At 39.3% G+C, this 288358-nt stretch overlaps 2 pseudogenes; one reads left to right on the top strand and one right to left on the bottom strand.

The window, feature by feature from the left end:
• Window positions 1-89754: 89754 nt before the first annotated feature.
• On the top strand, window positions 89755-90820 carry LOC139002533 (arf-GAP domain and FG repeat-containing protein 1-like; annotated as a pseudogene).
• A 77505-nt stretch (window positions 90821-168325) lies between these two features.
• On the bottom strand, window positions 168326-169800 carry LOC139002028 (nucleolar and spindle-associated protein 1 pseudogene; annotated as a pseudogene).
• Between the last annotated feature and the right edge of the window lie 118558 nt (window positions 169801-288358).

Below are 288358 nucleotides of genomic sequence, written 5' to 3'. Positions count from 1 at the left end.
TGGGCTGTGGCAAGCGGGGAACCTTGGCTTCCTCCATCACTGGAGCAAGCAAACCTCCTGCTCGCTTCAGCTGCATGGCTGCCAGCTGTATATTGGGATCTGGTTTACAATGAATGAGCAAATACCTTTCCAAAGGAGGTTCTCCATCTTCGTTTCTGAATATGGCAGCAAACTTGATTACATGGGGAGAATTATATCTACCTGGGTCACTGTTATGGTCATATTTATTCGCCATTGTTACCTCTGTGGGAGCAATACCTTTTGCTGCTGCGTCAGATTGGGCTTCCTTTTCTACCTCATGTAGCATCTTGTACGATTTTGTTAATTCATTTATTTCATGCATGAAGTTGTTGATGTTGATCGTGAGTCTTTCTGAGCAGCCCTGGTTTTCTGGCATTGTTAATCTTTTACTTGTAGCTTCAGCTGTATCCAAAATAGAGAGTTGAGCAAACTTCAGAGAAACACCATCCGAAGGATGTAAAGTTCCAGTACGGTGATAAATTTGTCGGTGTATTCTAAAACAGTATGGCCCATATCCTGATGGCAATGCAGTATTTGCACCCATAGAAGCAAAAGCAAAAGAACTATTTATGGAATAAATATTTTCCATGAAATTTTTACTGTCAGAATCTTCGGGGGTAACGATTAAAGAACCAGCTCTGGACAGTTGACCTCCCCAAACCAGTCTTAAGTGCAATAGAGAAAATAAACCCTTGCTACTGGATAGAGAAGCCATATAGCCTCAGAGGCCAACCCAAAAACACTGCCACCCAGAGGCTGAGCCACAAAGTGACTCTTAGCTAAACACAAATTAAGGCAGTCTGGGACACAAATACGGCCTGCTTTAAAATCAGGACTGTGGTTTACAACACGGAGGAACAGTGTATCGCAGGGAAATTCAACACTCTCCTGAATACCTGGCAGGACTAAGGCGAGCCAGACTGATGAATAGAAGAACTGAAGGACATTCACTACTGCAATTTTTTTTTCTTTTTTCACTTTTTAACTAAGAAACCAATTATTTTCTTCTTCTTTTTCCATCACCTGATTTTACCCTTTTAATTACTACATTTTTATTTTTAACCAGTATTATTACTGCTACCATTTTACCATTTTTAAAGTGCCATTTTCTTTTCTTTTTATTTTATTTTGGGAGTAGTGTTCTCCATTCTATTTTCATCTTTCCTTTAGCATCAATTTTCCCCACCTCAATTTTACCTCTATGCTAAAACCCTCTCCCTCACTTTACCCCCGTTTGTTGTCCTGTTTCCCTTACCCTATTTCTGCATTAGATTTTCCCTATTCCTTCTGTTTACCTCCTGTCAAAATATCACCCTACTTATATATACTATTTCCAATCCACTGCTCTAAATCCTTATACACATATCCCTTATCTTTCTTCACTATCCAAAAATTTTTTTCTCTTCTTTTATCTTTCTATTGTTTTGTTGCTGTTTGCTTGATTGTTGAGTATATTGTTTTGTTGTTGTTGTTTTGTTTTTGTTTTTGTTTTTGTTTTTTTGTGTCTGTGTGTGTGTGTGTGTGTTTTTTTTTAGGACTGGTTGTGAGGTTGTTTTGCTTTTTCTTTTTATATTCTTCTGCTGGTTTTTTCCCTCCCTCCACCCCTCCACCCCTCTGGATATTTTTGTGCTTCTGTTTTCCCTTGCCTCTCTTGATATTATTGGTTGTTTCTAGTTTGCATTCATCTCCAGGGAGCTGTTGCTGGAATTTGTTGGGATTACTGGCGGTTCTATCGAAGATTTCTCCTCATATAAATAGTCCCTTCCTCTCTTCTACTTCATTCTCTCTTTTCGCTCTTTTTTTTCCTCTTTTTTCCACCTCCTTTTCCCCAATTTCATTTTTGCACTCCTTTTTTTTCCTACTTTTCTTTTCTTTTCTTTTTTTCTCTTTTACCTTTTTCTCTTGTTTCTTCCTTATCCCCTAATTCTCTTAATTCGGGTGGTCACCTTTATTTGGGGTTATTAATATTGTGAATATATTTGTGTTCAGTGCCTGGTATATGGTGCCTTGTTGTGTTGTATTTTGTGCCTTTAAATCAACACAGCAGATCCAAGCAACAGCATCCTCCTGAGCGCCACACCCTCTGTCTGAGGAACAGCAGCGGTACGTGAAGCCTCACCCCACCAGCCAGAAGAGCCACCACAGCTGTGAAAACAGACTGACTCACACAGACTGAAAGCGAAGGGATGGAAAAATATCTTTCAGGCAAATGAAAGGAAAAAAAAGCTGGGGTTGCAGTACTTACATCGGACAAAATAAACCTCAAATTGAAGGCCATAACAAGGGATAAGGAAGGCCACTTCATAATACTAAAGGGATCAATACAACAAGAAGATATAACCCTGGTAAACATATATGCACCCAATGCAGGAGCACCCAAATACATAAAAAAACTTCTGGAAGATATCAAAGAAGAGATCGACAACAACATAATCGCAGTAGGGGACTTTAATACACCACTGACATCACTGGATAAATCCTCTAGACAAACAACCAGCAAAGAAAGAGCAATCCTAAATGACTCACTAGATCAGATGGACTTAATTGACATCTTCAGAACACTTCACCCCAAAGCCACTGAATATACATTCTGCTCAAGAGCTCATATGACACATTAAAAAATAGACCACATATTGGGTCACAAAAAAAGTCTCCCCAAATTCAAGAAGATTGAAATCATACCAAGAATCTTCTTAGACCATAATAGCATAATATTAGAAATAAACTACAATAAAAACAACCCAAAATACTCAAACACGTGGAAGCTGAATAGCATGTTATTAAATATTCATTGGGTTACCAATGAGATCAAAGAAGACATTAAAAACATCCTGGAAACTAATGACAATGAAAACACAACAATCCAAAACCTATCAGACGCAATGAAAGCAGTCCTGAGAGGGAAGTTTATAGCTCTACAGGCCTATCTCAAAACACAAGAAAAAATGGTAGTAAATCATCTAACTCTACAACTCAAAGAATTAGAAAGAGAGCAACAAGAAAACTCCAGAGTGAGCAGAAGGAAGGAGATAATAAAGATTAGAGCAGAAATAAATGACATAGAGACCAAAAAAACAATACAGAAAATCAATGAAACCAAGAGCTGGTTCTTTGAAAGGATAAACAAGATTGACAAACCTCTAGCCAGGCTCACCAAGAAGCAAAGAGAGAGGACCCAAATAAATAAAATCAGAAATGATAGAGGTGAAAAACAACAGACCCCACATAAATACAAATGATTGTTAAAAAATACTATGGACAGCTCTACTCCAACAAACTAGACAACCTGGAGGAAAAGGACATATTCCTAGAAAAATACAACATTCCAGGACTCAATCAGGAAGAATCTACAAATCTCAATAGGCCAATAACTATGGAAGAAATTGAAGCAGTCATCAAAAAGCTTCCAGCAAACAAAAGCCCAGGACCAGACGGCTTCACAGGGGAGTTTTACCAAACATTCAAGGAAGAACTAAAACCTATCCTCCTCAGACTACTACAAAAAATTCAAGGGGAAGGAACACTTCCAAGCTCATTCTATGAAGCCACCATCACCCTAATACCAAAACCAGGTAAAGACAACACAATGAAAGAGAACTACAGGCCTATATCCCTCATGAACATAGATGCCAAAATCCTCAACAGAATCTTAGTAAATTGGATCCAGCAGTACATCAGAAAGATCATACACCATGACCAAGTAGGATTTATTCCAGGGATGCAAGGATTGTACAATATCCGCAAATCAATAAAGGTGATACATCACATAAACAAATTGAAAGAAAAAAAAACACATGGTCATATCAATTGATGCAGAAAAAGCATTTGATGAAATCCAAACACCCATTTTTGATAAAAACTCTCAGCAAGGTGGGAGTAGAAGGATCATACCTCAACATAATAAAAGTCATATATGACAGGTCCACAGCCAACATCATACTCAATGGACAAAAACTAACACCATTTCCCCTAAGAACAGGAACAAGACAGGGATGCCCACTCTCACCACTCCTGTTCAACATAGTACTGGAAGTATTAGCCATTGCAATTAGGCCAGAAGAAGAAATAAAAGGCATCCAGATTGGAAAAGGGGAAGTAAAACTGTCCTTATTTGAAGATGACATGATATTATACATACAAAACCCTAGAGACTCCATCAAAAAATATTAGACTTAATAAATGAATTTGACAATGTAGCAGGATACAAAATTAACCCCAAGAAATCTGAGGCATTTCTATACACCAATAGTGAACTGTCAGAAAAAGAGATTAGAAAAACAATCCCATTTACCATTGCACCAAAAAAAATTAAGATACCTAGGAATAAACTTAACTAAAGAGGTAAAAGACCTCTACTCAGAAAAATACAGGACGTTGAAAAAAGAGATAGAGGAAGACATAAACAGATGGAAGAACATACCATGTTCATGGATTGGTAGAATCAACATCATTAAAATGTCCATATTACCCAAAGCAATCTATAAATTCAACGCACTTCCCATTAAAATACCAACGGCCTACTTCACAGATCTAGAAGGAACTCTCCAAAAATTCATCTGGAATAAAAAAAAGACACCGAATAGCTGCAGCAATCCTGAGAAATAACAAAGTAGGTGGGATCTCAATACCAGATATCAAGCTGTATTACAAAGCCACTGTTCTCAAAACTGCCTGGTACTGGCACAAAAACAGACATATAGATCAATGGATTAGAATAGAGAGCCCAGAAATCGGCATGAACCAATATGGTCAATTAATATTTGCCAAAGGAGGCAAGATCATTCAATGGAGCCAAGATAGTCTCTTCAATAAATGGTGTTGGGAAAATTGGACAGATATATGCAAGAAAATGAAACTAGACCACCAACTTACACCATACTCAAAAATAAACTCAAAATGGATAAAGGACTTAAGTGTATGATGGGAAACCATAAAAATTCTAGAAGAATCCAAAGGCTACAAAATCTCAGACATATGATGAAGCAATTTCTTCACTGATACAACTCCTAAGGCACTTGAAAATGAACAAATGGGACTACATCAAAATAAAAAGCTTCTGCACAGCAAAAGAAACCATCAACAAAACAACAAGAAAACCCACTTCATGGGAAAACATATTTGCCAATTGCATATTTGATAAGGGCCTAATCTCCAAAATTTATAGGGAACTCATACAACTTAACAAAAGGAAGATAAACAATCCAATCAAAAAATGGGCAAAGGACCTAAATAGACACCTTTCAAAAGAGGACATTCAGAAAGCCAAGAGACCTATGAAAACATGCTCAAAGTCACTAATCATCTGAGAGATGCAAATCAAAACAACAATGAGGTACCATCTCACAGCTGTCAGACTGGCTATCATCAACAAATCAACAAACGACAAGTGCTGGAGAGGATGTGGAGAAAAAGGAACACTTGTGCACTGCTGGTGGGAATGCAGACTGGTGCAGCCATTATGGAAGACAGTATGGAGTTTCCTCAAAAACTAAAAATGGAACTCCCATTTGACCCTGTGATTCCACTTTTAGGAATATATCCCAAGAAACCAGAAACACCAATCAGAAAGGATATATGCACCCATATGTTCATAGCAGCACAATTCACCATAGCTAAGATCTGGAAACAGCCTAAGTGCCCATCAGTAGATGAATGGATTAGAAAACTGTGGTACATCTACACGATGGAATACTATGCTGCTTTAAAAAAGAAGGAACTCTTACCATTTGCAATGTCCTGGAGGGAACTGTAGAGCATTATGCTAAGTGAAATAAGCCAGTCAATGAAGGAAAAACACCACATGATCTCACTCACTCATGGATAATAACGACCATTATAAACTTATGAACAATAATAGATACAGAGGCAGAACTGCCTCAAACAGATTGTCAAACTGCAGCGGGAAGGCCGGGGTTGGTTTGGGGCAGGAGGGAGGGGGGTAAGAGATCACCCGAAGGACTTGTATGCATGCATATAAGCATAACTAATGGACATAAGACACTGGGGGGTAGGGGAGGCCAGAGGATTGTCAAGGGCTGGGAGAAAAAAAAAAAGGACACATATGTAATACCCTTTGTAATACTTTAAGCAAAAAAAAAAGCAAAAAGAAAAATCTTCGTTTGTCATTAATCTTTTTACATACGTCAGGTAATCTAGAAAATGTATATCATTTGGACAGACTTTCCCTTTGCTACAACATCGAGTAAATTTCCCATCAGATGGTTTTTCATCTGAGAAATTTAGTGATAGGCAAAATTCCCATCAAACAGTCATTCCACCACAACTATGTTTAAGGATTGCATCATCATGTACTCCATTTTCGCTGAGAAGGCAGTTCCTACCGGCATTGGTAGTACTTGTTGATGACTGTTCTCTCAACATATTCTGTCGTCTCCACCGCCTTCTTTCAACTTCAAAGGCAATTTGGTCTTTACACATAGACATTTTCTGTCAATAACACTAGTGTTTTTTGGCATCAGAGTGACATTTTTCCAGTAGCTGGTGTTCAGATACATCCTGTCACAGGCACCGCCTTCTTTAAAGATCAGACACACGCTGCTCTGCAGACACTTTCAGCTGCAGAGCTACTCTGTATCAACAGTTGTTCTTTAGACATGGTTCCACCTCTCTACTGTCACGGTCAGAGATGCAGGTGAATGAGAGTCCTGGCTTTCAGTCTGCTGAGAGCTGTCTGACCAATGGCCGATTCTGGCTGATTCTGTGGGGGTGGGACTTCCTCCTCCCTGCTGTCAGTTTTCACAGCTGTGATGAGGAAGCTGGGGTCACAGAGGGAGCCATGCCTTCCAAGCTGCCCTCTCTCTTGCTCTGCTCTATATCCAGCGGTCTCCTGCTCTGCCAAGTCCTCCAAATCTCCAGCTCTCTGCCAGCAAGATCCCAGGAGCCCGCATGTGTGGCTAGGTGTGGGCGGCCACGCCTCCCCTACTGGCAAAAGTTCCAGGAGCCTGTGGGTGTAGCTACGGCCTCACCTCCCGAGGCTGATGAAAGTTCAAGGATCCTGCAGCCATGGCCACCATAGCCTACTGGGGCACTTGACACCTGCGTATGCAAATTAGCTGACATTTTTGTCAGATAATTTGCATAGTCACTCGGATTGGCTGGTGAGTGTGGCTTGTGGGTGTGGCTTGAGCGTAGCGGAGGGACAGCTAATTTGCATGTTTCTCTTATTATATAGGATAATATTATTTTATATTTAATATTTGTTAAAGGTGAAATATAATTTAAAAAATTGGGGTACTTTTTACTTTATCATAAAATAGCGTTCTTTTTGCTATGTGCTTTATATTAATATAGACATTTTATAATTATTTTTATTGCTTTACATTATGAAAACCCATGAAGTTTTGTTCATTATAGATGTAAAAAAGTATCTTCTTTAAAGAAGATGTTATTGATACTACTCTCAAATGCATTTGTGATTCTCTTGGTAGTGGCTGAGGTAGAGCAGAGAGGCAGCATAAATTCAAGATCTTGGGAAGAGTGCCTAAAACATGTAACCCTGGCACCAAGAGGGTCTAGAGAATAGGGGAAAGAAGTTTGGCAAGGCAGATAAAGCAAAGTAAATGTTATTCTGGATTCGACATACTAAGACAAAAAGAGTCTTAGCCTCATGGAGGTTGACAGTGATTTGTGGAACTTAAACATGGGACAAATTCCAAGAGCACGAATTATGTAGTCAAAAAGAAAGTAAACATTTAAAAAATGTAAAAAAGGTAAATAAAGAATGCAATAAATTATCAGTCATTGCAAAGAAGAAGAGAAGAAGGAGAAGAAGAAGAAGAAGAAGAAGAAGAAGAAGAAGAAGAAGAAGAAGAAGAAGAAGAAGAAGGAGAAGAAGAAGAAGAAGAAGAAGGGGAAGAAGAAGGGGAAGGGGAAGAAGAAGGGGAAGAAGAAGAAGAAGAAGAAATATACAATGGAATATGACTCAGCCATCTACACTAATAAAAGAGAAACATGGTAATTAGCGTACAACCGCTACCCTTTTCATTGGCTAATCAGTGAGTATATGCAAATTAACTGTCAGCCAAGATGGCGGCCAGCAGCCAGGCACTGAAGCGAGCAGGGAGGTTTGCTTGCTTCAGTGACTGCGGACTCCAACGTTCCCTGCCTGCCGCTTCCGGCCTCTCAGTTGCAACTCTAAGCAACTATGTACTATGTTGCAAATAAGAAGCTAAACAAAACTCCAGAAACCGGCTTTCATTCAGCCGGGCTTTAGCAACATTGTATCGATGTTTTCAGAGGCAAGGCCTCAGAGCTAAAGCTGGCCCAGAATAAAAAAAAAAAAAAGAAAACAAGGAGCGGTTGGAAGCTTTAGTCACTCACTTCCGGAAAACAGCCCTCAGCCCCTCACCCAGGCTGGCCAGGCATCCCAGTGGGGACCCCCACCCTGATCCAGGACACCCTTCAGGGCAAACCAGCCGGCCCCCATCCATGCACCAGGCCTCTACCCTATATAGTAAAAGGGTACTATGCCTCCCAGCACCGGGATCAGCGTGACAGGGGGCAGCGCCCAAACCCCCTGATCGCCCTGCAGCTCTGTGTGTGACAGGGGGGAGCTCCCCAATCCCCTGATCGCCCTGCGGCTCTGTGTGTGACAGGGGGCGGGGCCACAACCTCCCTATCTGCCCTGCTCTGTGCCTGATAGGGAGGAGCTCCCCAATCCCCTGATTGCCCTGCGGCTCTGTGTTTGACAGAGTGCAGCACACCAACCCCCTGATCGGCCCTGCTCTGTGGGTGATAGAGGGTGGCGCCCCAACCCCCCTCCACGGGCCTTGCTCTGTGTGTGACAGGGTAGAACCATAACCTCCCCATTGGCCCTGCCCTGAGTGTGACAGGGCGCAGCACCCCAACCTCCTGATCCGCCCTGCTCTGTGTGTGACAGGGGGCGATGCCCCAACTCCCCTATTGGCCCTACTCTGTGAGTGACAGCGGGGAGCTCCTCAACCTCCTGATTGGCCCTGCTCTGTGCGTGACAGGGGTTGGCACCGCAACCTCCCCATCAACCCTGCCTTGAGTGTGACAGGGGGCGGTGCCCCAACCCCCCAATCGGCCCTACCCTGAGCATGACTGAGGGTGGCATCGCAACCTCCCGATCTGCCGTGCTCTGTGCATGACGGGGCGGCGCCCCAACTCCCCAATCAGCCCTGCTCTGAGCCTGACCTAGGGATTGGGCCTGCCCTCTGCCACCCAGGAGCAGACCTAAACCAGCAGGTTGTTATCTCCCGAGGGGTCCCAGACTGCAAGAGGGCACAGGCCGGGCTGGGGGGGATCCCCCCCCCCCCGAGTGCACAAATAATGAAATCTTGCCATTGCAACAACATGGATGGACCTGGAGGCTATTGTGCTGAATGAAATAAGTCAGAGAAAGACAAATGCCATATGTTTTCACTTATATGTGAAAAATCTAAAAAGAAAATTAACAAGCAGAACAGAAACAGACTCATTTATACAGAGAACATTTTGATGGTTGCCAGATGGGATGGGTGTTGGGGAAATGCATAAAAAAGGTGATGGGATTAAGAAGTACAAATTGGTAGTTACAGAACTTTCATGGGCATTTAAAGTACAATATATGGCCAAAACCGGTTTGGCTCAGTGGATAGAGCGTCGGCTTGCGGACTGAAAGGTCCCAAGTTCGATTCCGGTCAAGGGCATGTACCTGGGTTGCGAGCACATCCCCTGTGGGAGATGTGCGGGAGGCGGCTGATCGATGTTTCTCTCCCATCGATGTTTCTAACTATCTATCTCTCTCCCTTCCTCTCTGTAAAAAATCAATAAAATATATTAAAAAAAAATAAAGTACAATATATGGAATATAGTCAATAGCATTGTAATGACTAAGACATCATATGGGTACTAGAATTATTGGTGTGATCACTTAGTAAATTATATGAATGTCTAATCATTGGGTTGTATACCTGAAACTAATATAATATTGTATGTCAACTGTAATTTAAAAAACCCAAAGAATTATACATTGGTAAACAAATGGCAGATATGATGCAAAGGGTCTCAAATAGGATTTCTATTCTCCTAGGCCTACGGACACTGACAGGTATTTTTGTTGATTATAAAAAATCCATACTTGTGTTTTATTGTTTATAATATAAAATGCTATTTAAGTAATTAGCTAATATTTTGAAAATTCCACAAAGGAATCTGGAAGGAAGATAATGCCCATCTAGTCATCCACATATGTTCAGTGCCTCACAGAAAGATAGTGAGATATGACAAATAATTCACCCTAACTTTAAAAATAAAAACCTAGATTTCATCCATTTAAATTATTTCTCACCCATGTTTCTCCAAATTTTTCTTAGTAGTACACATTATAGAGTTATGATTCAATTGAAATTTATATACATTATATTAGGTAAATATTACATACTATAAAATGATTTAAAAATCATTTATTTAATTTTTCTATGGCCTCAGAAGTGAAAAAGTTCCAAGTCATGTGTATACACTCTTAAACTTATGGTAGCTATATAAATATTGTCTCTCACATTTTTTTTTTCTGTTTGCAAATAAATGCTGGTAATTCAAACAAGATCTCAATATACTGTATTTTATGTAAATCACTTTCAGTTTAAGAATCTCAAAATCAGTAATAGGTCATAATTTTTAGAGTTAGAAATATTGGCAGGAGCAGTTTAGATCAAGCAGGAACAAAAATGTAGGAATTACACAATTAAGTGATCATGATAAAAGACCATATGAGGATAAAAAATAATAAAGGTATCACATAAAAAAGAGGTTTCTGTTGTGGTGATGTTGTTTGAAATTTTTTATTGATTTATTTTATTCATACCTTAGAAAAGATACCTTCTTTTTAACCTGCTATCTATCCGAAAAGTATCTCATAGCCATTTTGGGAAATCTGTTCAGTAATTTACAAGTTTCATCACCTAAACACTTTTAAAAGATTGGACTTTTCTGTGACTTGGTCTGATTTTCTTCTGTCTGGTTCTCAGTGCATAAGTAAATCTCCTAAGGAATCCCCATTGGTGATTCTCCACACTTGCTACTGATCAGTTGCCAGGGATGTGAAACAGATAAAATGAGCTTTTTTCCCTAAATGTCTGTGAGGCAATTAGTCTATCATTACTATTAGAACAAGTACTTTACATGAGAACGTAAACTTGAGATTTCTTCAGAAGTAAGCTATCCAATGCAGTCCTACCCAACTATTTTGTAGCATGAAAGCTTTTATATAAGGAATCTCACCCTATATAATACAAGCCTAATATGCTAAGTGTCTGGTCGTCCAGTTGTCCGTTCAACCAATCAAAGCGTAATATGGCCACTCGCTATGACATGCACTGACCACCAGGGGGCAGACAGTCAACTGTTTGACCAGTCGCTATGACATTCACTGACCACCAGGGAGCAGACACTCTGACCAGTAGGTTAGCTTGTGGCTGGAGTCCAGCCTATTGGGGGACTGAGTGAGACAGGCCGGGCATGCCCTGGAGCTCTCCCAGAGTCCCTCCATGGCTGGCCAACCTCCAGCATCCCTCCTTGGCCCTGATCATGCACTAGTGGGGTCCCTCAGCCTAGCCTGTGCCCTCTCACAATTCAGGACCGATTGGGGGATTTCGGAGAGCCGGTTTCAACCCAATACCGCTCAACCCAAGAGCTGTGCCCTGGTGGTCAATACACTCCCACAGGGGAGTGCCGCTCAGCCAGATGCCAGGCTCATGGCTGGTGAGCACAGTGGTGGTGGCGGGAGCCTCTCCTGCCTCTGAAGCAGCACTAAGGATGTCCGACTGACAGCTTAGGCCCGCTCCCTGGACTGCGAGAGGGTGCAGGCCAGGCTGAGGGACCCCCCCACCGAGTGTACGAATTTTGTGCACCAGGCTCTAGTCCTATGATAAATCTGAGAAAGTTTAGTTTCCTGACTTCTCAGTTCCAGTGTTAGAACCCTTTAGACAAGTAGATGATATTTCTTCAGTTATACAAATACATACTTTTAAATTTTATTATGTATTGGTTCAGTGTACAGCTTAGTAGATTGACAATCATAAATTAAATAATGTTCACCTCGATATTTCCAGTACCCTGAGTGGCACCATACATAGCTATCACAATGTTATTTACTTTATTTCCTACTAGAGGCCCAATGCACGAAATTTATGCAAGGGGCTTGGCGCCTGCCGCTGCAGGAGCTGCCTCTGCCTCGGCCTCCATGGTTTAGTCCAGAAGGTCATCCGGAAGGTTGTCTGGGAGGTTGTCTTGTCTAATTAGCATATTACACTTTTATTATTATAGATGCTTTACTTACTTTTCTGTGACTATTTTGTAACTACCAAATTGTGCTTCTTAGTCCCTTCATCTCTTTAAATCAGTGCCCCAACTCTCCCGCTGGTCCCGCTCTGGCAACCACAGGTTCTCTCTGTACCTATGAGTCTGTTTCATTTTTCTTTGTTTATTAATTTTGTTCTTTAGATTCTACATATAAGTAAAGTCATGTGGTATTTATCTTTCTCTGACTGATTTATTTCACTGAGCATGATACCTTCTAGTTCTAGGTCCAAGAATGCTGTCACAAATGGTAAGGTTTCATTCCTTTTTCTGGCTGAATTATATTCCATTGTACATATGTACCACTATATTTTATCCACTCATCTACTGATGAGCATTTTGGTTGCTTCATATCTTGGTTATTGTAAATAATGCTGCTATAAACATAGGGGTGCATATATTCTTTCAAATTAGCAGTTTGGTTTCTTTATATAAATCCTCAGAAATGGAATCACTGAGTCCTAAGGCAGATTCATTTTTAACTTTTGTGGAAACTCCATACTTTTTTCCATAGTAGCTGAACCAATCTGCATTCATAACAAGGAATAAGAGTTCCCTTTTCTCCACATCCTTGCCAACATTTGTTGTTTGTGGATTTATTGATGACAGCCTTTCTGACAGGTATGAGGCGCTATCTCATTGTGATTTTAATTTGCATTTGTCTACAATTAATATTGTTGAGCATATTTTATATGTCTATTAAAATTTTGAATGTTCTCTTTGGAGAACTATATAGATCCTCTGCCCAATTCTTAATTGGATTGTTTGGTTTTTGGTGTTATAACTTTTAGAAATTAACTCCTTATCAGATTTATTATTGGAAAATACGTTTTCTAATTTACTAAATTGTCTCTTCATTATTTTGATGGTTTCCTTTGCTTTAAAAACCTTTGTAGTTTAATGTAGTCCCATTTGTTTATATTTTCTTTTGTTTCACCTGCCATAGAAGATATCAGAAAAAAATATTGCTAAGGGAAATGACAGAGATTTTCTGCCTATGTTTTCTTTTAGAATTTTTATGGCATCAAGTCTTACAATTAATGCTTAGTCTATTTTGAGTTTGTTCTTTTTTATTTATTTTATTTTATTGTTTAAAGTATTACAGATAGTAGTACATATGTCTCTTTTTTTCCCCCCATTGACCTTCCCCCAGCCTCCCCTACCCCCCGGCACATGCCCTCACCCCACCCCCCTAGTGTCTTTTGTCTATTGGTTATGCTTATATGCATGCATACAAGTCCTTTGGTTGATCTCTTACCTCCCCCCCAATACTCCTCAGCCTTCCCACTGTAATTTGACAGTCTGTTCCATGATTCTCTGCCTCTGTATCTATCTTTTTGTTCATCAGGTTATAATGTTCTTTATTATTTATAAATGAGTGAGATCATGTGGTGTTTTTCTTTCACTTCCTGGCTTATTTCACTTAGCATAATGCTCTCCAGTTCCATCCATGCTGCTGCAAATGGTAAGAATTCCTTCTTTTTTATAGCAGTGTAGTATTCCATTGTGTAGATGTACCATAGTTTTCTAATCCACTCATCTGTTGATGGGCATTTAGGCTGTTTCCAAATCTTGGCTATTGTAAACTGTGCTGCTATGAACATAGGGGTGCATATATCCTTTCTGATTGGTATTTCTGTTTGCTTAAGATATATTCCTAGAAGTGGTATTACTGGATTAAATGGCAGTTCCATTTTTAAATTTTTGAGGTAACACCATACTGTTTTCCACAATGGCTGCACCAGTCTGCATTGAGTTTGTTCTTATAAAAGGTGTAAGGAGGTGGTTTAATTTCACTCTTTTGAACATATCTGTCCAATTTTCCAAGCTCCATTTCTTGAATAGTCTGTCATTACCATATTGTATGTTCTTGCCTCCTTTGTCAAATATTAATTGACTAAATGGACCTGGGTTTATTTCTGAGCCCTCTATACTACTCAACTGATCTACATGTTGGTTTTATGCCAGTACCATGCCATTTTCATTACTATGGGCTAGTTTGATATCCAGTAGTATGATACCCCAATTTTATTCTCCTTTCTCATTATTGCTGAGGCTATTCAGTTTTTTGTAGTCTATATAAATTTTTAGAATATTTGTTTTAGCTCTGTGAAGTATGTCTTTGGTATGTGAATAGGGATTATTTTGAATCTGTATATTGTTTGAGTAGTGTGGACATTTTAATGAAGTTAACTCTTCCTATCCATGAACATAGCATATGCTTCATTTTGTATCTTCTTTGATTCCTTTCTTCAGTGCCTTATAGTTTATTTTTTATTTTTATACATTGCTGTAATTGATTTGCTAACATCATTTTTAAAGGACTTTTATGTCTAGCTTTAGGAAGCATATTGGTCTGAAATTTTCTTTTCTTTTTTGTCATTTTCTTTTTAAATTTTTTATTAATTTCAGAGAGGAAGGGAGAGGGAGAGAGGGAGAGAGGGAGAGAGAGAGAGAGAGAGAGAGAGAGAGAGAGAGAGAGAGAGAGAGAGAAAGAGAGAGAGAGAGAGGAAGAGAGAGAAAGAGAGAGAGAGAGAGAGAAACATCAATGACCTTGACTGGAATTGAACTTGGGACCCTTGAGTCCACAGGCCAGTGCTCTATCCACTGAGCCAAACCAGCCAGGGCTCTTTTTATTTTTTTTAATTAAAATGTCTTATTGTTTAAATTATTCTATATTATTATATATGTCTCCTTTTCCCCCAAATGACCTCTCCCCAGCCTCTCCCACTCCCCAGCTCCCCAGCACATGCCCTCATCCCCTTATTTTCTGTGTCCATGGGTTCTGTGTATATGCATGCATACAAGTCCTTTGCTTTATCTCTTACCCACCCCCACTCCCCTGCCCTCCCTCTGAGGTTAGATGGTCTGTTCAACACTCCTAAATCTCTGGATCTATTTTTGGTCATCAGTTGTTTATGTTGTTCATTATATCCCACAGAAGAATGAGGTCATGTGATATTTATCATTTTCTGACTGGCTTATTTTGCTTAGCATAATGGTCTCCAGGTCCATCCATGATGTTGCAAATGGTAAGAATTCCTTCTTTTTAACATTAGTGTAGTATTCCATTGTGTAAATGTACCACAAGATTTTAACCCACTCATCTGCTGATGGGCACTTAGGCTGTTTCCAAATCTTAGCTATTGTAAATTGCACAGCTATGAACATAGGGATGCATATATTCTTTCTGATTGGTGTTTCTGATCTATTGGGATATATTCCTAGAAGTGGGATGACTGGGTTAAATAGGAGTTCTACTTTGAATTTTTTGAGGAATCTCCATACTGTTTTCCACAATGGCTACACCAGTCTGCATTTCTATCAGCAGTGCACCAGGGTTCCTTTTTCTCCATATCCTTGCCCACACAGGTCGTTTGTTGATTTATTGACGATAGCCATTAGGACAGGTGTGAGATGGTACCTCATTCTCATTTTCATTTGTATCTCTTGGATAACTAGTGACTTTGAGCATGTTTTCCTGTGTCTCTTGGCCTTCTCTTTGTCCTCTTTAGAAAAGTATATGTTTAGGCCTGTTGCCCATTTTTTTATTGGATTATTTATCTTTCTTTTGTTAAGTTATATGAGTTCCCTATAAATTTTGAAGATTAAACCCTTACCGGAAATAACATTGGCAAATATGTTCTCCCATGGGTTCTCTTGTTGTTTTGTTGTTGGTTTCTTTGCTGTGCAGTAGCTTTTTATTTTGATTAAGTCCCATTTATTTGCTCCTTAGTTTCCATTATTCTAGGATCTGTATCGGTAAAGATATTGCTACAACATATGTCTCATATTTTACTGCTTATAGATTCTCCTAAAATTTAAATATTTTTACATCTTACATTTAAGTCCTTTACCCATTTTGAGTTAATTTTTATGTATGGTGTAAGTTGGTCATCTAGTTTCATTTTCTTGTATGTATCTGTCCAATTTTCCCCATGCCATTTATTGAAGAGATTGTCTTGACTCCATTGTATGCTTTTGTCTCCTTTGTCAAATATTAATGGAGCATAATGGCTTGAGTCGATTTCTAGGTTTTCTATTCTGTTCATTGGCCTATATGTCTGTTCTTGTGCCAGTACCAGACAGTTTTGAGAACAGTGGCTTTGTAATATAGCTTGATATAAGGTACTGTGATCCTTCCAACTTTGTTCTTCTTTCTCAAGTTTGCTACTGCTTTTAAGGATCTTTTTTTACTCCATATGAATTTTTTGAATGTTTGTTCTAAGTCTGTGAAATATGCCATTTGTATTTTAATGGGGGTTGTATTGAATCTATAGATTGCTTTGGGTAGTATGGATATTTTAATGATATTGATTCTACCAGCCCATGAACACAGTATATTCTTCCATTTGTTTATGTCTTCCTCTATCTCTTTTTCCAACGTCCTGTAGTTCTTCGAGTACAGATCTTTTACCTCCTTATTAAGATTATTCCTAGGTATCTTAATTTTTTTGGTGCTATGATAAATGAGATTGGTTGTTTTTCTTCTCTTTCTGTGAGTTCATAATTTGTGTATAAAAAAGCCATAGATTTCTGGGTGTTAATTTTGTATCCTGCTACATTGGTAAATTTATTTTCATGAGGTCTTTAAGGTATTCTATGTACAATATCATATCATCTGACAATAATGACTGTTTTACTTCTTTTCCAATTTGGATGCCTTTTATTTCTTCTTGTCTGATTTCTATGGCTAGCACTTTCAATATTATGTCAAACAGGAGTGGTGAAAGCAAGCATTTCTGTCTTGGTCCTGTTTTTAGGGGAAGTGGTTTTAATTTTTACCCATTGAGTATGATGTTGGATGTAGGTTTGTCATAAAAGGCTTTTATTATATTGAGGTATGATGCCTCTATTTCCACTTTGCTTTGAATTTTCATCAAGAAAGGGTGTTGGATTTTGTCAAGTGCTTTTTCTGCACCGATTGATATAATTATGTGATTTTTGTCTCTCAATTTGTTTATGTGATGTATCATGTTTATTGATTTGCAGATATTGTACCAGCCTTGCATCCCTGGATTAAATCCCACTTGGTCATGGTGTATGATCTTTCTAATGCAATGCTGGATCTGATTTGCTAGAATTTTGCTGAGGATTTTAGCAGCTATGTTCATCGGGTATATTGGCCTGTAATTCTCTTTCTTTGTAGTGTCTTTATCTGGTTTTGGCATTAGGGTAAAACTGGCTTCATAGAAAGAGCTTGGAAGTATGCCTTTCTGTTGAATTTGTTGGAATTTTCGAGGATGATAGGCTTTAGTTCTTCTTTGAATGTTTGATAAAACTTCCCTGTGAAGCCATCTGGACAAGGGCTTTTGTTTGCTAGATGTTTTTTGATAACTTCTTCAATTTCTTTTGTCATTATCAGTCTATTAAGGCTTTTTTATTCCTCTTGATTGAGTTTGGAAGTTTGTATTTTTCTAGGAATACATCATTTTGTCTAGGTTGTCCTGTTTGTTGGAGTAGAGTTGTTCATAGTATTTTTATCTACAATCCTTAGTATGTCTGTAAGGTCAGTTTTTAAAAACTTCACCTCTTTCATTTCTGATTTTTTTGTGTGTGTGTGTGTGTCCTCTCTCTTTGATTCTTGGTGAGCCTGGCTAGAGGTTCATCAATCTTGTCTATCCTTTCAAAGAACCAGCTCTTGGATTTATTGATCTTTTGTATTTTGTTGTTGTTGTTGTTATTGTTCTCTGTGCCATTTATTTCTTCTCTGAAATTTATTATTTCCTTCCTTGTTCTTACTCTGGGCTTTTCTTGTTGCTCTCTTTCTAATTCTTTAAGTTGCAGGGTTATATAATTTACTACTAGTTTTTCCTGTGTGTGTTTTTCTTTTCTTTTCTTTTCTTTTCTTTTCTTTTCTTTTTTACAGAGGACTGTAGAGATATGTACTTCCCTCTGAGGACTGCTTTCACTGTGTCCCATATATTTTGGATTGTTGTGTTTACATTTTCATTTGTTTCCAGGATGATTTTATTTATTTTTTGATCTCTCTGGTAACCCAATCATCATTTAATAGCATGCTATTTACCTTCCAAGTGTATTTTTCATTTTTTTATTGCATTCAATTTCTAATTTTATGCCATTGTCATCTGAGAAGATGTTTGATCTGAGAAGATGTTTGATATGATAAGTCTCAAGTTTGATGAGACTTAGCCTATGTCCCAATATGTGGTCTATCTTTGAAAATGTCCCTTGTGCACTTGGGAAGAATGTATATTATATAGATTTGGGGTGAAATGTTCTGAAGATGTCAATTAATTCCATCTGATCTAGTGTGTCATTAAGGATTGCTCTTTCTTTACTGATTTTTTGTTTAGAGGATTTATCCAGCAGTGTCAATGAGGTATTAAAGTCCCATTCTATGATTGTATTGCTGTTGATCTCTCCCTTGATATCTTACAGAATTTTTTAATGTATTTGGGTGCTCCTGTATTGGGTGCATATGTGTTTACCAGAGTTATATCCTCTTGTTGAATTTCTTCCTTTAATATGATGAAGTGGCCTTCCTTATCTCTTGTATGGCCTTCATTTTGAGGTCTATTTTGTCAGATGTAGGTATTGCTATCCCAGCTTTGTTTTCCTTTCAGTTTCCCTAAAATTTTTTTCCCATCCCTTCACTATCAGTCAGTGTGAGTCCTTTGTTCTGAGGTGGGACTCTTGTAGACATCAAATATATGGGTCATGTTTTCTTATCCATTCAGCTACCCTATGTCTTTTGTTTGGAGCATTTAGTCTATTTACGTTTAAGGTTATTATTGGTAGGTACTTGTTTGTTGCTATTTTTATTCTTTATGCTTATGTTTCTCCTTTCCTTTCTATTACTTATTTTTACAGCAGTCCCTTTAGCATTTCTTACACTACTGTTTTGGTGATAATAAAATCACTTAGAATTTTTTTGTCTGTGAAGCTCCTGATTTCGCCTTCAATTTTGAATGATATCCTTGCTGGGTATATTATTCTTGGATTCGTCCATTTGCTTTGCATCACTTTGTATACTTCATTCCATTCCATTCTGGCCTGATGTGTTTCTGTTGAGAAATCATTTGATAGTCTAATGGGAGATCACTAGTAGTTAACTTTCTGTCTCTCGCTGGCAGCCTTTAAGATTCTTACTATGTCATTGATGTTTGCCATTTGAATGTGTCTTGGTATGGGTCTTTTTGGGTTATCCTGTTTGGGACTCTCTGTGCTTCTTGGATTTTTGAGATAATTTTCTTCCTCAGATCAGGGAAGTTTTCTGTCATTATTTCTTCAAACAGGTTTTCTATTTTTTTCTCAGCTTCCTCTCCTTCTGAAACAATTATTATGTGGATGTTGTTTCATTTCATGTTGTCCCAAAACTCCTATAGCCTTGTCGTCTTCTTTTTGAGATTTTTTTTTTGTATTGCTTAAAGTATTACAAAGGTTATTACATATGTGTCCTTTTTTTCCCCCCACCCTTGACAATCCCCTGGCCTCCCTTACCCCAGAGTGTCTTATGTCCATTAGTTATGCTTATATGCATGCATACAAGTCCTTCTGTTGATCTCTTACCCCCTCCCTCCTGCCACCCAACCCTCCCTGGCCTTCCACCTGCAGTTTGATAATCAGTTTGAGGCAACTCTGCCTCTGTATATATTATTGTTCAAAAGTTTATAATGGTCTTTATTATCCATTAATGAGTGAGATCATGTGTTATTTTTCCTTCATTGACTGGCTTATTTCACTTAGCATAATGCTCTCCAGTTCCATCCATGCCATTGCAAATCGTAAGGGTTCCTTCTTTTTTACAGCAGCATAGTATTCCATCGTGTAGAGGTACCACAGTTTTCTAATCCATTCATCTACTGATGGGCACTTAGGCTGTTTCCAGATCTTAGCTATGGTGAATTGTGCTGCTATGAACATATGGGTGCATATATCCTTTCTGATTGGTGTTTCTGGTTTCTTGGGATATATTTCTAGAAGTGGGATCACAGGGTCATGGGAGTTCCATTTTTAGTTTTTTGAGGAAACTCCATACTGTCTTCCATAGTGGCTGCACCAGTCTGCATTCCCACCAGCAGTGCACAAGTGTTCCTTTTTCTCCACATCCTCTCCAGCACTTGTCATTTGTTGATTTGTTGATGATAGCCAGTCTGACAGCTGTGAGATGGTACCTCATTGTTGTTTTGATTTGCATCTCTCAGATGATTAGTGACTTTGAGCATGTTTTCATATGTCTCTTGGCTTCCTGAATGTCCTCTTTTGAAAGGTGTCTATTTAGGTCCTTTGCGCATTTTTTTGATTGGATTGTTTGTCTTCCTTTTGTTAAGTTGTATGAGTTCCCTATAAATTTTGGAGATTAGGCCCTTATCATATATGACACTGGCAAATATGTTTTCCCACGCAGTGGGCTTTCTTGTTGTTTTGTTGATGGTTTCTTTTCCTGTGCAGAAGCTTTTTATTTTGATGTAGTCCCATTTGTTCATTTTCTCTTTAGTTTCAAGTGCCCTAGGAGCTGTATCAGTGAAGAAATTGCTTGGGCATATGTCTGAGATTTTGTTGCCTTTGGATTCTTCTATCCTGTCATATATTTAACTCCTTTATCCATTTTGAGTTTATTCTTGTGTATGGTGAAAGTTGGTGGTCTAGTTTCATTTTCTTGCATATATCTGTCCAATTTTCCCAACACCATTTATTGAAGAGACTATCTTGGCTCCATTGAATGATCTTGCCTCCTTTGTCAAATATTAATAGACCATATTGGTTCACGCCGATTTCTGGGCTCTCTATTCTAATCCATTGATCTATATGTCTGTTTTTGTGCCAGTACCAGGCAGTTTTGAGAACAGTGGCTTTGTAATACAGCTTGATATCTGGTATTGAGATCCCACCTACTTTGTTATTTCTCAGGATTGCTGCAGCTATTCGGTGTCTTTTTTTTATTCCAGATGAATTTTTGGAGAGTTCCTTCTAGATCTGTGAAGTAGGCCATTGGTATTTTAATGGGAAGTGCGTTGAATTTATAGATTGCTTTGGGTAGTATGGACATTTTAATGATGTTGATTCTACCAATCCATGAACATGGTATGTTCTTCCATCTGTTTATGTCTTCCTCTATCTCTTTTTTCAACGTCCTGTATTTTTCTGAGTAGAGGTCTTTTACCTCTTTAGTTAAGTTTATTCCTAGGTATCTTAATTTTTTTTGGTGCAATGGTAAATGGGATTGTTTTTCTAATCTCTTTTTCTGACAGTTCACTATTGGTGTATAGAAATGCCTCAGATTTCTTGGGGTTAATTTTGTATCCTGCTACATTGTCAAATTCATTTATTAAGTCTAATATTTTTTGATGGAGTCTCTAGGGTTTTGTATGTATAATATCATGTCGTCTTCAAATAAGGACAGTTTTACTTCCCCTTTCCAATTTGGATTCCTTTTATTTCTTCTTCTTGCCTAATTGCAATGGCTAATACTTCCAGGACTATATTGAACAGGAGTGGTGAGAGTGGGCATCCCTGTCTTGTTCCTGTTCTTAGGGGAAATGGTGTTAGTTTTTGTCCATTGAGTATGATGTTGGCTGTGTGCCTGTCATATATGGCTTTTATTATGTTGAGGTATGATCCTTCTACTCCCACCTTGCTGAGAGTTTTTATCAAAAATGGGTGTTTGGATTTCATCAAATGCTTTTTCTGCATCAATTGATATGACCATGTGGTTTTTTTCTTTCAATTTGTTTATGTGATGTATTACGTTTATTGATTTGCAGATATTGTACCATCCTTGCATCCCTGGAATAAATCCTACTTGGTCATGGTGTATGATCTTTCTGATGTACTGCTGGATCCGATTTGCTAAGATTCTGTTGAGGATTTTGGCATCTATGTTCATGAGGGATATTGGCCTGTAATTCTCTTTCATTGTGTTGTCTTTACTTGGTTTTGGTATTAGGGTGATGCTGGCTTCATAGAATGAGCTTGGAAGTGTTCCTTCCCCTTGAATTTTTTGTAGTAGTCTGAGGAGGATAGGTTTTAGTTCTTCCTTGAATGTTTGGTAAAACTCCCCTGTGAAGCCGTCTGGTCCTGGGCTTTTGTTTGCTGGAAGCTTTTTGATGACTGCTTCAATTTCTTCCATAGTTATTGGCCTATCGAGATTTGTAGATTCTTCCTGATTGAGTGCTGGAATGTTGTATTTTTCTAGGAATTTTTCCATTTCCTGCAGGTTGTCTAGTTTGTTGGAGTAGAGCTGTCCATAGTATTTTTTAACAATCATTTGTATTTATGTGGGGTCTGTTGTTATTTCACCTCTATCGTTTCTGATTTTGTTTATTTGGGCCCTCTCTCTTTGCTTCTTGGTGAGCCTGGCTAGAGGTTTGTCAATCTTGTTTATCCTTTCAAAGAACCAGCTCTTGGTTTCATTGATTTTCTGTGTTGTTTTTTTGGTCTCTATGTCATTTATTTCTGCTCTAATCTTTATTATCTCCTTCCTTCTGCTCACTCTGGGGTTTTCTTGTTGCTCTCTTTCTAATTCTTTGAGTTGTAGAGTTAGATGATTTACTACCATTTTTTCTTGTTTTTTGAGATAGGCCTGTAGAGCTATAAACTTTCCTCTCAGGACTGGTTTCATTGTGTCCCATAGGTTTTGGATAGTTGTGTTTTCATTGTCATTAGTTTCCATGATGTTTTTAATTTCTTCTTTGATCTCATTGGTAACCGAATCAATATTTAATAGCATGCTATTCAGCTTCCAAGTGTTTGAGTATTTTGGGTTGTTTTTATTGTAGTTTATTTCTAATATTATGCCATTGTGGTCTAAGAAGGTGCTTGGTATGATTTCAATCTTCTTGAATTTGGGTAGACTTTGCTTGTGACCCAGTATGTGGTCTGTTTTTTAATCTGTCCCATGAGCACTTGAGTAGGATGTATATTCTGCGGCTTTTGGGTGAAGTGTTCTGAAGATGTCTATTAAGTCCATCTGATCTAGTGAGTCATTTAGGATTGCTGTTTCTCTGCTGATTGTTTGTTTAGAGGAGAGATTTTTTTATTTAGTTGTTGATCTGCTTGGGCTTTTCTAACTTGTATTATAACTCAATATGCATTCTTCAGCTTCTTCCAGTCTAATGTTGAAACCGTCCATTGTGTTCTTTATTGTTGCTTTGTCATTCTTTATTTCCTCTTGATTCTTCCTCATTTCCTCTTGATTCTTACACATGTTGAAGAATTTTTCTTCCATCCTTTTCAGTGTCCTTTTAACCATTGCTCTGAATTGTTTTTCTGATAAATTGCTTGCCTTCATGTTGTTTATCTTTTTTTCTGGTGATCCCGCCTTTTCTTTCGTATGGTGGTTGTTTCTTGGTCTCCTCATTTTTGCTGTTCCTTTTTAATTGTCTCTATACATTATATCAAACTTCTATGTAACCCACATTTTTTGAGTTATCTTATATAGTAGAAGTTTTTTTGGGACCCAGTGGTGCAATATCTCAGGTCTTCTGAGCTGGGTATTCAAGGAATTCCCCCTACTTGGAATATTTGAGTTCTCTTGGTGTAGTGGGTCTTGAGTGTTCCTGTCTGGTTTTTGGAAGGAATCTCCTCTCAGGGTGTCTGGTTGAGTGGCTCGCTCTATACCATGTTAACCAAACAGCACAAAATACAATTCAACAACACACAACACAAAGGAACAAAACACAAATGTACTCATGACACCAATAACCACAATAAAAGTGGCTGCCAGAAAAAAGAGAATTAGGAGAGAGAAAATAGAACAAAAATGATATAAAGAAAATGAAAAAAAGGTAAGAGAGAAAAGAAAAAGTAGAATGAATATATATATATATATATATATGGAGAAAACACCACAAAACAAACAAATAACCAAAAAATAGAAACAACAAATACCCAGGAAAATGAGGCGACAGAATCTGTAGAGGCAGATATTACATACAGAAAGGAAGAAAATAAATAAATAAATAAATAAATGAAATATAAATAAATAAAACAATTTTTTTCTTAATTTATATTTTTATTTCTTCATCTATTTTTGGAAAAGGTGAATAGAGGAGAGAGCAGATAGGCTAGAGTTTAGTGAGTGGAAGTAATTAAACAATTAGGAGAAGAAGAGATCAAGAAAGGAGAGGAAAAACAAAAGCATAAAAAAGTGACTAGGGAAGAAGAAGGGTGCATAGACTTTGAGCAGGGGGAAGGAAATTACATATATGAGTAAGCCAACAGAGACTACAATAATAATAACATGTCAATAAAGCAGATGAAGATTAATTTTTAACAAGGTGTAAAAAGGAAAGAAAGAGAAAAACTAAAGCAGAGAAAGAAGAGGGAACAGGATGAAAAGGGGAGAAGTGAGGAAGAAAAGGGTGGAAAAAAAAGATAAAGTAAAATAAAAATAGAATGAAGAAAAATAATACACAAAAGATTAAAAAAACAAAAAATAAAGAAAAAATTTTAAATAAAAGATACAAAATGAAAAAGTGAAGTTTCGTTCCCTTCAGTAGAGTTTTAATGCCCCATGGAGGCTGATTTAAGACCCCACTCTTCTGTTCTGTCTGCTACTTCTTAGTTTCCTGTTTGGTAATCAGCACTGTGTTGAAGGTCTAAGCCAGTGGTTCTCAACCTTGGCTGCACATTAGAATCACCTGGGAATCTTTTTCAAATCCAGAATGAGGCCCAGAAATCAGGATTTTAAAAAGATTCCCAGGTGATTCTAATGTGCAGCCAAGGTTGAGAACCACTGGTAAGCGATCCACTGCTCCTCTGTTTGTGTCTGTGTCCACAGAGTTGGCTTCAAGCAGGTGGGACCAATATGCCCACTTTGCCTGTCTGCCTCTTGTTAATCTTAATCACTCATGCATCTGTTTCTGACAGGGCTTTAGGTGGGGGTGGTGGTGTATTGCTTTCCGGGGCAGAAGGGCCCCTCCTCAAGCCAGTCTCTGAGGGCCCTTGGGGCTATTCAGAGTCTTTGTTTCCTCTGCAAAGGTGTAGTTTGGGTGCAGATGTACTAGTAGACCTTAGGCTGCTGGGAGGGGCTGTTTCTTCAGGAGAAAAATGACTACTTAGTTTTGGAGGGTCCTGAATTTCTCATTGCCAGATTCCTGGTCACCTCTCCCTGTACTGCTCCCCTCCACAGCCTCTCCCCAGCCTCCACAAATCTGCGCCTCCACTTGCACCGCAGCCTTGGGTAAGTGTTTGTATTTGAAAGGTCCTATGAACTGGGTTTAGAGAAAAAAAGCAAAGACAAAACAGAGGCAAAACAATCGCATGACTGCAAGTTTCTCTCCCCATCTCCAGCCCCCGGCACCCCGTGGCTCGGGCAGCTCTTCAGGCTGCCTTTCTGGGCACAGTCTCTCACAGCTGTGGACTTGGGTCTAGATTACCCAGCCACCAGCTGCCCTGTGGACTTCCTTTCCACAGTCGGATGTTTCACCTGTCCCCAAGAATGCGGACTTGGTGCAGTGTAACTTCCTTATGACCCTCTTGGCCTGGTGGCTGCACATCTCTCTCCAGCCCAGATAGATCCCTGATCCTACCATTCTGTAGGTGACCTCTGCCCTTTCTGGCTACTAATTGTCTCACCATCTGTGTCTAATTCGCCAGTTCTGGGTGGATGCTATTTTATTTAGTTGCTCCTTCTATCTGCTCTGGGACAAGGCAGGACAAGGACAAGTAGCAGGACATGTCTGCCTATTTAGCTCCTTTTTTTTTTTCCTAGTGCCTTATAGTTTTTTAGTACAGGTCTCTTATCACCTTGGTTAAATTTATTCTTAGGTACTTTATTTTGTGTGTGTGCAATTGTAAATAGGATTGTTTTTCTTATTTTCCCTGTCTGATAGTTCATTATTGGTATATAAAAATGCAACCAATTTTTGAATATTAATTTTGTATTTTGCTCCTTTACTGAATTCATTTATCAGTATTAGTAGTTTCTTGATGGAGTCCTTAGGGTTTTTTATATACAGTATCATGTTTCCTGCAAATAATGAGAGTTTTATTTCTTCCTTTCCAATTTGGATGTCTTTTATTTCTTCCTGTTGTCTGATTGTTATGGCTAGGACTTATAAGGTTGGTGTAAGTGGACATTTCAGTCTTGTTCCTGATCTTAAGGAAAACAATTTTAGTTTTTTCCAATTGAGTAATGTATTGGCTGTGGGTCTGTCAAATATGGCTTTTATTATTTTGAGATATGTTCCCTCTATTACCATTTTGCTGAAAGTTTTTTATAATAAATGGGTGCTCTAATTATCACATGCTTTTTCTGTGTCTATTGATATGACCATGTGATTTATATCCTTCATTTTTTTAATGTGGTGTATCAGGTTCAGCAGTTCTCAACCTGTGGGTCACAACCCCTTTGGCAGTTGAACGACCCTTTCACAGGGGTCGCCTAAGACCATCCTGCATATCATATATTTACATTATGATTCATAACAGTGGCAACATTACAGTTATGAAGTAGCAACGAAAATAATTTTATAGTTGGGTCATAACATGAGGAACTGTATTTAAAGGGCCAGAAGATTGAAAACCACTGGAACTGATTTGGAGATATTGTACTAACTTTGCATTCCCAAAATAAATCCCACTTGGTCATGGTATATGATCTTCTTAATGTACTGTTGGATCTGCTTTGTTATTATTTTTTGAGGATATTTGCATCTATTTTCATGAAGAATATTGGCCTATAATTTCCTTTCTTTGTAGTGTCTTTATCTGGTTTTGGAATTAAGATAGTGCTGGCCTCATAAGATGAGCTTGGGAGTCTTCTCTCCTCTTGTATTTTTAAAAATAGTTCAAGGAGAACAGGTAGTATCTCTTTGAATATTTGGTAAAATTCACCTGTAAAATCATTCTATTCAAGAATTTAGTTTTCTGGAACTTTTTTATTACTGATTATATTTCACTACTTGTAATCTATCTATTCAGATTTCCTAATTATTCCTGGTTCAGTTTTGGAGGATTATATGTTTCTAAGAATTTTTCCATTTTGTCCAGATTGCCCAATTGTTTGGCTTATAGTTGTTTGTAATATTTTCTTACAATCCTTTTTATTTTTTGTGGTTTCAGTTCTTACTTCTCTTTCTTTTCTGAATTTATGTATTTGTCTCTTTTATTTTTTCTTTATGATTCTGGTTAAAAGTTTGTTACTCTTGTTTATAATTTAAAACAACCAGGCTTTGGTTTCATTGATTTATTTTATTTTTTCAGTCTATGTCATTTATTTCTCCTCTACTCTTTATTATTTTCTTTCTTTACTTAGTTTGGGCTTTGTTTGTGTCTTGGGCTTACCAAGACTTGTTTTGTGTCCTAACAAGTGCTCTATCCTATAAAATGTTCCATGTTCACTTGAAAAAAAAGTATATTCTGCTGCATTGGGATGAAATGCTCTAAAAATATCAATTATATTCATCTGGTCTTGTATGTCGTTTAAGGCTCCTCTTACCTTGTTGAGTTTTTATCTCAAAGATCTATCCATTGATGTCAATAAGGTGTTAAAATCCTCTACTATGATTGTATTACTGTTGATTTCTTCCTTTATGTCCATCAAGATTTGCTTTATATGTTTAGGTACTCCTATGCTGGGTGTATTAATGTTTACAAAGATTATATCCTCTTGCTGGATTGATCCCTTCATCATTACATATTGTACTTATTTATCTCTTACTAGAGGCCTGGTGCACAAAATTCTTGCATGGATAGGGTCCCTAGGCTTGGCTGGCAATCAGGGCCGATGGAGGCCTTCTGGCTGCTGTCCAAGGCCTCCCTTCCCCAGCTGCTGGCTGCCAGCTGGTGCCTTCCTTCATTCCATGCCACGACCTGATGGTCAGTGCATGTCATAGCAAGTGATCGAACTCCCAGTTGGTCAAACTCCTGAGGGGACACTTTGCACATTAGGCTTTTATATGAATAGATTTATTGCCTAGGATAGGAAAACCCTATGACAGATAACAAAGTACAATATTTCTACAATAATAATTATGATGATGATGTTGAAAATTGCAAGTGCCTGCTTTGTGACAGTGGAGTTGTTGTAAACATTGTATAAATAGCAACTCATTTTATTGGATAGTATTACTGAACACTGGGCACTTGGCATACTTTCCCTAATCCACCCAACCCTGTTGACACTAACGGCAGGTAGGCCATGTCCAAAAAGAAATAATTTACTTTGATGATGGTGGATAAAGGTTCTGAACCATGAGCTACCCTCATCAAAAAATGGTAATGGTAACCCAACAAAAAAGGTACCTTTATTTACCTATTATCTTTTGCCATCTTAGTGTGCAATGATAAAAGAATTTTGTTTTCACTTTACTTAGATGAAGAAGTTCAAAGACAGGCTAGGCAGCCATCTTAGTCTTATCTCTCCCCTCACCCCACACCCCCACCCCCAACCTCTCATATAATAATTAACATAGGACAAATGGGTTTTTCAGATTTAAGTCTTTCTTTTCTTTATTTGCTTGTAAGATAGTCGCTTTTTCTCTTCCCTTCAGAATGTTGCCATTTTATTCAATGCATTCCCCAAACTTCCTTCTTTCAGCTCAAATCTTGTACTGGAACAGAGTTAAAGCTGTCTAAGACCATGCCACATGACCAGTTAGAGGCAGTGGCTTAAGAAAGGGGTTCCCCTAAATCAGCTGCCAAGAGCACGAAGGCCAGTCCTGCTTCTTTTCCCCTCTGCTGGGAGCTCCCACCAACCCAGGCCTTGGAAAGCTAGATTTCCAAAACTACACACTCCCATTCCACCACAAGAAAGTTTTCTTAGAGCATACAACACAGCACCCTCTTCCCCAGTCCCTAGAAAAACAGCACTACTGGGCTGGCAGCTCCTCCCAGAACATGCCTCCTGTGCCTCCTGAAACCCTGGGCCAGGATGCCTCAGACCCCCTGGTTCCCTCTGGGCATCCAAGAACTCTGGTTTAGAAGCGGGGGAGCCAGGTGAAGGGAGGCTGAACCCAAGGCAATTTTCAAAAGCCTGGGAGAGTCCAGACTGCTGGTAAGCTGAACCTCACCCACTCACCACCCAAGTCCTGTAACACCACAGCCAGGCCGGCCACTTGAAAGGGTTGCAAGTTTCAATGCTCCCCGCAAGAGTTGGTGTTCCCTGCATCCAGGCAGCTGGGAATGAAAGGAATCCCCCAGCCCTCTGGCAATGCTGTCCCTCCTGAATTAGACATACACACCCTGGGATTTCTGTTTCCTGCACGAAGAGAAGGAGAAATGGAGGATGGGATGGGGGGACCATGAGGGAGTAGGGTGTGGTGATTCATGGAGGGAACGGGTAAGGGCTGGTTAAACTCACCTCTCTGCCCGGGACAGAGCCAGGTTTAGGGGCAGCAGGCCTGCCTGTCGCTTTGTTGTCATAGTCCTGTTTGCTGATGCGCAAGCAAACACGCCCTCCAAAATCATAGCAACCGGCCAAGAGGACCCTAACAGCCTCCTAGCAGCCCCAATCCCTTGACAGAAGGAAGAAACTTGTACACAGCCACTCCAGCACCAGGTGCTGCGGTTTGCCTCTGAGGACCATTTTAAAAGCCAGAATAATGATGATCATTAAATAAAAGAATAGCATTTTGTTTTCTTCTAAGTCTTTGGGAAAATTAAATTTAGGTTTTTGACCCATCGCTAACATTTATAGTCACCTGTGGTGAAGGGCGGGGTGTGTGGGGGCTGGTGGGGAGATTGGTGCTCAAGGTGGGGAGCATGAGGACAGTGCAGAGGCCTGTTGCAGGGAGGGGCAGTGGGGGATCTGGATCCCCAAAGCCATTTGTGGGGCTGTGGCACTCGCCCACCTTACCTGTGGATGCAGTTTCCGTGGCAACAGGCTGTGGCCCGGGTTCAAGCCCAGTTCCTGGGGCACTGCTTCCTGGGCCCACACTCAGGCCCCAGCCGGACTACCCTGCCTGCAGCGCCAGCCTCCCCCATTTCGGAGTCACTGCTTCATCCTCCCCTTCCTTCTGATCACCAAACCACCAGGACCTGGGGCCGGCCAGTTGGCAGCAGCTCTTCTTGGGGATTGGGTGGCATGGCCATGGCTGGCATTCTCCAGGTGTGGCGACGGTGGCTAGGGGGATGAAGGTTCAGAGGCTGGACTGGCTGGTGCTCCCTGCTGCTGCCCCTTGCCCTGGGACTCAGGGCTTGGGAGGCTGCAGTGTACATGGCACTGCCACTGCCACTGCTGCTACTGAGGCTGAGCTGCTGCCCTCTGTGCTCCCCGCTTCAGCTCCTCTTCGGGAAGCCCGTCGCCAATGACACTGCCCGAGAGCCAGATCAACAAGGACAACCAAACCCCTGACTTGCGGACAGCTGAAATCCCTAGACTGAAGAGGCCAGCAACCTTCTACAAGAACAAGGCTCCTTGTGCACTCCATCCACTATGTTTATAGCTATGCTCGCTATCATTGCTTGTCAGTCTTCTGAGTCTTAAACAACCTAATCCGAGAGGTGGCTGCTGATTTACATGCGCTATCATTTAAAAAATAAAAAAGGGGGAATTTGCCGGGAGCCAGTCCATCCTTGCTGTTTCAAGGGACCTGGCGTATATGGCATACTGTTCTTAATATGTTTGCTCCCCTTCTTGGCACTATGTGTTTTAACCAAAGTCACCTCTCCGAGAAAGGTTGTTTCCCCAGGTAGGAATTTTTCCCTGAGGTTAGGGAGGGGATACAACCCCTTAATTAAGTGCCAGGCGGGTAGTTAAGCTACATAATCTTTACTCCCTGGAATGGAGATAAGAAATGCCCTAACTTTTGTAATAGAAATTGACAGGATTAAAATCGGCTGGTATAAATACGGATGTAACAAGACAATAAACATCAGATCCTAACCAGAACCTAGCCAGAGAACATGGCAAAAGATCCTGGACAGAACATGGCTACAGAACTTCACTGGAGAACCTAGACAGAACATGGCAAAAGAACCTGGCTAAAGAACCTGGCGACCGAACCTGGTTGGAGAACCTGGAGAAGCTGGATGGAGAACCTAGCGAGAGAACATGGCTACAGAACCTGGCTGGAGATCCTGGACAGAACCTGGCTGGAGACCCTGGCTAGATCCTGACCAGACCTTCGCTGGAGTTCCTAACCAGAACTTCTCTGGAGATCCTGACCAGAACTTGGCTGGAGATCCTGGCTAGAGATCCTGGCTGGGCTGCTGATCAACTGAACGCTGTCTCCGTGTCATTCCTTCTTTGTCGACTCTGTCCACACATTTGGGGACCCCTGGAGCTGCTGGGGTTGGACCCCAGCACTCCTCCTCCTGTTGGGGGCCAATTGGAGGCCGGGCCAGCCGGGATGGGGTTTCATCAGGGCCCTGATCAAGCTGGTTGGCTGCCCCAGTGCGCTTCATAGCCACATGTCATCCCAGTCGCTCTGGTCTTTCCACTGTAAAGGTTGCTACCTCAGCTTTTCTTTTCTTTCCATTTGCATGATATGTATTTTTCCACCCCTTTATTTTTTATCTGTTTGTAGCTTTCATGTTAAGATGGGTCTCTTATAGACAGAATTTAAATGGGTCTTGCTTTTTATCCATTCAGCTACCTATGTCTTTTGATTGGAGCATTTCAGCCATTTACACTTAAGGTAATGATTCTTTTTTTTTAAATATATTTTTAATTGATTTCAGAGAGGAAGGGGTAGAGAGAGAGAGAGAGAGAGAATCATTGATTGGCTGCCTCCCACATGCTCCACACTGGTGTTGGAGCCTGCAATCTGGGCACATGACCTGACGGAATCAAATTGTGACCTCCTGGTTCATAGGTAGACACTCAACCACCGAGCCAGCTAGGCAAGGTGATTATTGGTAGGTATGTATTTATTGTCATTTCATTCTTTATAACTATATCCCCCCCCCCCCCTCTTTCTCTTCTTCCTAAAGAAGACCCTTTAACATTTCTCATAATACTGTTTTGGTGGTAATGATCTCCTTTAGCTTTTTCTTTTCTGTGAAGTTCTTTATTTCACCTTCAATTTTGAATGATAGCTTTGCCTTGTTGGGTAGTGTAGTCTTGATTGTAAGTCTTTGCTTTTCATCACTTTGAATATTTCATGCCAATCTATTTTGGCCTGGAAATTTCTGTTGCGAAATCAGCAGACAGTCTTTTGGGAGCTCCCTTATGGGTGATTGTCTTTCTCTTAGAGCTTTTAAGATTCTTTGTCTTTAACCTTTTTCATTTTAACTATGTTGTGCCTTGGTGTGGGCTTTTTGGGATTAATCTTGTTTGTGACTCTGCATTTCTGGAGTTGTGTGTCTTTTTCCTTCATTAAGTCTGAAAAGTTTTCAGCCATTATTTCTTCAAATAGATTATCAATTCCTTTGTCTCCTTCTTCTCCTTCTGATACCCCTTTAATGTGAATGTTATTATGCTTCATATTGTCTCATAGGTCCCTTACACTATCCTTATTTTTTAAAAAAAATAATTGGACGTTTTCTATTACTTTGTCTTCCAAATAGCTGATTCAGTTATCTGCTTCATCTAGTCTTCTGTTGATTTCTTCTAGTTTATTCTTCATTACAGTTATTGTATTTTTCATTGCTGACTGGTTCTTTTTTAGGTTTCTATGAACTCTTTCATGCCATTGAAGTTCTTGCTAAGTTTCTTGAGCATCCTTATAACTAATGTTTTGAACTCTGTATCTAGTAGTTTCCTTGCCTACATTTTACTTAGTTGTATTTTTTTGTTTGTTGTTTTTCCTGAGGATCACTCCTGTTCTTTCATTTAAGGCATGTTTCTTTTTCTACACATTTTAGTCTCCTCTCTATGTGTGTTTCTGTTTATTAGGTGGCTCTACTTGGATTTCATATAGTTGCCTTATGCAACAGGTGTCTTGTGGGGATCAGAGGCACACTCTCCCTAATCACCTGAACTAGGTGCTCCAGGGGTATCCCCTTTGTGGGTTATTGGAACCCTCCTATTTTAGTTGAGTCTTGATTGCTGTTGGCCTGTCTGTGGGTGGGGTTTCCCCTTTTCTGGCTATGAAGGAGTAAAATGTATGAGCTGCTGTGTTGGGGATGGATCCACAAAGCTCAACAGGGTCTGGTGTCTGTTAAGATCTCCTTTTGTGTGTGTCACTTATGGAGCTAATTGGGTTGTGTTATGATGTAGTCTGACTCCTCGTGTGTTGTTTCTGGGGCCTCTTGGGAGGGTATCCAGCACCAATTGATATCAAGTATTACTAGTGACAAGATCTAGGCTACCTATTTGGAGCTAAAAATATGATCCACAGTTTGCTGCTATCTCTGCTGGGCCTCAGTGTGTATGGGAGGGGCCAAGCTATGCACCAAAGTTGGTTTCCATCATCCCCAATCCCTGGGGCAGGTAAGCAAAAGGCCCAAGGCTCCTAGAGATCTGCCTTCACTTCTTGGTTATCTCAGGCTCAATTGCTGAAAGAGCCTCTGAAGTACATGTGTTTCCTAAGGTAGGCTTTCAGTGAGTCACCAGGTAGGGGTGAGAGGTGTTCTCCAGATTGATACAGAGTCAGACTTTGCACCAGTGCTAGGTATGAGGCCACTTAGCAACAGTTTCAGGGTATACCAAGGCCTCTACCACCTACTATGGGCCCGTGGACCTTTGTTGTGGGGCCAACTCTCATCAGGGTGAGTCAGCAGTGTTTATAAGACCCACATAGATTGGGACTTGGCCATGTGAAAAGAGGGCTCTGCACAGGAACAGTGGCACAGATATGGAGTGTGCATAAAAAATGTGTCCTCCCCCATAAGAGCTGCACAACTCAATTTTTTCACAGAGTCCACCCAGACCTCCTTGAGAATCTTCTCCACTGGGGAATCCAGCTGGCAATACTGAGGAGCACATGTTCCGCAGAGAAGGTCCAACAGGAGTCAGGTGGGTGAAGCTAATGGTTCTTACATGATGGGGCTAGTTGGTCTCAAGTGGGAGGTTGGGACACCACTGCTCTGGCTATGGGAAGGAAGGTTGTGGTTCCAGATGGCTCTGCAGATACAACTGGAGAAGTGGGGATATTATGGGTCAGCCCCAAATGTTCTTTATGCATGAATTTCATTGCAGCTCAGCTTTTTATTTTATTTTTTTACTTCTTTAAAAATATTTTAGTTGATTTTTGCAGACAGCAAGAGAGAAAGAGAGAGAAACATCAATGTGAGAGCGCAACATCAATTAGTTGCATCCTGCATGCCCCCGACCTGGGATCGAGCTCACAACATAGGTATGTGGTCTGGTTGGGAATCTAACTGACAATCCACTGGTTCATGGATTGACATCCAACCAACTGAGCCACACTTGCCAGGGTATAGCTCAGATTCTTGTATCAAGTCAGGACTAATCTTTTTTGTCCAAAAATTTTAATATAACTTTCCTCGACCACAGATCTACTTAACCAGTTTCCCTTGTTAATAGGTAATTTGCAGTGTTCTTATGAGAATTAAGAAGTAATTCATATAACACAGCACAGTCTTTACAGAGAAGTATTTAATAAATTGTAGCTATTATTTTTAGTCTGATTAGCATCTTCTTCAAGTCAGTTCTATCTTTCCTTTCAAAAGTTTATGTTTATTTCTTTATACATATTTGCTGGAACATCTTCAGGCACAAAATACTTTTATTTTTATTGTTCTCTTTGTTTTTAATTTGACTCAATCAAATAAAAATTTAAATGCCCATATTTCCAAATTTTAAGTACCAATATTTCCAGTAAAAATGTTATAGTTAATTGTGGAGGAGGATAAAAAACAATATCTTCAAATACCAAATTCTAATTGAAATAAAAATATTTTAAGTCAACAAAATTATATTAAAGTTTATAGAAGAATTAAATATAAGAATTTTAAGAGGATAGTAATAAACAAGAATTAAATTTAAAAAACAACAACACAAGAAAAACATGAGAAGACTTAACCCAGCAAGTATTAAAACAGTAAAAAAATAAAACACAGTATAATCATAACATCACAGAGCTGGCACTTAAATAAAAATACAGTTGACCCTTGAACAACACAGGTTTGAACTGTACAAGCCCACTTACATGCATATTATATATATATTATTGGAGATTATTTGGAGATTTGCAGCAATTTGAAAAAATGCACAGATGAGATATTGAAAAAAAATTTTAAATGCTATGTCATAACTGCATATATTATATGTAGATACTAGCCTATTTTATAATTCACTATCATAAAATATACACAAAGCTACTATAAAAAGTCATAACTCAAAAACTTAACACACACAAACACAGTACTTACATGGTACCATTTGCAGTTGAGAGAAATGTAAGCCAATGTAAAGATACAGTTTAAATCATAACTGTATAAAATTAACTATAGCACATAATGTACTACTATAATGATTTTGTAGCCACTCCTGTTTATCAATTACACTAGGCTACCATGAAGCAACCATATTGCTGCTTCTTCATTATCAATGCATGAATCATTATACCTATAAATAAATATGAATTTCTTTTTCACATTATCTATCTATTTTTTATGTCTAGTACTTTTAAACTTGTAATATCTAAAGTGTTTTGTATCATACAAGACATTATTAGTATAGATACTGATAGAGGATTCATCTCATAAAAAGACAATGTAACCTTATTGATAAATATAATACACTACTATAAATGTATTTTATCTTTTTATAATTTTCTTTCCCTTGGCTTACTTTAGTGTAAGAATACAGTATATAGTACATAAAACATATAAAATATGTGTTCTTCAACTGTTTATGTTATTGGTAAGGCTGCTTGCTGGTCAACCATAGGCTATTAGTAGTTATGTTTTGGGAGAGTTAAATGTTATGTGAATTTTTGTCTCTACAGGGTATAGTCCCCTTTAACCCCAGCATTGTTCAGGGATCAAATAGTATTTATCAATGAAGCAGAATTAAATTTTGAAACAGATTAAAGTCTATTTTTTATTTTAATATATTTTTACTAGAGGCCCGATGAATGAAATTCGTGCATGGGGGCGGGGGGGGTCCCTTCAGCCCAGCCTGCACCTTCTCCAATCTGGGACTCCTTGGGGGATGTCTGACTGCCGGCAGTTGGACATACCTCTCACAATCCTGGACCTCTGGCTCATAATCGCTCACCTGCCTGCCTCCTGGTCACCCCTAACTGCCCCCGCCGACAGCCTAATCACCCCCAACTGCCCCCACCTGCCAGCCTGGTTGCCCCTCACTATCCCCCCTGCTGGCCTGGTTGCCCCCAACTGCCCCCCTGCCAGCCTGGTCGCCCCATACAGCCTGCTTGTTCAGTCATTTGGTCATCCCTCACTAACCCCCTGCCGGCCTGGTTGTAGGCAGCCATCTTGTGAGGATGTGAGGGTTAACTTGCATATTACCTCTTTATTATATAGGATTGATTTCAGAAAAGAAGGGAGAGGGAGAGTGACATAGAAACTCAATGATAAGAGAGAATCATTGATTGGCTCCCTCCTGCATGTCCCCCATGGATCAAGCCCACCACCCAGATGAAACCCAGATATGTGCCTTGACTGGGAATCAAACCATGACCTCCTGGTTCATAGGTTGACACTCAAAGCACTGGGCCACACTGGGCAACAGATTAAACTCTACACAGGAAGTCAATAACATGCCTCTACTATACATTAAACATAAAAATAATCTCTTCATGAATTAAAAATAATATGTAAAAACAGTAAATATACTCAAAGAAAAATTGAAAAATTTAAAATATGAGTAGGTTATTAATTTACAGTAAGAAACCAAAAATCGTGAAAGGAATATTCTACATATTAATTCCATAAATATGAAAACCTTATTTGGCAAAAGTCATAACAAAATCAAAAAGTGATTGATAGATCAGGAGAAAATGGATGTAAACAAATATTAGATAAAGAGTTAATTTCCCGAATATACATAGTTCTCCTACAAATTACTAAGAAAGGCAGGTAATACAGGGTTTTTTGTTTTTGTTTGGTTTTTAATACTCACCCGAGGATATTTTTTCCATTGATCTTTAGAGTTGAAGGGAAGGAAGAGTGGGAGAGAGAGAGAGAGAAGAAGAGTGAGAGAGGGAGAGAGAGAGAAACATTGATGTGAGAGAGACACATCGAATGGTTGCCAAACCTGCAACCAAGGTACATGTCTTTGATTGGGAATCAAACCCAGGACCCTTTGGTCCTTGGGCTGATCCTCTCATCACTGAGCTAAACCAGCCAGGGCAATTTGTTTTGTTTTTAAAGGCAAAGGAATTAACAGGTATTTCACTAATTAAAAATATGAGGAAATATTATTAGTTTTTCCAAAAATGAAATTAAAATAACAGATACTACACCTACTGGATTGTCAAAAAAACAATATAATAATAATCTAATCATTCAGAGTTACTAGAGTTGTGGGTTCTATTAGGAATGTAAATTACTTCAAGATTTAAAAAAGTAATCTAGTATTTATATCACTATTATTGAATATTTAATTTTATTTAATGTAGCATTTAAGTTAGTATTTAAATAATTAGTACTTAAAATATGTATAGCATTTGACCCAACTCTCCTATTTATAGTATTTATCAAATAGGAATAAATTATCAGTATTAAAAGATACATGTTCCAAGATATTTATTATAGTGCTAGTAGCCTGGTACATGGATTCATGGACATTGAAAGAAAATTAATTAGGAGAAATATTTTAATATCTCTATTTGCCCTTTCTCTATAATAGAAGTGTCAACCAAATTCACGATCAACAATGACAGATCAAAACACATGCCTGCGATGGGCTTCAGCGAGAGCTTTAGATGTATTGCACATGCATGAGTCAACTTATCTTTTATATATATAGAATAAACTTGCTTAATTAGACCTGCTTTCTGATGTAGCTAAACTTTTTCCAGCCCAGTGAAGGACCCCAACTTCTCTTTCAGGTATTTGTCAGCAACACACCAGTAAATATCAACATGAAGCAGATTATTATTGTAGATCAAACAGGGAGAACAAAGGGTAACATATTTAACTGCAGCAGTGTTTGACTACATTCTGCGCAGTGAGAAAACCTGAAGTCATTTTCAAGGTCCACCATTTCTTACTTCTTTTCAGTCGGGTCAAGTTTTTAAACTTTCTAAATCTCCATTTTCTGGCTAATGAAAAGAAAATAGGATTCCACTGAATCTCCAATTTATTTACTCCAGGACTTCTGTGAGGATAAAATGATATGAGGTATGTGAAAATGCTTCACAGACATTTGGTTAAAGTGTAAAATGTTTGCACCAGGCTATAAAGCAAGTTGTGTTCCTGGGCTGAAGAAACTGCAAGGCGGCTAGTTGCTAGGGAGAGGAAGCCGGGGGTTGCTACATGATGCCATTACCTGGTGCCTACAGCCACCATTTCTGGCTGCACTGGGCTGTGGGCCACATTTTGCACCATGGGGTCTTGGCAGTGTCAGCTGCGATTTGGTGCAGTGTTGCTCTGGGTGATGGCAGGGCTTGTGTCCCACTTAGGGGAAGTTGAGTGTTGCATTGTGAGCACCAGATTCATGGTGCCATTTCTCTGTAAACGGCCAGTGTGTGTCATGGCAGCTCCTGTGTTGAACATCTGTCCTCTGGTGGTCAAGGCACATAATAGTGACTCTTCAGATGGTTGGACACTTAGCATATTAGCTTTTTATATATATACTAGAGGCCCGGTGCACAAAAATTTGTGCACTCGGGGGGAAGGGGGGTCCCCCAGCCCGGGGCCTGTGCTCTCTCGCAGTCTGGGACCCTCAGGAGATAACGACCTGCTGGCTTAGGCCTGCTCCCGGGTGGAAGAGGGCACGCCCCAATCCCTAGGTGCAGCCCCTGGTCAGGCTCAGAGCAGGGCCGATTGGAGAGTTGGGGCGCCGCCCCCTGTCATGCACAGAGCAGGGCGGATCTGGAGGTTGTGATGCCACCCTCAGTCAAGCTCAGGGTAGGGCCGATTGGGGGGTTGTGGCACTGCCCCCTGTCACACTCAAGGCAGGGTCGATGAGGAGGTTGCGGCGTCACCCCCTGTCATGCACAGAGCAGGGCCAATCAGGGGGTTGGGGAGCTCCCCCCTGTCATGCACAGAGTAGGGCGGTTAGGGGAGTTGGGGCACCACCCCCTGTCACACACAGAGCAAGGAGGATCAGGTGGTTGGGGCACCACCCCCTGTCACCCACAGAGCCGGGCTGATCAGGGGGTTGGGGCACTTCCCCTGTCACATTCAGGGCAGGGCCGATGGGGATGTTGTGGTCCACCCCGTCACACACAGAGCAGGCACATGGGGGGGTTGGGGCGCCGCACCCTGTCACACACAGAACAGGGCCGATCAGGGGGTTGGGGAGCTCCCCTGTATCAGGGACAGAGCAGAGCCGATCAAGGTGTTGGGGCACCTTCCCCTGTCACAAACAGAGCAGGGCAGATAGGGAGGTTGTGGCCCCGCCCCCCTGTCACATACAGAGCCGCAGGGTGATCAGGGGGTTTGGGCGTTGCCCCCTGTCACCCTGTTCCAGGGGCCAGGAGGCCTCATGGCTCCACTGATCCCAGTGCTCGGAGGCCTCGCGGCTCCGTTTGACACTGGGGCAGTGAGGCCTCGCTGCTCCGTTGATCCCGGTGCTGGGAGGCCTCGCGGTTCCACTGATCCTGGGGCATGAGGCCTCGCAGCTCCGCTGATTCTGGGGCATGAGGCCTCACGGCTCAGCTGATCCTAGGGCGTGAGGCCTTGCGGCTCCGCTGATCCTGGGGCATGAGGCCTCGTGGCTCCGCTGATCCCGGTGCTGGGAGGCATATTACCCTTTTACTATATAGGATAGAGGCCTGGTGCACAGGTGGGGGCCGGCTGGTTTGCCCTGAAGGGTGTCCTGGATCAGGGTAGGGGTCTCGCTTGGGTGCCTGGCCAGCCTGGATGAGGGGATGATGGCTGTTTGCAGCTGGTCACACCCCCTTCAGGGTGGGGGTCCCCACTGGGGTTCCTGGCCAGTCTGGGTGAGGGGCTGAGGTCCGTTTTCAGGCTGGTGGGTGACTGAAGCTCCCAACCTCTCCTTTTTTTCTTTTTTTTTTATTCTGGTTTTATTTACCTTCTATGGCTGTCACTGTAGCTGAGAGCCGGCTTTAGCTCTGAGGCTCGGATCTAGCTCTGAGATCTTGGCTGCTGAAAGCAGGTATCCGCGTTTGTTTGGGTTCTATAGTTGAAACACTGTTGCAACTCCAGCTCTGCCGGCTGGCTGAAAGCATGGGTTTTGTTTAGCTTCTATAATTGCAACATAGTTGCTTAGAGAACAGCTCAGAGGCTGGCAGCAGCAGGTGGGGAACTTTGGCTTCCTCCGTTACTGGAGCAAGTAAGCCTCCTGTTCGCTTCAGCTGCCTGGCTGCCGGCCGCCATCTTGGTTTGAAGTTAATTTGCATATCACCCTGATTAGCCAATGGGAAGCATGTCGGAGGTACGGTTAATTACCATGTTTGTCTATTATTATATAGGACTAGAGGCCCGGTGCACGAAATTCGTGCACTTGGGGGGTGGGGGTTTCCTCAGCCCAGCCTGTCGCTCTCACAGTCTGGGAGCCCTCAGTGGATGTTCTACAGAAGATGGCCACAGTCTGGCAGCAGAGGCTCTGAGCAGGCGTCCCGTGTGTGTGTGTGTGTGTGTGTGTGTGTGTGTCTGCTGGGGCCTGCCCCCAGCCGCGCCACGTAGGCTCAAAGCAGTTGCCGTGTGTGTGTGTGTGTGTGTGTGTGTGTGTCCCCACTGGGGGTCTGCTCCCAGCCACGTTGGAGGCTTAGAACAGGCACTGTGTGTGTGTGTGTGTCTGCTGGTGGCCTGCCCCTAGCCACACCATGGAGGCTTGGAGCAGGAGCCCCTCTGTGTTGATATCTCAGGCTCCTGGACTCCACTGCATGTTGTACTCTCCCTTGAGCTATGGCCAGGATGGGGGTGCTGCTTGCAAGCCAGGCTTTCCTGCTCCAGGATCGCCATGGCGACAAGGGAGCAGGCCCAGCTGGGGGCTGCCCACAGGCCGGGCTTTCCTGCTCCTGGATCAGGCCCAGCTTGGGGCTGCCCTCAGGCCAGGCTTTCCTGCTCCCTGATCAGGTGCAGCTGGGGGCTGCCTACAGGCCATACTTTTCTACTTACTGATGGCCAGATCACCACAGCGACCCAGGGCCCAGTGGCACTTTCCTGCTCTCCAATAGTCATAGGGTCCCGGCTGGGGGTGGGGCTTAGCAGTGCGGGGCTTAGGCGGCACAGGGGTCCCGGCTGGGGGCTCAGGTGGCACATAGGGGTCCCGGCTGGGGGCAGAGCTTATGCCCCGCTGCCCAGGGCTGCACATGGGGCTCGGATGGCAGCTCGCGCTGTCCCGCCCTGTCTGTAGTATAGGATAGAGGCCTGGTGCATGGGTGGGGGCCGGCTGGTTTGCCCTGAAGAGTGTCCTGGATCAGGGTGGGGGTCCCGCTTGGGTGCCTGGCCAGCCTGGATGACGGGCTGATGGCTGTTTTTAGGCTGCCTGCACCCCCTTTAGGGTGGGGGTCCCCACTGGGGTGCCTGGCCTGTCTGGATGAGGGGCTGAGGGCCATTTTCAGGCTGGCGGGTGACTGAAGCTCCCAGCCTCTCCATTTTTCTTTTTTTTTTATTCTGCGATTTATTTACTTTCTATGGCTGTCACTGGAGCTGAGAGCCAGCTTTAGCTCTGAGGCCAGCTCCAGCTTAAGGCCTCGGCTGCTGAAAGCAGATATCTGGGCTTCGTTTAGCTTTTATAATTGAAACTCTGTTGCCATCACTGCTGCTCTAAGCTCTGAGCCTGCTGCCAGCTGAAAGCAGGTTTCTGGAGCTTGTTTAGCTTCTATAATCACAACATTGTTGCATCCGGAGCTCAGAGCTGGGTGGAAGCAGGCGGGGAACCTTGGCTTCCTCCATCACTGGAGCAAGCAAGCCTCCTGTTCGCTTCAGCTGCCTGGCTGCCGGCCGCCATCTTGGTTGGCAGTTAATTTGCATATCCTGCTGATTAGCCAATGGGAAGCGTTCAGGGGGTATGGTCAATTTGCATGTTTCTCTTTTATTAGATAGGATTGTTAGTCATAGCAAAAACTTGAAACTATATGAATTTTTCCCCGTATTGGAATGATTGAATTGCACATCCACTGCTACCTTGGTTTATATGTAACATTGATTATCATGCAGCTATTTACATGGATTAGGTTGACACATATGTGTTTATGTATGTGTAGCAATCTCACTTTTATAATATGTGAATGTGTTTGGAACTACTCTATATACAAAATAAAAGGTACATAAATTTAAAAGTCTATTTGCTATATTTGGTATTAGAAAAAGAAAAAAAACACCATTAATTTTATTTTAAATACATTTATTTTTTTTAAATGTTAGTGATTGATTATTTTGTAACTTAGACCACTGAAAAAATGGCAATTAAGTATTTCTATTTTTTAATTTTATATATGGTGAAAATAATTTGGGTAGCATACTTACAATAATAATATTGGTAATTATTAATATTTAAATTTTACTTATGAACAACTTTAATTTTTAAAATGTTAAATGACTTAGCCAATGACACAAACTAAAAAATGCTGGTACCAAGACTGAATAACAGGTATTTATGTTTCCAAATCCATGTACTTTTTAATTCATCCCATTGTTTCTTGACTCTGTGTGTGTTGACTTCTTTAGACTTTCAATTGGGCGATTGAAATTTGCTATACATTGAGTCCCTATATCAATGATGGCGAACCTTTTGAGCTTGGCGTGTCAGCATTTTGAAAAACCCTAACTTAACTCTGGTGCTGTGTCACATATAGAAATTTTTTGATATTTGCAACCATTGTAAAACAAATATTTATATTTTTTATATTTATTTTATATATTTAAATGCCATTTAACAGAGAAAAATAAACCAAAAAAATGAGTTCGTGTGTCACCTCTGACATGTGTGTCATAGGTTCGCCATCACTGCCCTATATGTTCCTTCCATGTGTAAACCCAGAAATATGGTGAAAGTCTCAGGTATTTCAGAGAACCACAAAGCTGAGTGGACTCTTAATAGTTTAACAACTTTCCTTTTTAATCAAGAAAACCTAGGAAGTAGAAAATAAATTTTCATCAAGGTTTAGTGGTTAAGATCAAGTGCTTTGGAGCAAGATATAGCATCAATTCACAACTAACTCATTTATTAACAAGGTGTCATTTACTACTGAACACCACAAAACCTCCCACCGTTATCAACCATTCAGGCCCCAAAATATCTTTAATTAATCCATGCCTTCTAACAATGCAAATGACTATTATATTTTGCTTTGGCTATTTTCATAGCCTCCCAAAAATTGAACCTCTTTTCACTCTTTCCTTTTTCAAATTCATTCTTTGTAATACTACCTACTTTTAAAGTATCAAATTAAGTTACTCTTCTGCTTAAAAGACCTCCATGAAAGATATGTATCAGAAAAATGTACATGCTTTACCATTGTCTCCAAAGTCCTTCACAATCTAGTTCCTACCTGATGCTCTGGTTTGATCACTCAAACCCACTCACTAGTCCAGAGTTAAAATGTTTGATTTAAGTTCCTCAGCTATGCCAAGTTATTTCATGGTTCAAGGTCTTTCTCCTCACTTTTTTCCATACCTGGAAGTCTTTTGCTTCACTGTTCTCATAATTGGTGCTTTTTTTACTCTTTTGGTTGTAGATTTAACTGTACTTCCTCACAGTTCTAGAGGTCAGAAGTCTGAAATGGGTTTTCCTGAGCTAAAGTAAAAATGCCAACAAGGCGACATTTCTTCTGGAGAATATAGCAGAGAATTCATTTTCTTACTTTTTCCAGCCTCTGGAAGCTGTCTTCACTCTTTGGCTCCTGTCCCCTTCTTACATCTTGATAGCTAGCACTTTAGCAGCTTCCAATCTCTCCCTAGCTTTGACCCTCACACCCTCCTTTTATAAGGATGCCTGTGATTACATTGGGCCCCTGCAGACAATCCAGGATAATCTTCCATCTCAAAGTCCTTAATTTACTCACACCTGCAAATTTCATGTAAAGTAACATTTTCACAGGTTCTGGGCACGAGGAAGTGTACCACTTTGATGGACATGATTCTGCCTGCCACATATTTGATCACTGACCTTATTTTTTGGTTTCTCCCATTACCTGTAAAACCACCCAATATACTATATTTTTTATTTCAGATATTAAATTTTCTCTACTAATATTCTCTGTTTATCTTTTTCTTTACATCATTTTACATATTTTTAATTTAAATTTTATTTTTCAATTTCAGCTTAAATTTAATATTATTTTCTATTAGTTTCATATGTACAGCATAGTAATTAGACAATCATATACTTTACAAAATAATCCTCCAATGTTTTCAACACCCACCAGGCACCATACATAGTTATTACAATTTTATGGACTATATTCCCTATGCTGTGATTTACATCCCCATGATTGTTTTGTAACTGCCGATATGTACTTCTTAATCCCTTGCCATTTTTCACCCAGTCCCCCCAAACCTCTTCCCCTCTGCCAAAACCTTTAACATAATTTTTAAGTCCTTGTCTACTCATTTTGATACCTGGATCATCTTTTACCATTGATTGTTTATTTATTTGGACTATGAGTCATATTCTATTGTAAACTTGAGTGACATGTTTAGAGAATTTGGATTCTCTCATCTTCCTCTGAAGAATGTTGGCATGTGTTCTGGCAGAGAGTGAAATGACTGACTAATCACACTGATTTCCAGAAGCTTGTTTTATACTTTGTTAAGATGAGATAGCTTGGGTTTTACCATTATTCTTAAGATGAATCCTTTATTCCTGGCATATAGATTGTCTCCCTAAAATGTGGTTTTTCTGCGATTTCAATAGAAAGCCTGGGGTTTTTGTTTATTCTCTCTAATGTGGTGAGACTCCAACTTCTCTCCTTTACTTCCTGGCAGTGGGGAGCAGCTGGAATTCTGCTCATCCTTTTCTAATTGCATGCTGTTCTTTTCTGCTTGGCTTGTCTGTGTATTCCTTTAACACGTTGAGTTCAGAGGACAATTAAGGATTTGAGAGGAGTCTGTGTGAAAGTATGGTATCCATCCTGCTTTGGCTCTTTCCCTTTTTAGATCAATCAATCTCTATCTATTTTTTCCAGCTATTTTAATCAGTCCAAACCTTCATATTAGTTTGATGGCTCTCAGTGAACCATATTCTTCTTTATTCATGACCTTGTGTAGATCAGTCTCCTTTTATCTATACTGGTCTCATTACTGCTTTGTCCAATAAAATGTGGAGGAAGTGATGTTTTAGCAGCTTTAACTCTAGGCATTAAGAAAATTTTCCAAGTTCTATTTCTTTCTGGGGATGCAAATTACCATATGAGAAGTCAACTACTTTGAGACTGTCTTATGTAATACTAGGGGCCCAGTGCATGAATTCATGCACCTTGAAAGGAACTGTGGGCCGAGAGGCTGCAATGGGCACAGGGGCGCGTCTCTGCCCATCCTCCACACCCCTGCCTGGCCCCTCCTGCCATGGCCCCCAGTCCCCTCTCTGCCGGCAGCTCCGCTCCCCCTGCCGCCACTCCCATGCACTGGCGGCACCAGCCCTGCTCTCACCTGCTGACAGCGCAGAGCGATTGGGGCAGTTGCCAGTAGCGGCTGTGAGTAGAGCTGGCACCGTCAGTGGGTGCGAGCAGCAGCTGCTTCCCTGATGGCCTCTCAGGAGCAGGGGCGATCAGGGCCAGCAGCCGCTGCTTGCACCTGTTGACTGTGCCGAGTGATTGGGACCGTTGCCGTGTGCTGGCAGTGGGTGCAAGCAGTGGCTCCAGCACCAACTGTGGGTACGAGTGGGGCTGGCGCTGGCAGTGGGTGTGAGCGGCAGCTCTGGCACCAGTAGCAGGTGTGAGAGGGGCCGTCACCAGCAGCGGGTGCAAGAGATGGCTGCTGGCCCCAATCACCCATCAGGAGAGGAGGGTATGGAGAAGCCCTGAGGGGTGATCGAGGTCGGCAGACGCTGCTCGCACCTGCTGACTGTGCCATACGATCAGGACCGGCTGATCCAAGCGGCAGCTCCAGCGCTGGCTGCAGGTGCAAGTGGGACCAGCACTGGCAGTGGGTGCAAGCAGGGCCAGCACCAGCAGTAGATGCATGCACTGGGCGGGACCGCGGCGCACGGGAGCAAAGAATTTTCAGTAACCACCAGAGGCTTGCCCCGATGACAGCGACGGGCACCCCACCTTGGTTCAGCATCCCCGCTCACCTGCTCCACCATCCTGCCATGGCCAATGCCCACCATGTTCCACACACTCCCCCTGGTGGTCAGTGCATGTCATAGCGACCGGTTCTTCTGTTGTTCGGTTGTTCCGGTTGTTCCACTGTTTGGTCTATTTGTATATTAGCCTTTTATTACATAGGACTAGAGGCCCAGTGCATGAAATTTGTGCATGGGGGTGTGTGTCCCTCAGCCCGACATGCACCCTCTCCAATCTGGGACCCCTCAGAAAATGTCCGACTGCCGCTTTTGGGCCTAAACCAGCAGTTGGATATCCCTCTCACAATCTGGGACTGCTGGCTCCTAACCACCTCTGCCTGCCTGCCTCATCGCCCCCTAACAGCTCTCTCCTGCCAGCCTGATCGCACCCTAACTGCTTGCTCCCCCGTGTTGCCCTGATTGTGCCCCTAACTGCTTTCTCCCCCGAGCAGGCCTGATCGTGCCCCTAACTGCCTGCTCCCCTGATCCAGACTGGTCGCCCCCTAACTGCTTGCTCCCCTGCGCCAGCCTGATCTCAACTGATGCCACCCCTAACTGCTTACTCCCCCATGCTGCCCTGATCACACCCCTAACTGCTTGCTCCCCCAAGCAGGCCTGATCATGCCCCTAACTGCTTGCTCCCCTGAGCAGGCCTGGTAGCCCCCTAACTGCTTGCTCCCCTGCTGGCCTGATTGTGCCCCTAACTGCCTGCTCCCCTGAGCCGGCCTGGTCATCCCTTAACTGCTTGCTCCCCTGTGCCAACCTGATCGTGCCCCTAACTGCCTGCTCCCTTGCGCTGGCCTGATCGTGTCCCTAACTCAGCCGTGGGCAAACTACGGCCCGCAGGCCCGATCCGGCCCGTTTGAAATGAATAAAACTAAAAAAAAAAAAAAGACCGTACCCTTTTATGTAATGATGTTTACTTTGAATTTCTATTAGTTCACACAAACACTCCATCCATGCTTTTGTTCCGGCCCTCCGGTCCAGTTTAAGAACCCACTGTGGCCCTCGAGTCAAAAAGTTTGCCCACTCCTGCGGCCTAACTGCCTGCTCCCCCACACTGTCCTGGTTGTTCTCTAACTGCTTGCTCCCCTGTGCTGGTCCTATCGTGCCCCTAACTGCTTGCTCCCCTGCTATCCTGATGGCCCCCAACTGCCTCTGCCTTGGCCCCCACCACTGTGCCTATCTGCCTCTGCCTCAGCCCCCTGTGGGAGGAAGTGGAACCTCCGGAAGACGTCAGGTCAACCCGGTCTAATTAGCATATTACCCTTTTATTAGTATAGATGATAAAATTTGCCAGATGAAGAGGTGACAGGGAGAAGAAACAAGACCCCAGCCTGCAACTCTAGCTGCACTCCCAGCTGAGAATGAACAGCCAACATCACAGTCATGTTAATGAGTGATTTTATAAGTAAATCCTCTAGTTCCATTAGAGTCGTCTCAGGTGACCCTACTTAAAGCAAAGGTAATCTGTTCCCACCAAATCTTACCAAACTGTAGAATTTATTTTCCCTATTCTTATTTAAAAAATAAATAATATATATTCACACTTTTGAAAAATAAAACAACACTGAACTACATAAATAAAAATTGATATTACTTACATGCTGTTCACACACAGCTACTTCCCTGCCAAAATTAATTTCTAGTGACACATGGATTGGTGTATGTCCACCAAATGATTTTACATATATATATACATTCATATAAGCTCATATATATTCATTTATAACGTAAGTCAAGTTACATAAAAAGTACTATTTGGCCTGGCTGGCATAGCTCAGTGGTTGGGCATTGACCTATGAACCAGGAGGTCATGGTTCAATTTCTAGTCAAGGCACATGCCCGGGTATGGGTGTGCAGGAGGCAGCTGATCAATGATTCTCATCATTGATGTTTCTGTCTCTCTTTCTCATCCTCTCGGAAATCAATAAAAAAATATTTTTTAAAAGTACTATTTGGCCCTGGCCAGTTTTGCTCAGTGGTTAGAGCGTTGGCCTGCAGACCAAAGGGTCCCAGGTTCAATTCCAGTCAAGGATAGGTACCTGGGTTGCAGATTCCTCCCTGGCCAGGGCTCTGGTCAGGGCTCATGCAGAGTCAACCAATTGATGTGTCTCTCTCATATTGATGTTTCTCTCTGTCTTTCCCTCTCTCTAAAAATCAATGGGAAAATGTCCTCAGGTGAGGATTAAAAAAAATAAAGTACTATTTGTATTTTCATATATATACAGCTATGTTTATATACACACATATATCTATATTGACATATATCTTGGTCACTTTTATATACCTATCAACATCTATAATAATAGAAGCATAATATGCTAATTAGACTGGACGTCCTTCCAGACAACCTTCCAGACAAAGCCAAGGCTGTGAGGGAAGCCCGGGTCCCGGGTGCCTGCTGGTGGCCAGAGGGAAGCCCGGGTCCTTGGTGCCAGAGGAAAGCCAGTGCCGGCAGTCAGGGGAAGGAAGGCCTACTTTTACATGAATTTTGTGCATCAGGTCTCTAGTAGGTATATAAAACATTTACCTTATTTGATTTAACTGTTGTATTATCTACACTAACAAAAGAGAAACATGGCAATTAGCGTACGACCGCTACCCTTCCCATTGGCTAATCAGCATATCCTTATGCAAATTACCTGTCAGCCAAGATGGCGGCCAGCAGCCATGCACTGAAGCGAACAGGGAGGCTTGCTTGCTCCAGTGATGGCAAACTCCAACGTTCCCCGCCTGACTTGCCAGCCTCTCAGCTGCAACTCTAAGCAACTATGTTGCAAATATAGAAGCTAAACAAAACCCTAGAAACCGGCTTTCAGTCAACCGGGCTTCAGCCAGCCGGACCGCAACATTGTATCAAATACAGAAGGTAAAGGCCAAAAACCTGCTTTCAGCAGCTGAGGCCTCAAAGCTAAAGCTGGCCCAGAATAGAAAAAAGAAAAGAAAAAAAAGGAGCAGTTGGGAGCTTCAGTCACCCTCCAGCCTGAAAACGGCCCTCAGCCCCTCACCCAGACTGGCCAGGCACAGCAGTGGGGACCCCCACCCTGATCCAGGACACACTTCAGGGCAAACCAGCCGACCCCCACCCGTGCACCAGGCCTCTATCCTATTAGTAAAAGGGTAATATGCCTCCCGGCACCAGGATCAGCAGAGCAGCGAGGCTCCCGGCACCGGGATCAGTGTGACAGGGGGCAGTGCTCAAACCCCCTGATCCGCCCTGCTCTGTGAGTGACAGGGGAAGGCGCCCCAACCCCCTGATCAGCCCTGCTCTGTGCCTGATACGGGGGAGCTCCCCAATCCCCTGATCGCCCTGCGGCTCTGTGTTTGACAGGGTGCGGCCCACCAACCCCCTGATCGGCCCTGCTCTGTGTGTGACAGGGTGTGGCGCCCCAAACCCCTTCCCCCCATGGGCCCTGCTCTGTGTGTGACAGGGTAGAGCCATAACCTCTTCATCGGCCCTGCCCTGAGTGTGACAGTGGTGGTGCCCCAACCCCCTGAACGGCCCTGCTCTGTGGGTGATAGAGGGTGGCGCCCCAACCCTCCTCCACAGGCCTTGATCTGTGTGTGACAGGGTAGAGCCATAACCTCCCCATTGGCCCTGCTCTGTGTGTGACAGGGGGCGGTGCCCCAACTCCCCTATTGGCCCTACTCTGTGAGTGACGGGGGGAGCTCCTCAACCCCCTGATGGGCCCTGCTCTGTGCATGACAGGGGGGAGCTCCCCAACCCCCTGATCAACCCTGCTCTGTGTGTGACAGGGTATGGAGCCCCAACCCCCCTGATGGGCCCTGCTCTGTGAGTGACAGGGGACAGTGCCCCAACCCCCCAATCAGCCCTACCCTGAGCGTGACTGAGGGTGGCATCGCAACCTCCCGATCTGCCCTGCTCTGTGCATGACCAGGGGCTGCACCTAGGGATTGGGCGTGCCCTCTGCCACCCGGGAGCAGGCCTAAGCCAGCAGGTTGTTATCTCCCAAAGGGTCCCAGACTGTGAGAGGGCACAGACTGCGCTGGGGGACCCCCCTCCTCCCCGGGAGTGCACAAATTTTTGTGCACCAGGCCTCTAGTTTTATCTTTTCCTTTGTGCTAAGTATGAGCCAGAATTTAATGATGGGCATATGGGCATTATTAACTTTGGGAGTCACTAACACTGCTCTAATTAACTTCCTTGTTAAGGACATGTACACATACAAACACACATATTTATGTAAATATTTTTGTATGATAGATCTCTACATGTGGAACTATTGATTTGAGAAATTTAATGTTAAGGGTTTATTTCTGATTGAGGTATATTTGACAAATAACATTGTATAAATTTAAGGTGCAAAGCATGCAAATTTGATACACTTATGTGTGTAATATGGTTGCCATTGTAGTGATAATTATGTAATGTATAGTAACTCTATCACATTATACAATTATTATTTATTTTTAGTGGTATCCCCACCACTGTGGTATCCCCAATTAAGGTCTAGTTTCTTATCAAGTTTGATTATACTATATAGTATGACTCAAATGTGGAATTTAAAATAGTCAAATTTGTAAAAGTTTGTAAGACAGTGGTTAGCAGAGATGGGAGGTGGGGGAAAGGACAGATATTTAGGTGCACAAACTTGCAATGAATAGTACATAAGTTGTAGAGATTTAATCCACAGTACCATAAATATAGACATTTTAATTTTTTAAATATATTTTATTGGTTTTTTCACAGAGAGGAAGGGAGAGGGATAGAGAATTAGAAACATCGATGAGAGAGAAACATCGATCAGCTGCCTCCTACACACTCCCTACTGGGGATGTGCCTGCAACCAAGGCACATGCCCTTGACCGGAATCGAACCTGGGACCCTTGAGTCGGCAGGCTGAGCTCTATCCACTGAGCCAAACCGGTTAGGGCGACATTTTAATTTTTTAAATTTTAGTTAGATACTGTAAGTTGCTGTTCATATTAAAGTCATGCTTAAGGGTCTTTTTTTTTTTTTTTTTAATATATTTTATTGATTTTTTACAGAGAGGAAGGGAGAGAGATAGAGAGCTAGAAACATCGATGAGAGAGAAACATCGATCAGCCGCCTCCTGCACATCTCCTACTGGGGATGTGCCCGCAACCCAGGTACATGCCCTTGACCGGAATCGAACCTGGGACCCTTCAGTCCGCAGGCCGATGCTCTATCCACTGAGCCAAACCGGTTTTGGCTTAAGGGTCTTTAATATCACAAACTCTACACTAAATGTTGTGAATCTAAAATCTACTTTTGCCAATATTTTTTTTTTTTTAAATATATTTTATTGATTTTTTACAGAGAGGAAGGGAGAGAGATAGAGAGTTAGAAACATCGACCAGCTGCCTCCTGCACATCTCCCACCGGGGATGTGCCTGCAACCCAGGTACATGCCCTTGACCGGAATCGAACCCGGGACCTTTCAGTCCGCAGGCCGACGCTCCATCCACTGAGCCAAACCGGTTCCGGCTACTTTTGCCAATATTATAAGCAAAAGTGACAACTCACTTCCATTTCAGTTTGCATATTATTGATATTTAGTGAGTTATACTTATTTTTTATATTTAATTGCTCACGTGCATTTCTTTCACTGTGACTTCGTCATACATGAATTTTGTCCAATTTTTAATTTGTGGTTATAATTTTTCCATAAATTTTTAAGAGTTTTTAGACAAATTATGTATGGCAACTCTTTCTCTCATATATTTTTCAAGTATTTTCTCCAAATTGGTTGTGTTTTGTTTGTTTTTTTAATCCTATATAATTTTTAAAAGTTTTATATAATCAATGATACTATTCTATCATGGCTGTTGAAATCTACTTTCCAGGTTCAAAAAAAATGGGGAGTAAACTGCATCTCTTGATGGGGTATATCAAGGTTCTGTAACAAATACTGGATCAGAAATATTGCTTTTGACCTTTTTTGAAAATAAAATCTTCCACAAGTTGCATTTCAAAATCTGCTTTTAATAAATAGGTAGGCAGGTAGGTAGACAGATCACAAAACAGATAAACAGATAGATATATATTGATATTGAAAGGGAAGTTAAATTATAAATAATTTTCCCTCAGAACTTTGAATTGTTTTTTCAATTCAGAATTGTTTTTCTGAGAGAAAACCTAATGCCACTTTGGTTCTTTCTTCATTGTAAATAAACTAGGTAGTGTGTGTGTGTGTGTGTGTGTGTGTGTGTGTGTGTGTGTGTGCATGTGTTTGCTTGTGAGCTTGCTTATTTTTATTCTGCAGCTTTTTTTTTTTTATAATTGTACTATTATCTTTTTGTTTTAAAATGTCACCACATTGAGTCTACTTGTCTTTTTTTGTACTGTATCTTGTGGCCACTGTCAATGTGAAAGCAGGTCTTCCTTCAGCTCTGAACCACCTTACTCCTTTCATATGCTATTGTTGTAGTTTTTAAATATACACATACTACATCCTTACTGGGACTTCATCCTGGGACTATCAAAATTTTTGTTTTGCATTTGGAGGGATACTTTCCATCTTAATATCAAGATTCTATTCCTTTAAAAATTGTTCTTTATAAAAATGTGGAACTCCAGGCTAAAATTAATTTTAAGCACACAAAAAAACAGTATACTCATTGCCTTTTTTTGACACTTTATGTGTCTTAAAAATATTTATACATGATTATGACAAAATGCTTAATTTTAACTCAAAAATTTGCCCACATTAATTTGTTTTAAAATGTTGTGTTTAGTTTTGGTTAAGTAAATACACACTTTGACAAACCAGGCAAAAGGTAAGTTCTATGGCTATTAGAGAGACATTCTGTCTGTTATGGCTCTGTTTCTTTGGCACAATCTTTCAGCAAAAATTTGGTTACTTTTTCATAACTGAATTTTATAATTTGATGATTACTGTTTATTATTTCTTATCATAGTTTATGTTTGTTGTACATGAATGCTATATTATACTCTTTATCCATTTCTCAAAGTTATTGCTTATATTTATTTAAAATTTTTCTTTTAATTCTGTTCATTGGAAGATATTTTCTATATTTTCTCATTTAGACCCTTTCATAATGTTGCTTTTTTCTCACAAGTAGGTGATTTTAGATTATCTGTTCTTATTTTCTCTTGAGGTTCAATTTGAATAGTGCATTTCTTCAGCCAAAATAAAAATTTTGTTATGCCTTTTTAGAAGCTTTTTCTTGCATGTATTCTTGGCTGGGATTTATTCAGAACTCAATTCAATCTCTTTGCCATCTTATAATACTTCTTCATAATTTCTGATATATATATATATATATATATATATATATATATATATATATATAATACTAAGTACATACATTTGTATATACTAAGTGCTAACCAATAAAGATTTGAAGCTGTAAAACAGATTAAAACTTTATTTGGAGTCTGAAAAGATTCAAATTTGGGGAGATATGGATTTAGGTAGCAACACAAACTGTGCTTCGAAGAGAACAAAGAAAGGCAGGATTTATTAAGGCAGAAATTACAAAATGTGTAACAAAGGAAACTTCTCCTATTGGCTGTCTATATAACATGGGGTGATGACTAGTTCAGAAAGTATTGGCCAGGTTTGAGTGGTGAGATTCTGAGGTAAGCAAGTTCCAGGATGTGTCCCTAAAGCAAACACAGAAGTCCAAGAGTTCAAACCTCACTTAGGTCCTCTACGCAAATGAAGGATACTGGCTTGTAGGGAATGACAATAGTGTCAAGCCTTGGACTGACCTGTGGCAGAGCCACATGCAAGTCCCAGCTTGGAGGGCAGAGCCCTCCTAGCATAATTAAGCTTGACCTTATAGTCCTCCCTTGTTCCTAGGTAGCTAATGGGTTGAGGGAGGTGCAGCAAGTGCTGCCAAAACAAGGCTTGAGTAAGGAAATAGATTTAAAACTCGTAAGAACATTGTAAACATGTTGACCACTCCCATTGTTTTCTTTGTGTGATCTGACTATAAAATAAAGCTTCGGCTTACAGGCTGTGTCACTGTTTCCTCATCCAGGCAGTGATCTACCTGGTCCCAACTGAATTCTCTTGTCTGTCTTCTTTAATCCTTCACCGCCCCTCATCAGGTTCACCTCTGGCCATGCTAGACACGGTTCACTGGCTGGTGAACAGGATTGGATTCTTTTAAAGATGAAGAGTACAGATGGTCTGGGTGTCAAAGTGGGGAGGGAGTAAAGTTCAGAATGTGGTCTTACGGCTGGTCAAAAGTTCATAGGTTGAACAGCATAAGGCAGCTTTTTTTGTGACATTGACATATGATTCCATTTTAGTGTCCTTGACATAAACATTAGATAGATAGATAGATAGATAGATAGATAGATAGATAGATAGATGATATATTATATATACCTTACTGATGACATATTTTCTTTAGCTTTATAATTCTTTAAAACTTTCTTTTATTAAGTACACAATATTTTCATTTGGAAAACAGGTACACTTATATGCAATGTGTCATTTTGATCCAGTTTCCACCTATTTTGCAACCTTTTAAATAAAACCATTACTATAAATTTTATATATTTTCTTTTCCTAGTGAGAGAAAACTTATTTATTAATAGCTAACCACTCATCAAAAATATTTATATCTTTTAATTACACTAACACCAAATTCCTATGTATAGATTTTTATCCCCATATCATGAAGCAATTATCCAACACCATCTGGGTGTTGTTCTTAACATTCAACTCAATTCTAACACAGGAGATAGCATCAGATTCAACATGTTGAGGGCTACAAATTGCCCTCAACCTCAGAAGCCAATAGCAAGTCCAGATTGTCACCTGTGCTTTTGACCAACTAGCTATAAACCAAAGATTCCAATGTCCCTCTCCTTGATTTTAATTAATTTGCTAGATCAGTTCATAGAACTATGAAACACATTACTTACTAGATTACAGGTTTATTATGAAATTATATAACTCAGTGATATAGAAAAGATGCATAGAGCCAGGTAGAGAAAAAGGTGTTAAGGCTTCCAGACCTCTCCAAGTACATCACACTCTCCAAATCTGTACTTGCTCACCATCTGGGAAGTACTCTGAACGCTGATCTTTTAGATTTTTATGGAGGCTTCATCACTTAGGTATGACTAATTAAATAATTGACCCTTGGTAAACTCAATCTCCAGCTCCACTTCTCTGTAAGTGGAGGATGGGGGCAAGGGTAGGACTGAAAGGTCTAGTTTTCAAATTACATGGTTGGTTCTCCTGGCAACCAACCACCATCTTTATGAGCTTTCGAAAATTCACCTCATTAACATAATAAAAGATACCTTTACTACTTTTCTTTCATAGGCAATTCCAATAATTTTTAGGAGTTCTGTGCCAGGAATGAGGATAAAGACCAAATATATATTTTATATTATAAATCACAATATCACAACTAATAATTATTTTTAAATTATACATCCCCACATATAATAAGATGATCTAAGGGTAGCATTGTTGAAACATAATCATTGTATTATAACAAATTTTAATCCAGGTACAATCATTTTTTAGCAGAAATAATTGAATGTCATTTGATATTTTATTATTTGTATTTCTAGATTTAAAGTACAGATGTAATCTATGACATAAGCCCAGCCCTATTTTTCTCATTGGATAATCTAAATGTCAAATTAAATGACAGGAGTGAAATTCTACTACAGAATAAGGTCATGAATATAAAAGGTATTACTTTACTTTTTCTTGTGAAATTTAAATATATATGAGAAAAAGAATAATTTTTAATTTTTCATATGTATCTTCTACCTATATCATGGATGAATTACTGAGAGTTCATCAAACATTTCACATTTTTCTGTGTTTGATGGTTTCTCATACGATGATTCTTCTGCTTAGATCTGACTCCTCTTCAGGCTGATTCATATTCTTCAAAACTAAGTTACATGTTTTATTTAAAAAAAATCTTCATTGTTGAGATTATTACAGATGTCCCTCTTTTTTATCCCCCATTGCCCCACTTCACCCAGTTCCCGCCCCACCCTAAGCCTTCGCCATACTATTGTCTTTGTCCATAGGTAATGCATATATGCAGATAAGATATTTGTTTAATCGCTTCCCCCCACCCCTCTCCCCTCTTCCATTTCCATGCCTTTGACTCTATTTTATTCACCAGTTTATTCTGTTCATTAGATTTCTTACTTGTTTATTTTGATTTTTAGATTCGTTTATAGGTATGTATTTGTTCCCATTTTGTTGTTCATATTTTTGATCTTTTTCTTTTTTCTTCTTCTTCTTCAAGAATACCCTTCAACATTTCATATAATTCTGGTTTGGTGGTGATGAACTCCTTTAGCTTTTTCTTGTCTGTGAAGCTCTTTATCTGACCTTTAATTCTAAGGAAATGCCCATATGACTGTCAGCTGATTTCTCAACAGAAACTATGCAGGCCAGAAGGGAGTGGCAAGAATTGAAGGTCATTTGGAATTGAAGCTATCAGTTACATATTTTCAAGTGTTTTGGGTACATACCTGGATCATATGGTAACTTTATTTTTAATTTTTTTGAGGAATCATTCACAAAGGTGCACCCCTATATTCACTGCAGCATTATACACTGCGGCCAAGACATGGAGACAACCAAAGATCCTGTGATAGAGGACTGAATAAAGAATATGTGGTACATATACACAATGGAATACTACTCAGCCATAAGAAAAGATGAAATACTGCCATTTGAGACAACATAGATGGACCTTGAGAATATTAAGCTAAGTTAAATAGGTCAGTCAGAAAAAAGTTAAAAACCATATGATTTCACTCATATGTGGAATATAAAATGAAAACTCTTGGATAAAAATAGCAGTGTGGTAGTTGCCAGAGAGAGGAGGATGGGGAAGTGAGGGTGGGGGGCAAAAGGGGGCTAATATATAGTGACAAAAGATTATTTGACTCTGGGTGGTGGACACAGTGCAATATACATATCTTATATCATAGAAATGTACACTTGAAACCTATATGATCCTATTAAATAATGTTACCCCAATAAATTTAATAAAAAATTAAAGATGTGCCTCTTCCTGGCATTGGTCCTCTATAACTCAACCTCAATTTTCTGTGCAACCTGCAGACTAGATTGGCATCCCCTTCAATGTGTTGTATTCTAGAGAAAGCATAACTCTATTACCTCATTTAGTGCATTGTGTTAAATCTTCTACCCCTGCCTGAGAGTATCTTGAAGTGCATATATTTTTATCTCCAAATCCTAGTATGTGCTAATATCTCAAAAACACTCATTTATTTTATGAGCTCCATGAGAGCAGGTACCCTAGGACTTTTCCTTTGCTTTTCTGACACATAGTAGTGATAATTGAAGTATTTATACCATCACTTTCCTAGGAAATAATCCTATATAATAAAAGGCTAATATGCAAATAGACCGAACAGTGGAACAACTGAACAACCAGTCACTATGACATGCGCTAACCACTAGGGGGTGAGTGTGAAACATGGCAGGTGTCAGCAGCAGGTGGCAGAGCACAGAACATGGTGGGCATCGGCCATGGCGGGATGGTGGAGCAGGTGAGCGGGGGCACCAGACGAAGGCAGGGTACTGGTCACTGTCATTGGGACAATCCTCTGGTGGTTCTGAAAATTCTTTGCTCCTGTACACCACAGTCCCACCCAGTGCTTGCACCCACGGCCGGCGCCTGGTGCTGACCCTGATCGCTAGGTGCCATCAGTGGGTGTGAGCAGTGGCTGCTGACCCCAATCGCCCCTCAAGGCTTCTCTAGCTCCTCCTGCTCCTGAAGGGCAATCTGGGTCAGCAGCCGCCTCTCACACCCACTGCCAGTGAGGGCCCTGCTCATACCCACTGATGGTGCAGGCCCCATTCGCACCCACTGCTGGTGCTGGCCACAATTGCTCCATGCTGTCAGCGGGTGCGAGTGGGCCATCAGTATGGGGGAGCAGTGACAGCAGGAGTGGTGCTACTGGCAGACAGGAGACCGGGGGCTATGGCAGGAGGGGTTGGGCAGGGGCACGGAGGATGGGCTGAGACCCACCCCTGTGCCCACTGCAGCCTTGTGGCCCACAGTTTCTCTCAAAGTGCATGAATTCATGCACTGGGACCCTAGTTGTATATATTTTTCTTCATCTGCTTATTATAACAAACCAGTGAAATAGGTAACATTAATTCATATATTTTAAAGAGAAAGAAATTGAAGACACAGAAGGATCAGGTAAACTCCACAAGGGCAAGATCACACAGCTAGTCAGTATCAGAACCAATATTCAGACCCAAGGAGTTCAACTGTGTACTTAATGCTACCCTTAAATACAGACTATATAACACTGATTTAATTAATATATATCAGAAGGGTGTAAAGCATACTGTGACTTCTCAAGTAAGCATTATAGCTTCTAAGCTAGTTCTTTTAGTGTATCCATTTCAACATTTAATATAAAAAGCTGTATTTATAAGAATGAAGAGAATAAAGACACCATTTCTTCAAAGATCTGCAATAATCCTATGTAATAAAAGAGAAACATGCAAATTAACCATCCCTCTGCTATGCTCGAGACACACCCACAAGCCACGCCCACCATCCAATCAGGAGCGAGTATGAAAATTAACCCAACTAAGATGGTGGTGGCCATGGAGCTGGAGTGAGCAGAAGGCTTGGGTTGCCCCTGGAAATGGAGGAAGCCAAGCTTCCCGCATACCCTGGGCTCCGCTCAAGGCTACAAAGTTTCAATTATGGAAGATAAATAAATCCCAGATGCCTGCTTCCAGCCCGCCATGGCCTCCATTCAAGGAGGGGCTGGGAGCCTAGGTTGCCCTTCCAGCCGGACCTGGCCTCTGCTCAAGGTTACAAAGTTTCAATTATAGAAGATAAATAAATCCCAGAAAAAAAAAAAAAAAAAGGAGAGGCTGGGAGCTCAGGTCACCAAGGGGGCGTGGCCAGCCTGAAAACGGCCACCAGCCCCTCACCCATGCTGGCCACACCCCCATGGGGTGAGGGTCCCCGATGGGGGGCTTGGCCAGGCTGCAAACAGCCATCAGCCCCTCACCCAGGCTGGCCAGGCACCCCAGTAGGGAACTTCACCCTGAAGGGGGTGTGGCCAGCCTAAAAACATCTCTCAGCCCCTCACTCAGGCTGGCCACACCCCTATGGGGTGAGGGTCCCCACTGGGGAGCTTGACCAGCCTGAAAACAGTCCTCAGCCCCTCACCCAGGCTGGCCAGGCACCCCAGGGGGGGACCCCGACCCTGAAGGGGCTGTGGCCAGCCTGAAAATGGCCCTCAGCCCCTCACCCAGGCTGGCCAGACACCCCAGGGGAACCCCCACCCTGATCTGGGACGCAAACCAGCTGGGCCCCACCCATGCACCAGGCCTCTTTCCTATATAATAAAAGTGTAATATGCAAATTAATCCTAACAGCAGAACAACTGGGAATGACTGGTCACTGACCACCAGGAGTCTGACGCTCAATGCAGGAGCTGCCCCCTGGTGGTCAGTGCGCTCCCACAGGGGGAGCTCTGCTCAGCCACAAGCCAGGCTGCCAGCTGCCAGCACAACAGTGGTGGCGGGAGCCTCTCCCGCCTCCTCAGCAGTGCTAAGGATGTCTGACTGCAGCTTAGGCCTTCTCCTCGCTGGCAAGTGGACATCCCCCAAGGGCTCCTGGGCTGCCAGAGGGATGTCTGACTGTCAGCTTAGGCCCACTCCCCGGGGGATCGAGCCTAAGCCAGCAGGTGAACATCCCCCAAGGGGTCCCAGACTGCGAGAGGGCACAGGCTGGGCTGAGGGACCTCCCCCCGAGTGTACAAATTTTTGTGCACTGGGCCTCTAGTCTATAATAATAAAAGCATAATATGCTAATTAGACCAGACATCCTTCCGGATGACCTTCCAGATGAAGCCGGGGCTGTGAGGGAAGCCCAGGTCCCGGGTGCCAGAGGGAAGCTGGTGCTGGCAGCTGGGGGAAGGAATGCCTACTCTTGCCCGAATTTAGTGCACCAGCCCTCTAAATGCTGTATAACATTTGTGGATTAATAAATTGTAGTTTTGTGGACTAGTAAATTGTAGTTTTCAGTAATTTTTACCATTAAAATTAAGAAAGTATTTGCAACATGCCTTGCTTCTTTTTAATAAATTTTACTATATCACTATCTTTCTAAATCAATGTAAATAATCAAACAGAGCCCTAACCAGTTTGGCTCAGTGGATAGAGCGTCGGCCTGTGGACTGAAGAGTCCCAGGTTCAATTCCAGTCAAGGGCATGCACCTTGGTTGCAGGCACATTCCCAGCGGTAGGTGTGCAGGAGTCAGCTGATGGATGTTTCTCTCTTATCAATGTTTCTAACTCTCTATCCCTCTCTCTTCCTCTCTGTAAAAAATCAATAAAATATATTTTAAAAAATAATAATCAAACAGATTTGGATAGATACTGTCTTAATACAAAGAAAATCCATTTATGTACTTTCTTTACTAAATTTCTGGGTAAAATCAGCTTAGTGTTTGAATGCAAAGTATAGCCATAAATAACCAAATTAATCAATTTTATACTATGTTGGAAAAATGCTTTTGTTTTTAGCAAATAAAAATGCAAAATACCTAAATTTTAAAATTTGATCTTTTTATAAAGAACTCTATATATTTATGAATATTTGAGATTCTTTTTAACATATTTTTTAGCCATAACTTCTTTGAGAATGGCACGTGTAGAAAAATATGTAAATGTCTTTTTCATTCTGACCAAAGTTCTTTAGCATGGATTTTTATAATATTGCCAAATACCAATAAATATATATTAAATCAATTTTCTCACACCAGAAATAAACCCATTAATTATATAAACCAAGACTTATAAATATCACAGTCTAAAATACACACTCACACACAAAGTTCAATATACCCTCTCTGCTGGCTGAGGTATTTCATTCCAGCCTTCCTAATTCCCTGTGCTTGAAAGTTATAATATTACATATCCCCAGGTTTATTTCACTTCCTTTTTTCTCTTCTCAAGCACTGTCATAAAAATAAATGAATATTGTTCCACTGTGCGTGCTTTTTACACTCTTGATGAGAATGGATTTATGAAAACCCATTTATTTTCCTTTCTTTTAACAATCTTTGTGGTAAGAATCAGATGCCTGAATTTTAATGCCTAATGTGATCTTTGGAAGAATATAAACTTTTAATAGACTTTAAACATAAAGTGAGGAAGAGGATTAATAGCAAGGAAGTCTGTGGTTTGTCTCAGGAAATTCTGATTAACAGTTGTTATTATTTTTATTGTGGCAGACCACCTGAATATTTTCTGGAAAAAATGGTTTGTTTTATTGCCAAACAAATTATAATTGAATTTACAAACTTCTCACCAAATAAAAATCTAAATGAAGGGGAAGGGACAGAACATCTAGGACAGGTCTTATTTGATTTGGGCTCTGCAATATCTATTCCTGCTAAATTCATGTCATAAACACAACAGGTTTAAGACAACAAAGGTTTTCTTTATAGACTTGCCTCTCTGTGAATCATTCTTGGATAATAATAAGTTAACATAAAGTCTGAAATAGTCAACATTGTCTTTAAAATATTATGGGCAAATTATTGATTAATTTCAGAGTTCTCTGTCAGCAGAGAATTTAAAGCCTCATTGGAAGGAAAAAAATTCTTCTGCCATATCACCTTTAGCAATGCTTAGTATGTGCTTTGAAAACTTTGATCTATGGCTAAAATATTTAAAAATAAATTAGCCCTTCAAGGCCTGAATATAACAAAATGAAAATGTGCTTTTTAATGATAAAAAATGGGCTTAAAACATTGATAATGTGCAGAAAGAAGGTTTTGAGTCATATATATTTTCTAATTTCCTTTTATTGGCTTCTTTTTAAAATATAAAATTTTGTATTACATAAAAGAAAAGAAAGAACATAATCTCTTATAGAGGTAAAATATTATAAATAATTCTTTCAAAATTACATCTCCCTTTAAATTGAGGGGAGAAATAAAGAAAGCAGTTTAAAAAATAGCTGGTATTGCTACAGTATACACAACCCTCTGAGCTTTGTCTTTTAAATCAGCATTCTGCTGTTAAATAATAAAAGTCCCATTATTTCCCAGCTTCACTTTGCTAAAGTGATTGATGTAGAATTTTACTGCCATCCAATGGCAGCCGCCTAATATAGCTCAAGTAAATGTCTAAAGCTTTTTGATCAAATTGCAGTCTAGGGAATTTAACTTATGTAGTACATTCAGAACTTACATCAATACATCTCTGTTAAACAGCAAGAAAGAAATATGATTACAGTTTCAATTTATTGTGTGTTCTCCAAATTCAATTTAACAGTGAATTACTAATATTGCTGAACATAATTACCTAAATGAATAAATCAACCTAGGCTACTCACTAGAGAGAGCATTAAAGCATAATATTAATTTTTACATGCACTCCTCATTATATTAGTTTAAAAGGTTTCTTTTTACAACTAACAATCTTTTCCTACCAAGCAAAACGGCCTTTATTAAAAGACTGTTCTCAGCTTTACTTGTGTTATTTGGAACTCATTTGAATATTTTTATCTGCCACTGTACATCATATTTCTGATTAATATTAAATTGCATACTGTTTTAATTATAATCTTCATTTCTAAATGATTATTTAGATAATTTATCAAAAAAGTAAAATAAAAATTATGTCTTACTAATAAGAATGAGTTCATGTTTTAAATAATTAAGCTTAGTTATTTAAAATTTTCTATTTGAGGTAGAAGAGTTGATATCTAATAACCAATTTTGTTTTTATTAACATTAAAATATTGTTTAATATAACATGTAAATTGCTACTACAAAGTGATATTGTTTTAATAAAATATCACAAAAACATATTGTATAATTTATTTATATACTAGAGGCCCAGTGCACAAAAATTTGTGCACTGGAGGGGGGGTTCCTCAGTCCAGCTTGCCCCCTATCACATACTGGGAGCCCTAGGGGATGTCCTACTCCCTGCTCCCTGCTCCTCTTGGGGAGCAGGCCTAAGCCACAGTCTGGCCTCCCTTTGTGGGAGGCGACTGGGCTGATCAGGGGAAGGCACCAGCCCCATCACCCCACTGTTGCAGCCACTGCCAGTCACTGCAGTCACCAAGGTGTTTTCATCAACACGGACTCCAGTCCCTTTACTATGAAAAAAGGACAACTTTCTTTAGGCATTTTGAAGATGTGTCTTTCATAGGATATGACATTTCTTTCTTTCTTTCTTTTTTTATCCACACCTGAGGATATGTTTCCATTGATTTTTAGAGAATGTGGAAGAGAAAGGGAAAGACAGAGAGAGAAACATCAAAGTGAGAGGAACACTTTGATTGGTTGCCTCCTACATGAGCCCTGACCTTGGCCCAGGCCAGGGAGGAGCCTGCAACCTAGGTACATGCCCTTAGTCAGAATTGAACCCAGACCCAGCAGTGGGCAGGCTGAGGCATTATCCACTGAGCAGGATATGACATTTCTTAACCCTCCAGCAGCAGATCTTCCTTTTTTTCTCCAGGAGTGTGGTAAAAAACCCTAGATCACCTATTTGGATTCTTATTACCCAAGTTACTAAGAATATTACCAGTGGCATACAGGGAGCTAAGTCAATGAGCAGTCAGAAAAGGTGTTTCCTCTGTAGTTCACACCAATTGCCGGCTTGGCCCCTGCCCAGGCCTAACGCCTCTGGCCAAGACATTAGCCCTGGGCAGGGGACCTCCAGCTCCCTCAATCGTTGGCTCAGCCCCTGCTCCCCATGATGGCTGGCTCTGCCCCTGATTCCCTAATTGCTGGCTCTGCCCCTGCATAGGCCTAACGCCTCTGGCCAAGGCCTTAGGCCTGGGCAGGGGCCCCCCAGCTCCCACCATCGCCGGCTCCACCCCTGCTAACCTCGATGGCTGGAACCGCCCCTGCCCAGACCTAACACCTCTGGCCGGGGCATTAGGCCTGGGCAGGGGACCCCCAGCTCTCCCCAATCTCCCGCTCTGCCCCTGTCCAGGCCTAACGCTTGTGGCAAAGGCATTAACCCCCAGCTCTCCGTGATTGCTGGCTCTGCCCCTGCCCAGGCCTAATGCCATGGGCAGGGGACCCCCTGCTCCCCAAAATGGCAGGCTCCTCACCTACACAGGTCTAAACTCCTCTGGCAAAGGCATTAGGCCTGGGCAGGGGACACCCAGCACCCCGCCATTGCCGGCTCCACCCCTGCCCAGGCCTAATGCCTCTAGCCAAAGTGTTAGGCCTGGGCAGGGGACCCCCAGCTCCCCACCATCGCCGACTCCGCCCCTGCTCCCCCCATCACTGGCTCCTCCCCTGCCCAGGCCTAACGACTCTGGCCAAGGCATTAGGCCTGGGCAGGGGACCCCCAGCTCCCTGCAATTGCTGGATCCAGCCCTGCCAAGTACTAATGCCTCTGACCGAGGCATTAGGCTTGGGAAGGGGACCCCCAGCTCCCCGTGATTGCCGGCTCTGCCCCTGCCCAGGTCTAATGCCTATGGCCAAGTCATTAGGCCTGGGCAGGGGACCCCCAGCTCCCTGCAATTGCTGGATCCAGCCCTGCCAAGTACTAATGCCTCTGACCGAGGCATTAGGCTTGGGAAGGGGACCCCCAGCTCCCCGCGATTGCCGGCTCTGCCCCTGCCCAGGTCTAATGCCTATGGCCAAGGCATTAGGCCTGGGCAGGGGACACCCAGCTCCCCACGATCTCTTACTCTGCCCCTGCTCCCCGAGATGGCTGGTTCCGCCCCTGCCCAGGCCTATCGCCTCTGACTGAGGTATTAGGCCTGGGCAGGGGACCCCCAGCTCCCCACAATCGCGGGCTCTTCTCTTGCTCCCCACCATCGCGGCTCCGCCCATGCCCAGGCCTAATGCTTCTGACGGAGGCGTCAGGCCTGGGCAGGGGACCTCTCAGCTGTAATTGCTCTGATAGCCGATAGCTGCTGGGCACCTACGTATGCAAATTAATCGCCATCTTTGTTGACAGTTAATTTGCATATCGTGCTGATTAGCCAATGGGAGGCGTAGCGAAGGTACGGTCAATTACCCTGTTTGTCTATTATTAGATAGGATTAATAAATATCCTAATATATAAAAACCCAGGGTCTGTAACATCCAAAACAACTGAAGTCTCGACAGACCGGAAGTCAATCCTGCAGTCAGTGCTGGGTTGCCATGGAGACCCAGTACTGACTGCCGAGGGGGCTGAGGATCAGGCTCCAAGAGAGTCCTGGAGAGAGAAGCAAGGTCTGATCCATAGCCTCCGTGGCAGCTGGTGATCAGCCTTTGCCTCTCTCTTTCTCTTGGCGCCTGGCTAGCAGCCACACCTCTCTTTCTCTCAGGGCTCCGCCTGGGCTGCTGATCAGCCCCATCTCTCTCGTCAGGCCTGTTGGTAGGCCCAGAGACTCTGACTGGCATAGAAACTGAGCAATCAGAACCAAATCTGGGAAAAGTGTGAGGGCCATTGGCTGCCTAGGAAGCAGAGCTTTTGATGCTGACTGGCATAGAAACTGACCAATCAGAACCAAATCTGGGTGAACTGTGAGGAGCCAATGGCTGCCTAGGAGGAGGAGCTTTTGATGCTGACTGGCATAGAAACCAACCAATCAGAACCAAATCTGGGTGAAATGAGAAGGCAGAACCTAAGGTGGAAGCAGAGTAGGGGTTTTAAGGGCAACAGCTGTTTGGTGTAAGGTGTAAGAAAGTGGTTCAATTTTTCAATGATCAGTTTGGCAGTATAGTGCATATGGCTAGCCATCAGTCCAGATATAGGGATTATGTATTTTTGTCTGCCAAGAGCATCTCCTCCTGCTGAAAAAGGCTCCCCCCCTTTCAGCAATCTTATCCTATATAATCTATCTATACTAATAAAAGGGTAATATGCTAGTTAGACTGGGTTGACCGGCCATTTTCCGACATCCGACTTCCTTCCAGACAAAGCCATGGTGGTGGGGGCCAAGGCAGAGGCCATTAGGGGAAATCAGGCCATCAGGGGAAATAAGTGGGCAGCGAGATCTGGCTGGCAGGGGAGGGCTGTTGGGGGTGAGATCAGGCCAGCAAGGGAGGGCAGTTAGGGGTGATCAAGCAGGAAGAGGCAGTTGGGGGTGAGATCAGGCTGGTAGGGGAGGGCAGTTAGGGCCGATAAGGCAGGCAGCCAGGTGAGTGTTTAGGAGCCAGCGGTCCCAACCACGGGTCAGACATCCCCCAAAGGGTCCCTGTTTGGAGAGGGTGCAAACTGGGCTTAGGGACCCCCCCCATGCACGAATTTTGTGCACCAGGCCACTAGTAAAATATAAAAAGTTTAGTTCAGTAATTATTTATTTTATTTATTTATTTTTGTCTTCCTTTTGTTGAATTGCATGAGTACTTTATATATTTTGGAAATTAACCCCTTATCAAATATACTAGAAGCCCAGCACGAATTTGTGCATGGGTGTGGTCCCTCAGCCTGGCCAGCGATCGGGGTCGATTAGGGCGAGCCGGCTGGGGGGAGGGACAGTTAGAGGTTAGCTGGCTGTGGGAGGTTAACTGTGGGAGTGCACTGACCACCATGGTCAGCTCCTGCATTGAGCATCTGCCCCTGGTGGTCAGTGCACCTCATAGCTACCAGCCGGTTGTCTGGTCATCCAGTCGTAAAGGTCACTTAGGGTTTTATATATATAGATCATTGGCAAATATGTTCTCCCCTAAGTGGGCTTCCTTTTCATTTTGATGCTGGTTTCTTTTGCTGTGCAGAAGCTTTATATTTTTATGTAGAACCATTTGTTTATTTTTTTCTTTGTTTCTCTTGCCATAGGCATTGTATTAGTGAAAATTTTGCTATGTGAAATGTCTAAGATTTTACTGCCTATGTTTTCTTCTAGGATTTTTATGGTTTCATGATTATATTTAAGTCTTTTATCCATGGTGTAAGTTGTTCTTCTAGTTTCATTTTTTTTTTAATGTATCTATCCAATTATCTCAACACCATTTATTGAAGAAACTGTCTTTACTCCATTGCATGTCTCCTTTATCAAATATTAACTGAGCATAATGGCTTGGGTTGATTTTTGGATTCTCTATTCTGTTTCTTTAATCTATATGCCTGTCCTTATGCCAGTACCAGGCTGTTTTGATTACAATGGCTTTGTAGTATAACTTGATATACAGTATTGTGATCCCTCCAACTTTGTTCTCCTTTCTCAAAATTGCTGCAGTTATTCAAGGTCTTTTTTGGAAAATCTGTTCTAAATTTGTGAAATATGCAATAATAGTTTTTTTTAAATAAAAGAAATTTCTGATAAATATCTGGCTAATAACTTATAAAGTATTGTCAATGTTATTTTTTTCAACTGAATGCTTTTAAAGTGTGTGTGTGTGTGTTTGTGTGTATGTGTGTAAAAACAGTTTCAGGCTTTACATACATATTGGTACTGTTAAATATGCATCTGAGACCAATAATTCAATGGAATTTATATGCAATAACATTTATTTTAATTGATTTTCACTACAATATTTAATTCCAACTTTTACATAAAATCTCATAATCTTATTCTTTTTCTAAACTATTTCAAAATTAAGTCCAAATATTTTTTTTAGAAAAATTTAGGCATAATTTATACTGAGAGATTTTGTAAGGAGCTTAAAACAATTATAAGAGTTTGGGATGAAAACACATAGTGATTAGCATTTTCTGACATTAAATTAAATTTGAAAACTTGGTTTTTACAGAATAAAGCAAGAGACTTCCAGTGACTTTGCATGAGCTGGGAACTCCAGCATCAGAGTATCTGATTTGTAGAGGTGCCACAAAATCACAAATTTGAAGGAAACACAATGACTTTTGACAGATATCAATGATAAAATGAGATATGTAATGCTATAAATATCAAGCTATAAATACTGAAAATAATTATTCTTTTTTTGTGTTAGCTTTTTAAAAAAATTTTAATACTCAGACATAATTTTATTGGTTTTAGAGAGAGAGGAAGGGAGAGGGGGAGAGAGAGAAACATGGATGTGAGAGTGAAACATCATTAGTTGCCTCCCACATGTGCCCCAAAGGAGGATGGAACCCACAACCTAGATATGGGCCCTGACAGGGAATCAAACCCATGACCTTTGTGTGTACAGGATGATGCTCCAACCAACTGAGCCTCACCGACCAGGGTTCAAATTTTTCATGGCTCTCTAGATTATTTGATTTTTGTTTTACACATTTCATAATTATACCACCATTTAAATCCTGATTCCAAATTGATATCTTTGGTGTGACAGCTGAAAAATCTCAATTTTAATAATGTCTGTAAAGGAAATCTAAAGTTCATTATGCTTCAGCTATGTGGCTTATATGATTAGAAACTAAACCTCAAGATAATATTGTCAATAGAAAAATCAATTGCTTAGTGTATGCAGACATAAATTAAATTCATGGTGACTTTTTAAAATGTAGAGAGTGGCCGAAACCGGTTTGGCTCAGTGGATAGAGCGTCGGCCTGAGGACTGAAAGGTCCCAGGTTCGATTCCGGTCAAGGGCATGTACCTGGGTTGCGGGCACATCCCCAGTAGGAGGTGTGCAGGAGGCAGCTGATCGATGTTTCTCTCTCATCGATGTTTCTAACTCTCTATCTCTCTCCCTTCCTCTCTGTAAAATATCAATAAAATATATTTTAAAAAAATTAAAAAAATAAAATGTAGAGAGTGAAGTAGAAAAAATTATGTTACATTTGCCAAGAGACAGGATGCTACATTCTAACGTGTCTATCTTTGATGATATAAACATTAAAAGACATATTTAGATATTTACTTTTTTATCCAATAAGCACCTTGCTGTCAAACCTTTTTTTTTTTAAATCCTCACCTGAGGATATTTTTCTATTGATGAATGAATAAGACTAACTACAATATTTAGTAAATTAGCAGTATTCAGTGTAACACATTATTCTCACAAATCTTATTTTGTAAGTTAAAAAATTTTACTTATTTAAATATTTTATTGCAAACACAATCTAATTAATTTCAGATACAATAATCATTTTATTAATAATAAAAATACTGAATTAGCATATATTCTTTGTTACTAAATATAAGTTATAGAAAGTATAAATAGATTCTGTCCAAGTTGGTCTTTGTTTAGAATTAATTGTCAGTTTCTAGGGTTACTTATCTCAGTCAGTCATTATGTCTTACCTGGAGTGGCCATTCTGAGTCATCTAAGTGTGTCTAGAATCTTCAGAATTATTAAAACCCTCAGTGTATCTGAATTAGTCAGTATCTTACATGATTATCCTATTAATAAAGATTGTCACCTATGTGCAGCATCACATTACAAAGGTCAGGATAAAATTATTTTTGTTAGGGGACCAGTAACTTATAAGAAAGTTCAAGATATGGGTTAATTTGGGGAATAAAGATAGATGGAATGATTCTGCTTTGTCAGTTGTTATTGTCATTGTTTACTTGTTTTGTTTCTGTTTATCTCAAAGTGCAAAGTATTTTTTTTCTTTCCCCAATATAGAATATGATGTGAATGCAGGGCAAGGTGTCAGATTATTTCTTCACAGACTTTATGCTATGTATTTTATTTCACATAATTCTAACAATAAGTCTATAAGGTACATGAGGTGCTATTTACAAATTAAATTTAAGATCACATTGGAGGTGAAGTTCAAGTTGAATCAGCAAATATAATTTAGTGAGTCCCCCTCAAGAGTAATCTAAAATGCCAGCAACCACCCTAGCTGGTGGATAGAGCGTCAGTCTTTGGACTGAAGGGTCTCAGGTTCAATTCCAGTCAAGGGCACATGCCTGGGTTCTGGGCTCAATCCCCAGAGGGAAGCATGCAGCAGGCAGCCGATCAATGATTCTCTCTCATCATTGATGTTTCTATCTCTCTCTCCCTCTCCCTTCCTCTCTGAAATCAATAAAAAATAAAAATTTTTAAAGTAAAATAAAATGCCAGCAACCAGTGTACCATATATATGGTCAATATTATTTTCTGTTAGAGACTCATGATGAGATTACAGAAAAAAATTGAAACTAATTAAAAATATAGAACTGAAATTTTCACTCCATAGTCCATTATATGTAGCCTATTAATCCTCCAGGAGCTTCTTAAATTTTACTTTAACAAGCTGAGAAGACATTAAAAAGATGAATGTAACAACAGTTCTAGTACAATGCAAGAACAAAACACTCTTAAAACTATACTTGGTAGGATATAGTCCTTTTCCTTCTAAGATGTATCTTCCTTGCCTATTTATTGGTGAATGATAATATAACTTTGTATATTCAATTATCTTATACATTAAAAATGAGTTTATGAAACACCTAAATGAAAACAGAATACAGTCTGCACTGTCAATTTTATTTTTAATTTTATCTCTTTATATTATTTTTCCATTACCATTTATTCCCCCTATACCCTCTTACAACTATACTCACCCCTTTCTCCACAATATATTTTTAAAATGTTAACTTTATTGTTGAAAGTATTACAGATGCTGCCCCCCCTTTTAAAATATATGTTTTTATTTATTTCAGAGAGAGGAAGGGAGAGGGAAAGAAATAGAAACATCAATGATGAGAATAATTGATTGGCTGCCTCCTGCACGTCCCCGACTAGGGATTGTGCCTGCAACTTAGGCATGTGCCCTGACCTGACAAGGAATTGAACCGTGACCTCCTGGTGCATGGGTCAATGCTCAACCACTGAGCAACACTGGCTGGGTGTCCCCTTCTTTTCCCCATTGACCCCCACCAACCCGCACCTGTACCCCTCCCCAGACCCTCACCACACTATTGTCTGTGTCCATGTGCAATACATTTTTAATAAATGTAATTTATTTTTCTCTCAAATATATTGAGTAATTGACCAGCTAACAGTATTTTCAAGGAAGCCCTCCTGAGCTTGGCCAACTAATGGGTCAAATTTATGTGTAATTATCATATATTTGTTGATCAATAATTAAAGTGCTAACATTCTTTAAAAATAGTTGGTAGGTTCCTTACATAAGGTCTAGTGGAACCAGGACTGCATTAATCCTATATAATAAAAGCCTAATATGCTAAATGTCTGATTGTCTGGTCGGCCATTCAACCAATCAAAGTGTAATATTCTAATGATATGCTAAGGCCACTCAACTGCTCGCTATGATGTGCACTGACCACTAGGGGGCAGATGCTTTGACCGGTAGGTTAGCTTGCTGCTGGGTCTGGCCAATTGGGACTGAGCAAGAAAGGCTGGGCATGCCCTGGAGCTCTCACATGGTCCCTCCCTAGCTGGCCAACCTCCCCGGCCCTGATCAGGCACCAGTGGGTTCCCTTGGGCTGGCTGGCACCCTCTCACAATCCAGGCTGAAGGATCCACCCTGAGTGCATGAATTCTGTGCACTGGGCCTCTATTTATAAATTTAAAAATTAACTTCAGTTTTTCTCAGGATTGATTGATGTAATTTCTCCACATTTTTCTTTCCTTCCCTATGGTAAAGGATCTCAAAGGGTAGAAATCTGGGTCTAGATATTAATATTGGGGTGGGGACTACAGAAAGGAAGCAGGCTAAATCAGGTTGCTACTAAGTCCTAGAATTCCTACAGCCTTCTGGGATGTCTTATATTTATCCCTCTCTCCATCTTCACAGCCTCCACTAGGGTTCCAAAGTGCCATGTCTCATTTAAAATATTGTAATTATCTCTCATCTTCCTAACTGGCCTCTCTGTCTCTATGTTCCCTACCACTATTTCTTTTCCACATTAACAGCAGAGTTTGTTTCTAAAAAGATATAAAATCAACTTTCACCTCCCTTTCTAAAAACTACACATCAATAGAATAAGTGTCTAATTTCAAAGTTCCAAAATATGTTCATTCCCGCTATAAATTTTTACCAATGATATCACCTCCATTCCCTACTTCCACGGCCCTATGGCCCTGGCATAGTCCACACATGCTCTTATGTATTTTCTATTTTTACCACTTTTCCTCTCTTTTCCAGTAGGCTCCATAGATTTGAACATTCTCTTTCCTCTGCTTATGATGTGATTAAACTTCTGCCCTCGATATCATTAAATTTTTATGTCTTCAAGGTACAGAAACAATCTCTGTTTTTGGAGATTACTTAATGCTAGGTAAAATTAATCATTTATTTCCCTGTCTCTGTTTCTTCTCTCTCTATCTTCCTCTGTTTTCCTCCCTCTCAGTAGTGGATGGGTAGATGGAATTACATCTATCTTTCTATAATTCTTTTTTTAAATAAATCTTTATTGTTCTGATTATTTTAGATGTTCCTCTTCCCCCCCCCCCCCATAGCTCCCTCTACCTGCTTTCGCCCATGCCTTTACCCCCTCACTGTCCTTGTCCATAGGTGTAAGATTTTTGTCCAATCTCTTCCCGCACTCCCCACACCCCCTTACCCCCAAGAATTATCAGTCCACTCCCTTTCTATGCTCCTGAGTCTATTATATTCACCAGTTAATTCTGCTCATCAGATTTTTTATTCACTTGATTTTTAGATTCACTTGTTAGATATGTGAATAGATAGATAGATAGATGATAGATAGATAGATAGATAGATGGATAGATAGATAGATAGATAGGTAGATAGATAGATAGAAAGATACATAGATAGATAGATAGATAGATGATAGATAGATAGATAGATAGATAGATAGATAGATGATAGATAGATATGTATTTGTTGTCACTTTGTTGTTCATAATTTTTATCTTTACCTTTTTCTTCTTCTTCCTCTTCTTAAAGAATACCCTTCAACATTTCATATAATACTGGTTTGGTGGTGATGAACTCCTTTAGCTTTTTCTTGTCTGTGAAGCTCTTTATCTGACCTTCAATTCTAAATAATAGCTTTGCTGAGTAGAGTAATCTTGATTGTAGGTTTTTGCTATTCATCACTTTGAATATTCTTGCCACTCCCTTCTGGCCTGCATAGTTTCTATTGAGAAATCAGCTGACAGCATATGGGTACTCCCTTGTATGTAACTAACTGTTTTTCTCTTGCTGCTTTTAAGATTCTCTCTTTGTCTTTTGCCCTTGGCATTTTGATTATGATGTGTCTTGGTGTGGTCCTCTTTGGATTCCTCTTGTTTGGGGTTCTCTGTGCTTCCAGGACTTGTAAGTCTATTTTTTTCACCAGGTAGGGGAAGTTTTCTGTCATTATTTCTTCAAATAGGCTTTCAATATCTTGCTCTCTCTCCTCTTCTGGCACCCCCATAATTCGGATGTTGGTACCCTTGAAGTTGTCCCAGAGGCTCCTTACACTATCTTCATATTTTTGGATTCTTTTTGCTTTTTGCTTTACCAGTTGGGTGTTTTTTGCTTCTTCATATTTCAAAACTTTGCCTTGATTCTTAGGGTCCTCTAGTCTGCTGTTGGATCTCTGTATATTATTCTTTATTTCAGTCAGTGTATGCTTAATTTCTGATTGGTCCTTTTTCATATCCTTGAGGGTCTCACTAAATTTCTTGGAGGTTTCTAGAAGATTTTGAGTAACCTTATAACCATGGTTTTGAACTCTATATCCAGTATTTTGCTTCCATCCATTTCTTTCATTTGTGACTTGTTTCTTGTCTCCACATTTTGGCTGCTTCCCTGTGTTGATAGAGTGGCCTTGTGTGCTAGGGCCCAGTGGCTCAGCCTCCCCAATCACCTGAGGTGGACACTATTGGTGCACCCCTTTGTGGGCTGGGTGCACAGTCCTGTTGTAGTTAAGCCTTGATTGCTGTTGGTATCATTGGGAGTATTTGACCTCCAGGCCAATTAACTGTGAGGACCAGCTGTGTTTACAATGGAAGGACTACTGTGCTGGAGACACCCTTATGGGGCAGGACTTGCTTCAATGGGGCTTTAGTACTCACTGTGTCTGCCCCTTGAGTGTGTCGCTTATGGATGTGAAGAGTTGTAATCCAGTTGGTTTCACTCTGACCACTAGGTACACTGACTCTTGGATCTCCAAGGAGGTGCAAAGTCAGCCACTGCGTGAGTCCACCCAGCAGGATCTACAGAGAGATCTGCAGATTCCTCCTCTTTGTTTGGGGTTTAGAAGTGCCCAGATGAGGCCCAGCTGTGCAGCAAGGTCGGCTGCTGCTGCTGAGCCCTGGGCCTTCTTTTGGAAGCTTTGGAGCTCTCTGACCCAGCTGCAGTTTGTTAGGTTTTATGCTGGGAAAGTGTGGGCCATTCATATGCAAAAGCCTCTGCGCACAGTTTGGGTGGGTTTGTAAATTGGGTGGGGTGGGGTCTCTGGGAATCACGAGGGTGGAGCAAACAGCAATGGCTGCCAGTCAGCCCTGCATCAGAGAGGTCCCTGAGCAGGAACAATGATTGCTGTGAGCCCCTCTGAGAGAAAGCTGCCCTCGTGTTCTGGTGGATGCCAGACAGCCCAGTTTCTCCTCGTATGATTCTGGGTCCTCAGAGTCTCGCTCGCAACTGGAGTTCAGAGCAATCGGCAGATTGTATCTCCCTCCTGATTGAAAAAAACAAAAACCACACACCCAGTTGCCAGCTTGTTTTGCGCACGCCTCTGCACCTCCACACTTCCGCATCTCCTACCAGTCTCAATGCGCTTTTTTCTTTCCTTCTAGTTGTAGAATTTCCACTCAGCCAGTTTTCCTGTGGTTTTGGATGATCGATGTTTTGTCTTTTAGTTGTAGTTTTGATGTGGTTGTGAGAGGCAGCAAGTACAGGTGTTTATCTATGCTGCCATCTTGGTTCTCTCTTCCTATAATTCTTAAGTAAATCATAATATGTGCTAGTGAAAAGATGAAGTAATAAATATACTGTCCAAGCTCTTTTCCCTGTTTGAAAAGTTAAAGACTGATCAAACTATTGATAAGAAAATTACAAAGGTTGAGTTTTATAGTATCAGTGACCAGGAGAGATATCTTCCTTGGCATTTCTATTTCATTCAGGAAGTGATATTTTCCTATCAAAGACAGGATTTATCCCCATGTATACAGTGTTGAGACAGTACAACCATGATAAAGAGCTGGCTACACTGATTTGATGTTTCAAATTTTACCTTAAATTTAGCTGTCCTTACTCTAAATCAGTGGTTCTCAACCTTCCTAATACCGCGACCCTTTAATACAGTTCCTCATGTTGTGATGACCCTCAACCATAAAATTATTTTCGTTGCTACTTTATAACTGTAATTTTGCTACTGTTATGAATTGTAATGTAAATATCTGATATGCAGGATGTATTTAGTCGACCCCTGTGAAAGGGTTGTTCGACCCCCAAAGGGGTCGCGACCCACATGTTGAGAACCATTGCTCTAAATGGATATATTCACTATTATTAGAGATTTCAAATTGAATCCAAAAATTCTTTAATGTTACAAAAAATTATAATATAGTTAGTTAAAATGTTTAATAGGTATATAAATAACTATAAGCACCTCCAAAATTCTTCTTAATGTTGACATAAATAAAATTACTTACAATTTCATTTTGATTTGTGATTCAATAATGATCTCCCCAGTAGGAGTCATTAAATGAATCAATGAATTCCAAATGCACTGAAATATTTCAAGAGACAGATTTACTTTTGCTTTAAAAAGTGTGTTCTTCATACTTTTCATTGGAGGCAATGACTCTCTGAAAGAAATGAACACTTTAAAAAAAAATTCCTAAATACCTAACTAATATTATTATTTTTACATAAGCTGTTTTTATTCATCATGAATTATTCATGCACTTACCTTTGTTTTAATTACCAACCAAAAAAAGTTAAAAATCACACTGTACCTAAAAATATAAACACTATCACACTGGAGTTGAGAATGCGTTATTCTTGATGCATAATTGCTATCATGCAGAGTTTGGGTTCCCACTTTTTCCTGTGAAACCACAAAGAGGTTCTGTATTTGCTTTCAACATATTCACCTGTTAGTGTTTAGTTTACCCTTGTTGAAAACAAACCTTTTAGGAATCTTCTTTTTTCTTATACTCTTTATCCAGGAAGGTTTATTAGTTTTTCTTTACAGAACCATTCAGCAGATACCACCACTGAATAGAGGACCTTCACCAACTAATTGACAACATAATTCATAGGAAGGACAGAAACTAGGGTTCCTAGACTTCAAGACAAGGGATCCTTCTAGGAGTCACGGTTCTAAAAATCTGGCATGGTTTGCTAGGAATGTAGATCCATATGATTGTGTGTGGGGGAGAGGAGATACTGCCTCCTTGGTATTGCCTCTGGCAAGAATAAAGGCCACTCAAGATGGATACATTTCACTTATTCCATTTATAGACCCATAGATCAGTGAGTGACACAACTCTTTTACATGGTTTAGATCACATTTACATGAAACAGGGAAAATCTGACTACACACTGCATTCCAAACACATCCAAATTAACATAATCAAAATAGTGGTTATCTTTTTTTGTAAAATAAAATATTTTATAAACCTTACATTTCTAGTTAAAAATGCAAGTATAGTATTAACCATTAAGTAAAGCCCTTTTTTATTGATAATTTTTAAATATACATATATAAGTTGAATGTTGCCTCTAGCTATATAAGTAACTATTAGAATTTGAGGTACAGAATATTTAAACTAAGTTATAATAATCATGCCAGCATTGTTCATAATAGGAATGTTTGGAAAATTTATATCAAATACATATCATTTGGAAGTTCATACAAAGAATCAGGATGTCAGGGAAAATGAACTATACAGTATTACAAAGTCAGAAAAGCAAATTTCAGAAGAGTATTTTTTGTATGGCATTATTTTTGTATATATATCCTGTTAATGTTTAGTTTACCCTTGTTAAAAACAAGAGTAAATTAAATATATATCTACTTAATACCCATTACAACCATATTGAATAGACACTAAATTTTATAACTTGTTTTTTACAGGTGTGGTTAATGAAGTACAAATAAGCTTTAAGGGATAAAAAGCCTGCCCAAGAAACTTGGATTTCAACTCAGGCAATCTGGTACCAGAGTACAATTATTCTGATTCAGCTAGTCATTGTTTTATAAGACAAAGGGTGATTTCATTGAGTTACTGAAAAGAAAAATGCAAAACATATCAATATTTAATTAAAAACTTATTAAACTTATTTTATCAAACTGATGTATGTCAAAATGTATTCATGTACTTTACACTGACTTCAAATCAAACTCTTCGTATGACTCCAAATTATATTTTATGTAATGTTTCTGATTGTATGCTATCCCATCTACACTAATAAAAGGGAAACATGCAAATTGACCATCCCTCTGCTATGCCCACCAGCCAATCAGGGCAAGTATGCAAATTAACCCAGCAAAGATCGCAGCAGCCACGGAGCTGGAGGCTTGGTTGGCCCTGGCGACGGAGGAAGCCAAGCTTCCAGCCAGCCCTGGACTCCTGCTCAAGGGTGGCTGGGGCCCTGGGTCACTGGGGATCATGGCCAGCCTGCAAATGGGCCTCAGCCCCTCACCGAGGCTGGCCAGGCACCCCAGCAGGACCCCCCCCCACCCTGACGGGGCTCTGGTCAGCCTGAAAAAGGCCCTCAGCCCCTTACCAAGGCTGGCCACACCCACATGGAGTAAGAGTCCCCACTGGGGGGCCTGGCCAGTCTGCAAATGGCCATCATCCCCTCACCCAGGCTAGCCATGCCCCCATGGGTTGAGGGTCCCCGCTGGGGTCTTGGCCAGACTGCAAACAGCCATCAGCCTCACCCAGGCTGGCCAGGCACCCCAGCGGAACCCCCACCCTGAAGGGGGTGTGGCCGGCCTGCAAACCACCACAGACCCCTCACCCAGGCACCCCCACACCCCAAGGGAACCCCCACCCTGATCTGGGACACCCTTCAGGACAAACCAGCCTGCCCATACCCATGCACCAGGCCTCTATCTATACTAATAAAAGGGTAACATGCTAACTAGACTGGTAGACCTTCCAGGAGACCTTCCAGACGTCCTTCTGGACAAAGCCATGGTGGCAGGGCCGAGGTAGAGGCGGTTAGAGGCCAAGAGGGGAGGGCAGTTGTGGGTGATCAGGCCAGGATGGGACGGCAGTTGTGGGTGATGAGGCCAGTGGGGGGAGGGGGCATTAGGGGTGAGCAGACCAGCAGGGGGGCCAGTTGGGGGCGAGCAGGCCATCAGTGGGGGTCAGTTGGGGGTGATCAGGACTGTGGGGGGGAAGTTTGGAGTGAGCAGGCCAGCAGGGGGGCAGTAGGGGGCAAGCAGGCTGGCAGGTGGTCAGTTGGGGGCGAGCATACTGGCACAGGGGGTAGTTGGGGGTGATCAGGCTGGTAGGGGGGCATTTGGGGGCAAGCAGGTCAGCAGGCAGAGTGGTTAAGGGCAATCAGGCAGGCAGGCAGGTGAGCAGTTAGGAACCAGCAGTCCCGAATTGTGAGAGGGATGTCCAACTGCCGGTTTAGGCCCGATCCCTGTAAATTGGCAGTTGGACATCCTTACAGAGGTCAGATTAGAGAGGGTGCAGGCTGGACTGAGGGACACCCCCCCCCCCCCGTGCACGAATTTCGTGCACTGGGCCACTAATCATATAATAAAATAAACCCTTCTTTTTAAAACACAAAAGTATGAAAATGGCATGAGCATGTTAAATCTAACCACTGCTTGTCATAACTACAGATATCTTTTCTTAGTTATTTTTAATATAAGGTTTGTACTATTGGAGAACAGGTCCTACATTTGTCAACACAACATGATAGTATTAAAAATACTGATTTTTATCATTGTTTTTGGCTTATTAATTTCTTAGATGATAGTTTTCATAAAACTTTGTAAGAAGTGAAATACCAATAATCTTCATAATCATAATCCTCTGTTCTTGTCTATAGAATTTTCAGGTGCTTTATAGTTTACATTTCTTGTCAATTTTTATATTAATCTAGGCAATCAGATGCCCAAAACTCCAAAAGTGCATAGCTATCTATACGTTTAGTTTTAAGTGCCATTAAAAGTAGAAAGAAGCATTGTCTGTAAGGGCAACAGCTGAATTTAGAGGGAGAGATAACTATTTAAAAGGTGAAATTACCTAGTTTCCTACTATAATTTTTATTACTATATATTAGGAATACTCAGTGCATTTTTACCTTGTATTGTTCATTAAAACTGACCACCACTCCTATGATCGAATTTAGCCTAACTCCTTTAAGCTATCATAATTCTGAAATTGTGTAGGAAAATTCCTATGCAACATGATCTAATGATGTTCTTGCTAGCTTGTAAAAAGAAATAATGAAACTTTGAACCAAACTCTATTTTTGTGTTTGTGTTTGCAAGACCATTTCATGGAATGTCATGATTATTGTATATATTAGATTCCTTCCCATCATGACTTTGCAAGAAACTTGTCCCATCTCAAAACACACCTGCTATACTAGTAAACGATGTCTGTGCTGGTTATTTGCAACTAGCCCAGAGATGAGTTGGTGCTCACTTAATTGTGGCTCTGAGAGCTAAATTTTAAATATTCAAGTATTTTGCAAGCCTGTTCTTAAAACATGGGTATCTTGAAATGAGCCACAGTTTACATGATGAAACTGTAAAGCATACATATGAATTAGGGCCTTTCCTCCTCTTCGGAATCTGGTTTACTGACATGCCACTGAGCTTACAGATGTGATCATTTCTTAACAATGCTATGAACCTTATTAAAACTAAGCAATTTGTAGCTCATAAACAGATTGTCAGCCTCATGCCTTACACTTGCATGCAAATGGTTGAGCACAATTATTTAAAAATTATTTTCTGGAGATTACTGGTGAGGAAAATTAATTTTCACAACTTTTCTAGATTTCCTATTACCAATAGATGACTTCTAATGAAGAAATGCAAGACAGTTCTGCTTACTTCAAAATGATCTATCAATTTGTCTTAAATGTTTCTCTTTGGTTTTAGCTGAGTTTTTAGATATGCACATATTCAATATATTGCATGTCTGTTCTTTCTTTAATTATTCCCCCTAAAGTTATTTTTATTAGGCATTATGGAGCCAGAACAAGGTACTTTTCTGCTCAGTTCAAGTTAACTGAAGCCACAAGAACTCTTATAGGAAATCAGTGGAACAGATGGGCCAGTAAAGTAGAGCTAAAAGAACTGATAAAAGAGTTCTACTCAGGGTGTCTTAACAACAGCCAAAGGATTAGAGGCATTTTCATCTGGCTTTGATTTTTTTTAGCTATTTTTTCTGTGGGCAGACAGAGCCACAAAGTTAAGGAAACAATACTTCTTCTCTAGTTACTGTAACTGCTGACACAAAACCATCAATCTTACTAAAGCCACTCACAGAGTACAGGAACCCATATCACAAAAGAGTGTTCTATGGGTGAAAACACTGTTATCTAAGGGAGCAGTGTTGCAAAGTGGCATTGTGGTATGTTATTCAGGACTTCCTATAATTGTAGGTTTCAGTGATGTTCATTTGTTTTATTCTAGCTTTAATTGAGCATCCTTATGACCATTATTTAGAACTATATATCTGATAAATTGTTGCCTCCATTTCATTTAGCTTTTTCTGGAGTTTCCTCCTTTTATTTCATTTTGGGTTGTTTATTTGTCTTCCCTTTTTTGCTCTCCCCTTGTATATGTTTCCATTTATTAAATCATATGGCTATGCTCCTAGTCTTTGTGGGGTGGCCTTATACAATAAGTGTTCTCTGGGACTCAGTGGTGCAGGCTATATGATCTGCTGAGCTGGATGATCTAGGAATGTCCCTTGTAATTGGGTTGTGATTGTTGTCTTTCTCATGGGTGGGATCTCCTCTCAGGCTAGCTGACTGTGAGGCTCATCCTCAACCATATCATGTGAACTGTTGTGCAGGTGCTAACATAACAAAACCAAACACAACAAACAAAATAAGAAATAAGCAAACAAAAAAGAAGCATAAGACCACTGGTTAAAAACTCTGTCTAATTGACTAATTTGAATCAGGATGTAGATCTATTAATGTTAACAGCTATTGATGACTGAATATAGAGAAGAGGGTTGGATGTATAGATATATGGATATTATTGTTTGGAAGAGGTGTCCCCTTCCATAAAAAATTCAGGCAGCTGTTCTCCTAGGGTTCTTTCTCTTTTTTTGTCTCTTTGCTCCACTGGAACTTACTTCAAGCTCACTCTGCCTCTGTCTCACTAAACATCTATGCCTCTAAAGAATTTATTTTAATATTTCTTGAAAATCTGGCCTACTAGCAACAAATTCCCTCAATTTTTGTTCATCTGAGAAAGTATTATTTCCTTCTCTTTTTGAGAGATAATTTTTGAAGGGTACAGAATTTGTGGGTGGTGTTTTTTCTCTCTCTAAACATTTTAAATATATCACTCCATTTTCTTCTTGCTTGCATGATTTCTAGAAGTCAGATATAATGTTTATCCTTGCTTCTGTACAGTAAAGGTGTTTTGTCCTCTAGCATATTTCAGAATTTATCTTTATCTTTGATTTTCTGAGCTCTCAATTAGATTTTTCTAGGTGTAGTGGGTTTTGTTGTGTCTGTTTGTTTGTTTTGGGCATTTATCCTGCTTGGTATTCTCTGCTTCCTGGTTGGTGCCTGACATTACTTTTTGAAAAATTTAAGTCAATATTTATTCTAACATTGTCTCTGTAATTATCTCTTTCTATTATTACTGGTATTTACATTATGTGTTCACTACACCTTTTACAACTTTTATAATTGTCTCACAGTTCTTGGATATTCTGTTCTTTTTTAAAATGTCTTTTTAAAATTTTTATTTATTGATTTTGGAAAGAGAGAGGGAGGGAAAGAGAGAGAGAGAGAGAGAGAGAGAGAGAGAGAGAGAGGGAACATAGATTTGTTGTTCCACATATTTATGCATTCATTGGTTGATTTTGTATGTGTCCTGACCAGGATTCAAACCCACAACTTTGGCACATCAGGACAATACTCTAGCCAACTGAGACACCCAGCAAGGGCCTATTGTTCTTCTTTTTTCAATTTTTATTCTCTTTGCTTTAAAGTTTGGGAAGTCACTGTTGTCATAATCTCAAGCTCAGAGATCCTTTTCTTAGATCAGTACAGTCTACAGCTGAGCCCACCAAAGGCATTCTTCAATTGTATTAGTGTTAATCTCCATAATTTATGTTTTGTTCTTTCTTAGAATATTGATTTATTTATATTATCTATCTGTTTTTTCATGTTGTCTACTTTTCCATTAAATCCCTCAGCCTACTAATCATAGTTTTTTTTTTAAAAAAATAAATATCTTATCTGATAATTCCAAAATTCCTGAGATATATGATTCTGTTTCTGATGCTTGTTCACTATCTTCAAATTGTTCGTTTGTGGGTATTGGTTTTTTGTTTGTTTATTTACTTGCTTTTTACTATTCATTGTAATTTTTGTTGAAAACTGAAGATGATGTACTGGGTAAAAGAAATTGCAGTAAATAGGCCTTTAGTAATGTGATGGTATGGTATGTTGAAAGGGGAAACATTCTGTAGTCACATGATTAGGTCTTATTCCTTTGGTGAACTTATGTCTCTGGAACAAAACTTCACCGTACTTCTCAATTCCATGCTTCCTCCACATGAAAAAGAAACATTACTACGAACGGGATTTTGTCATTTCTTTTCCCCCAAGTGGAATTTTAGAGCTGGCTAAAGTTGGGTGTTCTTCCACCCTCCACCCAGGTAGATGATACTTTTATAAAATCCCAGCAAGCTACTAGTCTATGATAAAATGCTTTCTCTTGAGGGTAGGTCGTGTTAAGAACAGAACATTCTGGTGTATTTGAAAAGTTTTCTTTTTTAATCTCACCTCTAGAGCACAAGAGGGTTTTGTTTTACAATAAATCTGAAGATCTGGAGCTAAACTCACAAAAGCAGGAGGATCTCACTATGTCTGGGGTCCCCCTGGAGATTTTAACTCTTAGGCTTGTTCATTCTGAGCCTCCAGCAATTTGTCAGTTACAGTTTTGGTTTTCCTATCCAGGCACTAGATTCTATAGGGTTTTTGCTGATGGATTTCTGTTCTGGTAAATTGAGCTTCTCTGTGTAACTGTCTAATGCTCCTGAAATTTTAGAGCAGTAATTTGTCCTGTGACAGTACTTCTCTGATGGTTCTTAGAAGAGTTGTTCATTTTTTAGTTTATAAATATTTTTACTTCTTAGGACAAGCTGGTGACTTCTAAGCTCCTTAAATGCTGGACTGTTGATAAGAAGTAAACCACTTTATTTCAAAATCTTGAAGTATTTACCTGAAACAAAGACAGTAGAGTCTACCAATAAAATGATTTAAGACTTTGAAATCATGAAGAGGTAACACACCCAAAGTTTTTAGTTACTGAGGCTGATGTTCTGTTACTAAATTTTTCTGAGAAAATAACATAAAGCAGTGATTTGTGAATATCAAGAAAGAAATAGCTGTTTAATTTAATTATAAGGGAGTTAAAATATTTTAACACTGTTGAAAATGTATATTAAATTTTCTTTAAGCAAAAAATAAAATTTCTTGGATTTGAACATGGCGGATGACAGGACAGCAGGAAGGGAGAGAGTATCAGTGAGTAAAGGAGCAAGAAGACTATGTGTGAACATGTGTGGTGAGTGTGGAGGGAGTGAGGGCCAGTTAGACATTGCAGAAGTCCCAGGCACTGGCAGATAGGGCTCTCCTAGACAGGGAGCCCTTGCTACCACTGAGGGCACTCCCAGGCCAGTGCAGTTTTAGCATGGAATGCATGCCATCTTGTAGAGGAGAGCAACGGAGGCCAAAAGTGCAGCCACACCAACACCCAGACCAACCTTGAACACCACCTATGGACCTGTGCAGGGGATTGCTTGCAGCGTAAACCCACGTGGAACCACCACCATGCCCCAGCAGTGAGCAGTGTAGTACCATTCTGAAAGTCCCAGACAGTTATAGTGAGCACAGCCAGAGAGACTTCCTGAGCTACATCTCCTCACCAGAGCACAAACCTAGCATCCCAGGATCCTGTGATACAAGTCCCCATGTTGTTAGTGCAAGCCAGGAATCCCCACACTTGCCTGTTCCCCTGTCGCAGTACAGAGCCTCAGACCAGTGTGTTTTCCACCCCCTGGCATGGACTGAGCTTTCATGCAGGTGTGAGCTCCACCCCGGCTCTGACATAGCTGTCACTGAGTGCGAGCACCATCCCTGGCCCAGCTCAGGACTGCTGATGTGACCTGGCATGCCCAGCTACAGGTCACAGGACCATGCTGCATGTACACTACAAGAGGGATATAAGGGTAGGGCACCATCCTGCCTTGGGTGCCAGGGCTGCACAATGAATTGCATACAGAGGGATCTGGGCCCTCACAGAGTGTTCCACACTAGAGGAACTGTGCTTGCACTCCCACTGACCCTGAGAGTCTGAACCAGACAACTGAGAGAAGGGGGTACAATTCAAAGCAGAGATAATAAAGGTGTGAAACTAAAGGCAGACCCGGCCTCCAGTCTAGCAAATACCAGATCATTGAACACTAGGTGCTTCAAACCCTCAGACCCCAGGCAGGGAACCCAGGGCTATAAAGAGACAGCAAAAATGGGGAGAAAAAGAAACAACCTGCAAAGGAAAGGAGGAATCGCCAGAAGAGGAACTAAATGAAATGGAGGAAAGCAATATGTCAGAGAAAGAATTCAGAGTAAGGGCCACACAGTTGCTAAACTGGCTGGACTACAAAATTACTGACTTATGTGAGAATTGAGGAAATGAAGAATGATATAGCTACAATAAAGAACACAACGGAAGGTTTGAACAGTAGACTAGAAGAAGCAGAGGACCAAATCAGCGAGTTAGAAAACAGGGTAAAGAAAACACCCAATCTGAACAACAATTGATATTAGAAAGCAGTAGGAGAGATTAAGGGAGCTTTGGGACAACATGAAATGAAGCAACATCCATAAAATAGGGGTGCCAGAAAGACAATAAGAGGAGCAAGGATTAGAAAACCTATTTAATGAAATAATGACAGAAAATTTCCATGATTTGTGGAAGAAAAAAGTCACACAAGCACAGAGAATCCCAAACAAGATGAACTCAAAAAGACCCACACCAAGATATATCATAATTACAATGGCAAATATTGACAACAAAGAGGGATCTTAAGAGCGGCAAGAGAGAAATAGAGAGTTACCTAAAAGGGATCTCCCATTAGATTATCAAATGATTTCTCAACAGAAACACATCAGGCTAGAAGAGAATGGAATGAAGTATACAAAGTGATGCAAAGCAAGGGACTGAATACAAGAATACTCTAACTAGCAAGGCTATCATTCAAAATTGAAGGGGAAATCAGGAGCTTTGCAGACATGCAAGCCAGCAATGCAAGAAACACTAAAAGGACTGTTGTAAAAAGAATAAATTAGAAAGGGAGGAAGGAACACTGGCATAAAGAATAAAAATGGCTACAAACAAATACCTATCAATAATAACCTGAAATGTAAATGGATTAAATGCTCCAATCAAAAGACATAGGGTGGCTGAATAGATAAGAAAACATGATCCATATATATGCTGTCTACAAAAGACCCACCTTAGAAAAAGGAACTCACACAGACTGAAAGTGAAGAGATGGGGGAAAAAAATTCAGGCAAAAGGAAATGAAAAAAAAGCTGGGATAGCAATACTTATATCTGACAAAATACACCTCAAAGTGAAGGCCATAACAAGAAATAAGGAAGGCTATTTCATAATACTAAAAGGATTGATACAACAAAAATATATAACTCTGGTAAACATATATACACCCAATACAGGAGCACCCAAATATGTAAAAAAAAAAAACAAACAAAAAAACTTCTGAAAGATATCAAGGGAGAGTTCAACAGCAATAAGATCATGATAGGACTTTAATATTTCACTGACATCACTGGATAAATATTCTAAACAAAAAAAATCAACAAAGGAACGGAAATTCTAAATGACTCACTAGATCAGCAGTTCTCAACCTGTGGGTTGCGACCCCTTTGGGGGTCGAACGACCCTTTCACAGGGGTCACCTAAGACCATCGGAAAACACATATAGCATATCGGATATTTACATTACGACTCATAACAGTAGCAAAATTACAGTTATGAAGTAGCAACAAAAATAATTTTATGGTTGAGGGTCACCGCAACATGAGGAACTGTATTAAAGGGTCGCTACATTAGGAAGGTTGAGAACCACTGCACTAGATCATATGGAATTAATTGATGTCTTCAGAACATTTCACTCTAAAGCTGTGAAATATACATTATCCCCAAGTTCACATGGAACATTTTCAAAGATAAACCTCATATTAGGATACAGGCTAAGTCTCTAAAATACAGAAGATTGAAGTCATATCAAGCATCTTCTCAGATCACAATGGCATAAAATTAGAAATGAACTACAATAAAACAATTTTTAAAAAATTAAACATCTGGAGGCTAAATAGCATGCTACTAAACAATGATTGGGTTCCCAAAAAGATCAAAAAGAAATAAAAAAAAAAAACCTGGAAAAAAATTACAATGAAAACACAACAATCCAAAAAATGGGACAGAGTGAAAGCAGATCTGAAAAAGAAATTCATAGCATTACAGGCCTCCCTAAACAAACAAACAAACAAACAAAAACTAGTAATACATTATCTAACCTAACAACTTAAAAAATAGAAAGAGAGCAATAAGAAAAGCCCACAGTAAGCAGAAGGCAGGAAATAATAAAAATCAGAGCAGAAATAAATGGCATTGAGACAAAAAAAAAAAAAAGTGATCAATAAAACCAAGAGATGGTTCTTTGAAAGAAAAAGTAAGATTGATAAACCTCTAGCCAGGCTCACCAAGAAGCAAAGAGAGAGGACCCAAATAAACAAAATCAGAAATGAAAGTGGTGAAGTAACAACCAATTACACAGAAAAACAAGCGATTATAAAAAAATTACTATGAACCACTCTATTCCAAAAACTGGACAACCTAGACGAAGTGGACATATTTCTAGAAAAATACAATCTTCCTAAACTCAATCAGGAAGAATAAAAATATCTGAATAGGCTGATAACTATTGAGAAAAATGAAGCAGTAATCTCAAACTTTCCAGCAAACAAAAGCCCTGGGCTGGACAGTTTCACAGGGGAGTTTTACCAAACATTTAAAGAAGAACTAAAACTTACCCTCCTCAGACTATTCCAAAGAAATTCAGGAAGAAGAAACATTTCAAGTTTTTTCTGTGAAGCCAGTATTACCCTAATCCTGAAACCAGATAAAAACACTACAAAGAAAGAGAATTACAGGCCAATATCCCTGATGAACATAGATGCTAAAATCCTAAACAAAATTCTAGCAAATTAGATCCAGCATTACATTAAAAAGATCACACACCATGACCAAGTCAGATTTATTCCGGGTACTCAAGAATGGTACAATATCCACAAATCAATAAATGTGATACACCACATAAATAAATTGAGAGACAAAAATCACATAATCATATCAATTGATGCAGAAAAAGCATTTGAATAAACCCAACACCCTTTCTTGATGAAAACTCTCAGCAAAGTGGGAATAGAGGGATCATACCTCAACATAATAAAAGCCTTATATGACAAACCTATAGTAAACATCATACTCAATGGGCAAAAACTAAAACCATTTCCCCTAAGAACAGAAACAAGACAGGGATGCCCACTTTCACCACTCCTGTTCAATATAGTACTAGAAATGCTAGCAATAGTGATCAGACAAGAAGAAGAAATAAAAGGCATCCAAATTGGAAAAGAAGGAGTAAAAATGTCATTATTTTCAGATGACATGATATTGTACCTATAAAACCCTAAAGACTCCATCAAAAAAAAAAAAAACCCAAAACTGCTAGACTTTATAAATGAATTTGGCAATGTAGCAGGATACAAATTAAAATCCAGAAATTGATGGCTTTTTTATACACCAATAATGAACTCACAGAAAGAGAAACTAAAAAAAAAAAAAAAAAAAAAAAAAATCCCATTTACCATTGCCACAAAAAGATTGATACCTAGGAATAAACTTAACTGAGGAGGTAAAAGACCTGTACTCAGAAAACTACAGGATGTTGAAAAAAAGAGATAGAAGAAGACATAAAGAAATGGAAGAATATACTGTGTTCATGTTTTGGTAGAATCAAAATCATTAAAATGTCCATATTACCCAAAGCAATCTATAAATTCAATTCAATTCCCATTAAAATAACAATGGCATATTTCACAGACTTAGAACAAACCCTCCAAAAATTCACGTAGAATAAAAAATGACCCTGAATAGCCACAGCAATCCTGAGAAAGAAGAACAAATTTGGAGGGATTACAATCCAGCAATATTAGAAAGCCACTGTTCTCAAAACTGTCTTGTACTTACACAAGAACAGGCATATAGAATAATGGAACAGAAAAGAGAATCTAGAAATCAACCCAAGCCATTATGCTGAATTAATATTTGTTAATATTTGACAAAGAAAGCAAGAGCATACCATGGAGTCAAGACAGTCTCTTCAATAAATGGTACTGGGAAATTGGACAGATATGGCAAAACAAATGAAACTAGACCAGCAACTTACACCATACACAAAAACAAACTCAAAATGGATAAAGGACTTCAACTTAAGACGGGAAACCATGAAAATCTTAGAAGACTCCCTAGGTAGCAAAATATGTCTTAGCAATATCGTTAACCAATACAGATCCTAGGATAATGGAAACTAAGGAGAAAATAAACAAATGGGACTACATCAAAATTAAAAGCTTTTGCACAGCAAAAGAAACCATCAACAAAACAATAAGAGAGGCCACTGCATGGGAAAACATATTTGCCAACATTATCTCTGATAAAGATCTAATCTCCAAAATTTATAGGGAACTCATACAACTTAACAAAAGGCAGAAAACAATACAATCAAAAAATGAGCAAAGGACCCTTTTTGAAAGTGGACATACAGAAGGCCAGAGACACATGAAAACATTCTCAAAGTCACTAATTATCTGAGCGATGCAAATCAAATGACAATTAGTTATCACCTTACACCTTTCAGAATGACTATCTTTAACAAATCAACAAACAAGTGCTGGTGAGGATGTGGAGAAAAAGAGACCCTTGTGCACTGCTGGTGAGAATGCAGACCAGTGCAGCCACTGTAGAAAACAGTATGGCATTTCCTCAAAAAATTAAAAACTGGACCTCCTATTTGACCCAGTAATCCCACTTCTAGGTATATATCCCAAGAAAACAGAAACACCAATCAGAAAGGATATATGCACCCCTATGTTCATAGCAGCACAATTTACAATAGCTAAGATTTGGAAACAGCCTAAGTGCCCATCAGCAGATGAGTGGATTAAAAAACTGTGGTACAGAACCATGGTTGATATATGATAGGAAAAGGAGTCTGTAAACAGATTTGGCTAGGATTATTTGATGATAGATCTTCAGCAATTCCATACTTCTGGGATCCACAAAAAGTGAAAGAATTCCTACAAGAAAAATATGAAAAGAAAAGATGGTATGTCCCCCCAGAACAAGCCAAAGTAGTGGCATCTGTTCATGCATCGATTTCAGGCTCCTCTGCCAGTAGCACAAGCAGCACACCTGAGGTCAAACCACTGATATCTCTTTTAGGAGATTCAGCGCCAGCCCTGCACCTAAACAAGGGCACACCTAGTCAGTTGACTGAGCTGTGACAAATCTGTTACTGTGTGACATGACAGCGTCTACCCTACACAAGAATGATTCTGAGGCATGTCCCCTGTTATAGCTCGCTCTCAAGGACAGCAGCAGGAAATGAAGTTTGACCTTTTAAGTGATCTTGGCTCAGACATATTTGCTGCTCCAGCTTCTCAGTCATCAGCTACAGCTGATTTTGCTAACTTTACACATTTCAACAGTCATGCAGCCCAGAATTCTGCAAATTCAGATTTTGCAAACTTTGTTGCATTTGGACAGTCTAGTGGTTCGAGTAATTTTGGAGGTTTCCCCACAGCAAGTCACTCTCCTTTTCAGCCCCAAACTACAGGTGGAAGTGCTGGATCAGTAAAAGCTAATTTTGCTCATTTTGATAACTTCCCCAAATCCTCCAGTGCTGATTGTGGAACCTTCAGTACTTCCCAGAGTCATCAAACAGCAACAACTGTTAGTAAAGTTGCAACAAATAAAGCTGGTCTTCAGGCTGCAGACAAATATGCAGCACTTGCTAATTTAGATAATATCTTCAGTGCTGGATAAGGTGGTAATCAGGGGAGTGGCTTTGGGACCACAGGTAAAGCTCCTGTTAGTTTTGTGGTTTCACTTCCCAGTCAGTCAAGTGTGTCTTTAGACAAGTATGCAGCTCTGGCAGAACTAGACAGCCTTTTCAGCTCTGCAGCCACCTCCAATAATGGGTACACTTCCACAAGTAATGCCAGCAGGTACCTTGTCTTTGTGTCCCTGCTTCGTGTTTAAATCTTTTTTCAACTCTGAATAATAATGTTAAATAATGACTGGGGCATAATTTTAAAATTATTGAATATTTTTTATAAATTTGAGGAAACAGTTTAATTTGCTAATTAAAATATAATCCTTGATAAAAAATAAATAAAAATAAAATAAAAAAATAACTGTGGTACATCTACACAATGGAATGTAAAAAAGAAGGAACTTTTACCACTTGCAACAGCATGAATGGAACTGGAGAGCATTATGCTAAGTGAAATAAGCCAGTTGGAGAAAGATAAATATTGCATGATCTCACTCATATGTTGGATATAATGATCAACATGATTTGGTTAACATAAATAGATCTAGAGACAATTGGCAGGGAAGGTGGATGGGTTAGAGAACAACCAAAGAACTTGCATGTATGCATATTAGTATAACCAATGGACTCAGACACTGAGGCGGTGGGGGCTTGCCTGGGGTTGGAATGGCCAAGGGTGGGGGGTCAATTGGGTAAAAAGGAGACATATGTAAAACTTTAGACAATAACACCAAAAAAAAAAAACAACAACAACAACAAAAACACAGTTGCTGCTGCTGTTGTATTATAATATAAGGTGCTGGTACAGACTGGCACTCAAAGTTCCCCTCCTTATCCCCCATCTCACCATGAAATGTCACCACTACTAAGATCCCCCTATACATTTTTCTGTTGTTGTTGTTGTTGTTAATCCTCACCTGAGAATGAAGGGACAGGAGGGATATATATATATATATATATATATATATATATAGAGAGAGAGAGAGAGAGAGAGAGAGAAACATCAATATAAAAGAGACACATCCGAACAGAGAGAAGCAAGATGGCGGCGATATAGGCAGACGCGTCCCAGGTCTTGTCCCGGAGCAAACGGAGTAAGCAGCTGAAACTAATAACACCCACCCCGAATTGGCAAATTTACTCAGCTGGTGAGACGGTTTGCAGCCGGGAAGGGCAGACCTCCCCGGGAAAGGTTAAAAACCAGGGATCTGGGCAGGAAAGTTTGCCAGACCTGAGCCCAGAGGGTCGGAGGGAGACCGCATGGCAGACAGCCGCGTCTCTTGGGACAGACACAGACCCTGACCAGGGTAAGGAGTTCCGCGGGTTTGCTGGCGCCAGGAGATTTGAGATTTGGATTTTGTGATTGCGGAGAACTGAGACTAAAGGGGGCATCCTGAGGAACTGATCAGACCATGCAGTGCCCATAAGAGAGGAGCGTTTCCCAGACCATGCAGTGCTGGTAAGAGAGGAGCGTTTCCCAGACCGGTAAGAGAGGAGCGTTTCCGCGGCCGGCCGGCGTTTGTCTGTTTCTTTGTTTTCACTGAACCCTGCTCATAGGACAGTTCGGATACAGACACTCACCTGTGCTGAAGAGAGGGTGAAGGTGCAGACGAGGGGAATCTGGGGAGAGGCTGAGGAAAGAGGGGGAGCCGGAGGAGGTGGCAGCGAATTGAGTGCTGAGACCCACCTGGGCCCAGGACTGGGGCAGCCATTCCTCCAGAGGGTGGAATTCCTCCCCCCAGCCCCCCAGGCAAGGAGCACAGCCACACCCAGATTCCACCCTGTATGAGATAAAGGATTAAAACAAGCTGATTAGTCCCTGGGAGTTACCAGGGTCTGGCCTATAGAGGGATGTTCAGTCCCACCAACAACACAGAGCAGGGTAAGGATTAAAAAAGGATAGAGAAGCTGTATAGCCTCAGAGGCCAACCCAAAAACACTGCCACCCAGAGGCTGAGCCACAAACTGACTCTTAGGGGAATACAAATTAAGGCAGACTGGATCACAAATACGGCCTGCTTTAAAATCAGGACTGTGATTTACAACACGGAGGAACAGTGTAATGCAGGCAAATTCAACACTCTCCTAAATACCTGGCAGGACTAAGGCGAACCAGGCTGAAGAGTAGAAGAACCAAAAGACCATCTACTGCAAATTTTTTCTTTTTCTTTTTCTTTTTAATTTTTTCACCTTTTTACTAAGAAACCAATTTTTTTTCTCTTTTTCTTCTTTTTCCATCACCTGATTTTACCCTTTCAATTACCACATTTTTATTTTTAACCAGTATTATTACTGCTACCATTTTACCATTTTTTAAAGTGCCATTTTATTTTCTCTTTATTTTTTGGGGGGATTAGTGTTCTCCATTCTATTTTCATCGTTCCTTTAGCATTAATTTTCCCTATCTCAATTTCACCTCTTTGCTAAAACCCTCTTCCTTACTTTTTCCCTTTTGGTGTCCTGTTTCTCTTACCCTATTCCTGCTCCAGACTTTCCCAATTCCCTCTTTTTACCCCCTGTCTAATTCCACCCTAATTATATATCCTATTTCCAATCTACTGCTCTAAATCCTTATACACCTATTCTTTATCCTTCTTCACTTTCCAAACATTTTTTTCTCTCTTATCTTTCTATTGTTTTCTTGATTGTTGAATATATTGGGCTTTTTTTTTTTTTAATTTGTTTGTTTGTTTTGTTTTGTGTTTTTCTTCTTTTTTAGGACTGGTTGTGAGGTTGTTTTTCTTTTTATTTTTCTTTTTCTTTTTTTTTTTTTTCTTTTTCTGCTGGTTTTTCCCTTCCCTCCCCCACCCCACCCCGGTTATTTTTGTGCTTCTGTTTTCCCTTACCCCTCTGGATATTATTGGTGGTTTGTAGTTTGCATTCATCTCCAGGGATCTGTTGCTGGAATTTGTTGAGATTAGTGGCAGTTCTATTGGAGTTTGCTCCTCATACCAATAGTCTCTTCCCCGCTTCTACTTCATTCTCTTTTTTCGCTCTCTTTTTTTCCCCCCTCTTTTTTCCCAATTCTATTTTTGCACTCCTTTTTTGTTTGTTTTTTTCTTATTTTTCTTTTCTGTTCTCTCTTTTATCTTCTTCTCTTCTTTCTCCCTTATCCCCTAATTCTCTTAATTCGGGTGGTCACCTTTATTTGGGGTTATTAATATTGTGAATATACTTGTGTTCAGTGCCTGGTACGTTGTGCCTTGCTCTGTTGTATTTTGTGCCTTTAAATCAATGCAGCAGATCCAAGCAACAGCAGCCCCCTGATCACCGCAGCCTCCTGATCACCACAGCCTCCTGATCACCACACCCTCTGTCTGTGGAACAGCAGCTGTACGTGAAGCCTCCCCCCACCAGCCAGAAGAGCCAACACAGCTGTGAACAACACCCACCAGAGGAGCTGCTGCCAACTGGAAAGCAGCTGCTACCGCAACCGTCTGAGCAGCAACCACAACCCAAGGAGCCCCTGCCACCCAGGGAGCAGCCACTGAACATCTCAACATCTACATATGTCAGCGAGATCAAACATGGGTAGGCAAAGAAACCCCCAAAAGAAAGAAAAGGAGGACTCACCAGAAAAGCAGCTAAGTGAGACAGAGATATGCAACATGACGGAAAAAGAATTCAGAATAAGGTTCCTAGAGTACATGCACCAGATGTTCAAGAAGCAAGAAGAAACAGATGAAAACTCAACTACTTATGCAAGAAGCTAGAAGAAACAGATGAAAAAATCAACAACTTAAGTAAGTCCCAAGAAGAAATGAAGAGCGACATAGCTTCAATAAAAAACTCCATTGAAAGTATCAACAGTAGACTGGGAGAAGCGGAGGACCGAATTAGTGAATTAGAAGACAAGGAAGCAAAACACACTCAAACTGTACTGCAAATGGAGAAAAAAATTAAAAGACAGGAGGAGAGCCTAAGGGAACTTTGGGCCAACATGAAACGAAACAACATACGAATAATAGGGGTGCCAGAACAACAGAAAGATGAACATGGATTAGAAAACCTATTCGAAGAAATAATATCAGAAAACTTCCCTGAGGTGGGGAAGAAAAAAGTCACACAAGCCCAGAGAGTCCCAAACAAGGTGAACCCGAAAAGACCCACACCAAGACACATCATAATTACCATGGCAAATGTTCAGGATAAAGAGAGAATCTTACAGGCTGCAAGAGAGAGACGGAAAGTAACATACAAGGGATCTCCCATTAGATTATCAAATGATTTCTCAACAGAAACACATCAGGCCAGAAAAGAATGGATGGAAATCTACAAAGTGATGCAAAGCAAAGGACTGAATCCAAGAATACTCTATCCAGCAAGGCTATCATTCAAAATGGAAGGGGAAATAAGAAGCTTCACAGACAAAAAAGGGCTAAGGGAGTTTATCACCACCAAGCCAGCCATGCAAGAAATGCTAAAGGGACTGGTGTAAAAAGAAGAAATATCAAGCTCAGAAAGAAAACAGCCACACACACACACACAAAAAGAAATGGCTACAAACAAGTACCTTTCAATAATAACTTTAAATGTAAATGGACTAAATGCTCCAACCAAAAGACATCGAGTGGCTGAATGGATAAAAAAACATGACCCATACATCTGCTGTCTACAAGAGACCCACCTCATTAGAAGGGACTCACACAGACTGAAAGTGAAGGGATGGAAAAATATCTTTCACGCAAATGGAAAGGAAAAGAAAGCTGGGGTAGCAATACTTATATCTGACAAAATACATCTCAAAGTGAAGGCCATAACCAGAGATAAGGAAGGCCACTTCATAATACTAAAGGGATCAATACAACAAGAAGATATAACCCTGGTAAACATATATGCACCCAATGCAGGAGCACCCACATACATAAGAAAACTTCTGGAAGATATCAGGGGAGAGATCGACAACAATACAATCATAGTAGGGGACTTTAATACACCACTGACATCACTGGATAAATCCGCTAGACAAAAACTCAGCAAAGAAACAGCAATCCTAAATGACTCACTAGATCAGATGGACTTAATTGACATCTTCAGAACACTTCACCCCACAGCTGCGGAATATACATTCCTCTCAGGTGCTCATGGGACATATTCAAAAATAGACCACATATTGGGTCACAAGCAAAGTCTCCACAAATTCAAGAAGATTGAAATCATAAAAAGCTTCTTCGCAGACCTCGATGGCATAATGTTAGAAATAAACTACAATAAAAACAACCCAAAATACTCAAACACTTGGAAGCTGAATAGCATGTTATTAAATATTGGTTGGGTTACCAATGACATCAAAGAAGAAATTAAAAACATCCTGGACACTAATGACAATGAAAACACAACAATCCAAAACCTCTGGGACACAATGAAAGCAGTCCTGAGAGGAAAGTTTATAGCTCTACAGGCCTATCTCAAAAAACTAGAAAAAATGGTAGTCAATCATCTAACTCTACAACTCAAAGAATTAGAAAGAGAGCAACAAGAAAACCCCAGAGTGAGCAGAAGGAAGGAGATAATAAAGATTAGAGCAGAAATCAATGAAATAGAGACCAAAAAAAACAATACAGAAAATCAATGAAACCAAGAGCTGGTTCTTTGAAAGGATAAACAAGATTGACAAACCCCTAGCCAGGCTCACCAAGAAGCAAATAGAGAGGTCCCAAATAAACCAAATCAGAAATGATAGAGGCGAAATAACAACAGACCCCACAGAAATACAAATGATTGTTAAACAATACTACGGGCAACTCTACTCCAACAAACTAGACAACCTGGAGGAAATGGACAAATTCCTAGCAAAATACAACATTCCAAAACTCAATCAGGAAGAATCTAAAAACCTCAATAGGCCAATAACTATGGAAGAAATAAAAGCAGTCATCAGAAAGCTTCCAGCAAACAAAAGCCCAGGGCCAGACGGCTTCACAGGGGAGTTCTACCAAACATTCAAGGAAGAACTAAAACCTACCCTCCTCAGACTACTACAAAAAATTCAAGAGGAAGGAACGCTTCCAAGCTCATTCTATGAAGCCAGCATCACCCTAATACCAAAACCAGGTAAAGACATCACAATGAAAGAGAATTACAGGCCAATATCCCTCATGAACATAGATGCCAAAATCCTCAACAAAATCTTAGCAAATCGGATCCAGCAGTACATCAGAAGGATCATACACCATGACCAAGTAGGATTTATCCCAGAGATGCAAGGATGGTACAACATCCGTAAATCAATAAATGTGATACATCACATAAACAAATTGAAAGAAAAAAACCACATGGTCATATCAATTGATGCAGAAAAAGCATTCGACAAAATCCAACACCCATTTTTGATAAAAACTCTCAGAAAGGTGGGAATAGAAGGATCATACCTCAACATAATAAAAGCCATATATGACAGGTCCACAGCCAACATCATACTCAATGGACAAAAACTAACACCATTTCCCCTAATAACAGGAACAAGACAGGGATGCCCACTCTCACCACTCCTGTTCAACATAGTACTGGAAGTATTAGCCATTGCAATTAGGCAAGAAGAAGAAATAAAAGGCATCCAAATTGGAAAAGAGGAAGTAAAACTGTCCTTATTTGCAGATGACATGATATTATACATACAAAACCCTAGAGACTCCATCAAAAAGCTACTAGACTTAATACATGAATTTGGCAATGTAGCAGGATACAAAATTAAGCCCAAGAAATCTGAGGCATTTCTATACACCAATAGTGAACTTTCAGAAAGGGAGATCAGAAAAACAATCCCATTTACCATCGCACCAAAAAAATTAAGATACCTAGGAATAAACTTAACTAAAGAGGTTAAAGACCTCTACTCAAAAAACTACAGGACGTTGAAAAAAGAGATAGAGGAAGACCTAAACAGATGGAAGAACATACCATGTTCTTGGATTGGTAGAATCAACATCATTAAAATGTCCATACTACCCAAAGCAATCTATAATTTCAGCGCACTTCCCATTAAAATACCAATGGCCTTCTTCAAAGATCTAGAACGAACTCTCCAAAAATTCATCTGGAATAAAAAAAGACCCCGAATAGCTGCAACGATCCTGAGAAAGAACAAAGTAGGTGGGATCTCAATGCCAGATATCAAGCTGTATTACAAAGCCACTGTTCTCAAAACTGCCTGGTACTGGCACAAGAACAGACATATAGATCAGTGGAATAGAATAGAGAGTCCCGAAATTAGCCCGAACCAATATGCTCAATTAATTTTTGACAAAGGAGGCATGAACATACAATGGAGCCAAGATAGTCTCTTCAATAAATGGTGTTGGGAAAATTGGACAGACATATGCAAGAAAATGAAACTAGACCACCAACTTACACCATACACAAGAATAAACTCAAAATGGATAAAGGACTTAAATGTACGACAGGAAACCATAAAAATTCTAGAAGAATACAAAGGCAACAAAATCTCAGACATATGCCAAAACAATTTCTTCACTGATACAGCTCCTAGGGCAGTTGAAACTAAAGAGAAACTGAACAAATGGGACTACATCAAAATAAAAAGCTTCTGCACAGCAAAAGAAACCATCAACAAAACAACAAGAAAACCCACCTCGTGGGAAAACATATTTGCCAACGTCATATCTGATAAGGGCTTAATCTCCAAAATTTATAGGGAACTCATACAACTTAACAAAAAGAAGATAAACAATCCAATCAAAAAATGGGCAAAGGATCTAAATAGACACCTTTCAAAAGAGGACATTCAGAAAGCCAAGAGACATATGAAAACATGCTCAAAGTCACTAATCATCCGAGAGATGCAAATCAAAACAACAATGAGGTACCATCTCACACCTGTCAGAATGGCCATCATCAACAAATCAACAAATGACAAGTGCTGGAGAGGATGTGGAGAAAAAGGAACACTTGTGCACTGCTGGTGGGAATGCAGACTGGTGCAGCCACTATGGAAGGCAGTATGGAGGTTCCTCAAAAAATTGGAAATGGAACTCCCATTTGACCCTGTGATCCCACTTCTAGGAATATATCCCAAGAAACCAGAAACACCAATCAGAAAGGATATATGCACCCAGATGTTCATAGCAGCACAATTCACCATAGCTAAGATCTGGAAACAGCCTAAGTACCCATCAGTAGATGAATGGATTAGAAAACTGTGGTACATCTACACGATGGAATACTATGCTGCTGTTAAAAAGAAGGAACTCTTACCATTTGCAACATCATGGATGGAACTGGAGAGCATTATGCTAAGTGAAACAAGCCAGTCAATGAAGGAAAAATACCACATGATCTCACTCATTCATGGATAATAAAGACCATTACAAACTTTTGAACAATAATAGATACAGAGGCAGAGCTGCCTCAAACTGATTGTCAAACTGCAGTGGGAAGGCCAGAGAGAGTTGGGGGGCAGGAGGGAGGGGAGTAAGAGATCAACCGAAGGACTTGTATGCATGCATATAAGCATAACTAATGGACATAAGACACTGGGGGGTAAGAGAGGGTAGGGGTTTGTCAAGGGTGGGGGGGAAAAAAGGACACTTATGTAATACCCTTTGTAATACTTTAAGCGAAAAAAAAAAAAAAAAAAAAAAAAAAAAAAAGGAGACACGTCCATTGGTTGCCTCCTGCATTCACCCCAAACAAGGCCAAGATCGAATCTGCAACCCAGGTTTGTGCCTTCAGCCAGGGCTGATCCCCCTATACATTTTGAGGATGTAGAAATTTTCACACTGAAATGATGCAGCCCCAAATGTCTGTTATGCAATCATGAATCTTTAACCCATAGCATTTCTTTAAACTTCATTCATTCATCCCTAAAGAGAAATCAAATCCAAGTTTCAACTCTTTTGACTGTTGGTGGGCTTGCTCACATGCCATTCCTTGCTTGCTCTGTGGTTTTCATTATAGCCATATGCTGTCTTTTCAGTTCACAATGTCTTTGGTCCACACATATTTGCTTTAATACAGCCACATCAGAAGAGCCAGGAAACTTTTCTCCTCCCGTTGAAAGTATCTATCTAGTGATCACTTTTTTCCCTCCCATTGAAAGTATCTATGTGCCAGGCAGTTCTGGGTACTGGGATGTTGTGATAAATGATGATCATGTCCTCTGTAATGGTTCTGCACACCAAGGTACAAAGCCAGCCAGGACCCCATATGAGACATACCTGTATAGAGAGGAGTTTCATTCATGCTATGTATTTGGACAGAATGTATTTTATACTTCCATCCCTAATACAAAAATGGCCCATGAAATGTGATAAAAATATGTTTCCTCCCCTTATCCTCTAGCAGTATACTTCACTTTTCAGAGGCAAAACAGTAATATTTAACATCTCAGACAGATGATAGCTATTCATGAAATTATTCATAAAGTGTTTGTGATAGTTAATATTCTTTTGGGATTAATTCGATAGAATACGTATAATTATTTATCCTGAGAAGTAGCACAGGTTGAAAAATATAAAAATGGTCAAAAATACACAGATGAAAAATAAACAATGTCTCATTATTAGGGAATTTAGAAGTGCTGAGAATATACTCAGTGTGGCAGACTAAATAATGATCTCCAAAGATTTGCCCACTTCCTAATCCCCACATAAAAAGAGATTTTGCAGATGGGATTAAGTGAAGCATGTAATATGAGGGGATGAACCTGGATTATTGGTTGAGTCTTTAAATGTAATTACATGTATCATAAGAGGGAAGCAAAGGAAAATTTTAATCACACAGAGGAGAACGTGATATGACGATAAAGCAGAGAGACATTTGAAGAGGCTGGCCTTGAAGATTGGAATGATGTGGCCACAAGCGGAGGAATGCTGATAGCCACCTGGAGCTGGAAAAGGCAAAGAATGTGATTTTCTTCTAGAGCCTCCACACAGAGTGTGGCCCTGTTGAAGCCTTAATTTTGGCACAGTGGTACTGATTTTGGACTTCTGGCCTCTAGAACTGTGAGTGAATCCATTTTTATTGTTTTAAGTCATTCCAAATGAGGTACTTTGTTATAATAGCCACAGGAAACTAATGTACCTAGTCATTTTAGATTGACAGGGGAAACAACTACTGAATACTCTGTCAACCACTTCTTGGCATGATGTTATCTAGTATAAATTCTGGTTCACCCTGTCACTTCTAAATTAATGTTCCTTTATTTTCCTTTGCATTCTATTGAATGCCAGATGACAGATGGATTTCTTTTAGATTTTTGATTTTTACATTGGTGTTTTGATTGTGGATGGGATGGTGGAGTCTCCCTGAATTTATTTTGCAGATACTTCTGGTGATTTTGATGCATGGATCATGTTTCCAGGCACTGGTCTAGGTAAGGAGTGGAAAAGTCTGATCAATGCTCTGACCTACACAGGAGTACACGATTTTAGTGACATACAGGAGAGTATTACCTGGATCTAGGGCAGGGGTGGGCAACCCCTGCCAGACGTGCCAAACATGGCATGCCAGTAACTTTTGCTGGCACGTGAAACCCTCTCTTATAATCTTCCATTTACAATTTTTTTCTTAATATCGACTTTTTTATTTTTCAGATAAATTCAGTGTAGGTGCATCTTAGATAAATAAATAATTTTACATAACAAGTAATCTTAAAGACCATAGACATGTATTGACGAGAGAAGGGAAGAGCAATTTCTATGCCTCTGCCTTAACTCTCCCTGCCTTCCTAGATCCAACCAGTGTTTTGGTTTCATCCACATACACTTGTGAATCTTTGTTCTCAGTGATGAATTTTGTTAAGTCTCATAATAGGAGTAGCCTGACGGATGAAAGTAGTAGCTCGTGCATATCTCTGAAGGTCACGAAATATAAACCTGATGTAAAATCTCTGCCATCAGTGATGCAGCAGCAAAAGTCCCACTGATAATATCAAACGGAGTCATAAAGTTTTCTGTCGGACTATCAGTGTACATGTATACATTAAAAAATAAATGTATTTTTCATCATCATATACTGTGTTTTTGTCACTCGAATGAATTTTATTATTTCTTCAAGGTTCTTCACATACGTACACCTTAAGAGATATCAGGTAGGCATAACATGTTCTCAAAAAATCAGGGTTGGCACGCAGAAGAATTTTGAGTCAGAGATTTTGCTGGTTTTGGCACGCACTCACAAAAGGTTGCCCACCCCCGATCTAGGGTCTCTTTGCCTTGAATAGCAGAATACGCAAACTCATGAGGGTTGATTTCTTTTCTTCTTATGTTCTGTGCTAACCCTGCCATGTTTTAAGGTCTTCATAAAATTTACTCTAATATCTTCATTTTTTCACTCTGACTGGATCATTAGGTACAGCATCATCCCTTTGCAATATGTTAGTACATCATAATTTCTTAAGATTAAACCCTAGTTAGCTATTTTCAACCTTTTTCATCAGATATAAACTAATTACTAAAATTCTGAGGCACACCAAATATATATATATATATATATATATATATATATATATATATATATATATATATTTATCTTAGAAAAAAATAGGTATAATTTTGATTCATTCACACCGAATGGCTATTTTTGTGTTGGATGTTGTAGCTGGACATTTGTAAACAAGGATCTGAAGTCCTGCCAAGAAGAAGTGAATGTTCTATCAGGAACACAGCGTGACTTGTAAGCGAGTCATGCTGGGTCAAGATTGCACACAATCTTGAGTTCCAGGAACATTTACCTCCCTGAGAAAGGCTAAGATTAAATAGTCATGGGTGTAGAACAGAAAGGGAGGGCACAGCTGCAAGCTGTCTTCAATACGCTATTGTAATAATATAGAACAAAACAAGATTTAGTTGATTAACTGCTGACACACTAGCCTTGTACCAAACCCCACTAAAAGCGATGGTGAGAGTGCAGAGTTTGCTACATGCCTGAGCGAGCTCTAGCCCTCTTTCCAGCATCAATCATCCTGTGTGCTTATCTTACCTCTGCGTCTTTGGTTCATTAAACATCCCTCAACACTTGGCGCCCGAACGTGGGACCTTAAGTGTGACTGAACAAGCAAGGGTGATCCCGAGTGGGCGGGGGGGGGGGGGGGAGGGGGGTGGTGAAAGGATTAAGGAAAAGACAGACAAGAGAATAATAGCTGGGTCTCGGTGGGACACTGCTGCCCTGATGAGGAGACAATGCCAGCGCCCACAAGCCGTGTCTTTATTTTATAGCAGATGCCATGAGGCAAAGCAGGGGCGTGATCACGCTGTTTACAGCATTCTCATGAGCTCCAACCCTACTCAACTACATGCACCTGAATTCTAGCACAAGGCACGTGGGGCTACGTGTTTGGACCATAGGTTCAAGCTTACTACCACAGCCGTTGGCTATAATTGTGCTGGGAGGACCCTGCCCTCCAGCTGGGACTTGCACGTGGCAATGAGAGGACCCTGTCCTTTCATTAGTCCGAGGCTTGAACCTGGCCAAAACACCGTAACTGTGCCCCACACTTAAGGTAAGTAGGGGGAATGCACAGGACCTAAAGGGAAAAAGTCTGTGACAGTTTCCGCAAAAGTTTTGGCAAGCCAGGCAGAGCAATGGGGAACTCCCCAATGGCAGAGAGTCAATATATGACTCTGCTGCATTCAGTGCTTAAAAGCACTGGGGTTAGTGTGTCTCAAGACACTTTTAGAAAATTAGCTAGAGAAATAAGAAGGCATTGTTATTGGTTTGAGCCGACAGGCAGAAATCAGTTAAATCTAAAGGTTTGGAAACAGGTTGTTCATGTGCTATGGCATGCTCATCAGAATGGAGATCCTATAGGACATGAAGTTTGGTCCTTGTGTACTTTGATTACTATGGCTCTTAAACCTTTGAAGTCAGAATCAGATTATGAGGCTGCTCCAGTTAAAGTTACTAGCTCTCGTTCTCGCTCTGCTTGTGAAACTGATAAAGACATGCCTAATAGACCATTACCTTCTTTGCCTCATGAAAATAATACAGAGCAAAAAAGGAAAGATTTTGAACGAAAGTTGGAGGGATATAAAGATATAGAAGGGACTGATAAAGAGGGCATACAGGATTTGTCAGAGTGAAACTAGTAGCACTGATTCTAGTGGTAGAGAACAGAAGAGATTATTTAAAAAGAAAAGCAAAACAAGGGATGACGAACAAGAGTTATTAAAAGATTTGCTGATTCATATGAAGGCTTTAATATGTGGTATCCCACTGCCTCATGTTAAACCCATAAGTAACAGGAATTGATCAAAAATGCTTTTCCAGTTCAACAGCCACTGTCAGAGGAGCCCGGAGTAACTCCCGCAGCTCCTCCTCCAGACCCACCACACTATTCCACGGGGGCACATAGGCAATTCCAGCTGCCCTTGCCTACTGAAATAAACAAAATATTATTAGATTTAGAACCTGGGGATGAGATTGTTTCTCCCACATGGAGAAGAGATGATGATTTCCTTGCATTTCCGATACAGCGGCAGCAAATGCCACCGGATTTGCAACAATATCCCTAATATCCAAATGGTTAATGCAGAAAAGGGGGGGGGGCATCGGCAGGGAGAGATGTTTTGTTGATTTTTACTTATCTGAACTATACTGACTCAAGGCCGAAAGCTGCTACTAAGCACAAGTTTTTCTCTGCCCCATTTTGTTCTCTTTAATCCTTCCAATACTAAATTAGACCAATACAATATACTTGAAATTTCATAAGGAAGCAGTTCTTACCTGCTCTTGGTAATCTAAGAAATATTGGCTGTTTACTTTATAGTAATCATTAAAGAATTGAGGTTTCTAAGAATAAGGAATTACTGAGTAGAAGGTCTGAGGCACGGTTATGCATTTTTTAAAGGACATAGAAGGTTTAAAGGCTAATTTGAAAGTATGAAATTTATAAAGGTTGTATATGTAATAATAAGAAGAATCCCCTAAAGGAAGACTATTAACTGCTCTATTTACTTTAAATTTTTAAAATCAAGATGAGACTGACAGCACTGCTGCTCAGCGACATTGAGTAAAGGAGGTTTCACAAGAATTGAATCAACCTGTGTTTTATCATAATGAGTCCTCTCAGTCATGGGATCCTGCATGGGTACTACGATGGGGGCGAGGTTATGCTTATATTTCCACAGGTAAAGAAAAGTTCTGGGTTCCTGAGAGGCATCTTAAGCTGAGACATGAGAACCAAGAGGAAGTTCTACTTAAGTGATCTGACCAAGGATTTCTCAGAGATGACGTTGACGGGACCTCCTATCCGCAAAGCTCTATGATCAACGCAACATTCATCTGTACCAACCTGGGGTCAGGTGAAGAAGCTTACCCAAGAGGGAGAACAACTGGTTCGGCGTCATGGTAAAGAAGTGACGCCATCTACTTTGTTCCTTGCTATGCTTGCACTAATAACCACTCAGGTAAATGCTGAGAATCATACATACTGGGCTTACATTCCTAATCCCCCACTGAATAGAGGTGTTTCTTGGTTAGATTCAAAGGTTCGAATTTATGTTAATGACTCAAATTGGTTAACCGGACCTTATTATGATCAAGGTCCATTAAAACCAGAAGAGGAAAGTAGAGTTATAGAAAATTATACCACTGGAATGGAGGGAGTGCCAATATGCTTAGGTCAAGGAGACCATTATTTAACAACACAGGCACAAGCCTGGCTGAGCATTTTGGAAAACACTACTACTGCAAAAAAAAAACAAAAACGAACAGGCGTTTGTTTCTTCTGAGTGCGCATGGGTTTAAAAATGTTAGTTGGGATAACAATAGTACACCTCCATTACTTCCACCATGTCATGTTCCTACGTTTACACACTTGTCCAATTGGGTCCATTGGGAATCCTGTCGAGGAGAGACGGTTCGGGTTTTATCTAATACTTCCTATGGAAGCGTCATTGATTGGAGCCCTTCAGGTTCTGCCCATTCCAAAGCCAATGGACCTGATCTATGATGGCATAGAGGAGAGAACAAGTCCATGTCCATGCAAGCAAATGCAAGCATTGTGTGGCATGGTGGAGGATTTGCGCCCCCAACACCTCATCAAGAAGGACATCCTGTTCAATCTGACTTATGGAAATTGGGATCTGCCTTACACTCTTTGAAAGCATGGACTGGCTTCTATAAAAATAACTCTGGGAATTACACCTTACAATTTTATGTTAACAAAACTGCCTTTGTACAAGCCTGTGTTTGATTACCATTTTTATTAATGAAAGGAGATGTTAAGTGGAATGCTAACTTGGGGGAAATTTCCTGTATTAATTGTTCTTTCTATACTTGTCTAAATTCTTCTATTGCATTTAACCAAGCAACTAGCTAATAGAAAAGCAGCTGTGTTATCTCTGATGCTTCATCAAATGAAACAAGAAAAAAAGGGGGATTTGATTGGGGTGGGGAGGGGCAATGCATGCCAGGGTCAGCTGGGGGGAGGGGCCATTGGAGGTTGGCCAACTGGCCCCACCCCTGATCAAGGTGCAGGGTGCCAGCCATGGGGAGGGGCTGTGGGCAGTTGGCCAGCTAGCCCCACCCCTGATCAGGGTAGAGGGGGCTGATTGGGGGCAGGGCCAGCTGAGGGGAGGATCCTTGGGCAGTTGGCCAGCAGGCCCCACCCCTGATCAGGGTCAGGGGGCTGATCAGGGGTGGGGCTGGCTGGGGAAAGGGGCCTCAGGCAGTTTGGGGGGGCCGATTGGTGCCCTGATCAGGCCGGTTGGCTGCTGCAGTGCACGTCATAGTGACTGGTCCTTCCAGTCATTCTGGTCATTCCATAGTTCTGGCTGCTTGGCTTTTATATATATAGATATATAGATAGATTCTTTACATTTATCTTCATTGTTGAAAGTATTACACATGTCCCACATTTTTCCCCATTGACCCCCTCCATTCTGCTCCTGCCCCTTTCCCAAGTCTTCACCACATTATTATCTGTGTCCATGGGATATATATATATTCTTTGGTTACTCTCTTTCTGTCCCCATCTTCCCTCTGACATCCCTCAGTCTGATGCATGCTTTCATGTCTCTGGATCAATTTTGTTCATTAGATTCCACATATACGTGAGATCATGTGATACCTGTCTTTCTCTGACTGGCTTATTTCGCTTAACATAATACTCTCCAGGTCCCTCCATGCTGTCTCAAAGAGTAAGAGCTATGTCATTTTTACTGCTGCATAGTATCCCATGTTGTAAATGTACCTCAGCTTTTTTTATCCACTCATCTATGAAGGGGCACTGATTTTAGCTATTGTAAATTGCACTGCTATGAACAAAGGTGTGCATACATTCTTTCTCAGTGTTGTTTCAGGTTTCTTAGGATATATTCCAAGAAGTGGAATCAATGGGTCAAATGGCAGTTCCATTTTTAATTTTTTGAGGAAACTCAACACTGTTTTCCATAGTAGCTACACCAGTCTGCATTCCCACCAGCAGTGTAGGGTTCCCTTTTCTCCACATCCTTGCCAGCACTTGTTGTTTGTTGATTTGTTGATGGTAGCCATTATAGCAGATGTGAGGTGATACCTCATTGTGGTTTTAATTTGTATCTCTATGATGATTAGTGACTTGAGCATTTTTTCATATGTCTCTTGGCCATTTGTATGTCCTGAGAAGTGTTTATTCAGGTCCTTTGGCCATTTTTTAAATTGGATTGTTTGTCTTCCTTTTGTCAAGTTATATGAGTTCTTTATATATTTTGGAAATTAAACCCTTATGAGATGTATCATTGGCAAATATGTTCTCCCATATGGTGATATCTCTTTTTCATTTTGTTGATGGTTTTTTTTGCTGTTCAAAAGCTTTTTATTTTTATGTAGTCACATTTGTTTATCTTTTCCTTTGTTTCCCTGGCCCTAAGAGATGTATTGTCAAAAATACTGCTAGTTCAGAGTCTGAGATTTTGCTGCCTATGGTTTCTTCTAGGAATTTTATGGTTTCATGACTTATTTTTAAATCTTTAATCCAGCTTGAGTTTATTCTTGTGTATGGTATAAGTTGGTGGTCTAGTTTCATTTTTTTTTTTTTTTTGCTTTACCTGTCTAATTTTCCCAATACTATTTACTGAAGAGACTGTCTTGACTCAATTGTCTGTTCTTGCCTTCTTTGTTAAATATTAATTGACCATAATGGTATGGATCTATTTCTGAGTTCTATGTTATGTTCCATTATTCTATGTGACTGTGCTTGTGCCATAGGTTCTTATTATTTGATATCTGATATTGTGATCCCTCCAAATTTGTTCTTCTTTCTCTCAAGATTCCTGCAGGTATTTGGGTATTTTTTGGTTCCATATAATCTTTAGACTATTTGTTCTAGATCAGTAAAATATGCACTTTGTATTTTAATAGGGAATGTGTTTAGTCTTTAGCTTTGCTTTACATAGTATGGGCATTTCAATCATGTTAATTCTTCAAATCCATGAACACAGTATATTCTTTTATTTGTTTGTAGATTCCTCTATTTCTCTTTTCAGTGCCTTGTAGTTTTCTGAGAACAGGTCTTTCACTTCCTTGATTAAGTTTATTCCAAGTTATCTTTCTGTTGTTGTTGTTGTTGCAATGGTAAATGGGATTGTTTTTTAGTTTCTCTTTCTGATAATTCATTACTGCTATTTTATAGCAAGAGATAAGCATTAAATGCCACAGTGATTCTCTTTTATTTAGCTAGTTATTAATAATAAAAAGGAGCAAAGGGAAGGTCAGACATCATAGACATGTCATCGGGGCAGCTTCACTAGGAAGATTGATTTTCATACTCCTCAGGAACCATCAGCCCATTCCCTTCAGACTAGTGGGGGAAGGTACTGGACAAAGGGGAAGATGGACACATGCACAGTGAAATCAGGGTGATGCAGGGAAGGTGCCTATCAGTCAAACCTGGGAAGAGAGATCATTGCCTCGAGAGGGCAGAGCCACTGCAAGTCTGTGAAAATTAGGAATACATAATCCCTCAGACAAAGGAATTCTCTCTTTGTTGGCTCTCTTGACTCTTGCCTCTTGGTGCTGTTGTGGCTCTCTTCCATTTGCCCATGTTCCCTCCACAGCCATGTGGCTCTGTGGACCCCAAACACAATGGACTATAGTAGGGAACACAAACTAAGCTAGTCTGATGCTGGACTGGATCTGTGCTCCAACATGGAGTGGAAACTCTTAAAATTGGCTTGGCTTTGGTCCTAGCTCTGCTGAAGCCACAGTTAACACTTCTTCTATGGTTGGATGAAGGAAAATGGGACCTTGGAAATTCAGAGGTGTAATTCCAAAGAAATAAAGTTCTCAACAATATCTCATCCTGTGAGGGGGCCTCTGGAAATTATTATTCCAGAGGCATCCCAAGCACCTCACCTCCCCTGGCAAGAGGTGGGACCAGGAGTTTTCTCCACCAATAACAAAATGAATGCATAGCCAAATATTTTACATTCCCAAGAAAAGTATTTAGAAACAGAATTCCTACTCTTTGCTAAATTGCAAAATGAAAAATTTGTGACTCGCATAAAATGCTGAATAGCTGGAGCATATATATATATATATATATATATATATATATATATATATATATACAAATACACACATATATATCCACAATTGAGGAAAAAATGAAGGCAACTGATCTGGGAAAAGGGGATGAAAAGAAGATAGTTTACTTTTTAATCTAATACTAGAGGCCCGGTGCACAACAATTTGTGCACTTGGAGGGGGGAGGGGGGTTCCCTAGCCAGGCCTGTGCCCTCTCGCAGTCTGGGACCCCTCGAAAGATAACAACCTGCTGGCTTAGGCCAGCTCCTAGGTGGCAGAGGGCAGGCCCAATCCCTAGGTGCAGCCCCTGGTCAGGCTCAGAGCAGGGCCGATTGGGGAGTTGGGGCGCCACCCCCTGTCATGCACAGAGCAGGGAGGATCGGGAGGTTGCGATGCTACCCTCAGTCAAGCTCAGGGTAGGGCTGATTGGGGGGTTGGGGCACCAACCCCTGTCACACTCAAGGCAGGGTCGATGGGGAAGTTTCAGTGCCACCCCCTGTCACGCACAGAGCAGGGCCAATCAGGGGGTTGAGGAGCTCCCCCCGTCACACACAGAGCAGGGCCGATAGGGGAGTTGGGGCACTGCCCCCTGTCACACACAGAGCAGGGCGGATCAGGGGGTTGGGGCGCCGCCACTGTCACACTCAGGGCAGGGCCGATGGGGAGGTTATGGCTCTACCCTGTCACACAAAGAGCAGGGCCAATCAGGGGGTTGGGGCGCCGCACCCTGTCACACACAGAGCAAGGCCGATCAGGGGGTTGGGCGCCACCCCCTGTGGGGGGGGCGGGGGTTGGGGTGCCTCACCCTGTCACACACAGAGCCACAGGGCGATCAGGGGGTTGGGGAGCTCCCCCCTATCAGGCACAGAGCAGAGCTGATCAGGGGGTTGGGGCACCTTCCCCTGTCACTCACAGAGCAGGGAGGATAGGGAGTTTGTGGTCCCACCCCCTGTCACACACAGAGCTGCAGGGTGATCAGGGGGTTTGGGCACTGCCCCCTGTCATGCTGATCCCGGTTCCGGGAGCCTCACTGCTCCGCTGATCCCGGTGCAGGGAGGCATATTACCCTTTTACTATAGAGAATAGAGGCCTGGTGCATGGGTAAGGACCGGCTGGTTTGCCCTGAAGGGTGTCCTGGATCAGGGTGGGTTCCCCACTGCTGTGCCTGGCCAGTCTGGGTGAGGGGCTGAGGGCTGTTTTCAGGCTGGAGGGTGACTGAAGTTCCCAACCGCTCCTTTTTTTTTTTTTTTTTTTTTTTTCCTATTCTGGACCAGCTTTAGCTCTGAGGCCTCGCTGCTGAAAGCAGGTTTCTGGCCTTTACCTTCTGTATTTGATACAATGTTGCGGTCCAGCTGGCTGAAGCCCAGCTGACTGAAAGCTGGTTTCTGGGGTTTTGTTTAGCTTCTATATTTGTTACAAAGTTTCAAACCTCCAGCTCAGAGGCCGGCAAGGTAGGTGGGGAACGTTGGAGTTCACCATCACTAGAGCAAGCAAGCCTCCCTGTTCGTTTCAGTGCATGGCTGCTGGCCGCCATCTTGGCTGACAGTTAATTTGCATAAGGATATGCTGATTAGCCAATGGGAAGGGTAGCGGTCATACGCTAATTACCATGTTTCTCTTTTATTAGTGTAGACTAAAGGCCTGGTACATGAAATTCGTGCATATGGCGTTATCCCTCAGCCTGGCCTGCACTCTTTCCAATCTGGGACCCCTTGGGGGATGTCCGACTGCCGGTTTAGGCTTGATCCTGTGGGATCGGGCCTAAGCTGGCAGTCAGAAATCCCTAACAATCCAGGACCACTGGCTCCTAACTGCTCCCCTGCCTGCCTGCCTACCTGATTGCCCCTAACCACTTCTGCCTGCCAGCCTGATCACCCCCTAATCACTCCCCTGCTGGCCCAATTGCCCCCAACTGCCCACCACTGCCAGCCCGATCACCCCCAACAGCCCTCCCCTGCCAACCTGGTTGCCCCCAACTTCCCTCCCTTGCCAGCCATCTTGTGGCGGCCATCTTTTGGAGGTCACATTGTGACAACGTGAGGGTGTCACATGAAGGCGCAAGGACCACCTAGGCTTTTATTAGTATAGACTAGAGGCCCAGTGCACAGAACTTTGTGAACTCAGGGGGGTCCCTCAGCCTGATCTGTGCCCTCTCGCAGTCTGGGACCCTGCAGGGGATGTCCACCTGCTGGCTTTGGCCTGTTCCTTGGGAGATAGGGCCTAAGCTGGCAGTGAGGCATCCTTCTGGCAGCCTGGGAGCCCTTGGGGGATGTCCACTTGCAAGCGAGGAGCAGGCCTAAGCTGTAGTCAGACATCCTTAGTGCTGCTGAGGAGGCGGGAGAAACTCCCACAACCACCGCTATACTGGCAGCCATCAGCCTGTCTTGTGGCTGAGCAGAGCTCCCCCCTGTGGGAGCACACTGACCATCAGGGGGCAGCTCCTGCATTGAGCGTGTGTCATAGTGATCAGTCATTCCCAGTCTTTCTGCTGTTAGGGTCAATTTGCATATTACTCTTTTATTATATAGGATAGAGGCCTGGTGCATGAGTGGGGGCCAGCTGGTTTGCCCTGAAGGGTGTCCCAGATCAGGGTGGGGGTCCCGCTGGGGTGCCTGGCCAGCCTGGGTGAGGGGCTGAGGGCCGTTTTCAGGCTGGCATCAGCCCCTTCAGTGTGGGGGGCCCTACTGGGGTGCCTGGCCAGCCTGGGTGAGGGGCTGATGGCCGTTTTCAGGCTGGCCACAACCATGGGATGGAAGCAGGTATCTGGGATTTATTTATCTTCTATAATTGAAACTTTGTAGCCTTAAGTGGAGCCCTTGTCAGGTTGCCCCTGAAAACTGAGGGTCCCAGCCCCTCCTTGACTGGAGGCCACGCTGGCTGGAAGCAGGTATCTGGGGTTTATTTATCTTCTATAATTGAAAATTTGTAGCCTTGAGCAGAGCTCAGGGCTGGCCAGGGCAGCCGGGAAGCTTGGCTTCCTCCATTGCCAGGGGCAATGCAAGCCTCCTGCTCGCTCGAGTTCTGTGGCCGCATCCATCTTTGTGACAAACTGACGAAATGAGGAGTGATGGTTAATTTGCATATCACTCTTTTATTAGATAGGATGCTTTCCATTGTTTATGTTATTTTCAATTGTGTATCAAAGAAGTTTGCCAAACTTTCCCAAATATAAGCATAACTTGGGTCTATTTTAAAATTTCAGAGGCATTTCCCTGGAAATTCTGAATTGGTGAGCTGAAGTGGGACTTGGTTAACCTGCATTTTTGACAAGTATGCTAAGTGGTTATTTATCACCAAAAAGACAATTGTGAAATATTTAGTAGACCATCCAGGAGAATTTTATCAGTTCAAAAGTAGATTATTGCTGTAAGGGTAAAAGATTTTGTTGAAATAACTATTTAAATGTAGCATATATTAAGAGGACAACATTTAGTGCTTTGGAGCTTTTTAATAAATATCTTTAAATATGTTTTGATAAAATGGCAAAATACTTTCTTTCATTTTAAGTAAGCAATATAGCCTCAGAAGACTTCTGAGTTGACTTTTTGAAAACCTTCAGATCATGGGCTCCAAAATTTATCTTAGTTATCAATGAAACTATAGATAAACCCTATTATAATTATACTAGAGGCCTGATGCACTAAATTCATGCAATAGTAGGCCTTCTTTACCCCAGCTGCCAGCACCAGCTTCCCTCTGGCACCCAGAACCCAGGCTTGCCTCAAGCTGCTGGCAGGCACCCGGGACCTGGGCTTCCCTCTGGCCACCAGCAGGCACCTGGCACCTGGTCTTCCCTCTGATCACTGGCAGGCACCCAGGACCCGGGCTTCCCTTGCAGCCCCAGCGTTGTCCAGAAGGTCGTCTGGAAGGACATCCAGAAGGATGTCTGGCCTAATTAGCATATTATGCTTCTATTATTATAGAAATAAAAAGTAATAATATACAAAAAATAAAAATAAATCTTACAAATAAACAACAAAATAGACAATCCAACCGAATAGAAAAAGAAGAAACCCTAATGACCAATAAAAATAATGACATGATGCTCAAACCTGTTACTAATTAGGGAGATGCAGCTCAAAACCACATGAAAATCCATTTTACATTCATTGGCTTGTCAATTTCTAAAATAATAATACCAACTGTTGACAGAGAATAAATTTGTTACACCCATCCACAGAGTAATTTAATAATATCTAGTAAAGTTTGGAGGAATATAAAATGTTGGTAAATCGATATTTTTAGAATAAAGCAGTATACTAAAATACATAAAATTATGTAGTATTTAATACAGTTATTTACTTACTGCAAAATTGTTTTTATTACATCAATGGACATATGAATAGTTCTGTTCAAAACAGTTTCTGAAAATGAAATTATTCAAAAATGTAAAAGTATAATTATATATCTTGAAGCAAAACAAAACAAACAATTAAATTTATTATTTAAATATTAAAAATAGCAAACAAAATCATTGTAGAACATATTTATATACTTAATGTAATTTATTAGTATTCTGACACAGGGCACATTGTTTGATCACCAAGCATCTGAATAATGTCCTTAAAAGGAAGCCATTAGTCATGTATTTTTGAAATGGGTGAGACAAAGAAAGTCAATTTTCAGATTTAACCCCCCCATTGAGGTTAGAATTCATTTTTTTTAAGTATTATATATGTCTCCTTTTTCCCTGATTGACACCCCTGCCATCCCCACCCTGAGTACAAGCCCCCACTGCATCAGTGTTTGTGCCCATTGGTTATGCTAATATTCATGCATACAAGTCCTTTGGTTGATCTCTTACCCTCTCCCCTACATTCTCTATGAGATTTTATGGTCAGTTTAGTGTTTCTTTATCTCTGGATCTATTTTTCTTCATAAGTTTATATTGTTCATTATATTCCATATATGAGTGACATCATGTGATATTTATCTTTCTCCAACTGGCTTATTTCACTTAGCATTATGATCTCCAGTTCCATCCATGCTGTTGCGAATGGTAAAAGTTCCTTCTTTTTTATAGTGGCATAATATTCCATTCTTTAGATGTACCACAGTTTTTCAATCCACTCATCTACTGGTGGACACTTAGGCTGTTTCCAAATCTTACCTATTATAAATTATGCTGCTATGAACATAAGGATGCATATGTCCTTCCTGATTGGTGTTTCTGGTTTCTTGAGATATATTCCCAGAAGTGGGATTACTGGGTGGAATGGGAGTTCTATTTTTAATTTTTTTAGGAATCACTATACTGATTTCCACAATGGCTGCACCAGTCTGAATTTCCACCAGCAGTGCAAGAGGGTTCCTGTTTTGCCACATCCTCTCCAGCACTTGTCATTTGTTGATTTGTTGATGATAGCCATTCTGACAAGTGAGATGGTACTTCATTGTCGTTTTGATTTGCATCTCTCAGATGATTAGTGACTTTGAGCATATTTACATAGGTCTCTCGGCATTCTATATGTCCTCTTTCAAAAAGTGTCTATTTGTGTCCTTTGCCCATTTTTGATTGGGTTGTTTATCTTCCTTATGTTAAGTTGTATGAGTTCCCTGTAAATGTTGGACATTAAACCCTTATCTGAGATAGGATTGGAAAATATGTTCTCCCATGCAGTGGGTTCTCTTGTTGTTTTGTTGATGGTTTCTTTTGCTGTGCAGAAGCTTTTTATTTTGATGTAGTCCCATTTGTTTATTTTCTCCTTAATTTCCATTGCCATAGGGACTGCACTGGGCTACAATATATGACTGATATTGTGCTGCCTATGAAATCTTCTAAGATTTTTATGATTTCCCATCTTACATTTAAGGCTTTTAACAATTTTGAGTTTATTTTTCTATATGGTGTAAGTGTGTGATCTAGTTTCATTTTTTTGTATGTATCTGACCAATTTTCCCAGTACAATTTATTGAAGAGACTATCTTGACTCCATTGTATGCTCTTGCCTCCTTGTCAAATATTAATTGAGCATAATGGCTTGGGTCAATTTCTGGGTTGTCTGTTCTGTTCCATTGGTCTGTATATCTGTTCTTGTGCCAGTACCACGTAGTTTTGAGAACAGTGGCTTTGAAATATAGCTTGATATCTAGTATTGTAACCCCTCCGACTTTGTACTTCTTTCCAAGGATTGCTTTGGCTATTTGGGGTCTTTTTTTTTATCCCAGATGAATTTTTGTAGAGTTTCTTCTAGGTCTTTGAAACATGCCGTTGGTATTTTAATGGGGATTGCATTGAATCTATAAATTGTTTTTGGTAGTATGGACATTTTAATGATGTTGATTCTACCATTCCATAAACACAGTATGTTCTTCCACTTGTTTATGTCTTCCTCTATCTCTTTTTCCAATATCCTGTAGTTTTCTGAGTACAGTTCTTTTACCTCCATAGTTAAGCTTATTCCTAGGTATCTTAATTTTTTTGGTGCAATGGTAATTGGGATTTATTTTTTCTTTTTAGTTTCTCTTTCTGTGAGCTCAATATTGGTGTATTAAAAAGCCATAGATTTTTGGGTGTTAATTTTGTATCCTGCTACACTGCCGAATTCATTTTTTTTTATTGTTTAAAGTGTTACATATGTCTCTGTTTTTCCTGATTGATCCCCCACTGTCACTCACACCCCGGAGGGCAAGCCCCCACTGCTCCACTCTGTGTCCATTAGTTATGCTAATATGCATGCATAAAAGTCTTTTGGTTGATCCCTAACCCTCACTCCCCTGCAATTTGTCTCTGGCACTTTTTGTTGATCATTATATCCCACATATGAGTGAGATCATGTGGTATTTATCTTTCACCCACTGGCTTATTGCGCTTATCATAATGCTCTCCAGTTCCATCCATGCAGTTGCAAATGGTAAGGATTCCTTCTTTTTTACAGCAGCATAGTATTCCATTGTGTAGATGTACCACAGTTTTCTAATCCATTCATCTGCTAATGGGCACTTAGGTTGTTTCTAAATCTTAGCTATTGTGAATTGTGCTGCAATGAATACAGGGCTGCGTATATCCTTTCTGATTGGTGTTTTTTGTTTCTTGGGATATATTCCAAGAAGTGGGATTACTGGGTCAAATTGGAGTCCCATTTTTAATTTTTTGAGGAAACACCATACCATTTTCCACAGTGGCTGCACCAGTCTGCATTCCCACCAGCAGTGCACCAGGGTTTCTTTTTCTCCACATCCTCGCCAGCACTTTTGTCATTTGTTGATTCGTCGAAGATAGCCATTCTGACAGGTGTGAGATGGTACCTCATTGTTGTTTTCATTTGCATCTCTCAGATGATTAGTGACTGAGCATGTTTTCATAGGTCTCTCAACTATCTGTATGTCCTCTTTTGAAAAGAGTCTATTTAGGTCTTTGCCTGTTTTTTTTATTGGATTGTTTATCTTCCTTTTGTTAAGTTGTGTGAGATCTCTGTAAATTTTGGACATTAAACCCTTATCTGAAATAGGATTGGCAAATATGTTCTCTCATGCAGTGGGCTTTCTTGTTGTTTTGTTGATGGTTTCTTTTGCTGTGAAAAAGCTTTTTATTTTGATGTAGTCCCATTTGTTTATTTTCTCCTTAGTCTCTATTGCCCAAGGAGCTGAATTGGTAAACATATTGCTAGCAAATATGTCTAATATTTTTCTGCCTATGGAGTCTTCTAAGATTTTCATGATTTCCCATCTTACACTTAAGTCCTTTAGCCATTTTGAGTTTGTTTTTTTATATGGTGTAAGTTGGTGATCTAGTTTCACTTTTTTGCATGTGTCTGACCAAATTTCTCAGCACCATTTATTGCAGATACTGTCTTGACTCCATTGTATGCTTTTGCCTCCTTGTCAAATATTAATTTAGCATAATGGCTTGGGTTGATTTCTGGGGTGTCTGTTCTGTTCCATTGGTCTGTATGTCTGTTCTTATGCCAGTACCAGGTAGTTTTGAGAACCATGGCTTGGTAATATAGCTTGATATCTGGTATTGTGATCCCTTCAACTTTGTTCTTCTTTCTCAGAATTGCTGTGGCTACTAGGGGTCTTTTTTAAAATTCCAGATAAGTTTTTGTAGAGTTTCTTCTAGGTCTTTGAAACATGCCGTTGGTATTTTAATGGGGATTTCATTGAATCTGTACATTGCTTTCGGTAGTATGGACATTTTAATGATGTTGATTCTACCAATCCATGAACATGGTATGTTCTTCCATTTGTTTATGTCTTCCTCTATCTTTTTATTTTTTAATTTTTATTTTTCGCTAAAAGTATTACAAAGGGTATTACATAAGTGTCCTTTTTTCCCCCCCGCCCTTAACAAGCCCCTCCCCTCCCTTACCCCCCAGTGTCTTATGTCCATTAGTTATGGTTATATGAATGCATACAAGTCCTTCGGTTGATCTCTTACTCCCCTCCCTCCAGTTCCCCAACCCTCCCTGGCCTTCCCACTGCAGTTTGACAATCAGTTTGAGGCAGCTCTGCCTCTGTATCTATTATTCTTCAAAAGTTTGTAATGGTCTTAATTATCCATGAAAGAGTGAGATTATGTGGTATTTTTCCTTCATTGACTGGCTTGTTTCACTTAGCATAATGCTCTCCAGTTCCATCCATGCTGTTGCAAATGGTAAGAGTTCCTTCTTTTTTACAGCAGCATAGTATTCCATCATGTAGATGTACCACAGTTTTCTAATCCATTCATCTACTGATGGGCACTTAGGCTGTTTCCAGATCTTAGCTATGGTGAATTGTGCTGCTATGAATATCGGGGTGCATATACCCTTTCTGATTGGTGTTTCTGGTTTCTTGGGATATATTCCTAGAAGTGGGATCACAGGGTCAAATGGGAGTTCCATTTCCAATTTTTTGAGGAACCTCCATACTGCCTTCCATAGTGGCTGCACCAGGCTGCATTCCCACCAGCAGTGCACAAGTGTGCCTTTTTCTCCACAACCTCTCTAGCACTTGTCGTTTGTTGATTTGTTGATGATGGCCATTCTGACAGGTGTGAGATGGTACCTCATTGTTGTTTTGATTTGCATCTCTCAGATGATTAGTGACTTTGAGCATGTTTTCATATGCCTCTTGGCTTTCTGAATGTCCTCTTTTGAAAGGTGTCTATTTAGATCCTTTGTCCATTTTTTGATTGGATTGTTTATCTTCTTTTTGTTAAGTTGTGTGTGTTCCCTATAAATTTTGGAGATTAAACCCTTATCAGATATGACGTTGGCAAATATGTTTTCCCACGAGGTGGGTTTTCTTCTTGTTTTGTTGATGGTTTCTTTTGCTGTGCAGAAGCTTTTTATTTTGATGTAGTCCCATTTGTTCAGTTTCTCTGTAGTTTCAACTGCCCTAGGAGCTGTATCAGTGAAGAAATTGTTTTGGCATATGTCTGAGATTTTGTTGCCTTTGTATTCTTCTAGAATTTTTATGGTTTCCTGTCGTACATTTAAGTCCTTTATCCATTTTGAGTTTATTCTTGTGTATGGTGTAAGTTGGTGGTCGAGTTTCATTTTCTTGCATATATCTGTTCAATTTTCCCAACACCATTTATTGAAGAGACTATTTTGGCTCCATTGTATGTTCATGCCTCCTTTGTCAAAAATTAATTGAACATATTGGTTCGGGCTAATTTCTTGACTCTCTATTCTTTTCCACTGATCTATATGTCTGTTCTTGTGCCGGTACAAGGCAGTTTTGAGAACAGTGGCTTTGTAATACAGCTTGATATCTGGCATTGAGATCCCACCTACTTTGTTCTTTCTCAGGATCGCTGCAGCTATTCGGGGTCTTTTTTTATTCCAGATGAATTTTTGGAGAGTTCGTTCTAGATCTTTGAAGAAGGCCATTGGTATTTTAATGGGAAGTGCGCTGAAATTATAGATTGCTTTGGGTAGTATGGACATTTTAATGATGTTGATTCTACCAATCCAAGAACATGGTATGTTCTTCCATCTGTTTATGTCTTCCTCTATCTCTTTTTTCAACGTCCTGTAGTTTTCTGAGTAGAGGTCTTTAACCTCTTTAGTGAAGTTTATTCCTAGGTATCTTAATTTTTTTGGTGCGATGGTAAATGGGATTGTTTTTCTAATCTCTCTTTCTGAAAGTTCACTATTGGTGTAAAGAAATGCCTCAGATTTCTTGGGCTTAATTTTGTATCCTGCTACATTGCCAAATTCATGTATTAAGTCTAGTAGCTTTTTGATGGAGTCTCTAGGGTTTTGTATGTATAATATCATGTCATCTGCAAATAAGGACAGTTTTACTTCCTCTTTTCCAATTTGGATTCCTTTTATTTCTTCTTCTTGCCTAATTGCAATGGCTAATACTTCCAGTACTATGTTGAACAGGAGTGGTGAGAGTGGGAATCCCTGTCTTGTTCCTGTTCTTAGGAGAAATGGTGTTAGTTTTTGTCCATTGAGTATGATGTTGGCTGTGGACCTGTCATATATGGCTTTTATTATGTTGAGGTATGATCCTTCTATTCCCACCTTTCTGAGAGTTTTTATCAAAAATGGGTGTTGGGTTTTGTCGAATGCTTTTTCTGCATTAATTGATATGACCATGTGGTTTTTTTCTTTCAATTTTTTCATGTGATGTATCACGTTTATTGATTTACGGATGTTGTACCATCCTTGCATCCCTGGGATAAATCCTACTTGGTCATGGTGTATGATCTTTCTGATGTACTGCTGGATCCGATTTGCTAAGATTTTGTTGAGGATTTTGGCATCTATGTTCATGAGGGATATTGGCCTGTAATTCTCTTTCATTGTGTTGTCTTTACTTGGTTTTGGAATTAGGGTGATGCTAGCTTCATAGAATGTATTTGGAAGTGTTCCTTCCTCTTGAACTTTTTGTAGTAGTCTGAGGAGGATAGGTTTTAGTTCTTCCTTGAAAGTTTGGTAAAACTCCCCTGAGAAGCCGTCTGCTCCTGGGCTTTTGTTTGCTGGAAGCTTTTTGATAACTGCTTCAATTTCTTCCATAGTTATTGGCCTGTTGAGATTTTTAGATTCTTCCTGATTGAGTTTTGGAATATTGTATTTTTCTAGGAATTTGTCCATTTCCTCCAGGTTGTCTAGTTTGTTGGAATAGAGTTGCCCGTAGTATTGTTCAACAATCATTTTATTTCTGTGGGGTCTGTTGTTATTTCAGCTCTATCATTTCTGATTTGGTTTATTTGGGATCTGTCTCTTTGCTTCTTGGTGAGCCTGGCTAAGGGTTTGTCAATCTTGTTTATCCTTTCAAAGAACCAGCTCTTGGTTTCATTGATTTTCTGTATTGTTTTTTTGGTCTCTATGTCATTGATTTCTGCTCTAATCTTTATTATCTCCTTCCTTCTGCTCACTCTGGGGTTTTCTTGTTGCTCTCTTTCTAATTCTTTGAGTTGTAGAGTTAGATGATTAACTACCATTTTTTCTTGTTTTTTGAGATAGGCCTGTAGAGCTATAAACTTCCCTCTCAGGACTGCTTTCATTGTGTCCCAGAGGTTTTGGATTGTTGTGTTTTCATTGTCATTAGTGTCCAGGATGTTTTTAATTTCTTCTTTGATGTCATTGGTAACCCAATCAATATTTAATAACATGCTATTCAGCTTCCAAGTGTTTGAGTATTTTGGGTTGTTTTTATTGTAGTTTATTTCTAACATTATGCCATCATGATCTGAGAAGATGCTTTTTATGATTTCAATCTTCTTGAATTTGTGGAGACTTTGCTTGTGACCCAATATGTGGTCTATTTTTGAATATGTCCCATGAGCACCTGAGAGGAATGTATATTCCACAGCTTTGGGGCGAAGTGTTCTGAAGATGTCAATTAAGTCCATCTGATCAAGTGAGTCATTTACGGTTGCTATTTCTTTGCTCGGTTTTTGTCTAGCGGATTTATCCAGTGATGTCAGTGGTGTATTAAAGTCCCCTACTATGATTGTATTGTTGTCGATCTCTCCCCTTATATCTTCCAGAAGTTTTCTTATGTATGTGGGTGCTCCTGCATTGGGTGCATATATGTTTACCAGGGTTATATCTTCTTGTTGTATTGATCCCTTTAGTATTATGAAGTTGCCTTCCTTATCTCTGGTTATGGCCTTCACTTTGAGATGTATTTTGTCCGATATAAGTATTGCTACCCCAGCTTTCTTTTCCTTTCCATTTGTGTGAAAGATATTTTTCCATCCCTTCACTTTCAGTCTGTGTGAATCCCTTCTAATGAGGTGGGTCTTTAGTAGACAGCAGATATTTGGGTCATGTTTTTTTATCCATTCAGCCACTCGATGTCTTTTGGTTGGAGCATTTAGTCCATTTACATTTAAAGTTATTATTGAAAGGTACTTGTTTGTAGCCATTTCTTTTTTGTGTGTGTGGCTGTTTTCTTTCTGAGCTTGATATTTCTTCTTTTTACACCAGTCCCTTTAGCATTTCTTGCATGGCTGGCTTGGTGGTGATAAACTCCCTTAGCCCTTTTTTGTCTGTGAAGCTTCTTATTTCCCCTTCAATTTTGAATGATAGCCTTGCTGAATAGAGTATTCTTGGATTCAGTCCTTTGCTTTGCATCACTTTGTAGATTTCCATCCATTCTTTTCTGGCCTGATGTGTTTCTGTTGAGAAATCATTTGATAATCTAATGGGAGATCCCTTGTATGTTACTTTCCATCTCTCTCTTGCAGCCTGTAAGATTCTCTCTTTATCCTGAACATTTGCCATGGTAATTATGATGTGTCTTGGTGTGGGTCTTTTTGGGTTCACCTTGTTTGGGACTCTCTGGGCTTGTGTGACTTTTTTCTTCCCCACCTCAGGGAAGTTTTCTGATATTATTTCTTCGAATAGGTTTTCTAATCCATGTTCATCTTTCTGTTGTTCTGGCACCCCTATTATTCGTATGTTGTTTCGTTTCATGTTGTCCCAAAGCTCCCTTAGGCTCTCCTCCTGTCTTTTAATTTTTTTCTCCATTTGCAGTACAGTTTGAGTGTGTTTTGCTTCCTTGTCTTCTAACTCACTAATTCGGTCCTCCGCTTCTCCCAGTCTACTGTTGATACTTTCAATGGTGTTTTTTATTGCAGCTATGTCGCTCTTCATTTCTTCTTGGGACTTACTTAAGTTGTTGATTTTTTCATCTGTTTCTTATTGCTTCTTGAACATCCAGTGCATGTACTCTAGGAACCTTATTCTGAATTCTTTTTCCGTCATGTTGCATATCTCTGTCTCACTTAGCTGCTTTTCTGGCGAGTCCTCCTTTTCTTTCCTTTGGGGGTTTCTTTGTCTACCCATGTTTGATCTCACTGACATGACTAGTTGTTGAGTCCTTCAGTGACTGGACCCTGGGTGGCAGTGGCTGCTCCCTGGGTGGCAGTGGCTCCTCATGCTGTGGTTGCTCCTTGGGCGGTTGTGGTAGCAGCGGCTCCTCTGTTGATAGCAGAGCCTCTGGTGGGTGCTGTTCACAGCTGTGGTGGTTCTTCTGGCTGTTGGAGGGAGGCTTCACACACAGCAACTGTTCCCCAGGCAGAGCGTGTGGTGATCAGGAGGCCGCTGTTGCTTGAATCTGCTTTCTGTGGAGGGATGCAGGTCTCCTCTGGGCTCTTGCAGTCGCGCTGCTCCAGAGCCGTTGCTTCCGGGTTAGTAGCCGGTCTCTGGATGCGGATAACAGCTACACAAGATGGCGCGGTCTCGCCGCTGCGCTGGCGCCCAGGGGGAGGTTTCAGCCTCAATCTGTAACCATTCCCATTTTTTAGGAGTTCTCCGTCTTTCCTGACTGCAAACTGTCTCTCAGCTGAGCCACCTTAGCTTGATTGGGCTGATTGTTACCCATTTCAGCTGCTCGCCCTTATCTGCTCATGGACAAAGCACCAACACGTCCGTCTAAGCCTCCGCCATTTTTTTCCCCCTCTATCTTTTTTTTAATGTCCTATAGTTTTCCAAGAACCTCTTTAGTTAAGTTTATTTTTAGGTATCTTACCTTTTTTGGTCCAATAATAAATGGAATTGTTTTTATAGTTTCTCTTTCTGTGAGTTCATTATTGGTGTATTAAAAAGCCATAGATTTTTTAGGTGTTAATTTTGTATCCTGCTACATTGCTGAATTCATTTATTAAGTCTAGTAGTTTTTTGATGGAGTCTTTGGGGTTTTCTATGTACCGTATTATGTCATCTGCAAATAAGGACAGTTTTACTTATTCTTTTCCAATTTGGATGCCATTTATTTCTTGTTCTTGTCTGATCTCTATAGCTAGCACTTCCAGTACTATATTGATCAGGAGTGGTAAAAGTGGGCATCCTTGTCTTGTTCCTGTTCTTAGGGGAAATGGTTTTCATTTTTTCCATTGAGTATGATGTTGGCTGTAGGTTTGTCATATAAGGCTTTTATTATGATGAGTTTTGATCCCTCTATTCCCTCTTTACTGAGAGTTATCAAGAAAGAGTTTTGAATATTTTCAAATGCTTTCTGGATTGATTAATATGATTATATAATTTTTGTCTCTCAATTTGTTTATGTGATGTATCACATTTATTGGTTTGTGGGTATTGTACCATCCTTGCATCCCCAGAAAAATACTATTTGGTCATGGTGTATAATCTTTCAAATGTAATTCTGGATCTGATTTGCTAGAATTTTGTTGAGGATTTTGGCATCTATGTTCATCAAGAATATTGGTCTGTAGTTTTCTTTATTTGTGGTGTCTTTACCTGGTTTTGGAATTAGGGTAATGCTGGCTTAATAGAAAGAGTTTGGAAGTGTGCCTTCCTCCTAATTTTTTTGGAATAGTCTGAGGAGGATAGGTTTTAGTTCTTCTTTGAATGTTTGTTAGAACTCCCCTGTAAAGCCATCCTTTCAGGGCTTTTGTTGGCTGGAAGATTTTTGATTACTGCTTCAATTTCTTCAGTAGTTATTGGTATATTGAGGTTTTTTTAGTCTTCCTGATTGAGTATTGGAAGCTTGTATTTCTTTAAGAATATATCAATTTCTTTTAGGTTGTCCAGTTTGTTGGAGTAGAGTTGTTCATAGCATTTTTTCATAATCCTTTCTATTTCTGTGGGTTCAATTGTTACTTCACCTCTTTTGTTTCTGTTTATTTAGGTCCTCTCTCTTTCCCTCTTGGTAACCTTGGCTGGAGGTTCGTCAGTCTTGTTTATCTGTTGGGAGCCATTATCAATCACATATACATCTCCAGCTTACAACAAGAGGTTTCTGGCTCCTCCAAGCCAACTCCCGGTTTGGCCTGGAGTTAAAAGTTAACCTTGCGATTTAGCCTGGAGTTAAAAGATAACATACCCTCACCCTAAGCACAAAGCAAGCCACATCTCCGCTGATTAGCTGCGACATTCCAAAGCCTGTTACATCCTTAAGGACTTCCTTTGCCCGCCCCCTCCTCTAGAAAGAATATAAATACCACCCGCTGTAAAAAATAAAACTGAGGCTTGATCAGAACTTTGTCTTGCCTCCATTTCTTCGCGTCTCCTATCCTCTCATTCCTTTCAGGATTTGGTGCGGTATACCCACGAAGCGTGCCCTGCAGGTCGGGGCATAACTGGTGCCCAGCCGTGATCTCCGCTCTCCAGTCCTCCTCAGGAACGTTCACTTTTTATGTCTGGCCGGACCCCCTTTGGCGCCACTGGGATCGCCCTGTGAGTCAGCCTGCTTTTTTCCTGGTCGCCGCTCTGCTTACCCGCTCTGCGAGTCAGACCTGTTGCTTTGGTAAGTGAACGCATTCATTTTGGATAGGCATTCCCTTCCCTCAATGCCTCCCCCCTTGTCTTCTGCCTCTAGTCCACTTTGAGCACTCCCTTGTTGTTTCGGGGAAGAGTGAAAGGTACCCGATTTCGGCGGAGAGAACTCCGAATCACTCAAGCTTGTCCCTTGGTTTCGTTCCACGTGGTTGACTCCTTCCAAAAACCCTGCGTTCACCTTGTCTTAGTGGTCTTTCTGAGAAAATGGGGACTCCAGCTGAGACTCTGAAGTAAGTGTTTTTGCCTACTTTAAAGCTTAAACCGTCCACCCAAAATTAGAAGTAAACCAGTAAGAACTTGTGTCACTGTTACTCCGGGAAAACTCCTTGCCTACTTAAAAACACAAGCCGTCCACCTTGTGAGCACTCATGGGGTGCCTGACTCCCGACTGGTGAATGCCTGAGGGTCCTAGCAGGTTACCTGCCTCACAAGGGTCCGAGTTGGCGGGTTATACCAACCGGCTGTTTACGTAGGAGGAGTGAGCTGCAAAAGCAGCTCCGAGGAAGGCACTTGACAACAAGTTTTGATCTGGGGAGCTCTGATCTAGGGGTCCGAGTTGGCGGATTATACCAACCGGTTGCTTACGTAGGAAAACACACCTGTGGCATAAACAGGACTGAAGTAGTCTCAGCAGAGAATTTCAACATCCAGACCTATGACACGTGAACAGGGGCCTCTCTTTTGAGGTGACGGTTGGCATCTTCCTCGCTGGTTCGTCTCCTTATCGACTCCTGGGCTGACCTGGCATGGGGTTTATACATCCCGGAGGCTTACGTGGAAGAGGCTAAGACATGGGTCAGGCTCTGAGTTCTCATGACCTGTTTCTTAAAGGACTCAGGGAGTCCCTCAAGGCGCGAAGATTTAGGGTTAAAAAGAAAGATTTAAAAGGCTTCTTACAGGACTCAGGGAGTCCCTCAAGGTGCGAGGATTTAGGGTTAAAAAGATTCAAAAGGCTTCTTAAAGGACTCAGGGAGTCCCTCAGAGCACGAAGATTTAGGGTTAAAAAGAAAGATTTAAAAAGCTTCTTTACTTTTGAGAAATGAAACCCCGCTGCCGAATCTCTCTCTGGTTCGGAGAGATTCAGTGATGGCAGGAGAGGGCAGAGCTGTGGGTTCTCCTGCAATGAGATTACTTGGTGTTTTATTTAAAAATTACTGGAGAACATCTTATGACAACCAAACTTTGGCTAAGATTACCTTGGGTGTTAACCATGACTTTAGAAAGCAAAATAGGAAAAAATTTAAAATGTCTTCTTCTATTAAGCATGACTTTGGGAACAAATACGCCATCTAAGTCATTTGCTAAAACTTCCCCCAAAGCAGGATGAGTAGGGGAAAGGAAAAAGGAACACATGGCTATCCTATATGGACGCCTCCTCCCCAGTATTCAAATTTAAAATCTCCTTCTCGTAATTAAAAAAGTTTTACAAAATTTAGAAAATGCGTCTGGGATTTCTGTTCACGTGTAAAGAGAAAAACTGGCTTGGAACTAAAAGCGCGCATCATCCGATTTTGGACATTTAGATAGAGTTTTGAGCTAAAAATCTCTTTACAAATGTACAGAATAAAACCCAAGACTGATTATTTCCTAAGAAAAATGGCATATTTGAGCCAGGGAAGAAATGCAGGCTGGTTCTAGCAATAAAATTGGTATATTTCCATAATAAAGAGTGATTTTTGAAATGTTAATAAAGCCTGTTCCAAAGTTAATCTTAAAAGCCTCAAAGAAATTTAGTAAAATTGTCTGTTATAGAAAAGTTACCAAAATAACTGCCTTAAAATAATAATCTAGATTTGAATCTCAAGAATTATTGATCTATATTAATTATAAAAATCTAAGTAGCCCGGTAAAAAACCGGCCCTTTGTTAATTGAAAAGGCTGGCCAAAACATTTCTAATGAGAAAAGGGGCTAGTTGCTTCCCACCTGTAGCAAATTCTTAAAGAATGTGGTCAATTTACATCTGATTAATCCAGGCTAGCCCAAACCTGTTCTTCCAGGGAAAACAGCCCCCCCGCCTTCCTCCCCCAGGCCAATATTGAAACTTCCCACCGACTAGCAAGGGGCAGGAAGCAATGTATCTACAACCTTGTTTGTTGGCCTTCCCCAGAGGAAAAATTATGGTCGTTTTAAAATCAAAGGCTGGGGCCAGGCCTGCCTTGCCAGCCTCAAGTGTGGTTTTCCAAATCTGCTATGAAATTTAAGACCTTGGAGTTTATACCTAGGTATCTTGAAGTGACATAATACTGAATTAAATAAGATCTAAGTGTACTTCGTACAAAATCTAAAGAACAGAATTAAATCTGTTGGTTGATTATGTCCTGCATTTTTTGAAGTTTATTCCTAAAAATGTTACTGATTGAGAAATGCCAAATATTTGACTTTCCAGCTAAAAAGTTCTAGTTAAATCAAATTGGGAAAAATTATAATTGTGGTAACTAAATGTCTAACGTAGAGAAATTTATTTTTAAGAAAATCTTGTGCTTTCTCTGAAATAATTAGAATTCAAAATATGTTACTCATTGATCTGATTAAAAAAGAGGATAAATTCTGTGATCCCAACTGAAATTTTATATTCAAAGATCAGTTTTAATTTAATTGATCTCTTAATAATTATAAAAGGTATATAATCTTTAAATCATATATATACGTATATATTTGATGGTCTTCCAAGTTGGATTTCAAAATTATAACCAAGGAATGACTTTGGGACATTTCATGGGCCCTGAAATGTTTTCAAAAGTTTATTCTCTCTTCTTAAAGGTTTTTTAATAAAGCCAATTTAATATACTTGAAATCACATGGAAAGCTTTATCAAATATAAATTAATAAATATATTTTAGGTTTTTGCCTCTGAGAAAGGGCAAAACAAGTTTTGTTTAATATTTCTTAAAATACAGCAGTGGAATGTTAAGATGTAATTTGAAATAACAAAAGCTCCTCGCCGCTGCATATTAAATTAGGCTGGAGGTGGGGCAGCATTTGTCCCTTGTGAATCAAAAGTTTACTAAATACTAAATTTACTTGCTTCGCTTAGCCTTTTTAAAATAATCACTTGAAATATATAGCTTTGCGACAGTATTTGTTAAAATCTCAAAAGGCAACCATGTTTCTTACATTTGTTGCTTGTGTGATAAACAAAGCTGTCTGGAAGGAAATAAAAAGAGGTTTCCTTCAGATGCCTAACTAAAATTAAAAATCAATATATTGGGCCTCAAAAGCTAAATTAAATAATTTGTGTTTTGTCTCCTTAAACAAAGTTTATGTAAATTTACCCAAAAACTAATACCAGAAATTTAATTAAGGTCATTTACTGTCCATAACTCCTATCATACTATAAATACTGACAGAGTCAGGGAAGCCCTAGTTCAGAACCAAATTGAAGAATTCATTAGAAACATGTATCCTCCCCTCCACTATCACCCTTTAGCCTTACCTAAATCACGAGGAGTAGATCTAGACACCCAAACCTCTGATATCTTAGAAGCCACACTCCGTGCTTTAAATGCCTCCAATCCATCCCTTGCAGAAAACTGTTGGCTATGCATGACCCTAGGTACACCTATGCCCCTTGTCATTCCAGATGACATCAGTAACATCACTTCTAATAATAATTGTACCTTCAGTTTACCCTTTAGAACTCAACCTGTTGCATTCAACTTTTCCTCATGTCTACAAAAACTCCCCCAGAATAATAGTTATGATCTAGATGTAGGCTTCGTTAGCTTTGTTAACTGCTCTCCCGTTCACAATCACAGTTCCTCCCTTTGCCCCGCTCCTGGAAGAGTGTTTGTATGTGCAGGTAATATGACCTATACAGCTCTACCTTTAAACTGGACAGGATTATGTGTTCAGGCTAGTATTCTCCCTTACATTGATATTATTCCAGGGGGAGAACCTGTCCCCCTACCCAGCCTTGATTACATTGCTGGACGCAGTAAGCAGGCTGTCCAATTTATTCCTTTACTTATAGGACTGGGAGTCTCTGGAGCTGTGGCCACTGGCACAGCTGGATTAGGAACCGCATTACATACCTATAATAAATTATCTAATCAGTTAATTGATGTTCAGGCTCTTTCAGGTACTATCAATGATCTCCAAGACCAAATTGACTCCCTAGCAGAAGAAGTTTTACAAAATAGAAGAGGATTAGATTTACTTATAGCAGAGCAGGGAGGAATATGTTTAGCCCTACAGGAACGCTGCTGTTTTTATGCCAACAAATCTGGAATCGTCTGAGACAAGATAAGAAAACTCCAGGAAGACCTGGTGAAAAGGCGAAGAGAGCTGTTCGAAAACCCCCTTTGGAGCGGACTCAATGGCCTACTCCCCTATCTGCTTCCTGCACTTAGCCCCCTTGTCAGCTTACTGTTAATTTTAACCTTTGGTCCATGGGCTTTTAAGAAACTGACAAGTTTTGTCAAACAGCAAATTGATAGCATCCTGGCCAAACCCATTCAGGTTCACTACCACCGTTTAACTACTATAGACCGAGAACGTGATTATGATTGCCAGAGCTCCCTCCCCACGGGGACAGCATAAAGCCAGAGGAATGCTTACCTACACTCTATATAGAGGTATGGTATGGGTACCGTCTGGGTGCAGGGCAAAGCACTGAAAGGGAAGGTCAAAACAGAAAATCAAAATTTTCTCGACCGCCTCTGGATTTCTCTGTGAGCACACCTGGTTTGCATAGAGGTTGGTATCCATACATATATAATTGTTGGCTCTGCCTCTCCTCCCCAAAAGATACCAAGAGCCACCAGAGGTGAGATCTGCTGATCTCATGGGAGGAACCAGGTCACTACTCCCCCAGTCAGTTAATGCCCACCCTTAACTAAATGGTAAGGGAGGAATTGTTGGGAGCCATTATAAACCAAATATACATCTCCAGCTTACAACAAGAGGTTTCTGGCTCCTCCAAGCCAACTCCCAGTTTGGCCTGGAGTTAAAAGTTAACCTTGCGATTTAGCCTGGAGTTAAAAGATAACATACCCTCACCCTAAGCACAAAGCAAGCCACATCTCAGCTGATAAGCTGCGACATTCCAAAGCCTGTTACATCCTTAAGGACTTCCTTTGCCCGCCCCCTCCTCTAGAAAGAATATAAATACCACCCGCTGTAAAAAATAAAACTGAGGCTTGATCAGAACTTTGTCTTGCCTCCATTTCTTCGCATCTCCTATCCTCTCATTCCTTTGCAGGATTTGGTGCGGTATACCCACGAAGCGTGCCCTGCAGGTCGGGGCATTTATCCTTTGTTGAACTTTTGTGTTGTTGTTTTGTTTTGTTTTGTTTTGTTTGTTTTGGTCTCTCAGTCCTTTATTTCCCTTCTGATCTTTATTGTTTCCTTCATTACGCTTACGCTTGGCTTTTCTTGTTGCTCTATTTCTAATTCTTGGAGTCATAGTGTTAGATAGTTTATTACCATTTTTTCTTATTTTTTAGTTAGGCCTGTAGAGCTATGAACTAGCCTCTCAATACTGCTTTCACTGTGTCCAAAAATTTTGTATTGTTCTGTTTTCATTGTAGTTTGTTACCAGGATGTTTTTATTTCTTCTTTGACCTCTTTGGTAACGCAATCATTGTTTAATAGCATGCTATTTATCATCCAAGTGCTTTACTTTTTTTTACTTGTTTTTATTTTAGTTGATTTCTAATTTTGTGCCATTGTGATCTTTAAAGATCCTTGATATGATTTATATCTTCTTGAATTTGCAGAGACTTTGCCTGTGTTCTAATATGTGATCTATATTTGAAAATGTCCTGTGTACTTGAGAATAATGTATGCTGTAGCTTTGGGGTGAAATATTCTGTAGATGTCAGTTAAGTCCATCTGATCTAGTGAGACATTTACAATTGCTGTTTCTTTGCTGATTTTTTGTTTAGAGGATTTTTCCAGTGCTTTCAATGAGGTATCAAAGTCCCCTACTATGACTGTCAATCTCTATATTGCTGCCAATCTCTCCCTTGATAGCTTCCAGAAGTTTTTTATGTATTTTGGTGCTCCTGTATTTGGTGCATACATATTTACCAGAGTTATACCCTCTTGTTGAATTGTTACTTTTAGTATTATGTAGTAGCCCTCCTTATCTCTTGTTATGGCCTGCATTTTGAGGTCTATTTAGTCACATATGAGTATTGCTACCCCAGCTTTATTTTCACTTCCATTTGCCTAAAGAAATTTTTTCCATCCTATCAGTCTGTATGAGTCCATTGTTCTGAGGTGGGACTTTTGTACACAGCAAAAAAACAAAACAAAACAAATAAACAAACAAATATAAATATATGTTTTTATATGTATATATATGTGTATATATATATACACATATGTGTATATATATATATATATATATACACAAATATATTCTTATTCTTTCTTTTTCTTCTTTATCTCTTCTCTCTTACCATTTGTTCTTTCCTTGATATCACTTTTGCTCTCTTTTCTCTCCCCTAATTCACTTTTCTCTGGTGGTCACTTATATTGGGTTATCAGTGTCATGAGTATATTTGTGTTTTGTTCCCTTTGTGTCATGTCTTGTCAAGTTGTATTTTGTGCTCTTTGGTCAATGTGGTTGAGAGTGAGCCACATAACCAGGCAAATTACAAATAATTTGTTACTTAACTTGGGATAAACAAAGGGAATTTTGTTGGTTTTTATGTTAAGATGATAGTCTAAACCAGAAACTCCTCAGAATTTTTATTCTATGTGGTGTCATGTTCATTATGCTAAATGGTAAATACTGTGCAAAATAAACCAGAGAATGTTTGCATCAAGATTTCTCCTCTTCAGAACAACAGTTGTTTTAAAATAAGATCATGAAAATGACGTCTTCAAAGTTTAAGAGCCAGATGATACTATTAAAAGTTAACAACACGAAAAGTTTAGCAAAAGTAGGGTGATATTACTAGAAGATATGCCACAATTTTTATTGGAATATGAAAAAGAAGTAGAAACTTTTCACATGAATAATATTTGGGGAATCTTAATTATATATATATATATATATATATATATATATATATATTTACATTTGTGAAGATGTGTCATAGGTGCCAATTACAGCTTTTAACATCCTTTTTAAAAACCATTTTTTTTCTTTACTGACAAGTTGTGTCAAAGCCTCATACAACTTCAATCACTTTCCTGACATTGTGCCTGTTTATGAGCCTTGTGAATTAAAAGTAAATATCATTATAGGATTGCAAAGAAATAGTAATAATATGTGGATAAATGTATATTTTGAGTCCCCATTCCTACAATTTCTTTATCAATATTTGTTTTTTACTTTGAATATAGGCATTAAACTTGTTATATTTTTTAAACAGAGATATCAATTATGTTTTTTCCCTTCTATCAATAAAAACTTTAAAGCCTTTTCTGCTTTTGAAAAGTTTAAGTCTATTATTATTTTTTATATTACTATTTTAGTAAATAGAAATTATACTCATGAAAGCATAATTTGCTGCTCATTTCATCTTGATCTCTGGGCTGCCCTTTATGGACATGTACACCTTTGTCTCTCAGATTATTTTCTGAAGACTGAGTAAAAAGGATTTTAGTGATTTCACAGCTCTTTTGAAAAGAGTTCTCAAAACTAAGTTCTTCTATTCTATTTTTGTACAAGTCATGAACAAGTCAATTGTATGACCAAAGGTGATTCAAAAGTAACCGGAATTATTCATAATTCATGTTCTCTTGGGGCTGAGAGTCTTCAAAAATTATTAGCTAGAAATTTCTCTGTGTTATGATAATGTTAATAGAGATTATTATGAAGGATTTTTTTTAGTTTAGTAGGATTTATAGTACATAAAAATAATGTAAATATAAAGGTTAAAATATGAAAATGAAAGATACCTTATCTACTAGAATTAATGAAATATATTCAGTGCCTTTTTCATCCAAATTGCATATATCTTTTTTAAAAGGAACAACCCCTAACACACTTTTTTGGTCCTTTCTCTGTAATTGTGCTAACAAGTATCATGCTGAGAAAGGATTAGTCCTGATGGACAATCAAAGACAATGCTTCCTTCCTGGTAAAAAGGCAAAGAAATAAATAGGCATCTAAGCTGCAGTTATTAGGCATAGCAGCAGGAGGTCCATATGACCAGTTAATGAGCACAATCAGAGTTTGCTAAAGTAGAGAAACTGTCTACTCTTGTGGGCTCCTCAATGCCATCACACATGTAACATTGTCAATTTGGTGGGTTGGAACTACACTATGCACATCTCCCTGATGGTGGACTTCATTTTCTTCCTTCAGCTTGGCAGCAATGACACCTGACTAGGTAAAAACTCCTGGTGGCATGAAGTATTTGGCATATCAGTAGGACATGAGCACCTGCAAAATCTGAAGGAACAGAAAGCACCCCCCAAAAAAAGAATCAGGAAAGATGTGACCATTTAGTTCCATATTTAGAAAAAAAGAGAGAAAGATCTTAAAGTCAATATTAAAGGTACCATTGCATTCTCAAAATGTGCCTTAATAAAATATCTTGCCAATTTTAATGATCTTGCTCTAATTATCTATTTTTAAACATTTTTATATTTCAGTCAGTGTTTTATTTAATATGACCTTCTGAAAATATTTTCCTTGACATCAAAATTTGAAAACTAAAATCAGGAAATATTATTTTCTCTTTACTGCTCATTGTTGACATTATGTCAAAATTTAATTTCAATATATTTTTTTAAAATATATTTTATTGATTTTTCACAGAGAGGAAGGGAGAGAGATAGAGAGTTAGAAACATTGATGAGAGAGAAACATCGACCAGCTGCCTCCTGCACATCTCCCACTGGAGATGTGCCCGCAACCCAGGTACATGCCCTTGACCGGAATCGAACCTGGGACCCTTCAGTCCGCAGGCCGACGCTCTATCCACTGAGCCAAACCGGTTTCGGCTAATTTCAATATTTTTGAGATAATTGTTTAAGTAACATAAAAGGTATATTTTAGCTTTCCCCATGTACATTGCATATTACTGATATTAGCATGAGAAAACCATAGGTCTCCAAAGGAACTAATCGTATAATACTAAGTAAATATGCTTTGTCTAAAGGGTATGTGTTAGGTTACTTTCCAAAAGAACAAATTAGAATAAAAACATGGTATCTTAGGAATGGGCCTCTAATACAATATTTTTTAATGTACCTCCCAGAGATTGCTTTAAGGCAAAGGTGACTATAAGGCCAGTGGTAGATGATTACCAGCTGACTTCCCCAACATCTGTGTAAATACATTCAAAGAAGCAAAGGCTGTAGTTTCAAAAATTAAACTACAAAAGGCATATCTGTAACTGTAGACAAAATCTTCCTGTCTACTCCTTCTTACCCCTACAAATTCTGGTACTATTGGAAAAAATGTCTAAGGACAACCAAGGAGAGAAAGAGCAGAAAGAGCACATGGGAATAATTACTTTCAAGGTTTCCTTGAAATAAGTCATTATTCCTTCTATCTGTATTCTATACAAGCAATATCTGTACATGAAAACCAAGCCAATGTGCTCAGATCATGTGTTCATAAAAATGGGCAATTCCCATTGATAATTTTCTTATTTTCTTAATTGAAACAAGATTGTTAAATATGACATACAAGAAAGATATGCTACATTGCTGGTATTTGTGAACACTAAAAGAGAACTTGTGGCCACTCCCACTTCCAGCAAGATAACTCAAAAAGACCTTCTGTAGCTCCTTAATCCTATCAATCTAAAATGGTCATCTACAATCAAAGTTAAGGATAAAGAATACAGATTTTGAGAAAAACCGAAAAATTACAAGTATGAGATTGTGGAGGGAGACAGAAAAATGATAGTAGTGGTGGTATATTTCAATTTTTAAAAACTTAGCTAGCCTTTACTGAATTCTGTGTGTCAGAGAAATAGGATACAATTAAATCTCTACAAGGTAAAGATGAAAAATTATGACTTTGAGAGTCTCCTAAGGACAGTAGAGGTAACATGTGGCAGTGCCAAGACCAAATTTTTCTCACTCGCAAATCCTTTCTTCCCTCCAAACCCTACTATATTACTCTCAGAATTATTGATTCACAGGTAAAAATTTTCTGACATCAGAATAATTGAAAAATAAAGTCCAGGAAAATTAAAAATATAGCTACCTTGCATAGTTGGCATGATACTCTACTTCTGATTGGAAAGTGTGAAGATGAACATGCCTTCTTTTGTTTACTAACTGCTCAGAGCCCAGCCTATTCTCTACCAAAACACTACCATAGTGAATGTCATGCTTATTTATTCTATTTCATTGTCTTTATCTGTAGTTTTATTGTGTAGCACTTTTTAAAAATAACTATATACTTTGTATTTTAGACTCAGCTAGGAAATAAGAAATACGTTGCGTAAACTATTTCTTATAATCTGTTACCACATTTTCACATTTACATTTTATTTTTATCACTTATTTTTGTTTGGTTATCTATTTAATGGAATTGTAAAATAAAACCTTGTTAAAAGTAATCAGCTTCTTTTTCAGATTTCAGTAATGCCTACATGTAAAGCATCAGCTCCTTGAACCAGCAGAAACAGCCCTTCAGGGTCCTACTGCTCCTTCGTCTTCTCTGTCTTGTATTTTAAGCACTAGCAATGCAACTGTTAATTGTTGAACACCCTTTATTTTACATTTTTTAAGATAGTCTTGTAGAGAACCCTATTGCCGCTCCCTGTTTATTAGAGATTGAACGTAAGCTGATGGTTCAGAAAATGGTCTCTTAAAATGGCAGCTCTAGAGAGGCTGAAACCCAAAGCATGAGTCATATCAAAAAATTTCATGAAACTAACTACAAAAGTGACAGACCTACCACATGTTTTTTAATCCCCTCTCTCTTCTGAGATCCATATTATTATCTTAAATGACAGTTAAAAAAAAGAGAAAGAAGACGGAGAGGAAAAGAAAGAAAACAAATATATTTCTAATTACAAACAACCTGGGTGTCATTAAACAAATGGAAAAAGCCATCTACATCTATAGGAAAGATAACACAGCAGCCTAGAGAATGCCTGATGGGAAGGAATTCAGCTAGGAAGGAAACCAAAACCTATGGAATCCCTGACAATCTGGGATTTCAGTAGATCTAGAAACTGAATATTTTCTGAGAATAGGAGTAAGGCCTAGAGCTATATGACACCAGCATTGAACAACTGAGCCCTCCACCTTTCCCTACTCTCAGAGAATGACATCTGGTATCAAATATGTTTGTCCCCATCTTCCACCAAAACCAATTATAGAATGGGTCTATTCTATTGAATTAAATGTTTTGTGTAGCCCTAATCGGTTTGGCTCAGTGGATAGAGCGTCAGCCTGCGGACTCAAGGGTCCCAGGTTCGATTCCAGTCAAAGGCATGTACCTTGGTTGCGGGCACATACCCAGTAGGGAATGTGCAGGAGGCAGCTGATCGGTGTTTCTCTCTTATCAATGTTTCTAACTCTCTATCCCTCTCCCTTCCTCTCTGTAAAAAATCAATAAAATATATTTAAAAAAATAAAATAAAAAATAAATAAATGTTTTGTGTATATATCCAACATATACCACCTTCTTAGAGATTAAATCTTATATCTCTTCTCACTTAAGGTAATATTAACAATTGATTTTATCATATGGCATTTCTATTTTTAAATTTTTGAGGAATCTCTATACTGTTTTGTACAGTGACTGTACCAATTTACTTTCCCCACAATTTCATTTCTGGGTAGATATCTGTAGGAAATAAAATCACTATCTCAAAGAGATATCTGCACCCCCTGTTCACTACAGTATTATTTACAATAGCTAAAATGTGGAAATAACAGAATATTAATCAATAGTTGAATAATTTTTTAAAATGTGGTAATTGGAATACACAATTAATACCAATTTATTGCAAAAAAATATATCTTGAGAGCAACAGTGAATCAAAGTGTGAACACAGACTACTAGTATGTTATCATTAAATTGTCTTGAAATTTGTCTGTCATTAAAATCTATTTTCTTAGATTGTATCACTCAGTATCATTCCTAATAGATCTGGGTCCTAGGAAAAATTGAACTATTATTATTTTGCTTTCTATAAACATTTCATAGAAATAACATCCTATTTTTTTAAAGTGCAGGGAACAATTTTAAACTACAAAAACCATCATGAGTTCTGTGATGGTGGGGGATGATACAAAGTATATGAATTAATTATGTGCATATATGAGCTTCAGGAATTCTTTGGTAGCAGCTAACAAACCATACCTGGATAGTAGAAAGTTTGAAGGCATTGGAGTTAAAACAAAGTTCTGAAATTTGGCATTGCCTTTTAGCAGGTGCTTTAACTTGGACAATTTATTCATCTTTGAGCCGCAGTTTAAACATATGAAAATATCAGTGATAACTTGTGTTTTGTTCATTACTTTTCAATTGTATTTGTCTCAAACCAGGACCCTAGCCAAGATATTTTATTAATATGAAGTCTTTTAACATGACCATTTACTTCTCTCAAAACAGACATTCACTCACGCATCTGTAATTAAAATGGTTCTCTTTTCTCTCCCCCTGTTGTCCAGCTAATGTGTCACTTATTCTTAACTTCCTTTCAGTTGCAGCTTTTATAAAGTGGCTGAAAATCTAAACAGTTACTTTCTAAGTCTCCACTGTAACTGTGTGGTCACAGGCACACTTTTGGATAATAAGATTTAAATGAAGCCTACTAAGCACATTAGGAAAGCTTTTACTTTCAAGATAAAAAGGGATGCATTCAATGTGAGAGGTTCTTATCCCTTTCTTCCTTTTTTAAACATGGTCATAATAGCTGGAGTTGTACATTCCATGGGAGAAAACAGCAAGAGAATCACTGAGATGCTACCACCAGTCAGTGAAGCAATTGGGCCAAAGATAGTAACTGCCTACCTCTGATTGGGTCATGTGTGAGGAAAACAGATTCCTGTTTCCTAAAATCCATGGTTAGTTTTCTGTTATGCAAAGCCAAAAGCATTCCTTTTTGGCACAACACTGTTATCTTTTCACATTAATTACTTGTAATATGTAATTTATTTCTCAAATATATTCAGTTGTTGGAGGTGGTCTCTTCATCCCCCAGTTCTTATCTGCTTGTATGAAGGAATCCAAACAAGAGACAGTACCAAATAACAGCAAAGCATGCAAGAGTTTATTTGGAAAAAAATAAGAAAAGAAATACACTCAGATATAGTTTGAGTGAGCAGCTTAGCTGGCCAGGCCACAGCTAAACCAAGTGCCTCACACATTTGGGCATTTAAAATTTTATATTCTGGTGTTGGGTTGTGAAAAACAAACAAACAAACAAACAAACAAAAAACCTCCTCTGATTTCAAGGCTATCCTACCCAGATATTAAACTATCTGTTAAACCACATCCTGGAGGAGGTTTAAAGTCTCCCCCACATTCCTCACTTTTGGGTATGCTAACTCTTGGTTAATTTTTGTTTGTCATGTCTCCCACATCTTCCCCTTGATGTTAGCCATCTATCCTGGCTCAGGCTCATGTCTATCTAGTTACTCTTAACACAATGAGATGACAGACACTATAGTATTGTCAAAAGGATACTGCATAGAAAATCAAGGAGTTTGTTTTACTTTCTTAATATCTATTAAGATATTAAATTTTAAGGAATTAATTTAATATGTCTTACCTATAATTTCACCTCATACATGATAATTGAACTAGATACTAAGTACTTACATTTAAATCTCCAAAAATAATCTCAAGATTCTCCAAAGGAGACAAGTGGAGGAAATAGTATTATTGGAGTTCAGGTTAGAGTCACTACATGGAAGATAGAAACATGGTGAACCTATCTAGCAGCATATGAAATATTGTGGCAGCATAACTCCTTCAAACACAGAGGGTGAGACACACTCTGGCTTCTCTCATCTTCTTGCCCTCTGATCTCCCCCAGTGTTACCCCTTAGCTGAACTCAGCCAGAATGTAACTTACATGTGAGCCTAGGAACCACACTTCACAGCTCTGTAATACAGAGCAGGGCCAGAGAGAGGTGAAGGGCACATTTGGGCACATAGGTCCTGGACCAAACACAAAGAAATATCAGATATGAACTTAACATCAGGGTATTCAAAGAGGAATGGACTCAGGAAGCACATATGAATTATATTTGTGAAAGAATCAAAAGTGTAAAACAGAGCTTGTGGAATAAAAAAAATCACAAGAATGTAGAGGAAAAAGGGCAAAATTATAAAGACATAGATCTTTATCTTCCCTTCTTAGTATACTTTTCTTTATCCCCTCTGGGCCTTTCTCCCACTTTCTTTCATTCATGGATTCACTCAACAAATATTGAGTACCTAGAATCTTCCAGTAACTAAATATATGAGCTCATATGCACTCTTATCATTCCATTCACTTGTACACCATGTTTCTTTTTCTTAGAACAATGTTTTCCCAAACATTCTTGCAAATTCTTATCCTTCAAGACCTAGTGAACTGTCTCTGCACTAGAAGGTTTATAAAACACCTCTGAACTCTGTTAAAAACTTTCTTCCTATTCATTTAAGATATTAATTTTGTATATATTTTAGCACTTGCATTGTAATTATTGGTCCTATCTTTCTTCTCCAACTGAGCTATGAATATTTTGAGGGGAAAAACTATGAAGACAACTTCTTGACGTTTGTGAGGATTTATTTTATAAAAGCTTATTAGAGACTAGAGGCCCAGTGCACGAAATTCATGCACGGGAGGGGGTCCCCTCAGCCCAGCCTGCACCTTCTCCAATCCGGGATCCCTCTCACAATCCTGGACCTCTGGCTCCTAATCGTTCATGTGCCTGCCTGCCTGGTTGCCCCTAACTTCCCCCCCGCCTTGCCAGCCTGATCAGCCCTAACTGACCCCCTGATGGCCTGGTTGCCCCTAACTGCCCCCCATGCTGGCCTTCCCCCAACTGTGCCCCCTGACAGCCTCGTCACCCCTGACGTCTCCTCCCCCACTGTCCTGGTTGCCCCGCACAGCCTGCTGTTTAGTTATTTGGTCATCCCTCACTAACCCCCCTGCCGACCTGGTCACGCCACACAACTGCTTGTTCAGTTGTTTGGTTGTCCCTCACTAACCCCCCTGCTGGCCTGGTCATAGGCAGCCATCTTGTGAGGGTGTGAGGGTTAATTTGCATATTACCTCTTTATTATATAGGATTGGTATACAAAGTTTAGATATTTTTTTCTAATTTTTGGAAAATAAAATATGATAAATATATGGTCCCCAAATGTATGCACAGACTTTGAATGATTATAAAGGCAGTATTTATTAAAATACATCTCATTTGCAAAATTGAGATATCAGCTATTAAAGTGTGTATACATTTTGGGGGGAGAGTCTGTAGTTCTGTCCCTGCCAATTCCCCCTAAATTGCTCAACTATAAAAGCTGTCTATGTTTTTTGGAGCAATTACACAAGCTTCCAAATAACAACTCAAAGTACAAATTTTAGATTTTGGAATATTGCAATATATTGGACTTAATTTTTCCTTCAAGTTTCTCTGCAGTTCCAAGGGTACTTACTTATTAGTGGTGAAAAACTGTGGTTTCTTATATATAGCCATCTTTCATTCTTTATTCTGTTTATTTAAACCATAAGAATTGGCAGGCAACTCAACACCAAGTGCATGAGTATTTTTGTTTTAACTTATTGAAGTGGGATTAATTAATAAAATTATATGTTTCAAGTGTACAATTCTATAATATATCATTTGCATATTCCATTGTGTGTTTACCACTCAAATAAAATCTCCTTTCATCACCACATATTTGACCCCTTTTACCATTTACTATTTTGCCCCATACCACCTTCCTTCTGGTAACCACAATACTGTTGTTTGTGTCTATAAGCTTTTGTTTGTACATTTGTTGGATTCAGTATTATATTCCAACTAGAGGCCTGGTGCACGAAATTTGTGCATGGGGGGGGGGGGGCGTCCCTCAGCCCGGCCTGCACCCTCTCCAATCCAGAACCCCTTGGGGGATGTCCAACTGCCTCTCGCAATCCGGGACCGCTGGTTCTAAGAGCTTGCCTGCCTGACTGATCACCCCTAACCCCTCTGTCTGCCTGACTGATTGTTCCTAACTGCCCCCCTACTGGCCTGATCACCCCTAACTGTTCCCCTGATGGCCTGATTGCCCCTAACCACCTCTGCTTTGGCCCACACCCGGGACGCAGGATTCCCTCCTCTGGCCGGTTGCAGACACCCGGGTCCCAGACTTCACTCCCTCTGGCTGGCCACAGGCACCTAACACCCAGGCTGGCTTCTCTCAGGATGGCCGCAGCCACAGGGGACCATGGGTGGGCAGTTTCACCCGGGCCTCAGCTAGAGGCGCTTGGGACCGTGGGGTGGGTAGCTTGTCCCTCTCCTGGGCTGCAGGCACACTGCTGGTGCCTAGAACTGTGGGGACTGTGGGGCATGAGGATTGTCCCTCTCCCAGGTCAGGTGCAGGTGCAGCTGCTGGCTCTTGGGGCCATGGGGCGGGCGGCTTATCTCTCTCCCAGGTCGCAGCCTGGAAGGTCCCCATTCCTCTCTCCCCAGTGTTGAGTGTCTGAGCAGTTACAGTGTGATGGCATGAGGGCGTGACGAGGTGAGGGTGTGACAACCATTTCCATATTAGCTCTTTATTATATAAGATGTGAGTGAAATCATATGATTCTTGACTTTTTCCATCTTACTTTTATCCTGCTTATCATAGTCTCAAAATCCATCCATGTTGTCACAAATGTCATTTTATATATTTACCACATCTTCTTTATCCAATCACCTATTGAAGGACATTATGCTTGTTTCCATATCTTGGCCACCATAAATAATGCTGCTGTGAACATAGGGGTACATTATCTTTACAAATAAAAGTTTTCAAATTGTACAAGTAGATATCTAGGAGATTGGTTTCTGGGTCTTATGATAACTTTATTCCTAATTTTTTGAGGAACTGCCATACCGTTTTCCATAGTGGTTATACCAGTTTACATTCCCACCAGCAGTCAAGAAGGTTTATTTTTTCTCCACAACTTCTCCAACACTTATTACTTGTCTTGTGGGTAACAGCCATTCTAACAGGTATGAGGTGATATCTCATAGTTTTCATTTGCATTTCCCTAACTACTAGTTACAGGGAAAAAAATTGAACATCTTTTCATATATTTGTTGATCATTTATATGTCTTTTTTTATTGTCTAAAGTTTTACATATGTCTCCTTTTTCCCCAATTAACCCTACCCAACCATTCCAACCCCAGGCAAGTCCCCACCACCCAAGTATCTGTGTGTATCCGTTAAGCTAATATGCATGCATAGACGTCCTTTGGTTGCATTCTAACCACCCCCCCCCCAACCTCCCCTACATTTGTCTTGGGATCTATTTTTGTTCATAAAATTATGTTGATCATTATATACCACATATGAGTGAAATCATGTGATATTTATATTTCTCTGGTTGGCTTATTTTGCTTAGCATAATGCTCTGCAGTTCCATCCATGCTGTTGCAAATGGTAAAAGTTCCTTCTTTTTTATAGTGGCATAGTATTCCATTGTGTAGATGTACCACAGTTTTGTAATCCACTCATCTGCTGATGGGCAGTTAGGCTGTTTCCAAATCTTAGCTATTATAAATTGTACTGCTAAGAACTGAGGGGTACATATATCTTTTCGAATTGGTGTTCCTGGTTTCTTGGGATATTGTCCTAGAAGTGGGATTACTGGGTCAAACGGGAGTTCCATTTTTAACTTTTTGAGGAAACTCCATACTGTCTTCCACAGTGGCTGCGCAAGTCTGTATTCCCACCAGCAGTGCACGAGGGTTCCTTTTTCTCCACATCCTCTCCAGCACTTGTCATTTGTTGATTTGTTGATGATAGCCATTCTGACAAGTGTGAGATGGTACCTCATTGTTGTTTTGATTTGCATCTCTCAGATGATTAGTTACTTTGAGCATGTTTTCATATGGCTCTTGGCCTTCTGTATGTCCTCTTTCAAAAGTGTCTATTTAGGTCCTTTGCCCATTTTTTGATTGGCTCATTTGTCTTCCTTTTGTTAAGTTGTATGAGTTCCCTAAAAATTTGGAGATTAGGCCCTTATCAAATATGACATTGGCAAATATGTTCTCCCATGCAGTGGGTTTTCTTGTTGTTTTGTTGATGGTTTCTTTTGCTGTGCAGAAGCTTTTTATTTTGATGTAGTCCCATTTGTTCATTTTCTCTTTAGTTTCAAGTGCCCTAGGAGTTGTATCAGTGAAGAAATTGCTAAGACATATGTCTACTATTTTGCTGCCTATCGAATCTTGTAGGATTTTCATGGTTTCCGCTCTTACATTTTAACCATTTAGAGTTTGTTTTTGTGTATAATGTAAGTTGGTGATCTAGTTTCATTTTTTTGCATGTATCTGACCAAATTTCCCAGCCCCATTTATTGAATAGACTGTCTTGACTCCATTGTATGTTCTTGCCTCCTTTGTCAAATATTAATTGAGCATAATGGCTTGGGTCAATTTCATGGTTGTCTGTTCTGTTCCATTGGTCTATATGTCTGTTCTTGTGCCAGTACCATGCAGTTTTGAGAACCGTGGCTTGGTAATACAGCTTGATATCTGCTATTGTGATCCCTCCAACTTTGTTCTTCTTTCTCAGAATTGCTGTGGCTATTTGGAGTCTTTTTTTATTCCAAATGAATTTTTGGAGAGTTTGTTCTAGATCTTTGAAATATGTCATTGGTATTTTAATGGGGATTGCATTGAATCTGTAGATTGCTTTGGGTAGTATGGACTATTTAATGATGCTGATTCTACCAATCCATGAACATGGTATGTTCTTCCATTGTTCTATCGCTTTTTTTAATGTCCTGTAGTTTTCCTAGTACAGGTCTTTTACCTCCTTAGTTAAGTTTATTCATAAGTATTTCAATTTTTTTGTTGCAATGGTAAATGGGATTTATTTTTTTAGGTTCTCTTTCTGTGAGTTCATTATTGGTGTATAAAATGGCCATAGATTTCTGGGTGTTAATTTTGTATCCTGCTACATTGCTGAATTCATGTATTAGGTCTAGTAGTTTTTTGATGTAGTCCTTTAGATTTTATATGTACAGTACCATGTTATCTGCAAATAAGGACCGTTTTTACTTCTTTTCCAATTTGGAAGCCTTTTATTTTTTCCTCTTGTCTGATCACTATGGCTAGCACTTTAACTACTATATTGAACAGGAGTGATTAAAGTGGGCATCCCTGTCTTGTTCCCATTCCAGGGGAAACGAGTTTAGGTTTTGCCCATGGAGTATGATGTTGGCTGTAGGTTTGTTATATAAGGCCTTTATTATGTTGAGTTATGATCCCTCTACTCCCACTTTCTGAGAGTTTTTTTCAAGAAAGTGTGTTGAGGTCTGAGGATCTGCAGCCCTGCAAGCAGCCTCTCACAGTCTGAGGAGCAACAGCCATGCAAGCAGTCTGTCCCCATCTGATGAGCAGCAGCCATGTGAGCAGCCTGTCCCTGTATGAGGAGCAGAAGTCCTGTGTGCAACCAACCCTGGTCAGAGGAGTAGCAGCCATGCAGAGCCCACCCTCATCTGAGGAGCAGCTGCCTTGTGAGCAGCCCGCCCCCATCCAAAGAGAAGCAGCCCTACCGGCAGCCCTACTTGCAGCCCGCCCCCATTGGAGGATCAGCAGCTGTGTGAGCTGCTCTCCCCCATCTGAGGAGCAACAGACTTGCGTGCCGACCACCCCTGTCCGAGGAGTAGCAGCTGCATAAGCATCCTGCCCCCATCCGAGGGGAAACAGCCCTGCGAGCAGACTGTCTCCATCTGAGGAGCAGCCGCCCTATGAGCAACCTGCCCCCGTCCAAGGACCAGCAGCTGTGTGAGCAGCCCGACCCTGTACAAGGAGCAGCAGTCTCACAGAGCCTGCCCCAACCAGCCAGAGGAGTCACCACTGCTGCAAGCAGTGCCCACCAGAGGAGCCGTTGCCAACTGAGGAGCAGCTGCTGCCGCGACCACTAGAGGAGCAGATACCACACAACTCAACACCTAGATAATTTGGTGAGAGCAAAAATGAGAAGACAAAAAACACTCAAAACAAAAATAAGAATGAGTTTCCAGGAAAGCAGCTAAGAGAAACAGAGACATGCAATATGTCAGAAAAGAATTCAGAATAAGGGTCATAGAGTTCATAAACCGGATGGATGAAAAAAATCAACAACTTATGTAAGAATCAAGAAGAAATAAACACTGATATAGCTGCAATAAAAAACACCATGGAAAGTTTCAAATTAGCGAATTAGAAGACAGGGAAGCAAATACACCCAAAGTGAACTGCAATTGGAAAAAAAAATTAAAAGACAGCAGGAGAGCCTAAGGGAGTTTTGGCACAACATAAAATGAAGCAACATATGAATAATAGGGGTACCAGAAGGACAGGAAGTGAAACAAGAGTTAGAAAACCTATTTGAAAAAATAATGTCAGAAAACTTCCCTGATGTGGGGAAGAAAAAAGTCACACAAGCACGGAGAGTCCCAAACAAGATGAACCTGAAATGACCAACACCAAGACACTTCGAAATTAAGACAATAAACGTCTAGGACAAAAAGAGAATTTTAAAGGCTGCAAGAGAGAGAAAGAAAATTACATACATGGATCTCCCATTTGATTATCAAATAATTTCTCAACAGAAACACATCAGGCCAGAAAGGAATGGAAGGAAGTTTATAAAGTGATGCAAAGCAAGAGACTAAATCCAAGAAGACTCTATCCAGCAAGGTTATCATTAAAATTTAAGGGGAAATAAGGAGCTTCACAGACAAAAACAAAAAAACAAAAAAAAAACTAGGGGAGTTTCTTACAACCAAGCCAGCAATGCAAGAAATGCTAAAGGTACTGATCTAAAAAGAACAAATAAGAAGGAACACAAGCACAAAAAATAAAAATGGCTACAAACATGTACCTATCAATAATAAGTTTAAATGTAAATGGACTAAATGCTCCAATCAAAAGACATTGTGTGGCTAAATTCATAAGAAAACAAGACCCATATATAAGCTGTCTAAAAGAGACCCACCTCAAAATAAGGGACCTGTACAGACTGAAAGTGATGGGATGGAAAAATAACTTTCAGGCAAATGATAATGAAAAAAAAAAGCTGGGGTAGCAATACTTATATCTGACAAAATAGATCTCAAAGTGAAGGCCATAAGCAGAGATAAGTAAGGCCACTTCATAATACTAAAGGGATCGATACAACAAGAGGATATAAACCTGGAAAACATATATGCACCCAATGCAGGAGCAACCAAATATATAAAAAAAAAATTCTGGAAGATATCAAGGGAGAGATCAGCAATAATACAATCATAGTAGGGGACTTTAATACCCCACTGACATCACTGAATAAATCCTCTAGACAAAAAACCAGCAAAGAAACAGATATCCTAAATGACTAACTAGATCGGATGGACTTAATTGACATCTTCAGAACATTTCACCCCAAAGCCAGGGAATATAAGTTCTCAAGTGCACATGGGACATTTTCAAAGATAGACCACATATATTGGATCACAGGCAAAGTCTCTCCAAATTCAAGAAGATTGAAATTATATCAAGCATCTTCTCAGACCACAATGGCATAATATTAGAAAGAAACTACAATAAAAACAATCAAAAAAATTCGAACACTTGGAAGCTGAGTAGCATGCTATTAATCAATGATTGGGTTACCAAAGAGATCAAAGAAGAAATTACAAACATCCTGGAAATGAATGACAAATCAAAATTGGCTTTGTTGATCTTTTATATATATATTTTGTGTGTGTATCTATGTCATTTATATCTGCTCTGATCTTTATAATATCCTTCCTTCTGCTTACACTGGGCTTTTCCTGTTGCTCTCTTTCTAACTCTTTGAGTTGTAGGGTTAGTTTATTACCATTTTTTTTTCTTGTTTTTTGAGGTAGGCCTGGAGAGCTATGAACTTCCCTTTCGAGACTGCTTTCACTGTGTCTAAGGTTTTGGATTGTTGTGTTTTCATTGTTGTTTGTTGCCATGATGCTTTTTATTTCTTCTTTAATCTCTTTGGTAATGCAATCATTGTTTAATAGCATGCTTTTTAGCCTCAAGGTGTTTGATTTTTTTTCATTGTTTTTATTGCAGTTGATTTCTAATTTTATGCCATTGTGATCTGAGAAGATGCTTGATATGATTTCAATCTTCTTGAATTTGGAGAGACTTTGCCTGTGCCGCAATATGTGTTATATCTTTGAAAATGACCCATGTGCACTTGAGAAGAATGTATATTCTGCAGCTTTGGGGTGCAATGTTCTGAAGATGTCAATTAATTCCATCTGATCTAGTGAGTCACTTAGTATTGATGTTTCTTTACTGATTTTTGTCTAGAGGATTTATCCAGTGGTGTCAGTGGGTATTAAATTCTGCTACTATGACTGCATTGCTGTCAATCTCTCCCTTGATATCTTCCAGAATTTTTTTTTTATGTATTTGGTTGCTCCTGTATTGGGTGCATATATGTTTTCCAGGTTTATATCCTCTTGTTGAATTGCTCACTTTAGAATTATGAAGTGTCCTTCCTTATCTCTGCTTATGGCCTTCACTTTGAGATCTATTTTGTCAGATATAAGTATTGCTACCCTACTTTTTTTTTCATTTCCATTCACCTAAAAAACCTTTTTCCATTCCTTTACCATCAGTCTGTGTGAGTCCTTTGTTCTGAGGTGGGTCTCCTGTAGACAGCAGGTATATGGGTCATGTTTTCCTATCCACTCAGCTACCCTATATCTTTTGATTGGGGCATCTAATCCATTTACATTTAAAGTTATTATTGATAGATACTTGTTTGTCACCATTTTTATTCTTTATGCCTATGTTCCTTCTTCCGTTCCTATTTCTTCTTTTTACAGCAGACCCTTTAGCATTTCTTGCATTGCTGGTTTGGTGGTAATAAACTCCCTTAGTCCTTTTTTGTCTGTGAAGCTCCTGATTTCTCCCTCAACTTTGATTGATAGCCTTGGTGGCTACAGTATTCTTGTATTCACACCCTTGGTTTGCATGACTTTGTATATTTCATTCCATTCCCTTCTGGGCTGATGTGTTTCTGTTGAGAAATAAGTTGATAGTCGGATGGGAGATTCCATGTAGGTAACTTTCTGTCTCTCTCTGGCAGCCTTTAAGATTCTTACTTTATTGGTGGTGTTTGCCAATTTAATTATAGTGTGTCTTGGTGTCGGTCTGTTTGCATTCATCTTGTTTGGGACTCTGTAAGCTTCTTGGACTTGTGTGAGTTTTTTCTTCTTAATATCGAGGAAGTTTTCTGTCATTATTTCTTCAAACTGGTTTTCTATTCCTTGCTCAGTTTCCTCTCTTTCTGGCACCCCTATTATGCAGATGCTGTTTCATTTTGTGTTGTCTCAAAGTTCCCTGAGGCTCTCCTCCTGTTTTTTAAGTTTTTTTTTTTTTCCAGTTTCTGTTCTGCTTGGGTATTTTTTCCTACCTTGTCTTCTCACTCACTGATGCAATCCTCTTCTTCTTTTAGTCTGCTGTTGATGCTTTCTATTGTGTTCTTTATTGTAGTGATGTCATTTTTCATTTTTTTCTTGGTTCTTCTTCATTTCCTCTTGATTCTTACACATATTGTTGAATTTGTCTTCCATCTTTTTCAGGGTTCTTATGACCATTGCTCTGAATTCTTACTCTGACAAATTGCTTGCCTCCATTTTGTTTACTTCCTTTTTTGGTGATTCCTCCTTTTCTTTCATATAGGGGCTGTTACTTTGTCCCTCCATCTTTGTTCCTCTCAGCGTGTCTCATTATGTAACTCTCTGTCTCTATTGCATTGACTAAAGGCACAAAATACAACATGACAAGACACAACACACAGGGCACCAAACACAAATGTATTCACAATATTAATGACCCCAAATAAAAGTGACCTCCAGAGAAAAGAGAATTAGGGGATAGAAAAGAGTGCAAAAATGATATTGAGAAAAGGAAAAAATGTAAGAGAGAAAGTAAGAGAATAAAAAAGAATGGGGGAAATATATATGTATATGGGAAGAAAACTCCAAAAAACCAACAACTAATTCAAAAAATGCAAACAACAAACACCCGGAGAAGAATGCAAATAACAGAAAACAACTAATTAACAAAAAGCAAACAACAAACACCCAATTAACAAATACCCAAATTAATCTGAAGTGGCAGAGGTTATTTCTCTCTCCAGGCGATCTCTGACCTTTCTGTCCATGGATTGCCTCACCAGCTGTGTTTAATTTGCCAATTCCAGATGGGTGTTATTCGATTCAGCTGTTCCTTCTATCTGCTCTGTGAGAGGTGCAGGACCCAACCACGTATTCAGCCACCACCTTTTCTCCCCCTGGTAAACTTTTTAGGTGCCCTTGGCCAGGGAGGCTGGAGTCTTGGTGTTCGTGGGTTCTCAGCTGAGGCAGCTGGTCCCTGGGTATTGTGGTTGTAGGGTCCCAGGAGGTATCTGAGGTCTCCCTGGTTGTCGGTTAGGCTGGGCTTCCAATCATAGCCGCTCTTCCCTTCAAGATTGTGCAGTCTCTGGAGCAGAGCCAGGAGATCTGGGAGAGATTTCAGCACTAGTAGAGGCTGCCCCGCCAGGGGAGCCTGGTCTGCCAGTCCCCAACAGTCACACTCTCTTGCAGCCTACAGTTCCATCAGCTCCCATCTTGGATCTCATTTGTATGTCTTCTTGAGAGAAGTGTCTGTTCAGGTGTTCTTCCTATTTTTAATTGGATTGTTTGTTGTTTTGTTGTTGAATTTATGAGTTCTTTACAAATTTTGGATATTAACCCTTTATCTTTGTTTTTAATTATGGATACTAATATTGAGAGATATTAAGGATCAAAAAACATTTTAATTTGCATATAAAAACATTTATCTTCATATAATGGCCATATATTTATGATAGGATTATGATATGAAATATTATTTTATGAGAAACATTATTGCTTAACATATCCAATGCACTATCTAGATATTCTATATTCCTTGAGTCATGTTACCCACAATACAACATTATGAGATAAGTATAGTTATTTTTTCAATATACAGATAAAGAAACTGAGGGTTGTATAAGAATTCACAGTTAATATGAAGATTCAACAAGTCAATAAAAAACTTAAAAGGCACAAGTAAGACTGAGAATTCCTTCTTCACTTGCAAGTTTTGCAACTTTTGTTTGTTTGTTTTAAATAAAATAGGTACTGGAGTGGCTAAAAATTGCAATGTTATAGTGCATTTAAATTGTCTGCCTAGAGCAGTGGTTCTCAACCTTCCTAATGCCACAACCCTTTAATACAGTTCCTCATGTTGTGGTGACCCCCAACCATAAAATTATTTTTGTTACTACTTCATAACTGTAATTTTGCTACTGTTATGAATCATAATGTAAATATCTGATATGCAGGATGTATTTTCATTGTTCAAATAGAACATAATTAAAGCATAGTGATTAATCATAAAAACAATATGTAATTATATATGTGTTTTCCGATGGTCTTAGGCGACCCCTATGAAAGGGTCGTTCAACCCCCAAAGCGGTTGCGACCCACAGGTTGAGAACCCCTGGCCTAGAGGCACAAATGAACTTGAGCACATGGCTGGGATGCCATATTACCAGTATAATTTAAAATCTCTTGCTTTGAAGTATTAATACTAGAGCTTTATCATTGTAGCTGCGGCATCCTACATAGTATGAATATTTTTATAAAACACCCTGAAATACAAACCTCAGTGATCAATTCAGTACTTGCATTTCCCAAACTTTATTTTAATCAGGAGTTAATGATGTATTGCACTTCTAGTAAGCAAATGAATGTTTGAATTGCTGTAAGTTATTTTAATAATTGCTCAGCTAACCATTTAAATTATCAAAGATCTTTACTTGTGCAACATCATATAAGTGCTAAAAATTAAAAATTAATCAACACAATTTCCATAACTAAAAGTTGACATCTAATGGGATATTTTTCAATAAGATGACAGCAATAATTATGCTGAAAAATGTTCTTTCCTGTAGCTTGAACGATTATAGCAATTTCCACCAAGGGATTTCGCAGTCAGATTTTAGTTCTTGGCAACAGTGATTAATATAATGGTTATTAATGGAAAGTCATTTTGATACTTCTAGCAGTGTATAGGTGTCAATGCTTTGAAAGCAATGTAATTTGCATATTAATGATAAAGATTGCATTGGACAGGCTGGCTACTAAGAAACCCAATTGATTTTTTTATTGTCTTCTATAATGTAAAAGGTCAATTAGATGTATGGAAACAATGGAACTTTCACATCAGGACCTAACATTTCTCTGTGCTGACATATTTTTAACTCTATACAAAGGTCATTAAATGTGCAAAGGTAATTGTGTTAAGCTAAGAAAGTGGCAGGGTCAGATGTCACAATCCACAGCAAGGTGAAAATCTATTGCAGATAGCAACCCTGGGAGCTGAGTTAGAGTGAGAACTGCCTTTCAGGTTGCCAACAGGAAACAGAGAATAAAGCCATCCTCAGTAGTTAATATTATCAGATTAATGAAAAGGACAGATGTTTCACTAGCTTTCCCTTAAATTCAGCATAGATAAGTTAGTCCTTCATCAGATTCCATAAAGGTAAATTGTGGATTAATAAATTGGTTATACAATGTATATGTTTAGGGTAAGACCAAATAAATATACTTATACACATTGTGACAAAGTTTGTCACAATTGGTATATATTTAAATGCATTCAAATCCATTGACCTAGAGTTAGAAAAGTAAGAAATTATTCTTCCAATTTACTATTCCCTTTCCTAGAATTTTATCAAATATATTTTTCCTCCATCTCTTTGAATTGTACTCTTTGGAGGCACATAATATATGGATATGGTAAAACAACATTATGTTTGTAGCAAGGAAAAGATAACACTTGTGTTATAGAAGTTCTATAAATGAGAAGGAAGTGAATCTAGATAACACAATGGATATGAAAGAATGATTTCACCTAAAGCACAAATTAGGAATTTAAGCACAAATTAGTCCATGAAATATATTCTTAATTTTTTCTTAAAAATATGTAATCTAAAGAGGTTTTAAATGAAGAAATTAAGAAGTACAAATTGGTAGTTACAGAATAGTCATAAAGATATAAATTAAAGCATGAGGAATATCACCTATAATATTATAATAACTATGTATAGTATCAGGTGGGTGCTGGAATTGTCAGGAGGACCACTGTAAAGTATATGATTATCTAGCCACTATGCTGTACATCTTAAACTGATACAGAATAATATTGAATGTAAACTGTATTTGAAAAAAATTCAAAATATCGACAGACTCATAGACAGAGAGCAGGCTGACAGCTGTTGGTAGGGGGGTGGGTATTGGGTAGAGGAGGTGGAAGGATGGGGCAAAATAGAAAACAAAAAAGAAAAACTCATGGACTTAGACAACAATGTGGTGATTGCCTGAGGGAGTGGGGTGGAGGAAATGTAGGAAGGTATAGGTGGTTAGTTACAGTTTTGACATTAAAAAACAATGCTATAAAAAAAGAGATTTCAAGTAGAATAACACTACGGGCAAAACCAATATTTAAGGCTTACATTTAAATTGTTGAACATTTCAAATATAAATGAAATATTAAAAATTACTGTATAACAGAGTTAAATGAAAAGTTCTTTATAGTTTTCATAAAATTAAGTCTCAATGGTTTTACTTCTTGAAACTAAAATATTCTTGTATTTTATTTTCTTGTACTTTCAGGTTCTTTTGTTTTTTGCATGTTATTGATATAAATAAAAATTATATATACATATAAAATTTGAATTTTGTATATGTTCCTTAGTTAAAATTGCTGATAATGTAACTTATATGGAAAAATATCTATTTGCTTTGAACTGGTTATCTTAACTTCTTCTTAAGGTTTCATATTGCAGTTGAGGTCTACATCAAATTGAGTATGATCACTCTTTGATTTGACAATGAGTGCTGAGTTCTTAATGTAGTGTCAGGGAACAGATACTTTGAAGCCTACCTTCTTCTTCATATTCTCCATCTCTCTTTGGAATTGTATAACTGATTTCTACAGTAATACATGCATAATTATCTGACATAAGGTTGGTGAAAAATACAAGCACAAATATGACTCTATCCTCTGTTCTTTTGGAACAGACAAAAATAAAACTAAAAGATAATTGTGCTATGACTTTATCAGTGATTTATTATAGAGGACCAAGAGAGCATGAAAATAACTAACTACATAAATATGTAAATAAATAAATGCTTCATCTCAAGCATGGGGTGATAAAAAGAATTTAATTCAACATAAAATTCATTTTATATTTTATGATTATTTCTGATAAGATCAAGTGACACTAAAAATCCTATTTTCACTATTTATAATATGGAAATATCAATGCATCATAACAGTGATAAGATACGGTTATAAGTTAACTTGTAAAAGTTAACTCTACCCTAAGCAATAGTTTTAAAACAATTTCAAATGGATGTGCAGCATTTTAGAATGTCTAAGAAAATCTTTGCAATTAAATTACTTAAAAAATTATTGACTATAGTCTCATAATTTAATCATCCTTGTTCAATCTTTCTTTTTAAAATGTAAATGCCTCTCAAACACATATTATAAATATATAAAAATAGATAAATATGTATAGACATACAATATATATAATATAAAAATTCCTCTGAACAAGTATTTTCAAGGTTTCTTATATAAGAATTGCACATTAACTATGTGACATGAATGTGCTGGAGATAACTGTAAGAATAATGACTAACACTTATGTAGCACTTGACAGTTTTCACAGATTATCAAATACTCTCATTTGACCTAAAGAATTTTTAAACCCCTGTTTTATAAAGGAGAAAATGGAGCATCAGTAATACAAATGAGAGCTGTTATATCTCCTTATGATCATGTCAGCCAATGAAGCAGGACATTTGTTCTTCTTTTTATAGTTTCAATTGTTTATTAATGTTAAATTTATGAAAACCATTACTTTTGCCTTCAGCTATGTGTTTCTTGTATTGGCCTATGATAGCAGTTATCACACATTATTGTTTTTCTCATTTCTCTCTGTCTGTTGGAGCTGTATACTACATAAAGACAGAGCCATGCTTTTCTGAGCATCTTATAGAGTGTCAGGCCCATCTTGGCATTTCTACTATCACTTGGTTGAATGTCTGTAATGTGGTTTTCATGTAAGTGTAAAAGTGCTTTGTCTTATTAACATTTTTAAAGTATATTTTAATATATTTATTCTCAAGAGGAAAAGATAACCATTAAGGTATTCTTCAAAGTTATCTGATGCAATTTTAGTTGTGACTGTTTCTTTGTGATATATTAGCTACATCTTCCCTGATATCATCTTATGTCTTCTTTTTAAGTGATAAATATCTATTCTAATGTAAGGAATACAGTGTTTTATTTTTGGAAAACGTGAGTAGTGTCATCTCACTGATACTAATCTCATAATAAATTATTTATAATTTTGGTAATACCCCCCACATTCATTTTAACACTTACATATTTTACAATAATTATACATTTTACCTTTTCCTCTCTATAATTTTTTTGAAAAAAAATTTATCTTTGTACTTCTTTCAATAAACAATTATAGGGTATCAACAATATACTAATTCTTTCAGGAATCTGAGATATAGCCATAACCAAGCCTTACCCTTCTGGGGTTTACACTCTAGTGGCAATATCAAGTATGAGCCCACTTTTAGGAAAGTGTTGCAAATAGTCAAATTTAAAGACACAAATTTTAAATAGCTGCTTCAGTAAAATTACAGAAATCATATGTATAATTTGAATTGGCAGCATATCTGACAGTGTTCGTGAATTCATTAACTATAATAGAAAACTAGTTATTCAAGCAAAATAAGGGACAATCTCTTATATTTTTCTCAATTGACAATATCTGTAATACACAGTTGAGTTTTTTCCAATTTAAATATACACAACACCTTACCACTTGCAAATTTTTATATAAAAAAAACCCATCTGTAAAATACTGGCATTGGGACCCTGGCCAGGTGAGTTAGTTGGTTGGAGTGTTGTCCCATACATCAAAAGGTTGTGGGTTCAATTCCCAGTCAGAGCACATACTTAGTTTGTAGGTTCAATCCCCAGTGGGGGCACACATGGGAGGCAACTGATAGTTGTTTCTCTATCACATTGGTGTCTCTCTTACTCTCTATCTTCCTCTCTCTCTAAAATCAATAAAACATATCATTGGGTAAGGATAAATAAATAAATATTTAAAAATTTTAACAAAGTATTGTCAAAGTTGAGAATGTATTCCAAGAGTAAGTAGGTGATGATTCAGAACATATAAATCATTGTGGTTTAAAATTTCAAAACATTCTACATAGCAACATAGCAATTATATACAGATCCTTATTTCATTTACTTTATTAAATCCATATTTCATCTAATAGTTCCAAAATCTTTAGAGAAGGGAAACTTGTGTATAAATTATCCTGCCCAAGAAAGGTGGATGGTAGTAAAAAGTGCACAAGAATGAACACAGCAGTTTTTCCTCCCTTGTATGTTATCATTATAAAAGAACTGGGGTAAAACTTCATGAATGATAAATGGAAGGTGCTTAAATTGGGTTGGTTCTTTTATGAACATTATACATTGACATTGGCAGTTTTGACAATTACATCTATCATTTCTAGAAATCCATTCCAACATCCTAGCCTGTTTTTTCTAATGTGAGCAAATAAACAGGGTTTGTAAATATAATAATCAAAGATTGATCTTCTGTGTCACTGTACTGATTAACAATTTCTTATTTACTATAGCTTTTTTACTCCCTATATTATCTGAGAATCAGAATTTACTGAGGCACACCTGTAGATAGCTTATGAGAGTGCTTTAATCTTCCCTCACAGGCTTCAAAGGGATCAATATTAGAATTCTAAGTTTGATCATCAAAATGAAATAAAACCCTTTAGGAGCACATTGCATACTTTTAACATGTATTTTATTATTTTCATATTGCTTCAATAAAAACAGCTGGTTGAAGATGAAGATAGACCAACTATTTTAATTTTTACACTATTTTAACCTGTGGATAACCTAGACACAATTTTCAGGTTTAAAAAAATATTTCCACCTCAAATACATTTTTATGAGTAGAATTATATATAGGTTGAAAAGCAGGTTTTCCTCCACCAAAACTTTAAATACAATGTTATTTACAGTCATAAAAATTTTTCCCAGAAAGGGTATTATCAATGATATAACAGTAAGTTAAAAGACCAAAGTAATATATATGTACATGTGAGCATTAGAATATCCTGAATTATCTGCTATTTTCAAACTCAGTTTTCTTTAAAATGCTGTGGTAATGATGGCTCCTTGTCAGAGCTAGTTAGGTTGTCTCATTGACATAAGCTTCATATTACAATGAGAAGTAAATTCACAAGTCAGGGATGTAGTATGTATTCACAAGTTCCTATTTCACCTGGGTTTCAAACATGTAAACTGGTTCATACCAGATATTCAGTCCAATTTTGTAATTTCTGGATTAATCAGTTGACCTCTTCCAAGATTAAATTCTCCCACTTGCAGGGGTTTCTTTACCCCTATCCTGCCCAGTTTCTAGTCTCTGGGTAGAACTGTCTCAAAGCCTGTGTCAGGAAGCTGGTATAGAAAGTCCACACAAAAGATTATCCTTGGCGTCCAGCTGTTGGATGTCTCCTTGCCCTGTTGAACTGACCCTATCTCCAGCTCACCTCTGAGTCTGTCCTAGATTTGTGGAAACATTAACACCTCTTCCAAATTCATAGCAAACACAGAAACATTACTGGACCACTTCTAGTGCTCTGTCACTTCCTTTAGGATACAAAGCTGAGGATGCTCCTGTAAGTGGAAAACAGAGCACATGGCTTTTACCCTCCCAAAACCCCTATTTCTCATCCCACTTTTCCAGCTTGGTGGGATGACAGAAAAATTGCCCAAACATCACATTTCTTCTAACTAGATTATATTTCCTCTAAATTCTATTTCCTTTCACTATTTCTTATCTAATCTGAGCCAAGAGGAAATTATATTTGGGTGCAAGGTCTTATACCAGTAACTGTGTCCTTTTTACTTACAATTTAGAGTCAGTCATGGTCTTTGCTTTCAGTGTTACATCAGTGGTCTGCTATTTACACACAGTTAATGCACATTCAGTTAAGCCAAATTAGAGGGGGGTGGTAGGGGTCTGGTGGACATGTGGAAATCTAGTAGAGCAGTCTCATACTGTTTCCTATCTCTTCATTTAATATGAATTTATTGAAGATATACTGAAGATCCGGCACTGCACTATGTCACAAGAATGGTATAATGAAAAAGATACACAATTCTAAAGCACTTAGAGCAGAGCTAAAAAAAAAAATTGGATGTTTGCCATACAGTTAAGTGCTTCCTTTATGATATGGATAGTAACCAGGTCTAGGGATTATAGAAGTTGCACTCAATCTCAGCTAGCAGGGTGTGTTTTGTAAGGGTTTTAGGGGAAACAAGCTTAACATTGCTTTGAGCAAGTGACATTTAGGTTGAAACATGAAAAGTGACATGTAATTTGAATTCTGCAGAATGTATAAGTAATTACCCAAGAAATAAGAGGGGGAAGGTAGGACACAAGTGTTTCAGACATAAGTAATGGCATGTTCAAGTCCAGGAGTAAATGCATGACACTCTGAAGTTCCATTTGGCTGGAGAAGAAATGTCAGGCATCCTAAGAGCTTGGACTTTAGAGAATGTTGTATATTACATGACTAACATTCTATTCTCAGAATTCAGAGACCTGAATTTGAATTCTGGTTTCACCATTTACCTTAGCATTGTGACATATTCTCTTCACCATTTTTGTTTCTTCTACAAGTAAACCTATAAATTATATTTATCTTTAAGAAAAACTTCAAACATATTTGAATGCTTAGCAATAAAGTCTTTGAGTACCACCTCTATATACACATTTTATTAATTTATTTATCTATAAATTATATAAGATATTACTTTATGAATATGTTATACACAAAAAGGTTCCAGGTAATATAAAAATAAATAAATGTATTTATTTATTATTAATTAATTTATATTATATATTATATTATTGATATTTTATTTCTATTTGGTACTTAACAACAACAACAAACTTTCAGAAATGAAAATATGAGTTATATACTTTTGAAGGACAAAGTTAGTTCCAACTAAATAAATTATCAATAAATTCCCTTACATCATTAGATACATAGGATTTCCACTGAAATCACATAAAGGTAAATGAATGCATCATGGACCTTCTCCTTGACTCCTTCCTCTTTATTCCCCACTCATCCCACTGCCCTCTTCTTCTTTACCTCAAGTAGAGATTACTAGTATAGATAATGAGGAAGAGCAGAAGAATTCAGGACAAAATTCTCAAATCTACTTAGGATTTATGACTTCAAGCAGCAAATATATGTAATTACACATTTATATTAACTACTACCTGTTGTCACTGCGTCCATCTGTGTTATATAACCCATCTAAAACAAGCTCAATTTCCACCCTAAATCTTTTCCAAATGTTTTTGATTTCATAGAATTCCTAACATTATAATTTTCTCAAAGCTTTCAGAAATATATTGTTGCTTCTGAATGATCCCTTCTAACAATTGTACAGACAAATCATGGTCATTTTCTCCTGTCAAATTGTGACTGACATGACCTCATAATATCGCAGGAGTAGGAATAAACTTAGACTTTAGTTCTTTTAAGTAATCATTAGGATTGGTCTAGAACTAATTATCACTTTCCTCTTTTTGATGATTCCACATATGTCATCTAACCTCCCAGGATTATTTGATTTGTTTATATAAAATTCACCAGTCATATTACCATTTTTTCAACAAAAAACATACTAAATTCAAATAAGTAATATTTTAAATTAAAAGTTTGATTAATATTAATCACTTTATACCTTATTAATGTATTACATGGTTTTCCACATATGGTTTCCACTTTAATTACATAAATTAGGAATATATTAATTCTTTAAAATAATAAAGCATTATAATAATAACTTGATTATTTTCTTTCTGCTTCTCTTCTAGTGAGTATATTATTAAAAGAACAAAAACAATTGCCTAGTGTATATAAGAAAAACCAAATAATTTACTGAAGGTGGTGTTATGTAAAAATCCCCTGAATGTGAATTAAAATTTAATTAGAGAAAAGAGAGTAGTAAGTTGGCCTCAGGCAAGGATCATATTTAAAACAAGATCATTAGTAAATGTCAACTGTGCTTTTTTTTAAAATGATAGGTTTATCTCTTTTTAAAATTTGAATGCCATTGGTTAATTTGATTTAGAAAATTTGTGATTCCCAAATAGAAAAAAAAGTACTCATTAAAAATATTTAAATAATTAAAGTGTCCTTTTTCTATTCCAATATGATATGGTTGAACTAGTGTTTTCAGAATGGCTTTTGGCTTGAATTAGAGGACAATTCCCTGCTCTGCTCCCTCATTATCAAGAATTTTTATAATAACAATTTCATGTTACTGGGCAGAATGCATTTTATAAGAGTTTGACATGATGGCCTCTGCCATAACAGTAAAGAGATGGTAGTATGCACACAAATAATAAAAGCATTAAATTTTATAAATTATGAATGACATAAAATGAATATTTATTTAAAAAGGGAAAGAAAAATAATTTAAGTAGAGAAGAAAATTCAGCTCGCAGTTCTACTCAATGATTATGTGTACCATTATGAATGTAAAATTAAAGGCATAATTCAGCTCTTGTTTCATACAAAATTCCCCCTAATGAACATCCAATTCTTCATTCAGTATCAACTGAAGAAACAACAATATATTCTAATGTGGGAAAATTAACTAGGTCGGAAATAATTATAGATTGTTTGTTGAGCTCCAAGGTGGCATTTTTATAAGGAATTTTCAAGGGTTTTTGATTATAGTGATTCTCAATTAGTCTGAAGTCCTAATACCTAAATCCTCCAGAGATACACTACCACTATAATTGATGCAATTTAAATACAAATTTCATTGTTCCCTCCAAGTTTGGCCCTACTCACAAATAATGTTAGCACTGCCATATACTCATGGAGCTTTCAGTATGTTATACCCCATTTTAGATTAGTTCACATTGGTAATCGTGGCTGCTTAGTGCTTCTAGGATTTTCTTAGCCAGAATTACTTCATTCCATTTATACCCTTAGATTGTTGTCAGAAATGTTATGGCTTCAGGATTTATTTTATCTGCCCAAGAAGCTAATGTTAAAAGTCATTTTTGCAACACACAATGTATTCTTATATAAAATATATAAGCTGAGCCCCAAATTCCACTGGACATGATTTGAACAATATCCCAATCAATAATTACTGCATCCTTAAATTCCAACAGACATTTCAGAATCCCTTTTGCCACAATTGCTAATAAAAATTACACAAAAATACTTATTCCCAAAAGTAAATCTAATCCTCCCTCAACTGAAATTTCCAGTTGTCAGTTGCTTGTTAAAAACATGGGTAAGAGAATATTTTATTCTTTTGTGAAGTATTCTTATTGATTGGTGCTAGGGATGCAAGGATAATATGCATACTCTGCTCTCTAGGAGTCATAATAAAACAGTAAAGTATATTGTAAGAGCTAATTTTTAAAAGTTAAATGTTTTCATGGAAGTATGGGAAATGCACCTTGGGAGTCTAGACAAAAAAGGAACCTATAATGTCTAAAGGAATTTGTGATAACTTAGCATAGATACAGTGAGCAACATCTTAATGGGACAAGAGGACTTTTGCCAAACAAGGAGTGAATAACATCTATGCAGAGGACATAGGCAAAAGTGTGGAGTTGTGAACAAGCATGTGTATCAGAAAATTAGCACAACACAGGATGGGACTGAAGCCTGAGTATTAGAGGGAAGAGTGATAAGAACCAATGCTGTCTACATAGATTGTGACACATAGATCATTGTAAAACTGTAATATTCTTATCAAAATGACAATGATATCTGGGAAGTTTTTAATAAGAGGAAAGAGGTTATGATGCAAGTATTCAGGCAGAATTATGCAGGATGGATCCAGTAGTATAAATAAGATGAACTATTTCTACAATCCAAATAGAAGATGTTAATAGGTGTATCTAAAGTAATTAGTATAGAGATTATGAAGTAGAATCAACAGAACTGCTATTTAGGTAGACTGTAAACAATACTTTTGCTACTTGATAAAGAGGAAGAGAGAACAAGGTTGTGCAGGGAGAACATGAAAGAAATAAGATGAAAAGGTGGATTTCAAAACACTTAAACTTAGGATACCCAGGTAAAGATATATATCCAGTATATAGTTGGAATGACCTCATAAGGCTATTTTCAATTTTATACAATACTAGAGGCCTGGTGCACAAAAATCATGCACGGGGGTGGGGGTATCCCTCAGACTGGCCTGCGCCATGTCACAGTCCAGGACCCAATGGGGGATGTCCACATACGGGCTTAGGCTCACTCCCCATGGGGATCAGGCCTAAGCTGGCAGTTGGAAATTTCTCTGGCAGTCCTGGACACCTTGCTTCTTACTGCCCGCCTGCACACTGCTCCTTGACACTCAGATGGCTCCCGCCAGTGCTGCTGCGCTCACCAGCCATGAGCCCGGCTTCTAGCTGAGCAGTGCTCCCCCTGTGGGAGCACACTGACCACCAGGGGGCAGCTCTTGTGTTGAGTGTCTGCCCCCTGGTGGTCAGTGTGCATCATAGGAACTGGTTGTTCCACCGTATGGTTGCTTAGGCTTTTATTATATAGACTAGAGGCCAGATGCACAAAAATTTGTGCACTCGGAGGGTCCCTCAGCCCAGCCTGTGCCCTCTCGCAGTCTGGGATCCCTCAGGGGATGTCCATCTGATGGCTTAGGCCCGATCCCTGGGGAATCGGGGCTAAGCTGGCAGTCAGACATCCCTCTGGCAGCCCAAAAGCCCTCAGGGGATCTCCACTTGCCAGCGGGGAGCAGGCCTAAGCTGCAGTCGGACATCCTTAGTGCTGCTGAGGTGGGAGAGGCTCCCACCACCACCGCTGTACTGGCAGCCATCAGTCTGGCTCCCTGTGGGAGCACACTGACCACCAGAGGGCAGCTCCTGCATTGAGCGTCTGCCCCCTGGTGGTCAGTGTGTGTCATAGTGACCAGTCATTCCCAGTCGTTCTGCTGTTAGGGTAAATTTGCATATTAACCTTTTATTATATAGGATAGAAGCCTGGTGCATGGGTGGGGGCTGGCTGGTTTGTCCTGAAGGGTGTCCCAGATCAGGCTGGGGTGCCTGGCCAGCCTGGGTGAGGGGCTGTTTGCAGGCTGGCCACAGCCCCTTCAGGGTGGGGGTCCCTGCTGGGGTGCCTGGTCAGCCTGAGTGAGGGGCTAAGGGCCGTTTTCAGGCTGGCCACACTCCCTTCAGGGTGGGGGGGTCCTGCTGGGTTGCCTGGCCAGTCTGGGTGAGGGGCTGATGGCTGGTTGCAGGCTGGCCAAGCCACCCTGCGGGGACCCTCACCCCATGAGGGAATGACCATCCTGGGTGAGGGGCTAATGGCTGTTTGCAGGCTGGCCATGGCCCCCAGCCACCCAAGATCCCAGTGGAGGCTGGCTGGAAGCAGGTATCTGGGATTTATTTATCTTCTATTATTGAAACTTTGTTGCCTTGCGCTGAGGCCACAGCCGGCCAGGGCAGGTGGGAAGCTTGGCTTCCTCCATTGCCAGGGCAACCAAGCCTCCTGCTTTCTCTAGCTCCATGGCTGCCAGACGCCATCTTGGTTGGGTTAATTTGCATATAGTCGCTCTGATTGGCTGGTGGGCATGGCTCGGGGCATAGCGGAGGTGCAGTCAATTTCCGTGTTTCTCTTTTATTCGATTAGACTAGGGCCCAGTGCATGAATTCTGTGGGGTCCCTTTGCCTGGCTTGCAGGGATCAGTGGACCTCCGCACTGCCACAGCCTGGCCTTACCCGCCAGCTCATCAGACTCCAGCCTACTGTCCGCTTCGATCTGCACAGCATGAAGTAGTGCGGGAAGCAACAGGCAGCTGGGGAGGAGTCTGAGCCCGGGCCGGGTGCCACGCCACTCCTGCTCATCCTGGCCCCACTGTGCCATCCTAGGGTGATACTGGCACACCCATGATCACACAGCTGCCTCTTATCATTGCAACCTCGTTCCTCATGCAGGCACTGGAGAAGTGGCCGCAGGCTCACGCCCAGTCAGTCTGGATGCAGGTCCTGATCCCGGTCCCGGTTCATATGGGGGAGGAGCGTGTAGGGGGAGTGTCCATGGGTGAGGCTTTTTCCCCCACAGCTGCACTTTCCAGCCAGCCATGAGCCCGATGTCTGGTGCCCGTTGGTCAGCTGAGCTGTGTTCCTGCTGTGGGAGCTCACTGACTACTAGGGGAAAGCTCCTGCATAGAGCGTCTGCCCCCTGGTAGTCAGTGCACATCATAGCTACTGGCCGGTCATCCGGTCATCCAGTCATCCAGTTGTCTAGTCGCTTAGGCTTTTATATATATAGATGGATATTAGAAAAATATTTAGCTGGAATTTAAATGCTCACTTACAAATGTTTTTCATATAAAATACTCTCTATAAATCACCATGTATAAGTCATTCATGGCAAACAGTTGCTATATTATTTCAAGCAGAAAAATATTTTAAAAGTTTATATTTAACTAGAGTTTTCCTTTCTTTAAAATGGCATTATGCCCTGGCCAATATGGCTCAGTTGGTTGAAATGTTGTCCTGTGCAACAAAGGATTCTGGGTTCGATTTCTGGTCAGGGTACATATTGAGATTGCAGGTTTGATCCTCAATTATAATGGGCATGGGAGGTAACTGATAGATGTATCTCTCTCTCCCCGACCCTTTCTCTTTCTCTCTCTCTCTCTCTCTCTCTCTCTCTCTCTCTCTCTCTCAAATAATAAAATAAATGGCATTATGTCAAGTACTGTTCCACAGATCAATAACTTTGTGAGTGCTCAGGGAAATACGTAAGCAATTAGGAGACTAATATTCTGAGGAAAGTAAAAGTCCCAGAAACCATGATCAGTTAACTGCCAAGCAAAATAGAGACAGACTCATAGATAGAGAGCAGGCAGCCAGCTCTGATTGGGAGGAGGGTATGGAGGGATTGAGTGAAAATTTTTTAAAGAGAGAGAGAACTCATGGACAATAGTGTGGTGATTGCAGAAGGAGAGGGATTGGGGATGTAAAAGAGGTCATAGAGGGGATAAATGTGATGGTAAAAACAGAATAAATCTAACAAAGAAAGATTAATAGGATAACCCTAAGACACTATACAAAAAAATAGCATTTCTAATACTTCTCTAGCTATCTATATTTATATTGTCCTTGTTAAATTTTTGTTAATTTTCTAAAGGATTATATACTAGGAAAGCTATAATATAGAAGTTATATGCATCAAGATGAACTAGTTTACACTATCATAAAATATACTCTTCTCAGTTGCTTAGCACAGCTAAAATTATTTTCTCACTCATACAAAGTCCACTGTGGGTAAACAGAAAATGTCCCCCTTCTGAGTATATAGCTATCCAGACAACTCTCACGGTAGTCTGAAATTTGCAATCCCAATCTGTGGTCTCCTATGTCGCCCAGGCAGGAAAAAGAAAGACCAAGGAGAAACATGGTCTGAAACAGGTACATATCAGGAGTAACTCTTCACTTCCACTTATCTTTTGGTTTCCTAGAACACAATCACATGTACATAATCCAGTTGCAACACATGCTAGACAACATAGAGCAGTACATGGATATTTAATGAGCATAATTTGTCTCTGACAGAGACAGTTATAGATAGGTGAGCATGGTGTTAGGTGTTTCAATAATTCCTTAATTGCTTCCAATGGAATTAGATAATACTAGAAATATGGACTCTTTAATTAACGGAGAGATTCAGTTTTTGCTTGTAGAGATATTTTTGAAGAGCATCAAGCAATAAGGTTCTCAAGGAAAAGTGGAAAATTCAAACTGTTCACGTTGTTATTTTTAACTATTATATTCAGGGGATTTTTAAAATTAGAAGAATCTATTTAATCTGCTTACTTAAGTACTGAGGAAATTTAAATTCAGAAAAAAAGAGAAACTTATTCTGTGTCACACAGTAATTTAGTGGTAGACATGGGATTAGCATCCAACTCTTGATTTATCATCTAGTAATCTTTTACACTGCACAGTACTGTATCTCTTTAGAAGATTAATTCATTCTCTATCTGGAAATATACAAAATTTCAGCATTAGTAGGAATGATGGCCTAGACTATCTAGAATCACAATGCATAAAAATTTGTCTTTTTCTATCATTATTGTAAGAGTTTACATTCATTTGGTCATTTCCTAAAATAGGTATCTAAGGGGAAAAAATCAAATAATTAAATCACCCAGTTACTCTGACAGACAGGAAATAAAATTTGAGAGCCCAGTAAGGTATCATACTTGGATTAGACTTGTACATTTGGTTTCTTTTTTTTTAATTTTTTTAATTTCAAATCTGAAGCAGTACAAAACTCAGAAGTTCCACTTAGGGGCAACAAACATGGATAAGATGCTAAGAAACTCTAGTTTTTCCATAAGTTGAATAAAATTTAAGTTTGACAGCACAGTAATCCTTAAAGCAACAATCCTGAAATTTCAACATGGCCTTGTATATTGTTAAAAATAAGCAAGGCTAGAATGAGCTATAGAGTTTTTGTTTTTAAGAATATATTGAGGGGGAGAAACCAAGATGGTGGCATAGGTAAACACCGGAAATTGCTGCCTCCGACAACAACTTCAAAAATACAACTAAAAGACAGAATGGTCATCATCCAGAACCACAGGAAGGCTGGCTGAGTGGAAATTCTACAACTAGAAGGAAAGAGAAGAGCAAACAGACTCAGAGGAGCTACGAAAGTAAAGTGCAGAGGTACAGAGGCTCCAGCGCGCGGGGAACGAGGCTGGCACCTGAGGACGTGAGGACGCGGCTGTCTTTTTGAATCGGGAGGGAGTCACAAGCTCCCGACTGCTCTGAACTCCGGTTCCGGGAAATCTCTGGGGTCTCAGGGCTCATATGGGGAGAAACTGGATGGTCTGGCAGCAGGCAGAACTCAGACTTGAGGGTGGCTTTCCCTCAGAGGTGCTGGCAGCAATTACCAGGACACTGAGACGCGCGGCCCCTTAGGGCAGGGCTGAGAATCAGCCATAGCTGCTTGCTCCGCCCTGTTGATTCCGAGACCCCGCCCCATCCAGGCTGCTGCAAAGGCTTTTGCATATGAATGCCCGGGTCCTTTGTAACCTGAAAATTACCTAACGAATTGCAGCTGGGCCAGACAGACTCAGAACTTCCAAGAGAAGGCCCAAGGCCCCACAGCAGCTTGCATTGCTTCACAGCTGGGCCTCATCTGGGCACCCCCAAACCCCCCAAAAAGGAAGGGGAATCTGCATATCTCTTCGTAGCTCCTGCTGGGTAACCTCAGGAAGAGGCTTAATTAGCACCTCCTTAGATCCAAGAGCCAGTGTACCCAGTGGTCAGAGTGGGACCATCTGGATTACAACTCCTCAGATTCATAAGGAACACACTCAGGGGGCAGACTCAGTGAGCACCAAAACCCCACTGAAGCAAGTCTTGCCCCAGAGGGGTGTCTCCAACACAGAAGCTCTCCCACTGCAGACACAGCTGATTCTCACAGCCAATTGGCCTGGAGGTCAATTCCTCCCAGTGACACCTAAAACAATCAAGGCATAACTACAACAAGACTGTGCACAAAGCCCACAAGGGGGTGCACCAAGAGTGTCCACCTCAGGTAACTAGGGAGGCTGAGCCACTGGGCCCTGTAGGACACCTAGCACACAAAACCACTCTACCAACACAGGGAAGCAGACAAAATGCGAAGACAAGGAAACAGGTCACAAATGACAAAAATGGAGGACAGCAAATGACTGGATATAGAGTTCAAAACCACGTTTCTAAGATTTTTCAAGAATTTTATGGAAACCGCCGATAAATGTAGTGAGATCCTCAAGAAATCTAGTGAGACCCTCGATGTTGTGATAAAGGACCAACTAGAAATTAAGCATACACTGACTGAAATAAAGAATATTATGCAGACTCCCAACAGCAGACCAGAGGATCGCAAGAATCAAGTCAAAGATTTGAAATACAAAGAAGCAAAAAACACCCAACCGGAAAAGCAAAATGAAAAAAGAATCCAAAAATACAAAGATAGTGTAAGGAGCCTCTGGGACAACTTCAAGCATACCAACATCAGAATTATAAGGGTACCAGAAGAAGAGAGATGGCAAGATATTGAAAACCTATTTGAAGAAATAATGACAGAAAACTTCCCCTACCTCTTGAAAGAAATAGACTTCCAAGTCCAGGAAGTGCAGAGAACCCCAAACAAAAGAAATCCAAAGAGGACCACACCAAGACACATCATAATTAAAATGCCAAGAGCAAAAGACAAAGAGAGAATCTTAAAAGCAGCAAGAGAAAAAGAGTCAGTTACCTACAAGGGAGTACCCATACGACTGTCAGCTGATTTCTCAACAGAAACCATGCAGGCCAGAAGAGAGTGGCAAGAAATATTCAAAGTGATGAATAACAAGAACCTACAACCAAGATTACTTTATCCAGCAAAGCTATCATTCAGAATTGAAGGTCAGATAAAGAGCTTCACAGATAAGAAAAAGCTAAAGGAGCTCATCACCACCAAACCAGCATTATATGAAATGCTGGAAGGTATTCTTTAAGAAGAGGAAGAAGAAAAAGGAACTCTTACCATTTGCCACAACATGGATGAAACTAGAGAGCATTATGCTAAGTGAAATAAGCCAGTCAGAGAAGGATAAATACCACATGATCTCACTCATTTGTGGAATATAATGAACATCATAAACTGATGAACAAAGACTGATCCAGAGACGGAGAGGCATTGATTGGACTGTCGGGCCTTGGAAGGATGGTAGGGGAGGGTGGGGGTAAGGGGGAAAGATCAACCAAAGGACTTACATGCAAGCATATAGGTCTAACCAATGGACACGGACAACGGGGGGGTGAGGGCATGAAGGGGGGGGTAGGGGGTAACGTGGGTATAAGGACACATATGTAATATCTTAATCAATCAAAAATATATTAAAAAAAGAATATATTGAGTGAGATGACAATTACAAGAAGTGAGTTGAACGAAAGGTGTGAAAGCTTGAAATAAATTACATGGGTAAAATTTTGATGCCATAACCAATCCATATGGCCCCTTGTTTTATTAAGATGACTAGATTATCTGGAGGATAAAACGGGGACTTCTCCCAGCTTACCCTATCCATAAGTTATTACTATTCAATTTCTACTAAAGCTTGTGTTATAATAAGCTAGCTACCTTTAGGTAAATGCTCTTGCCTAAAAGAGGATTGCAATTCTGTTAATATTAGAGCCAGGAAGGGGGGATTGATATTGAAAATCTAGGTCAAGAATCTATAGGATGGGGGAAAAAAGTATAGTATAGATCTCATTAAAATACTGAGTTGTACAGGGACTTAGGAACAAAGTTAAGAGCAGAAAAAGATCTTTTGACTAAAGTAGGAAGGACAGTATAAAAATATTTACAAAAAAGGTTCAGAATAAAGGAATATTTACAGAATGTTAAACTATTAATCTGCAGCCATAATAAGGCCCCTTCGAGTTCCCAACACCTCTGCTTTCTTCTCCTTTCGTTGTTGCTCATGTTTCTTCCGTTGCTCCTCCCTGATCTGAAGACGAGGTTGTTTGTACGTTTTCTTGTGGACGCTAACCCTGCATACATGCTCATTCAGACACTTATTTTCTTTAGATTGTCCCCATGGTTTCAGTTTTCTTTTGTGTGGCTCATAGTTGAGGGGACGAGACAAACTTGCTTTGAGATCAAAAACTGGTTTCTTGTTGGAGACTGGAGTCTGTGCTGCTTCAGCTGAAAACTTGTATGGGGTAATAACTGTAGCAGAATCCCTCTTTGTGGACTTTAACTTGTTTGTCCCAAGCACAGCCTGGCCTTTTGGGGTGTTCCCAGATATGGACACATGTGGAGACTTTCTGGCTGGAGTCTTGGTCAGTGAACGCTTGTATTCATTATCTTTAGTAGCAGCTGAAAACCTGACATTCATTTTCGTTGCTGAGAGAGTGGAATGCTTGACCGACACCTTCATATACAAGGTGCTCAGATCTGCAGCACCCTTGTGAGCGCTGCTGGCTTGAGGGAGTACAAGCCATAGAAAATCTTCCTTTGAGACCCACTGGAGTTGCCACCACTTCCTTAGTTATGGGCCGCTTCTTCAGTTCATTAAGTGAATTGTGTTGTTCAAAATTTTTCTTTTTCTCTTAATATATTGATCAATGGACTCCATTTCCTTAAAATGGGCCTCATGAAGCTTCTTAAAGTTTAGAGTACTGGTTGCAATTCTTTTATTTTTTCCAGATTTAGAAAACCCATCTGTGTAGACAGACTTCTTTCTTTCTAAAGGTAACTTTGAATCTTCATTACCATTTATTCCACTATTTCCCGAGGACACTGCATTCTCATTTCCTTGTCTCTCATCTGGTGGAGATGGAACTTCTGCAACAGGTCTGAGAGCCTGGTTTTCCTGCTTTTCTTGATTCTGGAACTCAGTGGGATTACTTGTTTTTATCTCTGAATGATCCTGCTGGGAGTCAGGATTGCTCTGGACAGTCCTGCGCCTTCTCCTTTTCTTGGTGACATGGCCAGCTGGTTCCCACTCAGCATGTTTCTGACTGCTGATCTGCAGCTCAGTCTCATTACAAGAGGATGCAGAAGTTTGGCTTTCATCCTGATTTCCATTTTCTTTTCTTGCTTCCCATTTCAGGTGGGCTTTCAAGGCTTTTAGCAGCTTGTCTGCCCTCAGGTTAGCTCGGAGGCCCAGACTCTTGGCCAAGTTCTGCAAGTCACTGTATTTGAAGGAGTCCAGCTCCTAGAGGGAGGGGACAGTCATCCCTATCTGCAATCCAGGCAACCAGGCAAAGCACCCTTCAACCTCTGGCGCGCGGTTCAAAACTCAGGTGCACTCTAGTCCTTGACCCAGCCAAGATTTGTACACAGTTTAAATTCTACATTTGGTTTCTTAAAACTTCCTCTTACACTTACATAGTACAATCACCTTTTTATTTATGTGTGTATTTATCCGTGCAGCAATAATTTGTGTGTCTTTAATTACATAATCCCAAGAATTAAGAATAAATAAGAGACCAGGTTCGATTCAGGCCAAGGGCACATGCCTGGGTTTCCGGCCAGATCCCCAGTAGGGGGCGTGCAGGAGGCAGCCAATCAGTGATTCTCTCTCATCATTGATGTTTCTATCTCTCTCTCCCTCTCCCTTACTCTCTAAAATCAATAAAATATATTTTTAAAAAAAGAATAAATAAGAGAGATAGTGGCTGCTCTCCAAAAACTTGTCCTTATAAGTGATGAGCCAAAGAGCCAGTATATGCTGAGAGTGGGAGCAACCTGAAACATGAAACCAGGAAAGCTTCATTCTGCTTCTGTCACTGATCTTTTGTCAAATTCCTCAATCTATCTTGAGTTGTATTCCCCCAGAGAAGAAAAGATGTGTGGATCTGCGGATCTTTAGCCTGAATCAATAACCTTACCACCCCACTCTTCAGCTCTTTTTTTCAATTCTTAGTCATAATATTTTTCCACATTTTTCAAACATCACTCTATTTTTACTTGAGTTAATGAGTAAATGTTTACATATTACAAATCAAAGATTACTGTGACAAATAAAAACAAAACAATACTTTTACTTCAATTAGTCTCCAACAAAGGGAAAAACTTGTTCTCTTTCTCTCCCTTCCCTTCCTTCTCTCCCCTTCCCTCCCTCTTCTCCCTCCTTATTCTTCCTTCTCTATCTCTCTTACTGTCTTCCTCCCTTCTCTCTCTATCATTTGTTCATCATTTTGCTTTGGCCATAGTTCATTACTGACATCAAGTGTGCTATTGAAAATATCTGGGATTTAATTTGTATAAAAGTGCATGAGAAGGCAAAAATAATTTACAATTGCCATTAACTTGTTATGAAATTTCATAAATTTTACTTCTAGAATTTACCCTTTGAATATAAATGAGGCAAGCTCAGTGACTTAGATATAATGATATGCTCAACATGATTTTTAACATGAAAAAATGTGGTATAATTACATGATGAAATGCTATGCTTATGGCTTGAAAAATATTCTTGATTTATATTGTAGTTAAATACATACTATAAGCAATATATATAATTTAATAATATTTTAAATGCATATACACAGACATACATGCCTGAAAGGATAAATATGTTAATAGAGTGAATTTCTGGAGGAGAAATTGCATTTGCTTTTAATTTTATTATTTGTACATTTTTATTATGAAATGCAGTATATTTGCAACTGGGAAAAAATAACTCATAAGCATAAAACTTGAGCTTACAAAAAATATGCCATAGATTTTATATGGGGTAATGTTTATAGATCTGTGGCATTAAATATGCATTATAATGTAAAAAATATAGCAAATAAATAAAAATTATTGAACTCTGCTAGTAAAGTGATAAAGACTTTAAAATATTTTCTAGAGAAACATGTGCACTTTGGACTGGAGTACCAGGAATTGTAGCATTTCTGGTTCCCCTTTACCAAGTTCCAGTAGCATACTCCAGTCATTGAGATAAATAAAAAGTCTTCACTATTTCTAAATGGTCAAGTGTTGGGAACCATGGCTACAGAAAAATTGTATCAATGAAAAAAGATCAACTGGCCATATTTACAAATGGGTTTGTCAGTAAGCTGTGTGCATAACAATGATAGAAGGTGCTACAGATCAAAACTAATTTCAACTGATCTTGTCTATGTCCTTGGGTTGAAGCATCATTCCATGAAAATTTATACATACCTACTTCCTTAAAACTCAGTGAGTTCAGAACTTTAGGTTTTAATTGGATCACTTTTCAAAACTCCCTCTGTGACCTTGGATGTCACTTTGCTTCACTCTCCTGGCAGCACTTTACTTTTCTGAATCTTTGCAAAGTTAAGCTAATGAAAATTCTATCTCTAAAATTCCAATGTTAATTGATTTATTGATTGATTCATGAATATATTCATAATTTTTACCAGGAGCTACAGAGGCAAAAAATCAAGCAAAAACCTTTACCCTAATCAAGGTCACAATTCATAAGAAGTTATAAATATGAGTTACCTAAGAGTATTACTGAAGTAAATTCTTATTTGCCTTTATGCTTTACTGTCAGAATGATTAAATAAAAATGGTTTATGAGCAGAGATCATAATTTTAAGAAAATAGGTCTCAGAAATGTGGGATATAAAAAAAGATCCAGCAGGTAGAAAAATGATACCTTCAAATCAACTGGTCTAGCTTAGATTGAAATTAAAAAATTGGACTCTCCAATGACAATCCATTTTCTATAATTACATTGCCCAGATGTCTTTAGACTGGTGCTCTTTCTATGTGCTCCCTTACTATTTCTACTATTACTATACTCAACACTATTATTTTTTTAATGTTTCCATCCTAACTAAACTGTAAGTGATGAGAGAGAAGGCATGTCTACATTGAAGATGATTATATACACAATATATCAACAGCTTTTAGGTACTTTATCTTGCATTGTTTTATTGTGGCCCATTATTTTATGTATATATATGTTTGTGACCTCTTTTATGCCATGGCTTTCCACTTTATTTTACTGTTCTTTGTACAAACATTGATAGTGAAGAATAGGTAAGACAGGAAAGCAAGCTTCACAGGCAAAAACAGCAACAATGCATTGGCCATTATATTCTCTTTCACATTGGTTCTCTAGGCACAGCAGTCTTGTTCTCTGCCTTCCATACTTAGGACTATTGCTGTTTCTACCCAACCTTAGGGTGAGTGAAGATATTATTGGAAACTTGACAGGAAGCAGTAGAGCCTTGCTGAATTCCTCTCTATTCCAACCTCTCCCCAAAAGAAGCCTACTGCTTGATAACTATATATATATATATATATATATATATATATATATATATATATTAGAGGCCCGGTGCACGAAATTCGTGCACTGGGGGTGGGGGGAATCCCTCAGCCCGGCCTGTGCCCTCTCACAGTCTGGGACCCCTTGCTCCTTACTGCCCACCTGCTTGCTGCTCCCTACCACTCGGCTCGCTGCTCCTCAGTGCTGCCGCAGAGGTTCCTGCCCCCTCCACTGCACTCACCAGCCATGAGCCTGGCTTCTGGATGAGCAGCACCCCCCCTGAGGGAACTCATTGTAGCTCCAGGCCCTGGTTGGTGTGGATCAGTAGTTAGAGTGTCCTCCCACGCATCAAAGGGTCATGAGTTCGATTCTAGGTGAGGGCACATACACAGGTTGTGGGTTGCTTGGGCAACTGATCAATGTTTCTCTTTCTCTTTCCCTCTCCCTTCCTCTCTCTCTAGAATCAATGAAAAGAACATATCCTTAGAGGAGGACTTAAAAAGAAAAAAAAATGCTGGTTTAGTTCAGTGGATAGTGCTTCTGCAGGCAGACTGAAGGGTACCAGGTTGGATTCCAATTGAAGACATATACGTGGGTTGCCGGCTTAATCCAGGGCCCTGGTCGGGGATTCAGCAACAGACAACCATTTGATGTCTCTCATATTAGTTTCTGTCTTTCTCCCTCCCTCCCACTCTCTATAAAAAATAAATAAATAAACAAAAAAAAAATCAATGCAAAAATGTCCTCAGGTGAGGATTAACCAAAACAAACAAACAAACAAACAAACACCCATTCCCAGTGTGATTATTGAAGGAGCATATGAAGTATTTGTTGAATGAAGGGGAAGGGATGAGACTTTGCTTTCTAACTGTTTTAGCAACTCTGCAAGCCAGAGGGTTTATTTTTATTTTTTTTAAAATATATTTTATTGATTTTTAAAGAGAGGAAGGTAGAGGGATGGAGAGTGAGAAACATCGATGAGAGAGAAACATCGATCAACTGCCTCCTGCACACCCCCTATTGGGGATGTGCCCACAACAAAGGTATATGCCCTTGACCAGAATTGAACCCAGGACCCCTCAGTCCACAGGCCGATGCTCTATCCACTGAGCCAAACTGGTTAGGGCCTGAGGGTTTATTTTTTATTTTCATTTTTATTGATTGATTATTTTAGAGAGAGGAAGGGAGCGAGAGAAACATCAGTGTGTTGTTCCACTTACTATGCTCTCTTTGGTTGCTTCTTGTCTGTGCCCTGACCAGGATCCAACCTGCAACCTTGCTGTATCAGGAGGAGGTTCTAACCCACTTCTCAGGGTGCTGCCTGTCAGGGCCCCTCAACAAAATCCCTCTGGTGTGCCCTGGCCCCTGCTGTGGGTCAGAGCTCCTCTGCCACAGCAAAGGTTTGGGTTCCATTCTGTCAGGTTTTGTGTTTGATTCCTGGTCCAGGCTGACTGCTGCTCAGCAAGTGACCGAGGACCATTGAAGTCCATGTGCTCTAGTCATTTGGCGGGTACCGGTGTTCCATGGCTGACTTGGCCGACTCTGATCCCTGCTACCCCCAGTCCTCCATCCAGGGCCACTTCAACTATAAAAGTTGCGTGGCCTCCAGGTAGGTCGCCCTCTCCATGGCTCGCCAGGCTTGGTTTCTCCACAGTTGCCCTGGGATGCTGATTTCCAGGTTACCAGGGAGAGCCAGTTGGGGGCATGAGTGCTGGCTGACCTCTGCGGTTGCCCCACCAGCCCCGATCTCCCCTGCCTGTGGCCCTGCCCCTCCCTTCATGATCACATATCCAGGGCCACAGGCACGGCTGCACCCGATGCCCTGGGTGGCGTCATGCTTGTGGCCCCACCCCTCCCTTCGCATGGCAGATCAGAGGGCTGCAGGCAGGCTGCACCCTGGGCCTGCACCCGGTGCTCAGGGTGCTGCCATGCCTGCTGCCCCACCCCTCCCTTCTCCATTGTAGATCCGGGGGCTGCAGGCACGGCTGCACCCAATGCCCTGGGTGCCGTCATGCTTGTGGCCCCGCCCCTCCCTTCATGATGGCATATCCAGGCTGCAGGCATGGCTGCACCTGGTACCCCAGGTGCAGCCCTGCCTGCGGCCCCACCTCTCCCTTCAAGATCGCAGATCAGGGGACTGCAGGCTAGTTGGCATCCCTGGCCCCTGTGGTCCTGCACCCTGGCTCTCTCTTCCTCCGATTGCCATGGGATCACCAGCACCCCTGACAGGGGTGTCGCCTGGCCTGCTGGGCTTTCTGATGGCGATCACTGGCTGGGGGGCGGGCAAAGGCAGCTCTGCCCTGCCACCATTCTTCCGTCTTTCCCCTTTTGCCTCCCATCATTGCGCCTATGTATGCAAATTAGCCGCCATCTTTGTTGGCGGTTAACTGCCATCTTTGCTGACAGCTAATTTGCATATACTCACCGATTAGCCAATGAAAAGGGTAGCGGTCGTACGCTAATTACCATGTTTCTCTTTTGTTAGTGTGTATATATATATATATATATATATATATATATATATCCCATCTTAATTAACTTAAAATGTTATCATGAAAAATCTCTTCTTTAACTTCAGACAGAATGCTTTGACATCCTATATAATAAAAGCCTAATATACTAAGTGTGTTGTTATCTGGTCTGCCGTTCAACCAATCAAAGCATAATATGTTAATGTTATGCTAAGGCCACTCAACTGCTCACTATGATGTGCACTGACCACCAGGGTCAGATGCTCTGACCCTTAGGTTAGCTTGCTGCTGGGGTCTGGCTGATGGGGACTGAGCGAGACAGGCTGTACACATCCTGGAGCCCTCCCACAGTCCCTCCCCGGCTGGCCAAATTCCTGCATCCCTCCCCGGCCCCAATCGTGCACCAGTGGGGTCCCTCGGCCTGGCCTGCACCCTCTCACAATCCAGGACCCTTCAGGGGATGTTGGAGAGCTGGTTTTTGCCCGATCCCACAGGCCAATTAATTTAATAACCTATATAATAAAAGGCTAATATGCAAACCAACCAAACAGCAGAACAACTGGTTGCTATGAAGCACATTAACCATCAGGGGACAGATGCTCAATGCAGGAGCTGCCCCCTGATGGTCAGTGTGTTCCCACAGGGGGAGTGCCATGGCAGTGATAAGGATGTCTGCTAAGGATGTCTGGGGTGCTGGCCTATGCCATCAGTCAGATATCCCCCTGAAGGCTCCTGGACTGTAAGAGGGCACAGGTCAGGCTGAGGGACATCCTGTCCCCCCCTCCCCGAGTCCATGAATTTTGTGCACTGGACCTCTAGTATCAAAATAATTTCTTTTCATTGTGATGTCAGAAGCACGTTTTTTCACTAACTGAGAATTTTGGTTATTTATTTTACTTCGTTATACTAAAGAAGTAAATTTTTGTTTATTAAGTGTTTTTACATATGAAGTATTTTTAAACATAAGAAAATTGTGATATAACAAGGACATCATCCTATCTAATAAAAGACAAAAAGGGTAATTGACCGTACCTTTGCTCCGCTTCCCATTGGCTAATCAGGGAAATATGCAAATTAACTGCCAACAAAGATGGTGGTTCATTTGCATACTAGGCTCCAAGCAACGGAGCGAAGCCGCAAGGCCTCATGGCCCAGGGATCAGCGGAGCCATGAGGTCTGATGGCTGGCGGGGGGCTCTGGCTGGAGCCCAGCCAGAGCGAAGGCCTGGGTTCGGGGTGCCAGAGGAAAACTGGTGCCAGCAACCAAGGGAAGGGAAGGCCTATTGCACGAATCTCTTTGTGCAACAGGCCTCTAGTCTTTATATGTAAGTTATATTACCTCAATCACTGAATCTCACTTTTGTCACATTACAATGTGCTTTTTTGTCAACCTTTTAAAATACATGTTTTCGTTCTTATAAACTTGTGTTATGCTCTATTAACCAGTAACTTTTATGGAAGATTTATATTTTTTAGGTAACATATTTTCAAATAAAACTACCCACATAGTAATGGAATTTAGAGTAAATGGAAGAATAATTTGGTGTGGTTTTGAATTAGCTAAAAGGAATTTAGAACATCATGTTTTATAAATTTTTGAGATATCAGAGTAACTCATTAAGTCAAAAAATTAAAGAGCATTTCTGAGTGAACTGCTCACATTGTTTTTGACTTTTTCATCTTCATTAGAAAGATAGAAATGTATCACAAAAAGATAGCAAATCACACATATCTGTATTTCCATTATTATCCAGTTAATTGTGCATTTATGTAATTTATGTTAGGTAGTCTTTATAATGACACTATATAAAAATGTGTGAGGCAATACATAAGATTTTTTTAAGTAAGTAGAAAAAAATACATATGCTATTGAAATCTTACACTTATTTGTAGCAAACCACAGGTAAGATATCCAACCATCCTTTTCCTAACAATTTCTTTAGTTTTAGAAATGCAGCTGAAATAAATGGAGTTTTGTATTCATGCTGCATTCTTCAGTGTAATGTGGGCAGAGAGCACCCTCTACCTTCTCCTGATTAAATAGCAACCCTAACCTGGAAGAAAGGAGATGATGGTTCTATGTGGATATTTTGCTCAGAAAACCAGAAAGGATTTGTCTATAAGGTTCATTAATTTTGGGCCTCTATTGAAAATAACGCATATTCAGGATGCCACCCTTGTGATATGCTCAAAGGAACTCCACACAGTCTAGAAGCAGAATACCTGCTCTGAAGTTTCCCACTTTTTCTCAATTGAATGGGCACAGCCACCCCAAGAGGGGAGAATGCAGCTTTGAAAAATAACACCTTTGTTATTCCAAGTGTTAGAGATGAAGCTGAGTTTTCAGATGGCCTCAAGGTTTGTGCACCCTTCACCAAACACAGGTGAAAACTGAGCTCTTTGAACTGCTTTAAAAATCTATTACTACGTATTGCTATGGGTCTGTGAAGCAATCATTGCTAACTTCTGACTGCCTGTAATTTTCATGGCTATGAGATGACAAGAAATGAAATAACTTCATTTTACAAATAAATGGCTTAAATGCCAGAGAGGGAAGACCCATCATCTAAGCAAGATTTAATCTTAACTATGGTAATTCTAAGTGGTGGTCTTTTAAAAAACAAAACAAAACATGGCTTAAATATTAACATTGTAAACAAGTCATAGAACATGTGGATAACATTAATTCATTCACATTATCCTACTGATAATTTTTTTAGTAAACTCCTCACTGATTTCCATAGTGGCTGTACCAGTCTGCATTCCCACCAGCAGTGTGCTAGGGTTCGCTTTTCTTCACATCCTTGCAAGCACTTTTTGTTAGTTGATATATTGATAGTAGCCATTAAGGCAGGTATGAGGAAGCACCTCATTGCAGTTTGATTTGCATCTGATGATTAGTGATGTTGAGGATTTTTTCATATAACTCTTGGCAATTTGTGAGTCCTCTTTGGAGAAGTGTCTATTCTGGTCTTCTGCCCATTTTTTGTTTGTTTGTCTTCCTTTTGTTGAGTTGTATGAGTACTTTGTATATTTTGGGTATGTTTTTTATTTAAAACATAAGAGCAGGAATTAGGGCAGGGGAAGGAAAAGCAAGGTTATTCATGTGGTCAGTTTTCTAGCTTACTAGGGGTTTTCTAAAAGACGAATTTTATAACATGTTAATTATTGTGTAAATATCACAAAAATTCTGTGTATGTTCCTGTATGTAATTCCAAATGAACTTTGCTCCCTAGATATATCCATTATCTAATGTGACTTTCTCCTTTTGCTTGTATTGAAAATGCTCCTAATTAAAAATAAAATTGCACATATTTCAAGTTCCAAAATAAAATAATTAAATCAAATTAAAAATAAAAGGGGAACTTCATGGGTAAGAGCAACATCAGTGCTTATGTAGTAGCTGTGCCATGCATCTAGCAATATGATTATTTGTGACGGATGTATTTGAAACAAAAGCTTAATCAAACATGCTACTGTATTTTATACCTAATTTCCAGCTTTCAATTTTGTATTTAGCTGAGCATCCAGAAAAGTTACCATAGTTACTGGCAAAACTTGATTATCTATCCCCCAGGGGAGTCTACTTCGAAACATATGTGATTGGTTCAGAGAAAGGAAGAGAAGTGAAGTACCGTACATATGGCATTCTGAGCTAAAGGTGAAGTAAAGTTCCTGACACTTCAGAAAGGAAGAAGGACATTGCAGGACAATAAGAGAAGATGTTCAGTAATTAGAATTTTTCCCTGCCCTATATATAGGTCATAAAATTTTATCTCTGATGATAATTCTTATTATGGGAAAGACCCAAAATATAAATTCTTTAAGGAAGACATAAATGTTTCCCATGGACTCCAAGGGTCTCAGTTGCCTTCAGCTCAAAAATAACAAGTCTTGCCCTAGCCAGTTTGGCTCAGTGGATAGAACGTTGGCCTGCGGACTGAAGGGTCCCAGGTTCAATTCCTGTCAAGGGCACATGCTTGGGTTGCGGGCTTGATCCCCAGTGGGGGAAGAGAAGGAGGCAGCCAATCAATGATTCTCTCTCATCATTGATGTTTCTATCTCACTCTACCTCTTCCTTCTTCTCTGAAATCAATGAAGAAATATATTTTAAAAAAATAACAAGTCTTGGGTTGACTCATTCTGAAACCTTACAATAGTGACCCAGTTTCATTATTTTGCATGTGGCTGCTCAGTTTCCCCAGCACAGTTTATTGGAGACTAGAGGTCTGGTGCATGAATTTGTGCATGGGTGAGGTCCCTCAGCTTGGCCAGTGATCGAGGCCTATTGGAGGGCCAGCTGGCTGGGGGGATGGACCCTGGGAGGTTGGCAGGCCTGGGGGAGGGACCACAGGAGGTTGGTTGGCCAGGGGAGTGTGTGGGAGGGGTTGTGGGAGGTTGCTGTGGAAACCCACTGATCACCAGGAGGCAGCTCCTGGGTTGAGCATCTGACACCTGGTGGTCAGTGCGCATCATAGTGAATGTTCTACCAGTCATTCCGGTCATTCCAGTCATTCGGTCTTAACAGTAGCTTAGGCTTTTATATATATAATCTATAATAATAAAAGCATAATATGCTAATTATACTGGACATCCTTCCAGATGTTCTTCCGGGACAAAGCTGGACTGCAGCTGCGGGATCGAGGCAGCCACTGCAGCTGCAAGGGAGGGATCCAGGCAGCCACCCATGGCTGCAAGGGAGGGATCGAGGCAGCCTTGGCTGCAAAGGCCTACTCTTGCATGAATTTTTGCATCAGGCCTCTAGTATATAGATACTGTACTTTCCTCATTTAACATTCTTGTTTCCTTTCTCCTAAATTTATGACCTTATATGTGTGGGTTTATTTCTTGGCTCTCTATTCTTTTTTTTTTTTTTTATTTTATTTATTTTTATTTTTTTTTTTCAATAATAATTTTTATTTCTTAAAGTATTACAAAGAGTTACATATGTCTCCTTTTTCCCCCCCATGACATTCCCCCGGCCCCTACCCCCCGCCCCCCCCCCCCCCCGTGTCTTGTGTCCATTGGTTAATCTTATATGCATGCATATAAGTCCTTCAGTTGGTCTCTTAATCCCCCCCCAACCCTCCCCAGGCTCCCCATTGTAGTTTAACATTCTGTTCAATGTTGCTCTGCTTCTGTATCTACCCCTGTTCATCAGTCCATACTGGTCCCCTTTATTTGTCCCAACCTCACTGGAGTAGTCTCAACCTCACCAGGGCCGTCTGAGCCTCACCAGGGCCGTTTCAACCTCACCTGGGTCGTCCCTACCTCACAGGGGCCGTTTCAACCTCACCGGGGTCGTCCCTACCACACCAGGGCCGTTTCAACCTCACTGGGGTCGTCCCTACCTCACGGGGGCCGTTTCAACCTGACCGGGGTTGTCCCTACCATGCCGGGGCCGTTTCGACCTGACTGGGGTCGTCCCTACCTCACGGGGGCCGTTTCAACCTCACCGGGGTTGTCCCTACCACACCGGGGCTGTTTCAACCTGACCGGAGTTGTCCCTACCACACCGGGGCCGTTTCGACCTGACTGGGGTCGTCCCTACCTCACGGGGGCCGTTTCAACCTGACCGGGGTTGTCCCTACCACGCCGGGGCCGTTTCGACCTGACTGGGGTCGTCCCTACCTCACGGGGGCTGTTTCAACCTCACCAGGGTCGTCCCTACCTCACGGGGGCCGTTTCAACCTGACCGGGGTTGTCCCTACCACGCCGGGGCCGTTTCGACCTGACTGGGGTCGTCCCTACCTCACGGGGGCTGTTTCAACCTCACCGGGGTCGTCCCTACCACACCGGGGCCGTTTCGACCTGTCTGGGGTCGTCCCTACCTCACGGGGGCCGTTTCAACCTCACTGGGTTCGTCCCTACCTCACGGGGGCCGTTTCAACCTGACCGGGGTTGTCCCTACCACGCCGGGGCCGTTTCGACCTGACTGGGGTCGTCCCTACCTCACGGGGGCCGTTTCAACCTGACCGGGGTTGTCCCTACCACGCCGGGGCCGTTTCGACCTGACTGGGGTCGTCCCTACCTCACGGGGGCTGTTTCAACCTCACCGGGGTCGTCCCTACCTCACGGGGGCCGTTTCAACCTGACCGGGGTTGTCCCTACCACGCCGGGGCCGTTTCGACCTGACTGGGGTCGTCCCTACCTCACGGGGGCTGTTTCAACCTCACCGGGGTCGTCCCTACCACACCGAGGCCGTTTCGACCTGACTGGGGTCGTCCCTACCTCACAGGGGCTGTTTCAACCTCACCGGGGTCGTCCCTACCACACCGGGGCCGTTTCGACCTGACTGGGGTCGTCCCTACCTCACGGGGGCCGTTTCAACCTCACCGGGGTTGTCCATACCACACCGGGGCTGTTTCAACCTGACCGGGGTTGTCCCTACCACGCCGGGGCCGTTTCGACCTGACTGGGGTCGTCCCTACCTCACGGGGGCTGTTTCAACCTCACCGGGGTCGTCCCAACCACACCGGGGCCGTTTCGACCTGACTGGGGTCGTCCCTACCTCACGGGGGCTGTTTCAACCTCACCGGGGTAGTCCCTACCACACCGGGGCCGTTTCGACCTGACTGGGGTCGTCCCTACCTCACGGGGGCCGTTTCAACCTCACCGGGGTTGTCCATACCACACCGGGGCCGTTTCAACCTGACCGGGGTTGTCCCTACCACACCGGGGCCGTTTCGACCTGACTGGGGTCGTCCCTACCTCACGGGGGCCGTTTCAAGCTGACCGGGGTTGTCCCTACCACTCCGGGGCCGTTTCGACCTGACTGGGGTCGTCCCTACCTCACGGGGGCCGTTTCAACCTCACCGGGGTCGTCCCTACCTCACGGGGGCCGTTTCAACCTGACTGGGGTTGTCCCTACCACGCCGGGGCCGTTTCGACCTGACTGGGGTCGTCCCTACCTCACGGGGGCTGTTTCAACCTCACCGGGGTCGTCCCTACCACACCGGGGCCGTTTCGACCTGACTGGGGTCGTCCCTACCTCACGGGGGCCGTTTCAACCTCACCGGGGTTGTCCCTACCACACCGGGGCTGTTTCAACCTGACCGGGGTTGTCCCTACCACACCGGGGCCGTTTCGACCTGACCGGGGTCGTCCCTACCACACCTGGACCGTTTCAACCTCACCGGGGCCATCCCAGCCTTACCGGGGAAACAGGAAGTTTGGCCCTCTGTCCCCTGCCGGCGGCTCCCCACTAGACAAAATCTCCAGGCATTCCTGGTGGTTGCACATCCAGCGCTCCTGCCCTCCACCAAGTGCACAGACTGCCTGTCTGCTGTCCCCCAGCGCCCCACCAGAGACTGGGACCAGTGGGCATGTTTGTGCGCTTGCTGGTACAGCAGTTCCACAGTGCCGGCCGAGTCAGGCCCAGCCCTGGCCGGCCCCGGACCCGACTCTGCCCCCCGATTGCGTCCCTCCCAGATGCAAGGAGCTGAAATCTGCAGCCTGCTGGGATGGGCTCTGTACATGGTGCTTCAGCACATCCTACTCAGTCTCAATGCGCTTCTTTCTATGCGAGGAGTTGAAATCTGCAGTTTGTTGGGTTGGGCTCTGTACTTGGTGTCACATCCTACTCAGTCTCAATGTTCTTTCTCTCCTTCCAGTTGTAGAGCTTCCACTGGGCCAAGTTTCCCATGGTTCTGTATGATAGGTGTTTGTCTGATATTTGGTAGTTTCGATGTTGTTGTGCGAGGTAGCACGCACAGGTCTCTTCCTTATGCCGCCATCCTGGTTCTCCTGGGTCTGCTTCTTGAGTGTGTCTCTCATGGCTGCGAGCAGTTGAAGTCTGCAATTTGTTGGGATAGGCTGCAAAAGCGCAGGTGGGTCTTTTTGTGCACCTGGCACAGCTTGGATGGGGATGTAAATTGATTAAGGCTGAGACTCAGGGAGTCGCCATGGCGGAGCAAATAGCACTGGCTGAGTCTCCGCGGCCCCTTGACTCTCTGCCAGGGCTTTGTGTCCCCCAGTGCCGGCGAACAGCTGTGCAACAGAGTCTCCCTCGCTTTCTGATGGCTGCAAGGCCGTGCTGCCTCTCCCTGTAGGGTCTGGTGCTTCATGATCCCGCCTGAACCAGCTCAGTGGATTTGAAAGTTTGCCGAAGAAAAGGCGCTTCTACTTGTGGGTCTGGCACAGCCCAGATGGGAATGTAAATTGCTTAGGGCGGGATCACAGGGAGTCGCCGGGGCGGAGACTCAGCGGCCCCTTGCCTATCCAGGACACCAGGACTTTGCGTCCCCCAGTGCCGGCGAGCAGCTGAGCGCCAGAGCCTCCCTCGCTTTCTGACTGCTGGAAGGCCGTGCCGTCTCTCGCCTTGGGGCCTGGGGCCTCAGAGACCCGCCCGAACCAGCTCAGTGGATTTGAGAGTTTGTAAAAGCACAGTCATTCCCTCTTGTGCCTCTGGCACAGCCCTGAGGGTAGGGCGGGGTCACAGGGAGTCACCAGCGTGGATGAAATAGCGATGGCGGCGTCTCCGCGCCCCTCGCCTCCCCGGGACACCAGGACTTCTTGTCCCTCGGTGCCGGCGAGCAGCCGCGTATCAGAGCTTCCCTCGCTCTCCGACCACTGCAAGGCCGTGGCCGCCTCTCCCTGTGGGATCTGGGGCCTCAGAGACCCGCCCCGAGCAAGCCCAGAGGATTCGAGGGTTCGTAAAAAACCGAGAATCCATTTGCAGCCCGCGTGGCGTGTGACTGCGTACCTCTGGTTTTGGTGCCTCCGTAGCTCCCACTCAGTCTCACTGCGCTTCTTTCTTTTCCTCCAGTTGTAGATCTCCCACTGGGCCAACTTCCCCATGGTTCTGAGTGGCGGTTGTTTACTTCATAGTTGATAGTTTCAATGATGCTGTGAGAGAGCAGCACACACAGGTCCGCTCCCTACGCCGCCATCTTGGTTCTCCCAGCTCTCTATTCTTTTCCATTGATCTATGTGTCTGTTTTTATGCCAGTACTATACTGCTTTAATTACTATAGCTTTATAATATAGTTTGAAATCAGGGAGTGGGTTGCCTCCAACTTTGTTTGGTTTTCTCAGGATTGCTTTGGTTAATCAGGGTTTCATGTGGTTCCACACAAATGTTAGGTTTGTTCTATTTTTGTGAAAAAATGACATTGGAATTTTGATAGAGATTGAATTGAATCTGTTTAGCACTTTGGGTATGTTAAAAAACAAAATTCAACCAAGTAAATTTAAAGATCTAATTACCTTTATTAAGTGATTCATGAATCAGGCAGCATCCTATCTGGCAACTAAAAGGGAGCTTCTCAGGGATATAGAAAATAGAACGTTTTTATAGGAAGAAGGACCAAGAGCTATTAACAAACCAAAAAAAGAAATGATTATCTGGGGACCATTACATCTTTTCTTTGGGGTAAGAGGTGGGGAAGGATTTAAATCATACAGCTTCTCTTTTCTTTCTGTGGGGGATGGGGAGGGCCCATGTGACAGATAACCTTGCTGGTGTTTGACCAGAAAATTCAAGACTGGTTGATTAAAATTAAGCTTCTGGAAGATGTTGAAAATTCCATTAAGTACAGCATGAAATTTATATTTGGCATCATGGGCTTTTAGCTCCAGTGATGTGACGCTGGGCCTGTGGTTTTATCTTTAACAGTAGTATGGACATTAACAACCCTAATTCTTCCAATCCATAAGCACAGAATATCTTCCCATTTTCTTATTCTTTAAAGTATTACAAATAGTAGTACATAAGTCTCCTTTTTACCCAATTGACTTCCCCCCCACCTACCCCAGCCTCTGGCACATGACCTCACCCCACTAGTATCAGTGTCCATTGGTTATGCTTATATGCATGCATACAAGTATTTTGGTAGATCTCTTAACCCACCCCCCCCAAAAAAAAACCCTCCTCTACCTTCCCACAAAGTTTGAAAGTCTGTTTCATGCTTCTTTATGTCTATATCTATTTTTGTTTACCGGTTTATGATGTTCTTTATATTCCACAAATGAGTGAGATCATATGATATTTATTTTTCTCAGACTGGCTTATTTCACTTAGCATAATGCTCTACAGTTCCACTCATGCTATTAAAAATGGTAAGAATTCCTACTTTTTTACGGCAGCAGAGTATTCAATTCTGTAGATGCACCATAGTTTTTTATCTACTCATCTTCTGATGGGCACTTAGGCTATTTCCAAATCTTAGCTATTGTAAATTGTTCTGCTATGAACATGGGGGTGCATATATCCTTTTGAATTGGTGTTCTGTTTTCTTGGTATATATTCCTAGAAGTGGGATCACTGGGTCAAATGGAAGTATAATTTTTTGAGGAATCACCATACTGTTTTCCACAGTGGCTGCACCAGTCTGCATTCTCACCAGCAGTGAAGGAGGGTTTCTTTTTCTCCACATCCTCTCCAGCACTTGTTGTTTGTTGATGCTATCCATTCTGACAGGTATGAGATGGTACCTCATTGTTGTTTTGAATTGCATTTCTTGGATGATTAGTGACTTTGAGCATGTATTCATATGTCTCTTGGACTTCTGTATGTCCTCTTTTCAAAGTGTTTATTTAGGTCCTTTGCCCATTTTTTTATTGGATTGTTAATACATTCTCCAGTGCAGTGGTCTTTCTTGATGTTTTGTTGATGATTTTTTTGCTGTGCAGGAGCTTTTTATTTTGATGTAGTGCCATTTGTATATTTTCTCCTTAGTTTCCATTGCCCTAGGAGCTGCATCAGTAAAAATATTGATATGAAAAATGTCTTTTATTTTGCTGCCTATAGATTCTTCTATAATTTTTATGGTTTCTGTCTTACATTTAATTCTTATATCCATTTTAAGTTTATTTTTGTGTATGGTGTAAGTTAGTGGTCTAGTTTCATTATTTTGCATGTATCTGTGTGATTTTCCCAACACCATTTATTGAAGAGACTATCTTGACTTCATTGTATGCTCTTGCCTCCATTGTTAAATATTAATTGAGCACAATGGCTTTTGTTGATTTTGGGGTTCTCTGTTCTCTTCCAATGGTCTATATGTATGTTCTTGTTCCAGTACCATAGTTTTTAGAACAGTGTCTTTGTAATATAGTCCTGTGCATTGTGTGTTGTCATGTTGTATTTTGTGCCTTTAAGTCAACTCAGGAGAGAGAGAGCTACATAATGAGACACCCTGAGAGAAGTGAACATGGGGACACAAAGAAAAAGCTCCCATACTAAAGAAAATGAGGAATCACAGGAAAAGGAAGTAAAAGAAATGGAGGCAAGCAATATGTCAGAGAAAGAATTCAGAGCAATGGTCATAAGGATGCTAAAAACGATGGAAGATAAATTCAACAATATGTGTAAGAACCAAAAAGAAATGAAAAATGACATTGCATAAAAATAGAAAGAACATAATAGAAAGCATCAACAGTAGACTAGAGGAAGTGGAGGACTACATAAGTGAGCTAGAAGACAAGGTAGGAAAAAAATAACCAAACAGAGCAGAAACTGGAAAAAAAACTTAAAAATCAGGAGGAGACCCTAAGGAAACTTTGGGTCAACACGAAATGAAACATCCACATAATAGGGGTGCCAGAAAAAGAGGAAATTGAGCAAAGAATATAAAGCCTGTTTGAAGAAGTAATGACAGAAAACTTCCCTGACATTGAGAAGAAGAAAATACTCACACAAGTCCAAGAGGATCACAGAGTCCCAAACAATATAAACCCAAAAAGACTGACACCAAGACACAGTATAATTAAACTGGCAAACACCAATGAAAGTGTAAGTATCTTAAAGGCTGCCAGAGAGAGACAGAAAGTTACCTATAAGGGATCTCCCATCACACTATTGACTAATTTCTCAACAGAAACACATCACCCCAGAAGGGAACGGAATGAAATACACAAAGTCATGCAAAGCAAGGGTGTGAATAAAAGAATACTGTGCCCAGGAAGACTATCAATCAAAGTTGAGGGAGAAATCAGGAGCTTCACAGACAAAAAAGGACTAAGGGAGTTTATTACCACCAAACCAGCAATGCAAGAAATGCTAAAGGGTCTGCTGTGAAAAGAAGAAATAGGAATAAAATAAGGAACACATGCATAAAGAATAAAAATGGCAACAAACAAGTACTTATCCAAAATAACTTTAACTGTAAATTAATTAAATGCCCCAATTAAAAGACATAGGGTAGCTGAGTGGATAAGAAAACATGACCCATATATCTGTTGTCTACAAGAGACCCACCTGACAAAAAAGCACTCACAATACTAATAGTGAAGGGATGGAGACCCACCTCAGAACAAAGGACTGACACAGACTGATGGTGAATGGATGGAAACAGGTTTTTCAGGTGAATGAAAATGAAAGAAAACCTGGGGTAGAAATAATTATATCTAACAAATTAGACCTCAAAGTGAGGCCATAACAAGAGATAAGGAAGGCCACTTCATAATACTAAAGGGAGCAATTCAACAAGAAGACATAACTCTGGTAAACATATATGCACCCAATACAAGACCACCAAAATACATTAAAAAAAAACTTCTGGAGGATATCAAGGGAGAGATTGGCAGCAATACAGTCATAGTAGGGGACTTGAATACCCCACTAACACCACTGAATAAATACTCTAAACAAAAAATCAGCAAAGAAACATCAATCCTAAATGACTAACTAGGTCAGATGGAATAAATTGACATCTTCAGAACATTGCACCCCAAAGCTGCAGAATACACATTCTTCTCAAGTGCACATGGCTCATTTTCAAAGATAGACCACATACTAGGGGATAGGCAAAGTCTCTTCAAACTCAAGAAGATAGAAATCATACCAAGCATCTTCTCATATCACAATGGCATAAAATTAGAAATCAACTACAATAAAAACAATGAAAAAAATCAAACACCTGGAGGCTAAATAGCATGCTATTAAGCAATGATTGGGTTACAAAAGAGATCAAAGAATAAATAAAAAACATCATGGCAACAAACAACAAATAAAACACAAAAATCCAAAATTTTGGACACAATTTTGTGCAGTCTTGAGAAAGAATTTCATAGCTCTACAGGTCTACCTCCAAAAACAAGAAAAAATGGTAATAAATCATATAAATGCACAACTCAAAGAGTTAGAAAGAGAGCAACAGGAAATCCCAGGTATGCAGAAGGACTGAAATAATAAAGATACGAGTGGAAATAAATGACATAGATAACAAAAATAAATAAATACTTACATACATACATACATACATACATAAATACATAAATAAAACAATACAAAAGATCAACAAAACCAAGAGCAGGTGCTTTGAAAGGATAAACAATATTGATGAACCTCTAGTCAGGCTCACCAAAAAGCAAAGAGAGCGAACCCAAATAAACAAAATCAGAAATGAAAGACATGAGGTAACTACTGATTCTACAGAAATACAAATTATAATGAAAAAAAAATACTATGAATAACTCTATTCCAACAAAATGGACAACCTAGAAGAAATGGACATATTTTTAGAAAAATACAAGCTCCCATAAGTCAATCAGGAAGACTAAAAAAAACGTGAATAGGCCGATAACCACCGAAGAAATTGAAGCAGTGGTCAAAAAATCTTCCAGCCAACAAAGGCCCTGGTCCAGACAGCTTTACAGGGGAGTTCTACCAAGCATTCAAAGAAGAAATAAAACCTATCCTCTTCAGACTATTCCAAAAAATTCAAGAGGAAAGCACACTTCCAAACTCTTTCTATGAAGTCAGCAATACCCTAATTGTGGTGACAAAAAAACATAGATAAACATAGATGCTAAAATTCTCACAAAATTGTAGCAAATCAGATCCAGCATAAATTTAGAAAGATAATACATCATGACCAAGTGGGATGTATTCCTGGGATGCAAAGATGATACAATATCTACATATCAATAAATGTGATACATCACATAAACAAATTGAGAGACAAAATTCACATAATCATATCAATCAATCAATGCAGAAAAGGCCTTTGACAAAATCCAACACCCTTTCTTTATAAAAACTCTTAGCAAAGTGAGAATAGAGATCATACCTCAACATAATAAAAGCCTTATGTGACAAACCTACAGCCAACATCATACTTAATGAGCAAAAGATGAACTCATTTCCCCTAAAAAATGGGAACAAGATTGGGAAGCCCTCTTCCACCACTCCTGTTCAATGTAGTACTGGATGTGTTAGCCACAGTGATCAGACAAGAAGAAGAAATAAATGGCATCCAAATTGGAAAAGAAGAAGTAAAACTGTCCTTATTTGCAGATGACATGATATTATTCATAGGAAACCCCAAAGACTCCATCAAAAAACTACTAGAGCCAATAAATGAATTTGGCAATATAGCAGGATACAAAATTAATACCCAGAAACCTATGGCCTTTTTATACAAGAATAATGAACTCACACAAAGAGAAACTGAAAAAGCAATCCCATTTACCATTGCACCAAAAAAAAATTAAGATACCTAGGAATAAACTTAACTAAGGAGGTAATATACATGTACTCAGAAAACTACAAGACATTGAAAAAAGAGATAGAGGAAGACATAAACAAATGGAAGAATATACCATGTTCATGGATTGGTAGAATCGGCATCATTAAAATGTTCCTACTACCCAAAGCAATCTATAGATTCAGTGCAATCCCCATTAACATACCAATGGCATGCTTCAAAGATCTAGAAAAAACACTCCAAAAATTCATCTGGAATAAAAATAGACCCCAAATAGCCACAGCAATTCTAGAAAGAAGAACAAAGTTGGAGAAATGACAATACCAGATATCAAGATTTATGACAAAGCCAAGGTTCTCAAAACTGCCTGGTACTGGCACAAGAGCAGACATGTAGACCTATGGAACTAAACAGAGAACCCAGAAATCAACCCAAGCCATTATTTTCAATTTATATTTGACAAAGGAGGCAAGAGCATACAGTGGAGTCAAGACAGTCTATTCAATAAATGGTGCTGGGAAACTTGGTCAGATACATGCAAAAAAATGAAACTAGATCACCAACATACACCATACATAAAAACAAAATCAAAATGGCTAAAGGACTTAAATGTAAGACGGGAAAGCTAAAAATCCAACAGGACTTCATAGGCTGCAAAATAGCAGACATATGTCATAGCAATATATTTACCAACACAGCTCCTAGGGCAATGGATACTTAAGGAAAATTAACAAATGGGACTACATCAAAATAAAAAGTTTCTGCACAGCAAAAGAAACCATCAACAAAACAACAAGAAAGCTCACTGCTTGAGAGAACATATTCACCAATGTTATTTCAGATAAAGGTTAATCTCCAAAATTTACAGAGACCTCATACAACTTAACAAAAAGAAGATAAATGATCCAATCAAAAATGGGCAAAGGACCTAAATAGACACTTTTCAAAAGAGGACATACAGAAGGCCATAGTGGTCAGACAAGAAGAAGAAATAAAAAGCATCCTAATTGGAAAAGAGAAGTTAAACTGCCCTTATTCTCAGATGACATGATACTGTACATAGAAAGCCCAAAAGACTTCATCAAAAAAAACTACTAGACCTAACAAATGAATTCAGCAATGTAGCAGGATACAAAATTAACACCCAGAAATCTATGGCCTTTTTGTACATAAATAATGAGCTCACAAAAAGAGAAACTGAAAAAACAATCCAATTTACCATTGCACCAAAAAAATTAAGATACCTAGAGCAATCTATAGATTCAATGCCATCCCCATTAAAATACAAATGGCATATTTCAAAAACCTAGAATACACTCTCAAAAAATTCATCGGGAACAAAAAAAGACCCTGAATTGCCACAGCAATCCTGAGAAAGAAGAACAATGTTGGAGGGATCACAATACCAGATATCAAGCTATATTACGAAGCCACAGTTCTCAAAACTGCCTGTTACTGGCACAAGAACAGACATATAGACCACTGGAACAGAAGAGAGAACCCAGAAATTGACAAAAGCCATTGTGCTCAATTAATATTTTACAAAGGAGGCAAGAGAATACAATGGAGTCAACACAGTCTCTTCAATAAATGGTGCTGGGAAATTTGAATAGATACATGCTCAAAAATGGAACTAGACCACCTAGTTACACCATTCACAGAAATAAATTCAAAATAGATAAAGGACTTAAACGTAAGGCTGGAAACCATAAAAATTTTAGAAGATGCCATACGCAGCAAAATAGCAGATATTGTCATAGCAATATCTTTACCAATACAGCTCCAAGGGCAACGGAAACTAAAGAGAAAAGAAACAAATGGAACTACATCAAAACAAATAGCTTCTACACAGCAAAAGAAATCATCAACAAAACAGCAAGAAAGCCCACTGCATGTGAGAACATATTTGCCAATGTTATCTCCAATAAAGGTTTAATCTCTAAAATTTACTGGGAACTCATACAACTTAACAAAAGGAAGATAAAAAATCCAATCAAAAAATGGGCAAAGGACCTAAATAGACACTTTTTAAAAGAGGACATACAGAAGACCAAGAGATATATGAAAACATGCTCAAAGTCACTAATCATTCAAGAGATGCAAATCAAAACAACAATGAAGTACCATCTCACACCTGTCAGAATGATTATCATCAACAAATCAACTAACAACATGTGCTGGGGAGGATGTGGAGAAAAAGTAACCCTCTTGTACTGCTGGTGGGATTGAAGACTGTTGCAGCCACTGTAGAAAATAGTATGGCATTTCCTCCCAAAATGTAAAATGGAACTGCCATTTGACCCAGTAATACCACTTCTAGGTATATATCCCAAGAAAACAGAAACACCAATCAGATATGATATATGCACCCCTATGTTCATACCAGCACAATTTACAATGTCTAAGATTTGGAAACAGCCTAAATGCCCATTAGCAGATGAGTGGATTGGAAAACTGTGGTACATCTACACAATGGAAAGAGAAGGAGTTCTTACCGTTTGCAACAGCATGGATGGAACTAGAGAGCAATATGCTAAGCAAAAGATAAATAGCACATGATCTCACTCATTTGTCTAAAATAAAGAACATCATAAACTGATGAACAAAAATAGATACAGAGGCAAAGAAGCATCAAACAGACTGTCAAACTACAGTGGGAAGTCAGGGGAGGGTTGTGGGGGGTAAGAGATCAACCAAAGGACTTGTGTGCATGTATATAAGCATAACCAATGGCCACAGACACTGAGGCGGGGGGGGGGGGGGGGGCGGGGTAGTGAGGGCATGTGCTGGGGATTGGGGAGGCTGTGGGGAGGACAATGGGGGAATAAAGAGACATATGTACTAGTATTTGTAATATTTTAAACAATAAAAATTAAATAACTAGCTAACTAAATAAATAAATAATAAGAGGTTGGAAGTCTTCCTTCCCCTAGGACTTTTTGGAATAATTTGAGGAAGATAGGTGTTAGTTCTTTTTTTTTTTTTTTTAATATATTTTATTGATTTCCCGCAGAGAGGAAGGGAGAGAGACAGAGAGCCAGAAACATCGATGAGAGAGAAACATCAACCAGCTGCCTCCTGCACGCCCCCCACCGGGGATGTGCCCGCAACCCAGGTACATGCCCCCGACCGGAATCGAACCCGGGACCCCTCAGTCCACAGGCCGACGCTCTATCCACTGAGCCAAATCGGTTTCGGCAAGTGGTGTTAGTTCTTTGAATGTTTGGTTAAACTCGCCTGTGAAGCCATCCGTGCCAGGCTTTTTTTGTTTGCTAAGAGCTTTTTAAATTAGTGCTTCAATTTCATCAGTTGTTATTATCCTATTCAGGTTTTCTTATTCAGTTTTGGAAGATTGTATTTTTCTAGTAATTTGTCTATTTCATCCACATTGTCCAGCTCATTGGCATATACCTGTGGTTGGCAAACTGTGGCTCGAGAGCCACATGAGGCTCTTTGGCCCCTTGAGTGTGGCTCTTGCTAAGCCTTAGGAGTACCCTAATTAAGTTAATAACAATGTATCTACCTATATACTTTAAGTTTAAAAAATTTGGCTCTCAAAAGAAATTTCAATCGTACTGTTGATATTTTGCTCTGTTGACTAATGAGTTTGCCGACCACTGTATATGCCACATACTTGTATTTTCTTATAATCTTTTGTACTTCAGTTGTTACTTTGCCTAGTTCATTTCTGATTTTATTTGTTTGGATTCTCTTTCTTTGTTTCTTGATGAATCTATTGAAATGTTCATCAATCTTTTTTATCTTTTCCAAAAAACAGCTCTTTAATTCATTAATTTTTTGTAATTTTTTTTAGTCTCTATGTCATTTATTTCTGCTCTGGTTTTTATTAGTTCCTTTTTTTCTACTTACTCTGGGATTTTATTATTTTTCTTTTTCTAATTCTTTAAGCTGTAGTGTTATATAGTTTATTAGAGATATTTCTTGTTTCTTGAGATAGGTCTGTAATGCTATGTGAACTTTCCTCTAAGAACTGCTTTTGCTGTGTTCCATAGATTTTTGGTTGTAGTGTGTTCCTTTTTACTTGTTTCCAGGAAGGTTTTTGTTTCTTCCTTGATTTCATGGGTAATCTATTCATTGTTTAATAACATGCTGTTTAGCCTCCAGAAATAAAAAAGTTGAAGTAACAACTAACACCACAGAAATACAAAGGAAAGTAGGAAAATGCTAAGAAACTATAAGCCAACAAGCTGGACAATATGGATGAAATGGACAAATTCCTAAAATAATACAATCTTCCAAAATTGAATCAGGAAGAATCAAAAAACCTGATAGTCCTGTATCTACTGATGAAATTGAAGCAGTAATAATAAAAAAAAAAACTCCCAGCAAACAAAAGCCCTGGTCCTAATGTCTTCACAGGGCAGTTTTACCAAACATTCAAAGAAGAACTAATACCTATACTCCTCAAACTATTCCCAAAAAATCTAAAAGGAGGGAACACTTCCAAGCTCTTTTTATGAGGCTAGCATTAGCCTAATTTCAAATACCAATTAAGACATTACAGTGAAAGAGAACTACAGGCAATAAACTTGATGAATATACATACTAAAATCCTCAACAAAATATTAATAAAACAGATCTAGCAAGATTTATTCCAGGGTAGCAAGGCTAGTACAATATTCATAAATTAATAAACATACCTACCACAAACAAATTGAAAGACAAAAATCACATGATCATAGCAATATGCAGAAAAAAACATTTGACAAAATCCAACACCCCTTTATTATAAAAATTTTCAGCAAAGTTGGAATAGATCAATGAGTATGTTTTCATGTGTCTCTTGGCCTTCTGTATGTCCACTTTTAAAAAGTATCTATTTAAGTCCTTTGCCCATTTTTTTATTGGATTGTTTATATTCCTTTTGTTAAGCTGAATGAGTTCCTTATAAATTTTGGAAATTAGGCCCTTATCGGATATAACATCAGCAAATACGTTCTCCAGTGCAGTGGGCTTTCTTGTTGTTTTGTTGATGGTTTCTTTTGCTGTACAGAAGCTTTTTATTTTTATCTAGTCCCATTTGTTTATTTCCTCCTTAGTTTTCATTGCCCTAGGAGCTGTATCTGTGAAGATATTGGTATGACATATATCTAATATTTTGCTGTCTATGAAGACTTCTAAGATTTTCATGTTTTCCTGTCTTATGTTGAAGTCCTTTACTCATTTTGAGTTCACTTTTGTGAATGGTGTAAGTTGATGGTCTAGCTTCATTTTTTTGCATGTATCTTTTCAATTTTCCCAACACCATTTATTGAAGAGACTGTCTTGACACCATTGTATACTCTTGCCTCCTTTGTCAGATAGTAATTGATCATAATTGTACCATGCAGCTTTCAGATCAGTGGCATTGTAATATAGCTTGATATCTGGTATTGTGATCCCTCCAACTTTGTTTTTTCTCAGGATTGCTGTGGTTATTTGGGGTCTTTTTTTTATTCCAGATGAATTTTTGAAGAGTTTGATCTAGGTTTGTTAAATATGCCATTGGTATTTTAATGAGGATTGTATTAAATCTATAGATTGCTTTGGGTAGTATGGACATTTTAATGATGTTGATTCTTACAATCCATGAACATGGTATATTCTCCCATTTGTTTATTTCTTTCTCTATCTCTTTTTTCAATGTCCTGTAATTTTCCGAGTACTGGTCTTTTACCTCCTTAGTTAAGTTTACTCCTAGGTATCTTAATCTTTTTGGTGCAATGATAAACCAGATTGTGTGTGTTCTTTTAAATCCTCTTGTTGTAAGTTCATTATCTATATATATAAAAGCCCAGTGACTGGAATGGCAGAAGGACCAGAACAATCAAAATGACTGGTGGCTATGATGTGCACTGTAGCAGCCAACCAGCCTAATCCAGTCCCAGATAGGCCCCCAACACCCTGAACAGGGGTGGGGCCAGACAGCCAATTGCTGTGGCTCCTCTCCCCTTGCATGTACAACCCAATGAGGCCCCATTGGGATGGGTCAGCTGGTCCCCACCCATGTACAAATGCATGCATCGGGCCTCTAGTTGACCTATAAAAAAGCCATAGATTTCTGGGTGTTAATTTTGTATCCTGCTTCATTGCTGAATTCATTTTTTAAGTCTAGTAGTTTTTTTATGGAGTTTTTAAGGTTTTCTATGTATAATATCATGTCATCTGAAAATAATGACAGTTTTATGCCTTTTCCAATTCGGATGCCTTTTATTTCTTATTTTTGTTGGATCACTATGGCTAGCACTTCCAGTACTATGATGAATAGGAGTGATGAGAGTGAGTATCCTTGTCTTGTTCTTGTTCTTAGGGGAAATGGCTTTAGTTTTTGCCCATTGAGTATGATGTTGGCTGTAGGTTTGTCATATAAGACTTTTATTATGTTGAGGTATGATCCTTCTATTCCCACTTTGCTGAGAGTTTTATCTAGAAAGGGTATTGGATGGTGTCAAATGCCTTTTCTGCATCAATTGATAAGATTATGTAATTTTTTACTCTCAATTTGTTTATGTGATATATCACATTTATTGATTTGCAGATATTGTTCCAACCTTGCATCCCTGGAATAAATATCATTTGGTCATGGTGTATGGTCTTTCTAATGTAATGTTTGATCCATTTTGCTAGGATTTTGTTGAGGATTTTAGCATCTATGTTCATCAGGGATATTGGATTGTAATTCTCTTTCTTTGTAGTGTGTTTATCTGGTTTGGGGATTATGGTAATGCTGGCTTCATAAAAAAAGATGGAAAGTGTTCCTTCCTCTTGAAATTTTTGCAATAGTCTGTGGAGGATATATTTTAGTTCTTCTTTTAAAATTTGGTAAAACTCCCCTGGGAAGCTGACTGGCCCAGGGCTTTTGTTTGCTGGAAGATTTTTTTTTTTTATTACTGCTTCAATATCCTCCATAGTTAACAGCCTATTTAGATTTTTTTATTCTTCCTGATTGAGCTTTAGAAGTCATATTTTTCTAGGAATATGTCCATTTCTTCTAGATTGACTAGTTTGTTTCTATACAGTTGTTCATAGTATTTTAAAAAAATAATCCTTTGTATTTCTGTGGGGTCTGTTGTTATTTCACCTCTTTCATTTCTGATTTTGTTTATTTGGGTCCTCTCTCTTTGCTTCTTGGTGAGCCTGGCTAGAGGTTCATCATTCCAGTTTATCCTTTCAAAGAACCAACTCTTGGTTATATTGATCTTGTGTGTGTGTGTGTGTGTGTGTGTATCTCTAATATCATTTATTTCCACTCTGATCTTTATTATTTCCTTCCTTCTGCTTACCCTGGGCTTTTTTTGTTGCTCTGTTTCTATTCTTTATGCCGTAGAGTTCGATAATTTATTACCATATTTTCTTTTTTTTATGTAGGCCTGCAATGCAATGAACTTCCCTCTCAGGAAAGCTTTTACTGTGTCCCATAGATTTTGGATTGTTGTGTTTTCATTGTCATTTGTTTCCAGGATGCTTTTTGTTTCTTCTTTGATCTCTTTGGTAACCCAATCATTTTTAATAACATGCTATTTAGCCTACAGGTGTTTGATTTTTTTTATTGTCTTTATTGTGGTTTAGTTCTCATAATATGCCATTGTGATCTGAGAAAATTCTTCATATAATTTCAATCTTCTTGAATTTGAAGAGACTTTTCCTGTGTCCTAATATGTGGTCTATCTTTGAAAATTTCCCATATGCACTTGAGAAGTATTTATATTCTGTAGCTTTGGGCTGAAATGTTCTGAAGATTTCCATTAAGTCCATCTGATATAGTGGTTCATTTAGTATTGCTGTTTCTTTGCAGTTTTTTTTTTTTTTTTGTCTAGAGGATTTATCCAGTGATGTCAATGGGTATTAAAGTCCCCTACTATGATTGTATTGCTATTGATCTCTCCTTTGATATCTTTTATTTTATGTATTTGAGTGCTCCTGCATTGGGTTAATATATGTTTACCAGAGTTATATCCTCTTGTTGTATCTATCCCTTTAGTATTATGAAGTGGCCTTCCTTATCTCTTGTTATGGCCTTCACTCTGAGGTCTATTTTGTCAGATATAAGTATTGCTACCCCAGATTTTTTTCTCATTTCCATTTTTCTGAAAAATATTTTTCCATCCCTTCACTTTCAGTCTGTGTGAGTCCCTTGTTCTGAGGTGGGTCTCTTGTAGACAGCATATATACTAGTATGAGTGTTGTTTTTTTTATCCATTCAGCCACTCTATGTCTTTTTATTGGAGCATTTAGTCCATTTCTGTTTAAGGTTTTTATTGATAGGTAGTGGTTTGTTGCCATTTCTATTCTTTATGCCTGTGTTCCTTCTCCCTTTCTATTTCTTGTTTTTGCAACAGTCTCTTTAGCATTTCTTGCATTGCTCACTTGATAGCGATAAACTCCCTTACCCTTTTTTGTCTGCTAAGCTCCTAATATCCCTTTCGACTTTGAATGATAGTCTCGCTGGATAAAGTATTCTTGGATTCAGTCCCTTACTTTGCATCATTTTGTATACTTTATTAGATTCTCTTCTGGCCTGATGTGCTTCCGTTGAGAAATCATTTTATAATCTAATGGGAGATCTTTTGTAGGCAACTCTCTCTCTTGCCACCTTTAAGATTCTCTCTTTGTCATTAACATTTGCCATTGTATTTACAACATGTCTAAGTGTGGGCCTTTTTGGGTTCATTGTTTTTGGGACTCTCTGTGCTTGTGTGACTTTTTTCTTCTAAAGTCAGGGAAGTTTTCTGTCATTATTTCATCAAATAGGTTTTCTAATCCTTGCTCCTCTTCTTGTCCTTCTGGCATCCCTCTTATATGTATGTTACTTCATGTCATGTTTTGCCAAAGCTCCCTTAGGCTTTCCTCCTGCTTTCTAATTTTATTTCTAGTTGCTGTTCAGATTTGTTGTGTTTCTCTGCCCTGTCTTCTAACTCACTAATTTGGTCATCCTCTTCTTCTAGTGTAATGTTGAAACCTTCCTTTGTGTTTTTTATTGTAGGTATATATTTTTTTGTTTCCTCTTGATTCTTACATAATTTGTTTATTTCCTCATCCATCCAGTTAATGAACTGTTTGGCCCTTTCCCTGATTTCTTTTTCTGACATGTCGCATGCTTTCTTTTCATTTAGTTACTTTTCTAGTGCTTCCTCCTTTTCTTTCTATGGTGAGTTGTGTCTTTGTCTCCCCATTTCTGCTCTCACCAAAGGGTCCAGGCCCAGGGATGTACAGGGCCTGTTACCACATTTGTGGACCAGCTGGAGGTTTGCACACCCTGAAAGTCACCAGAGATTCTAGGCCCCAAGATTCTCATGGCCTGTGGCTGCAGCTGTGCATTGGCAGGAGGGTTTCACACTTCAGGACTCACCAGAGCCTGTGGTTGGGGATGCTGGAGTCCTGGTGCCTGTGGGTCTGCAGCTGAGGTAGCAGATCTTTGGATGTAGTGGCTTTTGGTTTCTGGGTGGTGTTTTAGGCCAATCTGGGTGGTGGTGAGGCCCTTACAATTTTTTATACTCAAATGAACCTTGTGTTTCAGCTTTTTTCTCCCCCCCCCCCTTGCTTCAGAGGTCTGATGACATAGAACTATTCCAAAAAAGTGGCCACCTCCAAAAAATTTCCCTTCTAGGGTATGTAGACACTTGAGAAATGTTTCCAAAAAGAAGTAGGAGGAGTCTTAGTCCTCTCACAATTTGAAATGTCTGGCTGGTTGGCTTCACACCATTGAGTACATCTGTCTGTTTTATTGGAAATTCACAAAGATAATAAAAGTTTGGGAAATGCAAAGTATTTATTTAAACAAACTAAATTTAAAAATTAAATATATACATTCTATACTTTTTCAGGTTATAATCATGCTTTTATAGGTTTATACTGGTGAATATATAATCTATGAAAAGTGTGAGTCTATTTAGAATTCCTTTATTCTCTGCATGACTTCAGGAAAAGTTTAGGTTGGGTGATTGAAATTAAACATTTATCAGAGTAATTGCCACTCTAATAAATATAAAAGGAATTAATTATTCACAGTTCTTTATAAAGTGTTGCCCTTATTTTATTCCTCAATCCTACATCCTCTGGTTATAATAAATTATAATCCCAGTCATATGATGATATTTAATTAAGCTTATATTTGACTTTAACTTTTAGTGTAATAAATAGACAGTGAAGTTTCAACTGCAATGCCAGGCATGTGTCAGTTTTCTAACTGTGTTTTGTTTTTTGATTGATTCAATCAAGTATGTGATATTGAAGTATATTTCATGCCTACTGATTGTAGTCGAGTTATTCAAATACATTAAGGAAATGTTTTTGCACCTTATAGTTCAATTGTCTTACATTTTAATAGAATTTTAGAATATTTTATGTGTTGTGAGATTAATTATAGGATTATAATTTTTCTTTTTCTCCTCAGAAGTAAGGCCTTGCCATTTAATGGAAGAGTTCAAAGAGCTCAAATAAAGATGGATAGTATATTTTAAAGGAAATCTATATAAAAAATCTTCATACCATGATGAATATACTGAAAAACAAAACCCTTTGAGAAGTCACACCCCACTGTAGTATCAAATCATTTTATAAAAGCATCTTTCCATTTTTGTTTCCTTGCCTAACAAGCCTTGTGTATTTTATTTCTATGCAAGTGAATGGCAGTTTATTGTGTCCCAGAGGACAGGGTATTAATGATCATTTGCTTCCTGCTGTAAGGCCGGTCATAATTTTGTAGTCAGAAAACTGGTAGAAATAATAGCCAACCAGTATGCTAATACTTCCTGAAAATGGTTAGTTAGTTGTGTTTAACCATGGCAGGGATTTTTGTTATTGTTTTTTGCCAACTACTTAGATTATTTTCATTAGAATTGCAATTTTTGGTAGCATTACAAATTGCTAGATACAACCAATTGAAGAAACCATATATTTCTTTTGTGTAGCAGTCAGAGTTCTGCCTCAGCAAGTAAGTCTTCTAGGGATAAAGAAATAATTCTAACTAAAAGCCCATTTTTTTCTTGTTGATGCTATTTATTTATTTATTTATTTATTTATTTATTTAAAATATATCTTTATTGTTGAAAGTATTACAGATGTCCCATTTGCTCTTTTGCTTTTTCCTCCAATGAGCTCCTCCTCACCAAAGCCGCCTCTCCCAAGACTTCACCACACTATTGTTTGTGTCCATCAGCTATACACATATGCATATAAGTTCCCTGGTTAATGTCCACCTCCCTCCCGACAACCCACCCCCACATTCACTCTGAAATTCATCAGACTCTTCCATGGTTATATGTCTCTGGAACTATTTTGTTTATCAGTTAATTTTGTTCATTAGAGTCAACATATGAATGGGATCACGTCATACTTAACTTTCTCTGACTGACTTATTTTTTCTTAGCATAATACTCTCCAGGTCCATCCATGCTGTTGCAAATGGTAAGAGTTCCTTCTTTTTACTGCCACATAGTATTTCATGGTGTAAATGTACAACAGCTCTTTTTATCTACTCATCTGCTGATTGGCACTTGGGCTGTTTCCATATCTTAGCTATTGTAAATTGTGCTGCTATGAACATAGGGGCGCATATATTCTTTCTGATTGGTTTCAGTTTTCTTAGGATATATTCCTAAAAGTGGGATCACTGGGTCAAATTTATTGAGGAAACTCCATACTGATTTCCATAATGGCTGTATCAGTCTGCATTTCGACCAGCAGTATACTAGGGTTCCCTTTTCTCCACATCTTTGCCAACACTTGTCATTTGTTGATTTGTTGATCATAGCCTTTCTGGCAGATGTGAGGTGTTATCTCATTGTCATTTTGATTTGCATCTCTCTGATGATCAGTGACTTTGAGCATTTTTTCATATTTCTCATTGTATATCCTCTTTGGAGAAGTGTCTATTTAGGTCCTTTGGACATTTTTAAATTGGATTGTTTGTCTACCTTTTGTTAAGTTGTATGAGTTCCTTATATATTTTGGAAATTAACCCTTATCAAAGGTATCATTGGCAAATACGTTCTCCCACACAGTGAGCTCTCTTTTCACTTTGTTGTTGGTTTCTTTTGCTGTGCAAAAGGTTTTTTTATTTTTATGTAGTCCCATTTATTTATTTTCTCCTTAATTTCCTTTGCCCCAGGAGATGCATCAGTAAACATATTGCTATGAAAGATGTCTGAGATTTTGCTGCCTATTGTTTCTTCTAAGATATTTATGGTTTCATGAAATACATTTAGATCTTCAATCCATTTTTAGTTTATTTTGGTGTAAGTTGGTGGTGTAGTTTCATTTTTTGCATATACCTGTCCAATTTTCCCAACACCATTTATTGAAGACACTCTCTTTACTCCATTGTATGCTTTTGCCTCCTTTGTCAAATATTAATTGAATATAATGATGTGGGTCAATTTCTGGGGTCTCTGTTCTGTTCCCTTGATATATATGCATGCCTGTTCTTGTGCCAGCAGTAGGCTGTTTTGATTACAGTGGCTTTGTAGTGTAACTTGATATCTGGTCTGCAATCCCTCCAATGTTGTTCTTCTTTCTCAAGATTGTTGCAGCTATTCGGGGTCTTTTTTGGTTCCATATAAATTTTTGGTGTGTTTGTTCTATATCTGTAAATATGCCATTGGTATTTGCATGGGGATTGCATTGAATCTATAGATTGCTTTGGGTAGTATAGAAAATTTAATGATTATGATTCTACCAACCCATGAACACAGTATTTTCTTCCACTTGTTTATATATCTCTCTATCTCTTTTTTCAACAGTTTTATGAGCATAGGTCTTTTAACTCTTTCATTAATTTTACTCCTAAGTATATTAATTTTTGTTACAATTGTAAATGGGATTTTTTTTTTTTAGTTTCTCTTTCTGATAGTTCATTATTGATGTATTAAAATACCACTGATTTCTGGGTGTTAATTTTGCATCTTGCTACATTGCTGGATTTATTTATTGAAAAATCGATCACTAAAACATTCACTAACCTGTTATTTCAATTTTTTACCATGGAGAATTCTGTGCAGCACTCAAAGTTAAATTTGTCTCTGATGAGTAAATAAATGGAAAGCATTATCTTTAAACAGCGATAGTTGAAAGCCAAATGTTAAAAATTCTGCAGATTTATATAATGTGATGTCATTCATTTTTGTCATTACTATTCTATTTATTTCTTCCATTTTCATGACTTTTTAAAGGATACAGTATGCCTAAAATGATAGCTACTATCATATAAATAGAAATATACAAATATTTTACTAGCCATTTTATGACATATAGCCTACAGTGAGTGACTAGGGGGAAAGAGTTCTTAAAAATGACTTCTAAGTGTTTGCAAAGCACATGAACATATGATTACAGAGGGTATTAATAGATTAATGTATTGACAGTTGATGATCTTAAGGCTACAGATGAAAGGAGCTCCACTTTCTCCCCATAAAATCACATTTTATTCTTACCCACATGCAAACAATGCCAGCTATGTAAATTATACATATAATTATTTTGAGAACATTATTGTTACTTAAATATTTTCATCATAGAAAGCAAAACAGTAATAGAAACAACAACAATTTCACATATGTATACTTTATATGAAATACAAGGTAATATCATTTAATATTGCAAGTAAGCTTGAGGAGCTTTGTTTCAGCCTTGGGGCTGGAGAAAGGGTTATTCTATATCTCAAGATTTGAATTTGGTTATTTCAAAATGTAAACTTTCCAGACTATAATATAGATGATCAATGCTGTTGAAAATTGTTTCAGAAAAATATTTAATTCATTTTAATAAAAATTGAGAAGATATTATAACAAATGCAATTTTACTTTTTGGAAAACAGAAACAAATCTTGTTTGCTGCCTGCTAAGATATTTTTTTGTATATGCAAATATTTTTTTACATTACAGAACAACCTAGCTGCCTTTCACAATCCCATAAACATTTTGCTTTCTTATGAGATGCTTGTAATAAATGAGATTGATGCTATTTTTTTTACAATTGTCTATTAGAAATACAGTTTTGAGATTAAGTACTTAGAGATAATTCAATTCCAAGTCATGAGATTATAAGCTAAGAATTAAGATGAATGCCAAAATACATGTTTAGTCTGTTATTTAAATGTATTGTATATTTATTTTACATAGTTTTTTCCTAATTTGGAGAAATTTTGCCTTTCAATCTACTGCAAACCTACCTAAAATATTGCTACTTTGGGTTGGGGCAGCAAAATGACTTTAAGCTGCACACACATATAGTCACAAGGGTGAAGAACTATAATTATATTGAGTGCATCCAAGAAATCAACTATTCTGCTTACACTTACTGCCTCTTCAAATTTATGTGTACCTCAAACAAACATACTGTAAATTGATTTTAATACTAAAAACTGCTGAGCTTGATAATGCAGTTTATTGACTATTTTTCATGTTACTGTTATAGTCTAAAATCTAAAATTAAGTTAAATATTGATAATTTATCATAATATCAAACCATAGCTTCTTTCTTAAGATTTATTTATTTTTAATATATTTTTATTGATTTTTTTACAGAGAGGAAGGGAGAGGGATAGAGAGTCAGAAACATCGATGAGAGAGAAACATCGATCAGTTGCCTTCTGCACACTCCCTACTGGGGATGTGCCCGCAACCAAGGTACATGCCTTTGTCTTTAGTTTAATGTCATTCCATTAGTTTATATTTTCCTTTCTTTCCCTTGCCCAAGAAGATATATCAGAAAAAATATTGCTATGAAAAATGTTGATATTTTACCACCTATATTTGCTTCTAGGATTTTTATTGTTTCCAGTCTAACACTTAAGTCTTTAATCCACTTGAGTTTATTATTTTGTGTGGTGTAAGAAGGGGTCTAATTTCATTTTTTTTGCACCTATCTGTCAAATATTCCCATCATCAATTATTGAATAGACTATCTTTAGCCCATTGTATGGCTATGTCTCTTTTGTCAAATGTTAATTGACTATAGAGATGTGGATTTATTCCTGACTCTCTATTCTGTTCCATTTATTTATATGTCTCTTTTATGCTACCAGCATGATGTTTTGATTACTATGACCTGGTGGTATAGTTTGATATAAGGTAGCGTGATTTCTACAACTTTGTTCTTCTTTCTCAAGAACATTGTTGCTATTCAGGGTCATTTGTGGTTCCATATAAATTTTTCGAATATTTGTTCTAGTTCTGTGAAATACTCCCTTGGTATCTTGATAGGAATTGCATTGAATCTGTAGATTACTTTGGATAGTATGAACATCTTAATGATGTTAATTCTTATCCATGAACATAGTATATGTTTTCACTTTTTGTATCTTTCTCAATTTCTTTATTTTATACTCTAGCTGGTTTGGCTCAGTGGATAGAGTGTTGGCCTGTGGACTGAAGGGTCCCAGGTTTGACTCTTGTCAAGGGCACATGCCCGGGTTGCAGGCTCCGTCCCCAGAAGGGGATGTGCAGGAGGCAGCCTAGCAATGATTCTTTGTCATCATTGATGTTTCTATCTCTATCTCTCTCCCTCTCCCTTTCTCTCTGAATATATATATATATATATATATATATATATATATATATATATATAATTTTACAAGTATGCATATTTTAGATCTTTGGTTACATTTATTCCTAGATATTTTATTCATTTTGAAGCAATTATCTGCTCATTTTCATTTGTTTCCAATATGTTTTTTAATTCTTCCTTGATCTCTTTGGTAACTCATTCATTATTTAATAGCATGGTATTTATCCTCCATGGGTTTTTGAATAATTTTTAGTGTTTTTATTATAGCTGATTTCTAATTTCATGCCATTGTGACTTGAAAAGATGCTTGATATGATTTAAATATTCTTGAACTTATAGAGACTTGTTGGATTTGTGTCCTAACATGTGGTCTATCTTTGAAAATGTAACATGTGCACTTGAGAATAATGTATATTCTGTACCTGTGTGGTGAAATGTTCTAAAAATGCCAGTTAATTCCAACTTACCTAGTGTGTCATTTAGGGTCACTGTTTCCTTGTTGATTTTTTTGTCTAGAAGATATATTCAGTGATGTCAGTGGGGTGTTAAAGTCTCCTACAATGATTGTATTGCTGTCTATCTCTCCCTTATGCTCCTGTATTGGGTGTATATATGTTTACCAGAGTTATATCCTCTTATTGTATCGATCCCTTTAGTATTATGAAGTGGCCTTCATTATCTCTTATTATGACCTTCACTTTGAAGTCTATTTTGTCAGATATGAGTATTGCTACTGCAGCTTTGTTTTCATTTCCATTTGCCTGGGAAATTTTTTTTCTCATCCCTTCACTTTCACTCTGTGTGAGTCTTTTGTACTGAGGTGAGTTTCTTATAGATAGCATATATTCTGGTCATGTTTTTGTATACACTCAGCTATCCTATTTTTTTTTAATTGGAGCATTTAAGCCATTTACATTTAAGGTTATTATTGATATGTTTTTATTTGTTGCCATTCTTACTCTTTATGCCTGTGTTCTTTTCTTTCTCTATTTCTTCTCCTTACAACAGTTCCCTTAGCATTTATTGCATGTTGGTTTGGTAGTAATAAATTCTTTTAGCCTTTTTTTTTTTTTTAATCCATTAAGCTCTTTATTTCATCATAGATTTTGAATGGTAGTCTTGCTAGATAAAGTAGTCTTGGGTTCTGTCCCTTGGTTTTCCTTACATTGTATATATCATGTCACTTCCTTCTGGACTAAAGTGTTTGTATTAAGAAATCAGCTGACAGTCTAAGGGGAGCTCCCTTGTAGATAACTTTCTGTCTCTCTCTTGAAGCCTTTAAGATTCTTTCTTTATCTTTAATGTTTGACATTTTAATTATTATGTGCCTAGGTGTGGGTCTTTTGGGGTGCATCTTGGCTGGGACCTCTTTGTTTCCTGAACGTTAGTGAATTTTTCCTTCACCAGGTTAGGGAAATTTTCTGCCATTATTTCTTCAAACAGGTTCTCTATTCCTTGCTTGGATTTTTCTTCTAGTACCCCTATTTTGTGGATGTTGTTTTGTTTCATGTTTTCCCAAAACTCTTTTAAAACTCTCCTCCTGCTTTTTTTCCCCCATTTGCTTCTCTGAATAGGTATTTTTTTTTTCTACTTTGTCTTCTAATACACTGATTTGATCCTCAGCTTCTTCTAGTCTACTGTAGAATCCTTCCAGGGTGTTATTTATTTTCTTATAATTGATTTTCTTATAATTCTCATAAAGTTGCTCATAGTTCTAACTGAATTGTTTGAGCATCCTTATTTTGCCATTACTCTGAATTCTTTATCTGACAAATTGCTGGCCACCATTTTGTTTAGTTCCTTTTCAGGTGATTTCTTCTTTTCTTTCATTTGAGGTTGCTTCTTTGTCTCCCCATTTTTTTCTGTCCTTTTTATATGTTTCTATGTACTAGATAAAAATGCTATACCTCCCAGACTTTCTGGGGTGGTCTTATATAGTAGGTGTTTTGTGGGATCCAGTGGTGCAGTTTCTTAGATCTTCTGAGCTGGGTGCTCTACAAAAGTTTCTTGCTTGAGTTATTTAGGTTCTCATGTTGTCTTGAATGTTATTTTCCTGTTAATGGATAGAATATCCTCTCAGGCTGGCTGACTATGTGGCTTACCCCTCACCATAATGTGTGAGCTGTTGTGGAGTTGCTGACATAAAAGGACAAAATACAACAAAATACAAAACAAAAGAAACAAAATTAAAACATATATAAGTCCCCTACAGCAAAAGCTACCACCAGAGAAGAGAGAATTAGGAAAGAGAAAAGAAAGCAAGGATGATTTAAGAAAAGAAAGAAAAAAATATGAAAAGAAAAATAACAAAACAACCAACAAATTTTAAAAAAACAAAAAAAAACAAAAAACAACCCAAAACCCACACAAACAAAAGAAGACAAAAGATGTCGGGGGAGGAAAATGTAGGTGCAGAGCTAAAATAAAGAAAATATGATTTTAAAAAATGGGGGTTTGGGGGAAGGAAACCAGTTTAAAATAAAGGAAGAAGAAAATAAAAGCAAAAAAAAATGAAAAAGAAAATAGAGGAAAAGGCAAATAGACCCAAAATAAGAATAGTAAAAATGGTGAGATAAGAGGGAAAAAGGAAATGATAGAAAGAAAAAAAAATGATTGTGTAGGAGAAGGGAAGTGGAAAATTAGATATATGTATGAAACAACAGAGTTTAAAATAACAACAAATCAACAAAGCAGATAGATAAAGAAGATAAATTAAAAAGGAAAAAAAAAGGACAGAGGAAAATGTCTTAAAAGGAAGAGAAGAAAAAAGGGAAAAAAAAGATGGAGTTCTTTTCAGCCAAGTTTAGTGCCTCATGGATGCTCCCTTTGGGTCCTACTCTTTTGATGACTATGACTAAATGTTCTGTCTCTCAATTCTGAGCTTTCCGTGAGATATTTAGGTGTTAACCCCTGTCAGAAACTGTCCTTTGTTGGCTTTCTGCAACCTGTTTGAAGCTCCAAGCAACCCACATTTGTGTCTGCTCCCAAAAAACTTGCCTGTAAGCAGGAGGGGGCAATCTGTCCTCTAAAGCAGATTTATTAGCAGCATGAGACCAAGGGTTGAGTCAGAAAACTTCTGCTGGTTCTTTGGGCTCTGCTTCTGCCTGCCTTTGCCTGCTATAAGTGGCAATCTTAATTACTCAATCTTAATTACTCAAAAGTCTGTTTCTGAAAGGGGATTAGGCTGAAGAGGTGCTGTTCAGATTTCAGGAAATGTGGTTGGTGTGTCTCTCTGTTCTAGAGCAACTGGCAAGTGGCCCACAATATTACTCTGCCCTCAGCTGGGCAGAGATTCTTGTATGCAATCCAGTGGGATTGGCTGGAAACCTGAAGTTTTTATCAGCTCTCCCATGTGGGGAAATTACTAGTCTGGTTCACAGGATAGTGGGGCAGAAAGTCCTTCTCCAATCCAGTTACTGATGCACACTGAGACTGTTCAAAAGCATGGGCTTGGCCTCTGCTTTTGTTTCTTCTGAAAATCTTAAAATGCAGTGTTTGGCATGCAGGACTCCTGAGGGTAGGGTGGGCAGTATCGCCTAGGGCAGGGCTTTTTTCTTTACCTGCCCAGTGGCTAATGGGAGTGGCTAGTTCCTCTCAGGAAAAATGGCCGTTTTGTTTTGGGTGCCTATGAATGACCAAATGCAGGATTCCTGGCTACTGATTTTTCACATCTCCCTACACTGTTTCCCACCCCAGCCTGTCTTTAGGCACCTCACATCTGTGTATCTCTCCCTACACCAGCGGTTCTCAACCTGTGGGTTGCGACCCCTTTGGGGGTCAAACGACCTTTTTACAGGGGTCACCTAAGACCATCGGAAAACACATATATAATTACATATTGTTTTTTTTTGTGATTAATCACTATGCTTTAATTATGTTCCATTTGTAACAATGAAAATACATCCTGCATATCAGATATTTACATTATGATTCATAACAGTAGCAAAATTACAGTTATGAAGTAACAACGAAAATAATTTTATGGTTGGGGGTCACCACAACATGAGGAACTGTATTAAAGGGTTGTGGCATTAGGAAGGTTGAGAACCACTGCCCTACACCAAAGCCTTGGGTGAGTAGCTGCAAAATCAACTGCTGTGCCTGGGTTTAGAGAAAAAACAAACACAAAACTGTGGTTTTCTCTCCAATAGGCTCCAGTCTACAAGCTCCAAACTCTGCCAGCTGCATTGATGCCTTTCAATGGTTTGATGTTACATGGGCTGCGGGTCTCAGTTCTGGTGCTCCAGGCTATGGAGACTGCCTGCATTCTGGGGCTCAATCTTCTGAGGGAACAGACCCTCACATAGCCCAGCACTCCTTCCTCTCTCAGTGTACCAGCCTGCCACCCTGAGAGCTGGGTAGGCTCTTCTCATGACCTTGCCCTTCCTACTGATCTTCAGGTCTTTTCTGTCGTTCCTTGATATGCCTCTCCCTCTGCTAGACCTTAGTTGGTAATTCCAGGTGAATGTTCTCTAATTTAGTTGTATTTCCAGTCTGACCCTGGGAGGAGGTACAAGAATGTCGCCACTTTTTCTATTCTCCTCCTTGATCTGTTTTATTGTTTTCTTAGAGTCTATTTCAATTATTCTGCTCTGATCTTTTTAAAAAAATATATTTTATTGATTTTTTACAGAGAGGAAAGGAGAGGGATAGAGAGTTAGAAACATCGATCAGCTGCTTCCTGCACACCTCTGACTGGGGATGTTCCCGCAACCAAGGTACATGCCCTTGACTGGAATCAAACCTGGGACCTTTCAGTCCGCAGGCCGATGCTCTATCCACTGAGCCAAACTGGTTAGGGCTGCTCTGATCTTTATTATTTCCTTTCTTTCACTCAATCTGGGCTTTGTTGTTATTCTTTTTCAAGTTCCATTAACTATAAATTTAGATTGCTTATTTGAACTTTTTCTTGTTTCTTGAGATAGTCCTATAATGCTATGAATTTCCCTTTTAGGGCTGCTTTCCCTGTGCTCCACAGATTTGGGGTTGTTGTGTTTTCATTTTCATTTGTTTCAAGGTATCTTTTGATTGCTTCCTTTATCTCATTAACTCTTTCATTGTTTATTACATGCTAATTAGCATATTTTTTCATTTTCCATTTTCTTCTTGTGATTTATTTTAAGTTTCATAGAATTATGGTCAAAGAAGATGCTATATATGATTTCAATCTTAATAAATATATTGAGAATTGTTTTGTGTCCTAACATGTCTATTTTAGAAAACATTCCATTTACACTTGAAAAAAATGTATATTCTGCCTCCTTGGGGTGGAATGCTTTGAAGATATCAATTAAATCCATTTTATCTAGAATTTACTTTAAGGTCACAATATCCTTATTGACTTTCTGTCTGAAAGATCTATCTGTTGTTATCAATGGGATGTTAAATCTCCCACTATAACTATATTAGAGGCCCAGTACACAAAATTTGTGCACTCAGGGAGTTCCCTTAGCCTCGCCTGTACCCTCTTGCAGTCCAGGAGCCCTCGGGGGGGGGAGCGGGTCTAAGCCAGCAGTTGGACATCCTTAGTGCTGCTGCAGAGGCAGAAAACAGGAGAGGCTCCCACCACCACTGCTGCGCTCGCCAGCTGTGAGCAGTGAGCCTGCCTTCTGGCTGAATGGCAATCCCCCTCTGGGAGAGCACTAACCACCAGGGGGCAGCTCCTTCATTGAGTGTCTTCCCTCTGGGTAGACACGTCATGGCGACCAGTCATTCTGCTGTTTGGTCAATTTGCATATTAACCTTTTATTATATAGGATTACTGTCAATTTCTCCCTTATGTCCATCAAGAGATGCTTTACAGCCCTAGCTGGTTTTGCTCAGTGGATAGTGTTGACCTATGGACTTAAAGGTCCTGGGTACCATTCCAGTCAAGCGCACATGCCCCAGTTGCAGGCTTGATACCCAGTAGGGGGTCTGCAGGAGACAGCCAATCAATGATTCTCTCTCATCATTGATGTTTCTAACTCTTTCTCCCTCTCCCTTCCTCTACGAATTCAATAAAATATATTAAAAATAAAAATATATTTAAAATATTACATAATTAGATGCTTCTATGTTGAGTGCATAAATGTTTACAAGGGTTAAACCCTCTTGTTGGATTGAGCCCCTTATCATTATGTAATGTCCTTCTTTGTCTCTTACTATAGTCTTGATTTGAAAGTCTATTTTGTCAGATATAATGATTGCTATGTCATATTCTTTCCTTTCTAGTTGCATGAAATATCTTTTTCCATCACTTTATTTTAGTCTGTGTCTATCTTTTTGTTCTGAGGTGGGTCTCTGGAAGGCAACATATACATGGGACTTGTTTTCTTATCCATCCAGTTACCTTATGTGTAGTGATTGGACCATTTAAGCCATTTATTTTTAAAATAATTATTTATAGGTATGTGTTTATTGACATTTTATTTTGTTACTATGTTCCTCTGTTTTGTTTTCTTTTCCTTTTCTTCTTCAGCTTCTTAAAGCAAGCCCTTTAACATTCCTTGCAATAATGGTTTGCTGGTAACAAACTCCTTTAGCTTTTTCTTGTCTGGGAAGCTCTTTATTTTTCCTTCAATTTTAAATGATAGCCTTTCTGGGTACTATATCCTTGGTTTCAGGTCCTTGTTTTTCATCACTTTGAATATTTCACCCCAATCCCTCTGACCTGAAATGTTTCTGTTGTAAATCAGCTGACAGTTTTATGTAACTCCCATGTAGATACCTTAATGACTCTCTCATGCAGCTTTTAATATTCTCACTTTGTCTTTACCTTTTGCCATTTTATGGTGTGTCATGGTGCTCCTTTGAGTTCCTCTTGTATGGGATTCTCTGGGCTTCCTGGACTTGCATGTCTTTTTCTTTAATGAGGTAAAGGAAGTTTTCAGACATTATTTATTCAAATAGGTTCTTGATTCCTTGTTGTCTCTCTTCTCATTCTCATACTCCTATTACACAGATCTTGTTACAATTCATTTTGCCCCAAAGGTCCCTTAAACTATGCTCATTTTTTTAATATTTATTTTCATTGCTCTGACTGGGTGTTTTTTTCTACCTTATTTTTCAAATTCCTGATTCAATATTCTGTTTCATCAAGCCTGCTGTTTATTCCTTCCAGTGTATGCTTTATTTCATATATGGCATTCTTCACTTCTACTGATCCTTTTTTATGGTTTCTATATCTTTTTTCATGCTTTTGAGTATTCTTATAATCATAACTCTGAACTCTATATCTAATAAATTGCTTACCTCCATTTCATTTAGCTCTTCTTCTAGACTCTAGAATTCTCTAGAATCTAGACAATGCTCTTGTTCCTTCATTTGAGGCCTGTTTCTTTAATGCCCCATTATGGCTGCCTATTTGTGCTTGTTTTGTGTATTAAATAGTTCTTCTATGATTCATAGTTTTGGCAGTGTGGCCTTATGTAGTAGGCGACCCAGTGGTATAGTGTCCCTGATCACTAGAACTGATTGCTTTAAGAATGTCCCTTGTGTGTGTTGTGTGGGCCCTTCTGTTCTAATTGAGTCTTGATTGCTATTGGCCAGTTTTAGGGTGGGTTTGACTCTCAGGCTGGCTGTCATTGAGGCTCAGTCCCAACACAGTGTGTAGGCTTCTGTGTAAGTGCTGGTCACACTAGATGGAATTAACCTTAATAGGGTCTGGTGCCTGCTGAGATATCCCTATGGATATGCTGCTTGTGAAGTTTATTGGATCCTGCTCTGCTGTTGTTTGAAGCTGGCCACTGGATGTATTGGTTCTTGGCCTCTTTGCAGGGACACAGGTGCAGGCCAATGTCAGACACTGTCTGTGACTGACCCTGAGCAACCTATTGGGAGCTATCAATAATCTATTTTTTGTGGCTCCCACTGCTAAGCCGGGAAAGGGCAAAGGTGTGTACCAAGGTCTACTTTCAGTAGCCCTGGCCAAGGAGCAGGTCAGGCAAAGACTCAAAGCACCCAGGGATCCACTTCTGTCTGCAGTCTGTCTGTTAATTTCAGACACATAATGAACCTCCAGATGAACTTCTCAGCATTGCTTAAGCTCCACAGGTACAGAAAAAGGGATCCAATTGGTTGGGCTATTGTTTTCCCCCAGGTAATACAGTTTCAATGTAGCCTCTCTTTAAGTTCTTGATTATAAGGCTTCTCTCTAGCTAGACTTCAGATGTTTATTCAGCATTATTTTACTATATTTTAGTTGTAATTACAGTTTGGTCCTGGGAAAATGTCAGAGTAGCTTCAACCTAATTTGCCATCATCCTAGAATCCAAAAAGACATTAAAACAAATATAACAAGACAAAAAGGGTATTTTTTAATGTCAACCCGATGACAGAATATAACCCTTGTAAATATTGCACCCTCAACATAGAATCACCTAAATATATAAAGCAAATATTGATGGACATAGAGGAAGTAATAAACACTAAAACAGTAATAATGGGGACTTTAAAACTCCTTTGCCATTAATAGATACATAATCCAGACAGAAAATTAACAAGGAAAGAGGGGCTTTAAATGACACATTACACCAGATAAATTTAATTGATATTTTTAGAACATTTCACAAGAATGAATCAGAATACAGATTATTTGAAAGTGCACATAGACCATTTTCCATTATAGAACATCTGTTGGGCTACAAAATAAGTGTCAATAAAGTAAAGACTATTGACATTATATCAAGCATCTTCTTGGACCACAATGGTGTAAAAGAAATCAACTACAAGAGGAAAATGAAAAACACATGGAGACTAAATAACATGTTATTAAACAATGAATGGGTTGACAACAAGATCAAGTAAGAAATCAAAAAATACCTTAAGCCAAATGAAAATAAAAGCACAATGATACAATATCTATGCGACACAGCCAAAGCAGTTTTAAGAGGTAAATTTATAGCAATTCAGGCCTACTTTAAAGAGACAAAGAAATATCAAATAAACAATCTAACCTTACACCTAAGGAAATTAGAAAAACAACAGCAAAAATATCCCACAGTCAGTAGAAGGAAGGAAATAATAAAGATCAAAGCAGAAATAAATGAAAGTCTAAAAACAAGCAAACAAAAGATCAATAAAACCAAGAGCTGGTTCTTTGAAAAGATAAATAAAAGTGCTAAACTTTTAACCAGACTTATCAACAAAAAAATGTAGGACCCAAGATCAGAAACAAAGGAAGGCAGAGGAGGGTGGGGGATGTAAGAGGTTAACCAAAGGATTTATATGCATGCATATAAGTATAACCCAGGAACACAGACACTAGGGGGGGGTGAGGGAGTGTGCTGGAGATGGGGATGGCCAAGCAGGGAGAGGTCAATGGGAGGAAAAGGAGACATATGTAATATTATATGTAATACTTTAAAAAATAAAGAAATATATATATATGTACACATATATATATATATACATATTTATTTATATACATATATATATTTATATACATATATAAAGCTGTGGTACATTTATACCATGGAGTACTATGCACCAGTATAAAAGAAGAATCTGTTACCCTTTGAGACATCAGGGAAGGACCTGGAGAGTATCATGCTAAGTGAAATAAGTCAATCAGAGAAAGTATCACATAATCTCGCTCATATGTAAAATCTAAATAACAAAATAAACTGATGAATAGAGTGGATCCAAAGACATAGAAGCATGGAACAGAGTGTGAAATCTCAGAGGGAAGGCGGGGGAGGGTGGGTGGGTGAGAAGTAATCAGCCAAGAACTTTGTATGCATAGATGCATGGCCCATGGCCACAGACAATGGGGTGGTGAGGGCCTGGGGTATGAGGCAGGGGCAGGCTAGAGGGGATCAATGGGGGGGGAAAGGGAACATATGTAATACTTTCAACAGTAAAGAATTTTTTTTAAAAAAAGTAAAAAGCAATATATATACATATATATATTTTTCCCTATATAATTTTTATGCAGTTATAAGAAAAAAGTACTTGTTTGATTATCTATGGTTGGCTAGGAATCACCATTTCTCAACATTAAAATTTCCTCAGCAGAGAAGAAGCCATCAATTACATTTCCAGAATCCCCTTGCCTACATTGTTCTGAGTTAGAGGCTTCTATTGAGAAACCCTCAGATGATATTTGGGAGGAGGATGAGACAGGGAAGCCATTACTCTTTGGATACAGTCAGATAGCTGAGCAGATGTGGGTTTCAAAGCAGCTTCCAGATGAGCTTTTGAGAATAACCAACATCCATCCTGCTGGCTGAGATGATTTAAGGCAATACTCAGAGAGCTTTGACAGGCCAACCAGCCACTCACTTCAGTACTGCATATTTAAAGACTTTTGAAAAATATACACAGACTTCTCATTTATTGCATTAAAAACTTGAATGCTCTGTATTAAACATAGTGACTTCTGTATTCCTTCTACTGATACAAATATTGTGCAATAAAAATTGTAAAAGTATGAGTGTTAAATTGAAAGATTTAAGACTGTGAATGCTGCAGATATTCAGAAATGGAGAATATGTCAGCCTTCAAGAAGAAAATCAAATACACTTTGAATGAAAATAAAATCAGAGCTTCTATATTTTTTCATACACAATGTCCAACATTTTATCAGAAATTTCTAGTCATAGTAACAAATATATACAACTGCAAATCAACAGAAAAATATAGGCATTATAAACAAACTCCAAGTGATCTATACCTTAGGATTATCAGGCTTTAAAAGAGCTATAATATATATGCTAAAAAATAGAGAAAATAATGAATAATTTCATCACAACACAGAATGCTACTAAAAGTATTAAATTGAAATTATGAAACAAATAAAAAGATTAATATTGTACTTTACATGAATGGAGGACTTAATATCAAAATATTCATGTTAGTGACAGATCAGTAGAAAATATGTTGAATGAAGCAAAGAAAGGAAAATAGGATGAACATTTAAAGAAGAAAACAAAACATATATGGGATATGGTAAGTAGGATTATTTTTAATTAAAGTCACAAAAGGAATGGGATAAAGCTATATTTAAAAAACCTATGGCAGAAATTTTTCCAAATGTGAAAATAGACATCATTCCCAAGATTAAAGCTATCTTCAAGCACCAAGAAAATATCTACAAAGAAATGGCACCTAAGGATATTATAGTAAAAGTGCTGAAAACTAAAGAGAAAGGAAAGGAATGATAAAAACGAACTGTTCCAAAAAAAAGACAATAATAATGACAGCCAACTTTTCTACAGAAAAAATTAATGAAAACCAGAGGACAGTGTAACAACATTAAGAGCTGAAAGAAAATAATTGCCACTTAGAATTTGTACCTCACCAACACTCAGAAATAAACATAGAAATATATCCAGAAAACAATTAAACTAAAAATGGTCATTATCAGTAATCCTGAAATAAAAGAAATACTAATGAAAAGTCTACAAGTAGAAAAAAATTTTCCCCAAAAGAAGTATAATCGTGTAGGAAAGAATGAAGAACATCAGAAAGTATAAATATTTGAGGAAATTTAAATAAATATTGACTGTTTAAAATTATATAATAATAATGTCATATAAGAGTAAAATATTGAACAAATTCCATTTTATGAAACAGCATCTCAAAAGGCAGGAATGGGTTAAATTGCATTAAAGTTCTGTAATGTTTATGAATTGTCCAGGAGATAGAAATAGTACTAATTTAAGATATACTGTAATGAGTCTAGAATGTTGTTGTTGAATAGAACTTTTTGCCATAACAGTTGTGTTCCATAATCTGTGCTGTCCTACACTATAGCCATTAGCGTCATGTATCTATTGAGAACATAAAATGTAAGTAGTGTGATGAACTGAATTGTTAACCTTATTTAATTTAAATAGCCATGATGGCTAGTACTTACTGTATTGAACAATGCAGCTCTAAAAAAAATTACTAAAAAGAGTAGGAGACCCCTAGCTTGTTTGAATCAGTGGATAGAGCATTGGCCTGCAGACTGAAAGGTTCCGGGTTCAATTCTGGTCAAGGACACATGCCCAAGTTGCGAGCTCAATCTCCAGTAGGGGAAGTGCAGGAGGCAGCCAATCAATGAATCTCTCTTATCCTTGATGTTTCTAGCTCTCTCTCTCCCTCTCCCTTCCTCTCTGAAATCAATAAAAATATTTTTTTTAAAAAAAGAGTAGGAGATTATATGATTAACAAATGTGTAGGGGCCAAATTAGGTAATTTTTTAAAACATGCTTTATCTAAAATAATGTGAAAAGGAGTAAAATAAACAAAAAACAAATCCTATCTAATAATAGACAAAGATCAAAATTGACCTTACCTTTGCTACGCCTCCCATTGGCTAATCAGTGAGCTATGCAAATTAACTGCCAACAAAGATGGTGGTTAATTTGCAAACATAGGCGTGAAGTCGAGGAGTGAAGACTGAAGGCGGCTCCGGCCGCCTGAGCCGCGAGAGGCTTGGAGGCGCCTCTGGCCAGAGCAAAGGCCTGGGTCCCAGGTGCTGGAGGAAAACCAGTGCTGGCAGCCAGGGGAAGGGAAGGCCTATTGCATGATTCTTTTCATGCAACAGGCCTCTAGTTAAATAATAACAGCAAAATTATACAATATAAGGTAGTAGATTTAAATTCCAATGCATAAGAAAATATATTAAATGTTCATAGAAGAGATACCACCCAAAAGTCTCTAATTCTCAGACCAGTAAAAAAAGAAAAGAAAAACTACATAATTTGCTATAAGAAGTATACCTTAAGTATAAAATCACAAAAATTATGAAAATAAATAATACAAAAATATATGCCACATGTATACTAACAAAAACCCCTATAAATTATCAGGAAAAGACTTTAAGGCAAACAGTACTATTGCAGATTAAAGGAGACATTTTATAATCATAAGAGTTAATTCAACAGAAAGATATAAAATCCCAAGTTTGTATACACCTAATATCATGGCCTTAAAACACATGAAGCAAAACTAACAAAATTATAAGAAAAAATAGAAAAAAAACTACAAACATATTTGGTAGTACCTAATAGAACAAGCAGTTACAGAAGATTTAAATAAAATTAACTAAATTGACTGTGGGAAACTGATATAGGGTTAAGCCACAGACTGACCTGCTGGCAAAGTCACAAACAAGTCCTAGCTTAAAGGGCACAGTCCTCTTAGCATAATTAAGCTTGACCTTATAACACTCTCTAGATCTTATCTGGGAAGCTAATGGGCTTAGAAAGTGCAAAAACAGTGTAAACAAGTGAAACTCACAAGAACTGTGTAACTATGGTAACCACTACCTTGTTTACCTCTAAGTATAAAAAGCTTGGTGAGGCCTGAGCGCCATGGAAGTCCTTCCTCTTGAGTTGGACTTGCTCGCCTGGTCCCCCAATATTCCCAAATTATCTTGTGTCTTTTTTTTTTCATTTGTTGTGTGGCTCCTCTTCCAGACCCAAACCCTGAACCATGCAGGACGTGGAGTGAAACACTTATGACATCTGGCGCCCAATGGGGACTCTGGAAGTGAAGGCAAAAGTGAGGAACAAAGAATTCACCATAAAGGTAGGAAAATTCACCGTAAAGGTGAGGGGTTATTTCACCGCACACAAACGCCCACAATCAGCTACAGTGGTCCGGAGCTGTAGGTGGTGTGGGAACGTTTTCTCAACCAGGCTAAAGGGGCAGGATTCAGCTTTATAAAAAGTAGATTGGGCTTTAAAAAAAAGTAAGAAACTTTATTATAGACTTTTGAGTTGCATGCTTAAGTAGTTAAAGTTTCAGAAGGTAATCTCTTATGGTTTTTGCATGTTATTATAGAAAATAACTTTTGGTTTCTTGAGAAAGGTACATTAGATCTTAAAAGTTTGCCAAAAAGTCAGAACTTGAAAAAAGGTCAGCAGCAGGAAAAAACTGTTTTCCCTTGTGGAACACGGTATTTAATTTGCTAGAGCCTTTAAGAGAGGCCAAGGAGGATAAAACTCCTCCCCTTGCACCCTCCGCTCCTAAAGATGAGCAGAAAGAAAAGAAAAAATGGGAGGAATGGCCTTCATGGCTCCCTCCACCTCCATGTCCTAATTAATTCTCCATTAATAGAATCACCTGTGCTAAAAAGCCAAATTATAAAGAAATTGGAATATTAAAATGTACTCTTTTAAATCAGACTGGAAAAAAAGAGCTCCATGGTCATCTTAATGTGGTTTCTTGTTCAAATTAAAATCTTAATTTGTATTTGGAATCTAAAATATGTAATAAGAAATGAAACCCTGCTGCCGAATCAACCTCTGGTGTGGAGAGATTCAAAGGTGGCAGGAAAGGGCAGAGCTATAAGCTCTCCCACAATGAGATTACTTAATGTTTTATTTAAAAATTACCGGAGAACATCTTATGACAACCAAACTCTGGCTAAGATAACTTTGGGTGCTAGCCATAACTTTAGAAAGTGAAATAGGAAAAAATTTAAAATGTCTTTTTCTATTAAGCATGACTTTGGGAAAAATATGCCATCTGAGTCATTTGCTGAAACTTCCCCCAAAGCAGGATGTGGGGGAAGAGAAGAAGGGAGCACGTGGCGATCCAATATGGACGCCCCCTCCCCAAGTATTCTAATTTAAACTCTCCTTCTCATAATTGAAAAGTTTTACAAAATTTAAAAATGCGTCTGGCATTTGTAAAGAGAAAAACTGGCTTGGAACTAAAGCGCGCATCATCCGATTTTGGACATTTAGATAGAGTTTTGAGCTGAAATCTCTTTACAAATGTACAGAATAAAACCCAAGACTGATTATTTCCTAAGAAAAATGGCGAGTTTGAGCCAGGGAAGAAATGCAGGCTGGTTCTAGCAATAAGATTGGTATATTTCCATAATAAAGAGTGATTTTTGAAATGTTAATGAAGCCTGTTCCAAAATTAATCTTAAAACCTCAAAGAAATTCAGTAAAATTGTCTGTTACAGAAAATTTACCAAAGTAACTGCCTTAAAATAATAATTTAGATTTGAATCTCAAGAATTATTGAACTATATCAATTATAAAACTCTAAATAGCCCAGGTAAAAGATGGCTATGCCCTTTAATTAAGGCTGGCTTCCCAAAGCAATTTCTAATGGAGGAAGGGCTAGCCTCCCTTCCCCCAACAGAACAAGCAGGTAGGCCAAAAATTTCCTGCCAGTGGAAACTTCTAAAGAGAGGCTTGCTTCCCAGTTTCCCATCCTTGGTAGAAAGAATGTAACTAATTTTCATTTTAATGGTTACCTGTTTCCAGTCAATGGCAGCCCAAGGCTTTGGGAGTTTGCTAAATTGAATTAGATATTCTGAAATAACAAAATGCTAAAATATTAATCTAAATTTCCCTCATGAAAAAAATAGAGGACAGAATTAAATCTATTGATTATGTCTTTTATTTTTGAAGTTTATTCTTAAAAATGTTACTGACTGAGAAATGCTAAATATTTAACTTGCCAGCTAAGAGTTTAAAGTTCTGGTTAAATAAATTGGGAGAAATCATATAATTATAGTAAAATTTCAACATTTGTCTAATTGAAAAAAGAGGATAAATTCTGTAATCCCAACCGAAATTTTTAAATACAAAGATCAGTTTAAATTTAATTGATATCTCTTAATAATTATAAAAGGTATATAATCTTTAAATCATATATACACATATATATTTGGTGGTCTTTCAAGTTGGATTTCAAAACCATAACCAAGGAATGACTTTGAGACATTTCACGGGCCATGAAATGTTTTCAATAGTTTATTCTCTCTTCTTAAAGGATTTTTTTTTTAATAAAGCCAATTTAATGTACTTGAAATCACATGGAAAGCTTTATCAAATATAAATTAATAAATATATTTTAAGTTTTTGCCTCTGAGAAAGGGCAAAACAAGTTATTTTGTTTGATATTTCTTAAAATACAGCAGTAGGATTTTAGGATGTCATTTAAAATAAAAAAGCTCCTCGCTGCTGCATTTTAAATTAGGCTGGAGGTGAGGCAGCGTTTGCACCTTGTGAATCAGACATAAAACTTTACTAAATTTACTAACTTTATTAATAAAAGTACCTACTATAAGAAGCCAGTATCTTTGTAAGCAATTGAATCCTAGTAAAGTAAAATTCTTCTAAAAAAGTTACTGAAGGCTTCCCGTGATCCCTCTGTATATGCAAATAAGCTGAAAGGAAATGCTGTTTAAAAATATTATCTTAAATTTAATAAAAAGGAGAAATTTTAAAATTTTGAAATATCTTCCACTAATATTTATAGGATAATCTAATGATTTGCTGTTAAAATACCAAATCTGAAGTACAGTCACCATAAATGTTTAATAACTTTGACTTTAAATACATGGCCTTGCAGCACTATCAGTCAACATCCAGAAAGTAACCCTGTAGGTTACTTAGTGTAAAAGAAAAAAAGATTTTTTTTAAATTGAAGTTCTCCAAGTTTACCCAGCAGGAGGAGGATGAGCAGGACAACAAACAGCCTGGAGACCACCTGGGGCATGGTAAAGAAGACTGTACAGAGAACATCTTTCTTGCTATGCTAGCAGTAATCATCTGTACGGTATAATATTACCTAGGGCAAATGTGGAAGTATTTCAGACTTATACTCCTGACCCTTCATGGGTAAGAACCCTTACATGGGCCGATCCTTCCAGGAGGACCACAGGTGGGGCAAGGAAGCATATGGACAAGGTATTATTACACAGCTGTTGCCACCCAGCTTCCATTTTGTATGACTCTAAATCAAGCGACTGCTCCCTTGTGTGTAAAATTAAACAGAGGTTTTTGGCCAGCCTGGACCCCAAAAACAGGGAAGAAATGGCTCAAGTACATGTATTATCTCTACTTGCTCCAGGGAAAGGTGCAGAAAATATAAGTGTGCTAAGGCACCCCCTCACACTAAGCCTTTACGTAAACGGTCTTATGTATGGAATCCCACTGAGGGAGAAGTTAATTGGCAAGACTGTTATAGGAATTATCCTACCACCAGCAAACTTAATAATTTTTTTTCTTTATAGACTGGAGCCTTTATGGTTCTCTGTATAGTAACAACCTCACCCTTAAATGGAAAGGGAATGCATCCTATCTATGTGTTGAAGAAAATCACTCCATCTCATGGAGGAGACTTTGTTGGGCCTCAATTACAACATGACAACTGGCCTCTACAAAGTACGCAGTGGAAATTAGCTACTGCACTTGCCCTATAAAATGGTATAGTTTCAATTATAGCTCAAATAGTTCCATTTTTTGCTTTACGAGGAACTCTCAATAAGACAGTGTTTGCTACTGCCTGTGTGTTTGATCCCTTTGTGCTCCTATCAGGCCCCATTCAGATGCATCTTAATGTTACAAGCTATCTGTATGAGGTGTCATGCACAGATTGTACATTATCTCTTTGTATCAATTCTACTGTTCAAAAGAACTCCCTCATGATTTTAAAACAACCAGCTTTTGCTTGGGTTCCCACCAACTTAACTGAACCATGGGAATCTCATCAAACCTATGAACTATTGCATGATCTAGTAAAAAAATCTTAAAAGGACAAAAAAAGATTTCTTGAAATATCAATTGCAGGAATCTTTGCCCTCGTAATGTTACTTACTTCTGTGGGCATTGCTGTTTCATCTATGGTACAGACTGTTCAGACCTCTCATTTTGTACAACAGGTCAAGGAAAATGTAACTAAAGCTTGTCTATACAAAAAGAAATTGACAGCCAGTTTAAAATTGAATTTCCATGGCCTAGAGCAAAGAATATCCTTACATGATATTGTTCTACAATGTCATTATTGTACATTTATCCCAAACAAGCTTACAAACTAATTCTTTGAATGTTTGGCAGTAATTTAATTAAGGACATGAAAGGATTTAATCCCTTCCACTGTGTGGAAGGCCTCCCTGAGAAGGCACTTGAGCATTCTGTATTGACCTCTCTTGCCCTTTTTGCCAATAGGGTCCCTCTTCTTACAATCCAATTGCCCACAGCTGTTGCCTGAGCTCTGTTCATGCTGAGGTTGGAGCCTCGTGGTGGCTGGTGCAGTGGATCTGTCTCTCGCCCAATGGCATGAGCTGGAGAAGAAACCTGGGTTTCCCAAGATATGTGATCAATGCCGGGGCCCCACCAGCAGGCGAGGGGATCCCAAGGCAATTGCTGGGCGTGGAGGCCACAGGGGCATGGGATACCTAGGAGACAGAACTGAACCTCACGTCACCTTGCTTGGCCCCGGAGGATGGCTGGTTAGTCAAAGACGGGTAAGATTCCTCAGGGAGGAACAACCTAAGACAGGCACAGTCGCAGAGGGGCCATCAGGAGAGAACTTGGGGATCAACAGAGGTGGGGCATAGATCCTCACCCCCCCCAACTATGCAGGGGCTTGAACACTCGCCCCTTCTGAGGGAGGTCTCTTGCCCCCATGGCTGCTTCTTGCTTCCCATGCCCAGCCCAGATCGGAACCCAGGTAACAGAAAGAGACTTGGCCCAGCTGAGATCAGTACCCAGACAACAGAGACTTGGCTGACAACAGCTACCCTATATCTACAACCAGCCTAACACCAGGAATGCTCAGGGCTTTCTCAAGGATGCAAAAATAATCCTTTCCATTAATATTTACAGTGTAAACTAAGATTGTTGTTAGAGTATTAAATTTGACAGTAAAATAGCAGTCAGGTTTTCAGATTAAAATTGGCTCAAGAAGTATTAACCAAAATTTTCATTTCATAGTAAATTTGCCTACCTTGCAATGATCCTAAAGCAGTCATATTTTTGTGCAAAAAAAAAATGTAAAAATTTAGAGTTATCTAGACTGCATTATAACTTTTCCAAAAAGTCTCCTAATAATTAAATCAAAAAAGGGGGATAGTGGAAGAATACCATGTAAGGAAAAATATTCTGTAACTAAATTACATCTAGAAAAATTTTTTCATTTATGCTAACAGCAAGACACCCAGGAAAACACACATGGTGTCAAAATAAGCCAAAGGAAAATCATTTGGGCAAATATAAAAAGGACCCCAAATAAAATTCCCTTTATTAACCTTCAGTCGAGAATATGTTTGTATATTTTCAGAAAACAACTTCAAGGTCATGTGGATTCCTGCAACAGAGAGGAATTCTCAGGAATGCTCCAGCCATGAAGACAAGAGGAGAGACAGTTCAGAGATGGAGACACTGAAGACGCTTTGCCATGCTAGCAGTCAGCAGCTGTGCGTCGCTGCAGGTTGCTCAGGATCAAACCAGAGAGGGTCAGACCTGCATTGCCACCATTTGTCCACCATCCAGAACTGAAATATCATTGCTGACATCTACACATAAGGAACTGTCGGACATAGAAACTTGGACTCAGAACTGTTGGACATTGAAATTGGGACTTAAACCATTTTTTGTTCTTGAAATGTTATGCTTAAATTTTAAAATGTTTTGGGTTATGGATTGGCATTGTTATTGTTTTAATATCCAGAGTTTTGTTCTTGATGTTTAAGTTTTATTTTCATTATAGTAGCTTAATAATAAAAAAAAGGGGGTGAGATGTGGGAAACTGATATAGGGTTAAGCCACAGACTGACCTGCTGGCAAAGTCACAAACAAGTCCTAGCTTAAAGGGCACAGTCCTCTTAGCATAATTAAGCTTGACCTTATAACACTCCCTAGATCTTATCTGGGAAGCTAATGGGCTTAGGAAGTGCAAGAACAGTGTAAACAAGTGAAACTCACAAGAACTGTGTAACTATGGTAACCACTACCTTGTTTACCTCTAAGTATAAAAAGCTTGGTGAGGCCTGAGCACGATGGAAGTCCTTCCTCTTGAGTTGGACTTGCTCGCCTGGTCCCCCAATATTCCCAAATTATCTTGTGTCTTTTTTTTTTCATTTGTTGTGTGGCTCCTCTTCCAGACCCGAGCCCTGAACCATGCAGGACGTGGAGGGAAACACTTACGACAATTGACCTAGTTGGCTTATATTGACAGACACTACAGGAATACAGTATTCTTTTTCAAGTGTACATGGAATATTTATGAAACTTCCAAACAAATACCATCAGCCAAATATCATCAGTTTGTGTGAGTGTGTGTGTGTGTGTGTGTGTGTGTGCACGTCCATGTGTAAATTGACATATAGATTAAACATGACTATGGAAATGGATTGAGTCAAAAAAGCCAAGACAGACTTTAATATAAGGAGAAAATTGAAGACTTACACTTCTGGAAATAAAAACATAGTAAAGTTACATAAATTGAGAAAGCTTTATATTTGAAAAAAAATTAAGCATCAGAATTAAATACAATCCAGACACAGAACCACAAATTTATGTTACTTGGATTATGAGAAAGGTGCTACTGCAATGCATTGAAGAAAGGAGTGGTTACTTGCATGAAAAAAAAAAAAAGAATACTGACCTCTATATCAAATCATATATAAAAATAGAATGCAAGTGGTTTGTAAACATAAAAATCTTCTTGGAAAAAATCTTTATGAACACTAAATAGGAGAAGATTTTTAAACAGTGCACAAATAAGATTGATAAATTGAAATTTACTAGGAAAAATAGATTGACTGGACTTTCTTAAAATAAAAACTTTTTAATGGCCAGGATTCTTTTTTTTCATGCAAGTAACCATTCCTTTCTTCAATGCATTGCAGTAGTACTTTTCTCATAATCCAAGTAACATAAATTTGTGGTTCTGTGTCTGGATTGTATTTAATTCCACTTTCTCAATTTATGTCACTTTATTATGTCTTTATTTTCAGATGTGTAAGTCTTCAATTTGTCCTTATATTAAAGTCTGCCTTGGCTTTTTTGACTCAATCAATTTCCATAATCATGTTTAATCTATATGTCAATTTACACACACGCATGTGCGCACACACACACACAAACTGATGGTATTTGGCTGATGGTATTTGGTTTGGGAGTTTCATAAATATTCCATGTACACTTGAAAAAAAAAGTACTGTATTCCTGTAGTGTCTGTCAATATAAGCCAACTAGGTCAACTTAGTTAATTTTATTTAAATCTTCTGTCACTGCTTGTTCTATTAGGTACTACCAAATACATTTGTAGTTTTTTTTCTATTTTTTTCTTATAATTTTGTTAGTTTTGCTTCATGTGTTTTAAGGCCATGCTATTAGGTGTATACAAACTTGGGATTTTACATCTTTCATTGAATTGACTCTTACGATTATAAAATGTATTCTTTAATCTGCAATAGTACTCTTTGCCTTAAAGTCTTTTAAGGGTTTAATCTCCAACATTTACAAAGAACTCATACAACTTAACAAAAGGAAGATAAACAATCCAATCAAAAAATGGACAAAGGACCTAAATAGAAACTTTTTTAAAAAGGACATTCAGAAAGCTAAGAGACATATGAAAACATGCTCAAAGTCACTAATCATCCAAAAGATGCAAATCAAAACACAATGAGGTACAATATCACACAGGTCAGAATGGCTATCACTAACAAATCAACAAATGACAAGTGCTGGAGAGGATGTGGAGAAATAGGAACCCATATTCACTGCTGATAGGAATGCAGACTGCTGCAGCCACTGTTTAAAACATTATGGCGTTTCCTCAAAAAATTAAAAATGGAACTGCCATTAGAATTAGTAATTTTACTTATAGGAATATATCCCAAGAAAACAGAAACACCAATCAGAAAGGATATATGCACCCCTATGTTCATAGCAGCGCAATAGCTAAGATTTGGAAACAGCCTAAATTCCCATCAGCAGATGAATGGATTATAAAACTATGGTACATCTATAAAATGGAATATTATGCTGCTGTAAAAAAGAAGAAATTCTTACCATTTGCAACAGCATGGATGGAACTGGAGAGCATTATGCTAAGTGAAATAAGCAGTCAGTGAAAGATAAATACCACATGATCTCACTCATTTATGGATAATAAAGAACATTACAAACTGTTGAACAAAAATAGACAGAGGCAAAGAAGCATCAAACAGACTGTCAAACTATAGTGGGAAGGTAGGGGAGGGTTGGGGAGGTAAGAGATCAACTGAAGGACTTGTATGCATGCATATAAGCACAACCAACAGAAGCAAGACACTAGGGGTGAGGGGACGAAGGCAAGTACCGGGGGGAAGGGAGGCCAGGGGGAAAGGTAGTGGGGGAAAAAAGAGACATATGTACTACTACTTGTAATACCTTAAACAATAAAATTTTTTTAAAAAATTAAAACTTGTTTATCAAAACTAACCCAGGGGAAACCAAGATGGCGGCATAGGTAAACACTTGAAATTGCTGCCTCGCACGACCACTTCAAAAATACAACTAAAAGACAAAACAGACATCATCTGTAACAACAGGAAGGCTGGCTGAGTGGAAATTCTGCAACTAGAAGGAAAGAGAAAAGCACACTGAGACTCAGAGGAGGTGTGGAAGTAAAGTGCAGAGGTCCGGAGGCGCGCGAGAAAAGGGCTGGCAACTGAGGATGCAGTTGTCTTTTTTCAATCTGGAGAAAGATGCAAGCTCCCAAGTGCTCTGAACTCCAGTTCTGGGCCAATCTCTGGGGACCCAAACTCATATGGGGAGAAACTGGACTGTCTGGCATCGGGCAGAACTCAAAGGCAGCTTTCTCTCACACTCAGACCCGGGGCCTCGTAGGGCAGGGCTGAGGATCAGCCATAGCTGTTTGCTCCACCCTGATGATTCCCTGAGACACCACCCCCAGCACCCAAGCTGTGCACAGAGGCTTTTGCATATGAATAGCCTGGCCTTTTGCAATCAAAAATTACCTAACAAACTGCAGCTGGGTCAGAGAGACCCAGAACATCCAAAAGAAGGCCCAAGGCCCCACAGCAGCTTGCATTGCTTCACAGCTGGGCCTCATCTAGGCACCTCCAAACCCCAAACAAAGAAGAGGAATCTGCAGATCTCTCCTTAGCTCCTGCTGGGTAGCCTCAGGCAGAGGCTAAATTAGCACCTCCTTAGAGATTCAAGAGCCAGTGTACTGAGTGGTCAGTGGGACCATCCAGATTACAACTCTTCAGATCCATAAGGGACACACTAAGGGGGCAGACTCAGTGAGCACTAAAGCCCCACTGAAGCAAGTCTTGCCCCATAAGGGTGTCTCCAGCACAGAAGTTCTCCCATCACAGACACAGCTGATTCTCACAGCCAATTGGCCTGGAAGTCAATTCCTCCCAGTGATACCTACAACAATCAAGGCTTAACTACAAGACTGTGCACAAAGCCCACAAAGGGGACCAAGAGTGTCCACCTCAGATAATTGGGGAGGCTGAGCCACTGGGCCCAATAGGACACCTTGCACAGAAAGCCACTCTATCAACACAGAGAAGCAGCCAAAATGTGAAGACAAAGAAACAGGTCACAAATGAAAGAAATGGAAGAAAGCAAACAACTGGATATAGAGTTCAAAACCAAACTTCTAAGGTTTTTTAAGAATTTTCTAGAAACCACCGATAAATTTAGTGAGACCCTCGATAAATCTAATGAGACCCTCGAGGATATGAAAAAGGACCAACTAGAAATTAAGTATACACTGACTGAAATAAAGAATATTATACAGAGATCCAACAGCAGACTAGAGGATCACAAGAATCAAGTCAAAGATTTGAAATACGAAGAAGCAAAAAACACCCAACCAGAAAAGCAAAAAGAAAAAATAATCCAAAAATATGAAGATAGTGTAAGGAGTCTCTGGGACAACTTCAAGCGTACCAACATCCAAATTATGGGGTGCCAGAATAAGATAGAGAGCAATATATTGAAAGCCTATTTGAAGAAATAATGACAGAAAACTTCCCCTACCTGGTGAAAGAAATAGACTTACAAGTCCAGGAAGCACAGAGAACCCCAAACAAAAGGAATCCAAAGAGGACTACACCAAGACACATCATAATTAAAATGCCAAGAACAAAAGACAAAGGGAGAATCTTAAAAGCAGCAAGAGAAAAACAGTTACCTACAAGGGAGTACCCATAAGATTCTCAGCTGATTTCTCAACAGAAACTTTGCAGGCCAGAAGGGAGTGGCAAGAAATATTCAAAGTGATGAATAGCAAGAACCTACAACCAAGATTACTTTACCTAGCAAAGCTATCATTCAGAATTGAAGGTCAGATAAAGTGCTTCACAGATAAGAAAAAGCTAAAGGATTTCATCACCACAAAACCAGTATTATATGAAATGCTGAAAGGTATCCTTTAAGAAGAGGAAGAAGAAGAAAAAGATAAAGATAAAAATTATGAACAACAAATACATATCTATCAAGTGAATCTAAAAATCAAGTGAATAAATAATCTGATGAACAGAATAAACTGGGGAATATAATAGAATCAGGGACATAGAAAGGGAGTGGACTGACAATTCCTGGGGGGGAAAGGGTGTGGGGAGTGTGGGAAGAGACTGGACAAAAATCGTACACCTATGGATGAGGACAGTGCAGGGGGGGGGGGGGGGAGGTAAGGGCAGAGGGTGGGGTGGGAACCGGGTGGAGGGGAGCTATGGGGGGAAAAAAGAGGAACAACTGTAATAATCTGAACAATAAAGATTTAATTAAAAAACAAACAACAAAAATCTAACCCAGACAATAGATGGTGAAGGCCTGGGCCCGAGGGCAGGGGAGGTGGTGCAGTTAGAGAGGTCAATGGGGAGTAATAGGGGACATATGTAATACTTTCAATAAATACTTTTTTAAGTGTAAAGAGGTGAGCTTCAGTGTAGGATAAGTGACTTTTAACACTTACATATGATAAAGCTTTTTTGTAGAATCTATAAAGTTCCCATTAATCAGAAAGAGAAAGACAGACAACATAATATAACAATGGGTAAAAGATTGGGACAGGCACATCATAAAAGTAGATAGTATATGGTTAATGAATATGTAAATGGAAAAGTAAATGTGAAATCTCTAGAGAGCTAAAGTGAAAAAGTTTGATAATATCCAGTACTGGCAAGAGAATGTAAAACAACCTTTGAACTTTCACACAATCTGGTGGAAATATAAATTGGTATACTCACTTTTAAAATGCTTTGGCATTATATACTAAAATGGAATATAGGCATGGACCACCACACATGGAATATGCTGAGAAAACTATCAGATAGCATTTGATACACCAGTCATTATCTAAATCCATGATCATGTAAGTTATCAAAACATGTTTTCAAAATATTGGCCAAGATTTGTTTATTTAACTAAGAAGAAAAGAAAGCACACTGCCTAAATGTGAAAAATAAAAATGTAGAGGTTATTAATGTAATGTTGTAATAGTGTTTAGATACACTTACACATAACTTGGGCATTCCAGTACTAGGAGTTTGCACAAAGTAAATTGGAGAAAGAATATGACTACAAAGGTGAACATTTTTATTATATTCAGTCACATACCCAGAAGTTTTGTTTACAGTGTGGTGCAGCACTTATTTACACTTCAGTAAAAGGAAACAAAAATGTTGATTTAGTATATAAATAAATCATTCAGAAACTATATAAGATTCCTGCTGCTGTGGTAGAAAAAGATGCAATATTTATTCTAGCAGGATGGGATACTGATAAGAAAATAGGAATATTACATGAAAATTTTCAAACATTATAAGCATAAGATAGCCCTAACCAGTTTTGCTCAGTGGTAGGAGTATCAGCCTGCAGACCGAAAGATTGCAGGTTTGATTCCAGTGAAGGGCAGGCAGGTACCTCAGTTGCAGACTGGATTCCTGACCCAGGTCAGGGTCCATGCGGGTGGCAACCAATCCATGTGTCTCTCTCACATGGATGTTTCTGTCTCTCCCCTCCCTTCCACTCTCTCTGGCCTTCCAGCTGCAGTTGGTGGTTGCTTTGCAAAAAGTGTCTTCATAAGAAACACTTGGTCATCTGCCACAATATTCTTCTCATGCACAAAGCTTCACCAAGAGTCCAAGGAGGTGCCCCTGGAACACCAAACATATCAGTGTCATCCAACATGCCAGCATGTTGCCCAACACTGCTGGGTCAAAAAATTTTGATCCAAACCTGAAAGCTGGAGCTACAAGTGAAGGTGTCCCAGAAAATTTCTCAATAGTTTGTGAGTAAAAAGACTGGCTCTCCAGGAGGCCCCTGTGCTGGTGGTGGCATCTGTGGAGCTGGGGCTGAGGTGGAAGCAGTGGTTTACCACCATCTCAGAAGCCTGTCCTATCAGATGTTCATGCAGAACTGGACAGAATTACAAGAGAACCAGTTACAGTTTCTCCTACAACACTGACATTTCCTACAAAAGGAGAAACTTCTTGAAGATACCAGATAAAGCTACTTGTTGAGTTTTCTGGGATAATGTAAACTTACCTCTGCCTAGTTCAAGTGTGGAATTAGGGAGCTGGAGTGCTTTTTCAGATGGACTAAACTTGTGTGTGTGTGTGTGTGTGTGTGTGTGTGTGTGTGTGTGTTTGCCATTTTTATAAAAGGGAGCTATACAGAAGGTATTCTTCACTATGTAGGATTGCTATTTGTATTGATACTTTGCATAAGGAAGTAAATTGGGATTTTGAAAGCCTCAAAATTTATACATCTGAAATATAGCCATGTGATCATATTCTACTTCCTGCAGCTGTGAAAAAAGAAGGATCTCTTACCCCTTGAGACAACATGGAGGGAACTTAGGGTATTATGCTGAGCAAAATAAGCCAGTCAGAGAAAGATAAGTATTACATGATCTCACTTATATGTGGAATTTAATGAACAAAATAGATTCAGATACACAGAAGCATGGAACAGACTGTTGAATCTCAGAGGTAAGGTGGGGGTGGGAAAAGATCAAACAAAGAACTTGTATGCATATATACATAACCCATGGACACAGACAATAGAGTGGTGAAGGCCTGGAGGAGTGTCAATGAGGAAAAAAGAGGGTATATGTAATACTTTCAGCAAAAAAGATTTAAAATAAAAATAAAACATATAGAAAAGTTTAGAGAAGGGCAGATAATAATATGCTTTGGGCATTTGACTAACTTGGAAGTCCAAGCTTATTTTAGTTAAGACTATTAAAATCATTTTTTAAAATTATGTGTTAGTTTTACTAGAAAAAAAAAAGATGATTATCAGATTTGTCACACCAACGTCCTATATAATAAAAGGCTAATATGCGAATAGACCAAATGGTGGAACAACTGAACAACCAGTTGCTATGATGTGCACCGACCACCAGGGGGCAAGTGCAGAAAATGGCGGGCATCGGCCGCAGCAGGATAGTGGAGCAGGTGAGTGGGGGTGCCAGACCAAGGCGGGGCACCGGCAGCTATCATCAGAGTGAGCCTTTGGTGGTTACTGAAAATTTTTTGCTCCTGTGCTTCATGGTCCCACCTAGCACTTGCACCTGCTGCCAACACTAGCCCTGCTCACACCTGCTGCTGGCACCCGGCGCTGGTCCTGATCACTTGGCGCTGTCAGTGGGTGCCAGTGGCAGCTGCCATCCTGATCACCCCTGAGGGCTTCTCCACCTCCCCCTGCTCCTGAGGGGTGATCAGGGCAGCAGCAACCCCTCACACCTGCTTATGGCACTTGCACCCATTGCTGACACCGGCCTCAATCACTCCACACCATCAGCGAGTGAGAGCAGGGCCGGTGCTGTCAGTATGTGGGAGCTGTGGCGGGAGCAGGGCTGTCGGCAGACAGGGGACCAGGGGTTGCAGTGGGAGGGGCCAGGCAGGGGCGCAGAGGATGGGCCGAGACCCATCCCGGTGCTCACCGCAGCCTTGCACCCCACAGTTCCTTTCAAGGTGCATGAATTCTTGCACTGGGACCCTGGTATGTTATAATTCAATAACATTTTACTAAAATAAACATTTTGCTATGACTTCTTCTTTGAGAATATATGAAGGATGAATCAAGGGTAGAAGGAAGGAGATGAGAAAGAGATTATTGCAGTAAGCTCAGCACTGAATGATGCCAGCTCTTACATGGAAGGAGATGGGGTGGTAAGCAATATTCTGTTTTCCTTTATGTTTTAAAGAAAGAGTAAACAGATTTGCTGATAGATTGTATGTGCTGTGAGAGAAAGGGAAGATTCAAAGATAATTCCAACTATTGTATTTTGAGCACCTGGAAGAATGCAAGTGCTAACCAATGAAATGGAAAAGCTTTAGGATGAACAGGTTTGAAAAATAAAATTTGGAACTCAATTTTGTAGCTATTGGGTTTCGGCTATCTATATCAGGCATTAAGTAGAGCTGTTGAGAACATCATTGCATGTACACATCTGAAATTCAGGGAAAAGACTTGGGCCTGTGATGTAAATTAAGTAGGAGCCATGACCATGCTCATGTTATTTAGAACCATGAAATCAACAAGGAAGTGAGTGATGGAGCGTGCAAAAGAGAGAGACCAAGAATTGAGCTCTGTGACACTTAAGCATTAAGAGAAAATGGAGAAGGAACCAGCAAAAAGACAAAGAAAGACTGATAAGTAGGGGAAAAAGAAAACCACAAGATTAAAGCGCTCAAGCAATGAAATGAAGAACATGTGTAAAATAAAAGATAGCAATAAAGTGGGTAAAGTAAGATGATATTTGACTAGTGAATTTAGCAATGTGGGATTATTTATGATTTAAGAATAGTACTGATGGAGGGCTGGGGACAAAGGCCTAATAGGAGTGAATTTCAAAGAAAAAGGATAAATTAAAATAGATACATATTTCAAATGCAATGTTAATCAAGAGAAGGCAGACATAAAGGAGTACATGATCTATAGCTCCACTTATAAAAACAAAATCAACATAACTAATCTGTGCTGTTAGCAGTAAGGGAACTTGACAGTTTGGGGGAGTTGTTTCTGGAAGGGAGAATAAGAGGCCTCTGGGGTGCTTGTAATGTTATGTCCTGGGTGTTATTTTCATGAGTATGTTCAATTTGTGAAAATGAATCTAGCTATACATTTACAATATGTGCATATTTCTGTTTTAAAAGCAAAAAATGTCTGCACAAAAACTGAATATAGAAATATAGGAACTCTTTAGAGAAACTAACTATGAATGGAAACAAAGAAATGAGGTGGTAGTTGGTACAGAAAATAAAGTCCATATTTGTTTTTGTTGTTTTCTTTTCTTTTATGTTTGGTGAGAGAAACAGTATGTTTCTATGCAACCCAGACAATAGAGTTAGGAAGAGAGAAATTGATCATATAGGAGAGAGATAAAATAATTGGTTGGATTAATGTCTTAATGCAAGTGAGAGAGAATGGGATCCAGCACACAAGAGGAGAGGGTGGCTTCAGATAGGACCATGGATAGTCCATCAATGGTAATAGTGAGAAGGCAGTCATGGATGATAGAGATGTGAACAAAATTTTCTTTAAAATACTTTGATTTTCCAAGTGAAACAGGAGGAAATGTGAACAACAGAAAATGAGGTTAGTGAGGAGGTCATAATGATGTGAAGAGATAGAGAAAAGTAATCAAGAGTCAGCTATGACAGTGGACAGTGACAGAGAGAATAAAATACAAAAATAAAGTATTATTGCCAAGCACAATTTAAGTCTCACTTAAGTTTGCTGGTCATTAATTTAAAAGCAAAAATTAATAGAATGATAGTTTATTTTTCTCCTACATTTCAGCTGCATGAAATAGGTATTAAGCTGTTGGTGAGTTAGATTTAAATTACATCCTGGTTTTTCCATGAAAGTGCAAAGAAGTTAGTGAAGTTGATAGATGAGGATTATATACATAGTTGTATTTATAATGTATAACTTGTGGAAGTAAAGAGAAGAGGGCAGTGAAAACATATCAGCATGCCCCAATGGAACAGAAAAATTTGTTGGAATATGGTTATTAATCACATATTACAAATATATACTGTATATAAAAATCATTATTATTATTTTATCAGTCACTGTTAGTTATCTTTACTCACTATTCTATTTTACATCTAAAATCAATCTTTTTTCTTCATATATGTATATATATATATATATTAGGGTTTTTTTATGAAAATTTATTGGTAGTAAATTCTACAAGTTTTTTTTGTAAATATCTTGATTTTGTTCTTATTCCTGAAAGAAAGTTTTGCAGAAAATCTAGGTTGACAATTCTTTTCTCTCAGCTCTTTAAAGATATTCTGTCTTCTAGTTTCCAGAGTTGCTATTGATAAATTATTCATTTTTAAATTGTTATCCCTTTGTAGATTCTCTTTCTGGCCTCTTTTACTTATAACCTTCTCTTTTTCTTTGTTTTTTCAAATATATCCTTGGGGATAAATTTTCTTCTAAACATGGCTGACTGCTTTAAAAAGAGGAGAATGTGGAACTCCATAAGGAACCTTAAGAATCTCATATTCATGAGATTCAAAAGTATTTCACCCTATTCACCATCTGACCAGAAGTCAGTGATAGATATATTGAGATGTTTTAACATAACATCTCAACTGTTTTTCTTTCTATCTTTCAAATTGCTGAAAATTTTCCATTTGTCATTTATTGATTAAATAACATAATTTGGAAATTTTTTTGTGTTTGTGTCTCATTTCTGGAACACTTTGAATGCATATTCTTTGTATACACACACATATGTAAATTAACATGCAAAACATCAGGTACAATTGTGAATCATGTAATATGAAATTTGTTTATATCACATTCATCTTTCTGAGCCCTTGTCTTCCCTCAATCTTCAGGAGCATACAGCTTTGGTCCTTTTCCTTGCAACATTCTTCTGTATTAATTAAATCTAGAAAGAACCACATATTTCTGATTAAGATAAATGAGTTTCAGCTAAAATATTTCATGATCTGGAATTCTGGAATTTACATTTTAAGCCCTTCTCTCAGTTATTGGAATGAAAAAAAATTGCCACTAGTTAAAAGAATTTCAATTATCAGCAAACAGGTAAAGAGAATTTGAGACTGAATTGAAGAAGTGAAAAATACACTGTATTGATGTCTAAAGGAATTTACTGAAACCCCCTGGTGTAAATTGGGCATATCACTAACCATACACATATATAACTGTATGGTGATTCCTATTTAGTCTTTTTAAGGTACACTGGTAATAGGGACATGTATTTTTACATAAAGTTGATTATCTGTCTTATTTCTGATCATCACTAGCTTCCCAAAGAAAGATGAGTAGAGAAAATTTCTAGCTATTCTTCCTAGATCCATATTAACAAAGAGTTGTTAATTATGGGAGTGCCAGAAGGAGAATAGAGAGAACAAGATGTTGAAAGCCTATTTAAAGAAATAATGACAGAAAACTTTTTCTACTTAGTGAAAGAAATAGACTTACAAGTCCAGGAAGCACAGAGTCCAAAACAAGAGGAACCCAAAAACACAACACCAAGGGACATCAGAATTAAATTGCCAAAGGCTAAACACAGAGAGAGAATCTTAAAAGCAGCAAGAGAAAAGCAGTTATTTATCTACAAGGGAGTGCCTATATGAATGTCAGCTGATTTCTCAACAGAAACTTTGTAGGCCAGAGGGAGTGGCAAGAAATATTCAAAGTGATGAATAGCAGAGACCTACAACCAAGATTATTCTACCCAGTAAAGCTATTGTTTAGAATTGAAGGTCAGATAAAGAGCTTCACAGACAAGAAAAAGCTAAGCAGTTCATCACCACCAAACCAGTATGAGATGGAATGTTGAAGGGTATTCTTTAAGAAGAGGAAGAAGAAAGAAGAAGAAAAAGAATGGGACCCTTTCCCCCTCCCTACTTGGGAGTCCATTCTGTGGGACTCTTCCCTCTCCCCACATGAGAGTCTGTACTTTTTCTTCAATAAATCTCCATCTTTGCTATACCACTTTCTGTCCATGGATTCATTATTAGATTCCAGCAGACAAAGAATCCGGGTTCCAGTCCAAAAATTTGGTATCAAAATGATAGTGGAAACATCTAGAATTTCCTGGAACATTTAAAGAACTCCTCCGACAATCAGAAAAGACCACCAGTACTTTTCTGGGGAATCCTTCACGTGAACCCTGAGCACGTTACACACTAAAGATTGAACTTCATTCTTTTGAATGGACCTGTATGTTTCTGTGGCTGCTGCTCACCAACAAGACAAATAGACAATAGCTCATTTTCAGGCCTCAGTTTTATTTCAGCTCCAGGCCTAGATAAGCAACAACCAACGACAGCTGACCTCAGGACCAATTGCATTGCATAATGACCTCCTGCCCTGATGCCAGCTAATCAATCAATGGAGACCACAACCCTAAAAGGACACACCTGGAAAACTGCTGAATATTCTATGAAGAACCTTCCCTGGGACCTCCCCTAAACTCCCTACCCTTAAAACCCTTAGGATGGAGGACCCAGTGGGCTTTCCCTCCCCAGAGGATGCCGGCGACTTTCCCTTCCCCAACTCCTCTTCATTACCATTGGCTTCCTCATTTTCCTCACTCCCAAAGCTCCAAGGGCCCTTCCTTCACCCCCATAACTCATTTATTAAGCACATTTCTTCTACCTCTGTGACTTACCAAATAAATATTCTCTTACAATTTGAAAAATAAAAAAGAAGAAAAAGAAGAAGAATATGAACAATAAAATAGCAATAAATACATATCTATCAACAATTGAATATAAAAAAGAGACATGTACTACTATTTGTAATACTTTAAACAATAAAAAAACCAATTGAATCTAAAAATCAAAACAAATGAACAAGAAACCTAATGAAAAAAATAAACTGATAAATAAAATAGAATCAGAGGCATGGAAACGTGGAACAGACTGACAATTCTCACAGAGCAGGGGGGAGGAGGGGATGGGTAGAGATTAACCAAAGATCTTATATGCTTACTAGAGGCCTGGTGCACAAAATTCGTGCACAGGGGTTGGGAGTGGTCCCTCAGCCCGCCCTGCACCCTCTTGCAATCCGGGACTTTTTGGAGGATGTCCAACTGTTGGTTTAGGCCTGATACCGCAGGGATCGCTGCGGATCGGGCCTAAACCGGCAGTCGAATATCCCTCTCACAATCCAGAACTGCTGGCTCCTAACTGCTCGCCTGCCTGTCTCATCGTCCTGGTCTCTGGTCATTCTGGTCGTTCCACCATTTCGGCCACTGAGCTTTTATTATATAGGACTAGAGGCCCGGTGCACCAAATTCATTCATGGATGGAGTCCCTAGGCCTGGCCGGTGATTAGAGCCAATCAATTTCCCCACCTCCCCTCCTGCCCTCCTCCTCCTTCCCTCACCACCCGCATCTGCCACCACCCAACCCAGGTTCCCAGTCCCAGCCCAGGGCCCACCCCTGATCAGGCAATCAGAACCTGCCAGCAAGGGGAAAGGATCAGGAGGTTGGCGGGCAGGCCCCATTGGTGATCAGCGCAGTGGCCTGGGGACAGGTCCTGAGTTGAGCGTCTGCCCCCTGGTGGTCAGTGCATGTCATAGCAACCAGTCATTCCGGTCATTCCAGTCATTCAGATCATTCCATCGTAATGGTCGCTTAGGCTTTTATATGTATAGATGTACATTAACTATAGACACAGAAAATAGGGTGGTGAAGACCTGGGTTGGGGTGGATCTGGGTAGAGGGGAGCAATGGGAGGAAAAAGAGGAACATCTGTAATACTCTCAACATTAAAGATTAAAAGTATATATATAAAAGGAAGTGTTTCTTGGTTTCTGTGACTTCACAGAACCTGTGCTGCCCTGGATCAGGTTGTTGAGTCCCTGTTTCTCACCCCATGTTTCCCTCTCCCTAAGCCCTTTTTTCCTGCTTCTCACTAATTCTTACATAAAATTTGTTATATTTTATGACCCATACTTTTAGAAATTTATTAGGTTTCAAACATTTCATTTTGGTTATTTGAGCTGTGCTGAGATGAACATAGAAATAAATAGAATATGACCATTGCCGTACCTAAGCTTCTCATCATGTAACTCCTGGTTTTGCTAATGAAGAGTCTGAAAAGTATAATGGAGTTGATAGAAACATTTGAATACTGTATTTATCGCTTACTACCTTAAGTTGCCTCATCTACAAAATAAGAATAATCACCTTGCCGGGAGCCAGTCCATCCTTGCTGCTTGACACAGTTGCTGCAGAGAAGAAACATCTGCACAGCATATGTTTCAAGGGACCTGGCGTATATGGCATACTGTTCTTAATATGTTTGCTCCCTTTAGCACTATGTGTTTTAACCAAGGTCACCTCTCCAAGAAAGGTTATTTTCCCAGGTAGGGATTTTTCCCTGAAGTTAAGGAGGGGATAAAACCTCTTAACTAAGTGCCAGGCGGGCAGTTAATCACTTTAACTACAAACAATCACCCTTAAGCTACATAATCTTTACTCCCTGGAATGGAGATAAGAAACGCCCTAACCTTTGCAATAGAAATTGACAGGATTAAAATCAACTGGTATAAATACAGATGTAACAAGACAGAGAACCTAGAGACAGAACCTAGAGACAGGACTTGGCTAGAGATCCTAGACAGAACCTGGGGACAGAATCTAGAAACAGAACCTAGCGAGAGAACCTGGCTGAAGAACCTAGAGACAGAACCTAGACACAGAACCTAGAGACAGAACCTAGCAAGAGAACATGGCAAAAGATCCTGGACAGAACCTGGCTACAGAACTTCGCTGGAGAACCTAGACAGAACATGGCAAAAGAACCTGGATAGAACCTGGCTGGAGAACCTGGCTAAAGAACCTGGAGAACCTGGCTGGAGAACCTAGAGAGAGAACATGGCACCAGAACTTGGCTGGAGATCCTAGCCAGAACTTGGCTGGAGATCCTAACCAGAACTTGGCCAGAGATCATGGCTAGAGATCCTGGCTAGGCTGATGATCAACGGAATGCTGCCTCTGTGTCATTCCTTCTTCGCCGAATCCGTCCACACCTTTGGGGACCCCTGGACCTGCTGGGGCTGGACCCCAGCATCACCTGAGGCAAATTTACTATAGATAATAAAGCTTAAGCTTTAGGAACCCTCACAGATAGAGTACCTTTGAGGCCCTGGGGAGGATACTCACAATATGTTCATAAGGTTTTTTATTTTCATAAAATTTTATAAAAATAAGATATTTTCATCTTTTTCTTAAAGAACTCTCTCTCAAAATTTTTATTAGCTTTTATTAGTCTCCCACAAAACTTTGTCCTTTCATGATATATTTTATTGTTTTATATTTTATTAATCAAGATGTTTAAATCTATATTGTTGAAGATATTACATATATCCCTTTTTTCTTCATTAACCCCTTCTAGCCTGTCCCAGCCCTCTGCCCCAGGCCTTCACCACCTTATTGTCTGTGTCCATGAGTTATGCATATATGCATATACGTTCTTTGGTTGTTCTCTTCCCACCTACCCCCACCTTCCCTCTGAGATTTAACAGTCTGTTCCATGCTTTTATGTCTCTGAATCTATTTTGTTCATCAGTTTATTTTTTTCATTAGAGTCCACATATGAGTGAGATCATGTGATATTTGTCATTATCTGACTGGCTTATTTCGATTAGCATGATATTTATGTATATAAAAGGCTAAGCGACCATCCAAACAACCAACCAGTAGCTATGACGTGCAATGACCACCAGGGGGCAAATGCTCAATGAAGGAGCTGCTGAGCTGCAGTGACTTGACAGCAGTGGTTCTTGGGTGATGCATCCCAGAACCAGAGAGGAGGGAGCCCGATTCCAGGGTGTGTCATCCAAGAACCATCTTCTCACAATCTGGGACCCCTCGGGGGTTATGGGAGAGCCAGTTGTGGTTCAATCCTCACAGGCCAGGCTGAGGTACCCCACCTGCCGGAGGGACCCTGCTCACTCCACAGATGCCCTTTGAGCCGCATCGCCGCCCAGGTGTGGCCAGCCAGGGAGGGACTGTGGAAGGTTGGCTCCAGGGCCTGTCCAGCCTGTCTTGCCCAATCCTGCCCTACCAGCCACCTTCTAATTAATTTCCTTTCAATGGGCAATAGTTAATAATAAATGAATATGTTTGTGAAGAAAATTTTATAAATAATACTTTCTCTGATCTCTCTTATACTTCTTCCTTTACCAACTAATTTTTTCTTATCATTTTATTTGTGGATATATGTGGATTTTATTTTAACAAATAGCTATGAATTTATTACTATAGATAGACAATTACCACACAAGTCATCTTATGCAAAAAGGCCACATTCAATAAATAGGCCATCAACTCAACTTTTAGTGTGTAGCTATTAAAAATAACAGTGAATGAAAAAAATTCTTCTTCAAACTCTTGCTGTAATTCAGTTAGAATTGGATTCAAGTTCTAGCTCAGACACCTGCTGGTTGTGGAATTTGAGGAAAGTTTCTATGTTTTATAACTTTTAGTGTCCTCATAAAATCATGACAATACTTACTTCATGTTGCTTTGGTAAACATTAAATAAGTGAATGAATAAAACCCTATCGCAATACTTAGCAAAAAGAAATTGTTTGTTAATTGTTAGCTCTTTTAATTTTTAAAACTATAAATAAATTTTTATTTAAAGTCCCAATCAAGGCTAAGCTTTTGGGCAGTAAGAAACAGATCGTCCCTCTGTTTTATCCAAAGAAAAAAACTATTTAGAAGTTTGGAGTAAATCTTTTTTACAAGCACATTTTGGTTTGGGTTTATACAAAGATCTATTTTGCAAGACTCTGATATGATAGTGCACAAAAAGATAAACTTTATAACAAAACACAACTTTGTTAGTCATCATTGTAATTTGGAAAAAAAAATAAAGAAATAGTAATATGGACCAGGAACACACGGAATAGTAATTATCAGGGACAGATAGCAATTCCTTAAGTGTCCTTTTAAAATAGTAACAGCATTATATCTAAGCTTTATATGTTCAAAAACAAGTATGAGTGTATTTTCCAACTATGATTTGAAAATTTGTGCTGCATGTATTGGAATGAGAAACTGCTGTTAAACATATTCCAATAATCTTATGGGTTATGTGGAATGTTGTATCCTGAGAAAATAGAAAACTTCTCATGAGAATGTTTGAAATGTCACTGCAGTTCAGTTTAGATCAGAGTGCAGGTGGCTCAACAAAGCGTTTGCTGCAGACTTTGTGTTTATACAGTTGTTGCTGCCAGGATTGTATTGATTGGTTAGGCAACTAATAAAACATGCAGCCCTGCTTTCATCTAAGTGCATTTTGGGGCTGCTAAAGATAGAAAAGTGGTTTTAATTAGGACATGTTCCCTTCACCTATTCTACATTTTAATTCTTTTCTCTTGACAATTCCAACCCACACCCTTATTTCAGAATCTCTCTCCCTATTTATGATTCCAAACCCCATAGGCTTTAAAGGCAAATAATACTGAGGAAGACATTTTTTTTCTGGATCTTAAAGACAGAAACCTTTAACATCAGAGAAATAAGCATGCTTTATTGTACCTATGCCAAAAATTTCTATTTGGAGTTACTTATTTTATTTATAATCTAAAGCTATATGTATCAAACTCTCCCAGTTGAAAAGAAACTAAAATTTATAATGGAGTTTATGAAAAATACTCAATATAAGATTTTTAAAAATTTATGACAGCTTGAATACATGAAAGCATATTGTGCCCTAAATATGGATAAAAGAAAAGAATTTGAATTTACTATAGATTTTGTATTTCTATAATATTTTTACTCTATGCTCTGTGGACTCTCTATATTTCTATTTTTTCTCATAGTTGTGTGATATTGCTTTCTATCACTATTTTATATTTTCTTTCAAGCTATCCAAACTATATCTCTTATTTTATAATAAATGTCCAAGGAAAATCAAGCATAATATTCAAAATAAAATTCAAAGACTGTAAATTGAACTTCTTATCAGATGGCTGTACAGAATTAGCTGTTGGAAAAAAAGTGATTTGTTTTCCCAAGAAAACTTTAAAAATTTAGAAAAAGGTAGCAAGTATTTAAAACCCACCACATGAATTAGAATATAAACTGAAATTAAAGTGTATCCAAAGATGAACCTAAAATATAAAGGTGCTCTGGAGGAAGATGGCAACCGGCAGGAAGGTAGGGAGGGAGAGAGTGTGAGAGAGCGAAGGAGCAATAGAGGAGTGTGTGGACATGTGTGGTGTGTGTGTGTATGAGCTAGGGACAGTTAGACTCTGCAGGTCTTCCAAGGGGCTTCCAAACCCGGCAGTCTTAGACAGCGGAACCCTACTCCCAGCGCAGACACTCCTGGGCAGCCAGCATGGGCACAGAGACCACGCCATCTTGAGAAACAGAGCTGCTTGAGACTAGGATCCTGGCCTCAGCACCACCCAGTCTGGTCTCAGATGCAAACTAGGACCCTGCAGCCACTGGGGACAGAGAACTGCGACCACAGCTACAGACCCATAGACACCAAGAATCCAGACATCCCTGTGGCAGATTACTGTGAGTAACAGAGCCCATCACCCTCCCCGCAGGCTCTCAGGCAGCACCATAGTAACTGATATACCCGCCACTCACACGGCTTAAGCCACTGTAAGAATTTGAGCCTGAGAGCTTGCAGACACTGGGAATCCGTTCCTAGCATGCACCTCTGCAGGAACTTGAGCCTAGGAGTGCTGAGACACTGGGAATTTGTTCCCCGCAAGGCAATCTGGCGACCAAACCCAAAGTCCATGCAGGGCAGTAGTGCCACCTGATCTTAATTCTGGGCAAGCACTCACTGAAGTCCTCCAAGTTGACCTGGACCCCGATTCTCCAGGCAGGAGGCAGCACTAAGCACCAGTGACTTGACTCTGTTTCTTATCACGCATGTAGGATCCCTGATTCTCAGTGCATACACACTAAGAACCAGTGACTCCAATTCTCGGTGCATGTGAACAAAGGGACCCTGAATCTCAGCACAAGGCTGAGATACTGGATTCTTGGGAACTCTGACTCCTGGCACATGCTAGGGGGCTCTGATTTTCAACACACACCAGGGGAGTCTCTGTTTCAGCGTGGTGCAGGCGGGGTCCCTGATTCTAGGTGCACACATGAGGCCACACTGAGCACTGGTAACACTGCCTCTGGGCAAGCCTGGTTCCCACCAACCCATGACAGTCACACATCTTAGTGTCAGAGCTCTTCGGTGACACTAGGGTGGTGCGAAGGTCCCACTGCACACGGCCCAGGCCCACGCAACTCGACGATTTGAACCTTCTGGTGATACGCAAAATGGGGATATGACACAACCCCCAGAGGAAAGAAAATGAGGAGTCGCCAAGAAAGGAAATTAGTGAAATTGAAGCATGCAACATGACAGAAAAAGAATTCAGAATTATGGTTGTACAATTCATTCACCGGATGGATGAGAAAATCAACAACCTATACAAGAATCAGGAAGAAATGAAAAGTGATATAGCTACAATCAAGAACACCATGGAAGGTTTCAATAGTAGACTAGAAGAAGCAGAGGGCCGAATTAGTGAGTTAGAAGATAAGGTAGAGAAACAAGCTCAATCTGAACAGCAACTGGAGAAAAAAATTAAAAAGCAGGGGGAGAGCCTAAGGGAGCTTTAAGGACAACATGAAATGAAGTAACATACACATAATAGGGCTGCAAGAAGGAAAAGAAGAGCAGCAAGGATTAGAAAATCTATTTGAAGAAATAATGACAGAAAACTTCCCAGATATGGGGAAGAAAAAACTTATAGAAGTACAGAGAGTCCCAAGAAAGATAAATCCCAAAAGACCCACACCAATACAAATCATAATTAAAATGGCAAATCTTCACAACAAAGAGAGAATCTTAAATGCTGCAAGAGAGAGACAGAGAGTTACCTACAAAGGATCCTCCATCAGATTATCAAATGATTTCTCAACAGAAACACATCAAGCTAGAAGGGAATAGAAGGAGGTATACAAAGTGTTGCAAAGCAAAGGACTGAATCCAATAACACTCTATCCAGCAAGACTACCAATTAAAATTGAAGGGGAAATCAGGAGCTTCACAGACAAAAAAAAAAAAAAAAAAAAAAAATGGCTAAGGAAGTTTATCACTACTAAGCCAGCAATGCAAGAAATGCTAAAGGGAATGCTGTAAAAAGAAGAAATAAAAAAGTAAGAAAGAACACTGGCACAAAAAGAGAAATGACTAAAAACAAGTACCTTTCAATAATAACTTTAAATGTAAATGGAGTAAATGCTCCAATCAAAAGACATCGAGTGGCTGAATGGAAAAAAAGACATGACCCATATATATGCTGTCTACAAAAGACTCACCTCAGAACAAGGGACTCACACAGACTGAAAGTGAAGGGATGGAAAAATATCTTTTAGGAAAATGAAAATGAAAAAAAAGCTGGGTAGCAATACTTATATGAGACAAAATAGACCTCAAAGTGAAGGCCATAAAAGAGATAAGGAAGGGCATTTCATAATACTAAAGGGATCGATACAACAAGAGAATATAACCCTGATAAACATATATGCACCCAATGCAGGAGCACCCAAATACATAAAAAAAACTCCTGGAAGATATCAAGGGAGAGATTGACAACAATACAATCATAGTAGGGGACTTAAAAACACCATTGACATCATTGGATAAATCCTCTAGACAAAAATATCAGCAAAGAAACAGTAATCCCAAATGACTCACTAGATCAGATGGGCTTAATTGACATCTTCAGAACATTTCACCCAAATATCACAGATTATACGTTCTTCTCAAGTGCACATGGGACATTTTCAAAAATAGACCACATATTGGGTCACAAGCAAAGTCTCCACAAATTCAAGAAGATTGAAATCATACCAAGCATCTTCTCAGACCACAATGGCATAATATTAGAAATAAACTACAATAAAAATAATCCAAAAAACTCAAACACTTGGAAGCCGAATAGCATTCTATTAAATAATGATTGGGTTACCAATGAGATCAAAGAATAAATTAAAAACATTCTGGAAACTAATGACAATAAAAACACAACAATCCAAAATTTATGGGACACAATGAAAGCAGTGCTGAGAGGGAAGTTTATAACTCTAAAGGCCTACCTCAAAAAAACAAGCAAAAATGATAGTAAATCATCTAACACTACAACTCAAAGAATTAGAAAGAGAGCAACAAGAAAAGCCCAGAGTGAGCAGAAGGAAGGAGATAATAAAGATCAGAGCAGAAATAAATGACATAGAGACCAAAAAAAAAATACAAAAGATCAAGGAAACCAAGAGTTGCTTCTTTGAAAGGATAAACAAGATTGATGAACCTCTAGCCAGACTCACCAAAAAGCAAAGAGAGAGGACTCAAATAAACAAAATCAGAAATGAAAGAATCGAAATAACAACAGACCCCACAGAAATACAAATGATTGTTAAAAATACTATGAACAACTCTACTCCAACAAACTAGACAACCTGGAGGAAATGGACATATTCCTAGAAAAAAACAACCTTCCACAATTCAATCAGGAAGATTCTAAAAATCTCAATAGGCCAATAACTATGGAAGAAATTGAGGCAGTCATCAATAAGCTTCCAGCAAACAAAAGCCAAGGGCCAGATGGCTTCACAGGGGAGTTTTACCAACAATTCAACGAAGAACTAAAACCTATCCTCCTCAGACTATTCCAAAAAATTCAAGAGGAAGGAACACTTCCAAGCTCATTCTATGAAGCCACCATCGCCCTAATACGAAAACCAGATAGCGATAACACAATGAAAGAGAATTACAGGCCAATATCCCTCATGAACATAGATGCCAAAATACTCGACAAAATTCTAGCAAATCGGATCCAGCAATACATCAGAAAGATCATACACCAAGACCAAGTAGGATTTATCCCGGGGATGCAAGGATGGTACAATATCCGCAAATCAAAAAACATGATACATCACATAAACAAATTGAGAGAATAAAATCACATAGTCATATCAATTGACGCAGAAAAAGCATTTGACAAAAACCAACACGCTTTCTTGATAAAAACTCCCAGCAAGGTAGGAATAGAAGGATCATACCTCAACATAATAAAAGCCATATATGACAAACCCACAGCCAACATCATACTCAATGGTCAAAAACTCATACTATTTCCCTTAAGAACAGGAACAAGACAGGGATGCCCACTCTCACCACTCCTGTTCAACATAGTACTGGAAGTTCTAGCCATTGCGATAAGACAAGAAGAAGAAATAAAAGGAATCCAAATTTTAAAAGAAGTAAACTGTACTTATTTGCAGATGACATGATACTGTATATAAAAAACCCTAAAGACACCATCAAAAAATTATTAGTCTTAATAAATGAATTCGGCAATGTAGCAGGATACAAAATTAATGCCAAGAAATCTATGGCATTTCTTTACACCAATAGTGAACTTACAGAAAGAGAAACTAAAAAAGCAATCCCATTTACCATCACACCAAAAAAATTAAGATACCTAGGAATAAACTTAACCAAGGAGGTAAAAGACCAATATGTGAAAAACTAAAGGACACTGAAAAAAAGAGATAGAGGAAGACATAAAGAGATGGAAGAACATTCCATGTTCATGGATTGGTAGAATCAACATCATCAAAATGTCCATACTACCCAAAGCAATCTACAGATTCAATGCACTCCACATTAAAATACCAACAGCATATTTCACAGATCTATAAAGAACTCTCCAAAAATTCATCTGGAATAATAAAAAAAAAAATAGCTGCTGCGATCTTGAGAAAGAAGAACAAAGTAGGAGGGATCTCAATACCTGATATCAAGCTGTATTACAAAGCCACTGTTCTCAAACTGCCTGGTACTGGCACAAGAACAGACATATAGATCAATGGAATAGAATAGAGAGTCCAGAAATCGGCCCGAACCACTATGCTCAATTAATATTTAACAAGGAGGCAAGAGCATACAATGCAGTCAAGACAGTCTCTTCAATAAATTGCACTGGGAAATTTGGTCAGACAGATGCAAAAAAATGAAACTAGACCACCAACTTACCCCATACACAGAAAATAAACTCAAAATGGATAAAGGACTTAAATGTAAGACAGGAAACCATAAAAATACTAGAGGAATCCATAGGCAGCGAAATTGCAGACATATGCCAAAGGAATTTCTTCACTGGTACTGCTCCTAGGGCAATAGAAACTAAAGAGAAAATAAACAAATGGGACTACATCAAAATAAAAAGCTTTTGCACAGCAAGGAAACCATCAACAAAACAACAAGAAAGCCCACTGCATGGGAAAACATATTTGCTAATCTTATCACCAATAAGGGTTTAATCTCCAGCATCTACAAGGAACTCATACAACTTAACAAAAGGAAGATAAACAATCCAATCAAAAAATGGGCAACAGACCTAAGTAGACATTTTTTGGAAGAGTACATGCAGAAGGCCAAGAGACATATGAAAACATGCTCAAAGTCACTAATTATACAAGAGATGCAAATCAAAACGACAATTCAGTATCATCTCACACCTGTCAGAATGGCTATCAACAAATCAACAAACAACAAGTGTTGGAGAAGATGTGGAGAAAAAGGAACCCTTTTGCACTGCTGATGGGAATGCAGACTGGTGCACCACTGTGGAGAACATTATGGAGTTTCCTCAAAGAACTAAAAATGGAACTCCCATTTGACCCAGTGAACCCACTTCTAGGAATATATCCCAAGAAGCTGGAAACACCAATCAGAAAGGATATATGCACCCCTATGTTTTTACCAGCACAATTCAACAATTAGCTAAGATTTGGAAACAGCCTAAGTGCCCTTCAGCAGATGAGTGGATTAAAAACATGCGGTACACCTATTCCATGGAATATTACACTGTTATAAAAAAGAAGGAACTCTTACCATTTGCAACAGCATGAATGGACCTGGAGACCATTATGCTAAGTGAAATAAGCCAGTCAGAGAAAGATAAATACCACATGATCTCACTCATTTGTAGAATATAGTGAACAACATAGGCTGATGAAAAGGGATAGATCCAGAGACAGAGAAGCAGCGATAAGACTGTCAAACCTCAGAGGGAAAGTAGGGGAAGGTGGGGATAAGGGGGAGAGATCAACCAAAGGACTTGTATGCATGCATATAAGCCCAACCAATGGACACAGACAACACGGGTGTGAGTGCATGAGTCGGGGGTTTTGGGGGAAATGAGGTCACATATGTAATACCTTAATCAATAAAGAAATTAAATATTGGAAAAAATAAAAAAATAATAAAAGAACATGAAGTAGGCACATCCACTTTCTAAAAATATTCTCCTAGAGGTGGCATATTACCATCCTCTCAGACTCCCTCCACCAGAACTCCATAAGCTGGTTACACCTGACTGCAGGAAGTCTAGTTACTGTGGGTCAGCTGTGCACCCTACAAACAACCACACTACATCCACTTATCTGATGCCAAATATACTGTCAGCTAGGTGATAGGTAAATGATAAATTTAGATATGACCATTTGAATTTTGAATTTTTTGTTCCTCATTTGTGGAGGTAAATCAGAATATTATGCTTAAAATTCTTCATCCAGTAGAAAGAGGAGAAAAGCTCTCTAGTACCTCACTGGAATATTGTGAGGATTAAATGAGAATACAGATTTTTTATTTTAGCCTATTATCTGCATAATAAGGGGTTAACAAATTTTCTATAAAAAGGAAAAAAGGATTGAAGGTAAGAAAAGGAAATTGAAGGATAGCAAATTACGTCTGAGTTCAAGAACTTAAATCAAACATTATTTTGGAGATTTTATTATTTATTACAGTTTTTCTTAAATAATCACTTTATTTTTATTATAAACCCTTTTAAGTTTTTTTCTTTCTAATGTTAATATCATTAAATCTTATTATCATTTTAATTAGAGAAAATTCCACTTCTACTTAGTGCAAACAGCTTTAATTTCTCCAGTTTGGAAGTTATGTATGGATTCAGAACCCATGAGTTTATGACCAAAAGACCTGTATCCCAAAGAGTGCTTGTTTCTTCACTTCCGAATGAGAATGAGCTCAGGATGCACTAGCACAAATATCAGTACTGGGACCAAATTACTTTAATAAGAAAGCTGTTTTTATTTATTTTTATTGACCTTGGTAGTGTGATATTGGTTAATACAATTATATAGGTTTCAGGTGTACAATTGTATAATACATTATCTGCCTATTGTATTGTGTGTTTACTACCCCAAGTCAAGTCTCATTCCATCACCATTTATGCTCTCTTTACTCTTTTCTACTTCTCCCTACCCCACTTCCCCACTGGTAATCACCATACTGTTGTTTATGTCTCCTGTTATGGCTTTGCAACCTAGTGATTTACTATCTTTAATAATATTTTTCTTCCAAAGCAAAATCTTTAACAAAAAATAGTTAAAGTTGCCAGAACCGGTTTGGCTCAGTGGATAGAGCGTCAGCCTGCGGACTGAAAGGTCCCAGGTTCGATTCCGGTCAAGGGCATGTACCTGGGTTGCAGGCACATCCCCAGTGGGAGATGTGCAGGAGGCGGCTGATCGATGTTTCTCTCTCATTGATGTTTCTAACTCTCTATCTCTCTCCCTTCCTCTCTGTAAAGAAATAAATAAAATATATTTTAAAAAAATAGTTAAAGGGAAATTTTCCAAACAGATGTGTGAAATTTAATTTTAAATCTTTGTTAATTAGAAGTGAATAAATGGAACATTTAGTCATCATACTGAGATTATGCTACGTGGCCTGTCATTGAACATCTCAGCAACACAGTGTACATTAGATCCTATTCTAGCACCGATGTCAATACCCAGGACCAGGAAACCTTCAGTTTGACTCTCAGAATGACCTTTGAACCAGAGGTTCTATTAACATTCAATATTAAAATATTCCTAGTGAAGCCAACACAATAGTGGATATTGTAGTCACAAGCCAATAGGAAGAAAATTTAAAAGACTACCTACCTGGCAGTCTAAATTCATAAAATAAGTGAGAAGAAATTTGAAAATATTTTTAAATTCTACTAGGAGAAATCCTTGCTTAGAGAATCTTGAGGGTTTGTTTATTTTTCTCTATTCATCTTAAAATTCTGCCTGAAACATCAGGAAAACAGTCTCAAGAGAAAATAGAAATGTCTAATCTTTGAACTAAAATAGCTATCTAGAATATACAACTTCCTTCGCCATTCTGATAGCTCACTACATTTCCATGCAGAATTCCCTCCTTAACACATCCAAGAAATAGAATGTCGAGGAGAAAAGCATGATGTGAAACTTTAGAGAATGAATGGCTGACTCAACTCCCTCTGCATAAGCATCAGATTAGATACACAGCTTCACCTCAGTCCTCACCTTCTCCACTGTCCTTTTGGACTGCTCAGTATAAACAAGAATATATCCAAAGTTATGCTATCCATGTGACCTAAAAGTGGTCAAATAAACAGAAGTTGCATACACAGCATAATGAGGAAGGATACACACACACACACACACACACACAAACACACACACACACACAAACACACACACACAAACACACACACATGCACACACACATGACATTACTTATTATCTGCTAACATTTGCTCACCATGTGGCCTTCATGGTAACTAAACTCTTAGGGCATTAGGTCAGCATTTTGAGAAATTATAATAATAGATGTAAAAGTAACTCAGTAATTGTTCAATAAATCTTCTCACCTTTCTCTTTATAAATGTTATAAAAGAATCTGATACTCTGATCTGTAAGTCTATGTTCCTAACAAATGAAATTCTTATTATAAAACAAGACTTTATGACAAGTGCTCGGGGGGAATCTTGAGGACAACCCAGATCTTCACAAGTCAGACCACACAAAAATTTCATCTTAAACCAGTGCTTTGTCAATTACTGTAGTAAAGGACCAGGGCTTTCCCCTCCCAATCCCCAACAGAGCAATACTTCGTCAAACACTGAAGCATGCACTTGCCTATACTGGCACTTTAACTTTCTGTACTTATTTCCACATAGAAGAGAAACAAACAATTCAAAAACAGGGTACTGGTCCCCACAACATGTGGGATTAGAATCTTTTGAAATCCTTGTAGCTGTCTCAGCTTTAAGTACATGTTATGAGGGAATTAGTAGTGCCTGAGCTTTTATGCCTGAGCTTCTAATTAATCTTAATTGCATTAATTGTCAGCAGAAAGTAAATGAAGTATCTGTGCTATTTTAAGTAACATGGTTTGCAATAAACAATAAAGTGGACTACATGAGCAGGCTGGGAAGGAACTCATTTTAAAAAGTGTTAGATGTCAGCTTTAATCAGAAGTGACCCTCTCACAACTGTTTTCAAGCAGCTAACTCAATAGCTGGACAATCCAAGATTTTCTTGACTAAATATAGTTTCTAGAACTCAATCAATAACCATTTTCTAAAGGGCAAGTAAGAGTGTAAAATTTTATTCAAATAGCATTAAAATATAAATGTTTTTATCTAATAATATCTAATATTCTTTGAGACCTTCATATTATGCACCACATTTCTTCTATATATGTCCTCCCACCTTTAACACAACTTTGAAACTGTTATTCTTATTTTACAGATTCAAAAACAGAAAACTACCTGCAATAGAATTCTATTCTAATTCTATTTCTTTGCAAACACATGCACACAGAGACACACAAATAGTATTCCTACTCCCATGTCTAGGACAGAGCAGGCTGCTCAACCCTTTGCTTCTTTACTAGAAAGCATGCAATGTTTATTGCAGTGACTATAATACACATCATAAGGTACTCATTTTTCACCTTGTCACCTAAAGTAGAGTAAGGAGGAGAGAAAAAATATTTAAAAATAAATAGTAGTTTATATCACCTAACAGAGTTATTTAATAACAACAAATTCTAGACCCTGATTTCAGAGGGACTGTATTTACTATAGCTTTTCTATCCATTGTGCCCTGATCTACAAACATATGTTTCCACATAAGGCTGCAAATTTGGGCTTTCTGAATAGTGCATTTACCTCAGGAAAATATAATGTGTCAGAATCTGTTTCTGAGTAGTTACTTTAAAACAGTCAATATAAAACATTCTTTTTTGTAGTTGTAAAATGGCCATGGCAATTATAAAAGGAGTATGTTTATTTCACTTTATTTTGACCTTGTTTAACTTACTTACATGTGGTTGAAGAGTATTCATGCTTCTCTGTTTACTGTACAAAGCCAATCCACCTGCACACTAAGCATGTTAAAATTGACAATCAAATTGTTTTAAGAAAATCAGAATCTACAATAATAACCTATCAAAATAAGAAAACTTTCATAATAGATCAGTGGTTGCTTGGGGATAGATCTTGGAGAAGGTTGTGAGGGAAGGATTCAAAGAAATATAAGAAAATTTTGTGGGGTAATGAATATATTCAGTATCTTGATTTTGTTGATAGTTTTGTGGGATATATATGTCAAAACATCAAATTATGTACATTAAATATGCACAATTCATTGTGTCAATTATGATAAAATATTATAGACAGAAAGATAATGAAAGGAAGAAGACAAGAAAGAAAAGGAGGGAGATGGGAGAGGGGCAGGAGGAAGGGAAGAAAGAAAGCCCTCATAATTTTCTAAAAGGCAATCAGGTCTGATGTAGATTAAGAATGAAAACAATGAAAGTCCAATTGCAGGCTCACTGTAGTGTGAGACTTAGAGATGACTATTTACATAGAGAAAAATCAAGTTGGGCTGATAGTAGAAGTTTTGACCTTCCTTTAAGTAGGCTAGAAATCCACACTAATGATCCATACATTTTATAATGAACTAGAGGCCTGGTGCATGAAATCTGTGTATTCAAGAGGGTCCCTCAGGAGAGGGAAAAATGGCTGCGGTATAGACGGACGTGTCCCATGCCTTGTCCCGGAGAAGATAGGGTGAGAAGCTGAAATGAGTAACATCCAGCCCGAATTGGCAGAGGAGATTCAACTGGGAGACAGTTTGCAGCCGGGAAAGGCAGAGGACTCCTAGCGAAATGTAAAGTCAAGGCTCTGAGAAGGATAATTGGCCAGAACTCTGAGCCCTGAGAATCAGAGGGAACCCACACAGCACAGGCTTGGGCCATGTCCCTTGGGACAGGTGCAGTAGAAAGAAGGCATGTAGAACTGCTGGTCAGCAGGGGATTCTAGATTTGGGTCCACAATCAGGAAAGGCTAAGGAGTGCTGGCAGGAGAAGATCGCGCAGAGGCGCAGCCTTTCCCCCCTTGCAGGGGATTCTAGATCTGGGTCCATGGTCTGTAAAGGCTGAAGAGTGCCAGCAGGAGAGGAGTGCATAGAGGGGCAGCCTCTCCGGCCTCTGTGGCTTGTGCCTTTCTTCATAGAGCCTAGTTCATAGGACCTTTCGGATACAGACACTTACCTGTGGCTGGAGTGTGAGAGAAGGTTCGGAATTGTGGAATCTGGGGAGAGAGGGGGTTCCAGGAGAAGTGGCAGTGAGTTTGTTGCTGAGTCATGCATGAGCCTGGGACCTGGGCAGCCATTTTGCCCTGAAGAGATAGCCCCTCCCTCCAGTATCCAGGCAACTAATACAGCCACACCCAGATTCCACCCTGAATGGTAAAAGGATTAAAAAAAAAAAAAAAATCCCAAACAACTAAATAGTTCCTGAGAACACAAAGGGGATGGACTAAAGAGAGACTTTCAGTCACAGCAATCAGAACCTGAGAAACACTACAGTACAGAAGACTGGGATCTTAAGCCAACCAAAGGAACACTTCACTTTTTCATTTTTATTTTATTTTCTTATTAATTTGTTATCTCTCTCTTTTTTTCTTTTTTTCTTTGTTTTCCCTGTTTTTGTTTGTTGCTTTATTTTCTATTTCTTTTCACAATATTTTTCCATCACACTATTTTATTTTATTTGTATTTGCTATTTTTATACCATTTTTGAAATCAATTTTTTTGTAAATTTATTATTATTATTGTTTCTCATTCTCTTTCCTCTTATCCACCCATACCCTTTCTACTTCCTCTATACTGAACTGAGATCCTCCTCATATTCATCCAATTCTTAACCTTATCTTCTATATATAAGCTCAGCATCTACAGATTCTGCCCCCACCCACTTTGCTGGGGGTTTGGGGTTTGTATTTTTTTTGTATTTATTTTATATTTTTTTTATCATTATTACTATTATTATTTTTGTGTTTTTTTTTGTTTGATTGTTTACCTATTGGTTCTGTGGTGTTTATATATATAATATATATATATATATATATCCTTCTTCTTCCTTTTTCTTTTCTCTCATCTTTTGTGCTCTCTTCAATATCACTTATGCTCTCTTTTCTCGCCCCTCATTCTCTTTTCTCAGGTGGTCACTTATAGTGGGGTTATTGTCGTGAGTACATTCATGCTTTGGTCCCTTTGAATTGTGTCTTATCGAGGTGAATTTTATCCTGTCTGGCCATGTGCTAGAGAGTGAGCCTCATAACCAGACACCTGGAGAGGAAACTCCATCCACAAACGGGACAATAACACACCAGACCCAGCTACAGAGGCAGGAAGAAGGCGGCAGTGAGGGAGAGAGCGTGAGTCAGTGAGGGACTAAAAGAGGAGTGTGTGGTCATGTGGGATGTGTGTGTGTGTGTATGTGAGTGAGGCACAGATAGATCTTGCAGGACTTTCAGGGTCAGGCTAAATGGGCTCTCCTAACTAGGCAGCCTCTGCTACCATTGTAAGCAGTTCCAGGAGGCTGGCTCATCCTCAGAAGCCTAGCGTTTTTAAGGGGAGAGCTGGTGTAACTGGGAGCCAGGCCTTACCCCAAACCAGGGTGCCCTAAGATATCACCTGGGACTCTACAGACACCCCTGACAAGGACCTGCTACCTCGGCTGTGGTCCCACAGTCAATGAGTCTCCAGCCACCCTGGGTGCAGGCTCCTGTGATTTCTGAAGCGTGCTCCCCTCTGACTGGCCCAATGCCTTAGCCCAGGGCGCTGCAACCATGCAAGCAGCAGACACGTGAGCAGCCCACTCCTGTCCAAGGAGCAGCAGCCCCGTGAGCAGCCTGCTCCAGGCCTAAGAGAAGAAACCTCACGTGGCCTGCCCCTGTTCAAGGAGCAGCAGCTGTCAACTGTGTGAGCAACCCACTCCCTTGTCCGAGGAGCAGCAACCACGTGAGCAGTCTGCCACATCTGAGGAGCAGCAGCCCCATGAGCAGCCTTCCAACGATTGAGGAACGGCACCCCACACAGCCTGCCCCCATTCGAGGAGCAGCAGCTGCGCAGCCCACATCCTCCTCCTGTCTGAGGAGCAGTAGGTGTGCAAGAAACCTGCCCCCATCCAAGGAGCAGCAGCTGCACTAGCCGCCTGCCCCCATACGAGGAGCAACAGTGGTGTAAGCAGCCCATACCCATACAAGGAACAGCATAGACGTGAGCAGCCCGCTCCCATTCAAGGAGCAGTAGCCGCCCGAGCAGACCGCCCACATCTGAGGAGCGGCAGCCCTGTGCAGTCCACACTGGTCCAAGGAGCAGCAGACACACTCACCCTGCACCTGTTCGATGAGCAGCAGCTGGGTGAGTGGCCTGCCCCCATCCAAGGAGCAGCAGACATATGTGCAGCTTGCTCCTGCCCGAACAGAAGCAGCCATGCAAGTAGCCCATCCCCCATCTGAGGAGCAGCAGCCATGTGAGCAGACAGCCCCCATACGAGGAGCAGCAGTTGCCTGTAAAGCTCACTCTGGACCAATGAGCAGCAGCTGCCCAAGCAGCTCGCCCCTGCCCAAGGAGGAGCAGCCACAAAAGCAGACAGACCAACCACATCAGAGGAACAGCAGCCCTGCATAGCCACACTGGTCCAAGGAGCAGCAGCCACACTCAGTCTGCATCAGTCCAACGAGCAGCAGCTGGGTGAGCATCCCTCCCCCATCTAAGGAGCAGCAGCCACATGTGAAGCTCACTCACGCCTGAGCAGCAGCAGCCACACAAGCAGCCCATCCCCCATCTGAGGAGCAGCAGCTGTGCGAGCAGCCCACACCAGTATCAGGAGCAGTAGCCCAGTAAGCAGCCTGCCCCTGCCAAAGAGCGACAACCTCATGAGCAGCCCGCCCCATGTGAGGAACAGCAGCAGCATTCAGCCAGCCCCGATCCAAGGAGGAGCAGCCATGTGAGCAGTCCGTGCCCATCCGAGGAGCAGAAGCCATGTGAACAGCAGCTGTGAGAGCAGCCTTACCTACCAGCCAGAGGAGACACCACTGCTGTGAACAGCACCCACCAGAGAAGCCGCTGCCAACTGAGTGGCAGCCACTACTGTGACCACTTGAGGAGCAACTGCAGCCCAAAGAACAACTGCCACCCAAAGGGCAGCCCATGCATGACTTGACATCTAGATCAGTCAGCGAGATCAAAAATTGGTAGACAAAAAAACCCAAAGGAAAGAAAAGGAGAACTCGCCAGAAAAGCAGCTAAGTGAAACAGATGCATTCATCATGACAGAAAAAGAATTCAGATTAAGGGTCCTAGAATGCATAAACCGGATGGAGGAAAAAATCAACAACTTATGAAAGAAGCAAGAAGAAATTGATGAAAAAATCAATAACTTATGTAAGAATCAAGAAGAAATGAAGAGTGATATAGCTGCAATAAAAACACCATGGAAAGTTTCAACAGTAAACTAGGAGAAGCGAAGGACTGAATTAGCCAATTAGAAGACAGGGAAGCAAAACACACCCAAACTGAACTGCAATTGGAGAAAAAAAATTAAAAGACAGGAGGAGAGCCTAAGAGAGCTATGGGACAACATGAAATGAAGCAACATATGAATAATAGGGTTGCCAGAACAACAGGAAGAGCAACAAGGGTTAGAAAAACTTGTTGAAGAAATAATGTTTGAAAATTTCCCTGAGGTGGGGAAGAAAAAGGTCACACAAGCACACAGAGTCCCAAGCAAGACGAACCTGAAAAGACCCACACCAAGACACATCATAATTACCATGGCAAATGTTTAGGACAAAGACAGAATCTGAAAGGCTGCAAGAGAGAGAAGGAAAGTTACATACAAGTGATCTCCCATTAGATTATCAAATGATTTCTCAACAGAAACACATCAGGCCAGAAAAGAATAGACAGAACTTTACAAAGTGATGCAAAGCAAGGGACAGAATCAGAAAATACTCTATCCAGCAAGGCTATCATTCAAAATTGAAGTGGAAATAAGAAGCTTCAAAAACAAAACAAAACAAAAGCCTAAGGGAGTATATCACCACCAAGCCAGCAATGCAAGAAATTCTAATGGGACTGGTGTAAAAATAAAAAGCTAAGGCAGAAAAAATAAAAATGGCTACAAACAAGTACCTTTCAATAATAACTTTAAATGCAAATGGATTAACTGTTCAAATCAAAAGACATCAGGTGGCTGAATGGATAAAAAAACATAACCCATATATATGCTGTCTACAAGAGACACACCTCAGAACAAGGGACTCACACAGACTGAAAGTGAAGGGATGGAAAAATATCTTTCAGGCAAATGGAATTGAAATAAAAAGTTGGGGTAGCAATACTTATATCTGACAAAATACACCTCAAAGTGAAGGCCATAACAAGGGATAAGGAAGGCCATTTCATAATACTAAAAGGATCGATACCACAAGAGGATATAACCCTGATAAACATATATGCACCCAATGCAGGAGCACCCAAATACATAAAAAAAAAAACTCCTGGAAGATATCAAGGGAGAGATTGACAACAATACAATCATAGTAGGGGACTTTAATACACCACTGACACCACTGGATAAATCCTCTAGACAAAAATCCAGCAAAGAAAGAGCAATCCTAAATGACTCACTAGATCAAATGGACTTAATTGACATTTTCAGAACATTTCACCCCAAAACTACAGAATATAAGTTCTTCTCAAGTGCACATGGGACATTTTCAAAAATAGACCACATATTGGGTCACAAGCAAAGTCTCCCCAAATTCAAGAAGATTGAAATCATACCAAGCATCTTCTCAGACCACAATGGCATAATATTAGAAATAAACTACAATAAAAGCAGCCCAAAACACTCAAACACTTGGAAGCTGAATGGCATGTTATTAAATATTGATTGGGTTACCAATGAGATCAAAGAAGAAATTAAAAACATCCTAGAAACTAAAGACAATGGAAACACAACAATCTAAAACCTATGGCACAATGAAAGCAGTCCTGAGAGGGAAGTTTATAGCTCTAAAGGCCTACATCAAAAAACAAGAAAAATGGTACTAAATCATCTAACTCTACAACTCAAAGAATTAGAAAGAGAGCAACAAGAAAAACCCAGAGTGAGCAGAAGGAAGGAGATAATAAAGATCAGAGACCAGAAAAAACAATACAAAAGATCAAGGAAACGAAGAGCTGCTCCTTTGAAAAGGATAAACAAGATTGATGAACCTCTAGCCAGACTCACCAAAAAGCAAAGAGAGAGGACTCAAATAAACAAAATCAGAAATGAAAGAATCGAAATAACAACAGACCCCACAGAAATACAAATGATTGTTAAAAAATACTATGAACAACTCTACTCCAACAAACTAGACAACCTGGAGAAAATGGACATATTCCTGGAAAAATACAACACTCCAAAACTCAATCCGGAAGATTCTGAAAATCTCAATAGGCCAATAACTATGGAAGAAATTGAGGCAGTCATCAGTAAGCTTCCAGCAAACAAAAGCCAAGGGCCAGATGGCTTCACAGGGGAGTTTTACCAACAATTCAACGAAGAACTAAAACCTAGGCTTCTCAGACTATTCCAACAAATTCAAGAGGAAGGCACACTTCCAAGCTCATTCTATGAAGCCAGCATCACCCTCATACCAAAACCAGAAGAAGACAACACAATGAAAGAGAATTACAGGCCAATATCCCTCATGAACATAGATGCCAAAATCCTCAACAAATCTTAGCAAATCTGATCCAGCAGTACATCAGAAAAATCATACACCATGACCAGTACGATTAATCCCAGGGATACAACGATGGTACAATATCCGCAAATCAATAAACGTGATACATCACATAAACAAATTGAGAGAATAAAACCACATAGTCATATCAATTGATGCTGAAAAAGCATTTGACAAAATCCAACACCCATTTTTGATATAAACTCTCAACAAGGTAGGAATAGCAGGATCATACCTCAACCTAATAAAAGCCATATATCACAAACTCATAGCCAACATCATACTCAATGGACAAAAACTAAAACCATTTCCCTAAGAACAGGAACAAGACAGGGATGCCCACTCTCTCCACTCCTCTTCGGCATAGTACTGGAAGTATTAGCCGTTGAGATTAGACAAGAAGAAGAAATAAAAGGCATCTAAATTGGGAAAAAAAGAGTAAAACTGTCCTTATGCGCAGATGCCATGATATTGTATATAAAAAAACCCTGAAGACTCATCAAAAAACTATTAGACTTAATAAATGAATTAGGCAATGTAGCAGGATACAAAATTAATGCCAAGAAATCTATGGCATTTCTATACACCAATAGTGAACTTACAGAAAGAGAGATTAAAAAAGCAATCCCATTTACCATCGCACCAAAAAAATTAAGATACCTAGGAATAAACTTAACTAAAGAGGTAAAAGATCTCTACTCAGAAAATTACATGATGTAGAAAAAAGAGATAGAGGAAGATATAAACGGATGGAAGAACATACCATGTTCATGGATTGGTAGAATCAACATCATCAAAATGTCCATACTACCCAAATCAATCTATAAATTCAACGCACTTCTGATTAAAAAATCAATGGCATATTTCACAGACCTAGAACGAACTCTCTAAAAATTCATCTGAAATAAAAAAGACCCCAAATAGCTGCAGCCATCCTAAGAAAGAAGAACAAAGTAGGTGGGAACTCAATACCAGATATCAAGCTGTATTACAAATCCACTGTTCTCAAAACGCTTGGTATTGGCACAAGAACAGACATATAGATCAATGGAATAGAATAGAGAGCCCAGAAATCTACCCAAACCAATATGCTCAATTAATCAATTAATATTTGACAAAGGAGGCAAGAACATACAATGGAGTCAAGACAGTCTCTTCAATAGATGGTGTTGGGAAAATTGGACAGATACATGCAGAAAAATGAAACTAGACCACCAACTTACACCATACACAAAAAATAAACTCAAAATGGATAAAGGACTTAAATTTAAGACAGGAAACCATAAAAATACTAGAGGAATCCAAAGGCAACACAATCTCAGACATATGATGATGCAATTTCTTCACCAATACAGCTCCTAGGACATTGGAAACTAAAGAAAAAATAAACAAATGGGACTACATCAAAATAAAAAGCTTCTGCTCAGCAAAAGAAACCATCAACAAAACAACAAGAAAGCCCACTGCATGGGAGAACATATTTGCCAATGTTATCACTGATAAGTGTTTAATCTCCAACATTTATAGGAAACTCATACAACTTAACAAAAGAAAGATAAACAATCCAATCAAAAAACAGGCAAAGGACCTAAATAGACACTTTTCAAAAGAGGACATTCAGAAAGCCAAGAGATATATGAAAACATGCTCAAAGTCACTAATCATCTGAGAGATGCAAATCAAAACAACAATGAGGTATCCTCTCACACCTGTCAGAATTGCTATCATCAACAAATCAACAAATGACAAGTGCTGGAGAGGATCCGGAGAAAAGGGAACACTCATGAACTGCTGGTGGGAATGCAGACTGGTGCAGCCACTATGGAAGACAGTATGGAGTTTCCTCAAAAAATTAAAAATGTAACTCCCATTTGACCCAGTGATTCCACTTATAGAAATATATCCTAAGAAACCAGAAACACCAATCAGAAAGGATATATGCATCCCTATGTTCATAGCAGCACAATTTATAATAGCTAAGATTTGGAAACAGCCTAAGTGCCCATCAGTAGATGAATGGATTAGAAAACTGTGGTACATCTACACAATGGAATACCATGCTGCTATGAAAAAGAAGGAATCCTTACCATTTGCAACTGCATGGATGGAAGTGGAGAGCTTTATGCTAAGTGAAATAAGCCAGTCAATGAAAGAAAAATACCACATGATCTCACTCATTTATGGATAATAAAGACCATTATAAACTGATGAACAAAAATAGATACAGAGGCAGAGCAGCATTGAGCAGACTGTAAAACTACAGCAGGAAGCCCGGGAAGGGTTGGGGGGTGGGTAAAAGATCAACGGAAGGACTTGTATGCATGCATATAAGCATAACCAATGAACACAAGACACTGGGGGGCAGGGAAGTTTGGGGGAATGTCAAGGGGAAAAAAAAAGGAGACATATGTAATACTCTTTGTAATACTTTAAGCAATAAAACAAAATTTTTAAAAAAAAGAAAAAGAAAAAAGTGAAAAAAATAGGGTCCCTCAGCCCAGGCTGTGTCCTCTTGCAGTCTGGGAGCCCTCGGGGATGTCCAACTGGTGGGGAATGTCCAACTGGTGGGGAATGGGCCTAAACCATCAGTCAGAAAGACCTGAGAGGCTCTCACCACCGCCACTATGCTCACCAGCTGTGAGCCCGGCTTCTGGCTGAGCGGCATTCTCCCTGTGGGAGCACACTGATCACCAAAGGGGCAGTTCCTGCATTGAGTGTCTGCCCCCTGGTGGTCAGTGTGCTTCATATTAACCGGTCATTCTGCCGTTCGGTCAGTTTGCATATCAGCCTTTTATTATATAGGATTGGAGTGAAACTGATGATTTTCTCAAGTTCTGCTCACCAAGTTCATTAACTTAATGTAATATGCAGTGAAAACAACGTTATCTACAATGATTATAATTAAAATTTAAATGTTCAGTATATCCATCTCACCCTCCACTCTAGGTATCTATTGCATGCCTCATGGTATAAATCAGATTCTGGCACATTATGTAATATAATCCTTGTCAGATGATATTAGAGATAGCCTGTTATTATTGAGAGGCTCTTATTTGTACTCACTATAAATTATAGGTAAAAATAAACAGATAACTTTTGGTATTTGATAGGCTTCATTGTAACTGCAATTTTTAAATTTCTTCCACATACTGTCTTCCATTTCTGCTAAATAAGACATCAACAAACAGGAAAACAAAAGATAAATGAAAAATAAATTTTGAGTAAAGAAAACATGAACATTATCCAAAGGGAAAGGAATGAAAACCAAACATTCCAAAATGTCCTTATCTTATTTAATTTTTAAATCATTCCATGTCTGTCAAAATAATGCTGTGGGTTTTTTTTTTTTTCACTTTTTTATCAGTTCACTTCTACTTTGGCATCTCAGTTGAACTGCAAAAACAACTCCTAGCAAATGGAATTTGTAATCCAACCTTGGCTTGTCAGGCCTGTAGCTATAATGTCCTTTTCTCTCCACTCTGTGTATCTTGGAAACATTAATTATCTCCTACTTAAAGAAAGTTATACGGAAAGAACTTACATGAATTTAAATTGTTCTTAAGTTTTTCTTAAAAAATACATTAAGTTCAAAGACTACTTATCTGAGTTACTAACCTCTTGTCCTGTTCTCTGCCAGCTGGGATGTTAAGAAGAATAAGAAATAGGCACTTCATCCATACATTCTGGTTGTTTGTTGAAATTATATATATATATTTGCATACTGCATGGCAAATAACTATTGCCACTGTTACCAGAGTGCTTCCCACTTACCCCATTGCCAAGGTGCTGATATCCAGGAATTCCTCAAGATCCAGTACCCAATGGGTTAATGACCACCTGTTAAATCTTTTTACTATCAACCCTGTCCATGATATTAATTTCTTCTTTTTTATTTTATTTTTTTGTTTTTGTTGTTTCTTTTTTTTAAATTTCTTTATTGGTTAAGGTATTACAAATGTGTCCTCATTTCCCATTAACCCCCAACCTCCCCGCCCCCCCCCCCCCCCCACTCATATTCTCATCCCCCTGTTGTCCGTGTCCATTGTTTTGGCTTATATGCATGCATATAAGTCCTTTGGTTGATCTCTCCCCCTTACCCCCACCCTCCCCTACTTTTCCTCTGGGGATTGATACTCTGATCGCTGTTTCTCTGTCTTTGGATCTGTCACTGTTCATCAGTCTATGTTGTCCTCTATCTTCCACAAATGAGTGAGATCATGTGGTATTTTATCTTTCTCTGACTGGCTTATTTCACTTAGCATAATGCTCTCCAGTTCCATCCATGCTATTGAAAATGAAAATAATTCCTTCTTTTTTACCGCAGCATAGTATTCCTTTGTGTAGATGTACCACAGTTTTTTAATCCACTCATCTGCTGATGGACACTTAGGCTGTTTCCAAATCTTAGCTATATTGAATTGTGCTGGTAAAAACATAGGGGTGCATATATCCTTTCTGATTGGTGTTTCTGGCTTCTTGGGATATATTCCTAGAAGTAGAATCACTGGGTCAAATGGGAGTTCCATTTTTAGTTTTTTGATGAAACTCCATAATGTTCTCCACAGTGGTGCACCAGTCTGCATTCCCACCAGCAGTGCAGAAGGGTTCCTTTTTCTCCACATCCTCTCCAACACTTGTTGTTTCTTGATGATAGCCATTCTGACAGGTGTGAGAGGATACCGCATTGTCATTTTGATTTACATCTCTCATATAATTAGTGACTTTGAGCATGTTTTCATATGTCTTTCAGCCTTCTGTATGTCCTCTTTTGAAAAGTGTCTATATAGGTCCGCTGCCCATTTTTTGATTGGATTGTTTATCTTCCTTTTGTTAAGTTGAATGAGTTCCCTCTAAATGTTGGAGATTAAACTCTTATCGGTGATATCATTGGCAAATATGTTCTCCCATGCAGTGGGCTTTCTTGTTGTTTTGTTGATAGTTTCCTTTGCTGTGCAAAAGCTTTTTATTTTGATGTAGTCCCATTTGTTTATTTTCTCTTTAGTTTCCATTGCCCTAGGAGCAGTATCAGAGAAGAAATTACTTCAGCATATGTTTGCGATTTCGTTGCCTGTGGATTCCTCTAGTATTTTTATGGTTACCCATCTTACATTGAAGTCCTTTATCCATTTTGAGTTTATTTTTGTGTATGGTGTGAGTTGGTTGTCTAGTTTCATCTTTTTGCATGTATCTGTCCAATTTTCCCAGCACCATTTATTGAAGAGACTGTCACGACTCCATTGTATGCTCTTGCCTCCTTTGTCAAATAATTAATTGGGCATAGTGGTTTGGGTCGATTTCTGGGTTCTCTGTTCTATTCCATTGATCTATATGTCTGTTCTTGTGCCAGTAACAAGCTGTTTCCAAATCTTTTAAGAACAGTGGCTTTGTAATACATCTTGATATCTGGTATTGAGATCCCACCTACTTTGTTCTTCTTTCTCAGAATTGCTGTGGCTATTTCGAGTCTTTTTTTATTCCAGATGAATTTTTGAAACGTTCGTTCTAGATCTGTGAAATATGCCATTGGTAATTTAATGGGGATTGCATTGAATCTATAGATTGCTTTGGGTAATATGGACATTTTGATGATGTTGTTTCTACCAATCCATGAACATGGTATGTTCTTCCATCTGTTTATGTCTTCCTCTATCTCTTTTTTCAGTGTCCAGTAGTTTTTCACATATAAGACTTTTACCTGCTTAGTTAAGTTTATTTCTAGGTATCTTAATTTTTTTGATGCGGTCTTAAATGAGATTGCTTTTTTAATCTCTCTTTCTGTAAGTTCACTATTGGTGTAAAGAAATGCCTTAGATTTTTTGGCATTAATTTTGTATCCTGGTACATTGCCAAATTCTTTTATTAAGTCTAGTAGTGTTTTTTTTTTTAAGGAGTCTTTAGGGTTTTCTATGTACAGTATCATGTCATCTGCAAATAAGGACAGTTTTACTTTCTTCTTTTACAATTTTATTGCATTTTATTTCTTCTTCTTGTCTGATCACAATGGCTAGTACTTCCAGTACTATGTTGAACATTAGTGGTGAGAGTGGGCATCCCTGTCTTGTTCCTGTTTTTAGGGGAAATGGTTTTAGTTTTTGCCCATTGATTATGATGTTGTCTGTCGGTTTGTCATATATAGCTTTTATTAGGTTGAGGTATGATCCTGGTATTCCCACCTTGCTGAGAGTTTTTATCAAGAAAGGGTGTTGAATTTTGTCAAATGCTTTTCCTGCATCAATAGATATGTCTGTGTGATTTTTAACTCTCCATTTTTTTATGTGATGTATCATGTTTATTGATTTACGGATATTGTACCATCCTTGCATCCCTGGGATAAATCCTACTTGGTCATGGTGTATGATCTGTCTGATGTATTGCTGGATGCGATTTGCTAGAATTTTGTTGAGGATTTTGGCATCTATGTTCATGAGGGATATTGGCCTGTAATTCTCTTTCATTGTGTTGTCTCTATCTGGTTTTGGTATTAGGGTGATGCTGGCATCATAGAATGAGCTTGGAAGTGTTCCTTCCTCTTTAATATTTTGGAATAGTCTGAGGAAGATAGGTTTTAGTTCTTCCTTTAATGTTTGGTAAAACTCCCCTGTGAAACCATCAGACCCCGGGCTTTTGTTTGCTGGGAGCTTTTTGATGACTGCTTCAATTTCTTCCATAGTTATTGGCCTATTGAGATTTTTAGAATCTTCTGGATTGAGTTTTGGAATGTTGTATTTTTCTAGGAATATGTCCATTTCCTCCAGGTTGTCTAGTTTTTTGGAGTAGAGTTGTTCACAGTATTTTTTAGCAATCATTTGTATTTCTGTGGGGTCTCTTGTTATTTTGCCCCTATCATTTCTGATTTTGTTTATTTGGGTCCTCTCTCTTTGCTTCTTGGTGAGCCTGCCTAGCGGTTCATCAATCTTGTTTATCCTTTCAAAGAAGCAGCTCTTGGTTTCCTTGATCTTTTATATTTTCTTTTTGGTCTCTATGTCATTTATTTCTGCTCTGACCTTTATTATCTCCTTCCTTCTGCTCACTCTGGGCTTTTCTTGTTGTTCTCTTTCTAATTCTTTGAGTTGTAGAGTTAGATGATTTACTATCATTCTTTCTTGTTTTTTGGGGTTTTTTGTTTGTTTGTTTGGGTTTTTTTTTGGGTTTTTTTTGCTGTAGGCCTGTAGTGCTATAAACTTCCCTCTCAGGACTGTTTTCATTGTGTCCCATAGATTTTGGATTGTTGTGCTGTTATTGTCATTAGTTTCCAGGGTGTTTTTAATTTCTTCTCTTATCTGATTGATAATCCAATCATTATTTAGTAGCATGCTATTCAACTTCCAAGTGTTTGAGTTTTTTGCATTGTTTTTATTGTAGTTTATTTGTAATAATATGCCATTGTGGTATGAGAAGATGCTTGGTATGATTTCAATCTTCTTGAATTTGGGGAGACTTTGCTTGTGACCCAATATGTGGTCTATTTTTGAAAATGTCCCATGTGCACTTGAGAAGAACGTATATTCTGTGATTTTTGGGTGAAATGTTCTGAAGATGTCAATTAAGTCCATTTGATCGAGTGAGTCATTTAGGATTGCTGTTTCTTTGCTGACATTTTTTTTTTTTTCTAGAGCATTTACCTGGTGATGTCAGTGGTGTGTTAAGGTCCCCTACTATGACTGTGTTGTTATTTTCCATGAGTTTTTTATATATTTGGGTGCTCCTGCATTGGGTGCATATATGTTTATCAGGGTTATATCCTCTTGTTTTATTGATTCCTTTAGTATTATGAAGTGGCCTTTCTAGCTCTTGTTATGGCCTTCACTTTGAGGTGTATCTTGTCAGATATAAGTATTGCTACCCCAACTTTTTATTTCAATTTCATTTGCCTGAAAGATATTTTTCCAACCCTTCACTTTCAGTCTGTGTCAGTCCCTTGTTCTGACATAGGTCTCTTATAGACAGCGTATATATGGGTCATGTTTTTTTTTTTTTTCCATTCAGCCGCTCGATGTCTTTTGATTGGAGCATTTAGTCCGTTTACTTTTAAGGTATTATTGAAAGGTACTTGCTTTTAGTCATTTCTATTTTTGTGCCTGTGTTCTTTCTTACCTTTTTATTTCTTCTTTTTACAGCATTCCCTTTAGCATTTCTTGCATTGCTGCCTTGGTAGTGATAAACTCCCTTAGCCTTTTTTTTTTCTGCAAATCTCCTGATTTCCCCTTCAATTTTGATTGATAGTCTTTTTTTTTTTTTTTTTTTTTTTTTTTCCGCTTAAAGTATTACAAAGGGTATTACATAAGTGTCCATTTTTCCCCCCCGCCCTTGACAAGCCCCTGCCCTCCCTTACCCCCCAGTGTCTTATGTCCATTAGTTATGGTTATATGGGTGCATACAAGTCCTTTGGTTGATCTCTTAATCCCCTCTCTCCTCCCCCCCAACCCTCCCTGGCCTACCCACTGCAGTTTGACAATCAGTTTGAGGCAGCTCTGCCTCTGTATCTATTATTGTTCAAAAGTTTGTAATGGTCTTTATTATCCATGAATGAGTGAGATCATGTGGTATTTTTCCTTCATTGACTGGCTTGTTTCACTTAGCATAATGCTCTCCAGTTCCATCCATGATGTTGCAAATGGTAAGAATTCCTTCTTTTTAATAGCAGCATAGTATTCCATCGTGTAGATGTACCACAGTTTTCTAATCCATTCATCTACTGATGGGCACTTAGGCTGCTTCCAGATCTTAGCTATGGTGAATTGTGCTGCTATGAACATCTGGGTGCATATATCCTTTCTGATTGGTGTTTCTGGTTTCTTGGGATATATTCCTAGAAGTGGGATCACAGGGTCAAATGGGAGTTCCATTTCCAATTTTTTGAGGAACCTCCATACTGCCTTCCATAGTGGCTGCACCAGTCTGCATTCCCACCAGCAGTGCACGAGTGTTCCTTTTTCTCCACATCCTCTCCAGCACTTGTCGTTTGTTGATTTGTTGATGATGGCCATTCTGACAGGTGTGAGATGGTACCTCATTGTTGTTTTGATTTGCATCTCTCGGATGATTAGTGACTTTGAGCATGTTTTCATATGTCTCTTGGCTTTCTGGATGTCCTCTTTTGAAAGGCGTCTATTTAGATCCTTTGCCCATTTTTTGATTGGATTGTTTATCTTCTTTTTGTTAAGTTGTATGAGTTCCCTATAAATTTTGGAGATTAGGCCCTTATCAGATATGACGTTGGCAAATATGTTTTCCCACGAGGTGGGTTTTCTTGTTGTTTTGTTGATGGTTTCTTTTGCTGTGCAGAAGCTTTTTATTTTGATGTAGTCCCATTTGTTCAGTTTCTCTTTAGTTTCAACTGCCCTAGGAGCTGTATCAGTGAAGAAATTGTTTTGGCATATGTCTGAGATTTTGTTGCCTTTGTATTCTTCTAGAATTTTTATGGTTTCCTGTCGTACATTTAAGTCCTTTATCCATTTTGAGTTTATTCTTGTGCATGGTGTAAGTTGGTGGTCTAGTTTCATTTTCTTGCATATGTCTGTCCAATTTTCCCAACACCATTTATTGAAGAGACTATCTTGGCTCCATTGTATGTTCATGCCTCCTTTGTCAAAAATTAATTGAGCATATTGGTTCGGGCTGATTGATAGTCTTGCTGAATAGAGTGTTATTGGATTCAGTCCTTTGCTTTGCAACACTTTTTATACCTCCTTCCATTCCCTTCTAGCTTGATGTGTTTCTGTTGAGAAATCATTTGATAATCTGATGGAGGATCCTTTGTAGGTAACTCTCTGTCTCTCTCTTGCAGCCTTTAAGATTCTCTCTTTGTTGTGTATATTTGCCATCGTTATTATAATGTGTCTTTGTGTGGGTCTTTTGGGGTTCATCTTGCTTGGGACTCTCTGTACTTGTGTAACTTTTTTCTTCCCCATATCTGGGAAGTTTTCTGTCATTATTTCTTCAAGTAGATTTTCTAATCCTTGCTGCTCTTCTTGTCCTTCTGGCAGCCATATTATGCGTATGTTACTTCGTTTCATGCTGTCCCAAAGCTCCCTTAGGCTCTCCTCCTGTTTTTTTAATTTTTTTCTCCAGTTGCTGTTCAGATTGAGCTTGTTTCTCTACCTTATCTTCTAACTCACTAATTTGGTCCTCTGCTTCTTCTAGTCTACTGTTGAAATGTTCCATGATGTTTTTGATTGTAGCTATATCACTTTTCATTTCTTCCTGATTCTTGCATAAGTTGTTGATTTTTCTCATCCATCCGGTGAATGAATTTTACAACCATAATTCTGAATTCTTTTTCTGTCATGTTGCATCCTTCAATTTCATTCATTTCCTTTCTTGGTGACTCCTCATTTTCTTTCCTCTGGGGTTGTGTCATCTCCCCATTCTGATTATTTCCAGATGGTTCAAACCATAGAGTTGAGTGGGCCTGGGCCGTGTGCAGTGGGAGCTTCGCACCACCCTAGTGTCACTGAAGAGCTCTGACACTAAGATGTGTGGTTGTGGTGGGTTGGTGGGAACCATTCTCGCTCAGAGTCAGTGTTACCAGAGCTCAATGTGGCCTGGTGTGCGCACTTAGAGTCAGGGACCCCGCCTTCACTGTGCTGAAACAGAGACCCCCCTGGAGTGTGTTGAAAATCAGAGCCCCTCTAGCATACACCACGATTCAGAGTTCCCCAAGAATCCAGTATCAGAATCTCTGTTGCTTCTCGCAGACTTGCATTGAGAATTAGGGTCCCTGTGTGCACATGCACCAAGGATTGGAGTCACTGTCTCTTAGTATGAATGCACAGGGAATCAGGGATCCCAGGCGCAGGTGATAAGAAACACAGTCAAGTCACTGGTGCTTGGTGTTGTCTCCTGCCTGGAGAATAGGTGTCCTGGGATCCCGTGCTGGGATCCCAGTGTTTGAGCATTAACTCCCAGGCCAAGACTCCCCTAGCCTGCGTTGCACTGGACAAGTTCCTGGTGTTCACACAATTCCAGGCCAAGGCTCCCTTAGCCTGCACTGAAAGGGACAAGTTCCAGGTGTTCGCACACTTCCAGGCCAAGGTTACCTTAGCCTGGGCTGCAAGGGACAAGTTCCTGGTGTTCGCACACTTCCAGGCCAAGGCTCCCTTAGCCTGCGCTGCAAGGGACAAGTTCCAGGTGTTCGTGCACTTCCAGGCTAAGGTCCCTGTAGCAGCACTGAGGCCCTGGCAAGGGATGGGTCTATCAGTTACTATGGCGCAGCTCGCTAGCCTGCGGGGAGGGGGATGGGCTCTGTTACTCATGGATCTGCTGAGGGGATTTCTGGACTCTTGGTGTCCGTGGTTCTGTAGCTGTGGTTGCAGGTCTCTGTCCCCAGTGGCTGCAGGGTCCTGGTTTGTGTCTGAGACCAGACTGGGTGGTGCTGAGGCCAGGATCCTAGTCTCAAGCAGCTCTGTTTCTCAAGATCGGTCATTGTTGTTTCACCATCACTGGTGCTGTTTCCACTCAGGTGAATACTTCATTTTCCAGATGTCCCCAGTTTGAGCGCCATTAATGTTGGTGCTGCCAGGGTTCAGAAAGCCCCACTTCAGGCCGTCATTAATATTGGTGCTCTTTTTCCGGCATCAAGAAGGGTCAGGAAATCTGAAGAAGGCTGTGCGTAGATTAAATGGGAGTCCAGAGATGAAGCATAATTTCGAAAGGCATTTGGGGGTCAGAGGAGCCTAGTTTAAAGGAAACTAAGGTCTAAGTTCTAAGGTCTTCTCTTCTCAGCAACCCATGCTTTTTATTAACACAATTTGTCCTGAGGCCTAATTTCTTCTTTTTTAATTTAAATTCTTTATTGTTTAAAGTATTACATATGACTCCTTTTTCCCCCATTGACCTCTCCCCTGCTGCTCCCACACACCAGCACATGCCCTCACCCCCCTATTGTCTGTGTCCACAGGTTATGCTTATATGCATGCATACAAGTCCTTTGTTGATCTCTTACCCTCCCCTTCCCAACTTCCCTGGCCTTCCCTCTGAGGTTTGATGGTCTGTTCAATGCTTTTATATATCAGGATCTATTTTTGTTCATCAGTACATGATGTTCATTATATTCCACAAGTGATTGAGATCATGGCTTATTCGACTGGCTTATTTCACTTAGCATAATGGTCTCCAGGTCCATTCATGCTGTTGCAAATGGTAAGAGTTCCTTCTTTTTTATAACAGTGTAATATTCCATTGAATAGGTGTACCACATGTTTTTAATCCACTCATCTGCTGATGGGCACTTAGGCTGTTTCCAAATCTTAGCTATTGTAAATTGTGTGGCTATAAACATAGGGATGACTATATCTTTTCTGATTGGTGTTTCTTATATTTTGTGATATATTCCTAGAAGTGGGATTATTGGGTCAAAGGGGAGTTCAGTTTTTATTTTTTTGAGGAAACTCAGTCCTGTTTTCCACTGTGGCTGCACCAGTTTACATGCCTACCAGCAGTGCACCAGGGTTCCTTTTTCTCCACATCCACACCAGCACTTGTCATTTATTGATTTGTTAATGATAGCCATTCTGACAGGTGTAAGATGGTACCTCATTGTTGTTTTGATTTGCATCTCTCAGATGGTTAGTAACTTTAAGCATGTTTCATATGTCTCTTGGCTTTCTGTATGTCCTCATTCAAAAAGTGTCTATTTAGGCCAATTGCCCATTTTTTGATTGGATTATTTAACTTCCTTTAAGTACTATGAGTTCCCTATAAATTTTGGAGAATAAACTGGTATAAGATATAACATTGGAAAATATGTTCTCCCATGCAGTAGGTTACCTTGTTGTTTTGTGGATTGTTTCTTTTCCTGTGCAAAAGCTTTTTATTTTGATGTAGTCCCATTTGTTTATTTTATCCTTAGTTGTCATTGTCCTTAGGAGCTGTATTGGTAAAGATATTGCTATGACATATTGCCAGGAACCAATTCCAGCATGTCATAATTTCAAGAGTTTCATCAAAAGGTTGACGAGACTTGGGGACTCAACAGGGTTGAGTCACACATGTAGTCACCTGTTGGGAATGGCTAAAGGCATTTACCCAAATGTGAAAAGGGATTATTGATTGTGCCAGACAGCTAAAAGGCATCTTAATCTACATATTATTGCCTCCTACTGGCCAAACACCTGAAGAGCCATAGGCTAATTCCCCCATTCTGACAATGTTTCTGTATACCCTTTAAAGTGTATATCTCTGCCTCGCCTCAGGACAAATTGTGTTAATAAAAAGCCTGGGGTCCTGGGGATGGAGAGAACCTAAGACCTTAGACTTAAGATCTTGGATCTTAGCTCCTTTAGCTAAGCTTCTCTGACCCCCTAATGCCTTTCAAAATTATATTTTATCTCCGGATTCTTTATTATATTTCATCTCTGGATTCCTATTAAATCTATGGACAGACCCTTCTCCAGATTTCTGAACCCTTCTTGATGCTGGGACAAGAACCCCGGCAACATATGTCTGATATTTTGCTGAGTATGAATTCTTCTAAAATTTTTATAGTTTCCCATATTATGTTTGTCTTTTATCCACTTTGAGTTTATTTTTGTGCATGGTGTAAGTCAGTGGTCTAGTTTCATTTTTTGCATGTATCTGTCCAATTTTCCAACACCATCTTTGAAGAGAATGTCTTGACTCCATTGTATGCTCTCGCCTCCTTTGTAAAATATTAATTGAGCAAAATGGGTTGGGTTGATTTCTGGGACTCTGTTCCATTGGTCTATATTTCTGTTCTTGTACCAGTACCAGGCAGTTTTGAGAATAGTAGCTTTGTAATATAGCTTGATATCTGGTATTGTGACCCCCTCCAACTTTTTTGTTCTTTCTCAAGATTGCTGTGGCTATTCAGAGTCTTTTTGTATTCCATATGAATTTTTGGAGGGTTTGTTCTAGGTCTATGAAATATGTCATTGGTATTTTAATGGGGATTGCATTGAATCTATAGATTGCTTTGGGTAGTATGGAAATTTTAATGATTTTGATTCTACCTATCCATGAACATGGTATATTCTTCCATTTGTTTATGTCTTCCTCTATCTCTTTTTTCAATGTCCTGTAGTTTTCTGAGTATAGGTCTTTTACCTCCTTGGTTAAGTTTATTCTTAGGTATCTTAATTTTTTTGTTGCAATGGTAAATTGGATTTTTTTTTAGTTTCTCTTTCTGTAAGTTCATTATTGCTGTATAAAGAAGTCATAGGTTTCTTAGTGTTAATTTTATATCCCACCAAATTCATTTATTAAGTCTAGTAGTGTTTTTTTTAAGGAGTCTTTAGGGTTTTCTATGTGTTTCAAGTCATCTGCGAATAAGGACAGTTTTACTTCTTCTTTTCCAATTTGGATGCCTTTTATTTCTTCTTCTTGTCTGATTGCTTTGGCTAGCACTTCCAGTACTATGTCAAACAGGAATGGTGAGAGTGGGCATCCCTGTCTTGTTTCTGTTATTAGGGGAAATGTTTTTAGTTTTTGCTCATTGAGTATGACATTGACTATAGGTTTGTCATATAAGGCTTTTGTTATGTTGAGGTATGAGGTATGATCACTCTATTCCCACCCTGCTGAGAGTTTTTATCAAGAAAGGGTGTTGGATCTTGTCAAATTCTTTTTCTGCATCAATTGGCATGATTATCTGATTTTTGTCTCTCAATTGGCTTATGTGATGTATAACATTTATTGATGTGTGGATATTGTACCAGCCTTGCATCCCTGGAATAAACCCCATTGGTCATGGTGAATGATCTTTCTAATGTAACGCTGGATCTGATTTGCTAGAATTTTGTTGAGAATTTTAGCATCTATGTTCATCAGGGATATTGGCCAGTGATTTTCTTTCTTTGTAGTGTCCTTATCTTATTTAGAAATTATGGTAATGCTGGCTTCATAGAAAGATCTTGATTGTGTGCCTTCCTCTTAAATTTTTTGAAATAGTCTGAGTAGGATCAGTTTTAATTCTTCTTTGAATATTTGGTAAAACTGTCTTATGAAGCCGTCTGGCCCAGTGTTTTTGTTTGCTGGATGTTTTTTTTATTATTGCTTTAATTTCCTCCATAGTTGTCAGCCTATTCGGGTTTTTTTTTTTTTTTTTTTTATTCTTCCTGATTGATTTTGGAAGATTGTATTTTTTTAGGAATATGTCCATTTCCTCTAGGTCATCCAGTTTGTTGGAGTAGAGTTGTTCATAGTATTTTTTTTTCACAATCCTTTGCATGTCTGTGAGTTCAGTTGTTACTTCTCCTGTTTCATATCTGATTTTGTTTATTTGGGTCCTGTCTCTTTGTTTCTTGGTGAGCCTGGCTAGAGGTACATCAAGATGGTTTATCCTTTCAAAGAACCAGATCTTGGTTTTTGTATTTTTTTTTTTTTGTCTCTGTGTCATTTATTTCCACTCTGATATTTATTATTTCCTTCCTTCTGCTTTTTAAAAAATTTTTTTTTTTATTGATTTCAGAGAGGAAGGGAGAGGGGGAGAGAGAGAGAGAGATACATCAATGATGAGAGAGAATCATTGATCGGCTGCAGGAGGCACATCCCCTACTGGGGATCGAGCCCACAACCCAGGCATGTGCCCTTGGCCAGAATCGACCCTGAGACCCTTCAGTCCGCAGGCCGTCTCTCTATCCACAGAGCCAAACCAGCCAGGGCCCTTCTGCTTTCTTGATGCTTTCTTTCTAATTCTTTAAGTTGTAGGATTAGATAATTTATTACTAGTTTTGTGTGTGTGTGTTTGTTTTTTGTTTTGTTTTTTCGAGGTAGGCAAGTAGAGCTGTGAACTTCCCTCCCAGGACTGCTTTCACTATGTCCCATAGATTTCAGATGGTTGTGTTTTCATTGTCATTTGTTTCCAAGATGCTTTTTATTTCTTCTTTGATCTCTTTGGTAACCCTGTCATTATTTAATAGCATGCTATTTGGACTCCAAGTGTTTGATTGTTTTTTTTATAGTTGATATCTAATTTTATGTCATTGTGATCTGAGAAGATGCTTGATATGATTTCTTTCTTCTCGAATTTGTAGAGACTTAAACTGTGTCCTCATATGTGGTCTGTCTTTGAAAATGTCCCATGTGCACTCAAGAAGAATGTTATATTCCATTTCTTTCAGGTGAAATGTTCTGAAGATTTCAATTAGTTCCATCTGATCTAGTGTGTTGTTTAGGATTACTGTGTTTTTTTGTTGATTTTATGTATAGAAGATTTATCCAGTGGTGCCAATGGGGTATTGAAGTCCCCTCCTATGATTATATTGCTGTTGCTCTCTCCCTTGATATCTTCTAGACTTTTTTATGTATTTTGGTGCTCCTGTATTGGGAGCATATATGTTTACCAGATTTATATGCTCTTGTTGTATCAATCCTTTTAGTATTATGATGTGGCCTTTTAATCTCTTGCTATTGCCTTCACTTTGAGTTCTTTTTTGTCAGATATAAGTATTGCTACCCCTGCTTTTTAATTTTTGTTTGCCTGAAAATTTTTTCCCATACCTTCACTTTCATTCTGTTGAGTTCTTTGTTCTGAAGTGAGTGTCTTGTCTTTTTTATTATTGATTTTTTTACAGAGAGGAAGGGAGAGGGATAGAGAGCTAGAAACATCAATGAGAGAGAAACATTGATCAGCCGCCTCCTGCACACTTCCTACTGGGGATGTGCCCGCAACCAAGGTACATGCCCTTGACCAGAATCGAACCTGAAATCTTTCAGTCCACAGGCTGATGCTCTATCCACTGAGCCAAACCAGTTAGGACAAAGTGGGTGTCTTTTAAACAGCATATAAATGGGTCATGTTTTCTTATCCATTCAGACACCCTATGTATTTTTATTAGAACATTTAATGTATTTATGTTTAAGGTTATTATTGATAGGTACATGTCTGTTGACATTTTTATTCCTTAAGCCTGTATTCTTTCTTCCCTTTCTAATTCTTTTTACAACAGTCCCTTTAGCATTTCTTGCATTGCTGGCTTGGTGGTAAGAAACTTTCTTAGTGTTTTTGTTTGTTTCTTATTTTTTGTCTATGAAACTCCTGATTTCCCCTTCAATTTTGAATGATAGCCTTGCTGGATAGAGTGTTCTTGAATTCAGTCCCTTGCTTCCCATCACTTTGTATATTTCATTCCATTCACTTTTGACCTGATGTGTTTCTGTTGAGAACTTAGTTGATGGTCTAATGGGAGATCCCTTGTAGGTGATTTTCTGTCTTTCTCTAGCAGCCCTTATGATTCTTTCTTTGTCATTAACATTTGCCATTGTAATTATGACATGTCTTGGTGTAGGTCTTTTGGGGTTCATCTTGTTTGGGACTATATGTGCTTGTGTGACTTTTTTCTTCCCCAAATCAGGGAAGTTTTCTGTCATTATTTCTTCAAATAGGTTTTCTACTCCTTGTTCCTCCTCTTGACCTTCTCGCACCCCTATTGTGGGGATGTTGCTTCATTTCATGTTTTCCCAAAGCTCCTTTAAACTCTCCTCCAGTTTTTTTAATTTTTATTTTCCAAATGCTGTTCAGATTGGGTGTTTTGTCTACCCTGTCTTCTAATTTGCTGATTTGTTCCTCTGCTTCTTCTAGTCTACTGTTGAAACCTTTCATTTTTTTTTATTTCAGCTATATAATTCTTCATTTCCCCTTGATTCTTACATATGTTGTTGAAATTCTCATCCAGCCAGTTTAGGAACTTTATGACCCTTACTCTGAATTCTTTCTCTGGTATATTGCTTGCCTCCATTTCACTTAGTTCCTTTTCCAGAGATTCCTCCCTTTCTTCCCTAGGGGGGTTGTTTCTTTGTCTCTCCATTTTTGTTTTTTCTTTCTGACCCAGTGCACCCTGCTTGGGATTTGAGAAGTTGAAGGCCCTATCAGGCCAATGGTCCAGAAATCTTTAGCCCAGAGATTGGGTCTCCCTTGAGACTCATGCCTTTATTGTCTCTATTCTGAGTATCTCCTCCCTCTGATCCGGTCTTTCATTTGTCCACTTCAGATGCTCGGGGTGGTGGGTGTGTGTTTACAGTTCCTCTGGTGTGTGACTCCCTGTGAGGATCCAGAGCCCTCTGGCATGCAGTTGCTGTGTAGCCCTGGCACCCATAGCCGGTTAGTGCCCTAGGTCCCTCTGAGAGCACATTTGCTACACAGTCCTGTGGCCCCTGGCTGGGCACATCAGATTGCTTCAGGTAACCCTGGCAGTGCTATCCTGTGGCCCGGAATTGGGAGCATGCTGGGTTTCTCCAGGTAGCCCTAGCAGGACTGTCCTAGGGACCAAGGTGGAGTGGGTACAGGTTGCTCTTGGTCACACAGTCAGAGCTCTACTGTGGCCCGGAGTGGGGCACTTACTGAGTTTCTCCAATTCAACTCTCCCTGGTTGGAGCAGGGGTGGGTTTCTGGGTTGCAGAGTCTAGGCTCTCCTGTGGCCCAAGTGAGGTTCATGCTGGGTTGCTCCAGGTTGCCCTTCCAGTCCATGATCTCACCCAGTCCATGATCTCTTGTGGCTTAGAGTGGGGTGTGCTGGGTTACTCCAGGTCGGCATGGCAGCACATCCTAGGGCTTGAGGTGGAGTGGGCACCGTGTGGCTCTGGGTCAGACTGGCAGCATGGTTCTGAAGCCTGGGATGGGGGTGGGGCTCTGGGGTCCCCCTGGCTTGCACTCACTGTGGGATACTGGGTCCCGGTGGGCTGGTGAGGAGGCCTGGTGCTGGAGATCACTCTGGATACCTCATCTGGGAGCCTGCCTGAAGGTACTGTGCCACACACTGCCAGGTCACAGTGGTGGTTCCACGTGGGTTATGACTGGCAAGTGCATTCTCTAGGCATCCTCTGCCCTTCCTTATTGAAAGTTGTCTCCTTAGCTGTGTCTAATTTATTAATTCCAGGTGGATGTCCTCCAATTTAGTTGCTTTTCCAGCCTTGTCCCAGGAAGAGGTACATGAAACTTCTGCCTATTGGGCCACCATTTTGAAAAACTGACTTTATGTTCTAATGAGACCAGTAGATGCTGGACTGGAACCTTTTGTTGAATTTTCCTCCAGGAGTTTGACCAAGTTCTGACAGTAAATACTTGAGAAAAATATCTTCATGTTTAGAGCTCTATCTTGCTCTCCATGTGAGTACACAGCAAGAAGAGTTTTCTGCAAGTAAGGAAGTCAACTCTCACCAGGAATCCAGTAAGATAACACCTCAGTTTTGGACTTCTTAGCCTCCAGAACTGTTGTAGGCAGAGGAAACAGCACCAGGGATTAGACTGGACCTAGGTTTGTTGTAGGCACTTAGATAGACATGAGCAGAGCAAGGACAGTAGGCCAGGTACAGAAGGTCACCAGGGTGGAATGTCCCAAAACCTAATCTTAATTTCTTTTTAAAAATGTTCTAGGAGCCCAGAGGATGTGGTGATTAATTCCAACCCTGGAGATTTAGGAAGTCTGTGGAAAGCAATTGAAATGTGAGTTGTGTCCATAATGATCAACCTTTTTTCTCCTGTCTAGTCTTTTCTCCTTTGATGTTTCCAATTGTCTCTGTATTAGGAAATAAAGCTGTGTATTTACTTGGGTTTTTTAAAAATGTGTTTGTTTATAAGAATGGTGTGCTATGTAAGAGAAAAGAGTTTCAGTTCAAAAGTGGAGGGCCTCTCCTGAAAACCACGTATGGCTTTGGCATTGGAATCTTAAGCTAGTAACTTCCATTGTGCAGGAACCATTTGGTTTATTTCCTGGTCTTCGCCTCTCTTCTAGACATTTGAGATTAGAGAACTAGGAATGTCCTTGTAAGTGAACACTAAATGCCTTTTGAAAATATTTTCAAGTAAAACGACTACTAAAAGTAATTTTATGAAATACTAGTGGCCCTGTGCACAGATTCGTGCACATTGAAAGGAAATTAATTAGAAGAAATATTTTAATATCGCTATTTGCCCTTTCTCAACAAACCCACGGCCGAAGGTGGAATGTGCAGCCCCATGAGGAATCAGGCTCCCTCCTCTCTGGTTCTGGGTAGCCTTTTATATATATAGATAAGTTTTCTGAACTCAAAATATATTTGCTTTCCAGCTTTTTTGTGCTATTGTACTTAACTACATTTTGAAATGTTAATAAAAAGACAAAGTTGATCCAATATTTTCATTAAGTTCATATCTTAATGAAATTTTGTTGCTGTTATTTTTATCTTTCACATATACCTTGGAATATAAAAATAACAACTTCAGAGAAAAGTAAGAAGACAAAAACTCTAGGCATATTACTTAAAAGTGTCTGTTGGGTAGGAGAGTCCAATATATAAAAAAATAAGCCATAGTTTTACACAATATTAAAATGAAAAATCTTCAATGATAGTTGCCTAAAATATCTGCAATTGTATGAGATGCATAAGAGCTACTCCCTACTGTTTTCTATTCAAATAAATGGAAAGGCCATGGGTAAATTACCACCTGCAGTGCATGATAGCGGACATAATAAGCAGCTGTCACTGTAGCCCTGTAATTATGCAAGTATCCTTCCACTATTATACAATTAGAAAACATATTATACTTTCTTCCAGTAGGTAATGTTTTTGTTGGTGTCAGGAACACTAAACTATTTCTACTTGTTCAATCACTTGTATTTGAGTTAAATATAACCAGGATGTTATTGGAGGCTTGTTTTTTCAATATCATTTTAGGGCCCTCTGAGAAATTTTTATATTAATAAGAAAGTTCATATTATTTCAGTTATCCATTATTAAGTAAAATGGTTTTCAACTTTTCTGTGTTCTTCCCAGTGACCAGCTCTTTTGAAGCCTACCAAGGTAACAGGTGAAGAGGATGAAACATTTTAGAAAATATTTCAGTATCTTAAGTAAACTGGAGGACAGAAATAAAAAACTAAACTACATACAGTATTAAATATATTTTTCATGTCACCTTCATAATTTAAAAAGTAGATTTCAAAGTTGAAATATTTAAGATTATTGAGGAATCAATATTTAGTTGAAACCAAATATCAAAAAATAAATTATGACCAACCAAAAATAAAAACATGACCCTTTGTAAAAGTTTGCATGTCAGAAAGCACTTGACTAAAAAGATAAAAGCTTTCACTTAACTCAGAGCTAGTGTACAATAGTTGTGCATAGTGATTAAGCCATAGATGTGGGTCTCTTTTTTAAGAGGAGAAGAGATTTTTGTTGGTTGATGATAGAAAGCTGTAATATTTTCATGTTTGTCAATCTATTTCTAGTTTAGAGGCTAAAATACATAACATAATTTCTAATCTTACTGCTTATACACTAACATTTAAAATAAAAACTAAATTGAATGTCACATAGTAAACTTAGAAGAGTCACTTTTAAATACTGGCAACCAGGTTATTGAGGATTTGAACTTAGCATGTTATTACTTAGAAAATGCTAACTTCCAAACTTGTATTTTTCACTTAACACAGTTCAGGGTTAGGCTGTGTTTTATACTCTCAACTTCCTTATCTCTACTTGTATTTTGTAAGTCAAAGCAGGACCATACTCACTTCAGTGTGTCTTAGGTGGGGTGTTCTCCATCACTGTTGCTGCTGCTGAGGCCTCGGCCTTTGAGAATCTCCTGCCTCTGTGGCCACAAGGAATTTTTGTTTTGAAAGTATCAGAAAATCTTAATCCAAACAGGCTTGAGCCATAAAAGGTCTCTACTGCTCAAAGTAATTCAAAAGTTCTGGTTTTCAGAGTCTATTTATCTTACTTCTTGGCTTTTCATTTTAGTGTTGGTGTCATTTCCAACTCCGCATTTCCTTTAAGGAGATGCTATGACTGCTACCAGTTCCATGCTTCTTCTCACTGACAGCTTCAAGTCCATCAAAAAAAGAGAACCATTCTTTCCCAGCAGTTGGAGCTAAGATCCTGTGCCTTGCTCTCTTTGGTTGAAATTGACCATGTAATTGTCCCTAAAAAGATGAGTCACTGTGTTCTGATTGGCCAGGCCTAAATCACTGCTATCCTGTGGAGCAGTTAGGAATCAGCTCCTCAGAACTGTGCAAGTTTGGTATCAAGAGTGGATGACTCTTTCTAGAGCAGCACTGTCTGATGGATGTAATGTGGGAGCTCCATACATCATTTAAAATGTTCTAGTAGCCACATATTAAAATGTAGAAATCAGTGAATTTAATAAATTCATTATAATATATAAAATAATACGAGTGGCCTGGTGCATGAAATTCATGCACGAGGGTGGGGGGTGTCCCTCAGCCCGGCCTGCACCCTCTCCAATCTGGGACCCCTCAGGGGATGTCCAACTGCTGGTTTAAATAGGCAGTCCAATATCCCTCTTGCAATCTGGGACTGCTGGCTCCTAACCACTCATCTGCCTGTCTACCTGATTGCCCCTAACCACTCTGCCTGCTGGCCTGATCGCCCCCAACTTCCCCCCTTTCTGGCCTGATCACCCCCAACTGCCCCCCACTGGCCTGATCACCCCCAGCTGCCCCCCCTGACGACCTACTCACCCCCAACTACACCCCCTGCTGCCCCCCCTGCTTGCCTACCCCCAACTTCCCCCCTTCCAGCCTGATCACCCCCAACTGCCCCCCCTGCTTGCCTACTCCCCCCCAACTCCTCCCTGCCAGCCTGCTCGCCCCTAACCACCTCTACTTCAGCCCCACCACCATGGCTTTGTCAGAAGGACATCCGGAAGGTCTCCTGATCTAATTAGCATATTACCCTTTTATTAGTATAGATAAATTACCCAATATATCCAGAATATTGTCATTTCAACATCTTATCAAAATAGTTATTAGTAAAATATTTTGCATATTTTAAGTTTTCAAAATCCAGTGCATATTTTACATTTTAATATGATCAATTCAATTAAAAAGTTAGTTCCTCAATTGCATTAGCTTCTTGTTGAGTACTCAATGCCATATGTGGACAGTGGCTATCATACTGGGCAGCATAGCTCTAGAGACTAGAGGACACTTGAAGTGTAATGCTGCAAGAAGAAGGAGTGCTATTGGTAGGAAAAATAGCAAACATATACTGCAGCTTCCTAATTGGTTTCCTTGTTTTATATCTCTCCACATTCTGGCCCTATGAGCAGACTTACAATGTGACCAAGAAGTAAATGATGATAATTAAATCCCTTTGTCAATTAAACCCAATTTGTGTTTTCTAAGAGTAACTTGTTACGTTATTTTTGTGTCTAATTCTGCCCTTGGAACTTATTGTTTCATTGATCCTTCATTATTGACCTAAAACATATTGTTTAGTAATCCCTCTAGTGATTGTAGTGGCCAAAAACATTAAATATTCTGCAATATGTAGGAAAACCTTGTGCAAGAAGACTTGTAACCAAAATGCCACTAGTGGTCCCAGGTAAATAAACACCCATTGGACTCATGATTTCTGGGGAAAGAAATAAATCCCAGTTTTGTGGAGTTTGCTGATTTCCATGGTATAAATACCCTCACCATGACTAATTTAGACCTATCAACATAAAATTTTTAAAGAATACACAAGTTTTGTTCAATATGGCTCGTAATGTCTAGAAATATACCTCAAGAAAAGGTACCATAATCACCTTTACCTGAATCATTAAAAATACAGTATGTCTAATAAATTCACAATGATTATTATCTTTACCTGATAAAGGAAACTGATATTGGGGAAGCAAAGTAAAAGTTGAGTCTAGACTTTTAAAACTATTTAATGTTTTAATTTTTATAAAAATGTAAAATAATGTAGTTATGTAATGTGTGTGTGTGTGTGTGTGTGTGTGTGTGTGTGTGTGTGATTTCAGTACATTCAATACAATTCAAAATAAAGTATTGACAATTGTTATACAATTTTGAATGGAAACAGAAATAATGGTCTTAAAAAAGCTGTTTTATCCTTTTTTCATATCTCTGCTTGATGAAACATAAAAGAGATGCTTTCTATTGAAAAAATATATATATATTCTCCCATCCAAAACTTAGAATTTTGAATTTAAGCATTTAATTTACTGAATCTTGTTTCATTCTATATTCAGTCTAAAACTATGTAAACTTTGAAAAGATAAATTACCCAAATGGTATATATTTTAAAAACACCGTACTTAACTTTAGAAAATCACTAACTTTGAGAGTATTTTTGTTTTAACAATTCACACCCAAGTTATCTAAATATTTCAAAATTTTATAATGCTGAGAACATAGTTTCATGATTTTTTTTACCTTATATAAAGTTTAACTTTGAAAAAAGTTTGAGTCCATGATAATACATAATGATACCACTTCTAGGTATATATCCCAAGAAACTAGAAACACCAATTAGAAAGGATATATGCACCCCTATGTTCATAGCAGCACAATTAACCATAGCTAAGATTTGGAAACAGCCTAACTGCCCATCAATAGATGAGTGAATTAAAAAACTTTAACACATTTACACAGTGGAATACTATGCTGCAGTAAAAAAGAAGGAGTTCTTACCATTTGCAACAGCATGGATGGAACTGGAGAACATTATGCTAACTGAAATAAGCCAGTCAGAGAAAGATAAATATCACATGATCTCACTCATTTATGGAATATAATGAACAGCATAAAGTGATGAACAAAAACAGATCCAGAAACAGAGAAGCATCGATCAGAGCATCAAACCTCAGAGGGAAGGTAGGGGAGGGTGGGGATAAGGGGGAGAGATCAACCAAAGGGCATGAGTTGGGGGGTTGGGGGGTAATTTGGGGATAAGGACACATATGTAATAACTTAATCAATAAAGAAATTTTAAAAAATACATAATGAAAAAAATAATTTAAAGACACTTGAAATGGCAACATTTCTCAGTTTAATAAGGAAGCATTTATATCTTAAAACTATCATATTGGGATTAAATTGGTGGGATTTTATATAAATTTAGAAATGTGTGCATATATTGAAATTGTGATAAACTAGTATAATATTTTCGCTTAAGAAATTATATTCCTCAAGTGTATATAATGAAGCTCATATTCATTGCCAGTACTGTCAAAATACAACAAATGTGCTTTTGAACTAAAGAGCTGTTCTATCAAAAAAAAAAAAACTCAAGATTTTTACTATGACATAAAACACTTCCCTTCATAGAGAAAACCAAAACATGACATCATAATGCCCCCTATTGTTTAAAATGGGATATGCATTAGAAATAGTTCCCAAATTACATACGAATATATGGACATTTTGGTAGCTTATGGTGACTTTCAGAGCAGCTACAAACATTTAAAAAAATCACTTAGAGTCAAATTTGTAGCTTTAATAATATGCCCACACAAAGGGAAATTCTCTAAGAGCTCCAGAAGATACAGATTAAAGTTCCCTTAAGTGACAATAATAGTAAATTTACTGTATTTTCCTATGTATAAGACACTATTTTTTTCCTAAAAATCATTAGACTAAAAATTGAAGGGCACATTTTACATAGAAGTCAGCCAAGGAGGGAGCCCCACAGGGGGGTGTAGCTGCCCACACCTTGTCAAACAGGCTTCCTCCAATCACGAGCCTTATTGTCACTGATGTCAGCTGATGCCATAATTGGAGGTGGAGGTGGAGAGTGAGCAGATGCAACAGGGACCTGAGTGTCCTGAGCCCATAAAGATGTCAAAAAAATAAAAATAAAAATACCGGTAGGTAATTGTCTTACTCTGCAAAATTCAAACTGAATGTAATCAGCTATGCAAAAGAGCATGGAAATAGAGCTTCCGAGAGACAATTTGGACCTCCTCCCACTGAGTGAATGATCAGACAGTGAAGAAAACAGGAAGAACAACCCCTTAAGATGACAAAAAAAGAAGAAGGCCTTAAGAGGAAAACCAGCAAAATGGACAAACTTGGAGCAGAGGCTTAAGATTTGGATTATGGAGCAGCGCCAGAGTAGCTTATGTGTGTCAACCAAACTTAATCAATATCAGGCAAGAATGTTTTCAAGCAAAATGATCATTGTTGATTTTACAGGAAAGGAAAAATTGTGCTTCAATTTCATGAGGAGAGAAGTTTTGGCCATGAGAATACAAACAAAGTTAGCTCAGAAAATGCCACTAGTTTATTAGGATGATCTCACATATATAGACAGTGACTCAGAAGACAGCAGTGATACAATAGAAGTTGAAGAAAGTGATATGTCTGAAACTAATAGTGATGAAGAAGAGAGCAGTGATGCAACAGAGGCTGAATAAAGTGATATGCTTCATTGTAGAGAGTGCCTGGGGAGGCACATGGGAATGTCTTTAATTTTTGTCAGCTGAATCCAGTGGCATTGGCAGAGCCACATCCTGGAAACACACCTTGCCAGAGGCAGTTTTGTCAGCTTGACCTTCAGCCCAGGCGCCACTGAGTGGGTTTTGTTATCTAAATCCAGTCAAGCACCAGGAATGAATATGACCCGTGCCCACCCAAGAATGGACATAATCTCCTTTGTCTTGACCTTTAGTAAAACTTCCTGGTTTTGCTGTATAAAATAAACGTGTTGTGTTGGCTCTGGGTCACTGTCTCTCCATCAGAGGACAGCTGTCCCACCCAGCCCCAGCTTTTTCCTTCTATCTCTGTGTCTGTCCCTTTCATTCACTTTCTCAATCCCTAGTAGCCCCTACTCAGAAACCGGACCGCTCTCTAGCTGTGCTGGATGTGGAAAAGAGAGAAATATTTACACTTCATAATATCATAGTACTGATATGTAAACATTACCTGTGGTAATTACTAAATAAAAATGTGTTCTGTTTTATGTTTAAAATATTGATTTTTCAATTTTGGGTTGGAAAAATGGGGGAGCGACTTATATACGGAAAAATGTGGTATTTTCATTCTATTTTGAATTAATATGCTTAAATTTTTGTTATTTAATTGAAGCAATGACCCCATCATATATATATAATTTCTGGCCCCAAATACTCAAACATCATATAAAAAAAGCTATCCCAGAGGAAAAAGGAAGGTGTGATAGATGAACTGGCCACAAGATGGCAGGATTTCACCATAAAAATGCAAATAACGCAGCATTTGAAGGTGAGAATCCCCTTGATTTAAAGAAAGTGCTTAAAACATAGAGGAAATAAAGGCTCACTTTTTCTTTAGTACTTACTGTTTATACTTTCTATACCGTAAAGATTTCCTAAAGTCTTACCAAATATTTCTATAGAATTAATACTGTGTGGAGACACCAATTGTAATTTGTGGCTGAATATGTCAGTTACCACATATAATCTGGTTTACATGCGATGTCTATTTTATTTCAAGATTTTTAATATTCTATTAAATTTAAATGTGTGAGGGATTTGTTTTTTGTTTTTTTTCCGCCTTGGGGCATTTTTTATGTCTTATTGAAGACTGTTTTAGAATCGTGTTACCTCCCTATTTCAAACCTATGCCCCCGTTCAACTACTTCCCAAACCCCTTGCTGGTGGGAGAATCCTATAAAAGCCTTCTGGAATTCACAGTTGTTCCTGGCATCCAAACTTCAAACAGCCTTAGAGTTGGGGGAAATCTGATTATGTGTTAGTGGAAACATCTAGAGTTGGGAAATAAGACATTCTACTATTCTTGACAGCTGCATATCAAATAGTTTTCTAAGAGAAAACTTCAGTTGCCTATGATTTTATGGACAATTAAACAATTAGATCTACAACATTTAAAAGAACTAAGAGGTAATACTTAATTAAATACTGTGATAAAGATAAAAGCATGTGATATACTTTTCAACTAAGTTTATATGTAATGGAAGTTAAATAATCCATGTTCTGAAGTCTCATAAAAAAAGCAACCCAACTACCACATTCTAAAAATTGACTAATAGTAACATTTTGGTTTTTAAAATATTTATGTCCTGTCACTCAAACATGAGGTGGAAAACATTGAGTGTAAATAAAGTATATAATTAACAATAAATTACAATTTGCATAACAAGTTAATGGTAGCAATGAATTCCAAGGATATTATTGTACAGAATATAGTTAATGATCTGCCACATTACACGTAGCTTAGATTATTGTGGATATTACAGTCAAATACATATAAGTATCCTATCTAATAATAGACAAACATGGTAATTGACCGTACCTTCACTATACCTCCCATTGGCTAATCAGTGCGATATCCAAATTAACCGCCAACAAAGATGGCTGCTAATTTGCATACTGAAGGCAGGATGGGACAGCACCATCCCACCTGCCCTGCTGCCATCCGGGCCTGCTATCTGCAACCAGGGTGGCGGGCGTCCCGTGTGCAACCTGATCCAGGGTGGCCAGGCGGGGCAGCAACGATCGGCCGGCCCACCCAGGCATCCCGTGTTCGACCCAAGCCAGGGCAGCGAAGGCTTGAAGGCGGCTCCGGCCGAAGCGAAGGCCTGGGTCCTGGGTGCCGGAGGAAAACTGGTGCAGGCAGCCAGGGGAAGGGAAGGCCTATTGCATGAATCTTTTCATGCAACAGGCCTCTAGTATATTTATAATATCTATAACATGTACACATATATTTGAAATTACAAAGATGAAAAAAGACATACTGAATAATTCATAAAAAATTTTTGTACAGTGAAATGTTTTTTACTCA

The sequence above is a fragment of the Myotis yumanensis genome, unplaced genomic scaffold (genome assembly GCF_028538775.1).
Source record: "Myotis yumanensis isolate MYYU_CA2020_CCGP unplaced genomic scaffold, mMyoYum1.0.hap1 SCAF_2, whole genome shotgun sequence".
Classification (NCBI taxonomy): domain Eukaryota; kingdom Metazoa; phylum Chordata; class Mammalia; order Chiroptera; family Vespertilionidae; genus Myotis; species Myotis yumanensis.
The sequence above is the reverse complement of the archived record's forward strand: the minus strand, read 5'-3'. Positions and strand labels throughout refer to the sequence as shown.